At 41.0% G+C, this 288,358-nt stretch overlaps 1 protein-coding gene, 2 long non-coding RNA genes and 1 pseudogene across 3 annotated transcripts; 1 reads left to right on the top strand and 3 right to left on the bottom strand.

Moving 5' to 3' along the window:
• Nucleotides 1-82,091: 82,091 nt before the first annotated feature.
• LOC123953607 lies at nt 82,092-82,287 on the bottom strand (annotated as a pseudogene).
• Nucleotides 82,288-105,917: 23,630 nt separating this feature from the next.
• Nucleotides 105,918-106,623, bottom strand: LOC123953047. Its single transcript, XR_006820800.1, has 3 exons — nt 106,484-106,623; nt 106,215-106,309; nt 105,918-106,092 (listed from the first exon to the last, which is right to left on the bottom strand). It is a non-coding gene; the product is annotated as an uncharacterized LOC123953047 (long non-coding RNA).
• A 2,342-nt stretch (nt 106,624-108,965) lies between these two features.
• On the bottom strand, nt 108,966-111,037 carry LOC123953046. The gene is made up of 3 exons (XR_006820799.1): nt 110,775-111,037; nt 110,482-110,675; nt 108,966-109,141 (listed from the first exon to the last, which is right to left on the bottom strand). It is a non-coding gene; the product is annotated as an uncharacterized LOC123953046 (long non-coding RNA).
• A 3,409-nt stretch (nt 111,038-114,446) lies between these two features.
• Nucleotides 114,447-278,455, top strand: LOC123952604 (ras and EF-hand domain-containing protein-like). Its single transcript, XM_046021859.1, is given in 18 exon segments — nt 114,447-114,788; nt 206,517-206,738; nt 206,819-207,331; nt 207,333-207,472; nt 243,282-243,420; nt 244,169-244,301; nt 247,593-247,681; nt 255,512-255,627; nt 257,875-257,943; nt 259,769-259,849; nt 260,760-260,845; nt 268,070-268,326; nt 268,641-268,778; nt 268,895-269,042; nt 270,293-270,374; nt 271,603-271,717; nt 275,162-275,281; nt 277,932-278,455. Coding segments are annotated over 18 exon segments (2,841 nt in total). The 3' UTR covers nt 277,983-278,455.
• The last annotated feature ends 9,903 nt before the right edge of the window (nt 278,456-288,358 follow it).

The raw sequence follows: 288,358 nt of genomic DNA, 5'->3' as shown, positions 1-288,358 counted from the left end.
TTCCTTTTTCATTTTGCTTTTTCCTTGTGAATGATGATTTTTCTTTAGTGTTCAGCTTATCTTTCCCTTTATCCTATGTCTATTATAAATTTTTAGTTTATATGGGGTTCATAGACAGCATCCTAAATATATTGTAGTATATATATATTCATGTATATTAAGTTTGAACACATTCTAAAAATATTTATTTTCACTTCCCTGGTATCCCCACACATTTTGTGTATATGTTGTCATATTTTGTGTCTTTTCATTTGTGAGTCTCCTGAACTATTTTTTTAGATATATTTTACTACTTTTGACTTTAACTTTCATATTAACTTTAAAGTGTTGATCAACTCTACTGTATGTTTGCTTTTACTCAGAAAATTTTTCTTTCATAGTTTTGTCCTAATCATAACCATTTCTTTTCCACTTAAAGAAGTCCCTTTCATATTATTTTAAGCACAATTTAGTGGTGATGAACTCCTTTAATGTTTGTTTGGAGAATTGTTTATCTCTCCTTCAATTCTGAATAATAAGCTTGTTGGATAGAGTACTCTTGGTTGTAGATTTATTTTTTTTCCTTTCAGCATTTTGAGGATATCATACCATTCCCTCGTGGCCTGCCAGGTTTCTGCCAGAAAAAAAAAAAATCAGCTGATAACTTTATGGGGTTTCCCTTGTTTATAACTAGATACTTCTCTTGTTGCCTTCTAAAGTTCTGTCTTCATCTTTCATCTTCGACATTTTAATTTTTTTTTTAAAGATTTTATTTATTTGACAGAGAGAGAGAGAGAGATCACAAGTAGGCAGAGGCAGGCAGAGAGAGGAAGAAGCAGGCTCCCGGCTGAGCAGAGAGCCCGATGCGGGGCTCGATCCCAGGACCCTGAGATCATGACCTGAGCCGAAGGCAGAGGCTTTAACCCACTGAGCCACCCAGGCGCCCCCGACATTTTAATTTTTATGTGTCAGGGTGTGCACTTCCTTGGGTTGATCTTGTTTGGAACTCTCTGTGCTTTCTGAACTTTGATGTTTGTTTCCTTTCCTATTAGGGGAGTTTTCAGCTATTATTTCTTCAAATACATTTTCTGTCAATTTCTCTCTTCTCCTTCTGGGACCTTGAAATGTGGTAGTTTGTTCGTTTGATGTTGTCCAAGAAGTCATTTAAACTTATACTATTTTTTTTTAATTCTTTTTTCCTTTTTGCTGTTCAGTGTTAGTGCTTTCCATTACCTTATCTTTCAGGTCACTGATCTGTTCTTCTGCATCCTGAAATCTGTTGATTTCCTCTGATGTAGTTTTCATTTCAGTTATTCTTCGACTTTGGTTCTTTTTTTCTTTTTTCTCCTTATGTTTAAGTTCTCACTGAGTTGATAAACACTTCCCTCTATCCCAGTGAGCATCTCTCTGCCCATTACTTCGAGCTCTTTATCAGGTTGATTGTTTATCTCTGTTTTATTTAGTTCTTTTTGTGAGTTTTTGTCTCATTCTTTGTTTGGAGTGTATTCTGTCTCCGCATTCTGCATGACTTTCTGTGTTTGTTTTTATGTATAGGCAGAACAATTAATTATCCTAAACTTGAGGGGATGGTCCTGTGGATGGGCATCCTCTGTGTCAATTCTGTGTGCCTGGTGACTTTGGAGGGCTAGCTGGAGTAATGGCTGTTGTGTGCCAGTTTTTCCTTGGCACTCCATGCTGGAGCCACTTTGGTGGATGGTTAGAGTTGAAATAGGCACAAACTGGGGCAATCCCAGGCCTTGCTGTGCAGAGGGTGCCCTAACAGGACAGCTGAAGCAACAATGGACCTGGACTAGAGTGGTGCTGTCATTCTCTATTCTAAACACACTCTGGCAGGATAGCTATAGCTCTTATGTGTGCAGCTTGGGCAGCCCAGGAGATCTCTGTGCAAAGGGCATGCTGGCAGGATGATTGAAGCTGAATTGGGTGGAAACTGGAGTGTCCCAGGGAGCTCCACATTTGGGCAGGCTGTCAGGTCAGCTGGAGCAGAGGCTGGCACGGACCAGGTGGCTCTGGAGCAGTTTGCTCAGGGCATGGTTTTGTAGGGCAGCTAGAGCCAAGGTAGAGCCCAATGCAATGGTGTGGGGTGTTCTGCACAGGGTGATCCTCATGGGGTGGCTGGAGTCAAGGCAGGTGCAGTCCAGGGTGTTCTAGGGGCACCCTGCACAGCAGACATCCTGGCAGTACAGCCTTTGTTTTGCTGTCTATTTTGTCTGATGCAAGTATTGCTACTTCAGCTTTCTTTTCATTTCCATTTGCATGGAATATCTTTTCCATCCATTTGCTTTCAGTGTGTATGTCTTTAGATCTGAAATGAGTCTCTAGTAGGTAGCATATATATGAGTCTTGTTTTTTTTAATCCATTCAGATACCTTATTTTTTTATCGGAGCATTTAGTCCATTTATATTTAAAGTAATTATTGATCTGTACTTATTGCCCTTGTAATTTGGTGACTCTCTTTAGTGTTATGTTTGCGTCCCTTTGTTTTTTTTTTGTGTGTGTATCTATTATACATGTTTGTTCTATGATATCATGATGTCCATATATAATATCCTATGTGTATATATATATATGTGTGTAGCTATCTATTTTATTGTTGATGATTACTTAAGTTCAAGTGTGTTCTAAAAGCACAACATTTTTATTCCCTGCCACTTCTTTTTAAGTTTTTGACATCCTATTTCTTGACATCCTATTTTACAACTTATTTTGTGTATCCCTTTACAAATTATTTTAGGTTTAGAAGATTTTTACTACTTTTGTCTTTTAACCTTTATATTAGCTATTCAGGTGGTTTATCTACAACATTTACTATATGTTTACCTTTTCCAGGTTTTAAAATTTCTTATTTCTAGTAATGGCCTTTTTTCTTCTTTTTCAATTTAAAGAAGTTCCTTTAACATTTCTTGTAAGGCTTGTTTGGTATTGATGAACTTTTTAAGCTTTTGCATGTCCGGAAAACTTCCTAGTAGAGCATGTTTGGTTGTAAGTTCTTTCCTTTTAGCACTTTGAATATATTTTGCCACTCCCTTTTGGCCTGTAAAGACTCTGCTGAAAAATCAGTTGGTAATCTTATGGGTGTTTCCTTTTATGAAACTAGTTATTTTTCTCTTGCTGCTTTTTTTCTCTTTAACTGTTGACACTTTGTTCATAATGTGTCTTGGTAAGGGACTCCTGGTTCATCTTATTGGAGACTCCCTGTGTGATTCCTGGACTTGGATGTCTGTTTCCTTTAGCAGGTTAGGGGAGATTTCTTTTTTTTTTTTAATGTTTTTTATTTTTTTTTATTTCTTTATTTTCCGCATAACAGTGTTCATTGTTTTTGCACCACACCCAGTGCTCCATGCAGTACGTGCCTTCCCTATTACCCACCACCTGGTTCCTCAACCTCCCACCCCCCCGCCCCTTCAAAACCCTCTGGTTGTTTTTCGGAGTCCATAGTCTCTCATGGTTCATCTCCCCTCCCAGTTTCCCTCAACTCCCTCTCCTCTCCATCTCCCCATGTCCACCGTGTTCTTTGTTATGCTCCACAAATAAGTGAGACCATATGATACTTGACTCTCTCTGCTTGACTTATTTCGCTCAGCATAATCTCTTCCAGTAGGGAGATTTCAACCATTATTCCTTCAAATAGGTTTTCTGTTCCTTTATCTCTTTCTTTTCTTTCTGAGACCCCTATAATATGAATGTTAAGTTGATACTGTCCCAGAGGCCCATTTGTTTATTCTTCTTTTTGTTTGTTCATTCTTCTTTTTGTTCATTTGTTCATTCTTCTTTTTGCTGTTCTTTTTTTTTTAAGATTTTATTTATTTATTTGACAGACAGAGATCACAAGCAGGCAGAGAGAGAGGGGGGAAGCAGGCTCCCTGCTGAGCAGAAAGCCCAATGTGGGGCTCCATCCCAGGACCCCGAGATCATGACCTGAGCCAAAGGCAGAGGCTTAAACCACTGATCCAACCAGGTGCCCCTCTTTTTGCTGTTTGATTGGCTAATTTCTACTACCCTGTCTTCCAGATTGCTGATTTGTTCTCTGCATCATCTGATCTGCTATTCATTCCCGCTAGTGTATTTTTCATCTATTATCATATTCTTCAGCTCTAAAGATTCTCTATTATGATTTCTCTTTATTGGTGTTCCATGTTCACCTATTCTTCTCCTAAGTTTGATGAGCATTTTTATGATCATTACTTTGAACACATTATTGGTGGGTTGCTTACCTCTGTTTCATTTCATTTTGAGGTTTGTCTTATTCTTTAGTTTGGAACATATTCCCACATTTTTCACAAATCCCTCTTTCTAGGTATTGGGTAGATGAGTTATGTCTCCTTAAAAGGTTAAAAGCTTTTTGATAAGCCTATTTTTGCCACAGTGGTTATCCACTATTTTAGGCAAACTTAAAGTGAAGCAATTGAGTCTAAATATGTTAGACAAGTGTTCTGGAAAAGAGACTTTTCTCACTCAGGGAAAACTCTGAGTGAGGGCAAATCAAAACAGCATTTCAAGTGGTGTCTTCCAGAGAACCACTAGATAGATCACATAATGACAATTCCTTGAGACTAAGGCTTGGAAGAAAGTCTACCCAGGTTCTTCCCTCCTATGTCTTCTAGGCTGCTGGTTTTCATCATAATTTAAAGCTGTTTTAAGACCACCATGGAACTGGAAAAAGAAGGATGGGAGTAGTGGGAGTTAAAATGCCACAAAACTTTTTATTCTCAGCTAAATACCGTTGTTTTTGTTGAATAAATGCTCCCAAAATTGCTGCAAATCTTTGGTTACTTTCCAGAGTTCTGGAAGTGTCGATTCTGACAATTTTTGATGATTTTTTTTTGTTGTTGTTGTTGTTGTTGGCTTTTATGGAGGAGAGAATTTTAAGAGGTCGTTATTCTACCAATGTCACCTGATCATTTAGAAGTTTCTTTTTAGCTTTTCTTTGAAGAATGGACAGCAAATGGGCCAGAGTGGAAGCAGGGAGACCAATTAGGTTATTGCAGTAACTCAGATTATGGGATGGTTTGGGTTAGTGTGGTAGCAGTGCAGATGGTTAGTAATGATTAGACTCTAGGCATATTTGAAGGTAGCAGGTTTTGCTGATGAATTGAATATGGCATATGAGAGTCTCTGAGCAGCGTTTGAGCAACTAGAAGGATAGACTGCCCAAAAGAGAAGACTTGAGAAGAACAGTATTTTCCCTAAGTTGTGGTATATATTGTTAATTAGAAAACTTGACAACTGGGCCCAACATTGCATTTTTAGGAAATATTTTGAGTTGCCACTTTGAAGGCAAGGAGCTCAACTGTCTTGCGGGAAAGTGAACCAAGGTCTCCTTAAGCTCCAGTCTGTCCAAATCTGCCCTCCTGGGGTGATAGAAATCTCTGATGGGATGTGGACTTGTGGGTGGAAGGTAATGGATAGATTCTCAAGTAGCTGCTCAGGGGAGTCATCGAAAGGAGATATTTAGAACAAAGGTAGAGCCAGGGCTGTAGCCCTTGATGGGGGATCAGGAGCTCAAACCAACCAACTTATAAACACCCACAGAAGGAAGAGGGCTGGAGCCAGATTGTGAGTGAGAAACAGGATATAGTTTCTTGATGATTGCTTCTTTCATGATTTTACCCCAGATATGTGGGATGTAGACATGTTGCCCCAGTGGTACAGGGTCAGGAAAAGTACAAGCTACTCGATGCCTTTTTCTTCCATAACACTTAACACAGGAAAGTGTCCTTACTACTTTCCTCATATATGTTCTTGACCAGACAGTGGGCTTTGGAAGGGAGACACTGTGCACTAGTCTTCTGCCTGTCCCCAGGGCCTGGTAGAAAGCCTAGAACATAGTAGTACTAATATATATTTGTCAAATAATTGAATGGTGGCTAGGAGGTACAGAGCAGTCTTCGGCCATCCAGTTTTTAGATCCATGCCATGAGTCAGAGCTGTAGACCTTAGCTTGCTTCTGGCCCCAGAACTGAGGAGCAGAGAACAGGTAGAATAAGGGTAGCAGAGACATCTGAAGGCAGGGGAGGAAGGCCCAAGCTAGGGCAACCACATCCAGCAAGAACACTCCCAACAGCCCCTATTCCATTACACCACGTTGCTGAGAGTGTGGCCAGGATTGTTCCTGGAAGGCTAATGCTGGTCCCAGAGTTTCAATCCATAATTGGATCAGGAGAGACATTGTGTATAGGTTTCTCTGCTTCCAACGAGGAGCCTGGTAAAAGATATTCTTAAGAAGGGGGACCAGCCTTGGATATTAGGGACTATAGAGAAGGAGGGAATTTAGGGGGATTAAAAACTATATAGTCAAATTTTAGCTTCTGAACCTTGGTTGTGTGAGTTGTTTCCCATAAGTTGGAAAAGTTACCTAGAAAATCTTATAATCTGTAGCTTTGCGACCTCTAAGAACTTCTCCATCTATGTACTTTTAGGAGGGTCCAGCTGGCCCCCAAACTTCCTTTCTCTTTCCTTAGGGTAATTTCTTTGAGCTCTGCAATATCTTCCCTAATTACCCGTCTTATTACTCAAAAATAACGCTGCTACACAAGAATATCCAATATTAACTTTAGATTTTTTATTTTTTCAGAGTTGGAAGAATGCTAAATCCTTCAATGTGGAGCAGACGGACTGAGCAGAGGGTCTTTCAGAGTTTCCTACTTCATGGTTTTCTCACAATAAAAATATACCCATCTGCCTTTTTTTTAAAATAAGGTTTTTTTAAAATTTTATTTATTTATTTGACAGAGAGATCACAAGTAGGCAGAGAGGCAGGCAGAGAGAGAGGGGGAAGCAGACTCCCCGCTGAGCAGAGAGCCCATTCAGGGCTCAATCCCAGGACCCCGAGATCATGACCTGAGCCAAAGGCAGAGGCCCCAACCCACTGAGCCACCCAGGTGCCCCCCCTCAACTGCCTTTATTCTAGGCTTTCAACCTCTTCCATCTGCCCACTCCTACCCTTCCCCACAGCAGCACTAGCCTTTCATCTTGGGATATCTTTTCCCTGACTGCATGACTTCTCTCCCTTCTATTCTTGAATACCACCTAGTTGGCGCCAAGCATCTAGTACTTCTGATACACAGCTTTGCACACAGTCCTTCCCCTGACCAGCTGCTGGCCATCCCAGAGGCCCATTGGCATAGTGCTTTGCTTTGGCCCAACAACATTAATTGTCAATCATCTTTTCCATCACATTCATTTTTGGCTTCTCTAAACAACATGGCTATTAGGTCTCTGGGCTCCAGCCCACAGGTCCTGCCAGAGGATTAAGTTTCCAGAAGTTTGGCCCCTAATATCCAGATCAAATTTAAATTGGGTACAAACTGCTCCTTTTGCTGGAGCCCTCATGGGCTGCTCCAGCTCCTCCCCCAAAAGTAGATCTCTAATCCTGGTTAAATATTTATGCAGACAGGCTAATTCTAGCTCGAAGGAAAGAGTGTGTGTTCTTCCAGGGGATAATTCCGTAAATAGTACCATCATCTGCTCCAAGATCAGAGGAAGGCACAAGTTCTATACTCTTCTCAGACATTCCCTTCCATATAAACAGGACTGGGCTTCCTTTGATCTCTGCCTCTTTGCTTGATGAAGGTTTCCCTTTATTTGCAATTCAGTTTCTAACAAATGAATTTCCCAGCTTTTCCTGACCATATGTCTCTTGAAGAAGGATTACCTCCTATCAGAAGCTGACACTTCACACATTCTTCTGCTATTTAAGGGATGACCGCTCTCTACTCCCACTTTTCACCATTACTCAAGTGACCATAAAAATGAAACCTGTTATTCTCCCCACCCTCTTGCTGGCTGCCCTGGTGCTGGGTCTGGGTCTGACAGGTCCTAAGGGTGATCTGACTCCAAACAGTCCTATCACTTCCTGCCTACATGAGCTTGGATGCAATATTTGAGTACTTCGTGTGTATTGGTTTTTGTTTATAACACAGAACAAAATACAAGATAGGACAGAGTTGCACAGAAATAGAAATCCAGTAGATCTCTGGAGGGCCCTACTCTAGTATGCAGCAGAGTAATGATCAACTCATTACGTGAGGAAGCTACTTAATAACCAAGAAGAATTGCCCAAAATAATTAGAGGAAATAGTGTCTGGTACTCACATAGAGTAGGGAATACTACATGTTCCCATCAGCAGTGATGAAAAGCTCATAATTTGGGGGGCTTTCACTAGAATACACAGAAGATTCTTGCTTCAGATGTGGGGGATTATTAGCCCTACAATAAATTCTTCTCCCCTATTTCCTAACAAATCTCAAAAGCAAGACCCAAAGACTCGAACTATTTCTAAGAAAACTAGTTGTACCTCAGAACAAGCAAAAGAACATTTATACGAATACAAAAGTATCTAGCACCCCAGAAAGTAAAATTCATAGTGTTATCCAATTAAAGATTACCATTTAAAAAGTTACCATGCATATAAAGAAACAAGAAAATATGACACATAAGAGAAGAAATAAAACCCAGAACTGGCAAAGGTGTTGTAATTAAAAGCTAGGTACGTGGGGCGCCTGGGTGGCTCAGTCAGTTAAGTGTCTGCCTTCAGCTCAGGTCATGATCCCGGGGTCCTGGGATGGAGCTCTACATCTTCTCCCTCTTCTTCTGCATGCTACTACCCTGCTTGTGCTCTCTCTGGCTGTCAAATAAAGTCTTAAAAAAAAAGCTAAGAACATTAAATGTGTTTTAATATGTTCAAAGATTAAGTAGAGATATGCAAGATAAATTTCTAAAAATTTCTAGGGGGTCTGAGTGGCTCAGTCAGTTTAAGGATCTGACTCTTAATTTTTTGCTCAAGTCATGATCTCAAGGTCATGAGATTGAGCCCTGCATCAGGCTCCACACTCTGCAGGGAGTCTGCTTGATACCCTCTCTCCCTCTTCCTCTGCTCCTCCCCCCCTGCTTGCATGCTCTTTCTCTCTATATAATAAATAAGTATTCTTTAAAATAATAACATTTCTAGAGATGAAAATTACATTGTATAAGATAAAAAATCAATATACTCTTGGTAAGACTAATAGCCATCATATGTTATAGAACACAAATTAGTGAATTTGAAGACCACACAATAGAAACTCTCCAAAAGGAAACCCAAAGAGAAAAAAAGAATTTAAATAAATGAAAAGAGCATAAGCAGCCCACTATACTTGCAACTGAAGTCCCCAACAAGAGAAAAGATAGCAGGAAAAGTGGGCCTCAGAGGTAGATATAAAACCCAAAACTATAAAAATCTAGAAGGAAACATAGGAGCAGATCTTTCTGCCTTTCAGTTAGGTGAAGACCTCTTTGCTATAACACCAAAAGTGTGAGGCATAAAAGAAAAAAAATCAATAGAATGTGCTTCACTAAAATTTAAAACTTAGACTTTTCAAAAGGTAGTGTTAAGAGAACAAAAAGATAAGCCACAGACTGGGAGAAAATATTTGCAAAGTGTATATGTACCTAGATGATACGAAGAACTCACAAAATTCCATAGTAAGAAACCAAACAATCTAGTAAAAACTAGATGAAAAAGTTGAATGCACAGTTCACCAGAAAAGATGTATGAAAGGCAAGCAAACGCATAAAAATATCCTCAATATCGTTAATCATTAGGAAAATGAAAAATGAAAGTGGCTCAGTTAGTTGGGCATCCGACTTTGACTTTTGGTTCAGGTCATGATCTCAGGGTCGTGGGATCAAGCCCTGAGCTGGGGTCCCTGCTGAGCATGGAGCCTGCTGGGAATTCTTTCCCTTTGCTTCCTGCCCCCACTTCCATGTGTTCTCTTTCTCTCTCTCTCTCTCACTAAACAATAAAAAATAATTTAAGAAAATGAAAAATATAATCACTGTGAGATACCACTGCCCACTATTAGAATGACTACAATTGGAAGGACAGACTATACCAGCCGGTGTCTAGGATATTGAGAAATTGGAAATTTTACAGGTTACTCTTTCTGCTTTTTCTCTTCTTCTTCCTCCTCCCTCTCTTTTTTCTCTCTCCCCCCTTCCTTTTTTTAATTGGCTGAGTTTATTTCACTTCTGATTATAATCAAAGGAAGTGTATATACACATCTGTCCAAGAAATTTTGTACAGTGTGGATTTTACAACAGGTATGCACAAGATTAAAATAAGACCCCAAAATGGAACTTTTAAAAGAGGACCCATCAGGGAACTGAGGTCATGGGACCTGGAATATGGAGATAGAGAGGAATCTGGAGTCACAGCTAGAATCTGTGTGCCTAGAACAAAAGTGACCAGAGTCATAAATCCGTAGGGATAGTGGTTTTGACAACTTGCCAGATGCTCAGTGTGGACAAAATGAGTATGGAACTCCAGGTTTTGCCTAAGGGTATCTCTCATGCTTTTGTGGGCTTTCCCTCAAGAAATGCCATCAGGTCCTTATGATGATGAACCTAGAAATGTTTCTAGTGATGAGAGTGGAAGAGTCACCATTGGGAAATATATCTGAAGCATTCTTTACAGTGAAGGCTTGCTCTGGTGGGAAAGAAAGACTTTATCAGAGCTTTTCCCAGGTGGTGAAAAGCATTCCTCCAACTTCACCTCCTCTAGCTTTCCTGTGTCATCTAAGGAAGAAAAGAGCTAAGGAAGTTCACAGTCCAGGGACAAAAAAACCTGAGATTTAACCATAATATTGGAATGCTTCTCCTCCACTATACCGTACCACCACACAGACAGGACCCCAGTATCATAATAGTGAATTACAGCAGCAAGAGAGACACAGTCTGTCTTTGAAGAGAGGTACTTAAGGCAACCCGTTATAAACAGGGCAGGTGAAAACAAGGACCCTGGAGGAAGTGGAATCTTCTGGCACTTACAGCTACAGCAAACATCAAACCCAGCCCAACTGTCAGGCAGATCACCATAAAAACTCATGCTAAAGATCCACCAGTGGCATTTGTTGTTATCTGATATGTCGTGCCTGACTTTCAGCAAAAATTTAAAGTCTGATAAAAATGCAATAAAAAAAATACTCTGAGGAGCCTGAAATATAACCTAAAGCAGGCATTAGAATATGACGAAGATACACACACATGTTAGAATAATTGGACCAGGAGTTTAACTGCCTTATGTGATGGGGATCCGTGGTCGGCAGGGAGCCTGCTCCAGATTCTCTCTCCCTTTCCCCTGCCCCTCCCCCCACTCGCACACATGCTTGTGCTCTCACTCTAAAATAAATACAATCTTTAAAAACAAAATCTTTAAAAAAAAAAAAAGATTCTGTAGTTAAGACTAGTAGGAGCTGGGATCATGTGACCCAGAGAAAAAACTATACATTTCTACAGTGTTTGATTTCTGCAGATTTTCTATTTGACTATTCTGTTACTTAGATTTTAGTTTTTTGTTTCCTGTCTTGTATTTTTTGCTTTCATTTAAAAAAAAAACAACGTATTTTGCTTCTCTTATTTTTCACTTTTCTTTCTGGTTCATAGAGATACTGCATCAAGCCCCTCTGACTTCTCTCTTTACCCTCCCTGAGTTTCTCTACCTCTGCCTCTAACTCTATCACCTTCCGCTTTACTCTGCAGGATAGTTGAGATCTGACCCAGTTTCTACCCCAAACTTTGGGCAAACAGAAACCAAGAGTTCCAGCAGCTGGACAGCCTCTTCCTTAAGAGGCCATTTACACTTCCATTTGTAACTTGACCTTTTATTTTATAATACACTCCCTGCCCCAAAACAACTTGTCCAAGCATTTCTTTTTTTTTTTTTTTAAGATTTTATTTATTTATTTGACAGACAGAGATCACACGTAGGCAGAGAGGCAGGCAGAGAGAGAGAGGGAAGCAGGCTCCCAGCTGAGCAGAGAGCCCGATGCGGGGCTCGATCCCAGGACCCTGAGATCATGACCTGAGCCGAAGGCAGCGGCTTAATCCACTGAGCCACACAGGCGCCCCCAAGCATTTCTTCTTAATGACTATAGTTTTCTTCCTGAAAGGAATTTTGATGTATTACATTTTCTCCATCTTGTGCTTTAATATTCCACAGGAATCCATAATGTGGAAGAGTCTCCCTTATTCTTGACATATTCCACACCGAAATTGCAAGTGTACTGTGGTTTTGGACCATGTGGCTGTGGACACATTCTCAGCACTTGAACTTTGAGAAGAATTAAAACTCTTTTGGATGCATCTGCATCCAATGTGACTTTACAGATCACAAAATGTTTGGTTTATAGGCGGAGGTAGAAGAAAAAGAGATGTTTGTTCTTAAAAAGCAAATTCCGATTCTTTATGGTTAATATCTTTTTCTGAAACTTTCAAATCCAATTTTGTTATTTTTGTTTCAGAGATGCTGTTGCTTTGGTAGAACATAAGGTTCTAGATAACTGACCAGGTTACCATGAGTCTGCAATGCCCTGGGGGTGCAGGACTGTATGCCCCATCCGCTAACCTGTCTAAAGCAGTTACTGTATGTCCAGCTCTCTTCCAAAGGATTTACAAATAAGAACTCACTTAAACCTCACAACTCTGAGAGAAGTGCTATAAATTACGTCATTTTAAAGGTGAGGAGATCAAGACAGAAAAGACGAAACCACCTGCCCAAGGTCACACCTTAGAACAGCAAAGCTGGGCTTAGAGCCCAGGCCATCTGTCTCAGAGTCCAAGCTCTTCATCACCCTACTACAATAGTTTCTTCTCTAGGTATACCAGATGCTTTCATTACGCCTTTTATGGGCCACTTTGATGCTCTGGCTTTTTGTCATTATAAAAGCACTAAACCATCACTACCCTCATTACAGTTATTTTTTATTAAAATGAATATTTTCTTAATATATGTTTTTATTTAAATTCCAGTTAACATACCGTGTAGTGTCAGTGTCTATATATATATATATATATATATATATATATACACACACACACATATATGTATATATATGTATACATATATGTATATATATGTATATATACATATATGCGTACACACACACACACACATTCTGTACATTGATTTTGTATCTTGTGACTCTACTGAATTTGTTTATCAGTTCTACAAGTTTTTTCATATTTCATATAATACCATGTCATCTGCAAATAGTGAAATTTCAACTTACTCCTTACTGATTTGGGCACATTTTATTTCGTTTTGTTGTCTGATTGCTGTGACTAAGGCTTCTAGTACTGTGTTAAATAACAGTGGTAAAAGTGGATACCCCTGTGCTCCTGACCATAGAGGAAAAAACTCTTGGTTTTTCCCATTGCAGATGATATTAGCTGCAGGTTTTTCATAGATGGCCTTTATTATGTTGAGGTGTATTCCCTCTGTCCCTACTTTGTTGAGGGTTTTTCTCATGAATAGATGTTGTACTTTGTCAAATTCCTTTTCTGCATCTGTTGAAATGGACATATGGTTCTTACCATTTCTTTTACTATATAGAATATATAGTAGTAATATACTAATATAGAATATCACATTGATTTATTTGTGAATACTGAACCATGCTTGCAACCCAGAAGTAAATCCCACTTGATTGTGTTGAATGATTTTTTTAAAGCATTATTGGGTTTTATCTGTATTTTATTGAGAATTTTTGCATCCATGTTCATCAGGGATATACCAAGTAATTATTAAAATAGCTTAATAATAAAAAGAAAATTTTATTAGAAATTTATCTCTTAATGTTACAAATGAGATTATTCTTTATTCTTTATCCATGGAGAAATACTACTACTGTTAAAGCTCATCTGGGTTCAGTATCAACCTTTTTCTCATTGTGATAGAATTAAGTGCTGAGAAGACTTGATGACAAGTAGATGGAAATGGAAAGATGTAGTTATAGCAGAGCCACTCAATTCATGAAACCTTTATAAAATATTATAAAACAACATAAGGAACTATAAACAAATGTAATTTTTATAACAACTTTATTGAGATACAATACACATGCCATTAAATCACCCACTTAAAGTGGATGACCCATTGATTTTTAGTCTATTCACAGTTGTACAACTCTTCCCATCACTACTACATAATTCCAGAACATTTCTATCTACCTAAAAACTATACCTGTTAGCAGTCACTCCCCCTCCTCCCTGCTCCTAACCCTGAGAAACCAATAATCTTTCTATGTCTATAGATTTGCCTATTCTGGACATTTCATACCAGTGGAATGAAATAACATGTAGCCTTTATTTCTGGTGTCTTTCACTTAGGGTGTTTTCAAAGTCCATTTTACGGATGACAATTTGTTTATTTACTAACTTTATAAATTTGCTACCTTTATGCTTAATTTACTAACTTTATGCTCATTTACAAACTTTTGCTTAACTTTTTTTTTTTCACTTTTTAAAAATTTCTTTTCAGTGTAACAGCGTAACAGTATTCATTGCTTTTGCATCACAACCAGTGCTCCATGCAATACGTGCCCTCCCTATTACCCTCCACCTGGTTCCCCAACCTCCCACCCCCTGCCCTTTCAAAATGCTCAGGTTGTTTTTCAGAGTCCATAGTCTCTCATGGTTTATCTCCCCTTCCAATTTCCCTGAACTCCCGATTCTGGATATCAACCTTTTGTCTGTACTGTCATTTGCAAATATCTTCTCCCATTCCGTGGGTTGCCTTTTTGCTTTGTTGACTGTTTCCTTTGCTGTGCAGAAGCTTTTGATCTTTAAAGATTTTTATTATTTTTTTTTTATTTATTTGACAGGGAGAGATCACAGGTAGATAGAGAGGCAAGCAGAGAGAGAGAGGAGGAAGCAGGCTCCCCGCGGAGCAGAGAGCCCGATGCGGGACTCGATCCCAGGACCCTGAGATCATGACCTGAGCCGAAGGCAGCGGCTTAACCCACTGAGCCACCCAGGCGCCCCGAAGCTTTTGATCTTGATGAAGTCCCAAAAGTTCGTTTTTGCTTTTGTTTCCTTTGCCTTTGGAGATATATCTTGAAAGAAGTTACTGTGGCTGATATCAAAGAGGTTACTGCCTATGTTCTCCTCTAGGATTCTGATGGATTCCTGTCTCACCTTGAGGTCTTTTATCCATTTCGAGCTTATCTTTGTGTATGGTGTAAGAGAATGGTCGAGTTTCATTCTTCTACATATAGCATCCAGTTTTCCCAGCACCATTTATTGAAGAGACTGTCTTTTCTCCACACTATATTTTTTCCTGTTTTGTCGAAGATTATTTGACCATAGAGTTGAGGGTCCATATATGGGCTCTCAACTCTGTTCCACTGGTCTATGTGTCTGTTTTTATGCCAGCACCAGGCTGTCTTGGTGATCACAGCTTTGTAGTAAAGCTTGAAATCAGGTAACAAGATGCTGCCAGTTTTATTTTTGTTTTTCAACATTTCCTTAGCAATTCGGGGTCTCTTCTGATTCCCTACAAATTTTATGATTATTTACTCCAGCTCTTTGAAAAATACCAGTGGAATTTTGATCAGAATGGCATTAAAAGTATAGATTGTTCTAGGCAGTATAGACATTTTAACAATGTTTATTCTTCCAATCCAAGAGCATGGAACAGTCTTCCATCTTTTTGTATCTTCTTCAATTTCTTTCATAAGTGTTCTGTAGTTCCTTGAGTACAGATCTTTTACCTCTTTGGTTAAGTTTATTCCCAGGTATCTTACGGTTCTTAGTGCTATAGTAAATGGAATCGATTCTCTAATTTCCCTTTCTGTATTTTCATTGTTAGTGTATAAGAAAGCCACTGATTTCTGTACATTGACTTTGTATCCTGCCATGTTACTGACTTGCTGTATGAGTTCTAGAAGTTTGGGGGTGGAGTCTTTGGGGCTTTCCATATAAAGAATCATGTCATCTGCGAAGAGAGAGAGTTTGACTTCTTCATTGACGTTATTCTAATGGGCTTCCCTCTGTATGTAAGGAGCTTCTTTGTCCTAGCTGCTTTCAGGAGGGTCTGCCTACAGTTATAATTCTTCATTCTTACTATCAGGCATTGCGAGGAGTTTCGAGAATCTATAATCTTGGGGGGAAACCATTCTGCCTCTAGTACATGAATGCTGTTTCCATTCGTGAGATTGGGAAAATTTTCATAGACAACTTGTTCCACTATATCTTCTAGACTTCTTTCTTTCTCCTCCCCTTCAGGGATTCCAATAATTCTGACGTTGGAACACTTCATGGCATCATTTATTTCCCTGATTCTGTTTTCGTGGCTTCTGAGCTGTTTGTTCCAGGCTTCCTCCTGATCTTTTCTCTCTAACTGTTTGTCCCCCAGATCACTAATTCTGTCTTCCGTCTCAGTTACCCTAGCTTTTTTTTTTTTTTTTTTAATGGAGATTTTATTTATTTATTTATTTATTTATTTATTTTTTCAGCGTAACAGTATTCATTCTTTTTGCACGACACCCAGTGCTCCATGCAAAACGTGCCCTCCCCATCACCCACCACCTGTTCCCCCAACCTCCCACCCCTGACCCTTCAAAACCCTCAGGTTGTTTTTCAGAGTCCATAGTCTCTTATGGTTCACCTCCCCTCCCCAATGTCCATAGCCCGCTCCCCCTCTCCCAATCCCACCTCCCCCCAGCAACCCCCAGTTTGTTTTGTGAGATTAAGAGTCATTTATGGTTTGTCTCCCTCCCAATCCCATCTTGTTTCATTTATTCTTCTCCTATCCCCCTACCCCCCCATGTTGCTTCTCCATGTCCTCATATCAGGGAGATCATATGATAGTTGTCTTTCTCCGATTGACTTATTTCACTAAGCATGATACGCTCTAGTTCCATCCGCGTCGTCGCAAATGGCAAGATTTCATTTCTTTTGATGGCTGCATAGTATTCCATTGTGTATATATACCACATCTTCTTGATCCATTCATCTGTTGATGGACATCTAGGTTCTTTCCATAGTCTGGCTATTGTAGACATTGCTGCTATAAACATTCGGGTACACGTGCCCCTTCGGATCACTATGTTTGTATCTTTAGGGTAAATACCCAGTAGTGCAATTGCTGGGTCATAGGGTAGTTCTATTTTCAACATTTTGAGGAACCTCCATGCTGTTTTCCAGAGTGGTTGCACCAGCTTGCATTCCCACCAACAGTGGAGGAGGGTTCCCCTTTCTCCACATCCTCTCCAGCATCTGTCATTTCCTGACTTGTTAATTTTAGCCATTCTGACTGGTGTGAGGTGATATCTCATTGTGGTTTTGATTTGTATTTCCCTGATGCCGAGTGACGTGGAGCACTTTTTCATGTGTCTGTTGGCCATCTGGATGTCTTCTTTGCAGAAATGTCTGTTCATGTCCTCTGCCCATTTCTTGATTGGATTGTTTGTTCTTTGGGTGTTGAGTTTGCTAAGTTCCTTATAGATTTTGGATACTAGCCCTTTATATGATATGTCGTTTGCAAATATCTTCTCCCATTCTGTCAGCTGTCTTTTGGTTTTGTTAACTGTTTCCTTTGCTGTGCAAAAGCTTTTGATCTTGATGAAATCCCAATAGTTCATTTTCGCCCTTGCTTCCCTTGCCTTTGCCGTTGTTCCTAGGAAGATGTTGCTGCGGCTGAGGTCGAAGAGGTTGCTGCCTGCGTTCTCCTCAAGGATTTGGATGGATTCCTTTCTCACATTGAGGTCCTTCATCCATTTGGAGTCTATTTTCGTGTGTGGTGTAAGGAAGTGGTCCAATTTCATTTTTCTGCATGTGGCTGTCCAATTTTCCCAGCACCATTTATTGAAGAGGCTGTCTTTTTTCCATTGGACATTCTTTCCTGCTTTGTCGAAGATTAGTTGACCATAGAGTTGAGGGTCGATTTCTGGGCTCTCTATTCTGTTCCACTGATCTATGTGTCTGTTTTTGTGCCAGTACCATGCTGTCTTGATGATGACAGCTTTGTAATAGAGCTTGAAGTCCGGAATTGTGATGCCACCAACTTTGACTTTGTTCTTCAATATTCCTTTGGCTATTCGAGGTCTTTTCTGGTTCCATATAAATTTTAGGATTATTTGTTCCATTTCTTTGAAAAAAATGGATGGTATTTTGATAGGGATTGCATTAAATGTGTAGATTGCTTTAGGTAGCATAGACATTTTCACAATATTTATTCTTCCAATCCAGGAGCATGGAACATTTTTCCATTTCTTTGTGTCTTCCTCAATTTCTTTCATGAGTACTTTATAATTTTCTGTGTATAGATTCTTAGTCTCTTTGGTTAGGTTTATTCCTAGGTATCTTATAGTTTTGGGTACAATTGTGAATGGGATTGACTCCTTAATTTCTCTTTCTTCAGTCTTGTTGTTGGTGTACAGAAATGCAACTGATTTCTGTGCATTGATTTTATATCCTGACACTTTACTGAATTCCTGTACAAGTTCTAGCAGTTTTGGAGTGGAGTCTTTTGGGTTTTCCACATATAGTATCATATCATCTGCGAAGAGTGATAGTTTGACTTCTTCTTTACCAATTTGGATGCCTTTAATTTCTTTTTGTTGTCTGATTGCTGAGGCTAGGACTTCTAATACTATGTTGAATAGCAGTGGTGATAATGGACATCCCTGCCGTGTTCCTGACCTTAATGGAAAAGCTTTCAGTTTTTCTCCATTGAGAATGATATTTGCGGTGGGTTTTTCATAGATGGCTTTGATAATATTGAGGTATGTGCCCTCTATCCCTACACTTTGGAGAGTTTTGATCAGGAAGGGATGCTGTACTTTGTCAAATGCTTTTTCAGCATCTATTGAGAGTATCATATGGTTCTTGTTCTTTCTTTTATTAATGTGTTCTATCACATTGATTGATTTGCGGATGTTGAACCAACCCTGCAGCCCTGGAATAAATCCCACTTGATCGTGGTGAATAATCCTTTTAATGTACTGTTGAATCCTATTGGCTAGTATTTTGGCGAGAATTTTCGCGTCTGTGTTCATCAAGGATATTGGTCTGTAGTTCTCTTTTTTGGTGGGATCCTTGTCTGGTTTTGGGATCAAGGTGATGCTGGCCTCATAGAATGAGTTTGGAAGTTTTCCTTCCATTTCTATTTTTTGGAACAGTTTCAGGAGAATAGGAATGAGTTCTTCTTTAAATGTTTGGTAGAATTCCCCTGGGAAGCCGTCTGGCCCTGGGCTTTTGTTTGTTTGGAGATTTTTGATGACTGTTTCAATCTCAGTTACCCTAGCTTTTAGAGAATTTAGATTAGATTGGAACTCATTGAGAGCATTTTGAACATCATCCCTGGTGGCTTTCAGTTCTTCCCTAATCAATTCCGTTTGGTCATCCACGGCTTTCTCCAACCTAGCTATTGCCTGGATAATTGTTAGCCTGAATTCCTTTTCCGACATATTGTCTATGTTGATAGCCATTAGCTCTGTTGCAGAAGGTCCATCCTCTGTATTTTTCTTCTGTTGGGCATTCCCCCTCCTATTCATTTTGGTGAGAGATGACGGAACGGATGTAGCTGAAGTTATTTACTGTGGTGCAGTCAATGTGCACCCTGGAACGCTTCTGAGCAATCAGGATTCCCCACCCAAATGAGAGAAAAAAAAAAAAAAAGAAAAAGAAAAAGAAAAAAAGAAGAGAGAGAGACAGAGACAGACAAGGAAAAAAAAGGGGGAAGACAAAAGAGAAATCTAAGCCCAAATGGGCCCCAAGGTATGATTTATGAAGTATACAAACAAAAACAGACAAACAAAAAGACTGATAAAAGTATATGACAAGAGAGAAAAAAATATATATATATAAGCAGAAAAAGGAAGAACCTCATCAAAAAGAACCCCAAGTATAAGATTTATATACTATTAGGACAAACATAAATACACAGAAACACTGGCAGAAGGAAAAGATTGGAGAGTGGTTATAAATTCTCAGTGTGGGTGAGGAAGGTTATTTTGATTCTTCCTGAATGTATCTTGATGTCTTTGTTAAAGGACTCAACTTTCCTAAAATAAAGGTGGATTAAAAATTGGTTTACCTATAGGGGTAGCATTGGTTGGGGAAAGGGGATTACCTTGAAGTTTAACTCTATATGTATAGTAGAAAATAAAAATTAAAAAAGAATAAACTAGACTAAACTAAACTAAAATTTTTAAAAAAATTAAAAAATAGAAAAAGCAAAAGAAAAACCCAGGTGTATGCATCATAAAGTTCAGGTTAGAAGGTTATTAAGGAATTTGATGTACTGGACATCTCACTATGATGGTAAATAGGTTAAAAAATTATCTATATGTATAAAAAAAGAATCAGAATAGTGGTAACGAGTTAAAAATAAAAGTTGTATCTATGAAGTAGTGGTTGGTTGTTCTCTTGTCTTTTTTTTTTTTCTTCTTTCCTGGTTGGTTTTCTGGGAGAGGGGCCTGCCACGTGGGTTTTCAGTCAATGATGTTCCCTGAGTTAAGTCCTCCCGCCTCCCTCAAGGGGGTGGGCTCTGAGGAAACTGTTTTTTTTTTCAGGCTTTTGTTCTCTGGAGGTTTTTATGTTTGTTCATCTGTTTTTCCCTTGCCTTGACAGCTTTTGATGGTATTTGGAGGTTTAGAGGAGAGCAAACTGCACCCTGACCTCCCTCTCAGAGAGAAGCCTCAGAATGTTCTGCAGAGCTGCTTGCAGAGTAGGTTCTGAGTCACGGTCCCTGGGGATGCAGGATCTCCTTCTTGTACCCAAAACCAGAGCAGCAGTGGCTGTCTGGGCAGATCTAGATCGCCAGAGAGGTTCCAAGCAGTGATTGCACACTGAGATTTTCCTGCTGGCCTGGGCTGGGAGTGCCTGGTTTTTCCAGGTCCGAGAGCTCCTGGCTAGTGCCTGAGTGTACCTCTCCCAGGGGAGGGTGTGGGGCGCCAGCATCTCAGGCTCTGATCCCTTGGCGAGGGTCTAAGAGTGCCAGGCTAATGCCTGCCCGCACCTCTCAGGTGTGCTGGCAGCTCAGAGACCAAGACCTGGTTTTTCCACTGCACTCTCTGGCTCAGTGCCAGGGGAGGCTCTCCTGGGTCCAGGGACTTAAACCCCTGTCCCTAACCGCCCCGATTCCCACAATATCCCCCCGCGATCCTTTGCTCTCTTTTGAGTGCTTTCAACCAGACTCCAAGTTAATGCTGGTCCCCAGACGCAGGGCAATCTTGTATTGGGGTATTACTTTCCAACTGGTCTCCTCTGGTGGCTCCCTCCCCCTTTTGTTTATCTTTGTATATGAGTCCAACCTTCCCAATCTGCTTTACCTGCCCAGTGGTGTCTTCTGCTCCTGTAGAGATCCAGACGTGTATAATTCTGATCTCAGGCTGATTTCATGGGTGATCAGAGTTCTTTGGTAGGTAATAAGCTCACTTTAGGGTACAAGTTGAAACGGCACCTCCTCCTACTTCCCTGCCATCTTGACTCCCCAAACCAGAACCTTTTTTTTTTTTTTTTGTAAAACCAACAAATAGTTTTCAAGTTGGCTGTACAATTTCTATTCCCACCAGCAATGTGTAAGGGATCCAATTTTTCTACATCTTTGTCAACATCTGTTATGGCCTCTCTTTTTTATTACAGCCATTCTCATGGGTGTGAAGTGTTAATCTCACTGTGGTTTTGATTTGCATTTCTTTAATACCTAATGATGTTAAGCATCTTTTCACATATTTGCCATTTCCAACTTCTTTGGAAAAATGACTATCATGATCTTTGCCCATTTAAAAAATGGAGTTGTGTTTTTTTCAGTGGAGGGTTGGTAGGGGAGGGGGGCAGGAGTAGAGGGAGAGAGAGAATCTTAAGCAGGCTCCACACCAAGGATGGAGCCTGATGCTGGGCTCAGTCTCACGACCCTGAGATCATGTCCTGAGCTGAAATCTAGGGTCAGACGCTTAATTGACTGAGCCACTCAGGCACCCTGGGTTGGCTTTTTATTATTGAGCTTTAAGTGTTCTTTATTATGAAGTAAAACCCTTAACACGTATATGATTTGTAATTATTTTTTCCCATTTGTTGGGTTTCTTTTCACTTTTTTGTGTGTTGAGGCAATTGGAACACAAAAGTTTTTAACCTATTACTATCCAGATTATCCAGTCACTAGCACTTTTGCTGCCATATGTAAGAAATCATTGCTTAATCAAAGGTCACAATTATATACTTCCATGTTTATTCTGGGAGTTTTCTTGTTTTAACTCTTCAACTTAGGTCTTTGATATTTTGAATTAATTTTTATATGTGGGGTAAGGTTATGGGTCTAAATTATTTTTCATGTTGATATTCAGCTGTTAAGCAAAGATTATCCTTTCCCTGTTGAATTGTCTTAGCACTCCTTGTCAAAAATCAGTTGCTTGCTAATACATGACTTTATTTCTGGACTCACAATTCTATTCCATATATCTAAATATCTTTATTCCAGTACCACACTCTTTTGATTAACATAGTTTATATTACATTTTGGAATAAGGAAATATGCATCCTCCAACTTTGTTGCTCTTTTTCAAGATTATTTTAGCTATTCTGAATCCCTCACATTTCCATATGAAATTTTAGGATCAGCTTGTCAATTTCTGCAAAAGAGGCTATAGGGATTCTGATAAGAATTGTTTTTAATCTGGAAATCAATTTAGGAAATATTGCCATCTTAACAGTATTAAATCTCCTAGGATTTCTTTTCATTACTTTAGGTCATCTTTAATTTTTTTCCCCATGATGTTTTATGGTTTACAGTGTGTAAGTCTTGTACTTATTTTGTTAAATTTATTGCCAAGTATTATTCTTTCTAATAATATTATAAATTGAATTATTTTTTATTTCATTTTTGGATTATTTATTAATAGTGTATAAAATGCAATTGGTTTTATATATTGATCTTACATCCTATAACTTTAAATTTGTCAGGTTAATAGGGTTTTTGTGAATTCCTTGGGATTTTCTTTTTTTTTTTTTAAGAATTTATTTCTTTATTTATTTGACAGACAGAGATCACAAGTAGGCAGAGAGGCAGGCAGAGAGAGAGGAGGAAGCAGGCTCCCTGCTGAGCAGAGAGCCCGATGCAAGACTTGATCCCAGGACCCTGAGATCATGACCTGAGCCAAAGGCAGAAGTTTAACCCACTGAATCACCCAGGCTCCCCTTCCTTAGGATTTTCCATATTACAACATCTCCTTCCTTCTCAATCTGGATGTCTTTTCTTCTTCTTGCCTAATTGCCCTGGCTAGAACTTACAGTACAATGTCAAATAGTGGTGGTAAGAGAGACCTTCTTGTCTTGTTCCACTCTTGGGGAAAATCAGATTTGGTTTGCTTTGTTTTTTTACATGATAATTGGCCATTAGCATAACCCCAAGAAAAGGATGGTTGAAATAATTCAGATTTTGACCATGAAGTATGATATTAACTGTGTATTTTTTTCATAGATAGTCTTTATCAAGTTGAAGAGGATTCTTTTCATTTCCTAGTTTATTGAGTATTTATTATTATAAAAGTGTGTTAAGTTTTTTAAAAATATCATCTCTACATTTATTGAGTTGAACATGCAGTTTCTGTACTTTATTCTATTATTATAATATATTAAATTTATTGATTTTCATATGTTAACAACTTTGCATTCTTGGGATAAATCCCATTCTTGGTCATGGTGTATAATTCTTTCTATATGGGGGCACCTGGGTGGCTCAGTTGGTTAAGCATCTGCATTAGTCTTAGGTCATGATTCCAAAGTCCCAGAATTGAGCCCTGTGTCCTGTTCCCTGCTCAGGAAGGAGTCTGCTTCTCCCTCTCCCTCTGCTCCTCCCCCTGTTCATGCTTTCTCTAGCTCACTGGCTCTTTCAAATAAATACATAAAATCTTAAAAAAAAACCCAAAACTCAAAATTCTCTCTATATGTTTCCTAGATACAGTTTGCTTATAATACTTTTAAAAATTCATTTTTATTTTTTATTAACACATAATGTATTATTAGCCCCAGGGGTACGGGTCTGTGAATCACCAGGTTTACAAAATTCACAGCACTCACCATAGCACATACCCTCCCCAATGTCCATTACCCAACCACCTCTCCCTACTCCCCTCCCCCCAGAAATCCTCAGTTTGTTTTGTGAGATTAAGAGTCTTTTATGGTTTGTCTCCTGCCCAATCCCATCTTGTTTCATTTTTTCCTTCCCTAACCCCAAACCCCCAACATTGCCTCTCAAATTCTTCATATCAGGGAGGTCATATGATAATTGTTTGATTGATTGATTTCGCTCAGCATAATACCCTCTAGTTCCATCCACATTGTTGCAAATGGCAAGATTTCATTTCCTTAGATGGTTGCATAGTATTCCATTGTGTATATATATATCACATCTTCTTTATCCATTCATCTGTTGATGGACAGCTAGGTTCTTTCCATAGTTTGGCTATTGTGGACATTGCTGCGATAAACATTCAGGTGCACGTGCCCCTTCAGATCACTACATTTGTATCTTTAGGGTAAATATCCAGTAGTACAATTGCTGAGTCATAACGTAGCTCTATTTTCAACTTTCTGAGGAATCTCCATTCTGTTTTCAAGAATGGTTGTACCAGCTTGCATTCCCACCAACAGTGGAGGAGGGCTCCCCTTTCTCTGCATCCTCACCAACATCTGTCACTTCCTGACTTGTTAATTTCAGCCATTCTGACTGATGTGAGGTGGTATCTTGTGGTTTTGATTTGTATTTCCCTGATGCTGAGTGGTGTGGAGCACTTTTTCATGTGTCTGTTGGCCATCTGGATGTCTTCTTTGCAGAAATGTCTGTTCATGCCCTCTAACCATTTCTTGATTGGATTATTTCTTTTTTGGATGTTGATTTGGATAAATTCTTTACAGATTTTGGATACTAGCCCTTTATCTGATATGTCATTTGCAAATATCTTCTCCCATTCTGTCAGTCGTCTTTTGGTTTTGTTCACTGTTTCCTTTGCTGGGCAAAAACTTTGGATCTTGATGAAGTCCCAAGAGTTCATTTTTGCCCTTGCTTCCCTTGCCTTTGGTGCTGTCTCTTGGAAGAAGTTGTGGTGATCTCCTCAAGGATTTGGATGGATTCTTTTCTCACATTGGGATCCTTCATCCATTTGAAGTCTATTTTTTGTGTGTGGTGTAAGGAAATGGTCCAGTTTCATTCTTCTGCATGTATTTGTCCAATTTTACCAACACCATTTGTTGAAGAGACTGTCTTTTTTCCATTGGACATTCTTTCCTGCTTTATCAAAGATTAGTCGACCATAGAGCTGAGGGTCTATTTCTTTTTTCTGTTTCACTGATCTATGTGTCTGCTTTTGTGACAGTACCATGCTGTCTTGATGATGACAGCTTTGAAATAGAGCTTGAAGCCTGGAATTGTGATACCACCAACTTTGGATTTCTCTTTCAACATTCCTCTGGCTATTCAATGTCTTTTCTGGTTCCATATAAATTTGAGGATTATTTGTTCCATTTATTTGAAAAAACTGGATGGTATTTTGATAGGCATTGCATTAAACATGTATATTGCTTTAGATAGCATAGACATTTGCACAATATTTATTCTTCCAATCCATAAGCATGGAACGTTTTTCCATTTCTTTGTGTCTTCCTCAATTTACTTCATGAGTACTATAGTTTTCTGAGTACAGATTCTTTCCCTCTTTGGTTAGGTTTATTCCTAGGTATCTTGTGGTTTTGGGAGCAATTGTAAATGGGATCAACTCCTTAATTCCTCTTTCTTCTGTCTTGCTGTTGGTGTATAGGAATGCAACTGATTTCTGTGCATTGGTTTTATATCCTGATACTTTACTGAATTCCTGTACAAGTTCTAGCAGATTTGGAGTGGAGTCTTTTGGGTTTTCCACATAAAGTATCATATCATTTGCAAAGAGTGATAGTTTCACTTCTTTGCCAATGTGGATGCCTTAAATTTCTTTTTGTTGTCAGATTGCTGAGTCTAGGACTTCTAGTGATATGTGGAACAGAAGTGGTGATAGTGGACATCCCTGCTATATTCCTGACCTTAGGGGAAACACTTTCAGTTTTTCCCTATTGAGAATGATATTTGCTATGGGTTTTTCGTACATGGCTTTGATGATATTGAGGTACGTACCCTCTATCCCTGCACTGTGAAGAGTTTTGATCAAGAAAGGATGCTGCTATAAACATTGGGGGTACAGATGACCTTTCTTTTCACTACATCTGTATCTTTGGGGTAAATACCCAGTAGTGCAATTGCAGGGTCATAGAGAAGCTCTATTTTTAATCTCTTGAGGAATCTCCACACTGTTCTCCAAAGTGGCTGCACCAACTTGCATTCCCACCAACAGTGTAAGAGAGTTCCCCTTTCCCCACATCCTCTCCAACACACATTGTTGCCTGTCTTGCTAATTTTGGCCATTCTAACTAGTGTAAGGTGATATATCAATGTGGTTTTAATTTGAATCTCCCTGATGGCTAGTGATGATGAGCACTTTTTCATGTGTGTGATAGTCATTTGTATGTCTTCATTGGAGAAGTGTCTGTTCACATCTTCTGCCCATTTTTGATCTGATTATCTGTTTTGTGTGTGTTGAGTTTGAGGAGTTCTTTATAGATCCTGGATATCAACCTTTTGTCTGTACTGTCATTTGTAAATATCTTCTCCCATTCCGTGGGTTGCCTTTTTGCTTTGTTGACTGTTTCCTTTGCTGTGCAGAAGCTTTTGATCTTGATGAAGTCCCAAAAATTTGTTTTTGCTTTTGTTTCCTTTGCCTTTGGAGACATATCTTGAAAGAAGTTACTGTGGCTGATATCAAAGAGGTTACTGCCTATGTTCTCCTCTAGGATTCTGATGGATTCCTGTCTCACATTGAGGTCTTTTATCCATTTCGAGTTTATCTTTGTGTAAGGTGTAAGAGAATGGTTGAGTTTCATTCTTCTACATATAGCATCCAGTTTTCCCAGCACCATTTATTGAAGAGACTGTCTTTTCTCCACTGTATATTTTTTCCTGTTTTGTCGAAGATTATTTGACCATAGAGTTGAGGGTCCATATATGGGCTCTCAACTCTGTTCCACAGGTCTATGTGTCTGTTTTTATGCCAGCACCATGCTGTCTTGGTGATCACAGCTTTGTAGTAAAGCTTGAAATCGGGTAACAAGATGCTGCCAGTTTTATTTTTGTTTTTCAACATTTCCTTAGCAATTTGGGGTCTTTTCTGATTCCATACAAATCTACATTCTTAACAAAATTTTACTGGATACTACTGTTGACACATTATTGTAAGGCAAATCTCCTTTCATCCTGAATGAGTGAGACACTATACCCATCAAACAACAACTCCCCATTCTCCCCTCGCCTTGCCCCTACACCTACCTTTCTACTTCTCCTTCCAAGAGTTTGACTCCTACAGATACTTCATATAAATAGAATCATGCATTATTTGTCTTTTTTTGATTAACTTATTTCATTTAGTGTAATTCTTCAAGGTTCTTCCATGATGCCTATTGTAGGAATTCCCTGCTTCTTAAAGCTGAATGATACTCTATCATAGGTATATACTTTTTCTACATCCAGTCATCTGTCAATGGGTGCTGAGATTGCTTCCTCTCTTTGCTACAGTGAATAATGCTAAAGTGACCATGGGTGTTTCTGTAAGCTACAAGTCATCCACGTTATCCAAATGTGTGCAAATCAGTTTGTATTTTATTTCGTCAAAATGAAAACAAAAACATATGGTATTCTAAGATTCCCAAGTATACATGTAAAGACCCCAAAAGTTCTGTAGCCCCTGATCTGAGAACCACTCAGAAATGTGCATAGGCTGGGGTATGCACCAGGAGGTATAGTTTCATCGATTATACTGCAATCCCAGATCCTTCAGGTATCAACTCTCACGTACTTAAGAAACTGAGACAATACGCACATTGGCGGTCAGAGTCAAGTTTACAAAGTCTCTCTAGTGCCCAGGATGCTGGCAGGCACATTGGGTGAATGAGAGAAAGAACTGAAGAAACATGTCCAAACTGCATCTGTAGATCTTTTTATAAGACATACAAAGCCCTGAAGGGTCAAAATGTACTGTGCTCCTTTTATAACTGCTCTGACAAAAAGCAATTATACTTTGGGAAATCCCAAATATTTACAAGTTGAAGCAATGGAATTCCTTTTTGAGGAACTAATAAGGGGATCATGTGTCATATGTATATCCCCCCGTGACAACTTTCCTCTGGAATATAGTGTTTTCTTTCTATTTTACAACCTGATATAAGACTAATATCATCAGAGAGAAGGTGCCTGAATATCCACGATGAGGAATCTCTTCCCATCTCTCCCGTCCAACAACATACTGCAATGGGGAGCTATCCAAGCTTTAATAAGTTACCCATGATGCAAGAATGTATACTCTATACACCATTTTAGAAGGAAAAAAAAACCCAGGCATTTGAATCTCTTTCTCATCCCCGACAGGGTCGCATTTTTGCTGGCAGCCTCCAAACCTCCATTCAAGGCAGATCAATGCGATATGGCTACTTCCATTTTCCAAATGAAGTTAAGATTATGTAACCCAGACAGAAATGAAGAAACAGACAAAAATGTCTCCAGTCTCAAAATGACAGGAGTAGTAGGACCACAAATTTGATCAGTGATTTAGGAGAGGAGTCAATCAAATCTTTAGGTTAAAAGACAGTCTGTGGTTCCTGGAATGCAGTCTTCCCAGTATTCCCAGTACCCCAATTGAAGCCTTTTTCTTTGTGTCCACACCATAAGGACAGGATAAATAATCTCTTATCAAAAACCTAACAGCAAAAAAAAAAAAAAAAAGGGGCGCCTGGGTGGCTCAGTGGTTTAAGCTGCTGCTTTCAGCTCAGGTCATGATCTCAGAATCCTGGGATCGAGTCCCACATCGGGCTCTCTGCTCAGCAGGGAGCCTGCTTCCCTCTCACTCTCTCTGTCTGCCTCTCTGCCTACTTATGATCTCTCTGTGTCAAATAAATAAATAAAATCTTTAAAAAAAAAAAAAAAAAAAAAAAAAAAAAAACCTAACAGCAAAACACTGAACCTCACATTCTGAGCAAGGCCACTAACGATCCAGCCAGACAGATAATCCTCCAAGGACAGGATGGCCAGAACAATTTTACTGGGCCAGTAGGCCAAAATGAAATCATTACCTTGAAATAAAATTCAAATATCAAAACCAGGATTGAACACAAAGAAGTAGAGCCCATAAATACCAAGCCATGTACAGACTACTACAAAGCCCAGGAGCAAGGCTCATAAGGTCCAAGGCAGAGCTCTGGTCTTCCCAACAGACAGGCTTCTACTCAGCAGTGGGGTAATGACACACAGAATTATAGTAGAGAATACACTCAAGAAGAAAAAGTAAAAGCAGCAGACCAACAACAGTTAGAAAATATGTATCTATAAAGACCCCACTTCTGAACCCAGAAAAAGCAGAGAATTCTGGAAAGAATGTGGTCAGAACACTGAGAGATCCCAAAGCCAGGGCCAGAGGTAAATATCACACATTGGCAAAAACACGCTTAATCCTCTTCCAGGACTGGGGGTCCAACCCACTGCTGTGCCTCAAGGCTGGAACAAGTCTGTACCTCCTTGGATGAACACCAGATAATGTTCCTGCCACATGAGTGAAAAATGTATCTTCAAATACTACAAACACCATCCAAAGCATCAAGATGCTCACATTCTGAGGATACTCAAGAGCTAAAATCAAGTTGAGCAGAGCTGCTTTGCCTCCCCCATCACAAGGTGGCTCACGGCAATGAAACTGATCAGTGGAAAGAGAGGGGAAACTGAGGCACTATCCAATCTTTCCATTTGTCTGTTGACCTCTGTCTTTCCCTTCCCCTCACCCTTCCCGCTCCAAGTCTCCAGCCCTTAAGGTTCTGTTTCTCTGCCTTTATCTGCCCTCTGCCTTCCCATCTGAGGAAGCACATCATGGAAGAGAAGGGGGTTCGTGAAGCAACCATGTTATTAGGGAAAAAGGTGATCAGACTGGAAGGGGCTAATGTGGAACTCGAGAGGGGGAAATGTAAAAGAAACCCTGACCAGTGTGGAAACTATCCTTCTGCTTACTTGTAGCTACATGTTTTAAAAATGTCCTGCTTAAGTGGGATTGGTGTTCAGTCACTGAGTTTTTTTCTCCTGATTTTCATAATCATCACTACATTTACATGAATATGCTGAAGTACACTGTTTTTGACAACCCATACACAGCTCACAAGTCAGTAGTTTTGGTTCTTCTCAAAAAAATTCAGTTTCTACATGATCATAAGAAAAGCCTCCCCTTCAACAGAGTGTGTGTGCGTGTGCGCGCGCGCGTGTGTGTGTGCGCGCACACGTGCACGCGCATGTGTGTGAAGATCAGAAACCAAGAGAAACAGCTGAGTAGAGGCGATAGATTTTGGTGTCTGAACAACAAACAGCCTAGCCCTGCCTGGCAGGTCACCAATCACACTATCGCCTATTATATTATAAGCACCAGCCTGGGTCTGTCCCTGATCTGGCCACTGTGGCCGTACCTCCGTCCATGCACAAATCCAGGGTGGCGCTCATGCCAGCCGGATCCTCGTGATTCTGTTTGTGAAAAACATGTGGTTCTAACTTGATTTATCAAAGTGAAATCAATTCACAAATAATACAACTGCAAAATATAGAGTTGAGAAAACTCTGAAAAACTTCAGGCCCAACTAGAGGAGAGAGATTTGCCATCCCACTACGCCGGTTAAATGTTTATACACACACACACACACACACACACACACACACACACACACACCATTTCCCTCCTTTCTTGCCAAACTTGGAACACCAAGACCAGGTCACAGCATAACGTTAAAAGAAAAAAAAAAGGAGAATAAACAAAGGAAATCAAGAAAATACACATAGCATGAACTGCATTCTCAGTATATGAATCAAGGAATCAAAGAACATCAGTTTCTGTTCATTTTGCAAACATTTACTGAGTACATTTATTAAGTATCTACTAGGTACAAAACTCCCTTTCATAATACCCCTGAAACAAAAAATTGGCCAGACTAGGTTATTACAAGTCTGTTCTCTCTCACCCAACATTCTCTCCCCACTTCATGGAGGGTTCTTGGCCTTTACAATCTTCCTTCCTGAATTCTCTTCTATAGCCACACTGCCTTGCCCACTGTGGTTTCACCTGTTGCCTGACCTAATTCCAGGTCACCAGGAGGTGGTGATGGCCATCCTGCCCCGGCAGAAGATGTACACCTGCCTAGCTCCGGCTAACAGTCACTTGACTACTGAAGACATTCCCCTTTAGGGGAAGGAGTCTTTCAATCTTCTACAATAAAAACAACTGAAGAGTGAGTTGACACACATCCCAGAGACCATTTTCATCCTTTTACGGTGCAACCTTATTTCTTCTCTAAGACCACAACACTGATGACTAGGGAGTTTAACCAAACATGTTTATATTTTTAAACCAGGACTTTGATTGGTCTTACAACTGGAAATTCTGTCAACACTACCACATTTTTCCTTATAGGAGCCAAACATTCTAATATCTGATGACTCATCTTCTCAACCTGGACATGGAAACACCCTGGATACGCATTGGACAAGAAGCCACCAGGGGAGCCAGATGAGAAAAAAGCCACCCGATGAAATGACACACCTTCCTAGAGAAACAATTTCCCACTGGAGGAAAACATGATATTTTATATTAAAATAATCCCCAATATATCATGGAGTTAAAATGAACAAACACGTGAACTTTTAAAAAAATAAAAAATAAAAACTCAAGGCTTCAAAGATGGCTCCTGGTTACTATTGGGCTATGTTCGCTATATATGGAATTTCTTGCAAATAACCGTCTTACCTTTAGATGTTCTTTGATGAAATTTTTGAGAAATGTTTCACCCACACTATAAACTTCTTGAAGGCATGAACTACATCTCATCTTTCTCTTTGTCCCCAGGGACCTAGGGCAGGACCTACAACAGTGTCTGGCACAAAATAAGCACTCACTAACGTCTGCAGAATTAATTTGGCTGAAATAATGCCAACAGCCTTATCGATGATAAACGATTTTTACCACATTCAGATGAGAGGAAGGAAGGTGAACAGCTGTATGAGGAAGTGGAATAGAAGCCATCAAATTTACCAAAAACAGTCACTGGCTGCCATGGTAACGATCAGATGAAGCAACTCCATTTAGTTCTTTTCCACTTGAACAAGCACAGGAAGGCAAATATTGTCCTTATTAATCTCCAGTCACAAGGGGGTGTGGCTTAAAATACAAGTCTACCAGGTGACTCTGGTGCCCGTTAAATTTAATAACCATTGAAGAGTTTGGAAAGGCATCATGATAACAGTATCACCAGTAATATTAAAACCTGGTTTCTATACTGATACTAAGAAGACCGTCCTAATCATTTCAAGGTTAAGTGTCAAATATTTGCTGCTGAGACTTAACAACTGTGAAAAGTAGATATGTGTGTAGGTTGGTGTGTAAAACATCCCTGGGTTCACCTTCCCTGATTCTTAAAATTGTTGCCTTTTGTAAGTAGTTGGACCTAAACCAACTTACAGATAAAAGATAATTCTCAGAATATAGTTTGTAGCAATGCTTACAAGTTCCTCAGTGGAGAGATTGTATTTTAACTCATTTGTAAATAATAGAAAAGGTGAGTATCACACCCACTTTCTCTACACCTTCCTTCTCATACTTGCAGTGAGTCATTCTCCATGCTTCACTCTCCAAACAGGAGGGAGCAGCTAGGAGGAGGAGGAAGTGGGACTCCCAAGCCAGCAGGTCCAAGCTGTGAATGGGTGAGCAAGACCACTGATCCTCCCAGGGCTATTTGGTTTTCTGAGTTTTATGTCTAAGATATGCAAGCTGCCTTTCAACAATAATCCAAACAGAGAGCAGGAATACATTTTACAGCATTAACATGTTGAGAGTGTCTGAGGAAGAAGTGAATACAGCAGTTCAAGACACAGGATGACAGGAAGGAAAGCACAGATGCGAATTACTCTTGAATAAAACCTAAGCATCTTTCCACACCTGGCCCTGCAGGCATTTCCTTTCCCCCTGAGAATTAAGTTAGTAACTTGATATTATTTCTGTCCAAGCCATAGAAAATTTATTATATAACTATCATTTGATTCCATTGTATAAAAGAGTTTTTCAGTTCAACCACATATGGGATCAAATCACTGCTCTTTCATTTCAGTCAAGTTCCTTAACGTCTTACGGGTCTATATTTCTGGGTTTAAATTTCTCCAATTAGAAATGAGAAAATCCACATCTCGGGGTTGTTGCAAAAATTAAATGAACAAACTCTGTAAAATGCCTAATACATGGTTGGTATCAATGAGTATGTAAGTCCAGCAATATAAATGCCCAACATGTTTCGTCTTCTATATTGTAGGAAAACAACAACAACAAGAACTACACATATCAGGGACGCCAATTTGACAATCCGCAGTTCAAGCTCCAGGGTACAGCCAGGGGGCCTTGCTAGAAGGTGCGATGAGATCTGGAGAGCGCTCCTAAACTCTGTCTGGGAACAAACTCTTGATGCTGCGGATTTCACTGTGGCCCAGGTAATTAATAAAGTGACTTTTGCAAGGCTCAGAAGTGAGCAAGGGAAACTTTCTCCCCAAACCCTGACTCTGAAAGCAGTGCCTTTCTTCAGCTGTAGGGGGATCTGCCCTCTGAATAGTTGGACGGAGAAAAGCAACTCAAAAAGAAGAGCTGGGTCCAGTAGGTCCAGTAGGTCTGCTCACTCTGCGGGTTAAGAGGGAGATGCCAGGGCACCGGTGAGGGCAGGTAACACCATCCTCACCTCCCGCCCTCCAACCCACACACGCACCTGGGGATGAATTTGGCCTCATCTCCCAAGTTGCGCCTGGAAGCCCTGCCAAGGCGGGCCTGAGCTCGCCTGAACCCAGGGGGCTGCCAGCGCGTCCCCGTCGCCCTCGTCCTCTTGCTGTCCTCGGGGTCGGGCCCCACCTGTGCTGAGGCGGACGCGAGCTCCCGGGAGCCCAGCCTCGGTGCCGCCCCCCGCGGCAGAACCCACAGAAGCCGCGCGCGAACGCCTGGAAGGTGATGGCGCCGTCGCGGTCAGTGTCTAGCCGCTGGAACACGGCCTGGGCGCAGTTTAGAGTGTTTAGAGTGTCTGAGGAAGAAGTGAATACAGCAGTTCAAGACACACCATGACAGGAAAGAAAGCACAGATGCGAATTACACAGCGCAGGCGCAGCTCTGTGCACAGCGCACCAAACTCCTCGCGCTCCAAGCGGCCGAGCAGTTCGCGTGGCAGGCAACAAAGAGCGAGCTCAGGTGGGCCAGCTCCTCCCTGTCCCCGTCCGTCTCCATCCCGCAGGGCGAGGGTAGCCCAGACGGCTTCGGGCCAGACAGGGCGCGCGGCCCGCAGGGGCAGCGGTGAAGTCGGTAAATCCCGGGCCACCTGCTGTCGCCGGGGTTCAGCGGTGAGTAGGCCTTGTCCGGCTGGTTCGGCGCTTGCAGGAATGTCCGCGCGGGGCTGGGCGCTCCAACGCTGGTATGGCTAGCGGCCCTTTCCCGCCCCGCAGCGGGACTCCGCATACAGCACATCAGCGGCGGTCAGAGATTGAGCGCCCCGCGGGGCGGCCCTCATACTTTGGGCTTGGCCGGCTCCCCACAGCCAGGTAGGAGGGGCGCGTGGTTCGGGGTCCCACGCCTCCAGAGCCCGCTGTCCCTTCTGCGCCAGGCTCCAGCTGGCCGAGCCCTGATTTGGGGCCTCTTGGACTTGGGATACCCAGCCAGGACCGGGGCTGCAGCGGTAGTGTTTGCCAGGGTCTTTGGAGTAAAACACTGGTTGCTCAGGTAAAGCCAAGAGCTAGCAGGAGTGTGCAAAGCTACCTGTACAAAAAGAGAAAAGGAAGATAGGGGTAGGTCTCCTAAGCTGGTTACCGTTATGCGTATTTCAGTCTCTTGTAATTCTGGAATTTTGGTAAATGTCTGCATATACAAGTTTTCTTGCAAACCTATTTACGACATTTACCAGAAGACTCCATTTTCTGATTTTACTGGCTTTCCTTAATCCATGTCCTCCCAACATTAAGTTCCAACTGGTTAATACACATCAGAAATCACATAGATCTTCCAGATCCCTGCATCCGAATAATTTTTCTAGGTCCTTGTCTCCACAACCTGAGAAAGAATTAGTAATCAAAATCCTTTGGCAATCTTAGGGAAATCTTAGGTCCAAGTGCATGTTACCCTTTGATTTTAAACACTTAGTTCAGCAGTGTTATTGTTTCTTTAATACTGACTGCTTAATGGGTACAAGATCTTAAAAATTCGATCATTTTGATCTTTTTTTCAATCTTACCCTGTTTCCAAGAGACCCTCCTCACTCTGTCATGTGACTTATGCAGATGTTCCCTCCAGTGATTCTAAAAGCCTGTAAAAAATGCATTTGGGTTGTTTTTACATTATCCATTTCCTCCACGCTTTACACTTTCTTTTACGTACAGCCATTTCTTTTAGTTATGACTCTGTATTTCCATTTTTATCTCATTCTGGATTTTCTTCATTGCTTATTACTTTGATTTTTTTGTTATGATTAAAATAAAGTAGGGGATTGGACAGACATCCCTCCAGGTTCTTAAACATACGACTAAGTGCTAACCATCTGAGGAACTGTTAATTCTTGAATAGTACAATAAACAGAGTCAATGCTCAGCATCTATCAAGCCATAAATATCATGACAATTATCATCTATAAATTTAACTGGTAAATTATGAGAGTCATTCCATTAGAGTCCCTGATCTTAGCAGTCTAGTTGCTAAGTGAATATAGTTCCATGCAAGTGGACAGCTAACACATCAAAATGAATTTTATCATTATTGCAATATAAATTGTTAATGATATTGAGTTTATGAGCCTTCCTGTTTATTCTAAAGATTGATTTTTCCATATAAGGGAAGAAGTGGCTGATGATGGTAGATGATGCCCTTAAAGCTTTAGAAATAGACTTGTTAAACTCAACCTTTGAATTATTATTATTATACTGTTAGTAATTACTAAATATCTGTAGTTTTCAAAATAGATGAGTTAATATTTTTAACTGCTTAGACAGAAGTGCTTTCTTGAAGACTGCTCCTGCAACTTCATTCCTGAATTCACTTTGACCAGTTAGAAACCCTCAGTTTCTAACTTCTTGTATTTTTCGACCTGCTTTGCCCTTTCACTGAGTCCCTTGACTGAAAAGTCATCAAGAAACACAGATCCTTGGGGCACCGGGGTGGCTCAGTGGGTTAAAGCCTCTGCCTTCAGCTCAGGTCATGATCCCGGGGGCTCAGGTCGTGATCCCGGGGTCCTGGGATCAAGCCCAGGGTCTGGGTCTCTGCTCAGCAGGGAGCCTGCTTTCCTCTCTCTCACTCTCTGCCTGCCTCCTCTCTGCCTACTTGTGATCTCTGTCTGTCAAATAAATAAATAAAATCTTTAAAAAAAAAAAGAAACACAGATTCTTGCAAATGTCTCCTGTACACATCTTTTCATTTCCCGTGATAACAATCTACTCCAAACCCACTCTAAGTGATCTACCACTGCATAACAACACAACAATCACTTAGTGATTTAAAACAACAACCATTTCATTTGTTCATAATGTCATGATTATTAACTTAGGCAGGGTTGGGTAAGTAGTTTTTCTGCAGGCTTGCCTAAGATTATGTAGTCATGGTGGTTTCACTGTGGCTGCATGGTGTTAGAAGGCCTCACTCATATCTGGAAGTTGGTGTTGGTTGTTAGTTGGACCATATGTCTTCAAGAGGCTAGCATGGGCTTTGTTATATGGGGGCAATGTTCCAAGAGGCGAAATCCCAATGCACAAATGCTTTTCAAGCCTCAGCTTATGTCATGGTTGCTGATATTCCATGGATCAAGGCAAGCCAACATGGCCAACAAAGCCAACATGGCCAACAAGGCAAGCCAACATACCGTCAATGTGGGAGGGGACCATACAAGATCACAGAGTGAGGGACTTGTACTTTATTAGGGGCCCTTATTGTAACAATTATCCTACTTAAAGTACTGGTTCCTGTCCTGCCGACCTTCTTCTGTTCATTCTACACAACCACAATTGGACAGTCCATCTTAAACGCTAGTTATTCCGTCATCCTAGGGCTCATTTATTCTCAATCTGTGGTAATTTTGTTACCCAGGAGACATCTGGCAATGTTTGGAGACATTATTGATTGCACAATTTGTCCAGGGAAAGTTGCTGCTAACATCTAGTAGGTAGAGACCAGAGATGCTGCAAAGCATCCTGTCATACACAGGGAAAGCTTCCTATGACAAGGAGTTATCTGTCCAAAAATGTCAATAATGGTTAAGAAAACCTACAACCTAGCTCATAAATTCCCAGAGGTTCCCCTATAAAAAGAGAACCAAGGGTTAATTCTTCATCTGGACATTCAGAGTCCTCTGGTCCCACTTCATATACCCAATATCTCTCCCTTTAGATTCCATCAGTGCTCCTACTATCACCATCGTGGAAGTGTTGGATCCTTCTGTTCCTACCAAAGTTTCCCCAATTTCATTGTGACCTGTCACAAAGACGTTACTTAGTATGAATTATGTCAGCTCCCAGGAATACTCTTTTTTTTTTTTTCATGGTTTTACTTTTCAAGTTAAAGTTCTATTCTGTCTGGAATTTAGTTTGGTTCAGGTATGAGTTGTAGAATTAACTTTACTATTTTTCTAGTTGTTCTAACACTGGTTATACAACTGTCCCTTCCCTATGGATTTAAATGTCACTTTTGGCATATACTCAATTCCTCTATGTATTTGGGTTTATTTCTGGACTTTCTAGTCAGTTCTATTAAGGAATCACATTTTGAAGGAACACTTGAGCTTATAAAAAGATTCCTGAAGTTCATAGCGGATTGCCTTTCATATTTTAAGTGATTTTTTTTATACATCATTAAGCTTATGGCAGAGGGGATCAGGGGAAATGGAAGAGGAGGTAATGAAGCTTAAGACTAATTCATTAGGCACAAGTACAAATTGACAACCATCTGAAATTGTCATGTAAATCAGTGAGAAAATAATTGATTTATGGAAAGAATAAGGAACCTCCAGTTTATCTAAAACATGAGATGCTTCTGTGAAGCCATTCACAAGTTGCTGAAGAATGCTTCTGAATATCTTCAGCAATATACTCAAGGCAAGGCCAGGGTTATATAATCTCTAATTTTTTCAAGAAAGAGGGAGAAGAGGGGCACCTGGGTGGCTCAGTGGATTAAGCCGCTGCCTTCGGCTCAGGTCATGATCCCAGTGTTCTGGGATCGAGTCCCGCGTCGGGCTCTCTGTTCAGCGGGGAGCCTGCTTCCCCCTCTCTCTGCCTGCTTGTGATCTCTGTCTGTCAAATAAATAAATAAAATCTTAAAAAAAAGAAAGAGGGAGAAGAAAGAAATAGGAAGCATTTCTTTTCTGTTCTAGCATCCAGAAACAGCTAGTGAGAAATTGGAGATAACAGAGCAACCTTTGAGAGCCAATGAATTGGTAGGTAAAGAGAGCTTGCCTGTATTTATTAGCATGACTTTGAGAAAGAGCAGCTTGCTCTGTGGCTACCCAAGGATTTTAAAAATCAGAGATAATCTTGTTAGAGTGTGTTTCTCAAAACAGTGAAAAGATATCATGTGATCAAATACACTTCTGAAACACAAATAAATTTGGAAAAGAATCCTATTCTACCCCTTCTTGGATGAGATTTAAAAAAAGTGGTTTATATTTGCTTATGCTAAAATTTCCTAAATGTATTTGACTATGAAAGTAGGGTTTTGGGTTGGGTTTGGTTTTTGTTTCAATTTCTGAGGGCTTTCCACCAAGTTAGTGATCTTGAGAACATTCTTTGGGAAACCAATGACCAGGGTAATGACTCATGAGAAATTATTCCTTTGCCACAATATCATAAATTGACCTAATTTCCTATAACAGGGAATAAGCATGACCCCTTAACCTCCTCTTCACTCTGTAAAATGGGAGAGGCTTTTAGTGGAAGCCTGTTGTAATCTACCATATAGGATTTCCTTCAGGTACAAGAGCCTTCCTCAAAGTCGCTTAACACTCCAGTTACTCTGCCCCAGAAAGATCCAATGAGCCTGTTAAGATGGCACAAGATATCCAAGTAATAGCATACCACTGAGGGACCAATTAGGAGGTTCAGAAATTTCTCAAACATAGGCACCCCTGCAAGATCTCGAGTCTTAGTGCTCTCATGAATATCTGCCATGGCTTGCTGTTCCTAAGGAAGTTAAAAGAAGATTTTTGAAGATTTTACAAAAAAAAAAAATGTATCCACAAATTTACATCATAGTGATTTACTTGCTCTTTAAGTAAATCTGGAAAAAAGAGAAAAGAATAATGTTAACACTGATATGCCCAAAATTGCAAATATGAACATTTTTGTCAGTTTTTTTTTTTTTAGAAAATACAACATTATGGATCCATCCAGATGAACTTCCTCTTTGATTGCATATTGTTTCTGTAATCAGTATACAGCATTGTTGTGTGTGTGTACGTGTTGGCAGTTATCAGACTTTGGGAAATCATGAATTATAGATAATTAGTATTGAATGTCTACCCTTCTCTGGTTTGTGAAATGATGTTTATGTTGTTTAGAACACTATAGAGTTGGTTCAATTGAAATTGAAAAAATGATCCTCTATTGAATTACGTTTGTCAGAAATCAAATGACCATACATGTATGGGTCTATTTCTGGACTTTTTATTCTGTCTTCTTGACTGAGACATTTGTTCTTTCACCAACACCATATGGTCTTGATCATGTTGCTTGATTGTAAGTCTCAAAATCAAGTAGGATAAGTTCTACAGCTTTGTTATTCTTTATCAAAATTGTTTTGGGTATTCCTTGGTCTTAGGTATTTCCATATAAATTTTAAGATCCGTTTTTCAATTTATACTTATATATCTAGCATTGTGATTGTATTGAATCTTGTAGATCAATTTTAGGAGAATTGATATCTTAATACTAATTCTGCCTATCAATAAACATGTTGTATCCCTCATTTATTTGTTTCCAGCACATAAAATTCAATTGGTTTTGGAATTTTGACAAACTTGTATTCTGAGACTTTGCTCAACTCACTTATTAGTTTTAGTAGTGATCTGGTAGAATTCTTAGAATTTTCTCCTTACACAGTCATGTCATCTGTAGGAAGAAAAGGGTACTTTTACGTCTTCATTTTCCATCTGTATGTGTTTTCTTTTTCTTGCTTTATTGCACTGGTTTGGACTTCTACTATGATGTAGAATTACAGTAGTAAGAACAGATTTCCTTGCTTTGGTTCTAATCACAGGGGAATCATTCACACTTCCCTTGTCAATTGTAATGTTAGCACTTGAGGATGAGAGAAGGTGTTCTTTGTTGTGATATCCGCCTTTTTTTCAGGTTCCCTGAAACATTTCTACTGAGATTTATTTCGCATTCTACCCTACAGTCAGCCCTGAGGCTGTTCGAGTTTACTTTGCCTGCATGTCTAGTGAGCTGTAGATACCAACCAATTTGTATCTCCTCTGAAAGTAGTGATCAAGCCCCCTTGTCCTTGGTGTAGAACAACTCTGAGTTGACCTACACAATCTTCAGCATCAGGACTGCGACAAAGTTACCCACTGGGTACTGTTACTTGATGTCAATGGTGCACTGTTGCTTATCCTCCTTCCCTTGACTATTCTACCCGCCCCACTTCCCTTACCTTCCATGTCCATGTGAATCCTCAACCCAGTGTCTGGGTAACCTGCCAAAGACAGTGCACACCCACTAGTTCCTTGGCATGAAATAGTCACTACAGAGACTAAGGTCAAAGGGCATGACCCTGTGGGGTATATGGGCTCCCCAGAAGCCACTACAATGCCCTACACAAGTTCTGAAGAAATAAAATATTGGGCATTGCTGTATTACATATAAAACCATGGTGCATACAATTAAATATGTATAGCATACAAAAGAGAAAATATTCCTTCCAGAGTTAATTGACCTATTATTCTCTTATAACACACTGAGTGACTCAAAAGTAGATTGCAATTTACCAATTAGGAATCTCAGGTAAAAGTTTAAATACATTAAAAACAAATAGTACAAACTGTCAAGGAAATACCAATATTTAAAATTTTATCCTTTTTTATTTTATTATGGGGGTAGAGATGTTTGGCATATAAAAATGATTATTTTTTATGAGATGTCAACACAGTACCATGCAATTATTCCTTGATTGTCTACCTCTTAAGTCAAAAATAATTTAGGACACCTGGGTGGCTCAGTGGGTTAAAGCCTCTGCCTTTGGCTCAGGTCATGATCCCGGGGTCCTGAGATAGAGCCCCACATTTGGCTCTCTGCTCAGCGGGGAGCCTGCTTCTTCCTCTCTCTCTGCCTGCCTCTCTGCCTATTTGTGATCTCTCTATCTCTGTCAAATGAATAAATAAAATCTTAAAAAAATAATAATTTATATCTTGCTTTAATTGGGAAAATTTCTGGGCATATTTAATTTAGTATATTGTTAATGTCTTTATTACTAGAAATACTATTTTCCTGAAAACATTAGCATCATATAATAGTTGGACTCTTTTGAAAGTCTCTTTTATTTTGCACAGGTCAGAAGTGACAATGCAGCCATAAAGATGGAGAATCTTCAACCTAAAAAAAAAAGTGAAAAGACAAGACCCCCAATTATGTGGAGTAGAGACAGTGGAGCCTAGATTCTAAGCATGGTAAGTACATGAAAAGTACTTATGTTTCTCAAGGAGAAAGATAGCATCAAACTTGAGAATATCAAGTACATTTTTAAATTTTATCACCTTAATGAGGAATGGTCAGCTTCCCTATGGCTCTACAATTGCAATACTGGGTATTTACCCCAAAGATAGAGATGTAGTGAAAAGAAGGGCCATCTGTACCCCAATGTTCATAGCAACAATGGCCATAGTCGCCAAATTGTGGAAAGAACCAAGATGCCCTTCAACGGACGAATGGATAAGGAAGATGTGGTCCATATACACTATGAAGTATTATGCCTCCATCAGAAAGGATGAACACCCAACTTTTGTAGCAACATGGACGGGACTGGAAGAGATTATGCTGAGTGAAATAAGTCAATCAGAGAGAGTCAATTATCATATGGTTTCACTTATTTGTGGAGCATAAGAAATAAACCGGAGGACATGGGGAGATGGAGAGGTGAAGAGGTTGGGGGATATCAGAGGGGGAGATGAACCATGCAGACTATGGACTATGAAAAACAATCTAAGGGTTTTGAAGGGGGCGGGGGGGGTGGGAGTTTGGGTGAGCCTGTTGGTGGGTATTATGGAGGGCACATATTACATGGAACACTGGGTGTGGTGCATCAACAATGAATTCTGGTGTACTGAAAAAAAATTTAAAAAAAGAGAAAAAACAAAATGAAACATAGTATTTCAACTTACAGGGAAAGAAGTGCAGTCATCCCACAGCAATAGTAGTAGCATAAAGGAAGAATGTGGAAACTCTATCAGTGGTGACTCCTTTAGCATTTTTTTTTAATAAGGAAATACTGACCAGCCAGAATCTTATATAATCAGCTGATGTGTGTGACTGCTAAGGTCTTTAGTTTCTCAGTATTGTAGAAGAATCCAGTGATAATTCTCTCAGGATGTATTACTTTTGCCTTGGATAAAGAATTGACAGGCCTTGTTTTAGAAGGCAAAAAGAGACATCATTTTTGTGGTGCTTCCCATTTTGCCTTCCCTGCCAGCTGCTCCAACTTCAGTCTTCCCTCACCGTGACCCCAGTTCCATTTCTCCTGTTTCTCTACCTGGTTTCTGAGAAAACATTTTTTTACCGTAATTTCAAATTGCTCAGCTGTGTGTGTGTCTGTGTGTGTGTCTGTGTGTGTGTGTTTACCTTTAGGAAAGGAGGCAGGATTTAAAATTAGGAATAATTATAAACAACTATTAGGCAGTTGTGTGCATTTTAATGTTGATGGTATTGGAACAATAATCATGTCAGTATTTCCTTATTAGTTTACTACTTGTTTTTTTTTTATTTTATTTATTTTTTTGACACAGAGATGGAGAGGGAGAGTACAAACACAAGTGGGGGAGCAGCAGGCAGAGGAAGAGGGAGAAGTAGGCTTCCCACTGAGCAAGGAACTGGACATGGGACTCGATACCAGTACCCAAGGATCATGACCTGAGCTAAAGGCAGACACTTAACAGACAGAGCCATACAGGTGCCCCAATTTACTACTTGTTTTAGAACTGTCTAGGACACATTCAACTTTTTCCCCAAACTTACATTCTAGCAAAAGACAAATCATGGGGCCCCTGGGAGGCTCAGTGGGTTAAAGCCTCTGCCTTCAGCTCAGGTCATGATCCCAGGGTCCTGGGATGGAGACCCACATCAGGCTCTCTGCTCAGTGAGGAGCCTGCTTCCCTTCCTCTCTCTCTCTGCCTTCCTCTCTACCTACTTGTGATCTCTGCCTCTCAAATAAATAAATAAAATCTTAAAAAAAAAAAAAAGACAAATCATGTTCTAAGATCACAATGGATTTCTTCTTAGGAAATCCTATGAATTTGATCTCAAATGCTCAAAAATTACTTTTAGCCCCAGGGAATGCAATATGTGCATTATTAGATCAGAGACACATTTATATTCATCAAAAATAATGGAGAAATGTACATTTCTATGAGGCATGGCAATTCCCAATTCTATAATATGAAGAGATGTTAAAATATTAATCTTTTTTTTTAGACTAAGAAAGATTAAAGCTCCTGTTCCCAGAAGTACAAAATGAGACAAACTAGATCAGTCAGACAGAGATCTATAAAATTCTAAAACCCTTCCTATTCCTCTGGAAAGTATTCTATAATTCAGTATTCAAAGGATGAGATATTCAAATAAGGCTCTTTAACCAGTACCCCAGAGTCTCAGCTTAGCAATGAACTAGGGCACTAATTTTTTACTGATGTAGTAATTGAAAGAATCAGGATTTCTAACACTCTTACATGTATTCTTTAATTTGCAAATCTTTAATGTAAAAGAAGATGGGAGAATAAAGTGAAATCTAGCTTAAAAAAAAAAAAAGTAAGATGTCACATTTGCACCATGCAATGAGATATTGGAAGAACACAGGATTCTTTGCCCACTAACACATTTGTGGAGGAATGCCATACCTTTAGGATTTTGGAAAATAATGTAAATTCCATTATGTCTTCTAAGTTCTGAATTCATATTTTTAGTAATAAACAAATTATTAGTTAATTTTTATAAAACATAGACAATCAGCAAACTGAATTTCCTCAAACTGTTCCATTATTTTGTTCGTTTTGAAACCTAAAAAGTTGTGGGGTTCCATACAAAAGTATTTGTTCTATGGATTCCTCTATTTCTTGAAAGATTAACTCATTACAGAAACCTCAGATTTCCTCCAGAAAGTTCAGATTTCACAGAGAAGACTAGGATTAATCAAATAATTCTTGAAATATGGGACATCTGAAATGGTAGTTTCAACTCCAAAAACTCCTCAAATGCTTTTATTTCCCTGGCTTGTGTATCGTTCAGGTAAATGATATCCCAAGGACAGAGGCCAATGTAATTGAAAAGTATATAACACCCCCCCAAGTATTTTTTCCTGAACTTTTCAATGAATTTCAAAGTACCAAAGAACTAATATAATTTTTGTGCTATATGAGAAGTCATGAAAACTTGATTTGGTCTTAAATGAAGTGACCAGAAGCTATTTTCTGGGAAATATTTAATGATAGCTAGAACTCTGTATTGATAAAATGGAAACAACACTGAGGATTTATAAATAATAATAATATAAACATTAAATAATAAACCAATGCACAGCTGATATCAAGTTTTCATTTTGTGATGACATTTAAGACTGAAAGAGAAACAAGTGGACAAAAATCAGCATTCTCTTACCATCTACAGTTTTCGCAGTTTTTGAACTACATGCAGGGTGACATTTTTGCAGAAACTGAGTTTCACATGTTCCAAACTAATGAGACAATAATTATCCAATGAACAAACTCTGGAAAGGAGAAAGAGAACAAAAAGTTAAGAGAATAGATAGTGAAGTGTACTTTTTTACGACATTTTCAAAAACTTAGCCCCCAAATTTACCTTGGCCTTGTATGTTCACTAACCCCACACTATCCTTCCTCCCCTACAAGTCCTGCCCTCCCATCTAGACAGAGACTGCAAACATAGTTCCCTAAAAGAAGCACATACAATGAACACACCTAATAAAATTTCCAGACCAAAAAACAAAACAAAGCAAAAAAAGTAAAGATGACAGGGGCAAAGATCTAAAGATGTCAGATTCTATTTGGAGATACTTAGAGAAAGGGTAATAGTAGATAAATCCAGAGGGTTATTACGGTGTTGTCATTTTGATGGGTATTTAGTAATAATGAAGTAAAAGTGATCGTTATCTTAACGTCTGGCACCAGACTTATTCCCAGAAGGGACCTGTCTTTGTTTGGGCTAATACTGTGCTAGACGTTTGTAGGAGGAAAGGGCCTGCAGAAGAACACGTGATAGTTCTGCCACTCTTCATGGACAGGGATGGGTTTTTCTTCCTCCTGACAGCTGGGTAAAAACCTTGGAGCGGGGAGAGATAGAAGGCAGAAAATGGAGTGAGGCCAGAGCCAGAAAGTGAAGATGACGGGACACTTGAGGATGAGAGAAGGTGTTCTCTTTGTTGTGATGTATGCCTTTATTCGGATTCCTTGAAACATTTCTACTGAGGTATATTTTGCTCACAACTGAGATAGAAGAAGAGGCTGAGTCACCATTGTGCATGTGAGAGGGAGCAGGACCCCAAGAAGCACCAGACAGAAGGGAACCTGAGAGTGTAAGTCCCACCCTAGGATTTGTCAGAATCATGAGCATGGAATTTTGATAACTTTGAAGAGTTTACCTAGATCTCGGGAGCACAATGTCCTCTCCCAGGACAAGGGATCCATGTATAACCTAAATTGTTAGTCCTCGAAGGATGACTTCTGGACCAGCAGCATCAGCATCACCTAAGAAATTGTTAGAAAATTTGGGGGAGAGGGGCTTCACTCCTGACCCACTGAATCAGAAACTACAGGATTGGGGCTCACCAGTCTGTGTGTATAGGTGTGTGTGTGTGTGTGTGTGTGTGTTTAAGATTTTATATATTTATTTGAGAGAGAAAGGAAGAGAGAGGGAGAGAGAGTCAGAGCACATGGAAGGAGGGAGAGAGGGAGAGGGAGAAAGTCTCCAGCAGATTCTGCGCTGAGCACAGAACCAGACCTGGGGCTCAATCTCATGACCCCAAGATCATGACCTGAGCTGAAATCAAGAGTTGGATGCTCCGCTAAGTGCCCCACACCAGTCTGTGTTTTAACAAGTCTTCTGAGTGATCCTGATGTACATAAAAATTGAGAATTACTGATCTTAACGATGGTTCACAGCCGTGGCCACAGAGCAGATACACCTGTGATCCAATGATTAGCAAATATGGATGCCAGAGAATCATTGTCAGTGATTCTACCAATCTAAACAAATTAGACTTCAAAGAAACAGATTACTGAAAATAAATCTATAGGTTAAAGTAAAAAATCTCTGGTAAGCAGGATTTTTTACTGACCTTCTAGTTGGATTCCCTAAAAATACTAATTCTGATTTAACAGAATCCATGTTCAGTATTTGTGCCCTCTAAAAGCATTAATTCTTCTGTCCATTTCAGACTCTTCTGTTAGGCTAGTTACCATGTTTCCATTTAAAATTGGGGGGCTGTAGGAAGGCAGGTAAGAATGGAGAATAGCAAGAAGGGGGTAAAGTTAGGGCAAGTAGGTTTGTAGCAAATGTATTTCCACTATCCCCAAAACTGTTGGGAAATGGGATAGTTATCAATGTCAGAAACATGAGATGGTCCCACGGAGATAAAGCCATGCCAATGTTAAAGGCAAAGGAACTTTCAAACGTAAATGCTAAGTATTATCATCTTTGCTCTCCAGATACAGACCCAGATAGTATGTGTGGCCTGTATGCACTATCAAAGATGATCTGGTTGGGGATTTTGCGTATTTCACATCGCATACCATGGAGAGTTCTAATGTTACCAAGGGCAAGGGGAAAAGCTTCCCTGATAGACTGTCACTGAAATAGAAATAGACTGTCCCTGATATAATTCCCCATGTTTCATACTGGTGAAAGCACATATCTATAGTAAGAAATCTATGCCTTTCAATGTTAAAAGAGCATTATGCATACAATAAACTCCACAATTTCTGTCCTCATCTTTAAAATAGAAATTTTCTTAGGGCACATGGGTGCCTCAGTCAGTTAAGCCTCTACCTTCTTCTCATGTCATGATCCCAGGGTCCTCGGATCAAGTCCCACATCGGGCTTCACTGCTTGGCTAGGATTTCCTTCTCCCTCTCCCTCTCCCCCTCCCCCCCCAACTCACGCTCTCTCCCTTTCTCTCTGTCTGCTTCTCAAATAAATAGGTAAAATCTTAAAAAAAAAAAGAAAAAAATGGACACTTTCTCTAGTTTTCAATTAATAACAGAAAAATCAGAGGACTTTAAATGTCTTGATAATATCCATAAATATTGAAATTCTGATATCTCTTTGGGTTCCACTGAATGATTAGGCCAGTGCTCTCTAAGGAATAAGTCTTCCCTATAATAATTATGAAAATTAAAATTTCATTACAATGGGTTTATTCAAATTGAGTAATGATAATTTTTACTTTCTAAGAAATAACCACCTTAAATAAGTAGCATCATTGTATGCATAGTGAATAATACTTATTATTTGAATAAAAATAATTTTAATGGTATTTATAAACAAATAATAATGCCTAACACAGAGTGCTTTTCATATTCTGGGCCCCTAAATCTTTTCCTGAGTTAAGTCACTTAGTTCCCACGAAGACCTTGAGGCAGGACCTATCATTTTCATCTTCATGTTACTGATGGAAAGTGAGGCACAGAGGCGTTTAGTATCTCATCCAAGGTCACCCAGAGACCTTGAGAGCTGGGGTTTGTGCCAGGGAATTGGGCTCCAAAGTCCATGCTAAATCAATCCTGCCTCTCAAATGAAACAAATGATTTAGATTACTTGCACAAGAAGAATTAAATGAGCGTTTTCCTGAACGTTTTAGTTAGAGATATTATCGCTTCACAGAAAAAAAAAATAAGTAATCTGCTTCTCATTCCTGAGAGTCTATTAGTAAATGAGTGGGCAAGACTGTGTTTGATAATTGTTCTTGTTCATTTCTGGTCAATGATAATTTGACCTCAATGATAATATAAAAACCACAGGATGCAGACCCAGGTTTCTGTTGTGTGTTTTCATGAGCATGAGAACAGTGTTTCATGTTTCCTCTAAGAAAACAAATTCACTAACGTGAGGAAGGCAATGTAAGGACAGGTTTCACATTGCTGTAAACCACTTCCGGAAGTCCCCATCACTTTCAGAATAGAACATTCTTTCCTCTTACAATGGAATAAATCCTGCTCAGATAGGCTCTGCTGTAGAGGTACCTGTGCTCCGAGAGATGCAGTAAAACAATGAGAAGCCTGCGCCTGTTGTATATTTGTCTACTTGATCACCTCTCTCCAAATTAAGCTACTGAACTGCTGGTTTGGGGGCAGGAAACAAGGGAATATAACTGGTTTTGAATTCACATTTGAATTAACTGAACATTTTATTGGAGACAAAGTAAAATAGAAAAGGAAGATCCTGAGGAGGCATGAAGCAGATAATCCAGTAAGAGTGCCAGGAGAGAGAGGGAGGAGTCAAGATGGCGGAGAAGTAGCAGCCTAAGACTACATCAAGTAGCAGGAGATCAGCTCGATAGCTTATCTAAACATTGCAAACACCTACAAATCCAACGGGAGAGCGAAGAGAAGAAGAACAGCAACTCTAGAAACAGAAAATCAACCACTTTCTGAAAGGTAGGACTGGCGGAGAAGTGAATCTAAAACGACGGGAAGATAGACCGCGGGGGGAGGGGCCGGCTCCCGGCAAGCGGCGGAGCAATGGAGCACAAAATCAGGACTTTTAAAAGTCTGTTCCACTGAGGGACATTGCTCCAGAGGCTAAACCAAGGTGAAGCCCACGCGGGGTCAGCGTGGCCCCAGGTCCCGCAGGGTCGCAGAAGGATCGGGGGTGTCGGAGTGTCGGAGAGCTCGCAGGTATAAGAACGGAGAAGCCGGCTGCAGAGACAGAGCCGAGGACTGAACTCTCAGCTCGGGGCTACCTTGAACTGGTTGTGGGCTAGGTGAGCTCGGAGCGTGGCTGGAGGCTGGCGATACAGGAGTGATTGGGTGCTGTCCTCTGGGGGTGCACTGAGGAGTGGGGCCCCAGGCTCTCGGCTCCTCCGGGCCGGAGACTAGGAGGCCGCCATTTTCATTCCTGTCCTCCGGAACTCTATGGAAAGCGTTCAGGGAACAGAAGCTCCCAAAAGCGAACCCGAGCCGATTACTTAGTCCGGCCCCCAGTAAGGGCGGTGCAATCACGCCTCAGGCAAAGACACTTGAGAGTCACTACAACAGGCCCCTCCCCCAGAAGATCAACAAAATATCCAGCCAGGATGAAGTTCATCTATCAAGGAAAGTAGGTTCAATTCCTAAGACAACAGCACAATTCCAGAGGAGGAGAAAGCAAAGCACGGAACTCATGGCTTTCTCCTCATGATTCTTTAGTCTTGCGGCTACTTCAATTTTTTTTTCTTTTTTCAATTTTTTTTCTTTTTCCTTTTTTTTCTTCTGCTAAATTTTTTAAAACTTTTATCCTTTTCTTTTTTAACGTTTTTTGACTAGTTTATCTAAATATATATATTTTTTCTTTCTTTTTTATATTTTTTCTTTGTTTTATTTTTTAAATTTTTTTCTTTTTTTTTTCTGAGCCACTTTTTATCCCCTTTCTCCCCCCCACAATTTGGGGTCTCTTCTGATTTGGTTACAGCGCATTTTTCTGGGGTCTTTGCCACACTTTTAGTAGTTTATTTGCTCCTTCATATCCTCTTATCTGGACAAAATGACAAGGCAGAAAAAATCACCACAAACAAAAGAACAAGAGACAGTACCGAAGGCTAGGGACCTAATCAACACAGACATGGGTAATATGTCAGATCAAGAGTTCAGAATAACGATTCTGAACATTCTAGCCGGGCTCGAAAAAGGCATGGAAGATATTAGAGAAACCCTCTCTGGAGATATTAAAGCCCTTTCTGGAGAAATTAAAGAACTAAAATCTAACCAAGTTGAAATCAAAAAAGCTATTAATGAGGTGCAATAAAAAATGGAGGCTCTCACTGCTAGGATCAATGAGGCAGAAGAAAGAATTAGTGATATAGAAGACCAAATGACAGAGAATAAAGAAGCCGAACAAAAGAGGGACAAACAGCTACTGGACCATGAGGGGAGAATTCGAGAGATAAGTGACACCATAAGACGAAACAACATTAGAATAATTGGGATTCCAGAAGAAGAAGAAAGAGAGAGGGGAGCAGAAGGTCTATTGGAGAGAATTATTGGAGAGAATTTCCCTAATATGGCAAAGGGAACAAGCATCAAAATCCAGGAGATGCAGAGAACCCCCCTCAAAGTCAACAAGAATAGGTCCACACCCCGTCACCTAATAGTAAAATTTACAAGTCTTAGTGACAAAGAGAAAATCCTGAAAGCAGCCCGAGAAAAGAAGTCTGTAACATACAATGGTAAAAAAATTAGATTGTCAGCAGACTTATCCACATAGACCTGGCAGGCCAGAAAGAGCTGGCATGATATATTCAGAGCACTCAACGAGAAAAACATGCAGCCAAGAATACTCTATCCAGCTAGGCTATCATTGAAAAGAGAAGGAGAGATAAAAAGCTTCCAGGACAAACAAAAACTGAAAGAATTTGCAAACACCAAACCAGCTCTACAGGAAATATTGAAAGGGGTCCTCTAAGCAAAGAGAGAGCCTAAAAGTAGTAGATCGGAAAGGTACAGAGACAATATACAGTAACAGTCACCTTACAGACTAATAATGGCACTAAATTCATATCTCTCAATAGTTACCCTGAATGTTAATGGGCTAAATGCCCCAATCAAAAGACACAGGGTGTCAGAATGGATAAAAAAACAAAAGCCATCAGTATGTTGCCTACAAGAAACTCATTTTAGACGCGAAGACATCTCCAGATTTAAAGTGAGGGGGTGGAAAACAATTTCCCATGCTAATGGGCATCAGAAGAAAGCTGGGGTGGCAATCCTTATATCAGATCAATTACATTTTAATCCAAAGACTATAATAAGAGATGAGGAAGGACACTATATCCTACTCAAAGGGTCTGTCCAACAAGAAGATCTAACAATTTTAAATATCTATGCCCCTTATGTGGGAGCAGCCAACTATATAAACCAATTAATAATGAAATCAAAGAAACACATCAATAATAATACAATAATAGTAGGGGACTTTAACACTCACCTCACTGAAATGGACAGATCATCCAAGCAAAAGATCAACAAGGAAATAAAGGCCTTAAATGACACACTGGATCAGATGGACATCAAAGATATATTCAGAACATTTCATCCCAAAGCAACAGAATACACATTCTTCTCTAGTGCACATGGAACATTCTCCAGAATAGATCACATCCTGGGTCACAAATCAGGTCTCAACTGGTATCAAAAGATGAGGATCATTCCCTGCATATTTTCAGACCACAACGCTCTGAAGCTAGAACTCAATCACAAGAAGAAAGCAGGAAAGAACCGAAATACATGGAGACTAAACAGTATCCTTCTAAAGAATGAATGGGTCAACCAGAAAATTAAAGAAGAATTGAAAATGGAAACAAATGATAATGAAAACACAACAGTTCAAAATCTGTGGGACACAGCAAAGGCAGTCCTGAGAGGAAAATATATAGCGGTACAAGCCTTTCACAAGAAACAAGAAAGGTCTCAGTACACAACCTAATCCTACACCTAAAGGAGCTGGAGAAAGAACAAGAAAGAAACCCTAAACCCAGCAGGAGAAGAGAAATCATAAAGATCAGAGCAGAAACCAATGAAATAGAAACCAAAAAAACAATAGAAAAAAATCAATGAAACTAGGAGCTGGTTCTTTGAAAGAATCAATAATATTGATAAACCCCTGGCCAGACTCATCAAAAAGAAAAGAGAAAGGACCCAAATAAATAAAATCATGAATGAAAGAAGAGAGATCACAACTAACACCAAGAAATACAGACAATTATAAGAACATACTATGAGCAACTCTACGCCAACAAATTTGACAATCTGGAAGAAATGGATGCATTCCTAGAGACATATAAACTACCACAACTGAACCAGGAAGAAATAGAAAACATGAACAGGCCCATAACCAGTAAGGAGATTGAAGCAGTCATCAAAAATCTCCAAACAAACAAAAGCCCAGGGCCAGATGGCTTCCCAGGGGAATTCTACCAAACATTTAAAGAAGAACTCATTCCTATTCTCCTGAAACTGTTCCAAAAAATAGAAATGGAAGGAAAACTTCCAAACGCATTTTATGAGGCCAGCATCACCTTGATCCCAAAACCAGACAAGGATCCCACCAAAAAAGAGAACTACAGACCAATATCCTTGATGAACACAGACGCAAAAATTCTCGCCAAAATACTAGCCAATAGGATTCAACAGTACATTAACAGGATTATTCACCACGGTCAAGTGGGATTTATTCTAGGTCTGCAGGGTTGGTTCAACATCAGCAAATCAATCAATGGGATAGAACACATTAATAAAAGAAAGAACAAGAACCATATGATACTCTCGATAGATGCTGAAAAAGCATTTGACAAAGTACAGCATCCCTTCCTGATCAAAATTCGTCAAAGTGTAGGGATAGAGGGCACATACCTCAATATTATCAAAGCCATCTATGAAAAACCCACCGCAAATATCATTCTCAATGGAGAAAAACTGAAAGCTTTTCCGCTAAGGTCAGGAACATGGCAGGGATGTCCATTATCACCACTGCTATTCAACATAGTACTAGAAGTCCTAGCCTCAGCAATCAGACAACAAAAAGAAATTAAAGGCATCCAAATCGGTAAAGAAGAAGTCAAACTATCACTCTTCGCAGATGATATGATACTATATGTGGAAAACCCAAAAGACTCCACTCCAAAACTGCTAGAACTTGTCCAGGAATTCAGTAAAGTGTCAGGATATAAAATCAATGCATAGAAATCAGTTGCATTTCTGTACACCAACAACAAGACAGAAGAAAGAGAAATTAAGGAGTCAATCCCATTTACAATTGTACCCAAAAGTATAAGATACCTAGGAATAAACCTAACCAAAGAGGCTAAGAATCTATACACAGAAAATTATAAAATACTCATGAAAGAAATTGAGGAAGACACAAAGAAATGGAAAAATGTTCCATGCTCCTGGATTGGAAGAATAAATATTGTGAAAATGTCAATGCTACCTAAAGCAATCTACACATTTAATGCAATCCCTATCAAAATACCATCCATTTTTTTTGAAGAAATGGAACAAATAATCCTAAAATTTATATGGAACCAGAAAAGACCTCGAATAGCCAAAGGAATATTGAAAAAGAAAGCCAAAGTTGGTGGCATCAAAATTCCAGGCTTCAAGCTCTATTACAAAGCTGTCATCATCAAGACAGCATGGTACTGGCACAAAAACAGACACATAGATCAGTGGAACAGAATAGAGAGCCCAGAAATCGACCCTCAACTCTATGGTCAACTAATCTTCGACAAAGCAGGAAAGAATGTCCAATGGAAAAAAGACAGCCTCTTCAATAAATGGTGCTGGGAAAATTGGACAGCCACATGCGGAAAAATGAAATTGGACTACTTCCTTACACCACACATGAAAATAGACTCCAAATGGATGAAGGACCTCAATGTAAGAAAGGAATCCATCCAAATCCTTGAGGAGAATGCAGGCAGCAACCTCTTCGACCTCAGCTGTAGCAACATCTTCCTAGGAACAACGGCAAAGGCAAGGGAAGCAAGGGCAAAAATGAACTATTGGGATTTCATCAAGATCAAAAGCTTTTGCACAGCAAAGGAAACAGTTAACAAAACCAAAAGACAACTGACAGAATGGGAGAAGATATTTGCAAACGACATATCAGACAAAGGGCTAGTATCCAAAATCTATAAGGAACTTAGCAAACTCAACACTCAAAGAACAAACAATCCAATCAAGAAATGGGCACAGGACATGAACAGACACTTCTGTAAAGAAGACATCCAGATGGCCAACAGACACATGAAAAAGTGCTCCACGTCACTCGGCATCAGGGAAATACAAATCAAAACCACAATGAGATATCACCTCACACCAGTCAGAATGGCTAAAATTAACAAGTCAGGAAATGACAGATGCTGGTGAGGATGTGGAGAAAGGGGAACCCTCCTCCACTGTTGGTGGGAATGCAAACTGGTGCAACCACTCTGGAAAACAGCATGGAGGTTCCTCAAAATGTTGAAAATAGAACTACCCTATGACCCAGCAATTGCACTACTGGGTATTTACCCTAAAGATACAAACATAATGATCCGAAGGGGCACGTGTACCTGAATGTTTATAGCAGCAATGTGTACAATAGCCAAACTATGGAAAGAACCTAGATGTCCATCAACAGATGAATGGATAAAGAAGATGTGGTATATATACACAATGGAATACTATGCAGCCATCAAAAGAAATGAAATCTTGCCTTTTGCGACGACATGGATGGAACTAGAGCGTATCATGCTTAGTGAAATAAGTCAATCGGAGAAAGACAACTATTATATGATCTCCCTAATATGAGGACATGGAGAAGCAACATGGGGGGTTAGGGGGATAGGAGAAGAATAAATGAAACAAGATGGGATTGGGAGGGAGACAAACCATAAATGACTCTTAATCTCACAAAACAAACTGGGGGTTGCTGGGGGGAGGTGGGATTGGGAGAGGGGGAGGGGGTTATGGACATTGGGGAGGGTATGTGCTATGGTGAGTGCTGTGAAGTGTGTAAACCTGGCGATTCACAGACCTGTACCCCTGGGGATAAAAATACGTTATATGTTTATTAAAAAAAAATTTGGAAGGGGAGGCAAACCATAAGAGACTATGGACTCTGAAAAACAACCTGAGGGTTTTGAAGGGTCAGGGGTGGGAGGATGGGGGAACAGGTAGTGGGAATGGGGAGGGCACGTTTTGCATGGAGCACTGGGTGTTGTGCAAAAACAATGAATACTGTTACGCTGAAAAAAATAAATAAAATGGGGAAAAAATATCCACATTAAATACAAAGATACAGATAGAGGAAAAGCCAAGGGACAGAGAAAAATGTACCATGCTAACACTAATGAAAAGAAAACAGGAGTCACTCTCTTACTTTGGGACAAAGCAAACTTCACAACAAGGTAAATTATCAGGGGGAAAGAAGAGCATTACACAACAACAAAGAGGTCAATTCTCCAAGAAGACAGAACACTCCTTAACAGGTTCACATGTAACAACATAGTGTCAAAATATGTGAGGCAAAAACTGGTACAATTGCAAGAAAAAATGGATGAATCCACTGTTATTGCTGGAGATTTCAACAGCCCTTATCAGAAATGGGCAGATTCAGCAGGCAGAAAACCAGTAAAGATATAGTTGCCCCAAACAACATCATCAACAACTTGCTCTAATTGACATTTATAGAATACCACATCCAAACACAGAGTACACATACTTCTCAAGCTCACATGGAACGTTCACTAAGATGGACCATATTCAAGGCCACAAAACACATTTAACAAATATAAAATAGAAATCACACACAGTATGTTTTCAGACCATAATAGACTTAAACTAGGACTCAACTGCAGAAAGATAGCTGGAAATCCCAACATGTTTAGATTAGATTAAGTGACACACTACTAGTACACAGGCCAAGAAAGACTCAAAAGAAAAAAAACTATTTTAAACCAAATGAAAATTAAAATACAACTGCAGGGGCACAGAGGTAGCTCAATTGGTTAAGCATCTGGCTCTTGGTCTCAGTTCAGGTTTTGATCTCAGAGTCATGAGTTCAAGCCCTGCCTTGGGCTATACACTGAGCATAGAGACTCATAAAATAAAATAGAATAGAATAAAAAAAAAAACAAATTATTTAGTATTTGTAAGATTCAGCAAAAGTATTATTTGGAAGTTGTTTTGAATTCATCTATTTGAAAAGAAAGATTTAGTATCTCTGAGAGACTTTACTTAACTGATTGAATTTCTGTTTCCAAAATACTGGTAAACACAGTTTCCTCCTTTGGTAGCATAGCACAAGGAGGAGGAACCCCACCCCACCCAGGAAGGCAAGGATGGGAAGACTAAGCACGTGTAATTGGAGTTCAGCCATGGTGAAGTAAGGCTTCTCAGACAAAGATTATTCACATCATGGCAAATGCACTCCTGCCTCAGACAGCTGGGCATGGAGAATCCATGTGCTAGACTAGAGTTCCAGACCCACATCACAGGGCTTTAGCTCAGACACCAAAGATTCCTGAGTGTTGGGGAGGAGACAGCACAGGAGAGAGAAAATCACATGCAACCCTTCCCCCACTATCCCCCCCAGGAGATGTGTCCATCCTTCCTGGCCTGTTAGATGCCTCCAGCCTACCTTCCTGCTCCACCTAGTCACATATCATATATTTACCTTAGTGAAATGTTCTTGGTCCCCTGTTACCCTGATATCACCTGAGACCCTTCTCACTGCTTGGTGATCTCACTTTCGACCTCAATTCATCTCTGAAGGTTTGCTGTACCCCAGGATTTACATTCTCAAGATCTCTGCCTACAGCTGCAGCTCTCCCTCATTCATCTTTCTCTGTATGAAGCCAGAAATACACTCAGCAGCAGCCCATTCCCATAGCTCCAAAAAAGTATCCAAAAGTACTGAATACCAAAAAGTATTCAAAAGTTCACTAAAAAGCATGAGAAAGCAGAATAGCCTTTACCAAGGAACAGAAAGCATGACAAAGAGGGAGACAAGGGCATGATACACCCATGGAACTGAGGCAAACAACTTAAAAACTTTTAGTAATTCTTTCATTTCCCCAAATCCCTCTTAGGCTATTCACGCCCTATAAGTTCTCTTCCCCACATATAGTGTCTCTCCCTGCTGCTCCCTCTTCCCTCTCTGTCCAGTTCCCCTTCTCCCGCCAACATTTTTAAAGGTTCCTTTATTTTACAGAACAAGTGTGCTGCATCACAGCAGACCAAACTCACCTTGATTTAGGAAGTGATCTCCTCTATCATAATGTCTAATGAGCACAACTGTAACTATACCTAGCAATACCTTTTGCATTTTTGAATGACACCTATATTTATTTCTTCCATGAAAAGTGTTTTTATTTTTTTTAAAGATTTAATTTATTTATTTGACAGAGAAAGAGATCACAAGTAGGCAGAGAGGCAGGCAGAGAGAGAGGGGGAAGCAGGCTCCCTGCAGAGCAGAGAGCCCGATGTGGGGCTCTATCCTAGGACCCTGAGATCATGACCTGAGCCAAAGGCAGCGGCTTAATCCACTGAGCCACCCAGGCACCCCTGAAAAGTGTTTTTCAAACATACCTTCTACCTTACCTTTTCACCAAAATGCCTTATTGTCATCTCTACCAATTTTAAATGATAATGTCATTTTTGTTGATGGTTACATGTATTTATTTCTTCTCCCCATGTTACCTAGTCATTTAATAGTCGAAATCATTACAGCTTCTTTATTTAGATTATAAACTGTTGAAATTAAGCCCTGTATCATTTCCTTACTTTACTTGCCTACATTCCCTCCCTGATGAATCAGTCTTAGCACTAGACACCCAAACCTTTCCCTCCTATATGAGGAGGGTTTGCCCGTAATGACAGCCTTCTTTTTCTCTCTTAACCTGCATCCACAGCTTCACCATTGTCTCTCCCAAAGGAAAGTACACTTCTAGCCTGCCCCACTTCACATACCCTCCCTTGACTGTAGGATGTATTTCTTAAGAAAAATCCCTTCACATATCTTTGAATTTTTGGAATCATTTTTAAATAGGCCCCTAGGACTCACAACTATAAAAACATCCTTTAAATTCTGAACAAGATAAGTTATACCCCCCAAAATTTCCAGGTATGAAGAGGTTATAAATATGGCACATCAAATTGATATTTCAAACCTGGCCTTGTTGAAAAAGAGGCTGAGAAACTGATCCCAATAAAAGGAAACAAAAAATACACAGCAACTGGATGTAGTAGGTGATTCTAGAATAAATCCTATAAGAAGGTTTACACAAATACACACACACACACACACACACACACACACACACAGAAGACATTACTTGATGAATTGATAAAAATGGAATTTGAGTGGGGCAATAGTTAAAAGTTTTACATCAACATGAAATTTATTGAAGGAGATAACTGTGCTGTCAGAGAATATTCTTTTTAATAAATATACTGTGAAATATTCAGGGGGAAAGTACATGATGCATGAAATGTATTCTCAAATATTCAAGAATGTATGCATAGCTTTCATAGGTAGGCATATATATGTGTTCCTATATAGAGAGAAGGGGGAGGAGGAAAGGAGAGAGAGATTGTAAACAGGTCAAAATCATAATAGGTACATCTGGATAAAGGGTATATGGCTTTAACATCTATGGCTTTATATCTGTGCAACTTTTCCACAACTGTATTTTCAAATACATTTAAAAAATGAATTTAACCCAACCTTTGAGATTTCTGACTTTGATTCCAGAAGCTACTGCCTGCACCATACTCCGACCCCAGATGTGTGCAATGCCAACTTTAAAACAGTTGTCTCAGGTTCTGTCCTATGCAAGAAACCTGGGATCCTCTCTGCACATTTGAAACATGCTAACATTTCAACAAGGTTTTACAAAACTGGCAAAGAGAGCCCCCATTCAAAAAGAAAATTTTAGAAATTATATGCAATATAAAACAAAGCACAAAGAACAAAAATTCTACATGTTTACTAACACAGAACCCCTAATTTCATTTTTCTCTGGTGCCACCAGGTTGCTCTTCTCCTGGGTTTGGCAGTGTGAATTGATTTGCCAGCACTTTGTTTGCTCTGCTAGTGAGTCTCCACTCCTCCACCAGATTTCCATCTTCCAAAAATGTGTTGACAGCATTTGGCCTTTATGCTCCCCTTCTTGTCATCCTTAAGCACTTATTTTTAAATCCTTTACTTGTTTTAACAGCTTTATTGAAATACAGCTCACATACCATACAATTCACCCATTTACCATGTATAATTCCTTGATTTTCAGTATAGGCATCACCACAGTCAATTTTAAAATGTTGTCATGACTTGAGAGAAACAAACCTGCAACCTTTGGCTATCATTCTCCTCTCTCTCCTCCCTCAAGCTCTAAGATGAGTCTATTTTCTGTTTTGTAGATTTCACTATTCTGGACACTTCATGTGAATGGAGTCCTATGTGACCATTAGTGACTGGCTTCTTTCATTTAACATCCCTGTCGTGGCATGGGCCGGTCTTTTTTATTCCACAACATAGTATAACATAGGAATATGTTATATTAAATTCACCCATTTCTCAGTTGATGGATGTTTGAATTGTTTCCATCTTTTGACCTTATTAAATAAGATAGCTATAAACATTTGTTTACAAGTTTTTGTATAGACCCATGTTTTCATTTCTGGGGAGTATATACCAAGAAGTGGAACTGCTGCGTCTTATGTTAACTCTATGTTTAACTTTTTTTTTTTTTTAAACAATAGAAATTAATTTTATTTATTTATTTTATTTTTTATTTTTTTATTTTTTTTCCCTTTTTATTTATTTTTTCAGCATAACAGTATTCATTCTTTTTGCACAACACCCAGTGCTCCATGATCAACTGCCACACTGCTTCCAAATTAGCTGCACCATTTTGCATTCCCACCAACATTGCATGGGGGTTCTAATTTCTCCACACTCCCACCAACATTTGTATTCTTTTTGATTTTAGCCATCGTTGTAGGTGTGAAGTTTTGGTAAATATTGATTTTGATTTGCATTTTTCTGATGGTTAATGATATTGAGCAGTTTTCATCTAATCTTTTACTTTAAATGGCATTTTGGGAAAGAGGGGAGTGTTTGATCTACTCCATTATAGGTGAAACATAGTAGTTTATTTGAACAGTAACAGGACAAATTTTTCTTCTAAATATTTGAAAACACACAATGTCAAGCCTTTAACAAAATATACTGTTATTTGAACAGTAACAGGACAAATTTTTCTTCTAAATATTTGAAAACACACAATGTCAAGCCTTTAACAACATATACGGTGTTCTTCTGTGCTTTTTGCATATTACAGTTACTGAGTGATCAAGGGACAGTGAAATTCTGCCTTGAATTTGCTCCATAAGTTTACTTCTTCTGTGGGGTTGAGGAATTCACCCAGATGGCTCCTTAGGGTTGACTATAAGGCAGAGCAGAACTGATTGCCAAAGGCTCTAAAGCCCAGTGCCTTTTTGACACCAATGCTGCATACACCTGTTGTGAATAAGTGTATAGCACAGGTGATAAATATCAAAGAAATGTGAGAGCTTTGACGTGGACACATGGCATATGTCTCAGAGATGGATGGCAAGATGTTTTAAAGGGGCTTTTGCACTTTAATCACAGTGTTTCACACCCGCCCAATGATAATAGTGCAAGTTGTGTGGCAGATATGTGCGAAGTTATATTGTTATATGTGCTCTTGGACACATTTCTGTAGTAAAATCCATTAAAAAAAAAAAGATGTACTTAAACCATAGGAAAAAAAAAAAAGATATTGGGTGCCTAATAAGGACATGGAGGAGCAGGTCAGAAAGAGACCTGGCAAGGGTAGATCAGTCCATCAGGACTAGAAGTTAACTCTCTCTCAATAAAGACATTTCAGAAAGTATATTTCCTTTGAGATTTGGAAGGAAACCTCTTCCCATATAACAGGAAGGAAGAGGAAAAAGAAGAATGGGGAGAATTTGGGGGAAAGATTTTGTTTTGTTTTGTTTTGTTTTGTTTTGTGAGAGGCTTGATCACTGATTTCTTGCTCCACTGTGAGCTGTGTTCCAGCACATCTGCTGGGAAAGCAAAGATGCCCTAAGTGTCAGGAAAGTAAAGGAAATCTGAAATAGATCTGAGGGCCACCTGGGTGTCTCAGTGAGTTAAGAATCTGCCGTCAGTTCAGGTGATGACCCTGGTGTCCTAGGATTGAGTTTTGCTCCCTGCTTGGTAGGAAGCCTGCTTCTCCTTCTACCTCTGTCACTCCCTCTGATTGTACTCCTGCTCTCTGTCAAATAAAATTTGAAATAAAATAAATTAGATCTGGATACACTGAGGAGAAAATGTACTAAGGATATTGTGACCTTACTCCATTTATTTTTCAAGTTAGTAAGTCTTGGATAAGTATTTGTGGAGTGAATGAATGTTTTCCAGGTAGTGCTGGGGCTGAATTTCATGTGGCATCAGTGGACTCAGTGGTGAGTAGACTCAGTTTTGACATGGGAGATTTAATCCAACAATAATCAGTTACATACAGAAAGGCATTTCTAAAAAAGGCAGAGACAAGATTTTGCCAGACAGGAAGGACCGAAGGGGATTAGATGGGGTCGTCCACTTGTACTAGAGCCTGTTTTGTTTTATTTTGTTTTATGTTTTTAACTGAAGAATGGCTGATGCTATATCACATGAATGTCAGGTATGCAACTCTATACTGTGCTGTGCCCACCGCAACTGCAGCTACCACATGTCACCAGATAATGCTGTTATAGTACCATGGACTCTATTTCCTATGCTGGACTGGTGCTTTTTACATGTTGGTTACCCGACAAGCCATCAGTTCTACCTTGCTGAGTGAGGAAAGGAAGACCAAGGCCTTGCAAGAAGTGGAAAGTGGATGATATGGAGTAGAAAAATTAACAGGGATATATGAGCTGGAAGGACAGGGGCATGAGGCAGAGGGATAGAATGTCAGACTATAGTATTTCGATGGCAGAAATATTCCCAGTCATAAGCTCTACAGGGTGGCACGAATTGCACTGGATTGGCCATAATGGACTCTATAATGAGATGTAAATTCTCAATAACAATAAAAACAATAACAATAAAATGAATAATAAATTGTGCTATATTGTACAACAGAATGCTACCAGGAATGAAAAAGAACAAACTACTGCTACATGCAACTTGGGTGAACAACACAAGGATAGTGTTGAAAGATAGAGTAGAGACAAAAGTGTACATATGTTTAATTTTTTTATATAAAATTCTAATATAGGAAAAACTGGTATGTGGTGATAGAAGTCAAAATAACAGTTGTATTTGGTGAGAAAATCATGATTGGGAGGGTGCATGAAAGACTTCTGAAAGTTGGTAAATTTGATCTGAGCCATAGTTAACAAGTGTGTATGTAAGTTAAATTTATTGAGTTGGATTTGTATACCTTATAGTGTATATGTGATACCTCACTACTAAAGTAAACAAACCAACAAATAAATGAATAACTTAAAAGAGAAAGTTCAGGAATGCTTATTCATTCTTCTCCTGTCTCAGATGATGATAGGAACATCTTGGCTGATTATAGGGACATTACAATTTTATGTCTTATACTGAATGTTTTCTGAGGTTCCTAAAATAAGAAAATGAAACTCTCCAATCCAGACCAAAGAGCATGATGGGGCAAAGGAGAACTCAGTGGGTTGCTAAAAGGAGAAAACAATTATCTCTGAGCAGAGCTGATAGAGGAGAATTATCTCTTACACTGTGTTGCATGATCCTTAATGGTAGTGAGAGGAAAATACTCATCTCAGCACACCCAAGTGTGTACATAGCAAAGTGCCTGGAACGTAGTAATAGTTTAAGCTGATATTTATTCAGGGCTTACTCTGGATTCTGTGCTAGGATTCTTAAAAGTATGATCTCAATTAATTCTCAAAAAAACATGTGAGATAACTAAGATTTTGTCCCCATTTTAAAGTTGATAGAACTGACACTTATGGAAACTATGTCACATGCCAAATCATCCAGTTTTTTTTTTTGTTTTTTTTTCCATTTTATTTATTTTTTCAGCGTAACAGTATTCATTCTTTTTGCACAACACCCAGTGCTCCATGCAAAACGTGCCCTCCCCATTACCCACCACCTGTTCCCCCAACCTCCCAGCCCTGACCCTTCAAAACCCTCAGGTTGTTTTTCAGAGTCCATAGTCTCTTATGGTTCGCCTCCCCTTCCAAATTTTTTTTTTTAATAAACATATAATGTATTTTTATCCCCAGGGGTACAGGTCTGTGAATCGCCAGGTTTACACACTTCACAGCACTCACCATAGCACATACCCTCCCCAATGTCCATAACCCCCTCCCCCTCTCCCAATCCCACCTCCCCCCAGCAACCCCCAGTTTGTTTTGTGAGATTAAGAGTCATTTATGGTTTGTCTGCCTCCCAATCCCATCTTGTTTCATTTATTCTTCTCCTATCCCCCTAACCCCCCATGTTGCTTCTCCATGTCCTCATATCAGGGAGATCATATGATAGTTGTCTTTCTCCGATTGACTTATTTCACTAAGCATGATACGCTCTAGTTCCATCCACGTCTTTGCAAATGGCATGATTTCATTTCTTTTGATGGCTGCATAGTATTCCATTGTGTATATATATATACACATCTTCTTTATCCATTCATCTGTTGATGGACATCTAGGTTCTTTCCATAGTTTGGCTATTGTAGACATTGCTGCTATAAACATTCGGGTACACGTGCCCCTTCGGATCACTACGTTTGTATCTTTAGGGTAAATACCCAGTAGTGCAATTGCTGGGTCATAGGGTAGTTCTATTTTCAACATTTTGAGGAACCTCCATGCTGTTTTCCAGAGTGGTTGCACCAGCTTGCATTCCCACCAGCAGTGTAGGAGGGTTCCCCTTTCTCTGCATCCTCGCCAGCATCTGACATTTCCTGACTTGTTAATTTTAGCCATTCTGACTGGTGTGAGGTGATATCTCATTGTGGTTTTGATTTGTATTTCCCTGATGCCGAGTGACGTGGAGCACTTTTTCATGTGTCTGTTGGCCATCTGGATGTCAAGCTCTATTACAAAGCTGTCATCATCAAGACAGCATGGTACTGGCACAAAAACAGACACATAGATCAGTGGAACAGAATAGAGAGCCTAGAAATCGACCCTCAGCTCTATGGTCAACTAATCTTCGACAAAGCAGGAAAGAATGTCCAATGGAAAAAAGACAGCCTCTTCAATAAATGGTGCTGGGAAAATTGGACAGCCACATGCAGAAAAATGAAATTGGACCACTTCCTTACACCACACACGAAAATAGACTCCAAATGGATGAAGGACCTCAATGTGAGAAAGGAATCCATCAAAATCCTTGAGGAGAATGCAGGCAGCAGCCTCTTCGACCTCAGCCGTAGGAACATCTTCCTAGGAACAGCGGCAAAGGCAAGGGAAGCAAGGGCAAAAATGAACTATTGGGATTTCATCAAGATCAAAAGCTTTTGCACAGCAAAGGAAACAGTTAACAAAACCAAAAGACAGCTGACAGAATGGGAGAAGATATTTGCAAACGACATATCAGATAAAGGGCTAGTATCCAAAATCTATAAGGAACTTAGCAGACTCAACACCCAAAGAACAAACAATCCAATCAAGAAATGGGCAGAGGACATGAACATGCAGTTTTTTTTTTAGGATTTTATTTGTTTGTTTGACAGAGATCACAAGTAGGCAGAGAGGCAGGCAGGGGGAAGCAGGCTCCCCACTGAGCAGAGAGCCCAATGAGGGGCTCCATCCCAGGACCCTAAGATCATGACTCAAGCGATGGCAGAGGCTTAACCCACTGAGCCACACAGGACCCCCAAATAATCCAGTTTTTGAGTGGTGTGCCTGGGTGGCTCAGATGACTGGGTGTCTGCCTTTGGCTGGGGTCATGATCTCCAGGTTCTGAGATCAAGCCCCACATCAGGCTCCCTGATAAGCAGGGAGCCTTCTTCTCCCTCACCCTCTGCCTGCCGTTTCTCTTTCTCTATCTCTCAAAATAATAATAATAAAAAATCTTATATAAATAAACAATAAAATCCAAACACTGCAAATCTTGAGACTATGTTTCTAAGACTTGAGACTGTATTTCTAAGAAAGCAATTGGGTATATGAAGCAAGAATTTTCTGTATATCTCCATTATAGAATTGAAAACAATTCATTTACTTATTAAGGTTAAACTCTGTAATTCCTCCTCCCCAGGCTATGAGATCCTTGAAGCAGGGATGATATTTTATTTGTCAATAAGTCCCCATTTTGTACCACAGTGCCTGGTTCATAATAAATGATGAATTTAAAAAAAAGATTTGTTTGGTGAGGTGGCTTGATTTGCCACGGTTCTAGGATTACTGTAGAATCTATCCATTCCTGTATACGTGTTTGTAAGTAAAATGGAAATTACCTCTCATAGTGAGCTTCACAAGGGTAATATGAGTATTCACAGAGTCATGATGCAAATTGTGGGAACTTAGTGATATCTGCTAAATCCAAAATTAATCACTGCTCCAGAAAGAAAAGAAACAAAAAGAAGTGAAAAGAGAAAGAAAAAAGAATAAAAACAGCCTAGTGACTGCTTGAGAATGTAATTGAAAGTATTTTTATAGTCTGTGGAGTAAAAGCAAACTTTAAGATTCTGAACAAAATTTCTTCACTCTGTAACCAATTTTCCACTTTCTCATTGGAGTGATGATTTCTTAATGCAGTATTTTTGTGTTTCCTGGACACTCTTTGTGTTCTGAAGATAAGCTGTCAACACAATCTCGGAGAGTCTTTTGGAAGGGAAAGAATGCTTGGGGATACTACCTCTGCCTAGACCCCTAACAGGAGACACATGCCCTAGAAAAAATGTCCCTTTTCCATCAACTCCGTCCTTGGAGATGAACCAATTTTCCTTGCTTTTAGAATGCATAAGTTATACAGAGATGCCTGGATGAAGACTTCAGCACATCATCCCTGGAATACCTTGGTCTTTGGTTTGGCAAAACATCAATACCGGAGGTGGTAACAGCTATGCAACAATTTATGGGAGGGGCACGGGGACTGGCAGCTGCTTTTACTTTTCCCTGTTCTGGAAGCTTGTTTATTTTTGAGTCATTTTTTGATTGTGATGGATTTATTTTCTGTTATGTATTATTACAAAGATCTTGGGCAATCTTTTTTCAAGATTCATGAAAACAAAGATTCACGGCTCTGATGAGAAAGGGGGTTTAACATCTCTTGAAACCTTTGTTCCTATGCATTTTTATGGCACATATTTGGCATTCTAAAAAGTTATGTTGTATCTATGATGACACATAGAAATGTCTAAATTATAGCATTCAATGACTGATCATTCATAAGTAAAATTTTAATGTACTAGAGGTTCAGATTATCCTCTCCTGTATTGATACGATTATTTTAAATGAAACCTATGTTACTTCTTCAATATGAAGAAGTACTGTGAAAAGAGGAATATATTAAGGAATAATGATTTATTTTCTTTATATATATATATATATATATTTATTTATTTTATAAACATATAATGTATTTTTATCCCCAGGGGTACAGGTCTGTGAATCGCCAGGTTTACGCACTTCACAGCACTCACCATAGCACATACCCTCCCCAATGTCCATTACCCCCCTCCCCCTCTCCCAACCCCACCTCCCCCCAGCAAAACCCAGTTTGTTTTGTGCAATTAAGAGTCACTTATGGTTTGTCTCCCTCCCAATCCCATCTGGTTTCATTTATTCTTCTCCTATCTCCCTAACCCCCCATGTTGCATCTCCATATCCTCATATCAGGGAGATCATATGATAGTTGTCTTTCTCCAATTGACTTATTTCACTAAGCATGATACCCTCTAGTTCCATCCACATCGTCGCAAATGGCAAGATTTCATTTCTTTTGATGGCTGCATAGTATTCCATTGTGTATATAAACCAGTTATTCTTTATCCATTCATCTGTTGATGGACATCTAGACTCTTTCCATAGTTTGGCTATTATAGACATTGCTGCTATAAAGATTTGGGTGCACGTGCCCCTTCAGATCACTACGTTTGTATCTTTAGGGTAAATACCCAGTAGTGCAATTGCTGGGTCATAGGGTAGTTCTATTTTCAACATTTTGAGGAACCTCCATGCTGTTTTCCAGAGTGGTTGCACCAACTTGCATTCCCACCAGCAGTGTAGGAGGGTTCCCCTTTCTCCGCATCCTCGCCAGCATCTGTCATTTCCTGACTTGTTAATTTTAGCCATTCTGACTGGTGTGAGGTGATATCTCATTGTGGTTTTGATTTGTATTTCCCTGATGCCGAGTGATGTGGAGCACTTTTTCATGCATCTGTTGGCCATCTGGATGTCTTCCTTGCAGAAATGTCTGTTCTGTCCTCTGCCCATTTCTTGATTGGATTGTTTGTTCTTTGGGTGTTGAGTTTACTAATTTCCTTATAGATTTTGGATACTAGCCCTTTATCTGATATGTCGTTTGCAAATATCTTCTCCCATTCTGTCAGTTGTCTTTTGGTTTTGTTAACTGTTTCCTTTGCTGTGCAAAAGCTTTTGATCTTGAAATCCCAATAGTTCATTTTTGCCCTTGCTTCCCTTGTCTTTGCCGATGTTCCTAGGGAGATGTTGCTGCAGCTGAGGAGGAAGAGGCTGCTGCCTGCATTCTCCTCAAGGATTTTGATGGATTCCTTTCTCACATTGAGGTCCTTCATCCATTTGGAGTCTATTTTCGTGTGTGGTGTAAGGAAGTGGTCCAATTTCATTTTTCTGCATGTGGCTGTCCAATTTTCCCAGCACCATTTATTGAAGAGGCTGTCTTTTTTCCATTGGACATTCTTTCCTGCTTTGTCGAAGATTAGTTGACCATAGAGTTGAGGGTCGATTTCTGGGCTCTCTATTCTGTTCCATTGATCTATGTGTCTGTTTTTATGCCAGTACCATGCTGTCTTGATGATGACAGCTTTGTAATAGAGCTTGAAGTCCGGAATTTTGATGCCACCAACTTTGGCTTTGTTCTTCAATATTCCTTTGGCTATTCGAGGTCTTCTCTGTTTCCATATAAATTTTAGGATAATTTGTTCCATTTCTTTGAAAAAAATGGATGGTATTTTGATAGGGATTGCATTAAATGTGTAGATTGCTTTAGGTAACATGGACATTTTCACAATATTTATTCTTCCAATCCAGGAGCATGGAACATTTTTCCATTTCTTTGTGTCTTCCTCAATATCTTTCGTTAATTCTTTATAGTTTTCTGCATATAGATTCTTAGCCTCTTTGGTTAGGTTAATTCCTAGGTATCTTATAGTTTTGGGTGCAATTGTAAATGGGATTGACTCCTTAATTTCTCTTTCTTCTGTCTTGTTGTTGGTGTACAGAAATGCAACTGATTTATGTGCATTGATTATATATCCTGACACTTTACTGAATTCCTGGACAAATTCTAGCAGTTTTGGAGTGGAGTCTTTTGGGTTTTCCACATATAGTATCATATCATCTGGGAACAGTGATAGTTTGACCTCTTCTTTGCCGATTTGGATGCCTTTAATTTCTTTTTGTTGTCTGATTGCTGAGGCTAGGACTTCTAGTACTATGTTGAATAGCAGTGGTGATAATGGGCATCCCTGCCGTGTTCCTCACCTTAGCGGAAAAGCTTTCAGTTTTTTTCCATTGAGAATGATCTTTGCGGTGGGTTTTTCATAGATGGTTTTGATAATATTGAGGTATGTGCTCTCTATCCCTACATTTTGAAGAGTTTTGATCAGGAAGGGATGCTGTACTTTGTCAAATGCTTTTACAGCATTTATTGAGAGTATCATATGGTTCTTGTTCTTTCTTTTATTAATGTGTTCTATCCCATTGATTGATTTGCAGATGTTGAACCAACCCTGCAGCCCTGGAATAAATCTGACTTGGTCATGGTGAATAATCCTTTTAATGTGCTGTTGAATCCTATTGGCTAGTATTTTGGTGAGAATTTTTGCATCTGTATTCATCAAGGATATTGGTCTGTAGTTCTCTTTTTTGGTGGGATCCTTGTCTGGTTTGGGGATCAAGGTGATGCTGGCCTCATAAAATGCGTTTGGAAGTTTTCCTTCCATTTCTATTTTTTGGAAAAGTTTCAGGAGAAGAGGAATTAGTTCTTCTTTAAATGTTTGGTAGAATTCCCCCTGGGAAGCCGTCAGGCCTTGGGGCTTTTGTTTGTTTGGAGTTTTTTTTTTTTTTTTTTTTTTTTAGATTTTATTTATTTATTTGACAGAGAGATATCATAAGTAGGCAGAGAGGCAGACAGAGAGAGAGAGAGGAGGAAGCAGGCTCCCTGCTGAGCAGAGAGCCCGATGTGGGACTCGATCCCAGGACCCCTGAGATCATGACCTGAGCCGAAGGCAGCAGCTTAAACCACTGAGCCACCCAGGTGCCCCTGTTTGGAGATTTTTGATGACAGGTTCAATCTCCTTACTGGTTATCGGCCTGTTCAGGTTTTCTATTTCTTCCTGGTTCAGTTGTGGTAGTTTATATGTCTCTAGGAATGCATCTATTTCTTCCAGATTGTCAAATTTGTTGGCATAGAGTCGCTCATAGTATGTTCTTATAATTGTCTGTATTTCTTTGGTGTTAGTTGTGATCTCTCTTCTTTCATTCATGATTTTATTTATTTGGGTCCTTTCTCTTTTCTTTTGGATAAGTCTGGCCAGGGGTTTACCAATCTTATTGATTCTTTCAAAGAACCAGCTCCTAGTTTCATTGATTTTTTTCTATTTTATTTATTTATTTATTTTTTTGGTTTCTATTTCATTGATTTCTGCTCTGATCTTTATGATTTCTCTTCTCCTGCTGGGTTTAGGGTTTCTTTCTCGTTCTTTCTCCAGCTCCTTTAGGTGTAGGGTTAGGTTGTGTACTTGAGACCTTTCTTGTTTATTGGTGAAGGCTTGTGCCACTATATATTTTCCTCTCAGGCCTGCCTTTGCTGTGTCCCACAGATTTTGAACCATTGTGTTTTCATTATCATTTGTTTCCATGAATTTTTTCAATTCTTCTTTAATTTCCTGGTTGACCCATTCATTCTTTAGAAGGATGCTGCTTAGTCTCCATGTATTTGGGTTCTTTCCAAATTTCCTCTTGTGATTGAGTTCTAGCTTCAGAGCATTGTGGTCTGAAAATATGCAGGGAATGATCCTAATCTTTTGATACCAGTTGAGACTTGATTTGTGACCCAGGATGTGATCTATTCTGGAGAAGGTTCCATGTGCACTAGAGAAGAATGTGTATTCTGTTGCTTTGGGATGAAATGTTCTGAATATATCTGTGATGTCCATCTGGTCCAGTGTGTCATTTAAGGCCTTTATTTCCTTGTTGATCTTTTGCTTGGATGATCTGTCCATTTCAGTGAGGGGAGTGTTAAGGTCCCCTACTATTAATGTATTATTGTTGATGTGTTTCTTTGATTTTGTTATTAATTGGTTTATATAGTTGGCTGCTCCCACGTTAGGGGCATAGATATTGAAAATTGTTAGATCTTCTTGTTGGACAGACACTTTTAGTAGGATATAGTGTCCTTCCTCACCTCTTATTATAGTCTTTGGGTTAAAATTTAATTGATCTGATATAAGGATTGCCACCCCAGCTTTCTTCTGATGCCCATTAGCATGGTAAATTGTTTTCCACCCCCTCCCTTTAAATCTGGAGGTGTCTTCGCGTCTAAAATGAGTTTCTTGTAGGCAACATATAGATGGGTTTTGCTTTTATATCCATTCTGATACCCTGTGTCTTTTGATTGGGGGCATGTAGCCCATTAACATTCAGGGTAACTATTGAAAGAGATTAATTTAGTGCCATTGTATTGCCTGTAAGGGGACTGTTACTGTATATTGTCTCTGTTCCTTTCTGATCTACTACTTGTAGGGTCTCTCTTTGCTTAGAGGACCCCTTTCAATATTTCCTGTAGAGCTGGTTTGGTGTTTGCAAATTCTTTCAGGTTTGTTTGTCCTAGAAGCTTTTTATCTCTCCTTCTATTTTCAATGATAGCCTAGCTGGATAGAGTATTTTTGGCTGCATGTTTTTCTCATTTAGTGCTGTGAATATATCATGCCAGCTCTTTCTGGCTGCCAGGTCTCTGTGGATAAGTCTGCTGCCAATCTAATATTTTTACCATCGTATGTTACAGACTTCTTTTCCCGGGCTGCTTTCAGGATTTTCTCTTTGTCACTAAGACTTGTAAATTTTACTATTAGGTGATGGGGTGTGGGCATATTCTTGTTGATTTTGAGGGGGGTTCTCTGCACATCCTGGATTTTGATGATTTTTCCCTTTGCCATATTAGGTAAATTCTCTCCAATAATTCTCTCCAATAGACCTTCTGCTCCCCTCTTTCTTCTTCTTCTGGAATTCCAATTATTCTAATGTTGTTTCATCTTATGTTGTCACTTATCTCTCAAATTCTCCCCTCGTGGTCCAGTAGCTGTTTGTCCCTCTTTTGCTCGGCTTCTTTATTCTCTGTCATTTGGTCTTCTATATCACTAATTCTTTCTTCTGCCTCATTTATCCTAGCAGTGAGAGCCTCCATTTTTGATTGCACCTCATTAATAGCTTTTTTTATTTCAACTTGGTTGGATTTCAGTTCTTTAATTTCTCCAGAAAGGGCTTTTATATCTCCAGAGAGGGTTTCTCTAATATCTTCCATGCCTTTTTCGATCCCGGCTAGAACCTTCAGAATCTTCATTCTGAACTCTAGATCTGACATATTACCAATGTCTGTGTTGATTAGGTCCCCAGCCTTCAGTACTGACTTGTTCTTTTGTTTGTGGTGATTTTTTCCACCTTGTCATTTTGTCCAGATAAGAGGATATGAAGGATCAAATAAAATACTAAAAGTGTGGCAAATACCCCAGAAAAATGCGCTGTAATCAAATCAGAAGAGACCCCAAATTTTGGGGGGGGGAGAAAGGGGATAAAAAGAGGTTCAGAAAAAAAAAATAAAGTATTTTTAAAAATAAAACAAATAAAGAAAAAATATAAAAAAGAAAGAAAAAATATATATTTTAGATAAACTAGTCAAAAATGTTAAAAAAGAAAAGGGTAAAAGTTTTAAAAAATTTAGTAGAAGAAAAAAAAGAAAGAAAAAAAAATTGAAAAAAAAATTGAATTAACTGCAAGACTAAAGAATCATGGGGAGAAAGCCATGAGTTCTGTGCTTTGCTTTCTCCTCCTCTGGAATTCCGCTGCTGTCCTAGGTATTGAACCTGCTTTCCTTGATAGATGAACTTCGTCCTGGCTGGATATTTTGTTGATCTTCTGGGGGAGGGGCCTGTTGTAGTGACTCTCAAGTGTCTTTGCCCAAAGCGGAATTGCACTGCCCTTACCGGGGCTGGACTAAGTAATCCGCTCGGGTTCGCTTTTGGGAACTTCTGTTCCCTGAACGCTTTCCATAGAGTTCCGGAGGATGGGAATGAAAATGGTGGCCTCCCAGTCTCTGGCCTGGAGGAGCCGAGAGCCCGGGGCCCCACTCCTCAGTGCGCCCCCAGAGGACAGCACCCAATCACTCCCATATCCCCGGCCTCCAGCCGCACTCTGAGCTCACCCAACCCGTGACCAGCTCAAGGTAACCCCGAGCTGAGAGTTCAGTTCCTCGGCTCTGTCTCTGTAGCCAGCTTCTCCATTCTAACACCTGCGAGCTCTGCGACACTCTGACACCCCCGATCCTTCTGCGACCCTGCGGGACCTGGGGCCACGCTGACCCCGCGTGGGCTTCACCTTGGTTTAGCCTCTGGAGCAATGTCCCTCAGTGGAACAGACTTTTAAAAGTCCTGATTTTGTGCTCCATTGCTCCGCCGCTTGCCGGGAGCCGGCCCCTCCCCCCGCGGTCTATCTTCCCGTCGTTTTAGATTCACTTCTCCGCCAGTCCTACCTTTCAGAAAGTGGTTGATTTTCTGTTTCTAGAATTGCTGTTCTTCTTCTCTTCAATCTCCGATTGGATTTGTAGGTGTTTGCAATGTTTAGATAAGCTATTGAGCTGATCTCCTGTTACCTGATGTAGTCTCAGCCTGCTACTTCTCCACCATCTTGACTCCTCTCCTGTACCTCCATTCATCTAGTGACTGACACTTGTATCCGTATCTTGGCTAACGTGAATAAGGCTGCAATATATGCACAGGAGTATATACACAGTATATATGCAGATATATGCACAGGAGTACATATATCTCTTTAAGATAATGATTTTGTTTCCTCTGGATATGTACCCAGAAGTGGCATTGCTGGATCATATTGTAGTTATATTACTTAGTTCTATTTTCCATAGTAGCTGTACCAGTTTACTTTTCCACCAACGGTATTCCAGGGTTCCCTTTTCTCCATATTTTCACCAGCACTTTTTATCTCTTATCTTTTTCATCATAAATATCTAAACAGGTATGAGGTAATATGTCATTGTGTGTCTGATGTGCATTTCTCTGATGTTTAGTGATTTACGCACCTTTTCGTGTACCGGTTGACCATTTGTATGTCTTCTTTAGAAAAATGTTGATTCAAGTCCTTTGCCCATTTTTTCATCAGATTGGTTTTTTGTTATTGAGTTGTATGAGTTTCTTGTATATTTTGAATAATAACTACTTATTGAATAAGTGGTTTGCAAATATTTTCTCCCATTTCATAGGTTGCCTTTTCATTTTGCTGATGGTTTTCCTTGTTGTGTAGAAGCTTTTTAGTTTGTATGGTCTCACTTGTCTATGTTTGCTTTTATTGCCTATACTTTTAGTGTCATGCCCAAGAAATCATTGCCAAGACTAAGGTTGAAGAGCTTGGTTCCTTGTGTTTTATTCTAGGCATTTTATGCTTCAAGTCTTATGTTTAACTCTTTAATCCATTCTAACTTGATTTTTGTGTGTGGTGTAAGGTAGATTTCTGATTTCATTATTTTGCATGTGGATATCCCATTTTCCCAGCACCACTTACTGAACAGATGATTCTTTCTCATTGTGTGTTCTTGGCTGCCTTGTCATAGATGAATTAACTATATGCTTGGGTTTATTTCTGGGCTATTCTGTTCCATTGATAAATGTGTCTGTCCTTATGCCAGTGCCATACTGCTTTGATTACTACAGCTTTGTAATATAGTTTGAGATTAGGAAGTGTTATGCCCCTAACTTTGTTCTTTCTCAAGATTGCTTTGGCTATTCAGATATATTTTAGGATTGTTTTTATATTTTAGGATTGTTTTTCCCATTTTTGTGAAAATGCAATTGGAGATTTTATATGGATTGCAATGAATCTGTACATCGCTTTGTAACTCATTTTTCTTTCAATGGACAGTGAAATTGCATAAAACTAGTCAAGAAATGGCTACGGGATATCCCCCACAGTAGTTCTATTACTGTCCACATTTGTTCTAGAGAAGAAAATGCCAGGATACCTAGATTATCTTGTCTGCCTAAAATCCCTCCTACGTTAGACTGTAAAAGAACAGAAATTTGGCCAGTTTATGCCATTTCCTTTTTTTCCACAACAACACCAGTAAACAAATGTATTATTTTTTAAAATGTTTTATTCATTCGTTTGACAGAGATCGCAAGTAGGCAAAAAGGCAGGCAGAGAGAGGGGGGAGGAAGCAGGCTCCCCACTGAGCAGAGAGCCTGACATGGGGCTCAATCCCAGACCCTGAGATCATGACCTGAGCCGAAGGCAGAGACCCAACCAACTGAGCCACCCAGGCACCCCAACAAATGTATTATTGAGTAGTTACTTTGTGGTTGGGACTATGATTACATTTGTGTGGATTATCCCTTTACTTTCCCATATATTGTGAAAGAGGTACTGTTTTTACCCCATACAAATAAAAAAATTGAGGCTTAGAGGGAAATTAAGTATATTACATAGCTGCTAAGTACTGAGGCCAATATTTGAATTCATGTACTGCTGAATCCAGAGGTTACATGCTTAATTCCTACATAGAACTACCTTTTAAAGGGCCCTCCTCCTCCTTTCTTTAAGTCCCAGATTTCATGTGCTTTATTTGGTTCATCTGAAGAAGTGGAATGGGGACAAAAATGGGCTGTTTACTTCTAAAACTACCTTAACAGCCATCTGGAATCATAATGTCCTGCAGGAGGTTATTTCTCAATCTACAGATCTTAGAAGACAGAGGCCAGCCCACTACCAGACTTGGGCACAAGAGATTTTGAGAATGAGTGTGGAATACAGCCTATCTCAGATCAGTGAACCTCAATTTCTACACAAGAAAGAGAAATCATAACAGCCAGACTAATTTAACTGGATATAGGGGTAGGTAGAGCTTGGATACTAGAAAGGCATGCTTGTCATATGACTCTTCTTAGATTTTCCTGGACTTCAGTTAATTTTTGATTGAGTGCTAGAAAGCAGTCAATGGGAGATTGAGTTCTTTAATGAGTTTTTAAAAATCAGAGTGTTTTGTATTAACTTTCAGTTCAATTAAAATTCACCATATTGAATCCTTGTCAAAAAAGAACAGGTAATGATTTTACTTTTGTTTTGGGCGTCCTTGTCCTAAGATCAGGGCCGTGCATATATTACAAGAGTCCCTTCTAAAGGATCTTTTCTCTCATCTACTTAAATTTCTTGCATGTCTTCTTATTTTAGTTAAAAATCCTTACCAAGACTCACAAAGTCTTCCTCTCCCCAGTCCTTTACACAGCCCCTGCACTTTGTACCATGTAGAACTATTTGTGAGTCTCAAAATATGCCTCTCCCTCTGCCCTTTGTGGGCATGCATCCATACTGATTCTTCTGCTCCCAAAATGATTCCCTACTTGTTTACTGGCCAGTTCCACCAACTCAACCTCAAATATCAATTTATATTTCCTCCTTCTGGGTCAAGTTTCTGAATGGTCTCACCCAAACTCAAAGAAAAGCATGGGCTAGCATTCTCATCGTGTCTACAGCCCAACAAGCTGTCAAGAACTCATTCTGCAGTCTTTTTTTTTTTTTTTTTCATTCTGCAGTCTTACAGCAGGGTTTGAACTGTCCCTTACCACTTAACAGTTGAGTCAACTTAAAGCAAGTTACTGACTTCTCTGTACCTCAGTTTCTTTGTCTAGAAGATGGCTATTAATAGGACCAAACTCAAAGGTTATTGTAAGGTTAAATGACAACATAAATAGATTAGCATGGCACCTGAATCATTATAAGTTCTCCATAAATGTTAACTAATAATCCCTAACTACATTGTTTTAGCATATTTATTGTCCTATCCTCAATAAACTGTGAGCAGTTCGAGGTCAGGGATTATTTGATTAGGGATTATTAGTTAATATCTATGGACTTGGTTAACATTAACCATTAGTTAACATTTTGTCTTGATTTTCCCTTGTGCTCAGCACATAGTAGGTGCTCCACAAATGTCTATTAAATGAGTGAAAATTAAATACCATGAAGATGATCAATGAATGAAAAAGATGCTCATGCTTAAATATGCCAGTTAGTTAATTATTGTGTTAAACATGTCTAGAGTTCTTTAAAATTCTCCAAAGGTGTGCTCACCTGGCTGAACTTTGGCTTGATCCACTGCACATAAGTCGCATCTATAACGTGAGCATGAGAAAGTGGCCTCTTTATCAAAACAGTACAGGGGTGCCTGGGTGGCTCAGTGGCTTAAAGCCTCTGCCTTTGGCTCAGGTCATGATCTTAGGGTCCTGGGATCGAGCCCCGCATTGGGCTCTCTACTCAGCGGGGAGCCTGCTTCCCCCCTCCCTCTGCCTGACTCTCTGCCTACTTGTGATCTCTCTCTCTCTCTCTCTGTCAAATAAAAAATAAAATCTTAAAAAAAAAACAAACCAACAACCTTACCTTCAATCTCCGATCTTAAGGTCCTCATTTATTCTCACCTTTGTGATTCTAGTTCCATAAGGCTCGGGAGTGCCTGAGATAGACAGCTGAGGCTATCCAAGCCTTGACCAATGGCAGAATGAGTCTTCAGTTACAGAATGTGCTGAAACCTGAAAATGACCAGAAACAAGATTATCAAACACCAAGAACTATATCTATCAGCGTTGCCATTGTTGTTGTTGTTGTCGCTATTGTAATGAAAAGGGCTTTTTATAGCCAAGCAAGACCCTGGAATGCTGTAATGGCTTTAGGTGTATATCAAGAATCAGTGCTCTTGGAGACTGGAAAGGGGTTCTCAGATGTCATCATATCATTGCTGACAGAGAGTCTGAGCAAATACTTCCAATGTCAGGGAAGTCATGATACTAGGAGTTGCTCACACCATCAGAAAATATTTCATAAATACTTCAACACACACACTTCCCTAAAATAAGGGTGCCTAAATGTTTTGGTTTGCCCAGAGCAGTTCCAGTTAATAGTCATATCAGGGTGATGGGTATAAAGTGTGCTCCCTTTCATTCTCAAAAGTTTCCTGGTCATCTGCCTATAATTGCCATATATTAGTTCTAGTTTTGTCCCTGAAAGTACAGAAAGTTCTCAGTATATAAAGATAATCAGTACCCCAAAAGAAGACCACCTTAAAGTGAATCCACTTTAAGTGGGAACCAAAATCTCATGGTGAAAAAATGAAAAAAAAAATTTGATTGGGCCAGTACTATGAAAATGAAACTTAACAGTATAGAAAAGAAGTGTGTTTATCCTGTGTCACTAATGGAATTTAAGTAAGAAATGCATCTCTATGCTAATTATTAGAATTAGTTTTTCTTAAGAGGCAAAAAAAATCAGAGGTAAAATATTGATAGAACATTTATTATGTCACGTCTTACTTTTAAAATATTACTATAAAGTGAGTAATTTTCCAAAAGTACTCAAAGGATTCAACCATTCTTCCAAGGGATTTTCCTAATCTTTATTGTTATACTGATTATTCTTATTTGAAGTATCACTCAAGCTGTCTTTGCATCTTATCTTCTTCAGTCTTCATTTGTATGCCATGCTTTTCAACAGCTTCACACAGAATCTAGTAGTGCTCCAACATCACTTTCATCAATTCTATGAAATCCTGTATGGTTTGCAAGGTAATTTGCAATTTCCCCATATGGTAAATTACACTGATCTTCATCGCATTGTGGACTACTGATAAATATCAGAGAATGTGGGGGAATAAAAGACAAAAAAAATGATGTGATAGGTATGGTTTTATGTCACTAAAAAAGTGTTTTATGTCTGAGCTTTTGAAACTGGCAGAACTTAATCAAAATTCAGGTATGTGCTCTGTGTCCACTTTTAAATAATAATAAGCACCATTTTTGAACAATTACTATATGTTAAGTTGTTTGTTAGGCAGTATGAGTACAGAACCGAATATACATTCTTTACCATCAAACAAACAACTTACAGCAATTCAGATAAAAGACAAGGCTCTGGGCATACATAATGCAATGGCATGTACAGGTAATCAGCAATTTCCTAGTGGGTGGGATATTTCATGAGTGAGTAGAGTTTGGCCATACAAAACTGTGAGCTAGCCCCAGGCAAAGGGAGCCTGTGAACCTGTGTGAAGTTTAAAGATGAAAACAGTAGGGCACTTTCTGAGAACTGCATTGAATCATAGCATATAAAGGAAGAGTGCCAAGGAGTGTGACTAGAGAGGTTGTCATGACCAGGCATTAATTGGCCCAGTAAGTACAGAATAAAGCCAAGTTATTGTGGATTCATAAGAATTTAGAAGGAGCAGGCCACTCAATCAGCACTGCCCTCACCACCACCACTAAACTATGATACTGAGGCACTATCTTAAAGTTTTCTAACCTAGTGTTTCTTACAGTGTATTACTGTGTTGTTTTCTCACTAGCAATAGTTATGTTAGCCTAGTAAAAAAGAGCCTGTGTGAGTATAAATACATTCAAAACTAGATAGTTTAGACAGATCAACAAATAGGTAAACAGAAAGGCATTTTTTTATACTCAAAAGATTTTTAAGTGCTCCAGCCTTTCACCCTTTATTTGTGAACACCTGCAGAGTGCATTCTGTAGTCTTTAACTATTTCCAAGTCTTAACTTCAGTCAACTAAGATAGGCTCAGGCCCACCTTTCAAACATAAAATTATTCTGGCAAGTTACTTGGGCTAAGACTTCCATATAGCAGAGTTACAATTAGTGAAGAAAACAGAATTCTCAAATATGACATTGACTATGACTGATTATAAAATATGATATGAAAAAAACCCTTTTAAATCATAATTTTGACTTGTCCTATCTTTTGAGGAAATGAGAAAAATGCCCTTTTTACTGTAAAACTATGTAAATCTCAGAAAATAACCTACCTGTGTAATTGAGTGGCATAGGCCAAATTCCCTTGAAGCATACTCTGTGACAGGGATTTGAAGATACATGAGTTGAGGGAGTGCTCTTGAGAAAAAGTCTTGTAAAGAAGGAAGTGAATCAGGACAGAGAAGAGGTTATAACTGAGCAAGCATATGGTTTCACATACACAAGAGCTCTGGAACATAAATTGTACCAGAGTGCTGTATTTCCTTGAGGCAGGAGCTGATGTACTCTCCCATCACTCAGCCTTTGGCTATAGCTCTTCCTTGGGATGCAGGATGATATTTAAGAATCCACCAGATAAAAGCAATTTCTACAAAGTAGAAAGTCATCTTTGAGCATTTACAGCATCCTGCTAAAGAAGGTGAGGTGGTTCACCAAAACAATGTCTAATACAGTCCACCCCTTGTACTGAGCAAATATACTTGTTTCTCACATTCCATTCACTCTATCCAGCATCTAGGTGCAGCTACTCCAGGATTCTATGGCCATAGTTCCTAAGAAGATTTACAAAAGGGAATTTGTGGGTCAAACTACCATACCTGATGTTGCATTTAAAATCAGAGATCATGCTGATACTATTTCCATCCCTTGCCATCTAGATTTCTCTCACTCTTAGTTCGTCATTCTGATACTCTAGGTGGTTTCTCTGATAGGATGACCCAGATCTTCACCACTAAGGGATTGTAGGCCCTTATAATGCAATGGTTGCCAATTTACTGAACATATGAATACCAGGATCCTAATGGATTACTTTAATACCAAACATATTCTTCCTTGCCCAATATATGGCACCATTCCTACTACCTATGATATTCAGAGACAATTACCCATGCCAATGGGGTAACTCGTTTTTGTGCCTACTGGACTACTAGCACAGGAACTCAGAGTGATGAGGTGGCAACCTTAACTTTAAATTGAATTAGACTCTGGCTGTGTTTTCTGGTGGAAGTGTCTCCCCATCTGGGAACTGGAACCACGAGACTGACAATCTCAATTTGTGGGGTAGGGAAGCACAAAGCCCCTTAAAGTCTCTAGGAGTAATAACAGCAGGACCTTTTCTACTTCCACCTTTTGGTTCCCAGATCCACGTATCTACCTATTTGGAACTCAAACCCATATATTATTCACCCCTCCACTTGTGTCTCAATGTTCTATGAGCCAATGGTATTTAGATGTAGGGGAAACTGGAAAGGGAGTATCTTGGACTGATCCCTCCAAAACAGAACTTGAGATGTGTCCAAAAGCATGGGGTTTATGTGGTTGGTAATTATAGGAAGCTGTCATAGAGGAGTGGGGAAATGAAACAGGAAAGAGAAGGAAACCAATACACATGCATTAAGGAACATATTACAGCTGTGGGCAACTCTGAATCAATCCCAATAGGAACCTGTGGATAGACTGTGAAATACACCTTAGTTTTCCACCTGAGGGGCTAGGAAGCTAATGTACTTATTTTTTAGCTCTCATCTATAGTTGGCTGAGGGTTACTCCATTTTGCCCTCTATGTGGGTGAGAGAGCCCTCAGGTAGAGAGCTGTAGAAGTTGGCAGTAAGACACTATTGGCATATATGGGAATGGTGAGATCCAAGGGGCTGTGGTGGGGGCACTGACACAATTTACTGGTAGGCATCCTAAATGCCATGAAATTAAGTTTCTAGCACCCAGAGGAATGGGGGCTTATAAGAGATATTTAGCCAGAGTTACCTAAGGAGAAATATAGTTACATTTGTTTAAGACTGGATTTTGTGGATGAATGTTTATATACCTTACAATTATATTCATAGTTCACTTTGATATGGGAAAATCAACCCAAAATCTTGCTATGTATATCACCCAGAGCCATGAGAAGAACAACTAGTCGGAAGCTGAGAATCTGTATTACAGCCCCTAGTGGGACTTGCTTTCTCCCTTGGTAAAAAGGCAAACACCTAATTCCAAGGGGTTTAGTTTCTGTAAAAAGCATTAAAGTTCTGGGGTAAGAGGACCTATAAAATGACACCATAAAAGTTGACATATCTCAATTTACTGGTAAAGAAATACAAATGGCACATATCCCAGCTATGTTAGCCAAGACCCTGTAATTATAGATGTTTAATAAAATTAATGGCAATAATCCAAAAATTTTTTATTTTTTTTAAAGATTTTATTTATTTATTTGACAGAGAGAGATCACAAGTAGATAGAGAGGCAGGCAGAGAGAAAGAGAGAGAGAGAGGGAAGCAGGCTCCCTGCCGAGCAGAGAGCCCAATGTGGGACTCCATCCCAGGACTCCGAGATCATGACCTGAGCCAAAGGCAGTGGCTTAACCCACTGAGCCACTCAGGCGCCCCAATAATCCAAAATTTTAAAAGCACATGTGAGAATCAAATAAAATGGAATAAAAGCAGAGTTAATTTTAGACTTTTAAGGAAATTATGGACTAATGATTTCTGCAGCAACCTTGTGAAAAAAACAACTCCAGACCTCATAAATACTAAACGAAGTCTGAAACTCTAAGGCAAACCAGATCCAGAACATTCCATGTTTAAAGGCACAATAGTAATTTTAATTTACTTATTTGAGAGGAATGAGCATAAAATGCTCCAACAAAGACAGTAATATGGTATAGTAAAATGAATATGAGGTGTTAGTCAGATTTGGGTTTTAGTCTTATCTTCAGCACTTACTTGACTAGGAAAACCTGGAAGTTTCAAAGCATTGCTGAGTCTATTTCCTGACAGCAATCATGATACCCTTCTACACACATTATTGCAGGGTTATATTAACTGATATAATATGTAAAAAATTACTTTGGAAATGACATGTTCAATACAACTAGGCCTTAGTTTATGTTTCAATGATAAAAATACAGAGCAGAGACAATTAACCAAATATAACAAAAACCTCCTACTATCCAATCATAAAGAAAAGGTAGATGCTAGGTAGGAAAAACAATTTTGTGTAAAATATTGAAGAAAGGAAATTTTGTCTGAATCACTGTAGCAGGTGGTAGGACTTCTAGTCCTCCCATTTTTCTTGTCCTCTCTCCTCCTGATTGATTACATTTCCCTGACACTTTCAATTAGCAATAATCGCGCCTCGGATAAACCTCATTGGCTATGATACTGCCACTGCACAAAGCTCCCTGACACTTTCAAACTGGGCAGAGCGATGTGACTGTTCTAGGCCAACAGTCTGCTAGCAGAAGTGATATCTGAGTCCACAGGGCCAAAGCTCTAATTACCAGTGCAAAGCCCCCACCCCCACCCCGGTGGCATTTCCTTCACCTACGAAGGTGACTGAGGAGCCTTAGTTGAGACAGTGGAACCAAAAGATCCAAGCCACTTGGGTAAATGATGTGGGGAAATAAGGAATATTATACCCTAGAGCCATCTGGACCCACAGTAGATTTTGCATGAGCAGGAAATAAACCTCTATGACACCTTTGAGTTTGTTTTGTTTTTTTGATTTTTGTTACCACTGAATAACTCAGCCTATCCTGACTTGTATAATCACTGAGGTAACTGGCAGAGGTTTCTATGCTCCTACTTATGACACAACCACAGAGTTCTGCTGATGTTAAACTTTAGATATCAGAATCTCCTAAGTGCTATTAATCAAGAAAACTTTTTTGAGTATATTCAAACCCTTCAATTCACTAACTTGCCTTTCAACTGCATTTTAACAATGCTAGAAAAATTGGTTGGTTTAGTAAATTCAGAAAAAATAAGTTACTTTCCTTCACTCATGAGTGTGCTTCCACAGGAATGTTTAGTCACTACTGAATTCTTCCACCATCTCAAATTTATATTATATAAAAACTACATAGTATAATTGATCTTATTCCATAGCAAACTGCATTGCTATAAATGAATCACAGAAGGAATGGAATTAAGTATAAGGATGGATGTGTCCATTTATATTATAAATTATGGATTATAAGTCCATAGAATGAGCACCCAAATATATCTGCCATTACCACAAAATTTCCATGACTTTGGGCAAATTATTTATAGTCTATTGCCATTTCTCTGTCCATGAAATTGAGAATGTTGGCCATTCCAAACATACTATATTGACAGGGACAGGTAGCCTTGGGGAAAGGGAATGTGTATAGAGAGCAAGGACACATTCCAAAGGGCACTCAGCTCATTAGGAAAGAGACAAAGTAAAATAAAAAAAGAATATGTATTTTTAAATTTTATTTATTTATGTATTTATTTATTTATTTGAAAGAGAATAAGCATGAGCTGTGGGGAGGGGCAGTGGTACAAGCAGACTCTCCACTGAGTGAGGAGTCTGAGATCATGACCTGAGCTGAGTCAGATGCTCAACCAACCGAGCCATCCAGGCACCTCCAGAATATTTAATTTAAATTGCAGTGGCTCATCAAGTATATATAGTTGGTTTTTAATTTCCCTTTTATTTTGAAAGAACTGACTAGAAAAGACTCCCTGCCACTTAGAGTGGAGAGCAGTCACAGGGTGGATTTCTGAAGAGGATGCTTTGTTTCCTACACTATGTTTGGATTAGTCTTTCAAATACTAATCAATGTCACTAACTTCTGAGATGTGTGGTTCTGTGATTTGGAATTTTGTTATTGATCCTTGTCATGGTTGTCAAAGTGTGGTTACCTGGACCAGCAACAGAAGCATCACTTGGGAAATTTTTAGAAATGTAAACTTGGCCCTACCCCACCTATTGAATAAGTACTTAGGTGGGGTAAGGCCGTCTGTTTTAACAAGTCCTTCCTGTGGTTGTTATGCATGCTCAAGTTTGAAAAACACTGGGCAAAAGGGTCTTTCCTTAGAAATCTGCAAAACGTAAAATGCTTTAAATGCATTCTAGTATTCAGAGATCTGATACAAATCAAGCACCTGTAAGACCTTTTTCTACCAGAGAATCTATATTTTCTGATTCTTTTAGATTAAGATCTGACACCCTAAATTTCAAAATGGAGCTAGTTTTTATGTTTAAGTAATAAACCCTTGAAAATATGCGATTTATATTGGAAATGCTGACACAATCTTAATGATAGCATTGCAAATGGCGATGCTACAATTAAGATTCAATCTCCTTTGGAAAAAAAAGAAGGGAGAGAGAACCTGAAGAAGGAGGTTACTGTTCAATGAAATGCTCTGTCACTTGCCACAATGATTCTTAATTGTGTCTCATTATGGCAAGGTGATCATTACTCTACTTGTCTGTCTGATTTAGAGACCACTAAAAGTGTCTTGTAACACGCAGCTGTCTCCCTTGCAACAGTCCTTTGGCTCTCACCCTCTTTACTCAGAATCTGCCCAATTATTTGTCATTAAAGTAATAAAAAGGACTGCAGCAGAAAATGTGGGAGGTAACAGTTGGAGGTCTGCCCGGGGAGGAAGAAAAAATGCAAACTGTTTTCAAGGCACTGGGAAGGTGACATCGTTAATTAAATGTTAGGGAATATGCAAATCAGTCCCACTCTCAACAGACTGTGATAAAACTGAGAAAACATTATTATCACTGCAAGTAAGAGAAGACCACGTTACCCCATCTGGAAGACGATGTCATTTTCTACTGGAGACTCAGGCAAGGAAGGGAGGGGGCTGGGAAAGAGATGATGAAGGTGGAGTTGTTCAGGGTCATTGAGTGTGCTCAGGCTGTTAAGAGTTCGCAATTAAGGTGTCAACACAGAGGGCCAGTGGATTACAACTTTTAATGAGGGATGTTTGTCTAATCACAGGATTTGCACACCCAATTTCCTCTGCAAAATGACTTACAACTCATCAGCAGGCAGTGTTTTTGTAGGTGAAAAGAAGGGGAAAGGAAGTGAGGAGGAGGCTGACAGCTGGCATGGTAGGCATCTTGGGGGTTGTTCCAAAGGTGGTAATGAAGCAAAGTACTAAGAGGTACATGGACACTTGCTTATTTATTAAAAATATACTGAATACCAACAAAGGACTCGGGGCCTTTGCTCAAGCTAAAAGCTCTCCTGTCCTCCTGTAACTTGTTGCCTTGGCCAACTCATTGCTCATCTTTTGGACTTTGTAGTTAATGTCAATTCCGTGTGAAAACTATCCCTTATTCCCACCCCCAGATAAATATACCAAAGCAAAAAAAGTATGCTTGCTTTACACAGTTTCAAGGCAAATTCTCTTGCTTCCTTATTCCCTCCAATTTCAGATATTTATGTGAAACCTTATATGGAAATATTGGAGCCATACCTGACTGACCCTAGAGTTTCTCAGGTGGACTTTATTTCATATCAAGGAAATTAAAGTCTTCTCAATAACCTTTAGGAAAAGTCCTCTGCATACTGCATTAGTTAACAACTCCTTCATTTAGATACTTAATTAAAACTCAGAAATCTATATGTCAGCTGGGCTTACTCATGAGCTTTGGTGACCTGGAGGTTGGGTTAGGTGACCCTGCTGTTGGGTAGGCTGGGCTTGCTCAACTACCTGGCTCTAAGTTGGCTCAGGAAAGCCTTGGTTTGGACAATTGGGCTCTTTTTTCCCAGGGTCTCTAATCTTCTAATAGGCTAGCATATGCTTATTCACAGGCTGGGGAGAGGGTTCTGGGAGAGAGTAGAAATATGCAACAGGTTAAGGCATAGGTTTGGAACTTGTGTGCTCTCACTTTTGTCCCATTCTATTAGCCTGAAGATTAATTCTAGAATCAAGGGATGGGAATTTACTCTACCACTTAATGGAAGGAGCTACACTGTAACAATTCAAAGGGCTTAGAGGCAGGCAGGGTTGAAAAATCGAGGTACTCAGTTCCTATCTGCGGGTGTGGATAGAGCTGAATGTCCTGTGCTATATGGATCATGGGGACGTGGGGGTATCTTATGGTATCTTATGCCAAAAACCACTGTCAAGAGATTGTGATAAAACTGAGAAAACAGATTCCTTCCAGCCACAGAATGAACTTCCTTGCTATATTAATTTCCTAAGCTGCTATAGCAAATTATCATGAACACAAGAGATTTTTAAAAGGTAAATTTATTTTCCCACAATTCTGGAGGAGAGAATCCTGGAATCTTCCTCTTCTGTCTCTTTTAAGTATATCTGTCATTGAATTTAGGGCCCACCTGGATAATTCAGGATGGTATTCTAATTCCAGAATTCTAACTAAATTATATCTGCAAAATAAAGTATTATTCACAGGTTCTGGGATTAGGAATAGACATACATTTTCAGAGATCAGTATTTAGCCCAAGGCTACCTACTGTCTGGCTCCACTCAAAATATGCACATCATTTCCACATGCAAAATACAATTCACCTCATCTCAAGATCCCGAAAGTCTCAGCTCATTATAGGCATCAGCTCAGATTTAATTTCTCATTGTATATCATCAACTCAAAAGTCAAAAATCACATCGAAATCATCTAAATCATGTCTGGATGAGACTCAGTATGATCCATGATGGGACAAAATTCCACTCTTATCTGTGGACCTGTGAAATGAGTACCACAAGTTACCTGGTTCCAAAACCCAATGGTGGGACACACATAGGGTATAAGAGTTAGAGCCATTATATTCCAAAAAAAAGAAAATGAAAGGAATAAAGGAGTCACCAGTCACAAGCAATTTTAAAGTCCAGAAGGGAAAATTCCATTAGGTTTCAAGACTGAGAATAACCCTCTATGGCTCAAGGTTCTCTGTTCCGGGCCAGAGGCTCTGCCCTGCAGGCCTGTGGCAGCTCAGCCGGCTTCTGCACCTGCTCAGTTCTTTAGGCCTGTGCCTCTCACTCTTTCAACCTCTTCAAGTCTTTCTGCTTTTTGGTTTTGTTTTATTTGAAGACTAGCACAGACTGAGCACTATAAAGTCGCTCTATCAGCTTGTTTCTTTTCTATAGACTTTTGTGAGCCCAACAGACCACTTCCACTTTGTCCTGTCTCTGTCCCCTTTGGGATTCGCCTTCAGTTAGCAGAGTTTCTGCTGATACAACATTCTCAAAAACCTTTCAGGTCTTCTGTGTATGTCACAGGATCCACACCATTAGACAAGAGGATTCCCAACACATCTTTCCTGGAAAACCTCATCTCTATTACTGGACTCTGCTGAGATGATTGTATGTGTGAGTCACATGCCCAATCTCCTCAGCAAAAGATTATTCAGACACACTGCTGGCCTTCTCTCCAGGACATTTTCCTTACAGCGAATCTCCCAAGTTTAGCATCTTTTGCAATGAGAATATGCTGAGAGTTTCCCAAAGAAGAGCTTGCTCCTTTTACTTAACAGTTTCTTCCTTAATTTCTCTCTTTCCCCTTGCACTTTAATATAAGCATTAAGAAGAAAACAAGCCACACCTTCAACACACAGTTTGGAAAACTCCTGCACAAGCAGTCAAGTTCATCACTTAAAAGTCTATGTTCTACAGATTTAATGCAATCCCTATCATGACACCAACAGCATTTTTTACAGAACTAGAATAAACAATCCTGATATTTGTATGGAACCACAAAAGACCCTGAATAGCCAAAGCAATCTTGAGAAAGAAAAACAAAACTGGAGGTATCACAATTCTAGACTTCAAGTTATATTACAAAGAGGTAGTAATTAAAACAGTATGGTACTGGCATAAAAAAAGACATTTAAATCAATGGAATAGAATAGAAAACTCAAATAAATCCACACTCATATGGTCAGTTAATCTTCAACAAAGGAGGAATGAATATGCAAGGAGAAGAAGTCTCTTCAGCAAATGGTATTGGGAAGACTGGACAGCTACATGCAAAAGCACCAAACTGGACCACTTATCTTACACCATACACAAAAACAAACTCAAAATGGATCTGAGACCCAAATGTGACACCTTAAACCACAAAAATCCATGAAGAGAGCATAGGCAATAATTTCCCTGACATCAATCATAGCAACATTTTCTAGATATGTCTCTTGAAAGAAGGGAAACAAAAGCAAAATTAAACTATTGGGACTACATCAAAATAAAAAGTCTCTGCACAGCAAAGGAAACAATCAACAAAACTAAAAGGCAAACTACTGAATGGTAGAGGATATTGTCAAATGACATATCCAATAAAGAGTCAGCACCCAAAATATATAAAGAACTGATACATCTCAAAACCCAAAAAACAACTAACCCAATTAAGGTGGTCAGACGACATGAACAGACATTTATCCAAAGAAGTCATACAGATGGCCAACAGACATACAAAACGATGTTCAACATCACTCATCAGGGAAATGCAAATTGAAAATACAAAAAAAGTATCTCACACCTGTCAGAATGACTAAAATCAAAAATACAAGAAACAATGTGTTGACAAGGATGTGGAGAAAAAGGAACCCTCCTGCACTACTGGAATGCAAACTAGCGCAGCCACTGTGGAAAACAGTATGAAGGTTCCTCAAAAAATTAAAAACAGAACTTCCGTACAATCCAGTAATCATGCTAATGGGTATTTACCCCCAAAATACAAAAATACTAATTCAAAGGGATACATGCATCCCTATGTTTATTATAACATATGCTACAATAACCAAACTATAGAAGCAGCTCAAGTGTCCATTGATAGATAAATGGATAAAGATGTGGTACACACACACACACACGCCCCCCCACAGGAATATTATTTGGCCATAAAAAATGAAATCCTGAAGTTTGCAACAACATGGGTAGACCTAGAAATTATAACATTAAGCAAAGTAAGTCAGCCAGAGAAAGACAAGCACCATATAATCTCAGTCATATGTGCAATTCAAAAAACAAAACAAAAAAAATGAGCAAAGAAAAACAGAAAAACCAAGAAATAGACTCTTAGCTATAGAGTACATACATGGTTATGAGAGAGGCGGTCAGTGGGGGGGAGGTGGGGGAATAAGTGATAGGGATTAAATAATATACTTATCATGATGAAAGAGAAAATCTATGTTCTACACAAGTATAGAACACAAGTCAGCCATGTTTTCTGTTACAATATAACAAGAATTGCCTTTTCTGCAATTTCCAATAACATGTTCCTAATTTTCTTCTTAGCCCTCACTAAAGACTATCTTTAACATCCCGATTTCTTCCAATAGTGTATACAAGGCAATTGATTTATTTTATTTTATCATGCATCTCGAGATTTTTCCAACCTGTACCCATTATCAAATTCCAAAGCCACTTCTGCCTTTTAGGTGTTTATTTACATTTACAGCACCCCATTTCAAAATATGTATCTATTTCCTACAACAAATTACCACAAACTAGATGGCTTCAAACTACAGAAATGTATTCTCCGATGTTTCTGGAAACTAGAAATTCAAAATCTAGTAGGATCGTACTTCCTCTGGGGATGTTGGGGAAAATCCATTTCTTGCCTCTTCCAGCCTCCGGTGGCTTGAAGCATTTCTTAATGCTTGTAGCCACATCACTCCAATCTCTGTCTCCATGGTCACAGTTGTCATTAGGTTTAGAGCCTACTATGATGATACCCTCATCTCAGATTCCTTACATTAATTACATTATTTAATTACATTAATTAATTACAAAAACCCCTTTTCCAAATAATTTGACACTCACAATCTCTGAGGACTAGGATATGGACAGAGATTTTTTTTTTGCATTTCTTTTATTTGTTTATTTACAGCATAACAGTGTTCATTGTTTTGGCATCACACCCAGTGCTCCATGCAGTATGTGCCCTCCCTATTACCCACCACCTGGTTCCTCAACCTCCCACCCCCCCGCCCCTTCAAAACCCTCTGGTTGTTTTTCAGAGTCCATAGTCTCTCATGGTACATCTCCCCTTCCAGTTTCCCTCAACTCCCTCTCCTCTCCATCTCCCCATGTGGACAGAGATTTTTCAGGGCCACCAACCAGTCCACTACACTGTCATCACCTCATTATTGTAGCTAATTCACTTGTGAGGCTAGTAACAGCTCTGGTCATTTGTGCCCCAGCTCTTACTAATCCATGTGAATTTCTTTTTAGTTAACTATTATTATATTACAAAGCAACCCACAACTTCATGTCTTAAATAATATTATCTAATGATTCTGGGAGTTGACTACATAGGTCTATTTCACTTCATGTCAGCTGGGACACTAGGATGGTTGGAAAAATCCAAATGATCTAAATCTTATGGGTGCCAGTTGGTACTAGCTATTGGCTGAAGTTCCAACAGGGCAGTGGCTGGGGACCACAGTTCTCCACTGCATGGGCCTCTCCTTATGTTTTTGGGGGTTCCTTATAGCATGATGACTTGATTTCCAACATGGAGCATCAAAAGGAAAGAAGGATAAGTTGACAGTTCTTTCAAGGCGTGGGCTTAGAAATATTAGATTAATTATGACAGAATTCTCTCAGTCAGAATAGTCAGAATACCAACCCATATTTAAAGGGAGGAGAAACAAGCTTCAGTTTTCAATGGAAGTACATCATGAGCATACAGAAGTGGGAGTAAATGTTGACAACTATCTTTGGAGGCCAGTTACCACAGTCTTCCTTCCTTCACCCCACCAGCAGGTCTACCATGAGTGTTTCACAAGCTTGTCTGGCTGAAAGGGTAAATGAGAGCTGAAATATAGCTCATGCTCCACTTGCCAAACCAATTATTGGCTAGAGCAAGGCTACTTCCATTCACAGAAAAGCATGCTTTTCCCATATATTCCCTATGGAATAATGGTAGCTTTGTCTACCAACAGACCCAGAAGTTAGCACTGTACTTCCAGTATGATTACTCAGCAAAACCAAGGTTACTAGCAGAGGGATTTTGTATTTGAATGGAAAGTATGTTGATCTTAAAGTTGTAAGTCCTTTATTTGAGACTGGCCCCTGCTACTTACTAGCTAAGTTGACCTAGACAAGTCACTTATCTCTTTACAGCAGAGTTTCTTCATCTGCATAATAGAGATAGTAATTATTCCCTTTATTACTCTTATAGCACGGTAAGGGTCACGTGATAATACATGTAAGACTACTGTGGAAAATACAGGCTACTGTGTAAATTTTAAGTCTTCATCCAGAAAGTATGCTCACTCCCACCTAGTTTTGCAGATGCCAATCCCCTATCTTCATTTGGGAATTAGAGCACAAAGGGCTATGAAACACTGGCCCACAGAAATCTCTCTAACTAGAGGAAATTAGTAAGAATAAGGCACCTTTTGTGATGAAAATATCTTCTTATTGGAACAAAGATCATCGGATATTATCACTTCTATACCTCATTTGCCAGGTCCTCCCAACTATGGAACATGAAGAGATAAGAAACAGTCCTAGTTCCGACAGTATTCTATGTTTATTTTCCAAGCCCTCCAGGAGGAAGAATACCACCTGCCCACTTTAAATGAGTGCAGTGCATATTGAAAACACAAGGCACTAGGTAAATGATAGATAATTACCAAGCACACATTGACATTATGTAAAACACTCTGGCATTTTTCTGTGCTGCGATCCATTGAACTGTATCACTCTGATGACCAAATAATGAATTACAATCCACTTATGAATGCTCTGTGTTTAATGCTAACCTTCTGCTACATCTCCTCAGTTCCTTGACCATGAAGACAAGTGCACATACAGGGTGCGTGTGAATGCATCAGATTTCTCATTTTTATAGTTAATGAATATGCTTTTCAGACTGATGCCTCCAAGAATAGTTGTTATACCCAAGTTTGACACACAAAACGGATTTATCTGCAGAGTTGCCTTGTTACACAGTTGTGTGGTAGAATGAATTCAGTGTCAGTACACAGCTATAGTTACTCTTGGGAGTAACCATCCATTGTCCAGCAGCATATTAATGCTACACAATAGGACTTTGTGTAGTCCAATGCTGTAGTGAACTTATTATCACTTATAATTGATAAAAAGCTGTTACTTACTATATGCCAAAGTCTGTGACAAGTGCACTATACATATTTACTTACTCTAAACCCTGCAAGGAAGGTTTCACCTAGCCTGTCCAATGTCACTCAGGATAATAAGTGTTGGAACTGGGGTTCAAATCTGGGTGATATTACATCTAAATCCCAGGCTTTTATATGGCACTGACTTCCAGGAAATAATGTTAGTTTTTCCAGTAAGCTTCTTATGGATTTCCAAACTCTATAGTCTTTGGACTAAAGGAAGTAACAAGTCCCATTCAGTTCTATCATTCCACACCTTATCTCTAGACATGAAGTTCTGGGTTTTACCTCTCATCTGAATTTTAGTGATTCCATATGACTTAGACTTTCCAAACTTAAAAATGCAAAAAATTCTTCAGAGAAGGAGGATGTCTCAAACGTGCCAGCCCATTTGAGTAGTCTTTGTTTAGAGGCCAGATTGAGTAGTGTTTAATATCCCAGAACAAACAAATCCAACTCTAAAAGCACTGGCAAGTTGATGCTAATTTTACTAATTTTTAAAAAAGATTTTATTTATTTATTTGACAGAGAGAGATCACAGGTAGGCAGAGAGGCAGGCGGGGGGGGGGGGGGGGGGAAGTAAGCTCCCCACCAGCAGAGAGCCTGACTCGGGGCTCGATCCTAGGACCCTGAGATCATGACCTTAGCCGAAGGTAGAGGCTTAACCCACTGAGCCACCCAGATGCCCCTAATTTTACTAATCTTTTATGGAATGGAGAGAATTCACATCTCACACCAGATGGCCATAATCTAGAAGAACAATTGTATTAGACATCTTTTTTTTTGCCCCCAGAGTTCTCTCCCCTTTATCAGCCAGTTTCTGACTTGCTTCTTCCCCTTTCTCTAGTCCTTTCAAATGCCCTTTTCTCAATTTAGTTCTTTCCTCAGTTTGAGTACCCAACTCAGTAAAATAAGGCCATGTTAAAAGGGAGAGTTGGCCACTAAATAATAATTTTGATTTCTTCCCTCTCACGTAAGTTAGTGATGATACACAGACTCCATTCTACCTACACACACATACCACATCCCCTGTGAGCACAAGCACACACCCTATATAGCACATATTTGCACACACACACAACACACACACCCGACACAGCACATTGTATATACACCGCATTCCACCCAGACAGGGGCACTCTCCTTGTACATCACACGTTAAACACAAACTGCACCTCCTTGTACATCACACGTTAAACACACACTGCACCACGCGCACATCCCGTCTGTATCACAGATGCCATACACATGAAACACACACACCACAGTATACCAGGCAACATCCCCCAGGCTAGACCAAACCAATTAAAAGGAGTGAGCTAAGATCACGTGCTGCTGTACTATTTCAGTAGGGCTTCCAAAACATATGAAAACTTCCATTTCTCCAATATCAAGTTTCTCAAAGTAAAAATTATTTTAAAGCAACCATACTGTCCAGATAATAAAGCTAAAACACTGCTACTCCCTTACAAAAATATAAAATGATCAGGTTAATTAAAATTCTTTCCTAACCTTGAATTTTGAATAAATTTATTGTTATTGACAAACCATAAGTGACTCTTAATCTCACAAAACAAACTGGGGGTTGCTGGGGAGAGGTGGGGTTGGGAGAGGGGGAGGAGGGTTATGGACATTGGGGAGGGTATGTGCTATGGTGAGTGCTGTGAAGTGTGTAAACCTAGCGATTCACAGACCTGTACCCCTGGGGATAAAAATACATTATATGTTTATTAAAAAAATAAGAAATAAAAGATACAAATTCTGGTTTAAAAAATTTATTGTTATTGTGCCTATTCAATACCATTTGGAATTTAAATAAGAAATAAAACATTCACAGATGCCTGGGTGACTCAGTGGGTTAAAGCCTCTGCCTTCAGCTCAGGTCATGATCCCGGAGTCCTGGGATCGAGCCCCACATCGAGCTCTCTGCTCAACTGGGAGCCTGCTTCCCGCCCCACCCCCCGCCGCCTCTCTGCCTACTTGTGATCTCTCTGTCAAATAAATAAATCTTTTAAAATAAAAGAATAAAACATTCACAAAGGATATCATTTGCCCCAAAACCAAATGGCTCAAAAGAATAACTATAAATACATTAATTTGCAAAATGAACTGAATATAGCATAATACTCATTTCACTGACAAGGACAGGGAATGATGGGAAGGTAGAGTGATAGGAAAAATCAGGTATTGATTTTTTTTTTTTTTTTACAACTCCACATGACTTGCAGTTTTGTTTTCTTTCTTTTTTTTTTTTTTAAAGCTAATTAAGCTATCAGAATCTTAGACTCTTGGTTTTCAAAGTCCATACAGACATATAAAAGCTTTAATTATTTAGCATTTCTCTAGAGAAAGAATCTGTATTATTAAACAACCTTCAGGTCACACTCATTCACAGAGTGAGGATTAAAAACAACTTTACTCGCAGGCTGTACTGTGATTTACATCTCCTGGGGTTCATCTTGGTGACACCTTTGCCAGAGAACCAAAGTCTGAGCTCTCCACACACTGTGGTTCCCAGAATGAACCAAAAGGGGTTCAGTGACTTAAAACCCAGTGAGGCTTGCAGCCTTCTGCACACTGGTATCTGCCACTGGGGTCACTTTGGTGGCCCCCAAACTGCTGTGACTCCTGACCTCCCACGGCACCTGGGGATAGTTCTGAGCAGTACCCTAGAGACAACGAGGAATGTAAGTTAAAACCCATGTGGTGATTACAGTGGATAACACTGTATGTATTGTGGTCTCATCAAAAAACAAAATTTTTTTAAGAGTGTGTGTGTGTGGTGATGAATAAAATTAACTAGACGGAAGAGATCCTTTCACAGTGTGTATGTATGGCACATCATCACAAGGTACACTTTAAATATTTTACAATGTTGTCACTTACACTCCTATTAAGCTTAAAAATACCCACCCAAGCCCTGACTCACTTGGGAGGGGACAGAGGCTGAGTGCTGGGATAAATGACTTTATTTAAAAGAACAAACAAGTATCATTTTTCTTCTTATTACCAAGATAAAACATCCATTGTGGAAATTTTAGAAAACTGATGAGTAAAAGGGAAACAAGGATTACCAAGCTGTAATTTTCTGCCAAAAGATAACCACCACAGGCCTCTGGGTAATATTTATCTCATCCCATTTTTTCCCCTTTACTTAGAAACATATTAAGTTGCCTTAACTGTATGCCTTAGGCAAAGGGCATTTACTATACCGTCATCTATTTTACTAAAAATGAATAACATAGGGTGCCTGAGTGGCTCAGTCAGTGAAGCGTCTGCCTTCTGCTTGGGTCCTGATCCCAGGGTCCTGGAATCCAGCCCCGCATCGGGCTCCTTGCTCAGTGGGCAGCCTGCTTCTCCCTCTGCCTCTGCCTCTCTCCCCTGCTTGTGCGCTCGCTCTCTCTCTAATAAATAAATAAAATCTTCTAAATAAATAAATAATAAATAAATAATTTTGTAAACAATTAGTGAGGAAAGCTTATGGATCTGGAAATAATTCTAAAATACCTAGAATTATGTCCTATGATATAAAGAGAAATAAAACTTTACAGGACTGTATATTTAAATGAACTAAAAGAGAATCTACCTCCTTTCCCAGAGGAAAAAAAATCATATTTATAGACAGCGTTATATTAAAAGAACATTTTATATTTCACACCAAAGGGTACCTTCACACATGAGAACTCCAAGTTAGGAGCAACAAAGCCCTGTGAGTTATGCTGAGTGCCTGCAATTTATAATACAAAATGCTCAACCCATGCAAGTTTGAAACGTACAGGTGTTTTGTTTTGTTTTTTTTAATCACACTCAAAATTTAGTATGGCTTATAATTTTTATATAACTCAATATAAAACACAGATTAGCTTCATATAAAATACTAGAATTGAAAACTGACATCAGTCTTAACAGTGGTGAGGCAGCCTTCATAAGCATCTCTGTGCTGATTTTCTGCTTGAAGCTGCTGAGGGAACAGTAACGTAGGGTCAAGAAAGCCCAGGAAAGGGGGACTAATGGAAACACAGTTCCTAAGCCCTGGTGACCACAGAACAGGGGCTATTATAAGAAGCCCAGCCCACAGCAGGATTTGCCTGGGGCTAGAAATACACAGAGAACACACACACACACAAAATGGCATGGTTTCTGTGTCATCTGCTTATCCATTGACATCACATGGTTTCTACACACGAAGAACTGATGAATAGATTTTATTTATTTTTCTTGGGTGTATGTGAGAACATCTGGGTTCTACTCTTAGCAAATGTCAATTATATAATACGAGGTTATTGACTGTAGTCACCATGTGATAATTAGATTCTCAGACCTTATTTCTCTTACAACATAAAGCTTGTACCCTTTTATCAACCTCTCCCTACTCCACCCTCCCCCCTCCAGACCCTGGCAGCCACTTTTCTACTCTTAATTTAACTTCTCTTATCTATTTTTCTTATTTTTTTTATTCCACATATAAGTGATACCATGCAGGTTTGTCTTTCTGTGCGTGGTTTATTTCACTCAGCATAATTTCCTCAAGGTTCATCCATGTTGTTGCAAACGTCAAGATTTCCTTTTCTCATGGCTGAGTAATATTCATTCATAGACATATAATATTCATTCACGTATATAAACAATATAGGTTTGCACTGTGTGGGTCCACTTATATGAGGATTTTTTTCAATAAACAACAGTTCAGTACTGTAAATGTATTTTCTCTTCCATTTGATTTTAAAATTTTCTTTTCTGTAGCTTACTTTATTATAAGAATATATGAGACATATAGCATACTAAATATATGTTAATCAACTGTTCATGTTATCAGTAAGACTTCTGGTCAACAGTAGGCTATTAATAGTTAAGTACTGGAGGAGTCAAAAGTTATATGGAAATTTCTTCTTTTTTTAAAGATTTATTTATACATATATAAATTTATTTATATATAAAATATATATAATGAATATATATAATATATAATAAATTTATTTTATTTATTATAAAATATACATATAATAAATTTATATATATAAATAAAGGAAATTACTTCCCATTTCCAACTCACTAGGAATGTCACAGCAAAGGGAGGATTAAGGATTTCTGTGCTCTGGTTGGCAAATGGCCACTTGCAAGAGAAGATCTTGGCCAAAAGATCCCGTTCCGTTCTCGGATTTTCTCCTGGCCTCACATGCATGCTTCAAAGGAGAAGTGTTTTAGATGTCACTTGCAAGAGAAGGACGATATGAAATAACAACGTGAAGGAAGTCCCATGAGCAGCCAGTAACGGCTCCAAAGGAAGCTCCATGTTTTGTCACACAAACATTATGTTTGCGTTTTGATATATTTGCTAGCAGAAGACATTATTGCATGTACGTAACGGGCTTCTAAAGTCTTTAGCGGATCTTTTGCCAGATCGCCTTCCTTACAGGCCTGGATTTGGAGAAGTGTCCCCCGAATCTCACCTCGGCAGGAGAATGCTCTCTTGTACTCCTCCAGAATGCGTGGCCAGCTAAGGCTCGTCCCCCAACAGAGCACTACCCCCCTCGGACACTGGGTGAGTGATGAGGGCAGCTCAGCATCCCTGGGGTACCAAGCAGTTGTTTCTGGACTCACAGAGCCAGCAGATTCAAAGAGCAGCCCTAGGCTGGGATGTGAGAGGGTGAGATGAGTGTCAGAGACCCAAGAGGCTCATCCTCTCCACGGCCCTCATCCTAACAAGAGAAGCTGAAGTACAGTGTTGAAGACGATGTTGTCAAGGTCAAAATCCAAGTTTCCTCAATGCCACTCTTGGGATGTTTCCAGCTGCTGGGAGACAGAGGGTCGCTCGAAATGACACAACCTGTCGGATACCAGGCTTTGCTGCAGAATTCTGTTCCTATCAGCTAAATAATTATAGACAACCAACGCCGTCTTTGCCCTCCACCCTTCAGGTGTCTACTTCCCCAGGCTGCCTGAGACAGATGTCCTCAGGGCGTTCTTTCTAGACCCTCCTTCTTGGTCCCACAGTGAAAAGCCTCCCCCACCCCACTTTGAAGAAAAGAAACTGTGTCAAACTATCTTCCAACTGTCTTTGAAGTGGAAAACAGCATATGGAGATGGTTTAGTTTGGGTTCTGAGTTTTCAGAGAAATGCTTTTAGAACATTTCTAATTGGCCTCCACATGAAAGGAGGTATGTCCCTCAGGAGAGGGAGCAGGAGAGAATAATGGAAGATGGAGGAGGTGGTGAGGTGTCAACCATATGGGGCCATGGTGACACCACTACTAAGGCCACCATCTTAAAGGACCATCCAGTGCACCAACATAGAGGGTGTCTTGCAGGACGCTACCCAGAAAACTTTGCCGTGAAGAAAGGTACCAAATATACTTGGTTAGTACCATAGCGATTCATGAGAAAGCTTCCTACCCACTAACAGATGGAAATAGTCAAAATACTAATAATACACTGGAAAACCCTGAATGTCCTTCAGCTGGTGAATGGATAAACTGTAGCATATTCATCCAAGAGAATACTGCTCAGTGATAAAGAAGGGATAACAGATATATCAACAATGAAGATGAATCTCAAATGCCTTATGCTAGAGAGACTCACAAGGGACAGATGCTATGTAGGATTCCATTCCTATGCCATTCTCAAAAAGGAGACTATGGGAACAGAAAACTGATGAGTGCTTGCCAGATGCTGGGGGAGGCAGGGTGCTGGCTACAAAGGGCACAAGCAAATTTGGGGAGATAAGGAAATCGCTGTATATTCTGCCTGTGCTGCAGGTCACATGACAACATGCATTTGTTAAAACTCCTGGAATGGCACAATAACTAGTGTAATGGCACTGAATGCAAATTATACCTGGAAAAAAAATACAAAAACAAAACAAACAAAAAAACCCCAAAAACTAGTAATCAGGAAAAAAAAAAAAAACTCAACAAAGAATTTAAATATTTAATGTGTCCAGGTAAATCTCATTTTAATATTTCAAAACAAACATATATCTCTGTATAGCTGTGGCTCAACTGACTGGTCATGTCCTTCAGAACAACTGTCTTTTCACCCTGTGATAAGAGCAAAAGGGACAGGGAATTAAGCTCTTCAAACATTCAAGCTTCCAGGCGTGTCAGGGACCGTGGGCAGGAAGCTGGACAATGAGCAGAGAAGCCATAGTACCAGACCTTGAGAGCTCTTGGGAGGGAAGAGATCAAAACACACTGAAAAGGAGGTAGACCAGAAGTCCCCAACCTAGACACAGCTGCCTTGACAAAAGAACTATTTCTGCTTTATTTTGGAATTTGGCATTTTGTCATTCATTAATTCCACTCATTTCTGAGCTAAGCACAGTGAAAAATAGAAATGCAGAAAATCTTAGAACTCCCTGCCCACACAATTGCCCACAATCACTTCCTTCAGACCACCTACAGGTTACCAGGGGATTAAAAAGGGACCCAGGGAAACCACAGGATATACCAGTCACACCATTGGGGATGTGAATGGATTGTGACTGGTGCCCCCTGGAATTCTTTGACGAGGTGCTTCTACCAGGAACCCACTCCTGCTTCATCTCAGGCTTTTAAGAAGGATGCAAGTTCAAGGCTTCCCAACATTTCCTACCCTACCTCATGGAACACACAGAAATGATGTCTCCGCTTCCTGCCACCTGAGATAACCAGCTTGAAGGAACTGATGCCCCAGCCCTGCCAGCTACGCTGAGGGTGCGGGGCTCAGCAATCCAGCACACCTGGAATGCAAGGTTCCCCCTTGATGCTCCTCTCCACCACTTCCCCCTTGTTGTGGGGCTTTTGAGCACCTGTCCTCTTGCCTGTAATCTCTTTCTCACCGCAGAGGAAGTACAACCCCAGGAACCAGAGCTGTACCCCACTAAAAACGGGTCTCAGGCTGGGCCCTGTCCCTATCTGCTCAGGCATCCCCCAGGGGTCGTCCGTGGGTGCTTTCATAGCCCCTGTCCTGGCTGTCCCCCTACTTGGCCCAAGCAGGGGAGACATGTGCGGCCAATGCCTGTTTCCCCACCAACCCTTTACACAATCCCACCGGAGCTGCCGTTTCGTCTCTCTGGGTGGAATTCCAAGCTCTTGCTGTAGAATTAATTTGAAACCGGAATTAAACCCTATCCTTTCAGAACACACAACACAACTTTCTACCGATACTAGAATCAGTTCACATCGGCTGAGAAAGAAGTTGATTCTAGGTTAAGACTTCCCTTTTTCCTTTGTGAAGCCCCAGTTTTCAAGCATTATAACAAGATAGAGCAAATTTGACAGAAGAGAGAGACCGGCAACTGCAGACTGCAGGAAGGTTTGACTCCAAGTCCCTTAGGTTTTCCCTCAGAAACTGCAAATATTCAGGGGCGCAAAGCCGGGCCGGGGAGGCTCTATTTCCAGGCTCGGCACAGCCGGGTGCTGCTTTCTCCGAGAACCACACCAGCTGTGACCGGGGACAGGTCAGTACCTGGTACACACGGCCTCCGCTTCCTAGCTTTGTTTCCATCACTGAAACAGGGTCAACCCCATTTTACTCCCACTAGACTCTCACATTTTTAAATACATATGACACTGAGAATCTGCTGCATGGTCAAACCACCAGCAGAGTCTGGGGACATCATCACTGTGCTACGGTAGAAAAGATATAGCTGTTCAGTCCACATCTTTCCCTGCAGAGAGCGGTGTGATATGGGGACCTTTATGGGACTGACCCCTGTCAGTGTTATCCCAAGAATGAAAACACAGGATGCATCTTCAGGAACTTTTTCGTGATTATTTGTCCGCCTTGGAAACTCAGGAACTATGGCTGCAGTCCTTCCCTGCAGAATTTTGTGATTATGACTTAAAGGAACTGATCATCAAACAAGAGATATTTCTGGAATACCTTCTTGCAAGATGCTGTGAACAAAAGAACTGTGACATCTTGAAGGGCTTCCAATCCAGGGCATGCACACACGCACACACACGCAAACACACACACACACAAACACACACACACACACACACGGAGAGCCAACAGTGCAATGGTGGGGAGTGTAAACGTTGTATGAATGTGCCGAAGAGGAACTGCCCCAAGGTTCGCAAAAGGAGGGCATCGCTTTGAAGTGGGATGCTCTGCTCAGGATGACCCCCTGGGGGAAAGAGTATATACACCCAGAATCAGGAGGAGCGCTGAGTGTCCCCCACGGTGACGGGGGGATTCTGACCACCTGCACCACACAGGGGAAAGGGGACATACAAGCCCAGCACCAGTCCACCGTTGCCACCGATGGATGTTTTTCCTGATTATCCTCCATCGCCTCCATCTGTCCACCTCCACCCGCACCCCCAGTGCATTCTTCACTCTTCTCTGTCCAGTATGTGGCTGCCCCCCCCCATATACTGCATCACTGGGTCTCCCCGCAGGCGGTTACCAGGAGGTGCTGGCAAGAGATTGGAAGAAAAGAGAGGGAAGCCAGGGTGTTTCTTCCCTAAAATGGTGTGTGCTGGTAGCTCTCCTCGGGGGTCCAGCTCAGCTTCGGCAGGTATGAGACCCCCAAACTGTTGTATACGTGGCCATTCCATAATAACCTTCATCTGAACCCTTGGGAGGGGACTCATTTCCTGCCAGCATGCTGATGGACACATTTCTCTTTTCCACAACACCCCCAAGCCACGGCCCTTTCACACCCTCCCCCACTGGCAAGCTTCTCCCAGGTGACTTCTCCACTAGTGGCCCTGTCCCCAGGGAGCTGGGAGCCCGGGCAGGGCACCCGCCACACCTCCTGTCAGGGAGGCTGCCAGACCCCACCTTCTACCTTTAAAAGCCCCTGCTAGGAGGAAGGGATCTAGGAGCCAGTACCCAGCCATAGGGGCCCCCCACGGTCACACAGCAGGCCATACCATCACTCTGCTAGAGAGGCAGAAACTGGGGGCTAAAAGAAATGAAAAGAAAAGTAGGAGTTCTCTAGCTTTGACTTAAAATTAGTGACCAGTATATTAAAAAAAAAAAAAAAGCCAATACCTATTAAGCAGGTTAAAAACAGAGTTCTCAACACAGGAGCAGAAAGCCACTCCTGGGAGAGAGCAGGGTGGACAGGGGTCAGGCAGCAGGGGGAGCCGGGCTGTGACTCCCAGCAGCCTGGTCAGCATGGAGGGGCAGAGCGCAAACCAGGGCGTTAGCCACAGGTGGCTCCACGGCCGAGGGAGGGAGTAACATCTGGAAGTCTGACCAGCAGCCTCTCTAGGTCTTCCTCACTGTCAGCCCCATGCCAGGCTTCTGGGACACGGCAGACCCATTCGCTCCAGGGACAGCACGTCAGAGAGCACCTACCCCAGACCTCCTGCTCACACCACCTGGCCCCTGGCCATATTCATTCGCCAGCTCTGGATACCAATTTCAGTAGCTTCCTTCAAGGGCATTTTCATTGCTCCCTGGGTGCAGGATCCTGCTTACCTATGACCAGCTCCAACCCTTGGGCTTGTGAGTCGCTTCCCTGTCTCGATCCCGGAACCCAGTCATTCTTAACAGGAAGTGGGGAGGGGGTGCCCCTCAACAGACATGGAGCAATGTTTACAGACATTTTGCATTGTCACAGCTTGGGAGGTGGAGAGCACCACAGGCATCCAGTGGGTGGAGGCCAGGGGTGCCGCTAAGCATCCCCCAGCATACCAGACAGCACCACCATGAAGAAGGATACCAACCAAATGGTCACTAGCATCATGGGAGAAATGCCTGGTGTGGAAGGAACACAGCGAAACCACACTGAACGTATCAGAGGAGCTGGCATTCTGCTGGATGTTTCATGGATGTTTTAAGGTTTTTTAAACCTCGAGGATCCTGGATGGCCCAGTAGGTTAGGCCTCTGCCTCTGGCTCAGGTCATGATCTCAGAGTCCTGAGATCGAGTCCCGCATAGGGCTCTCTGTTCAGCAGGGAGCCTGCTTCTCCCTCTCTCTGTGACTACTTGTGATCTCTCTCTCTGTCAAATAAATAAACAAATTTTTAAAAATAGATAAAGTCCTTTAAACCTCCCTCCCAAGACGATGACCAAGACAAAGAACACAAAGTGAGCTGCACTGTCCACCACCCAATTTCCAGACACTGCTTAGCAGTTTGGGCATCCAGTGGTCCCCTCTGCCATTTTATACACATTATACAAGGGTGAGATCTTCCTGAACCTCAGTTTTCTGATCTGTAAAATGTGGGTAACAATACCTACCTCCAGCTCCCCGTCTAGACGGGTTCCCTGTAAATCTGTTTCCTAGTCTCCCGCTTCATGCCTGATTTCCACTTGCTTCCCAGGAATATATGGACAGAGACACAGGGACACACAAAGCTGATCAGGCACCCACCCACTTACATTATTATATCCCCACAAGAATCTGAATAAATGAATGAAAAAAAAATCAACGACCCTTCTAGGTCCGAATGACCATTCCCTGCCCGAACTCCAAAAACGGGTTTCTGTACTTGGTTTCTCTCACGTCTTACTTGGGCTTTCTATTGTCATTGGTTGGGCAAAGTCTGTCCACTCTGCGTGGTTGGAAATTTGTTGAGATTAAGTCAAACGAGTGCTGGGCCTTTCGCATGTCCAGCCAAGCCCAGGGGAAAGGAGAGACGATGAACAGATAATACGGCTCATGCGACAGTTTTGTTTCACGGTCCACATATGTGACCTGTTTATAGTCACTACTCCATTCCCTGACATTTCATCTGAACTCACCTTCTAGACCCAGCTTCCAAATATTTTCCTTTACAAATTTGTGAGCAAAGGAGTGCCTGGTGGCTCAGTGGGTTAAGCCTCTGCCTTCAGCTCAGGTCAAGATCTCGGGTTCTGGGATTGAGCCCCGCATCAGGCTCTCTGCTCAGCAAGGAGCCTGCTTCCCCCTCTCTCTCTGCCTGCCTCTCTGTCTACTTGTGATCTCTCTCTCTGTCAAATAAATAAGTAAATAAATCTTTAAAAAAAAAACAAAAAAACAAATTTGTGAGCATCTAATGTCACTTTCACAAACTAAAGCTATCCACTCAATGGCCTGAAGAATAAGGCATCGCCCATTAAAAGTGGCCTCTTGGGCAGCAGCCATGTTCCCTGCACCAAGGAGACCCCAGCCCAGGGGAACAAGGACGGGCACTCCAGTGTGTAAGTGGGCATTCACTCCCAGCAGCTGGCAGAGCCTCCTGGCCATTAAGTGAGTCCTAACAATTCAGTCTTTCAGCCACCAACCTAATAGGCTTTTCTTGGCACAGGCAATTTGGGCTTCGCCGAACACTCCTTTTCACATCTTAAATCAGTACGTGTCAGAGCTAAATGGAGGCTTGGCTCTGCCACAGATCTTGTATTCTGAGGCAAGCTCGTCTTGCTCAGGAACTCGGGGGCCCGCACACTCACTGTAGACCTCTTTTTCCATAAAGATCTGTGACAAAAAGCAGTGGTTTGTGCCTCTGATCAAATGCCTGGGGTCTTCTCTGGCTGCTGAGGACTACATTTAACTTAAAAAGCAGCTAGAAAAATGAAATAGCCTTTTTGGGAACTCAAGGACAGCACAGGAAAGCTGAATCTGCATGCTGACACGTCCTGGGTTCCCAGTAAATGCCAGGAGGGCTACCCCTCTGAGCATTTCTAAGCAGCTTACACCTGGCTTCCCTGGACACATCTCTTTCCTTAGAACCTCCTTGACAGGAGCTTCTCCCTCCCTCTTCCCATAGCATCTGGATGGGCTTTCTTTCCTTTCTTTTCTTTTCTTTCTTTCTTTTTCTTTTTTTTTTAAGGATTTTATTTATTTGAGAGAGACAGAGAGAACACCAGCGGGGGGGGGGGGGGGCGGAAGAGGGAGAAGCAGGTTCCCCACTGAGTAGGAAGCCCGATGGGGGCTTTGATCTCAGGACCCTGAAATCATACCTGTCTCCTAAGGTCATTGTGAGATTGTAGGTAATGTGTGTAAAGTGCTTGGTCTGTGGGGCTCGATCCCAGGACCCCGGGATCATGACCTGAGCCGAAGGCGGAGGCTTTAACCTACTGAGCCACCCAGGTGCCCCAACCATCCAACATTTCTTAAGCATATACTGTATCCTGGTACCAGACCAAGCACTTTACACACATTACCTACAATCTCACAATGACCTTAGGAGACAGGTATGATTACTGTTCCCATTTAATGGATGACAAAACCGAGTCCAATGAGTTTCCCAAGGTAACAGCTGATGCATTGTGGAATCAGGGATTCGGGTACAAAGCTCTGAACCATATTCTAATTTCTGCATATGTACTTTCATTAAGCAAATAAATAGGACCGAGTGTGTGCTTACCTTAATCCCACCCAAGAGAGGTGACATAAGAAACCATGTTCTCTACTCAGAAGATGCACAATCCATAGGGAGAGCCGAGAATCACAGGCAGCACCCAGTTGCGTAAGCACACCAAGTGGCCGCTCCTTCATTCCAATTGTTAAGGAATACAGAAACCAAGGAAGACAGGCTTCCTGGTGGACTAGCCCGGGACATGCTCAGGAGAAGGCAAGTGCCGCCACTCCAGGTCATTCCTCCAGGTGATCGCTCTTCTCTCATGTAGATGAGGTTTTTTTTTTTTTTAATTTTTTTTTATTTGTTTATTTACAACTTACCTTCATCAGAGAGAACAATGCTTCTGAAGAGGAGATGAGACCTACACAAGGTGGCCCCTATAAGTCAGCGATATTCAGAAAACAGGACATACTCTTTCAACCCCGGGATCACATTTGGCCAAACCCGGAACTTCACGCTTCCACACACCACCCCGAGGCCTACCTCGCCTGCCCACTGCTGTATTTGCCAGGCGCTGCCAACTCTGTGTCAAGGGAGCAGTGGGGAGAGTATGGACAGATAAAACTTTATCCTGGAAAACATTCCACTTGTACTCACCCACCTCCTCTCCCAGACAACTGAGCCAGCCGCCTACAGCTCTACATGAGGGAAAATGCGGGGTGGTACTTAGGGCCAGCCCTTACCAGTTCTCGAGGGGAAAACTGTAAATATCCTCCAGCTATCCCAAAGCTTATTCGGATTACGGTGCAAAGAAATGCCAAGAACAGGATACCAAGTGGTCACCTGATAGGCTCACGGCCAGATGGGATGACAGGTTCCAGCGGCACAATGTTGAACACATGACATCTGGGAGAAAAAGGAGTGGGAGGGCCTGATGTCAGCCCGGCCTTGCTCAGAGCAGCCCAGTGCCACAGCACTCGCGCCAGGAGAGGGGCTACTCATGTCTTGCGGAGGGAAAGGAAGCTAACCTGTGCTCAGCAGGAGCCAGACGAGCTCCTGAGGACTAACTCTGTAGAAGTTTCTGGCTTCAAGGACAACAGCGCACATGTTGATTCTAGATACTCTGGGTGGCAAAGACAATATTTAGAGAGACAGCTTTGTATAATCGCGCCCCAGGTGTACAGGAAAAACCCCGGGCAGGCTCTGCTTTCAAATTACACCAATTTATATCCCAATAAAATGGTATTTGTAAGGTAGCAAGTGACCTGTTAGCGGTTTGGGTTTGGTTTTTGCTTACCAAATTTCTATAGACAGCTCCTCTGTGTATCATGTACGAGTCAGCATCTCAGACATCAGCAGCTGGCTGGTCAAAGTCTCTTCTCGACAGCGTCTGAGACACACACACATACCTACACCGCTTACCTAGAAACCACAGACGGCACCACCAACAATAACAACAACAACAACAACAAAAATTGGAGCTCCGCACAGATGAGGCAAAGCAAATTCTTAGAGGAGGGTGGGCAGCAAAGGCCTCAGTCGTCTCCAAGGACTGATCTCTTCTGCCCCAAGCCACTCCCTCTTTGTCCCAACAGATCCCTCCTTCTTGTTCCTTGCCTCACCCAAGTCCCACCTACCCTCTGCACATGCAGCCTGGTCACAGGCTAAGGAAGAGCTAATTCTTTTCATGACAGATAGAAAAAGGGGCACTGCTTATTTTCCCTACATTTCTTTTTCTTTCTTTTTTTTTTTTTTTTTTTTAGATTTTATTTATTTGACAGAGAGAGAGAGAGAGTGATCACAAGTAGGCAGAGAGGCAGGCAGAGAGAGAGGGGGGAAGCAGGCTCCCTGCTGAGCAGAGAGCTGGATTAGGGGCTGGATCCCAGGATCCTGAGATCATGACCTGAGGCTAAGGCAGAGGCTTAACCCACTGAGCCACCTAGGCTCCCCTCAAGATCTTCATTTTTTAAAACAAGTGGCCTACCAATGCCTGGCTAGCTCAGTCAGAAGAGCATGTGACTCTTGTTCTCTGGGTTGTGAGTTTGAGCCCCATGTTGGGTGTACACATTACTTAAATGAATACATAAAAACTTAGAAAAAAATAAAGTGAGAGACTCCGTGCTAATGTTGTGGCTGTTTTGAAAATCACATAGTCTAACACACGTAGAAGTATTTTAATCTGCAGTAAAGCATTAAACCAAGGCAGATATTATCTGCGGGACTGACCCACACATGTGGGTGTTCCAGGCAGGCTAATAAGTTGGCCTGCAAGTCAATTTTTGTTCAGGCTTCTGTTTGCCAATTTTGGGAACGGAGGCCTTCTGGGAAAAGGGTCATATGGGGGGAGGCACATTGATGTTGCCCTTGGCCTCCCCATGAGTCCAAACTCCTGTCATGAGCACCCCCTGTCCCCCTACAAGACTGTTTGGTGAGTCTTCAACTTTGTATTGACTCCAGGAGGCCCATGGAGTGATTTCTGGGAGGGGTTCTTGTGAACAGAGCCGTAATAGCTGGGTCACTTTTAACCCCCCGGGGTACCCTCACCACTCCTAGCAGCTGGAACAGGCTGGCTTGCCCCGCCCTTGGGCTCCCCTTACATGGTGGTTCAGCCTAACGTGGAAGTCTTCTGGACATTCGCTGAGCACCACTTTCCTCTCCCGCTGTCTGACCTCACATGATCTTAAGACCGGCCTCCTGAAGAACTTCCCTCCACAGTGAGTTCTCCTTCAGACGTGCTCTCTTGAAGCACTCTGCTCTGCTGGTACTCGACCACAGACTGTCGTGCCATGCTGGGTCCTTGCTTTGTGCTGTCATTATTCTCTTGCTTCTCGTAGCCTGCTGGAGCGCTCCTTGTGGTGAGCTCCGTGGTCTTTTCCTCCCAGGGCATGCAGTGTGCTGTGTAACACCGGGCGACGTCTTGATCAGTGCCTGGACAAGCCAGCGGGTGGCCGGTGCGGCGTTGGGAACATGATGGGAATTTAAGACCTAAATGATGATGTGGGCGCTCATGCTGATGGAGAGGCAATGTGTGGTGTGAGACAGCCTCAGGACAATCATTTGGAAAGTGGGGAGACACCTACCTTTGTAGATGTTGTGGGAATGAGAGACTGTGGCTGTCAACACCTGACGCACTGTCCCTGTCTGAGGTATTATTTTTAATAACCTGTTGTCCCCATCCCAGTGTTTCCCACATTGTAGATCATTGTTAGATGATTACCTGCTTTCCTCACAGGTTGTCCCAGGGCTGTGACCTTGGACTTGCTCATTGGTGTGTATCTCTAAGGCCAACTTAGATACTCATCAGTAGGTGCTCAGTAAATGCTTGTTGATGGGATGAATAGATTGTTGTATGTGAAGCACTGTGAACACACACACACACACACACACACACGTGCACACATGCATGTACGTACGTATGGCCCTCAGTAAGGGACGACCCTGGTGGGGATGAGCTTAGGAGGTCAAGGGCTGCGACTCCTAAGAGTAGAAACTGTTCTTCCGTTTGCGTTCTCTGTGCCTGGACAGTAATATGCACCGCAGCTAAAATGTCCAACCCCAAGGTCCGTTTTAAACGAAACAAAGTGAAGCATTAGATAATTTACATCAGTTCGGATGGTGGCTGGAAGCTTAATAATTCAAATTTAAAACTTTTTCATTCTGGCATACAATCCATAGGCATTTAATTGAAGTAAGGCTTTGTCCTAAACTCCAGGAGTCAGCATATGTCTTTCATTTGGTTTGCTGCAGATCACAGGATGGGTTTGTAGAATTATGGCAATCCTGTGTGGCTAGAAGGAGGAAAGACTTCTTAGCCTGTTTTCTCTTTGGAAGGGGGGATCTCGGGCCCACCTGGGTTGAATAGTGAGATCATCCAGTAGGACTTCGCTGAATGTGATTTTTTTTTATTTGCCTTTCTGCTTCGGGTGTCCTCAGATGATTCCTCTGATAGGAGAGTCTGCAAAGTTTAAAGAGAGATAGGGTTCAAATAGATGCATTAGGGCGCCTGGGTGGCTCAGTGGTTTAAGCTGCTGCCTTCAGCTCAGGTCATGATCTCAGGGTCCTGGGATCGAGTCCCACATCGGGCTCTCTGCTCGGCAGGGAGCCTGCTTCCCTCTCACTCTCTCTGCCTGCCTCTCTGCCTACTTGTGATCTCTCTCTGTCAAATAAATAAATAAAAATCTTAAAACAAAAACCAAATAGATGCACTAGAGGTGATGTTCAGTGTTTTTTGTTTTTTTTTTAGTTGAAGTGTAGTTGACACACAATGTTACATTCATTTCAGGTGTACAACTTAGTGATTGACGGCTCTGTGTGTTATGATATACTCACAGGGTGGCTGTCACCCCCTGTACAACACCATTATGGCATCATCGACTATATTCCGCACTCAGTGACTTTGAATTCTGTGCATTTTAGGATGGTCTAATTGTAGTCTTCCAGGCTGTGAAGGGAGGGCACAGTGATGGCGGTGAGGGGCAGTTTGGCTGGATGCTTGCTTGCCAGCACTGGAAAGGCATCCCTGGACCACCCAGGCGGGCATCATTTAGGTCCGATGGGACCAGAAACATAGGACAGGAGGTGGGGTGAATGTTGTAGATTTTTTTCCCTTTATAAACACATTCAACTTTGGATGAGGAACATAATGTTTGAGTAAATGAATGCTGGAAACTGCTGCTCTCTGGTGTTTGAAAAGTTTTTATTGATGGTTTTCAGCTGGGAAATTTGGCTCTGAGTGTGGCCTCTCTTTGGGGACATATTTTCTGTCAAAACTACCTAATTATTGTTATTATGATCTAATGTGACAAACGAGGCTGGTTTCTCTCAAGTAGTATGGATATTGTAAGTGTTCACCTGCAAGGAATGAGCTAATTTCCATTCTTTCCCATAGTTCAAGAGCTCTTTCTGCAGCTTGGTGTTTCCTGCCTTTGAAACCATGCACACTTTTCTTTGTAACTTAAAAATCAGGAGTTTTGAGACCTTACGTCCATCTGCCATGCTCATGATGCAGGCCCCTGAGGGTAGAATTTTCCAGTCGAAAAATAAATGTAAGGGGCCCGTGGGTGTCTCAGTGGGTTAAGCCTCTGCCTTCGGCTCAGGTCATGATCTCAGGGTTCTGGGATCGAGCCCCACATCTGGCTCCCTACTCAGCGGGGAGCCTGCTTCCCCCCGCCCCTGCCTGTTGCTCTGCCTACTTGTGATCTCTCACTGTGCCAAATAAATAAATAAATAAAATCTTTAACAACAATAACAACAACAAAATGAAATCCTGAGGGTCAGAGAGGGTAAGGGACTTACTCAAGGTAATTAGCAAGTTGCAGAGCCAGATTTTGAACCAGGAGCTCTGTCCAGGGGTCTGTCTGCTGGATCATTACTGCGACAATCAGAGTACTTTATAAAGTTCTTTACAGGGACAGAGAGCTTTTATGATAGTCCTGGGCAGTCCACACAGACACACAGACATTCACACATAAGGTACTCTGTTGGTTTTCCTAAAAGTAAAGCAATAATAGTAATAATATTGAGTGCACCCATCTCACCTCCTCTGGCTATGGACTTGGTCTCAGCATACGCATAAGCGAAAAGAGTACCTATTATTTCGATGACTCCTAAAGACATGCCGGTCAAGTGCAGAATGTACACCGGTCTGGGTATAACTCACTGCTCACAAGGGCCCTTCATCTGTGCTCCTTATCTGCCCATTTCCATTTCTGTGCTCTTTCCTTCATCTCTGTCTTAGCTCAGGACTTGTTTTCAGGAAGTGGTTATTTCCAAGGCAGATGTAAAAACCGCAGGGCTTGGAGAAAAAACAAAACAAAACAAAAAAAAAAACACTTCCCCCTCAAATCAACCATTTTCCTCATTTTCAGGCAAAGCAAAAGCAGCTGTATCGGATGGATGGAACATATATTTTATTTAAAAAAACCCCAACTCCCAGTTTCTCAGAGCCCTGCTCTCAAATCCACAGGTCACACAAATTAAATTAGCCCATCAACGAGGTGTCAATTAGTCTTACGTGGTGGGGAGAAAGTTCTACACAGAAATGGAGACCAAGACAAAAGTCAAAGCTAAATGTAGTGAGAACGGAGCACGTCACCTCCCAGCTCAGAGGCAGAGGGCCTGTCATCTCGCCCACTAAGTGAAGATCACAACCCCCGCCACCAGCCTTAGGGAGACTTTGTTTGTTTGTTTGTTTTTCTTTCTTTCTTTCTCATAACACATAATTCTACCAAAAGATCTTACTGAAAATAAGGTCATATACTTAATCCATAAAGCAATCGGCTCACCTAATTTAAATCACCCCTCTTTCTAAGAGAATTTATATAATGAGGCCACACTACACAAATGGAATTAAAATATATTTTTTCATCATTTTTTTTCCCAGTGGGGAAACTCAAAGGAAAACTCCATATACCACTCGCTTTACGGAAAACCACAGGAATGAAGTGATTTAATTCTAGTTAAAACAAGTACTTCAACCACACACCCTTAAACCTTAATTTTTTTATATATATATTTTATTTATTTGACAGAGAGAAATCACAACTAGGCAGAGAGGCAGGCAGAGAGAGAGGAGGAAGCAGGCTCCCCGCGGAGCAGAGAGCCTGATGCAGGGCTCGATCCCAGGATACTGGGATCATGACCTGAGCCGAAGGCAGAGGCTTTAACCCACTGAGCCACCCAGGCGCCCCCCCTTAAACCTTAATCTTAAACATAACCATGAAAGGGGTGCCTGGGATCCAGCCCTGCATCTGGCTCTCTGCTCCGCGGGGAGCCTGCTTCCTCCTCTCTCTCTCTGCCTATTTGTGATCTTGGTCTGTCAAATAAATAAAGAAAATCTTAAAAAAAAAAAAACACATATCTGTGAAATATGATTTTTCAGAACTTTCCTTCTTCCTTATTCCCTCAGAAAATCTCCAGTATATCATAAGCTCCTCCTAAATGCAGGCTTTCAGTGACATCTTGAGTTGATGTTAAACACATACAGAAAGACTTTGTTACAGTAACCTTTTAAAAATGGCTTTTAGGGGCACCTGGGTGGCTCACTGGGTTGGGCCTCTGCCTTAGGCTCAGGTCTTGATCTCAGGGATCTGGGATCAAGCCCCAAGTGGGGCTCTCTGCTCAGCGGGGAGCCTGCTTCCTCCTCTCTCTGTCTCTGCCTGCCTCTCTGCCTACTTGTCTGTCAAATAAGTAAATAAAATCTTTAAGAAAAAAAAAAAAAGGCTTTTATTCCCCATTCTTATCTGAACTTGTAAAAAAAATTTTGCTCCACACTGGAAATTTTTGCTCCACACAATAAAAAATTTTAAGCTCCACACTGGAAATTCCCATTAGGTAACCTTGGGTGTGGGTGCTTTTGAATTTCCTTCATTAAAAAAAAAAAGCTTAGGACCAGGACATCAGGTGAATATGGAAAAATACATATTTTGATACAAGTGTAAGTAAATACACACTTTCTGTTTGTTTCAAGATCATTCACTCAAAACACATCCACTAAAATCAAATCCTTATGTTGAACCTAAATTTAGGTGTGAAAACTGGTTTTTGTGCTACTTAGACCAGAGCTCAACACATCCTGTCAAATAACCAGTAAAGAGGAAACTGAGCCAGCCCTGAGACACCTCAAAATAATCATTCTTTGTTCATCAGAAACTGAAGGACTTTGCCCTCAGAGCCACAGCTCCTCCGGCAACCAATGGAAGTATGCTCTGAATCCAGATAGCCATATTAGACTCTCAATCTTTGATCCGTTACAAATTTAACATTGTAAAGGAAACCAAAGCAACCAGGAACACCAACAGGGTAATTAAATCTCTGGCTGCAGGAAGTTTCAAAATCCAAACCCAACACCAACATCGGCCAAGTCGCCATATATGACCTACCCATACTTGCTCGCGTTACTCTGAAAATTCAAAAAGAGAGAAAGCATGAATAGTTTAAATCCTACTAATTCATCGGTACGCTGCTCAAGTCACATACAAGACCTAACACCGGATGCAAATATATCTTACTAAGCTTTTGCCTCATCTCGGAGCTGCAAAAGCTGACAAGAATTACTGCAGACAATTAAATCTGTTCCTGTCTAGGGGTCTTGATCAATACCGTTTGCAGCATAATCTAGCACTGAAATTGCCTCTTCCATCATAGCCCATTGGATTAGCGGCTTTACTTCTGGACCCCAGGACGCGCTGGGCTAGGAACTCTTCTCTATCATTTGCACATCTCCTGGATGGGACAGGGAGCTGCCTGATTCAAACTGCATTTGTCTACCGCCCACTGCCCCCAATATTATGCATTCGCACAAACCAGTAGCATGCGCTTCCCGCATCGCCCGCGCGCCAGTGCAGGCACAATTGCACCCTGAGGTCCGCGTCAGCGAAAGCACCGCGCTCGGCGCGGATCTGAACCGGCTCCGGAAGTGGCTTCCCCGCCTCCCCTCTCTCCACACACGCACGCCCACCCAGCTCCCCACCTCCGGGAGCGCCGCGGTAGAATGAAGCCCTCGCCCAAGCCGAACGCGCCTCTCTTAAAGCATCTTCCTCGGGCCTGTGGCTGCACAGCAGCCCCCGCGCCACCTCTCGGCTCCCGCACTCCCCGGCCGCCGCGTCCACCCCCGCTCCTCCCTCGAGCCACGCAGTCCCCAGGCGCACATTCCTGGCGACTCCCTCCCCGATACCCGGCCGACCCGGCGTATGGCCGCCCGGGAGAGCTGGGGAGGAAAGGGAGCTGCCGAGGGAGGCGCGAACGCCCGCTCCCAGTCTCCGCGCCCCGACACAAAGCGCCCGGCCCGGCCCGCGCCACCTGTTCCCACCCGGCCCTCGGAGCAAGGGGAGCCTCCTGGCTGCGACCCCATTTCTCCCCGCAGTCCAGCCGCCCCCTCCTGGCCTTCCCGGTTGCCCTGGGCGCTGCCCCCGCAAACCCCTCCACGCCGCCGCCGCGAAAGCAAAAGCAGGAGGCGGGCCCGGGAGGGGCTGGGGGCGCGCGCGCGGCCACTAACCCCGGGCTCCCGGGAGCTGCGCAGGGCCCTCCGTAGCTATAGTAGGCCGACCTAGGGCGCCAGCGCTGGAGACGAGCGGGGCGGCGGCGGGAGCGCGGGGAGGGAGCGAAAGGGAGCGCGGATCCCACGCGTCCGCCCCGACGTCAGCTCGGTCCGGCGCTCCCACTCCGGCTCCGGAGGGAGCAGGCCCTCGGCTCCTCGCCGCCTTTCTGGCGGAGGGCGGCCGGCAGGCGGCCAATGGGGACCCCGCGGGCGGGCTGGCGGCATGGCTCACCCACCTCCGAGCTGCCGGGCCCGGCGGGCGCTGCGTTTTCTGCGCAGCGCTGACTGCTCCTCCCCGCTCAGCGCTCAGGCTCACTCTACCGCACTCCGTTTTCTGCGCAGCGTTGACTGCTCTTTCCCGCTCAGCGCTCGGGGCTCGCTCTACCGCGCACAGCCCCGCACACACCCACTCACCCACACCCACTCGCCCACACCCACCCTGAAGCCGAGGGAGCGCCGCGCGCGTCGTGGGCGCCCCACCTGTGCACGCCGCTCGGCTGCCCCCTTCCGCCGCGTTCCAGAGAAATGCGACTCCTTAGTCCTGCGAATGTGTCCTGAGCGCCAGGCATGTGCCAGGCACAGTGCTCGACCCCGGGAACTCAAGAGACCAAAATAATTTTTTAAAAATCCCTGCCCTCGTGAAACTTACATTCTGTTGGAGAAGATAGAAAAGAAATATGTAAGCAAATGAATAAGACCATTTCAGAAGAGATCAGTTCTAGGGAGACAGTAACACAGGAGAATGGGATAGAGGAGGGCAGGGAGGGAGTGGGTCGAATTTACTTGTCTTTCCTCTCCGGAATAAGTGTTTTGAGCTGAGATCTGAAAGATAAGAAGGTATGCAAACAGAGAAAAGATTGAGGTCTCAGAGGACCAATGAGCAATCGAAAGGAAGGGTTTATGTGGGCTCTTCAATATGGTATGGGCTATTGATGACTTGAAAAGTGGCTAGTCCCAAATGAAGTGTTCAAGAAGTGTGAAATGCACAATGGATTCCAAGACTGGGTATAGAAATAAGAATGAAAAGTATCTCGTGGATTTTTTTTTTTTAATAATTACATGTTCAGATGATAGTATTTTGGATATACTGAGTTAACTAAAATCTATTATTAAAATTAATTTCACCTTTTACTTTTTAACTAGAAAATATAGCACTGCCCTTGGGGCTTGCATTATGTCTCTGAAGAGTGTGCTGGTCTACACAGAGACCCCCACACAGAGATCTCCTGGAGACTCCTCCACTCTCTCTTTTTCTTACCCCATGTTCCCATCAAGACTTTAGGTGTGGGAAAGAGAACGGATGGTTTCCCATAGAGACTCCTGGGATCCCCAAACAGGAAAGCTCCTACATGGAAATATACCTTACTGCTTAGAATTGTAGGCAAGATATAACTCTGAGATTTCAGAGTTATACCATTGTTCAAGTAACCCAGATTTTCTAAAATGAGTTTTAAACTCTCTCTGGGTCAACAGAAGTTTCAATTCTAGAAATGTTGACCTATTACCAAAACAAAACAAAACAACCACAATGCCCCTCAGACATATCAGACTGTCCTCTTTTTAAAAAAAAATTTTCATTTATTTTACTTATTTTTAGACAGAAAGAGAGAGGGGGCACGCTAATAAGAGCAGGGTAGGGTCAGAAGGCGAGGCAGAGGCATTGAAAATGTCCTGCAGGGGCCGCCTGGGTGGCTCAGTGGGTTAAGCCGCTGCCTTCGGCTTGGTTCATGGTCTCAGGGTCCTGGGATGGAGTCCCGCGTCTGGTTCTCTGCTCGGCGGGGAGCCTGCTTCCCTCTCTCTCTCTCTGCCTGCCTCTCTGTCTACTTGTGATCTCTGTCAAATAAATAAAATAAAATAAAATAAAATAAAAAAAGAAAAAAAAAAGAAAATGTCCTGCAGACTCACTGCTGAGCAGAAGCCCAAGGTGTGGCTCAGTCTCAGGACCCTGAGATTATGACCTGAGCCAAAACCAAGAGTGGGATGCTTAATGGACTCAACCACCCAGGTACTCCTCAGACCATCCGCTTAAAGAACATTTCATTTAGTGGCCCACAGGAAGGGCAAATGTTCATGACAATAGAAGAAAGGGAAGGTTCCAAATCAGGAGATGGTACCAACCTAAGTGGTGAGTTTGAGAATTAATACCAAAGGATCTTGAGAGGTGAGAAATACAGCCAAAAAATAACAACAACAAAAAAAGTGATTCATCTGGGGGAAATGCAAATGAATACATCTCTTGGGGGAAAAATTTTAAACACAGATGTTTGGGAGAAACTTGGAAAGTGATCATGGATGACTGCTTTCTGGGTAATATTTTCCTCCAAAATAAATGTAAGTGTGTTTTCCAAGGCAAGGAACATTGGGGATGTTTGGGGGCTAGCATGTCTTGCCTACCAGGTTCTGCATGCTAATCACGTGAGATTTTCTGGGATTCTGGGAAGTGCATGGAGCTAGGAGTCACAAAATTGGATCTGATATTGTTGGAACCATTTAAGGATTGAATGACTTTGGATGTGACCCTTACATTCTGAGCTTTGTGTTTGCATTCATTCAGGCAAGCATTTTAGAGAAGGAAAATGTGGTAGTTAAAAAAACATGGCCAAAAATTCAATCAAGAAGTGGAGTCTAATTTTTCTCCCCATGACCATGAGCTGGCCTTTATGCTTTGCTTCTCAGAAAATGTAACAGAAATGAGACAGCATAATGTCCTCCAAGGCTAGGTCATAAGGCATTATAAACTTCTGCCTCACCCTCTCCTTCTCTGTAACTCACTCTGGTTCTCTCTTTCTCGCGCTACTCTTTCACTCCCTCTGCTCTCACTGGAAGCCTTCAGCTGTCAGGGTTACCCTAGGGCTGCCATGTGGAGAGACCATGTGGAGAGACCACAGAAAGAAAGAAACCCAAGGAAGCCAGCTGTTCCAACCTCACCCCACCCTCAGCTACTCCGGTTTTCACAGCCCTGGTTCTGGGAGCAGCATCAATGATTGTTACTATTTTAAGTCATTATTTTGGGGTGGTTTGTTACATAGCAATAAATAACTTATCAGAGAGTTAGGAAGAAAAGAAGAAAAGTCTTAACCTGTACCAGATGCCAGGTAGACTAAATTATTCTCTTGCTTAATCTTCAAAGAAATCTGTACATTAGCTGTCACCATTTTTTGTTTGTTTGTTTGTTTGTTTATACTTAATCATAGTGTCAGTTTCATCACCTGCAAAATGGGGACAATAACAGACCCTTGAATTATTCCTCTGATTTACTGAGAGAGTATAGAGACACACTGCATGAAATAGGACTTCGTACATTATAAAATACATCACGATGTTGTGTATTTTCTATCATGTTCCAAGCAAGAAGGGCTCTGAGAGGCATCTCTCAGAGGGAAGATAGCAATACAGTAATTCTAAAATCATGAGATTCAAGCTGGAAAGGACTTCTGTGAAAATAGCTGATTATGAATATGGACAATGGATTATGATAATCATGGTGACAGCATTTAAAACAGACTGAGAGGGGCACCTGGGTGGCTCAGTGGGTTAAGCCTCTGCCTTCCACTCAGGTCATGATCTCAGGGTCCTGGGATTGAGCCCCACATCGGGCTATCTGCTCACCAGGGAGCCTGCTTTCCCCTCTCTCTCTGCCTGCCTCTCTGCCTACTTGTGACCTCTCTGCTGAATAAATAAATAAAATCTTAAAAAAAAAACAAACAAAAACAGACTCAGACATAGAAGTTAGAACATTTTTTTCATATCTGTAGAATAACTGCTGGTATAAAGCCCAACAAAACTTAAGAGTTCTAACAAATTAAAAGTATATTTCTTGCTCTCAGCACAGAGGTTTGCAGGAGGTAGAGAGGTAGACAGAGGGCTCTGTCCCCCATAATCATTCAGGGAGCCAAGTTTCTGCCCTCTGATGGATCCATGGTCCCTCAATGCATGTGAGTTTCTTCATTGATTCTTCTCTTCTGTTGGCTGGTAAGAGAAGAGAGACCCAGTGAGGACTACAGTTGAGGCTTATTTAGGGGGTGAGGTTTGAAGTCTGAGGCTAAACCACGTAGAGGCAAGATATTCTAAGATCTATCAGAGTGGACCACATTAGCTCAGTTCACCTTCTGATTACTTTTTAATAACAAGTCTTTGGCTTTTATCAAGGGTTTCTTCTTCTCGTTCCTTTTTTTTTTTTTTAATTTTAATTCCAGTGTAGTTAACATATAGTGTTGTATAAGTTTCAGATGTACAGGGGCTTATATTTTATTTTTTTAATTTTTAAATATAATTTATTTATTTGCCAGAGAGAGAGAGAATGAGAGCAAGAGGGAGAGAGTATAAGCAAGGGGAGTGGAAGGCAGAGGGAGGGAAAAGCAGGATCCCTGCTGAGCAATGATCCAGATGCATCTTGGGACTCAATCACAGGACTCTGGGATCATGACCTGAGCTGAAAGCAGATGCTTAACCGACAGAGCCACTCAGGTGCCCCTTAAATTTTTTGATGGTTTTTGGAGGTTTAGAGGAAAGCAAACTGCACCCAGACCTCCCTCTCAGAGAGAAGCCTCAGTCTGTTCCCCTCTGGGTGCTGCAGAGCACATAAGTTCCCCCTCGGCCGCTGGCAGAGCATGTTCCTAGTCATGGTCCCTGGGGACACAGGAACTCCTGCTTGTACCCAAAACCATGACAGCTGCAGCTTTCTGAGCTCCAGACCACCAGAGAGGTTCCATGCAGCAATCTCACACTGAGATTTTCCCGCTGGCCTGGGCTGGGATTGCCTGGTCTTTCTGGGTCAGAGAGTGCCAGGCTGGCGCCTGCACACACCTCTCTCAGGGGAGGGCACGGGGCGCAACTCAGACTCTGATAGCATGGCAAGGCACTCATGTGGGGACTGCAAAAAGGTTGTGCTTCTGCTGGCTGGCAAGGCTCCCAGCCCCTCATGGGAGCCGGACCCCATGCACTCTCAGGCGCACTGGTGACTCAGGGACCAAGACCTGGTTTCTCTGCTGCACTCTCTCTGGCTCAGCACCAGGGTTGGCTGTCCTGGGTCCAGGGACTTAAGCCCCTGTCCCTAACCGCCTCAATTCCCACAATTTCCCCCCTCGATCCTTTGCTCTTTTTGAGTGCTTTCAACCAGACTCCAAGTTAATGCTGGTCCCCAGTCACAGGGCATTCTTGTATTGGAGTATTACTTTCCAATCGGTCTCCTCTGGTGGCTCCCTCCCACTTTTGTTTATCTTCCGAAATCAGTCTGACATTCCCACTCTGCTTTACCTGCCCACTGGCATCTTCTGCCCCCGTAGAGATCCAGATGTGTATAATTCTAATCTCAGGCTGATTTCATGGATGATCAGAGTTCCTTGGTAGGTAATCAGCTCACTTTAGGGTACAGGTTGAAATGGCGCCTCCTCCTAGTTCCCCGCCATCTTGCCCCCCCCTTAAATTTTTTTAAAGCTTTATTTATTTGGGAGAGAGAGCCCGTGTGCGCATGAGCATGAGCAGAGAAAGGGGCAAAGGGAGAAGGAGAGAATCTCAAGTAGACTCCAATGCCCAGCATGGACCTGTATTCAGGGCACAATCCCAAGACCCTGGGATTTACCAGGGTCTTGGGACCAAGTCAGACGCTCAACCAACTGAGCCACCCAGCTACCCCCAAGAGGCTCATAGTTTTTAAACAGCCCTATGAAAACTGTTTCTGCACCTGTTGCTTCCCTTGGAGGAATTGCCCATTATGCAGCCTAGTATCTCTTATGTAGGAAGTCACAAGACTGTATCCAATCCCTCCCAGTACTGAGCACTAAGGTAACTCATCTCTCTTGAACAAATGATGTTTCTTCTTTGTGAGACAATGAAAATTGTAAAACTCATTCTGTTTCCCATTTTCCCTGGATTCCAAAAAGCATGTGGGACATGCTCAGAAAGTACAGCCCTCAAAGTAATGTCCAATTCCCTGTATCCCATAAGCACATGTTATCTAGTACATATTAGATACCGAGGATGCAGAGATGAAAGAAATATTTTCTATCCTCAAGCAACTCAGGCTAATGAAGGAGCCCAATGAACAAAGAAGACAGTTTCATTACCATGTGATTGTGCTAGATATAATCCGTTCACTTCTCTAAAGCCTGTCTCTACCCTTCTCCAAACTTAGAGGTCACGAGGCTGGGCTATGAGATTATTTAACTCATTTCTTTGTCCTCTGCCTGCTGGTTGGTTTGGCCAGTGGGAAACCCTGGTATGAAGTCCAGTAGAAAAGAGGAGAATGAAGCCAGGAGAGTTACTCTTCTGTTTTCTTTTCTTTCATTCTTTTTTTTTTTTTTAAGATTTTATTTATATATTTGACAGGCAGAGATCACAAGTAGGCAGAGAGGCAGGCAGAGGCAGAGAGAGGGGAAAGCAGGCTCCCTGCTCAGCAGAGAGCCCAAGGTGGGGCTCCATCCCAGGATCCTGGGATCATGACCTGAGCCGAAGGCAGAGGCTTTAACCCACTGAGGAACCCAGGTGCCCCACTCTTCTGTTTTCTTCACAGAAAGGTTGCCTTTGGTCACTGTCAAACAAAGGTCACTGGTCTTCATCAGATAACCTCTCCTACATTATTTTCTCTGTCTAGGATGTCAGTAACCACTCTCTCACCTTGTCTGTCTGGACCTAGAGTGGGTGCCAGGTCAATCGTTACTAACCTGGGTTCCTACCCTATCCCTTATGGTTCCCCTGCCCCTCTCCCACACCTCTCTGAATGATCCTAATTAACAAGCGCCATCTCCTTCCTCTGGGATCCTGATTGCTAGTGTAATGAGAGCAGAACCTCCGACTGCTGTGAAAACATGAGGGAGCGCATGTAATTCAATAAAGGCCAAGGGTGGAGGGTGAAGATAGGGTGGGCTTGGGGTTTTAGGGAAATTTCCTAGAAGAGCTGACATCCTAATAAAACATGAAAAAAAGATTAAGAGTTGGCAGAATAAATTGGTGTGTGATGGGGTGGTCGACTGGGGGGCCAAGGGTGGGAAAGAAGGGCATCTAGACAGAGAAAAAAATAGTGAGGGTAAAACCACATATTTGGGATAGATAATTGATCATTCAATAGAGCTCAGGCTGTGAAAAGGCAAAAAGGAAGAGTAGAGCGAGAGAAAGGGTCTTTCCCCCCATGTCCAGGACTTAGGCAAGAGCAGAGAGGTAAACCAAGGTAGATTTTGACAGCCTTTTCTATTAGACTTGCCCATTATGTCATTAATCTGGCACATGCTCAGAGATGATGGGTAGAGAACTATAACAAGATACTTTAAGGAGGTGGAAATAAAAAGACTTTGTACTTGAGGAAAAGGATAGGGTCAGGGTGATATCCAAGATTTTGGTGAAGTGATTCGGTAGATATTACTGCCATGGGGGCTGAAATACCAGGAGGACAAGTTGTTTGGGGAAGGGAAGATGAGATCAGTCTCAGGGATATGAAGTTAGAGGTGCCCTGGGGTAGGGATGGGTATGCGTGGGATAGACAGAGTGATTCTGGTGTCCACCAGGGAAGCCAGGGCAGGAAGTAGATGGGAATAGGATGCAGGACTAGAAAGAGCACTTGGGGCCAGAACTCTTGGGAACAGAAACTATCAACCCAAGCAAATACAGAAGGGTAAGTATGCTTGGTCAGTAGCTATAGGTTGCCAACTAACCTGATAAGCAGGTTTTACTTGTGCTTACTTGTTTACTTGTGTTTTTTGGGACCAGAATGGGCACCACCAGTGGGTAGTGAATTAAGAACTTGTGAATCCTGAGTACCTTACATGCCTCTCTATATAATGCTCAATGAATATTTGCTGTCTTCTTGGTCTTATAGGGTTACTAATTTCCTTATCCATGCTAATAGATGTGAATTTCATCCATCTCATTTATTTTCTTGTTTTCTATAATAGAGTTGAATATGCACACACACAAAAATACCAAGTGCAGGTTACACGTGTGCTTCTGAACTGTGAATTATTTGAAGCACCTTTCTGGCCCCTTTTCCCACCATGGCTCCAGACTCATCTTTTTTTGTAGTACAAGGGTATAAAGATTAAGGCTTCCCATCACCTCCCAGGGCCTCTGAGATGGAGTACACGACTTCAGATTTAAGAGCCCATGGAATGGATTTTGCCTACTTCTCTGCCCCTGCTTCCCCTCTGACTCAGCTTCTTTCCAATTTTCATTTATTGTACCTGAAGTGTTGAATGTATCTCTGACCCCCATCGAATTATTCGTGAAGACAAGTAGAGTGTACATAAACACATGCAAATCACTGACCAGGATCTGAAAGGCCACAGGACATTATAAACGTCCGGGGCTACAAAGTTTACTCTTGCCCTTAGCCTGACTTATTTTGTGAATGGCCCAGTTTCTTCTAGGTTCTGACACTACCCGAGGCAAAGATTGGTAAGGTGGACAACACTTATAAAGATAATGGCCCAGAATGTCAGTCAGGTCCCTAACTAAAGGCACACAAGGCTCCCCCTACACAGCTGTACACTTAGCTCTCTTGGTTATCATATGCAAATATGGGATTTGTGGGTCAAGTACCCTTCTCTCCCCATGGGAGTTACCCGCTGGTGGGTTTTTAGTGTAGTTAGCTATCGGGTTCTCCATTTCCCTATGAGAATGTGTGGCTATAATTGGAAAGAAGAGTAGATCATTCAAAGGAGTTTCTCCTTTGTCCAAGAAATTCAAAGCAAGACAGAAAAAAAAAAAAAAGTCATGCAGAAAGAAACACTCAAGATTATTCATCCATTAGAACCGGATGTACCAATCATGATTGCAGATAAAATCTGAACTTACAACCACATCAATTTAGTGAATGTGGTTATACTTATATTCTACTGCTTCTAATTTTTTTTTCCTCTGCTGGTGACTAATAAACCTCTTTAGAACCATCGGACCTGGGGGTGGGAGGTTGGGGGAACCAGGTGGTGGGTAGTAGGGAGGGCACGTATTGCATGGAGCACTGGGTGTTATGCAAAAACAATGAATACTGTTTTGCTGAAAAAAATGTATAAATAAATTTAAAAATATTAAAAACTACTAATTAAAAAAAATCGGACCTAATACCATTGATTTCTATTTGTTTTTCCTTTCAGCAAAAATTATGGTAAAAATATTTTCAGTCATTATCAAAATTCATCATTTCAAGGGCAGATAGGTATTAAATATTATAGAAGATGCAATATCAATAAAAGCCTCTGGGTTTCTTGGACTGGTTTCATGAAATACAAGTCCCATTACTCTAGTCAGTGAAGTGATTTACAGCCTTATTCATAGCAGTTTGGTAAGATTTATAGAAACATCGCTTTTTAAAAAGACAAACCTGTCATAAATCTTTCCAGAAGGTTCTGTCAGTTTGAAGATTTGCAAATAGAGCAATAGTCTTTGACTCATTCAATGCTGTATTCTCCCACCAAGAACTTAAAACTTATACACCTATAAAATTGGTGTTTTCTGCTCGTATAGACTTAGTGAGTCTAAATTTACTCTTTTTTAAGACTGTATAAAAATAATGGGCATAATTCAATTTGCTGCTAAGTATTTCTGCAATTTTCTCTCAATTTTAAGAAATTTTGAGAAGATAAAAATTTCTGAGAATATACTCTTCAAGAACACTACACTGGGTTTATAACATCTTAGAAATTCAGGATTACTTCTCATGATCTAATGCTCATCATTAGCTTAATTATTTATTGCATGTAAAGAATAATGGTTAACACAGACCCAGGAATGGATGATTTAGAAGGAGCTACAATTTGCATTTCTTTAGAATTTTCTTTTTTTTTCTTTTTTTTTTAAAGATTTTATTTATGTATTTGATAGACAGAGATTACAAGTAGTCAGAGAGGCAGGCAGGGAGAGAGGAGGAAGCAGGCTCCTCGCCGAGCAGAGCCTGATGTGGGGCTCGATCCCAGGACCCTGAGACCATGACCTGAGCTGAAGGCAGAGGCTTTAACCCACTGAGCCACCCAGGCTCCCCTCTTTAGAATTTTCTTAAGGAAAGGATCTATTTGGGTTTCTGTTGTTTCCTGCTGGTTTCCTAGAAGAAATCCCTGAGTGGAAATTTCCAACCACAATCAATAAAAATAGTCCCTAACCGAGGTTACCCCAAAAAGGCACAATAATTGAAAATGCATTTCCCACCTCTCTTGCACAATCCCACCCCACTCCTTCCAGTCTACCTTACCCTCTTTAGGGTTTTAAAAAACACAGATTTCCCCCCATCCTATTCTAACTTTTTGCACAAATATTAACTAACTAGATTCTTCCACATATTAAAAAATTACATTTAAATTGACTTAAATATGTCTTAAGTGACTTTAGCATGTCTTTTAAATGGTTTTTGATTGGGTACTTGATTATAAGCTGCATTTACATAAACTTTTAAAACACTTGTAGGCTCTGGGGCGCCTCGGTGGCTCAGTTAAGCATCTGACTCACGGTTTCTGCATAGGCCATGATCTCACGGGGTGTGAGATCGAGCCCCACGTTCTGAGGTTGGGATTCCCTCTCTTCCCCGCACCCTTCCTCGATTACACACGAGTGTTCTTTCTCTCTCTCTCTCAAATAAATAAATCTTTAAATAATAAAATAAAATACCCGTTGGCCCCTTGAGTGTTAGAAGCCCATGTTTTATGTCTTTTGGAATATCTCAAAAAGCTAGTACTAAAAAGTGTGGTACTAGGCACATGGTAGCACAGTAATATTTTCTCCTGGATTGATTGTCTCGTAGTATAATTAATTAGTTACAATAATATTCTGATATGCAGACAGTGTTTGCTTTTATCCAAAATGCATTCCAGAGAACTGGAGCAACATGTGGTCCAGGGTAAGACAGCGCTCTTCCATGGGAAAAGCGGGATAATTGGAGGTCGTCTTCCTGACCAAAGGTTTGGAATGAAATAAATTGTGGCAGTAAACAAAACTATATCATAAAAGCCAAGACTCAGCCAACGGGAACTCTGAAAATACAAAACAGTAAAATTCTGCTCCAAGCCTAATAAAATGGGCACAGATGCACTCACTGCACACGCCCCCCACAGCCCCCCATCATTATCGGTAGGTACATGTGTGCATGTGCGTACATACAATATCATATAAACTGCTGTGTTAGAGTAAGCCTGGGTGGCTCAGTCTTAATTTAGATGGCTGACTCTTAATTTCAGCTCAGGTCATGATCCCAGGGTCTTGGGATTGAGCCCTGCATCGGGCTCTATGCTCAGCAAGGAATCTGCCTGAGGATTCTCTCTCCCTCAGTCCCTCCCCCCAACACCCACTAGCTCCACCCCTAAAATAAATAAATAAATCTTTTTTTTTTTTTTTGTAAGTTCCTTAAACCAACAAGAATCCTTGTGATTCATCTGTGCTGCTTCAGAGGCTGGTGTGAGGTACTCAACACATGTTATTTGTTGACACTGAGGGTTGCTGCACAGAGAAGTGTTTTTTTAAGGATCTCAAATTTAAACAAAAATCTCTCCCTTCACTGTTTGCTGCTTCCTTCATTAACATGCTTTTTATTATGACATATAAGAGAAGTTCCCAGAAAAGAACACACACCAGCTTCTCCCAGTTCCTTGGAAAACTTTGAACTTGCTTTTATATGTTCTCACAGAATTGCCAAGCAAGGGTTACACCAAAATCCAACCAACCTGGGCTTCACCCTCGGTCCCTGACAGAAGTCACCCAGTGAAGGCCAAAGGGTGTTTGAACCTGGCGGCATATGGAATAAGGAACCCCAAAACCCTCTAGCGGTGATCTTCGGGAAACACTAATAACTTATAACCAACCTCATCCAAACGCACATCTGTGCCCAAAAGAAAGGAGGGGCGACACAGCCAAAGAAGAAAGTTACAAAGATATAAGTGGCTCTTAACAGCTCTGGGGATGGGTGTCAGCTTCAGGAATATAAGGCATTGGATTTTTAACACCCAAGTGAGACAGGAGATGAGACTTTCGGCAATTCCACATAAAACACTCTCCAAGAGATTGAATCTTCACTAAGAAGTGGACCAGATAAAAATCCACCATTTACATGGGCCAATGACAAAAAAAGCTGACTAGCCATAAAGCCCATGCAAATTTGTAACCTCAGGCCTCCTTCTCAAATGGAATTGAGTTTAAAATGGATACTTTGGGGGCACCTGGGTGGCTCAGTGGGTTGAGGCCTCTGCCTTCAGCTCAGGTCATGATCTCGGGGTCCTGGGATTGAGCCCCACATCGGGTCGGGTTCTCTGCTCAGTGGGGAACCTGCTTCCCTTTCTTTCTCCCTGTCTGCCTCTCTGCCTACTTGTGATCTATGTCTGTCAAATGAATAAATAAAATCTTTAAAAAATTAATAAATAAAATCTTTAAAATAAATAATAAAATAAAATGGATACTTTGTTTTGGAGTTTGGAGAGGGGCCCTGCACTGGTAAACTCCTCTGGAGGCACTTGCCCTTGTCCCACGCATGGAGAATACTAAACCCCACTATTGTGAAGATGACCCCCAATTCTAAACTGTAAAACCCTTGAGAAATTACAACAGCAAAACTCCAAGTCATCGGATTTAATAAATAACAGGGATAGCTTCCTTCCCCAGAACTTCACATAACAGGACAATTGAATAAAGGGGGTGAAACAAGAATATTTAAAACAATTAACAACGTTAACAAAGGAATCAGACTTAAATATGGTCAAAGACAGAGGCACCCAGCTGGCTGAGTCGGTATAGTATGCAACTCTTGATCTCAGGGTTGTGAGTTCAAGACCACCTTGGGCGCAGAGCTTACTTAAAAAAAATTTTTTTTTGATCAGATGATCAGAGACACACATTGACAAGGCTTGGTAGGTGACAGGCAGTAGGAAATGCAAGGACTTCAACACAAGAAGAGATGAAATACGGGAGATGTGTGTCTTATATATGTTTGACCAAGTTGGATCTTCCTCCAGTCACAGAGTTCAGCCACATTTTTTTAATGTCTCTTATTTCAAGGTGAGAATTAGGTGGAAGTGTCTTAATCCTTAATGAGAAACCACAGATTTACAGGGTTAAGAAGTAGACTAGAAATCATTATAGAATTGGTTAGTGATTGTAAATTCCTTTTGGAACCATCTCTATGTCTTTGAACAATTTTGACATTTTTGCAACCATAAGGCATTTTCCTTTCATCATTTAAAAAACATATTTGGCCACACTTGAGTAGGTTGAACTTTGGGCTTCTATTTTTTTCCTCTCAAGATCAGTTGTGGCATTGTTCCAATCTGTTCATCAGTCTTTCTGAAGGTTTCAGGATGTAGATAAGGTTGCTTCCATAAGATAGAACTTTGTAGAACAAGCATAAGACTACCTTTGAGCAGATCTGGGTTTCACCATTCACTGGGCCATTAAAACAGCCACAGAATAACTCTCAATACCAATTTTTTCTTTTTTGTTTTGTTTTGTTTGTTCTAAATGAAGGTTTGTACTAGACAGGTAAAGTAGCAAAAACAAACAAACAAACAAACAAAAAAAAACAAAAAAACCCAACCAAAAAAATAAAACGAAACAAAAAATGTGTGTGTGTGGAGCAGATTTCATGGGAATGCAATGCCTTCCTCACTGAATTACATTTTTTAAATTTTTTTTTATTTTAAAGATTTTATTTATTTATTTGACAGAGATCACAAGTAGGCAGAGAGGCAGAGAGGGAGGAAGGAGGCTCCCTGCTGAGCAGAGAGCCCAATGAGGGGCTTGATCCCAGGAACCCGAGATGATGACCTGAGCCAAAGGCAGAAGCTTAAACCACTGAGCCACCCAGGCACCCCTGATTACATTTTTTTTAAATAGACTTTATTTTTTAGAACATTTCAAGGTTCACAGCAACATTGCAGCAAAAATACAGAAATTTCTCCGGAGACCCCCTGTCCTCAGCACACGCACAACTTCCCTATTATCACCATCCCTCAACAGAGTGAAGTACGTTTGTTACAGTCAATGAATCTGCATTGACCCATCATTGTCACCCAAAGTACATAGTTGACATCAAGGTTCTTTCTTGGTGTCATACGTTCTATGGGTGTGGACAAATTTATGACACGTATCCACCATTACAATGTTACCCAAAGAGTTTCATTGCCCTAAATGTCCTCTGTGCTTCCCCTATTCACCTTCCTGCCCTCACAGCCTCTGGCAACCACTGATCATTTTACCGTCTCCACAGATTTGCCTTTTCTAGAATGTCACATATACAGTTGCAATCCCACAGTATGCAGCCTTTTCAGAATAGCGTCTTTCGCTTGGTAATACACATTTCAGTTTCCTTCATATCTCTCTATAGCTTCTTAATGCATTCTATTTTAGAGTTGAATAGTATTCTATTGTCTGTATATACAACAGTTTATTTATCCATTCGCTACACTCATTTGGCTTCTTCCGAGTTCTGGCAACTGAATAAAGCTGCTGTAAACATCTATATGCAGGTATCTGTGTGGAGATAAGTTTTCCACAAGTTGGGTCAATACCATGGAGTACAATCTCATTTAGTTTTGTAAGAAACTGTCTTCTGAAGTGGCCACCCCCTCCCCCCTCAGTGAAGAACAAGAATTCCTGTAGCTCCACATCACCAGTATTTGGTGTTGTCGGTGTTTTGGGTCTGGGCCATTCTGATAGGTGTGTAGTGCCAACTCGTTTAATTTGCATGTGGGGCTCCCTGCTCAGTGGGGGGCCTGCTTCTCCCTCTCCAGCTCCCCTGTGCTTGTGTTCCATTTCTTGTTATCTTCTCTGTCATAAATAATAAAATCTTCAAAAAAATTTGCATTTCCCCAATGCCATACAATGTGGAGCATCTTTATGTTCACTTGCCATCCATATGTCTTCTGTGATGAGATGTCTGTGAAGGTCTTTGGCCCATTTCAAAAATTAGATGGTTGGTTTGTTGCTGTAGTGGACTATTATTTCCAGTCTGTGTCCCATGGAGTTCAGTTCCTTGACATGTCTATGCTGTGAAAAAGAACATTCCATGGTCAGGTGAGCTTGGGAATTCTAAAGTAAACAGAGCTGAATAATTTCTTATCAGCACAACTTCTCAGACCCTTAATATCCCAATGTGTGGGGTTTGTTCCAAGTCAGGAAATTGGTAAGCCAGGTCTCTCTGAGAGATTGAACCCCTATTTTTGCTCAGGAACTTGAGAACATCAGGAACACCACATGTTGGCAAACCACTTTTATATCGTTCAGTTCCATTGTTTTGATGGTAGCTATATGGAGACATTTTTATTTATGTGCTATTTCTACATCAATTTAGGGGGTTATAAATAAAGATAAGCCACTCAGTCAAAACTATGACTGTACATACCAGAGTCTTCCCAAATTTGGAAACTTTCTGTTAAGAATATTAACCACCCCTTAGGTCCAGCTCATGTCTGGACCTCCATGAAACCTTTCCTGATGTTGATGGTCTACATTGATCTCTCTCTGAACTGCTTTGACCCTTTAGTTTTATCTACACAATTTCCCTCCATATATGCGTCCCCTTCATAGTCTTCCTTATCCCGTATTTGATGATCTCATCTCTGAGTAGCGTTCACTTCTTCTGGAATGTGCCTTATATTACTGCGGACTGTCATACACAAGGCCCACAGATGGATTTTAATTAAAACTCAAATAATTGTTTCTTTCCTAGCCCCTTCCTTCCTTCCTTTTTCCATTCCCACTAGATATCTCCTGCCTTCCTGTCTCTCTCTCTCTCTTTTTTTTTAAGATTTTATTTACTTATTTGACAGACTGAGATCACAAGTAGGCAGAGAGGCAAGCAGAGAGAGAGAGAGGAGGAAGCAGGCTCCCTGCTGAGCAGGGAGCCCAATGTGGGGCTCAATCCCAGGACCTTGGGATCATCACCTGAGCCGAAGGCAGAGGCTTTAACCCACTGAGCTACCCAGGTGCCCCTGATCTTCTTTTTCTTAGATCCACGTGTTCTAGAAGTTTTACTGTGATTTGTGTCATATTTATTGATCAAATATTTCAAAAAGTTTCCCTTTCGCCATGTTTGGAAACAAGAGTAACATTTATCTGTTGGTCCATTCCTGGTTTCCTTATTCATAATTGGCAAAGAAACTGACTTCTGTAAAATTACAGATTTTTTAGACCTAGACACCTGGTTGCATTTAAAGTGGCTGGCTATTTATTCTTCACTATATCTGCTTCATTCTTATAGGTTGAAATTTCTTCTTTAGTCATGCTTGCTTTTCATTTTTTGTTTGATTGCAAGATGCAGGTTAGTGTAATTTTTAACCATCCTGATATAGAGGTACATGTGGTATGACTTTTAAAAAATTTCCTCTTGGTTTGGATTCCTATATTTTGCATGTGGCTTAAAAACATTTTCTTAAAGTAATACACATACCTATAGAATAAAATTCAAGTGCTATCAAGTGGAATATAGTGAAAAAAATTTTCATTCTCTATTTTTTCAATTTTTCTAGTTGGAGCCAACTCTATCTTTAAAAGGTAGTCATTGTAGTCATTCATATGTGCGTGCATGCATGTGCACACATGTGTGTGCATGTGTGATGCAAATGGCAACATATTATTCACACTATGTTCTCCTTGTTTATTTAGCAAAGTATCAAGTTACTTGTTTTGATAAAATATGAATTTGTCAGAGAAATCTCTTTGCAATTACAGTGGGTTTTTTTAAGGTACATTTTAAGGTACATCTATTTAGGAAATATTCAATAAGCACCTCCCACACTCTAGGACTATGGACTATGAATGACAGGTGGCAAATGAAAGAGACATGGTCCTTGCTTTGATGCAACTTATCTAATGTTGGTTACCCTTTCTCATTGGACTGGGTTGGCACTGTAGATACTGAAGAAACAAAAACCACAAGGATATTCATCCCTTGGAATAAGCCATCTTCTGCTTTACCCTTATCTGAGGTTTGAAAGTCTTCTGTATGGTGACAATGATTTTGCTCTAAGACTGGGTTTCTCAGTGGTAAGTGTATTAATGCTGTGAAACAAGAAGGTTTAAAGGCTACTTTAAGTATTTTTTGTTTTAATAGCTATAGATTTATTTTTCTAATTCTCTTCCTTATGATCAATGATACTGATCTTTTGAATATAGAGATCAAATTTCCTCTTGAAATAAATCTAGGTAAACAAATAATGATAAATATGCCATGCAGATAAATATATGATGACAGCAATGGTAGTTATGGTAAAAAATTGTGAAGGCCGTACTTAGATCACTGCAATTAGGGAACATGATTGTAGACAATAGCAGTGGTAACAAAAATGTTTTGGCAAGGAATCACATAATCAAATTTGTGATTTAGGAAGATCACCTTGGTTGCCATGTAGAGAATGGACTGGCAGTGGGGAAGAATGGAAGGTTATGCTAGGCTGGTTGGCAAACAATGAAAGCTTGAGTTAAGGCAGAGACTTTGGTGGAAAAAGCCCAGCTATCAGGATAGTAGAATGTGAGAAGAGAGAAGGACCTGAGGAAAGGTCCCAGCTTCCTGGTTTAAGTGACTAGACAGTTGGATATAATTAACCAGAATATGAAATATAAGAGAAAAGAGAAACAAGCTTTGGAGAAAAGGGGAAGTCCAATCTTAGTTGTATTTAGTAAATTTGAGGTGTCTGTGGGTCACAACAGAAATGTCCAGTAGGCAATTGGGTACTGGTATTCAAGGGGAGGTTTTGGCTGGAGACATGAACTGGTGGTTAGAAGATATGAATGAGAGTATAAGCCATCAGCATAGATGAGGCTGCCAGGGCGTCCAGGTACTAAGGGAAGAGAGACAGTGTAAACACCCTCCACCCATTGGACCAGCATTTAAAAGTAGATTGAAGGAAAGGACCTGCTTCAGGAGACCTAGCCATTTTATGGTTCAGAGTAACCTGAATAGTGGAACCAGGGGAGAAGAAAGTCTCCAGGAGGGAGTGAATAATGGTGCAGAAGGATGAGGCAAGAACGGCTTACAAGACTTACCAACTAGTAAGGGCTTGAGCGGTACTTCAGTGTAAGATACAGTGTTTTTTTTTTTTTAAGATTTATTTATTTATTTTAGAGTGAGAGAGAAAGAGAGAGAGTGTATAGGGGAGGGGCAGAGGAAGAGAGAGAATCCCAAGCAGACTCTCTGCTGAGTGTGGAGCCCAACGAGGGGCTCGATCCCACAACCCTGAGATCAGGATCACAACCCTGAGCTGAAACCAAGATGCCTAACTGATTGAGCCACCCAGGAACCCTCATATGGTGTTTTTTAACAGTGAAGTGGGCTAATGAAAAGAAAAAGGTTTTCAAATTTAATGCCTTTGAGGGGGTGAACAATAGAGAACACAGGAGGGACTTCCACTTCTGCAATGACAGCATGAGGAGCTCTGCAGACTTACCTCCCAATGAAACAACCACACCTTGTGAAGATTACTTAAAAACAACTCTTTAAAGTTTCTGGAAATTGGCACTACAGGGGTTCAACAGTAAAGCTGAATCGAAGGAAGAAAAAATTAACAAGATTGAAGACAAAAATCATGGAACCAACAGAGAGAAAAACGAGAGAATGAAGAAAACTGGTAAACACATCAGCACACACATAATGAAAGTCCCCAACTGAGAAGAGAGAAAGAAAACTGATGAGAAAACAATGTACATACAAGAAGCTCAACAAAATCTAAGTAGATAAATGCAAAGTGATCCACAAGAGGACATGATATAGTAAAAATATTGAAAGCCAAAGACAAAGAGAATATCTTGAAAGTGGCAAGAGAAGGATGACAAATGACATACAAAGGAGTTGCAATAAGAGTAACATCTCACCTCAAAGTTTTGACCAGAAACAATGGAGGCCAGAATGCAGTTGGAGGTCCTAGTCAAAATTTGAAAAGTAATCACACAAACAAGAAAACTTGTCAACCAAGAATCTTATATTTAGTGAAACCATCTTTCAAAAATGAAAATGATATAAAGATATTCCCAGATAAACGAAGATAAAGAATTTTTTGCCAGCCAACATACCCTGTAAGAAATACTAAAGGAAGTTCTTCAAACCATATAGATAGTAATTTAAAGCCATACAGACAAAAACAAAGAACACTGGTAAAGGTTATTATGTTATTATAAAAAAACAGGATGAATGCACATTTCTTCTTTCTTGTATTAGTGGATTTAAAAAGCAACCATACAAAGTGATATGTATTTAATTGTACTGTGGATCTATCACATACAGAAGTGTAATATATTTGCCAACAATGGTACAAAGGAGGTGGTGGGAATAAGGAATATTGGAGTAAGGGATTTGTGTCTAGAATATATAAAGAACACAAACCATTCAATAATAGGAAGACAAGTAACCCAATTAAAAAAGAGCAAAGGATCTGAATAGACATTTCTCTAAAGAAGATACACAAATGGCCAAGAAGCACATTAAAAGATGCTCAACACCGTTAGCCATCAGGGAAATGCAAGTCAAAGCCATGGTGAGATACCATTTCATCACATCTACTACGATGGCTATAAAAAAAAAAAAAAGACATAGTAACAAGTATTGACAGGGATGTACAGAAACTGGGAGGACTGCTGGAGCAGGCTCTTTGGGAAACATTTAGCTGTTCCTCAAAAGTTAAGTATCAAATTAGCCATATAACCCAGCAATTTCACTTCTAGATACATGCCCAGGAGAACTAAAAATATAGGTCCACACAAAAATCCGTACATGAATGTTCAGAGCAGCATTAGTCATAATAGCCAAAAAGTAGAAACAACGCAAATGGTCATTTGATAATGACCATAATGGTCAACTGAGGATAATAAAATGTTATATATCTATGTAATAGAGTATTATTCACCCATATAAAGAAATAAAGTACTAATACCACTTGGATGAACCTTGAAAACATTATGTCAAGTCCAAGAACCCTAACACAAAACACCATACATTATATTACTCAATTTCTATGAATTGTCAATAGTAGGCAAATTTATGTAGACAGAAAGTAGATTAGCAGTTACCTAGCTCTGGGGGACAGAGAGTGAGTAATGGTGGGGGGGGGGTGACTGCTAAAACAGATGGGATTTCTTGTGGGGGATGTTAAAAATGTTCTACCGTTGATTATAGTGATGGTTGCAAAACTGTGAAAATACAAAAAAACTCTGATTGCACACTTTAAATGGGTGAGTTGTATGGTATGTGAATTCTGTGTCAATAGAGCCGTTGCAAGAGAAAGAATGCAAAAGGCTTATCCCCGGCATTTGTAGAATACGTATTTACAAAGTGTTACTGTCTTGAACGTCTCCTAGGCTTCCACAGCAATCCCGGGAAGAGATTGGTATTGCCAGAAAATAAGCTCTAAAGATTCTAAGTGATTTATCTAAGATATATGCTAGTTTGTGGTAGAGCAAGGAGATGCCAGCCACAATCCCCAAGGCCAATTCATGTGTTATTTCCATCACATGAGTTTTTCCCCAAGGTATTTTCTACTTACTCCTTACTTATTTACCTTAATTGTCTTATTTACAGAATCATAAATAAGTCTCACTTTTGTGCCTGGTACTGTTCTAAGACCCTCAAGTATATTAACTAATTAAATCCTTTTTAGGACATTCTGAAGAACATGCTCCTTTGACCCCATTTGCCGATTAAGAAATAGAAGTATGGGGATGAACTTCCCCAGACCACAGAGCTGGGAATTGGCAAAGCTGGGATTCGAACCCAGGGAGTCTGCTTCAGGCCCTGTTGCTCTTGAACTTCCTTACCTGGCAGAGAGCGTCTCTTCTTTGGATGTTGGGATCTTGGACCGCAACCTCAATTGCAGGAAGAGGTGAAGAGAACCTGCTCTCCCTGTGTAGTTGTGCTGAGATCCGACGAGGTTTTGAACTCCCAGCACTGGAGCCCAAGGTGAATGGTATCAGAGAACTGATGACTTCTGGGCTCAGAGCTCAGCTGGGAGCGGAGCTTGCTTTGCAGTAACTAGAGGAATCCTTCATCCATCAGGTGATCCGGCTGGAGTGGGCGTGGGGTAAGGCAGGGGAGAGGAGGAGCTGCCCTTTGTTTGTGACCTCAGGCCCATGCAAAACCCCCTGGAAACATAACACCACTAAATTAGGATCCGGAACAAGAGCTGTGGGATTAGAGAAGACTCACTGTGCGTACACACACCCACACACACATGCATTGTGCCGATGGCCACACCACACTCCCCACAGCGTCTTACTGCTAACATGGCCACAATGTTGCCTGTTACTTTATATCGTGGCTCCCGGGTTTTGCGTCAATGGGCGTCCACAGCCAGTTCCTGGACTTGTCTTTCTGGTTGGTTGTTTAGAGAAGGCTTACGGGTACAACAGTGCTTTCCTTGTGACTTCCCGTCCCTATTTGCAACCTTGTGTGTCAAGTATAATTAAGAGTTCCTACCAGGTCACGCAGGCTGCCCTAGCCAGCGGTGTGCCTGCCCTCGCGAGTGGTGTCTGTGCCTGGCCACCTTGGGGGAGGTGCGGTCACTCTTGTATTTGCTCTGTGGACAAGGGCCAGGTTGCTTAGTTTCACAATTATGTTGAGCCGTTCTGAGAGTTCAACAGGCAGCTTTCAGGCTGGAGTAGAGGAATATGTGGTCTTCCTAGCGCTGACTTGGGAGGGAGGGCTGCACCGACCTGACCTGTACCTACAGCTGTCATGTGTTGTTCACCCGTGGATAAATCAAGGGCTATGCACTTTATTGTGGGAGAGGGGAGGGAGACAGTGTGTCACTGTGGGGAGGGGGAGTGATGGCTGTGCATTTGCTAGGGAGGAGCCTTAGTTTGTTTATAATCTGGAGCTCCTGCAATTTATCCCTCCCTTTAATATACTCAGGCATGTCTTCCTCTTGATGTCTTATTTACTCTTTATTTCAAATACAACTTAAATCTAAATTATGATTTTATTTTAGGAAAAGGGTTTATAAATGCTTCTGTATTGGAAGTTGAAGAGTAGCTTAGACATGTTAGGATATTAGGACTATTCAGCTTGAGATGACTTCTAGTTTGTTATGGTTAATACTGTCTAGTACTCTGGCTTCCACCACCCACAGGAATCCTCTCTCACTCCTAATTACCTACTAGCTAAGAGGAAGAGCAATAAGAGATAAAGCGACAGGGAAAAGAGCCAGTCTGTATAGGTTTTACCACACAGCTATTGTAAGAACTGTAGCTCTTAATCCTGAGGAAGAGGAGAAGGTACTGGAGTTCGTTGAGCAGACACTTAAAAAACACAATTGCAATACCATTATGCCCCACACAATTAATAATAACATGCTAATATCATCACACACCCAACCAATATTTATCCTTCTATTTCTCCCATAAATGTCATATTTTAGTCTTTTTTTTTTTTTTTAAAAAAAAAAGCAGGATCCAAATAAGGGACACACGTTCAACTGGTTGAGGCATCTTTTAGTCTGTTTTAATCTGTAAGCTCTTCCCTCTCCCCTTAGTTTGTTTTTTTTTTTACTCTTTAGTTTATTTGTGGAAAAATCCAGATTACTGTTGCTCACGTTGTGGAGACTTCCACATTCTGGATTTGCTGACCATATCTTTTGGAACTCTCCAACATGTCTCTCTGCCCAGTACTTCCTATACATTATTAATTAGCCTTAGAGGCCTACTCAGATTCAGGTTTTATTTTTGTCAGATACCTTTTATTATACTTATTTTTTTTAAAGATTTTTATTTATTTGGCAGAGATCACAAGTAAGCAGAGAGGCAGGCAGTGGGGGTGGAGGCGGAAGCAGGCTCCCCGCTAAGCAGAGAGCCCAACGCGGGGTCAATCCCAGGACCCTGAGACCATGACCTGAGCCGAAGCAAGAGGCCTTAACCCACTGAGACACCCAGGCGCCCCTGTCAGATACCTTTCAAATGGCATCGTGTTCTTCCATCAGGAAGCAAAATGTCTAGATGTTGCTATTTCAGTGTGGCTTAAGCACCTGTTGATATTCAATGCTTACATTTATTAATCCCTTAGGTATTGCAAAGTGGTAACATTCAAATTCTACTACTTTTTAAAAAAAATATTTCACTCAGTCTTGAGAATAGCTTGGGGCAGATGAAGGAGGAGTTAATCATCCTAGTGAGTAGTCTTTTCAGATTGGCTTCAGTGACTTAGTAATATGAACCTAATGAGCTGGACAGCTCATTAATGTTTAATGTTTAATGCTCAATAATATCCCATTGTCTGGATACTACAGTTGGTCCATTCATCTCCTGGACGTTTTATTTGCTTCTGAGTTTGGGCAATTATGAACAGAGGTGAAGTGCGGTAAACCTCTCTGAGCAGGCTTTTGTATGGGCATAAGTTTTTAACTCCTTAGGGTAGATACCAAGGAACTCAACTGCTGGACTGGATGGCAAGAGCATATTTACTTTTGTAAGAAAATGCCAAGCTGTCTTCCAAAGTGATTGTACATTTCCACCAGCAGCGAGTGAGAGTCCCTGTTGTTCCACACTCTGGTCCGCCCTCGGTGTTGTCAGTGCTCCATTATCGGCCATTCAGACAGGTTTGCAATGGTATCTCATTGTTGTTTTAATTTTCATTTCCCTGATAACTTATGGTGTAGAGCATTTTTTCCATATGCTTGTTACCTGTATATCTTCTTGGGTGTGAGGTGCCTGTGAAGGTCTTTGACCCATTTTTTAAGGCTGATGTTGTTTTCTTGTTGTTGAGTTTTAAGAATTCTTTGTATGCTTTGGATAACAGACCTCTATCAGATGTATCCTTTGCAAATATTTTCTCCCATCTGTGGCTTGTCTTCTTATTCTTTTGATAGGTCTTTTGCAGAGCATAAATTTTAAATTTGATGAAATACAACTTCTCAGTTATGCATTTCATGGATCCTATCTTTGGTGTTGTATCTATAAAGGCAAAACCACACCCCAGGTCATCTAGGTTTTCTCCTATGTTATCTTCTAGAAGCCTTATACTTTGGCCTGTTACATTTCAGTTTGTGATGCATTCTGTGTTAATTTTTGTGAATGATGTAAAATCTATATCGACATTCATTTTTGTTTTTATGTGGCTGTCCAATTGTTCTAGCATCATTTCATGAACAAACTGTCTTCCCTTCTTTGTATTGCTTTTATCCTTTTTAAAAAAAAGATCAGTTGACTCTATTTATAGAGGTATTTTGCTGGGTTCTCTATTCTGTTCCAATGATCTATTTGTTTATTCTTTCAACAATAGCATAATACCTTAATTACTGTAGATTTACAGTGAGACTTGAAGTTTAGTATATCAGTCACCCACCCTTGTTCTCCTTTAATATCATATTGGATGTTCTGAGTGTGTTATTCAGAAGTATATTTGGGGGTTTTCCAACTATTTTTCTGTTATGAATTTCTAGTTGAGTTTCCTTATGGTATGAGAACAGACGTTATATGATTTCTGTTCTTTTAAATTTATTTGCTAAGATATATTTCATGGCCCAGAGTGCGGTCTGTGTTGGTCATATTCCACGTGAGCTTGAGAAGAATGTGTCTTCTGCTGTTGTTGGATGACATAGTCTATGGATGTCCATTGTGTACAGTTCATTGGCAGTGGTGTTGAGTTCTGTCTGTAGTGATTTTCTGGCTGCTGGATCTGTCCAGTTCTGAGAGAGGGTTGTTGAAGATTTCAGTTAGAATAGTGGATTCATCTATTTCTCCTTGCAATTCTATCAGGTTTTGGCTCATAAGCTTGGTGCTCTTTTGTTAGGAAAAAATGTGTTAAGGATTATTAGGTATTCTTGGAGAATGGACCCTTTCATAATTATGTAATTACCATCTTTATCCCCGATAATGCTCCTTTCCCTAAAGTCTGTCTGAAATTAGTATAACTACTCCTGCTTTCTTTTGATTAGTGTTATCATAGCATATCTCTCCATTCATTTACTTTTTATCTATATGTGTCCTTATACTTAGAGTGGGTTTCTTGTAGACAGCATGTAGTTGGGTCTTGTATTTTGATGCATTATGACAATCTCTGTCTTTTAGCTGGTACAGTTGCACTGTTGCAAGTGACATAGTTGGATTAATATTTGCCACATTCCTTACTGTTTTCTATTTGTTGTCCTTGTTCTTTGTTCCTACTTTTGTCTTCTGCTCTCTTTTCTGCCTTTTGTGGGTTTTGTTGAGTGTTTTATGATTTCATTTTTCTCCTTTCTTAGCATATAAGCTATACATTTTTCCTAACTTTTTTTTGTGATTGCCCTAGGGTTCGCAATATACACTTACAACTAATCCAAGTCCACATTAAACTCACGCTTTACTGCTTCACAGGTGGTGTGAGTACCTTACAGTGCATTAAAACAAAGTAATCCTAATTCTTCCTTCCTGTCCCATTTATCATTGCTGCCATTCATTTCATATACATATGCCTAAATAATCAAGCACATTGTTGCTCTTAATGTTTTGAACAAACTGTAATAATTAGAACAATTAAAAATAAGACAAAGAGAAGTTTTATTTTACCTTCACTTATTCTTTTACTGATGCTCTTTATGCAGATCTGAATTTCTGATCTATATGATTTTCCTTCTCTCTAAATAACTTCTTTTATCATATCTGTCAAGGCAAATCTTCTGGCAACAAACTTGCTTAGTTTTTGCTTGAGAAAGTGGTTACATTCTATGATTACAATTTTGAAATTACTGATATTCTCTATTGATTTTCGTCTGTAGGCCAACATATTTTAAATCAGTGCTCTTTATAGATGTCTGGATACCTAGTGAGCTTATAGTAAGTCCTCTAGAGTGAACAATAGTCTCAATTCTAATTTTCCTGTATTGAAATTTGTAAACATAACAGCTATAATATTTTCATAAGTTTCGTGTTTATTCAATAAATATTTTATAAGATAAAATTCATCAAATAAGTTATGATTATTTTCAATGTTTTTCCAAATGTAAATGGTGAAAATTTGTGTATTTTCACAATTCTGTTTCATTTCAATATAGAATATAAAATTATCCAATTAAAAATAGAAGCTCCATAGAGACTATGGACTCTGAAAAACAACCTGAGGGTTTTGAAGGGTCAGGGGTGGGAGTTTGGGGGAACAGGTGGTGGGTAATAGGGAGGGCACGTTTTGCATGGAGCACTGGGTGTTGTGCAAAAACAATGAATACTGTTACGCTGAAAAAATAAATAAAATGGAAAAAAAAATAGAAGCTCCATGAAAAGAGCATTGCTATACATCAGGATATCCAAAAGCTCAGTTAGGGAATCTCAAAGCTAAATATTATTTCCCATGTGAATTCTGACTATTAAATTTTTTCAATTCCTTCCTTCCTTGTTTTTAATAGAATATAGTTCATGAAATTTCTGCCATTAAGCATTAGTTTTTATCACTGAAACTTTTTTTTCTAGATTTTATTTATTTGTCAGAGAGAGATCACAAGTAGGCAGAGAGGCAAGCAGAGAGAGAGAGAGAGAGAGAGAGAGGAGAAAGCAGGCTCCCTGCCAAGCAGAGAGCCCGATGTGGGACTCAGTCCCAGGACCCTGAGATCATGACTTGAGTTGAAGGCAGAGGCTTAACCCACTGAGCCATTCAGGTGCCCCATCACTGAAACTTTTAAAAGCATATTGCAAAAGCTGAAATTTTTGATACTCCATTCATTGAACATTTTATTAAAAATTTTCAAGTGATGCAGAACAAGGGGTACCAACAATTTAGAGGACTTACTTATAAAATGTTCAATATTAGTGCAGAACATTAAGGTTACCTTACAAAGCGCCTTTTTTTTTTAGATTATTTATTTATTTATTTATTTGAGAGAGAAAGAGTGAGAGAGAGCATGAGAGAGGAGAAGGTCAGAGGGAGAAGCAGACTCCCCAAGGAGCTGGGAGCCCGATGCAGGACTCGATCCTGGAAGTGCAGGATCATGACCTGAGCCGAAGACAGTCGCCCAACCAACTGAGCCACCCAGGCGACCTACAAAGCACTTTTTAAAACCTAGACTTTTCTAAATTTGCTTGAGGTTATGCATCGAAGAGAGAAAGCATATTTTTGCCTTGCAAAAAATCTTAACATCTATTCACACACTGTGTTGTAATTTGTATATGTATATACAAGCTTACAAATATTACTTTCAAATATTAGATATATTTCTAAAAATTTATAATGATTCCCATTTACTGTTTGTAAGTATTTATAAATATTTTAAAATATCATATAAACAATGAATCTTGGAACACTAAAAAAGGAAATTTTAAAAATAATAATAAAAATAAATCTAAAAAAATAATAAAAACTCAAAAACTGTTCTCAAACAATAAAGAAATAGGTAGTTATAGATTAACACCATGTAAAAGACAAGACCTCTGTAACCAAGTTCACTAAACTACTAAGACTACTCTTAGAATAAAAAAAAATTCTTAGCCTGTGCTCACTCTATTTCCTGCGTATTTTTTATGTCCACCTGACCTGTAATTCCTGTGCTGACCCCTGACCTCACTGACTGGCTGCTCTGTCTTCATTTTGTAGGCCACAGAAGCCTCCAGAGCAACACTGGCTGGTACACCAAGCGTCTGGTTGCTGTAGGCACTTCCAATGTTTTTCTTATCGCCACCTGATACCAGGAGTTAGCCAACTCTTACTTCATTGACTGATTAGTTGATTGCTCGATTGAGGTGAGGGGGGTGCTCCACACGCAGCACAAGCTGGATATGGAACTCGATCTTACAACTCTGAGACCATGAGCTGAGCTGAAGTCAAGAGTTGGATGCTTAACTGACTGAGCCACCCAGGTGCCCCTGAGTTAGCCTTCTCTTCTGTCCAGGCTTTCTTTAAAGCAGTAAATGTCTTCAATGCTGTATTTGAGAGGGGGGATTAGGATTCATCTTGAAATCGTTGGGAAAAGAGAGATGCATTATTTTAAATGGAAACACATGTTAATGTGAAAACTCTGTTTACTGCCCATGCATCTTCCATATTATTAAGCAAGACCAAGGCAGGTGTTGGAAGTACAAAGTGGAGATCTCACAAATCCATCCCAAATCACTGTAATTAAAATAATTATGATAATATTTCATTAAAAATGAAAAATCCTGGGGTGCCTGGGTGCCTCATTCTGTTAACCATCTGCTTGAGCTCAGGTCATGACCTCAGGGTCCTGGGATCGAGTCTAGTTTCCAGCTCCTTGCTCAGCTGGAAGCCTGCTTCTCTCTCTCGCTCCATCACTCCCCATGCTCATGCTCTCTCTCCCTCAAATAAATGAATAAAATCTATTTAAAAAGGAAATAAATTTAATTAAAAAAATGGAAAATCCAGGACATGCGCTAGATCAGATGGGATGCTGCTGGGACCAGAGGCACAATCCAAGACTGTCCAATGCAAACCAGAAAGGTTCTAGAGAAACAAATGAATGATTATCCCACCATTCAGTAGTCAAATGGAGAGAGTCATGCATGCAGTTAGATAAATGACACTTGGGTTCCTGATGTGTCCATTCTGGAACACATTGGGTAAAATCTACACATTTGGGAATCATCAGTATGTAGATCATATTTGAAGCCATGAGATTGGATGGGGTTGTCAATGGGAATAAGAAAGGGGAGAGGCCCAAGGACTATGCCCTGGGCACTCTATCATGGGGAAAGGGGAGAAGAGGAGGGACCAGCAACAGAGCCTGGAAGTTCAAACGCAAATTGCAGAGTGCCACTTCTCAGGTTGCAGAGATCACTCAGAATGTTGCCTCAGTGTTTGCTCTATGCTAGGAAACTTTACACCCTCATGGGACTCCTAAAGAAGAGGTCCATGGGCCTGGGCACAGAACACAAACCCTAATGCAGGTCAGTATAAGACCAGAGGGGTGAACAGAGTGTGCCAAACAGGAGAAGGCAGGCTTCCTCTAAAGGAATTTATAAAGTACATTGAACAGATTTGGGAGTCAAGGAAATTATGTCTGTGGATACTGTAAAGCCCGTGAGTCATAAGTTTGTGAAACTGGGGGGTGCCTGGGTAGCTCAGCGGGTTACGCCTCTGTGTTCGGCTCAGCATGATCTCAGGGTTCTGGGATTGAGCCCCACATTGGGCTCTCTGCACAGCAAGGAGCCTTCTTCCCCCACCCCCCCACATGCCTCTGCCCAATTGTGATCTCTCCCTCTCTCTGTCAAATAAATAAATAAATCTTTAAAAAAAAAACAAAACAAAAAAAAGAAGTTTGTAATACTGGCTGTAACTTTCCAACAGATACTCCCATGATTCCAGGCAGGATAAATGCATCGCAGGGCCACATAGCCATTAAGTGACAGATTCTGGGATAGAAGCTCATGTCTGCTGGCGACAGAGTTGGGGTTCTTTTCACTGCACCAAACTGCTGCCCTGAAATTTCTGAAAGCAAACCTTGCTGGAAGCTGACTGACAAATCCAAGCACCAAGCTGGCTCTGTCTGTCTGTATGCTGGAACGAATGCAAAAAGTGGAGAAAATTATATGCATTTTTTCTTCCAGAATATTCTCATTGGTACTTTGAAGTATTTCTACCTCCACACCTCCTAGTTCTAAAAAGAAAATGGAGGCACTTGTTTGCATTTTTCACTGGAAGAAAATGTATGGAATTCAGGCACTGTGGAGGGAAGGAGAGACAGAGGCATCCAGGAATCCTAAGGTCCCTGAAGTGTGATTTTGGCCCAATGAACATGACTCTGGGAGACTGGATGACCCCCAAATGCTGCCTGTTATTCTTGGAGTCAATGACCTTTTCCTTTTTTAACTTTCTGGTTTACTTCAGGATTCAGGCTGTCTGTTTATTATAGGTGGCTGGAATGTTCCTTCTGGCTGTACATCTTGTGTTTCTTATGGAACCCACAAGGTATTAGGGTCAGAACATTGACTTTGAGTCAGCAAGCTGGCATGTAGGGCCAGGCTTGGCCACATACTATCTATGTGGCCTTGGAGCACATCACCCGGCCTTTCTGACTCTTGCCTTTTTATTTTTTTAATTCTAAAACAGGGATAAAAACACCTTCTGCCATTACTTTCTTAGATAGTAGAGAACCTAAAATATAGTATTTGTAATTTCACCTTTGTAGAACACTTTATTAAGTCTGTGGATATAAATATTCTTTTTTTTTTTTTTCTTTAAAACATAAGCAGGAGGAAAGGTGTCTGCTGGTGTGGAGAAAGGAAAAGGCAAGCTTAAAAAAAAAAATCAGATCATGAGCAAGGGAATTGCCATGGGGTAGAAAGAAGGTCCGCCAACCTTGATTAAGAACTTATAGAAATCATGTTCCAACTTACTGTGCTTTGAAAGTTCCTGACTTTTTTCATATTTCAAAGGCAATCCTATGTACCCAGGGTGTGAGGGCAGGGAAGGGGGAGAGGATCAGCTTTCTGCCCAGCTGTCAGTTTTCTCACTGTGACTGTAAGGCAGCAGAGACCCAGTGTTCTGGAGTGTCTGGCCCATCTGGAATCACACTACTGAACATAGGACTATGGATGGTACTTTCTGTGCTGGGGAGAAAGAGGTCTAGAAGGGTTTGACCTTTTATTTTTTATTTTTTGGGGGGGGGTTTGAACTTTTTTTTTTTTTAAGATTTTATTTATTTATTTGACAGAGAGAGAGACAGATCACAGGTAGGCAGGGAGGCAGACAGAGAGAGGAGGAAGCAGGCTCTCCGAGGAGCAGAGAGCCCGATCTGGGGCTCGATCCCAGGACCCTGGGATCATGACCTGAGCCCAAGGCAGAGGCTTTAACCCACTGAGCCACCCAGGCGCCCTGGGTTTGAACTTTTAAATGAGAATTTAACAGGCAAATGGATTGTAAGGGCCTACTTAACCAGAGCGATCCATTTTGTTGTTTACACAGTAAACTTAGATTGCCCGCCCCCCGAGGAACTTACTTAGAAACAAGTCTGGGAAACCAGTAAAATATGACTGACCTGTCCCTGATAACAGAGCCCATATACCAGGACATGTCAGGTCAGGGGGAGGTAACAGAGCCCGGAATACAAGGATGAGTCAAACCAGGGGAGATATCCAATCAGGAAAGCACCTCCCTAACCACCCAAGAATGTGGGCCCTGCCTTTTGGGAGCCAATTCTGACCAGAGTGATAGGATAGTTCAAATAGCTACTATAGGGTGAATTGTAATTCAATTGGCCATCTGTGTGTGGCCAGGCTCAACCACATGGCTTTTACTCTATAAAAGTTAGTCTGTGAGGCTGGAAGGGGTCACCTATTTGTAAGAGACGGCTCTGGACGGTCATTTTGATTCTCTATGCTTGGTGCGAAATAAAGCTTTGCTTGGCCTTCACTTTGTATCAGTCTCATTCCTTTGACCATGGACCCAATAGGATAAGGTAAGGAGGCCCAAGGAGAGTATTCCTTCAATCTTTGAAGATTGTGTAGTTCACAGGGTTTTCTATAGCCCATCTCTCCTTTCCTTATAACAGCAACACTGTGCAAACAGGGAAGATATTATTTTCCTTGTTTTATAATAAGGCATTTGAGGCCATATTGACTGAGAGCTGGCAAGTGGCCGAATGTAGACCAGGATGTGAGCTGTTGTATTGCCTACTCTTTACCCACAAAGACATCCAGGGTTTATAGTTGCTGGAGCCCAGAGAGATTAAGTAACTCTTAAAAGGTCACACAGCAATAAATAGCAGATCCAGAACTTTAAACAAGGCACCCTGGCTCTGTATCCTATGCATTCTCCACTATTCTATGCAGCCTTCCTAAGGAGCTGTGGAAAGGTTATTTGACAACTGCTGGGCACTAAGCAGGTGTCAGGGCAAGGCCCTGGCCTCAGTGAAATGGTATTCCATGACCATGTGTGACACACCTGGGTCTGCCATACCTACCTGAGAACGTGCCACAGACTCTTCTCTATATTGGCAGGTGCTGTCTTTTCTTTTAGGTGTTGCTTTTGAAGTTTTATCTTTTTATTTCCTTAAGGCATGCTGGTGCCAAGGACCAGAAGATAAAATCAAAAGAAATAAACTATCATTAGATAGCATCATACAATGAGTCTGTATGAGACTTCTATGGCATGGGGTAGAATTTGAGAGTCCTAGGTAGCTGAATTACTAGGTTGCAGAAGAAAGGCTACTGTCATTCCAGGGAAAGTACAGAAGGCCGCCTTGTGACATGAAAATTACATAAACCTTCTCTGTGGTTTCCATAGCATTAGAGATGGTCCTCTTAAACTCAGGAATGATTTGTAGTGCTTTGGAACATTTACAGTAAATAGTGGGTTCCCTTGAATATGCAGAGAACAGCAGATTTCTTATAGGTAGTAATAAGAGACAATTGAGGAGACCTGGTAACCTATGTCTTCACTGAAGTCATAGCAGTTGAGTTGGAATTGATCAAACTTATTTGAATTTCTACTGCAATTGACCCTTGACTTATGTGGGGGTGAGGAGGGCTGGCCCCTCATGCAGGAGAATATCTGTGTGTAACTTGACTCCCCCAAACTCCAGGTAGCTTGCTATTGACCAAAATCCTTACTGATAACACAAATAGTTGATTAACACATATTGTGTGTGCTATTTGTTTTATATACAGTATTCTTACAATAAAGTAAGGTAGAGAAAAAATATTAAAAAAATCATAAGGAAGAGAACACACATTTAGTCATGTGCTGTATTTATTAAGAAATGCTGTGTGTAAGTGGACCCGTGTAGTTCATACCTGTGTTATTCAAGGCTTGACTATGTATTTTATGTTACTCTCTGCAAAAGAATTTTCTGAAGGTATTCTTTTGGCAGAATCAAGTAGCATAGAATATTTCATTAGGCCGGAGTAGAAAAAACTGGTCATCCAAATTGTCCAGTGGTATGCTCACTTTATTCTGAGTGTAGTGTCACTAATTGCATAGAAGGGGTTTATGTGGTTAGCAAGATTTAGTCTTGTCAACAGTGCCTGAGATTTTAATTATCTCTTTGTTGCAACAGGCCCTATCAACACTGTACAAGAGGTTAGAGAGATTGATGGGAAAAAATAGGTAAGGTTTCTGAGTTAGGTCTCAGTTATAATTTTCAGTATATGTGTATGTGTGTACATGTGCACAAAGGTATTCGGAGAGTCTAGTGGCTTTCTTCATTTTCTTCCACACGTGAAGAAAGACAATGGACCTGTAAGATGGAATGGTGACCTTTAGGAAGGGGAGGCTTTTTCTTAGCCTGGGCTTCCATAGATTGAAGGGCCCAAAGAAGGAAGATGGTGTGTAAGGTCCCTTCCAGCTCTGCTTTGGGAATTTGTGATTCAATCTGATGAATGAAGGCAATGTTAATTATTCTGGAAGTGGCCCAATCTGACATGAGTTAAATTATTCAATTAAGGCTGCACATTTATGCTAACAGACACATGAAAAAATGTTCATCATCATTAGTCATCAGGGAGATTTAAATCAAAACCACACTGAGATACCACCTTATACCAGTTAGAATGGCCAAAATCAACAAGACAGTAAACAACAAGTGTTGGAGAGGATGTGGAGAAAGGGGAACCCTCTTACACTGTTGGTGGGAATGCAAGTGTGTGCAGCTACTTTTGGAAATAGTGTGGAGATTCCTTAAGAAATCAAAGATAGAGCTACCCTATGACCCTTCAATTGCACTACTGGGTATTTACCCCAAAGATACAGAGGTAGTGAAAAGAAGGGCCATCTGTACTCCAATGTTCACAGCAGCAATGACCACAGTCACAAAACTGTGGAAAGAACAAAGCTGCCCTTCAACGGAGAAAAGGATAAGGAAGATATGGCCCATATATTTATAATGGAGTATTACACCTCCATCAGAAAGGATGAATACCCAGCTTTTGTATCAACATGGGCAGGACTGGGAGAGATTATGCTGAGTGAAATAAGTCAAGCAGAGAGAGTCAGTTTTCAGATGGTTTCACTTGTGGAGCATAAGGAATAACACGGAGGACATAGGGAGATGGAGAGAAGCGAGTTGGGGGAAACTGGAAGGGGAGACAAGCCACGAGAGACTGTGAACTCTGAGAAACAAACTGAGGGTTTTGGAGGGGAGGGTTGGGGGTTTGGGTGAGCCTGGTGGTGGGTATTAAGGAGTGAATGAATTGCATGGATCACTAGGTGTGGTGCATAAATAATGAATTTTGGAACACTGAAAAAAAATTAAAAAAAAAAAAAAAAGGCTGCACATTTAGCTTCCTTAGAGCTGGATCTAGATACAGGGGATGGATCCTTAGCCTAGTGCAACTTCTGGTCTATCTGATTTCCTGCCATCTTGCAAGTATTGAGCCCCTACCACATGTGAAGACCCCAGGCTTTGGCGCCAGGAATATCAGAGAAGAGGTCTTTCTCCTCTCCTCTCCTCTTGGTCCTCTCCTCTTGGTTTTGGTGATGCCAGGCTCTGTGGGCTTTCTTCTACGTCTTTGGTAGCCTTCCTGAACTTCCTGAAACCACATGTCACATAAAACAAACCTATTTTCAGAGAGAAACAAGCCTGTGTTGCTCTATTCATACCATGTCCTCTTTAGCTCTACGTTCCAGCTGCTCCAGACACTGGTAACATCTATAGGCAACTCCTCACTGCAATGCAGAGTGGTAGACCTTGTGTTTCTTTTCATCATCTCCCAGAGATGGATCTTTCTCAAAATACAGTTTGACCAAGTGATTGGGTGCACAAGATGAGGCAATCTTGCTGGTATCTCCTAAGTTGCTTTTGGAAAAGTGATGTAATTGCTCAGTGCTTTGGTTTTCCAGTTGCAAATGGAAATAATATTTGCCAGCATACTTCCCTCTCCCTGTTAGAGCTCATCAAGGTTCAGCACTATTGGGCAACCCTCCCTTCCCAGACCATTCTTGTGGAATCAGTCCTCATGTACATACCAATGGGTCCAGGCCCCTAGTCCAGAATGCTGGGCAAGGCTTCATTCAATTCCCTGCCTGAATGTCCAATCAGTCGCAAAGCCCTAGCAAGCCTCCATTTTCTCTGCCATAAGCTTCCTTCCTACTGGCCTTCTCCAGATGCCTTGCTCTCCTTCAACGTTTTCTCCACACCAGTGGTGTCCTGAGGGCTAGGGTGGCAGAGGGTGGAGATGTGCCCTGGGTGCATTAGTAAGGAGTTACATTGACTGTAAGAGTTTAAAAGCAGTAAGAAAACCTATTAAAAGTTACCTACTAAACCTATTATCACGATGCAAAGGCAATTCAAAATGGTTTGAGCAATAAAGTACTCATTGCTGGAAAAGAAAATCTTTTTATTTTTTTTTTAAGATTATGTATTTATTTATTTGACAGAGAGAGAGAGATCACAAGTAGGCAGAGAGGCAGGCAGAGAGAGAGGGGGAAGCAGGCTCCCCACTGAGCACAGAGCCCAATGGGGGGGGCTGGATCCCAGAACCCTGAGACCAGGGCCTGAGCTGAAGGCAGAGGCTTAACCTACTGATCCACCCAGGTGCCCCTGTTGGTATCTTAAACTGTGAAGAAGAAATTAGCAGCCTGTTACCAAATGCTAAAAATATCCTAATATTGGCTACAGTAATGAGATGTTTTCATGTTAAGTGGGGCCTTTTCTTAAATAATTTTTTTATTTATTTCTTATTTTTTATAAACATATAATGTATTTTTATCCCCAGGGGTACAGGTCTGTGAATCGCCAGGTTTACACACTTCACAGCACTCACCATAGCACATACCCTCCCCAGTGTCCATAACCCCCCTCCCCCTCACCCAACCCCCCCATCAACCCTCACTTTGTTTTGTGAGATTAAGAATCACTTATGGTATGTGAGATTAAGAATCACTCCCTCCCAATCCCATCTTGTTTCATTTATTCTTCTCCTATCCCCCTACCCCCCCATGTTGCATCTCCACATCCTCATATCAGGGAGATCATATGATAGTTGTCTTTCTCCGATTGACTTATTTCACTAAGCATGATACGCTCTAGTTCCATCCACGTCATTGCAAATGGCAAGATTTCATTTCTTTTGATGGCTGCATAGTATTCCATTGTGTATATGTACCACATCTTCTTTATCCATTCATCTGTTGATGGACATCTAGGTTCTTTCCATAGTTTGAATATTGTAGACATTGCTGCTATAAACATTCGGGTGCATGTGCCCCTTCGGATCACTGTGTTTGTATCTTTAGGGTAAATACCCAGTAGTGCAATTGCTGGGTCATAGGGTAGTTCTATTTTCAACATTTGAGGAACCTCCATGCTGTTTTCCTTAAGTGGGGCTTTTATTTCTAGGACCCTTAAGATTTTTAGCCCAAATCCATTTATATACTCTACATTTCCTGTTCTAGTTTATACAATTTCTGTTCTAGTTTATATACCAAGAAATATTTTGGAGGGGTGTGTGCTAGAGCAGTAAATCTTTTTTTTTTTTTTTTTAATATACAGTGCTTCTAAAATTTGAACATGCACATAAGTCCCCTGGGGATCCAGTTAAAATGCAGATTCTGCACTTGTAACGATGTCCTGGGTAATGTCAACACTGCCGTTCAGAGCAGTAAGGTGCCAGACGAGCTGGTATGCTCATGATTTGGAGCCCACATCACTCATATTTTGATTACCATTCAGGAAGACACAAACAGGGACAATTCTGCAATGTCATATTCCAGACTCACTGAGGGCCTGGTGCTCTATGACCTTTGACCCTCCAAACGGAGGTTGTTACCAAGTAGTTGCTCTGTTAATAACTCTTTTCCATTTCATGTTCAAATACTCATGGTCTTTTAATCTGGGCAGAGACTGTTTGGTAAGGAGGTGGCCACCACAGATAAGTCTTATCATCTTCATGACACCATTCATGTTTTTATTTAAAAAAAAAAGGGGGGGGCACCTGGGTGGCTCAGTGGGTTGAGCCTCTGCCTTCGGCTCAGGTCATAATCTCAGGGTCCTGGGATGGAGCCCCTCATTGTGCTCTCTGCTCAGCAGGGAGTCTGCTTCCCTCTCTCTCTCTGCCTGCCTCTCTGCCTACTTGTGATCTCTGCCTGTCAAATAAATAAATAAAATCTTTAAAAATAAATAAATAAATATTTTTTAAAAAAGCTTCTAAGAGTTTGAAATAGGGTTCGTTTGCAACAGTTGATGTCATAAAAATTCAGACCTTTCTTCGAGGCATGTATAGAGGTCACATAGACCAAGAGGTCACATAGCTCCCCAGGAGATTTTTGAAAGGAATGCAGTCTTCCTAGAAAAATAGCCCAGGGTATGTTTGGCACAATGGGAAAAAGAGCCATGTTGAAAAAGTTGGCTCTCCTCTAGAAGAACTGAGCTGTTCATCATGTTTAATGACAATAACCACTGCTGTTGATCCAGAAGAAATGTTGTGGGAGAACCTCCAAATAGATTCCACTGCGGTCCTTTGTCTGCCCCTTTGGACCTTTTTAGGGTTTCAAACCTAAATCAGAGTTAATTTTCAGGATACAGCTGCTTTTTCCTCCACTGCCTGCTTGACGTCCATTATTTTCCAGACTTCTCCTCCGACATTAAATACTGCCTTATTCTTATATTTTCCTTAAAGGACCATCTTCACCATTGGCAGTTTATGAGTAATGCTGACTCTAAGAACTGCGAGGCACATAGGTATAAAGGCTTAACAGACCAACTTGAGACCTAATGGAAAGGACCGATAGTGGTAGCATTTTCTAAGGTGGTGCCTTCTGAAACTAGCCCACTGGGAGTGTTTGGTCGACGGACACAGGTAGGAAAACAATGTGCCTGGGAAGCTTTGAGGGTCTTAGATGTTTGGAAAAACAGGTTAATGCAAGTACCACTGACCCAGGTTCTGTAGCTTTAGAAAAATCACTGCTGGCACTATTTAATTTCTTATACTGTGTGGTCTTTGTAAAGTAACAAAAATTAAATTGCATTTATATTTTCAAATAGGGCAGCTCCTTCCATGGATAATGTTCAAGACAGTCTTTTAAGTGTCTTTTATCTTTCTTTTTTAGAAATGCAACAGCGTGTTGCCAGTTTAACCTGCATCCATCCATCTGGCCCTTCCTTCTGCCTCCCTGGCCTCCCTCCCTGCCTCTTAGCATTTTTTCTGCTCAAGGTGCATTCCTTTTTATTATCTTCATGATGAAGTTCTAGAACCTAGGTGAGGTTCGGTGGGGTGAGGTCTTGAGCGGATGACCAAGAAAGAATTCTTGAGACATCTTTGGTGCAAAATGGTGGTTTATTAAAGCATGGGGACAGGACCCGTGGGCAGGAAGAGCTGCTTCCCATTATCCTGAGGAGTGGCTGATTATATACACAGGAGTTGGGTAGCTGAGAACAAAGGGGGTGATGTTAGTCTCGAAGGAATTTTGGAGGCAAGGTCTCCAGGACCTCGAGGGGCTAGCTATTGTTGGGAGAAAGGTTATTTATTACTAGTAGTAAAAATCTTCTTCTGAGACCCTTTAGATGTATATCAGTGGGCCAGATGCTTAGGAATGATTCTCAACACTATCTTGGAGATCTAGAGATAAAGTTTCACATTTCTCCTATCAAGTGTCCTTGTTAGTGAGATTTGGGTTTAGAAGAAATTTAACTTTATTTAGGTCTTGAGGAACTGAGTTATTTGCCTCTGGAAATTGTGCTATTGTTAAGATAGCTTCTTTGTTGTAAATCTCTAGGACATTGGTAAACCAAGGGAGACTCCTGTCTTGCAGGATTGTGATCTTTGCAAGTTAACTATTTGTTTTTCTTTTAGAGCAGTCAGGGGTGCCTGAGGAATGTCACACATATTACTGAGGGGAGCAGGTGGAGAGGGGGTGCAAGGTGCCAGTTTTTGCTTTGTCTTCAGCCAGCCTCCTGCTCCCTCATCACTTCATACATAAAAATCTCTTGTGGCTGCTCCATGGCTGCCTCCTGTATTTCCAGCCTTCTTACACTGCCTGGCTGCAAACTGTGCTTAAATAAACTTTTCCTGCCTTTCCACAGTATTCAAATCAAGTGACATGCACTGGCCCCCCGCCCCAGCTGATCTAGCTTCTGACTTCAGTCATCAAGCTTTGAGGTATCTATCGGGAACACCGGCTTTTTCTTCTTCCCAGCATGAGCCAGTCTGTTACTGTCTTGCTGCCTCCAGCTCTTTAATCCTTCTCAACATTCACCATTGTCCTGTTTTCTGTCTACTGAGTGATGTCCCACTGTTACAGGAAATGTCACTTCGAGGCAGACTGAGCAGTAATGTTCTTCAAGATTGACTTTTTAATTTATTTATTTTTTTCAGCATAACAGTATTCATTGTTTTTGCACAACACCCAGTGCTCCATGCAATAAGTGCCCTCCCTATTACCCACCACCTGGTTCCCCCAACCTCCCACCCCTGCCCCTTCAAAACCCTCAGGTTGTTTTTCAGAGTCCATAGTCCCTTATGGTTTGCCTCCCCTTCCAATTTCCCTCAACTTCCTTTTCCTCTCCATCTCCCAATGTCCTCCATGTCATTTGTTATTCTACACAAATAAGTGAAACCATATGATTCTTGACTCTCTCTGCTGACTTATTTCACTCAGCATAATCACTTCCAGTCTCGTCCATGTTGCAACAAAAGTTGGTTATTCATCCTTTCTTTTTCTTTTTTATAAACATATAATGTATTTTTATCCCCAGGGGTACAGGTCTGTGAATCACCAGGTTTACACACTTCACAGCACTCACCATAGCACATACCCTCCCCAGTGTCCATAACCCCCTCCCCCTCTCCCAACCCCACCTCCCTCCAGCAACCTCCAGTTTGTTTTGTGAGATTAAGAGTCATTTATGGTTTGTCTCCCTCCCAATCCCATCTTGTTTCATTTATTCTTCTCCTATCCCCCTAACCCCCCATGTTGCATCTCCACGTTCTCATATCAGGGAGATCATATGATAGTTGTCTTTCTCTGATTGACTTATTTCCCTAAGCATGATACCCTCTAGTTCCATCCACATCGTTGCAAATGGCAAGATTTCATTTCTTTTGATGGCTGCATAGTATTCCATTGTGTATATATACCACATCTTCTTTTTTTTTTTTTTCCATTTTATTTCTTTTTTCAGCGTAACAGTATTCATTCTTTTTGCACAACACCCATTGCTCCATGCAAAACGTGCCCTCCCCATCACCCACCACCTGTTCCCCCAACCTCCCACCCCTGACCCTTCAAAACCCTCAGGTTGTTTTTCAGAGTCCATAGTCTCTTATGGTTCGCCTCCCCTCCCCAATGTCCATAGGCCGCTCCCCCTCTCCCAATCCCACCTCCCCCCAGCAACCCCCAGTTTGTTTTGTGAGATTAAGAGTCATTTATGGTTTGTCTCCCTCCCAATCCCATCTTGTTTCATTTATTCTTCTCCTATCCCCCTACCCCCCCATGTTGCTTCTCCATGTCCTCATATCAGGGAGATCATATGATAGTTGTCTTTCTCCGATTGACTTATTTCACTAAGCATGATACGTTCTAGTTCCATCCACGTCGTCGCAAATGGCAAGATTTCACTTCTTTTGATGGCTGCATAGTATTCCATTGTGTATATATACCACATCTTCTTTATCCATTCATCTGTTGATGGACATCTAGGTTCTTTCCATAGTTTGACTATTGTAGACATTGCTGCTATAAACATTCGGGTACACGTGCCCCTTCGGATCACTATGTTTGTATCTTTAGGGTAAATACCCAGTAGTGCAATTGCTGGGTCATAGGGTAGTTCTATTTTCAACATTTTGAGGAACCTCTGTGCTGTTTTCCAGAGTGGTTGCACCCGCTTGCATTCCCACTAACAGTGTAGGAGGCTTCCCCTTTCTCCGCATCCTCGTCAGCACAAGATTGACTTTTTAATACGAATGTTTCACTACACTTAACTCCCGACTCCAATTTGCTCCATTTTTATGATTATAATCTTCATTATGTACTTACTATCTTATTAATTTTGCATCCAGGGACTATGTTCTTTTATCATGTGTACTACCAGGCTTAGTCCATAAACCAACAATTCCCCAGACAATATTTTGCTACAATGAAAATGGGACTATCAATGAACACAACAGATTAGAGAGCAGCATAAGGTGATAGATACATGAATGTATATGTGCCAAACTGCGCGTGTGTTTGAAAAGGTTAAGGAAGGGTTGTTTAATAGAGGGTATTATAGAAACAGGATAACATTTCAGGAAAATTAAGGTGAAGCCCTGCTTTATCATGTTTCAAAATCAATCCATTCGGAATAAAAATATCAAAGTCATATCAGTCATATTGAGCATAGAGAATCTTTATAAGGATCATGATATCATCATATGCTTTCTTTAATTTATAGGAAATTATTCTTAGCCTAAGAACATGGTGGTGATGATGGAAACTATATTTTAAATGACCACACCCAGGAATATTCCATAACCTTTATACAACCATGTTCCTTGGACATAACCAAAGCATTGATGATATAATTTGAAATGAAAATATATTTTCTAGGGATGCCTGGGTGGCTCAGTTGGTTAAGCAGCTGCCTTTGGCTCAGGTCATGATCCCAGCGTCCTGGGATCTAGTCCCACATCGGGCTCCTTGCTCAGCAGGGAGCCTGCTTCGCCCTCTGCCTCTGCCTGCAACTCTGTCTGCCTGTGCTCGCGTGCTCTCTCTCTCTAATAAATAAGTAAAATCTAATATATATATATATATATATATTTTATAAAGACAAAATTAGAGAAAATAAATCCAAGAAATAATGTGCCTGATTTATTGAGATGTTCCCCAAAGTTGATAAGCCAAAATTAAAGTGCACTTTTTACCAAAATTCCTCTTTGGATATTTTAAGGCTATTTGAAAAATTAAAGAACCACAGACTTTTGGTATGGAATTTTTTTTAAGATATTTATTTATTTATTTATTTATTTGATGGAGAGAGAGATCACAAGTAGGCAGAGAGGCAGGAAGCAGGCTCCCTGCTGAGCAGAGAGCACCACTCAGGGCTCAGTCCCAGGACTCTGAGATTACGACCTGAGCCAAAGGCAGAGGCTCAACCCACTGAGAAACCAGGCACCCCTGAAATTCTTCTTTTTAAATAGAGATAATAGGGGGTCTGGGTATCTCAGTTGGTTAAGCAACTTCCTTCAGCTCAGGTCATGATCTTGGAGTCCTGGGATCTAGTCCCGCATCAGGCTTTCTCCTCAGCAGAGTCCTCAGCCCTCTGACCATCATCTTCTCCTTCTGTCTCTCTTTCTCTCATTCTCTCTCTCTCAAATAAATAAATAAAATCTTTAAAAAATAAAATAGAGATATTATTAAGAGTTAATTCTTTTTTTTACTTTTTTCTTTTTTCTTTTTTTCTTTTCTTTTTTTTTTTTTTGGTAAACTTCCAGCTTTCCAGGATTCTCTGTCAATGGATGAGAGGTTACAGATAAAGCCATTAAGCTTTACTTAAAAAGCATGGAAACAGGTAATAATGATAAGCTTCTCATTTACATATAACTTTCATTTGTGTGTCACCTATCAGTTTACACAGTGCATTCTATGGTTTTTGTATTATGTTATTTGGTGTTTCATCAAGAACTCATTATCCACATGTGTCAGTTGAATAAACTGAGGCCCAGAGCCATTAAGTGACCTGCTAACCGGCACACAGTAAGTTATAGAAGCTAGACTTTCCAGTTTCAAGCATAGCGTGTTCTGGCACAACTCAAGGAAAGAAGTGGAAAACATTTTCCCTCACTCGTTCAGGACCTCAAGGCCAATCACAAATAACTAGAGACTTTTGCCATCATGATTTGATGAAATCAAATGGAAAGAGTTAATACCATGCATTTATCCCACCATTCTGGAAAGATCAAATGACTATCTTTTCAGTAGCTGTCATTCTCCCACACTTTATCCCACCACTGTAGGATGACCAGTAGCCAATGGCACTGTAGGAAGGCACTCAGACTCACAGGATTCCACAGGGACAGAGGGGGTTTGACTTCAGTAATGTGAAGGCTCATATGGCGGGAGGGGGGATGGGCTTCAGATAAGGTGTCTGGTCTCTCAGGGCAGCAGCTGCTGCTTCCACAACCTATGGGAAACATTTAGAAAGAAGCTTCATGAGAGACTATGGACTCTGAAAAACAACCTGAGGGTTCTCTCAGGGGCGCAGGGTGGGAGGTTGGGGAACCAGCTGGTGGGTAATAGGGAGGGCACGTATTGCATGGAGCACTGGGTGTGGGGCAAAAACAATGAATACTGTTATGCTGAAAAGGAATTTTAAAAAAGTGAAAAAAAAAAAAAGAAAGAAGCTTCATGGAGAGCAGTGTTGGCCTATTTCTGAGGTGAGATGATTTGGAGGGTGACACATTTTTGCTCCTCGAATCTGAGTCTGATTCTGATTTGTGGACATGCCAAGGGAGTCTGGCAAGTCTTGCCCAGTGTGGGGACCAGAGGGCACTGAAGTCCAGGCATAAACAACTCCCGGATAAACAGGATTTTTATTGTGACCACTCCCTGTGGAGAGAACCTGCTGCCTTTCCTTCAACTTTTTATTTGCTTTTTAAACAAAGATTCCCATACACATTTAATATTAAAGTAGGTTGTTCTCTGAAGTTTAATAAAGGATTGTAGCTGGAAAATGAAATGGGAGGAAAAATCAAAAAAAAGAACAATTTATTGAGATACGTGCACATTTTATTAAATTTGTATTTTAGTGTCCATAAAAAAATAAATAAAATTTCCCAATGTTATCAGCCTGGGAAAGTCTAATAGATGTGATAATGTGTTAAAAACATGGCAGATGAGGAGTGCGATGTGAAATGGAGTTTGATATTTTCTCAAGGATCTGTTTGAAACATCATCACTTCACTCTCTTCCTTATAATTTCATAAACCACAAGGCATAGGAATCAGTTTAATATTGTGTTTTTGGAAAGAGTGTTTGAGAAACTAGATATTTGCTTAATTAAAACTGCGGTTGTTTTTGATACCTCAGCTTTTCCACTTTATAAGGAGAAAGATATTCTACTAAATTGACTCCAGTTACTGATCAACTTATTTTGAGGAGGGAGTATTAGATGGATTATAATTTATTTACAGAGTATCTATCCTTTTACATATTGACATGTTATTTCTCCCGCCCCCCTCAAAACTTCCTCTGTTAAGCATTCTTTAAGTAGCAGGAGAAAAGATGAAATCACATAAGCCTGCTCATTAGTTATGTGGATTTAGGAAAGTTATATATATTTTCTGAGCCCCAGTTACCTTACTTATAAAATATGGGTCATAATGATTATCAGGGAGAGCTGTTATGAAAATTAAGAGAACGTTTATTAAAAAAAAACACAACTCTCAGTGACTGGTATTTAGTATGTGCTCAATAAAAGCAACTTTGCTTCAGCCTACACCTATTATCCCCTTTTCTGAATGCCTGTAGCATACACTGTTTATTTACCAGTATTTCTTTTTTATTTTTTTTTAAGATTTTATTTATTTATTTTTCAGACAGAGATCAAAGTAGGCAGAGAGTACTGGAGGACAGGAAACAGGCTCTCGGCTGAGCAGAGAGCCAGATGCAATGCAGGGCTTGATCCCAGGACCCTGGGATTATGACCTGAGCCAAAGGCAGAGGCTTGAACCCACAGAGCCACCCAGGTGTCCCAATTTCCCAGTAATTTTAGAATGATAACCTTGTCTCCATAAGCAACTTTTAAAGCAGATCCTGCAAGTGCAAAAACTACCTTTTGCATTTGCAGGATCTGGCACAATACAGAAAATAATTTGGGGGAATACCCTGAATCCTCCCAAGGTCAACAGGCTGTGAATTGTGTAATAGCTTGTTTGGTAGAAAAACACAGCATGGAGCATGGCCCTTTGTGATTAAAAAACAAACAAACAAACCAAAACCAAAAAACAAAAACAAAAAAACCCTTTGCAGGTGGCCAATAAAAACCTCATCAAACTGAATTCTGATTGGCAAAGTGTATGAGTAAATTAAGAAGGTCAACATTTCTTAAATAAGCTGGCAGCAGGCTGTGGTTTCTCTGAATTATCTCATTTTTTGAGTTCCTTGTCCTTGGATAATTTTGACATATGTCAACTTTAAATGGAAAGATAAAACTAGAAATGAAGTCTTGGCAGGGATTTCCAAAATGTTCCCTGTTGCTAGTTTCGAATTTCACCTTCACTAACTCTATAATATTAATCCTTCGGTTTAGAAAAATTCCAGTGTATTTTCCTTGTTTCTTTGTTTTAGGTATTACTATTTGCATTTATTTGCTTCTAACTCTTTTTAATACACAGGTTTGTTTTTTAATAGTTTTAAATTTCTTGCCTTTAACATATTAGAAAACACTTTCCTACATTATTGAAAACTTGTGATTAAAATCAGTTTAGTGTTTCCAAAATTTATTATCCATCTCTCAAATGTTGAACAGTTAACAGTTTCTAATATTTGAAAGTAAATACAGCCCCAGTGATGTTTCTGTATGGAGATTCTTACCTCCACTTTTATGACTATGTATTTAGGTTAGAAGATCCAAAGGGAGCTTTCTGGGTCTAACCAACCACAGGAAAATACCGTGAAATCTTGATTCACATTTCCAGATGATTTCAAGGATTCCATCAAGTTATACTCCATCAACGGTAGAAGAGAATGCCTGCTCATGATACTCTGGCTAGTCACTCTGTTGTTTGGGATGGGGTGGAGAGTTGAGGGCTGAGGACAAATTGAGCATCACTGATTTGATAGGGAGAAAAAGATGTTGCATGATTCCTTTAATACTCCTGTTTTTCATTACCTGGTTTTATCTTGATTCATATGATAGCTCTTTGCATTTCTTCATGTGTACATTTCCATTCAAGTTCTTTTGAAGGCATAGTGTTTTTTGTAACAAAGACATTTTCTTTTTTAAAGATAACACAGTTCTTTTCTCTGTAGATACTAGATTATTATATCTATATTTTATTTTATTTCTTCTATATTTGTTGAAAGCTGACTTTAAACCCAGAGGGATTTTTAAATACAACACTTACTTTTATTTTTTCTTTTATATTTAAAAAGGTTTTATTTATTTATTTGAGAGACAGAGAAAAAAAGAGCAGCAGAAGGAGGGAGAGGGACACAAAGACTCCACATTGAACATGGAGTCCAATGCAGGGTTCAATCTCAGGACCTTGAGTTTACGACCTGAGCCGAAACCAAGAGTCAGACGCTTAACTGACTGCACCACTCAAGTGCCCCACAATGCTTATTTTTAAAATATAAAACAATGTATATTTTAAAAAATTAAAACATATAGAATTAGATTTAAAAAAATAAAAATGGCCTTTAATTCTGCTACCCTGTGAGGAGCACTGTTCACTTGTGATCTATTTCTTTCAGTCTTTTTTCTACATATTAAAAAAATAATTTAAATGGAACCATGATCACAAGGATAGTTTTGTAGTTTTTATTTTCATTGACTGCATTGAAAGAATATTCTCAATTCATTAAATATCCCTTGAAAGAATAAGTTTTAATGGTTGCACAAAATTTATGTACAAACTCACAAACAGATATTTGGATGATTTCTGTATGTTTATTATTGTATGTAATATGATGAAAAGTCTTAGGATAGAGACTTAGGGGTGGAATTACTGGATCAAGGACATGAACATAAATATTGTAAAATAGCTTTCTAGAAAGTGGTAACAGTATGTATCCCAGCAGAATGCAAAAATGTCAATCAAACCTCATTTTACTGGCACTGAGCATTATTATAATTTTAAATAAAAATTTTTGCTTCTTAGATAGAATTAGGTAGGTATACTTTAGGTAGGTATACTTTACCATTTTGATTTGCTGTTCTTTGATAGCAGAGTTAAACATTTAATAGAAAATTTTTTAAAGATTTTATTTATTTATTTGAGAGAGTGAGAGAGAGCATGAGCAGGGGTAAGGGCAGAGGGAGAGAAGCAGGCTTCCCGCTGAGCAGGGAGCCTAAAGCAGGCCTCAATCCCAAGACCCCAGGATCCTGATTTTAGCTGAAGGCTAAGCCTTCAGAATGACCCACCCAGGGGCCCCAGTAGAACATTTGTTTATCCCAAGTTTATTATATGCTTCTATTCTGTGAAATATATGTTCATATTTCAGAGGTTTTATTTCTTTTTAAGAGCTCTCGATATGGGGTACTAACTTTCCATTACAGCCATTGTAAGCATTTTGCCAGGTTGCCATTTACATTTAAAAACTCCCATGTTCAGATTTATAAAAACTATTTAGTTATATTAATCTCCTTTATGCTTTCTTCCATTGTTTTTAGTTTAAAAAAAGCATCAAAAGACCTGAACTTAATATTTGTCCACTTTTTCTATTTTAAAATGTGTTTTCCCAATTAACTCTTACGATTTTATTCTTTGGAAACTAAAAATGTACTAAGAAAATACAATTACCTGTATTCTTATCACGCCAAACTATCTGCTGTTAGTATTTAGTTTTTTGCCTTCCTTTTTCTTATCTTTTCAAAGAAAAAGTCATCTTGTTTGCAAACTCATTGCGCAGAAATCATTTTGCTCTTCAAATTTTTAGGAATTGCTGAGAATTCTCAGCATTTTGTTGCCATCCTGGGGCTGCGGGTGGGACTGGGAACCAAGTCATACTGATCCTTCTTGGCTCCAAAATCTATTTATTTTCTTTCAAAGGTGTTTTAAGTGTATTACATTCAATGACCTTTGCTTTTTGGGGGTTTGTTGTTGAAGAGCTGTGGATGTTTTCATTTTTCTCAGGTTTTGCTGATTCATTTCATTGGCTACTGGGAAAAGAGATTCGATGTTAAAGATGCAAGAAGGAAAAATCCATTCTCACTTAGTCACTAGTGTAAAGTGATGATTTGGAATGACTTCTGTGAGCTGGGCCAGTCTTCTAATACCATTTGCTAGATAGTATTAGGTATGTTTCTGAATAGTATCTTGTTGGTCTAGAAGCTTTATTAGATAGTAAGCTTTCCTCCTCATCAGAATATGTAGAATGTCTACCCATTCTATTACTTTAATGTGTCTGCCAATTCTTGTGTTAACATCACATTTCTCTATTATATTTCTATTAAATAAAAGGAGAAGGGCTTCATTTTATTTTTAAACAGTTTATTCTTCATTCTTTCCTGTTCCATTTTTCTGGACTATATTTAGAATGTTTTCTCAATTTCCTCCAAAAATTCTCTCTGAAATTTATTTATTAAAAATTTTTAAATGATATGTTACTTGGGAAGATCAACGTCTTGTCAAATTTGTAAACATTTGCATGCTGCATATAACTGTCATCTCGATTTCTAGCTCATTAACTCTCCCACTGCCTGCCATATAATCCATCAATTGAATTCTACATTTAAAAAAAAGATTTTATTTATTTATTTGTCAGAGAGAAAGGGAGAGAGAGCACAAGCAAGGGGAGTGGCAAGCAGAGGGAGCGGCAAGCAAAGGGAGAAGCAGTCTCCCCATTGAGCAAGGAGCTAGATGCGGGGCTGGATGCCAGGACCCTGGGATCATGACCTGAGCTGAAGGCACACACTTAACCTACTGAGGCACCCAGGCATCCCTGAATTCTACATTTTAATTATTACATTTTCATGCTCGGATTTCTTTCCTTCCTTTTTCTTTCTTCCTTCTCTTCCTCTTTCTCTCTTTTCTTCCTTTTTTTTTCTCTCTTCAAATCTGCCTTTCCAAGTTTGATAGTTTTTCATTATTTGCACACACTTCTAATATTTTCTGGAATTTCTTTAGAAATATCATATATTCTTATTTTATATTCTGTAGCTAAAAATTCCAGTATCTTCAGCTTCTGTGCATCTGACTTTGCCACTTGTTGTTTCTGGCAATTCTTGTTCTTGTTTCTCATGTGGCTTCTGAGTTTTTAATGTCAGCTCATGTTTCAAAATTAACCTGTCCATACTGAGATGGCCACTTTGCATAGGCTGATCTATGCCAGTTGCTCTGGAGCCTTAACAATGCTAACGACCACAAATGAAGTGGCCCATTTAATTTTCTTTAAAAGTATAATTGTGTAAAATATAATTGTGGGTAATAAAATGCCTTTTTGATAAACTTAAGAGGTCTGTGTCATCATAGATCTGTGGATTGTTATTGACCTGATACCAAAAATAGCAAATGCATTCAGAAATATATTCCTTCTGGGGCACCTGGGTGGCTCAGTGGGCTAAGCCTCTGCCTTCAGCTCAGGTCATGATCTCAGGTTCCTGGGATCGAGCCCTGCATTGGGCTCTCTGCTCAGCGGGGAGCTTGCTTCTCCCCTTCTCTCTCTGCCTGCCTCTCTCCCTACCCGTGGTCTCTGTCTGTCAAATAAATGAATGGGATCTTAAAAAAAACAAAAAGAAATATATTCCTTCCATTTTGGTATTTGATTCATTGGAATTAGAGAGATTTAGCCTCCTGATGAACACATAAAACCTTTTTACTGTTAGGAAAAAAGTGTTCAATCTCATTAAAGGGAGAATATATAACATGGCATTTGAGAAGAAAATAAGATAGGCTAAAGCCTTCCACAATGATAGAAATGACAATTTTTTGATTAGCAAATTGTCAGCATGGGGCACATTCCTTCAATTTTCAGCAATTTGAGATCCTAGCATTAATTAGCTTTTGTAGAATGCCACCCACTGTTCATACAGCAGCTAGGAAGGCAATAATGAAAATCTGTAGAACTAGCATTAGATCAGAGATCATGTTGACTGGAGTGTTTTTATATTGTGTGAAGATCCTTTATTATTATTATTATTGTAATCATTATTATTATTATTTAGGAGTTGCTCAAAACATGCCATGTCCTCCTCAAATGACTCTGAGTGCTTTCTTTTAGGACAATAAGTGGTGCTAATAAGTTGGCAGACCTCCCACCAACTAGACATTTGATATATGTTGTGTGAGCACATTAATATGAAATAAGCATTACAGAAACACAAGGAGTGTTCCTCGCTCATAATTGTCTTTTTATGTAATGCAAAATGAATTAAACTATCGTGTTGCTCCCAGGAAGCCTGAAACACTTATAAAATAATGACTTTTGTTTTTATAAATTAGTTTAATTTATCCATTTCTTTATTGCCTATGAGTTTCCTACAACATTCAAGGTGCTGCAGGGGCTGAACAGATGTGTGGGCATGGCCCTGCTGTGCAAGAGCTCAGGGTATCCACATACATGCCATTGTTTGGTCCCCATGTTTTTACTTTCACTCTATTCTTGGTATATTGAATAAACATGACAATATCTTCACATGTGAATGTGACATTGCTCACCCCTTGTCTGTAAGCTATTGCTTTGTGTTTTTTTTCTAGTATTGAGGCTAAGGACCATCAGTTCATCACTTCTGGTGTTCTTGGTCTGCCTTGGTACCAAACTAGACATTTTTAGAAAAAATTCTAAGGCTAATTAGTATATAGACTATCACCTAGAAGAACAAAATACAGTTACTGATGCAGGACTAGGTACTGTGATCTTTGCAATTTTATTATTGGCTATACCCTGAGTAGTTCCATGGAGCAAATGAGAATGTGAGGAGGAAGTTCAATCATTTGTGGTTCATAGAGCCAACCTGTGGACTCTTCTTAGTAGAGTGGTTTAGTAGATGGTGATGGAAACCTCAAACAGGAGGTCTCAATTTGGGGATGATGACTGTGCTTCAGAGGGTAGAACTTCCTGAGATTATAAGTAACATTTTATATTTAAGAACCTATATATTTTCTTGAAGAAATGATCTATAGCTTTCACTGGGTTCTCTGAGACAAACGTGAATGCCCCAGAATTTACAAACTATTGGCCCAGGTCAGTACTTCGCAATTTTTTTTAAGATTATTTATTTGACAGAGAGATCACAAGTAGTCAGAGAGCCAGGCAGAGAGAGGGGGGAAGTAGGCTCTCTGCTGAGCAGAGAGCCCAACGCGGGGCTCGATCCCAGGACTGGGCTCAATCCTGGGACCCTGAGATCATGACATGAGCCAAAGGCAAAGGCTTAACCCACTGAACCACCCAGGTGCCCCACTGGCAAATCTTTTATGGAAAGCACCAGACAGTAAATATTTTAGGCTTGGAAGAACATATAGTCTCTATAAACAAATGGGTGTGTCCGTGTTCCAATTCAACTTGTTGTTTCTTTTGAAATAAATATGGTGACTGTAGGCTCTAGTTCTCTGACCTCTGGCTTAAGCCATGACTTGGTAGCATGAACTTTCAAAATACTGTGCTGAAGTAAGTTTATCCAAATTTTCCCTTTTATGAAACTCAGATTTAATGCAATGATTTTTATTGATTTATTTTTGTCTTACTGAAGTATAATTTACATGGAGTAAAATGAACAAAGCTTTATGTGTACTACTCAAAGTATGTGTCTACATCCATATAATCACCACCCACATTAAGATATACTCCATCAGTCCAGAAAGCTCCCTAATGTTTCTCTTTAGCTACTATCTCTCTCCCTGGAAGTAATCGTTCCTTATTCTTCTATCACCATAGCTTAGTTTTATCTTTTCTTGAAATTCATTTAAATGAAATATACAGCAGTATGTATTTTTTTAAGGTTTTATTTTTTTAATTTTTTATTTCTTTTTTATTTTTTTTAAACATATAATGTCTTTTTATCCCCAGGGATACAGGTCGCTGAATGCCAGGTTTACACACTTCACAGCACTCACCATAGCACATACCCTGCCCAATGTCCAGAAGCCCACTCCCCCTCTCCCAACACGCTTCCCCCCAGCAACCCTTAGTTTGTTTTGTGAGATTAAGAGTCACTTATGGTTTGTCTCCCTCCCAATCCCATCTCATTTCATTTATTCTTCTCCTATCCCCCTAACCCCCCATGTTGCATCTCCATGTCCTCATATCAGGGAGATCATATGATAGTTGTCTTTCTCTGATTGACTTATTTCAATAAGCATGATACCCTCTAGTTCCATCCATGTCATCGCAAATGGCAAGATTTCATTTCTTTTGATGGCCGCATAGTATTCCATTGTGTATATATACCACTCCTTCTTTATCCATTCACATGCTGATGGACATCTAGGTTCTGTCCAAAGTTTGGCTATTGTAGACATTGCTGCTATAAACATTTGGTTGCACGTGCCCCTTCGGATCACTACATTTGTATCTTTAGGGTAGATACCCAGTAGTGCAATTGCTGGGTCATAGGGTAGTTCTACTTTCAACATTTTGAAGAACCTCCATGCTGTTTTCCAGAGTGGTTGCACCAGCTTGCATTCCCACCAAGAGTGTAGGAGGGTTCCCCTTTCTCCGCATCCTCACCAGCATCTGTCATTTCCTGACTTGTTAATTTTAGCCATTCTGACTGGTGTGAGATGATATCTCATTGTGGTTTTGATTTGTATTTCCCTGATGCTGAGTGATATGGGCACTTTTTCATGTGTCTGTTGGCCATCTGCATGTCTTCTTTGCAGAAATATCTGTTCATGTCCTCTGCCCATTTCTTGATTGGATTGTTTGTTCTTTGGGTGTTGAGTTGGCTAAGTTCCTTATAGATTTTGGACACGAGGCCTTTATCTGATATGTCGTTTGCAAATATCTTCTCCCATTCTGTCAGTTGTCTTTTGGTTTTGTTAACTGTTTCCTTTGCTGTGCAAAAGCTTTTGATCTTGATGAAATCCCAATAGTTCATTTTTGCCCTTGCTTCCCTTGCCTTTGCCGATAATCCTAGGAAGATGTTGCTGCGGCTGAGGTCAAAGAGATTGCTGCCTGTGCTCTCCTCAAGGATTTTGATGGATTCCTTTCTCACGTTGAAGTCCTTCAACCATTTTGAGTCTATTTTCATGTGTGGTGTAAGGAAGTGGTCCAATTTCATTTTTCTGCACGTGGCTGTCCAATTTTCCCAGCACCATTTATTGAAGAGGTTGTCTTTTTTCCATTGGACATTCTTTCTTGCTTCGTTCAAGATTAGTTGACCATAGAGTTGAAGGTCTAGTTCTGGGCTCTCTATTCTGTTCCATTGATCTATGTGTCTGTTTTTGTGACAGTACCATGCTGTCTTGATGATGACAGCTTTGTAATAGAGCTTGAACTCTGGAATTGTGATGCCGCCAACTTTGGCTTTCTTTTTCAATATTCCTTTGGCTATTTGAGGTCTTTTCTGGTTCCATATAAATTTTAGGATTATTTGTTCCATTTCTTTGAAGAAAATGGATGGCATTTTGATAGGGATTGCTTTAAATATGTAGATTGCTTTAGGTAGCATAGACATTTTCACAATATTTATTCTTCCAATCCAGGAGCATGGAACATTTTTCCATTTCTTTGTGTCTTCCTCAATTTCTTTCATGAGTTCTTTGTAGTTTTCTGCATATAGATTCTTAGTCTCCTTGGTTAGGTTTATTCCTAGGTATCTTATAGTTTTGGGTGCAATTGTAAATGGAATTGACTCCTTAATTTCTCTTTCCTTTGCCTTGTTGCTGGGGTAGAGAAATGCAACTGATTTCTGTGCATTGATTATATATCCTGACACGTTACTGAATTCCTGGACAAGTTCTAGCAGTTCTGGAGTGGAGTCTTTTGGGTTTTCCACATATAATATCATATCATCTGCGAAGAGTGATAGTTTGACTTCTTCTTTGCTGATTTGGATGCCTTTAATTTTCCTTTTTTTGTCTGATTGCTGAGGCTAGGACTTCTAGTAGTATGTTGAATAGCAGTGGTGATAATGGACATCCCTGCCATGTTTCAGACCTTAGCGGAAAAGCTTTCAGTTTTTCTCCATTGAGAATGATATTTGCGGTGGGTTTTTCATAGATGGCTTTGATGATATTGAGGTATGTGCCCTCTATCCCTATACTTTGAAGAGTTTTGATCAGGAAGGGATGCTGTACTTTGTCAAATGCTTTTTCAGCATCTATTGAGAGTATCATATGGTTCTTGTTCTTTCTTTTATTAATGTGTTCTATCACATTGATTGATTAGTGGATGTTGAACCAACCCTACAGCCCTGGGATAAATCCCACTTGGTAGTGGTGAATAATCCTCTTAATGTACTGTTGAATCCTATTGGCTAGTATTTTGGTAAGAATTTTTGCATCTGTGTTCATCAAGGATATTGGTCTGTAGTTCTCTTTTTTGGTGGGATCCTTGTCTGGTTTTGGGATCAAGGTGATGCTGGCCTCATAAAATGCGTTTGGAAGTTTTCCTTCCATTTCTATTTTTTGGAACAGTTTCAGGAGAATAGGAATTAGTTCTTCTTTAAATGTTTGGTAGAATTCCCCTGGGAAACCGTCTGGCCCTGGGCTTTTGTTTGTTTGGAGATTTTTTAATGACTGTTTCAATCTCCTTACTGGTTATGGGCCTGTTCAGGTTTTCTATTTCTTCCTGGTTCAGTTCTGGTAGTTCATATGTCTCTAGGAATGCATCCATTTCTTCCAGATTGTCAAATTTGTTGGTGTAGAGTTGCTCATAGTATGTTCTTATAATTGTCTGTATTTCTTTGGTTTTAGTTGTGATCCCTCCTCTTTCATTTATGATTTTATTTATTTGGGTCCTTTCTCCTTTTTGATAAGTCTGGCCAGGGGTTTATCAATCTTATTAATTCTTTCAAAGAACCAGAACCTAGTTTTGTTGATTTGTTCTGTTGTTTTTTTGGTTTCTATTTCATTGATTTCTGCTCTGATCTTTATGATTACTCTTCTCCTGTTCGGTTTAGTCTTTCTTTCTTGTTCTTTCTCCAGCTCCTTTAGGTGTAGGGTTAGGTTGTGTACTTGAGACCTTTCTTGTTTCTTGAGAAAGGCTTGTACCGCTATATATTTTCCTCTCAGGACTGCCTTTGCTGTGTCCCACAGATTTTGAACTGCTGTGTTTTCATTATCATTTGTTTCCATGAATTTTTTCAATTCTTCTTTAATTTCCTGGTTGACCCATTCATTCTTTAGAAGGATGCTGTTTAGTCTCCATGTATTTGGGTTCTTTCCAGCTTTCCTCTTGTGATTAAGTTCTAGCTTCAGAGCATTGTGGTGTGAAAATATGCAGGGAATGATCCCAATCTTTTGATACCGGTTGAGACCTGATTTGTGACCCAGGATGTGATCTATTCTGGAGAAGGTTCCATGTGCACTAGAGAAGAATGTGTATTCTGTTGCTTTGGGATGAAATGTTCTGAATATATCTGTGATGTCCATCTGGTCCAGTGTGTCACTTACGGTCTTTATTTCCTTGTTGATCTTTTGCTTGGATGATCTGTCCATTTCAGTGAGGGGAGTGTTAAAGTCCCCTACTATTATTGTATTATTATTGATGTGTTTCTTTGATTTTTTTATTAATTGGTTTATATAGTTGGCTGCTCCCACATTAGGGGCATAGATATTTAAAATTGTTAGATCTTCTTGTTGGACATACTCTTGGAGTATGATATAGTGTCCTTCCTCATCTCAAGTCTTTGGCTTGAAATCTAATTGATCTGATATAAGGATTGCCACCCCAGCTTTCTTCTGATGCCCATTAGCATGGGAAATTGTTTTCCACCCCCTCACTTTAAATCTGGAGGTGTCTTCGCGTCTAAAATGAGTTTCTTGTAGGCAACATACAGATTGGTTTTGTTTTTTTAATCCATTCTGATACCCTGTGTCTTTTGATTGGGACATTTAGCCCATTAACATTCAGGGTAACTATTGAGAGAGATTAATTTAGTGCCATTGTATTGCCTGTAAGGGGACTGTTACGGTATATTGCCTCTGTTCCTTTCTGATCTACTACTTTTAGGGTCTCTCTTTGGTTAGAAGACCCCTTTCAATATTTCCTGTAGAGCGGGTTTGGTATTTGCAAATTCTTTCAGTTTTTGTTAGTCCTGGAAGCTTTTTATCTCTCCTTCTATTTTCAATGATAGCCTAGCTGGATAGAGTATTCTTGGCTGCATGTTTTTCTCATTGAGTGCTCTGAATATATCATGCCAGCTCTTTCTAGCCTGCCAGGTCTCTGTGGACAAGTCTGCTGCCAATCTAATATTTTTATCATTATATGTTACAGAGTTCTTTTCCAGGGCTGCTTTCAGGATTTTCTCTTTGTCACTAAGACTTGTAAATTTTACTATTAGGTGATGGGGTGTGGACCTATTCTTGTTGAATTTTAGGGGGGTTCTCTGCACCTCCTGGATTTGATGTTTGTTCCCTTTGCCATATTAGGGAAATTCTCTCCAATAATTCTCTCCAAAAGACCTTCTGCTCCCCTTTCTATTTATTCTTCTTCTGGAATCCCAATTATTCTAATATTGTTTCATCTTATGGTGTCACTTATCTCTCGAATTCTCCCCTCATGGTCCAGTAGCTGTTTGTCCCTCTTTTGCTCAACTTCTTTATTCTCTGTCATTTGGTATTCTATATCACTAATTCTTTCTTCTGCCTCATTTATCCTAGCAGTGAGAGCCTCCATTTTTGATTGCACCTCATTAATAGCTTTTTAAATTTCTATTGGTTAGATTTTAGTTCTTTTATTTCTCCAGAAAGGGCTTTTATATTTCCAGAGAGGGTTTCTCTAATATCTTCCATGCCTTTTTTGAGCCCGGCTAGGAACTTGAGAATTGTCATTCTGAACTCTAGACCTGACATATTACCAATGTCTGTGTTGATTAGGTCCCTAGCCTTCAGTACTGCCTCTTGTTCTTTTTTTTGTGGTGAATTTTTCCACCTTTTCATTTTGTCCAGATAAGAGTATATGAAAGAACAAGTAAAATACTAAAAGGGTGGCAAAGACCCCAGAAAAATGCGCTTTAACCAAATGAGAAGAGACCCCAAATTGTTGGGTTAAGAAAGGGGATAAAAAGAGGTTCAGAAAAAAAAAGAAGAAATTAAAAAAAGAAAACGAATAAAGAAAAAATATAAAAAAGAAAGAATATAGAGAGATAGATAGATAAACTAGTTAAAAAACGTTAAAAAAGAAAAGGGTAAAAGTTAAAAAAAAATTAGCAGAAACAAAAAATTAGAAAAAAAATTAAATTAACCGCAAGACTAACGAATCATGGGGAGAAAGCCATGAGTTCTGTGCTTTGCTTTCTCCTCCTCTGGAATTCTGCTGCTGTCCTTGGTATTGTACCTGCTTTCCTTGGTGGGTGAACTTTGTCCTGCCTGGATTTTTTGTTGATCTTCTGGGGGAGAGGCCGGTCTTTGCCCGAGGAGGAATTGCACCGCCCTTACTGGGGGCCAGACTAAGTAATCTGCTTGGGTTAGCTTTCAGGATCTTTTGTTCCCTGAATGCTTTCCATAGAGTTCTGGAGGATGGGAATGAAAATGGCAGCCTCCCAGTCTCCGGCCCAGAAGAGCGGAGAGCCCGGGGCCCCACTCCTCAGTGCACCCCCAGAGAACAGCACCCAATCACTCTCGTATCCCTGGCCTCTGGCCGCGCTCCGAGCTCACCCAACCTGCAACTGGTTCAAGGTAACCCCGAGCTGAGAGCTTACTCGGCTCTGTCCCTGAAGCCGGCTTCCCCATTTTAATACCTGCAAGCTCTGACACTCTGACACCCCGATACTTCTTTGACCCCCTGCGGGACCTGGGGCCACGCTACCCCGCATGGGCTTCACTCTGGTTTAGCCTCTGGACCAATATCCCTCAGTGGAACAAACTTCTAAAAGTCCTGATTTTGTGCTCTGTTGCTCCTCTGCTTGCTGGGAGCTGACCCCTCCCCCCGTGGTCTATCTTCCTGTCGTTTTGGATTCACTTCTCCACCAGTCCTACCTTTCAGAAAGTGGTTGATTTTCTGTTTATAGAATTGTTCTTCTTCTTCTCTTCGATCTCCCATTGGATTTGTAGGTGTTTTCAATGTTTAGATAAGTTATCTAGCTGATCTCCTGCTACCTGATGTAGTCTCAGCCTGCTACTTCTCCACCATCTTGACTCCTCCCCTCCAGCAGTATGTATTTTTTGTGTGAGTTTGGTTTCTTTCCCTCAACATAATGTTTTGAGGTTCACCTGTGTTTTTGAACACACAGATTTTTAATATAGATATTCTGGTTCTTTATAGTGTTGTTGTTCAAGATCCCACTTGCTTCACTAGCAAGACTCTGCTGGTCCTTTTGGTTTTTATAGTGCTGGATTAGGGGTCACAAGGAGATCTAGGAGAATTCCTGTCTCTACCCTCCCACCACCTGGAGTCAAATCACAAACACAGAAACTGCAATTCAAGAACTCTTAGTTACAAGTAACATCAACAAATTGAAGCATGAACTCTGAGTAACCTTCCTCATTGAAAAATTTAAAGATTTAAATGTATTCTTAACAAGTGAGGGCTCTTAGGGTGCCTGGGTGGCTCAGTGGGTTAAACCTCTGCCTTCAGCTCAGGGCATGATCTCAGGGTCCTGCGATTGAGCCCTGCATTGGGCTCTCTGCTAAGTGGGGAGGCTGCTTCCCCCTCTATCTGCCTGCCTCTCTGCCTACTTGTGATCTCTGTCAAATAAATAAATAAAATCTTAAAAAACAAAACAAACAAACAAAAAAAGCAAGTTAGGGCTCTTGTTTCTCTCTGCTTTTATTATTTTTTAAAGATTTTATTTATTTATTTGACAGAGAGAGAGATCACAAGTAGGCAGAGAGGCAGGCAGAGAGAGAGGCAGAGAGGAGGAAGCAGGCTCCCCGCGGAGCAGAGAGCCCAACGCGGGGCTCGATCCCAGGACCCTGAGACCACGACCCGAGCGGAAGGCAGCGGCTCAATCCACTGAGCCACCCAGGTGCCGCTCTCTCTGCTTTTAGATCATAACAAGCTAATTTGGTTTTACACTACCACTGGCCCATAAAATTGGGAGGAAGTTTCCAATGTCCTTTGGTCCAGTGCTTCTTAGAATTGTATGTGCATATGAATTACCTGGAAGTCTTATTAAAGTGCAGATTATAATTCAGGGGGTCTGGGTTATGGCCTGAGAATTTGCATATCTGGCATGTTCCCACATAGTGCTGATGCCCCTGACATGGGAAACATGTTTGAACAGCAGGGCTCTCATCTAGTAATTATTACTGATGCAGTCTGGACCAGAGACGATGGTGTCCAAGGGCAGTGAAAAGCTGGAGAGAAGTAGGACATTTATAAGTTAAAATGAAGAGACCTTGCTGAGAAACTGGACTAGTACATGAGGAACAGAAGACACTAAGTGGATTCCCAGGGGGCTGCTTTAGGATACTAGATAAATGGCAGTAGCTCTGGATACCTTCCAGATCGCTGTCTACCTCTTGGCTGCTTCTGGCCCTGGGTCTCTTGCAGCCACGGAAATTTACAGATTTGGGATCCTACTGGAGCAATATATATCCCATTATTTCTGTGTCTAAATTTTAAAGGTCTAAATATGCTTTGTCTTCCTCTACTGTCTTTATGGTGGATTTTTTAAAAATCTCAATTTAAAAAATTGCATTCTCTATATCATAATACATATTGATATAGATATATCAATCTGCATTCTCTATATCATATATTTACCAAATTTGTTCTTACGATGCCACCTAAACCTCTCATTTTACGAGTTCAATTTTGGCATAACATATGTTTTTAAATTGTTAACATATGTAGGGTTTATAATCTTCACATGGACTCATGTTCATCACATCTCCCACTGCTGTCTTTGTTAAGTAAGGCTTACTTTATTACACGTACATTTTCAGACCCTCCTGCAACAGGCAGACCCCTGATTTTGTTGATTTTAGTCTTGCTTCAGCTTGCTCACATTCATCTCCAGGAACTCGTATTCATATCAGCTCATGTTCATGCATGTGTTACCTCTCCATTGAACCCCCAAACACACACATGGTATTTGCTTAGGGGCTTCATTTATACAGTGTTTCTGATTATTAGTTCCATATCTTATAACAAGCACACCCTAAATTAGTACTAGCAGGTTGTGCGGCACTTTTACCTGTGACACCCTTCCTACCCATCTCCATAATTCCAGAGCTCTATTTTTAGATGCTCACATAGACATTTCCATTACAACGTCTTTTCTATCTTTTAAAGAAATTGTGTGTATTTGAAAAATCCCTTGTACCTAGACCGTTATTTGAAGGCCTTGATGAGATGGAAGAATGGCCACAGTGAGAGTAGCTAGAAAAGTAGTTCTAAGCTAGAAGGAAAAGAAGTCAAGATCTAAATAAGGGAAATCCTAGTCAGTAATTTCAGGGTATGACAAAGTTCAAGACGATACTAACAGAGTAAGTGGCAGATGGGGATGCAGAGATCATAAGAGATCAATAGGTCGAGAACCCAAGGTCAATTCCTCCCTATTAACAATGTAAGTTATGAAATTTATTTACCTGGAACAAGGTAGACAGTCCATAAATGTGAAGCTTTCATTTCTTCCTCTTAGCGGAACTGTTGTTTACACTCAGCACTAAAGTGGTGTTTGAAAGTACAGGAAGGGTGTGGAAGTCTTCTGTCCAGGGCAAGCTAGCTTTGGTTGTGGGCGAGTATTAAATAATGTGACCTGTTTTATTTTATACTACTTGGGTGTCCCGATACTAATTTGAACATTTTGCTGTTTTTAGAGAGTGGACGATATTTTAATATCATTGTCAGCTATATTAAAGTACTCAGACAGGACTCACCCTCTAGAGAACAGAGGTAATAGATGTGAACGGCACTGGGACTTTCTTCTCTTTCTTCTCCTGGCCAGGGTCCATGAAGTTCCTTCCACAGGCCAACCTTACTCTGTTTGGGGTCCCAGGAGGTGGAGAGGGTGGGGAGGGTAGGTTTTTGGTACTCAGGACTGGATCTTATGGTTGGCCATGGCCTACCTGCTGCCCAGCTCTGTCCTTTCCCAGTGACTGGCCCAGGACGAGTTCCTCTTGCTAGGTGGGCTCTGGCACAGGGTCTCATTCTTGCAGAGGGATCTCCATCCCAGGGGCAAGGAAGGGAAAGATCACAACCCCTTCAGTACATAAGGGTATCAGCCAGCCACAGAGAATTCCTTGGCCTGATACCTCCCTGCTCTGGCACCCAGGGAAATAGCTCTCAGCTTTCTATTTTTAATTTGTGTTTGAAATAAAGTTTTTAGCTAGCTAAAGAAAAAAAAAAGTATATAGAGTTAAATGAGGGGTTTGACAGTTGATGTCATCGACCAAGAATATAATTGTTTGGAAAACAGAATTGACTCATCAGATGAAGCAAAGAATTTTCCAGGATTTTTCACTGAGGTTTTCTTGTTATGGGAAGATAAAGGGAACAATTTCTTGCAGTTTGAATGGATCAATACCACCAAGTATATTTGTACAGATTCATCCTCTCTCCTTTTCTCTAACAGACCTTGATTATCAAGTGCTTTGTCACTACATGTAGCTTTTTGATTAAAGGATCTCTTATGTTGGTCATCTCCTTTTGTTGCACAGATGAACTCAGTGTTTTTTCAATCTCTTTCAGTAGCTTTACAGATATTGTGAAAAGAAAACTCTCCAAGGATCGCATCCTTTTTAATTTCCTCTGTTGATCGTCTTAGAATTATGCTTTATGGTTTTTGTGTTTTTTTGTGTTTTTTTTGTTTTTTGGTTTTTGTTTTTATTTTGGGAGGGTTGTTGTTTTAAGGATTCTTATTTTTCCAAACAAGAATAATGAATTTGGGGAAAGGTTGCTCAAAGCAAAAGTTGATCACTTTATGGAAAGTTTAAGGAAATGCTTATGTAAATCCAATGCCAACAATGTACTTAAAGAAAAGTCCACTGATACTATTAATATCAACATATTTTCCTTTTCCTTCTGTTGGTAAGTCTTTCATGAATTTTCACACCAAGATTTCTGAGTGTAGTCTTTGGAGGATTCTTTCATTAACTTGGCACAGATAGAAATATCATCTTGACCTTGTTTCTGAAGGATGTTTTAACCTTACTAATTAAGCAACCTCCACCACTATTCAGTGAAGCTCTCTTGAGAGTGAAGAGCCTTTGATTCGGGAAATCTCCTAATTGAATAGGACCTCTCATCGTAAACCAGTAATAACATGTTGATTATAGTTTTACCATTAGGAATTCCATTGCTTAACACAAATGGATAATAACAATAATTTGATTAACCTAAGTCAGTTTTAGCCTGGAGATACTTGGAACCATTGACAAGATCAAGTTGCTTTAGTAATCCAGGAGTCCAAGGAAAGAGGGCCTTTGATTCATGATAGGAAAAAAAAATATTGTACAATAGAGTTTGTGTACTTATATAATAGCAATTTTCAAGTGATGGCTAAAGTCTAATGCTTCTTTTCTCTCTCAACTTGTACTTAAAATTTTTGTTATGAAAATATTAGAAATACACAAATTTGTGTAAAGAATTCCCACATACTCATCATTCACCCTCAGTATTAACCAGTATTTTATCAATCTTGTGTCATTAATCCCCTCTACTTCTTGTTTCTTTTCTGGGGTTCTTTAGAGCAAATCCCAGGTACATTATTTCGCCCATAAACACTTCAGTATTTGCCTCTGTCGATCTACTTTTATGTTGTTAAAATTACTATAAATGCTGAAACTTACATAGTACTTTATGGTTTTAAAGTGCCTTATCTCATTGGGTTATCACAATCATTTGTTATGTGTTACTATTACTGGTCAGCACATTACAAACAAAATGAAACAACCCAGAGGTTTTTAGTGCTGATGACATTCTTAGGGGCTACTGAACAGTGACAGTGTGTTTGAAGCTTGGGTCTCCTACAAATAGCTCTGTGCTGTACTTGCTGTGGATATGACCCCAAGTACAAGCCGATTCCTTGGGTATTTGACTTCACCTATTCTGAGCAGACGCTCCCTTCTTTTGCTCTTATGATACCTGAGAACCATGTAAAGGAGGCTGAGAATCGCCAGAGGGAAAGAGGTCACGGGAGATACAACTTTTTATTCTGATGTTTTGACATCTAGGGCCTTGGTGGCCCTAGAGAGACTGCTGTTCCCAGGGCTCCAGTTCCCAGAGAGTAAAGGACTCACTTGCAAGTGTGGTTTTCATATGCGAGCCAACCAATCCAAGTCCAAACCCTCCTACCCGCATTCTTTACCTCTCTGTTATAGTCCATGCCACTATTTGCCTGTCCCAATCACAGGAGGGCCAGGCACCAGACAACGAGGGACAGCCCCTGTGCCCTAAAGCCCACCAAAATTATCCAAACTAATCCTAAACCTGCTTACCCTGCCTCACTGATTCTTTCCCATGGAAACCACCATAAAGGCTCTTGCCCATGTGGCCAGTGTCCCGTGGCGTGACCCTCCTCTTAGGAACTGTTGGTCTGTGGGCCTCGCTCCACTTGGATAACAATAACATTTTCCAACAAGGTGGTAAAAGCTGAGTAAAATCTCTTGAAACTATTATCAAGACCTTTCTAAGATCAGACAAGCCTAACTGGAAGCAGGTTAAGGGTCCAGGTTCAGGTAATCAAGTTGGAAATCAAATTCTAAGAAAAAATAGCCACTGGGACAGATAATGAGGTCAAGTACACAAACAACATCATAATGGAATGGCAATAGGCATTTGTTAACCTTCTGGGTTCCTGAGGTGGGATGAATTCCAGGGGGAATTACATTTTTCCTTAGGTATGAATGTCATTCAAATACATTCCCTTAGGGCCAGGAAGGCAGCATTCCCTTGTGCCCTTACGTGGATGTCTCCCCAGTATTTCTTCCCTCAGGCTACCATTCTTGCTGGTCCTGCCTATCCCATCCTATCTTGCAGTAGCTAACAGTGAACGACTGTACTTGAGGCTTTCAGTTTCTGCCTCTACTTCAAGTGTTTCTGCTACTGCCCCTCAGAACAATTTGTTGCTTAAACTATAGCCCCTGGAGGATTTTACTAGTCGCCAAGCACATTTAGATATGGCCTTAAGAAAAACATGTATTGGCAACAGGTCTTTGGGGAGAAGGACGATATACGACCGTGAAGCTGGACAGCTGGGGATGCCTGGCTAGCCCAGGGCGGAATGCTGCCTGCTTCAGAGAAGCCGAGAACCTGGGAACGCCGGGTCAGCTCCGGGTGGAACGAAATACTGCCTGCTTCCCTTTTCCGTTATCGCTCCTTTCTCTTCCCAGAAGTGCCCGTTGTCTTTTAGATGAGTCCTTTGAATGTGCTTGGTTAACTATAAACTTTATCCTCCTCCTTGCTTGTTGTCCACAAGACCTGTGACTAGCATTTGACCTTCATCGATTCTTCTGTTGGCTATTGTTTCAATCTAATAAAAGTGAGACTGTGGAGTTGTTCCAGGCTGCAGTCTTTTCGACTGTTGCCCCCTGCTCCCAATCTCTTCAAGCTGACTTGTTTTGTGCCTAATTCTTCTCCCATTGTCGCGGACTGGAAGTGGCATGTTTCCTCTTCTCTGAGACTCGAGTTCTCAAGCTAATGCTTGCATATCCAACTCAGTGTCCCCCTCAGGTAGGATTTTAGATCAAGCACCTAGACTTCTCTAATATCCTCGTTTTACAGATGAGGAAAGTGAACTTCAACGAGGTAAAGGATGGGTCTGAAGAACACAGGCTGCAAAAAAGGTCAGAGACCTTTGACACTGAAGTACACATTCCCTTACTATGTTGGGAATTTTCAGTAAAATCTGGCTTTTATTCAATATAGATCATATCTCACAATATCGAGTTTTAGCTGACTACTAGATGGCTAGAGCACAATCAGTATAATAAATATTTATTTAGGTAACTGGGAAATGACTTTCTTAAGAAAAGAGATGTTCTTATAACAGTGTATGTCATATTTCATTATAATTCTGATACTGTAATATACTAGACTTTTCTTTCTGACTCTCGCTTCCATCTACACAACTATCCTCACAAATTCCACTAACACACAACATAAAGACACCCTACATCTGAATATGCAGTCTCCTTTTGTCCTTAAAAAGAAATTCCTTAACTCAAATGAACTTATCTCGATCGATGGGGCAATAATAGGCTATGTGTTAAAATACTTCACATTAACTCATTAATTTTTATACAAGTTGATCTTGAAATAATGTCCTAAAAGCATGCCATCATTTGAGGTAGTTTATTATTTTGTACTGGTTCTGGGAAATAGGTAATTAAAGCTTCATTACTCACTAAGGAACTCACTTATCTGAGATGTCACTATGGATCCAGGACCCATGTGCCTGTGCTAAGGACTCAAGTGACCTGGACATGATGAGGAAAATTCCTGAGGTCCAGCTCTCTCAAGCTAGAGCTGCAGGGGGTATGTGGGGGTGCACCACAGGGCGCTGTGTTTTGCCTTCAGAGCTTCTGAGACAATAGGTCTGGGGAGGCCTAACAAGGTTCTTCTGGTTCAAGAACCACATTTAGAGAGGGCTGCCAGCAGGAGCTGACAGAAACTCCCAGATTCCTTCAGAGCCAACTCTTGATCTTGTAGCCTTATACCAAGTAGACACGTTATTGCTAACTACCTTCCTGTGCTTCTGCCCTGAACCAAAATTCTCCAAGACGAGGCTCCTAAAGCACAGCAAGTAGTAACCCCGTCAGACAAATGTGTGTGAAAAACAGACCCGCGCCAGCCATGGGATAGATACTGCACACTTTCAAGCCTTAGTGCTTTGCAGCAATCAGACAGGCTTTCTATGTCCTGTAAGTAATTTGAGTATGAGGGATGGTTTCATACTCCTGTGTAGTATCAATCTGTAAGAAATGTGAGGATATTTTCGAACAACCTGCACTGCTGTTGAGCATGGTTTCCCTGTAATTCAGGGGTCCTTAGCACAAGCTAAGGTCGTGTTGCTTCTCCTGGAAGCTGCCTTTAACCTCATCTATTATTGCTGATTTTAGTGTATTGATATTGTCAATTCTCCTTATTTGGGGATGTCATATTTGTGAACTTGCTTATTTGCCAAAATTTATCTGTAATTCCCAAGTCACCAGTCGAGGTGCTTCCTGGGAACAAACCTGCGTTGCCTGCAGTGCCTGTTCTGAGCTGACATCCAACAGGGTGAGGCTCTGCCTTCTTGTTTCAGTTCTCATAGTGTAAAAGTGTCCCTGAGGCAGTCCACTTAATGCCATGTTTTTCATGCTTTTGTGCTTTTGTTGTAATTGTTGTTTTTCATTGCTTAAGATGGTCCCCAAGCATAGCACTGAAATGCAATGCAGTGTTCCTAAGGGCAAGAGGCTGTAGAGTGTCTCACGGAGAAGAAGTATGTGTCAGCTTAATTTATTTCGGCAGGAGTTATAGCATTGGCCAAAAGTCCAATGCTGATGAATCGATAATATATATCTTTTTTTTTTTAAAGATTTTATTTATTTATTTGACAGACAGAGACCACAAGTAGGCAGAGAGGCAGGCAGAGAGAGAGGAGGAAGCAGGCTCTCCGCAGAGAGCCCGATGCGGGGCTCAATCCCAGGACCCTGGGATCATGACCTGAGCCGAAGGCAGAGGCTTTAAACCACTGAGCCACCCAGGCGCCCCGATAATATATATCTTAAAATAGGCATATTTAGGGGTGCCTGGGTGTCTCTGTTGGTTGAGCATCTGCCTTGGACTCAGGTCATAGCCTCAGGGTCCTGGAACCGAGCTCCATGCTGGGCTCCCTGCACAGCCAGGGGTCTGCTTCTCCTCTCCCTCTGCCTCTCCCTGGCTCATGCTCTCGGGTGTTCATTCTCTCTAATAAATAAATAAAATCTTCAATAAAGAAATAAGCATCTTTAAACCAAAACACACATAAAACAGGTTATGTATTGATCAGTTGACAAAATTGTTATGACCAGAGGCTTGCAGGAACCTAACCTTGCATTTCCCTTAGAAGGGAAATGATTAAGTGTTCATTAATCCAGTGTTTGCAGCAGGTGTACAGAATGTGACTGTCAGGAATAAGGGGAATCAACATGACTTGTTTTTGCAAAAAATACTTCCACTCTTAGGGAATTTTATTCATCTGGTGATTAAATTTACCAGCTCCATGTTAACAGCATCATATACTGACTTCTCGATATGCAGGCTTTCCACCATGAAAAAGTAAAAATGTCCTGCAGGTGACATAAGGGATCTTCTTAGATGCAGTGGATCACGGAACATGGTAAATTTTGCTAATTCTTCTTTCTTTCTTCCTTAGTTTCTGCAAAATGGGAGTATCTGGCTGCCTTGCTCTTACTGCCAAGTGTGTAGGTCTCCTGGCCTTGCACTGTCACACATGAGGACCCTAAGCACCAGGAGAGTCTCCAGGCTTTCTGACGCCTGCCTGGTCAGGAGTCTGGAGAACTTAATGAGAAATTACCACACTTAATGCTGCTGGTCACAATATGGTGAAACTTCTTGGACCAGACTTTTAATGAAGTCTCCACATTCCTAGGTTTCCAGAACATAAAACTAATAATGCTTCTGTGGCTTTCTAGCCTCCTCATGAAGTAATGCAGTGAAATGTGCATTTAAGGACGGGGGAAAGAATCCCATAGCACTGGGATAAAAGGGTTTGGACATTGGATTATTTTTTCTACTCAAAAGAAAATGCTTGAAACTGTGGAGAAGCGAATATGATCTCCTTAGGGAAGCAGTACCATGTAGTTATGGGGCAGGTGACAGACCTGAAAGTCAATCCATTAACTGCATCTTCTACCACTTTTGTAACTGAACTAGTATTTATAGTAATTCAATAAAACTCTTGAACAAACGAGAGATAGTGATAATTGTTATCATTTACTGAGTCCTTCCCATATTCCAGGAACTGTACAAGGCACTTGTTACAAGCATTAGCCCATTAGCTTCCCATCTATCTTCTTTGTGGGAGAAGAAACATTATCCCCAACTAGCAAGTGGAGTCATTGAAGTTCTGGGGGTTGAAAGAGCTAGGGTACAGGTCACAAAGCTAGTATACCTGGACCCCGGTGTGCTGACTCCCTGCTTCTCCCCACCCCTCGCCCCCAATCTCCCATAACCACTGGTTTCTGTGTATGAGGAAGGACACGGCGGGCTGACTTCCCCTCCAGGTATGATGAACTAAAAGGTGACATGACCATGGGACAGGCTGATTTTCACAAACTGAATGTGGACCGCAATTCCATGAACTTGGAGTGGACAACACTTCTGGCTGAGAACATATTTTTATGCTTTTTGATACTGGCTGATTAGAAGCCAGTGGAAAGGTGATCTGTTGTAAGCAGCTGAATTAAAACTTCTTTTGTATTGTTTTCTCTTTTACAGCTTCATCGTGAGCACTGAATTGCTCTTGCCTTGAACACTGCTCAGAATGAAATAATGAGAGAAGGACAATACTGCATTTCTTTTTCTTTTAATCAAAACGTCATGTCTTGAAAAGAATTCTCCATTGAAAGTTGACCGTCTGCTCTTAGCTTGCTTGATGATGTATTCAGATATGTTTGGGGAAGTCTTTCACAAGCTCAAAATTCTTAGTCTCTTTTTGCTCAAAACAGCAAATGACATAGTAACAAAAGCTTAATCTTATTTAATTTCTAGATGTTCACTTCGAATCCACAAAGACTCCCAAATTAGCACTACCCGTGCCATGTTGGGTTACTTGATATCCTGAATGAGAGGATGGATGCTGTACAAAGCCAGAGCCCATCACTTAAATGATATGAGGCTAGTTTAAGAAATGCCATATCGCTATCAATTTTGAGGTTCCTCAATTAATCTAAGTACAATATGGGATGAGCACCTCTATGACTCTCTGATTTATATATTTTAGTGTATTGGGAATGCTATAGATTCTAACACTAAAATAGACATACCAGATCACAGATTTTGAGCCCAGGCCCAAAAGGTCTTGGGGCTCTGGATGTTGATGTGTCAATTTAAATTTTGTGAGTCAAGTCTTATTTGGGGAGCTACTTATATTTAAGAAATTTGATTAGAATTATTTAAAAATGAATAGCTACTTCCTCATTTGCCCTCTGTTTAAGTTTGACTTTCTCTTATCTAAGGTTTCCTTGAAGTGTGGGTCATCTGAATGTATGAGAAAATCACTTAGCATAACGTGATATCTTGGACAGGATCTCTCCTGTGATTTTCCATCTTCTTTTATCCTGGAGAGTCGAAGGCTCTTTATGATATTCTCTAAACGTCAAGCCTTTTAGTAAGTTCTTAAGAAAGTTGCCATTGAGGAACGGCAGCTCTCTTTGCTTTTGAAACTGTAAACTTTGTGGTCCAGAGCCCAAGGTTTGAAAAGTGGGCTTTGGACTCACTCACATAAAGAGCACAGATGTATGTGTGCACTTAAACCAGACTATGAGGTAAAGGCAGTAACTATTACAGCACAAATATGATACATCATAAATAAATTCACAACGTGGATAAATATGGATCTAGGTAAGGACACAGAGATGGATAGATGTAAGGGTGGGAGAGAATTGTAGGACTTGATTTCCCCTTCTCCATGGGTATATAAAGGGATGGGACTTCCAAGATCCTGCTCTATTAAAAATTATGAGAGGGAGAATCCAAGTCTGTGTTCATTCAGTGCCTAGTACCACCCTCATTGCAATTAGGTGATTATTAGTGATTTTTCCTGATGGCGATAATGTCAGGGAGAGGAATACAACCTTCCTAGTAAGGCAGTACTCAGCAGTCATTACTATGATGGTGATAAAACCATAATGAGTGGTGGTTAAGAGAAGCAGGAAAATCATGCGAATCCATGCCATTAATCCCAAGTTAGATCTGATTTTCCCGTCTGCTGCCAGTTTGGTGCATTTCCATCCTTCATAACACCTCAATTTCCTAATGTTCCATAACTGATTTTATTCTAATAATAACCTAAAACTGAACCCACGAGGCCTATACCTGACATTCATTTTATAATCTTACAACTAAGTCCAGTTTCTATCATTAATTTATCAAGGTCTCTCTTAGTGCCTGATTTTATTAACAGGGAACCTCGGTGACCGACTCTTACCAGGTTAGTTCTTAACTGAAAGTGCTTTGGGAAAAATACAGGCTTTGGAACCATCAGCTCTAGACCTCACTGTTTGATTTGCCCCTTCCTTAGGGACAGTCTCAGCAAGACGTTTAACTCCCAGGTGCACACTTTCCTTATTGTAAAGTGACAGTAATATTTATTTTGTAGGACCACTGCAAGGAGTATAGTTAGCACATACGAAGTGACTAGCTCAGAATCTGACATACCTCAGGCACTCCTCAATCAGAGCTGTTATATGATGATGATAATGATAATGCATCTGAAAAAAGGGCACATTTTAACCAAAACATTCCTGAATCACTGCCCTGTCTTTGCTGGGCAGAGAGTTCAGTGCTTGAAAAGAAATTCTTATTTGTTTCATCCTGTAGGTGAGACATTGGATTGTCCATCTCATTGTGACACAGTGCCCTAAGGTGGACAGTCCTGTCCTCAGCGCTTGCTCTCAGGTAACAGACAGGAGCTTGGTGGAAATCAGTGCCCATCTGCGACCCCTCAGGTAATCTCTTCTCTGTGAGTACGGTCACCAGACAGCACAGTGGTCATGTTGTTCTTTAGGACTGTGGCTTTGGTCTGTGTTTTTTCTTGATTTAAGTCACTGAAAAAATGAATACACACTTGTAGATGGATGAATTAGGAGTCAGGGTTCTGCCTGATACGTTTTTGTGTCTTGGTAGAGCAGCCGGCATCATTCTGTGAAGTGACCTGACCCATCAACACCGACTGGAATAGAACGAAACAGAAAGGGCTAGATGCACGGTTTGAGGAAGTGTGAGATTTGGTCTAATCAAAGATTTTTTGAAAGGCAAATTTAGGATAGGAGTCCAACAACAGCACAGTGACTATTCTATATCCTTAATAGGCCTGTCTTAACAACAGCAGTAAATAGTTCTAAACTCTTCTTCCTTTTACCCTCAAATGTAAGCAAGAATGGCGATGGTGACAGGTCAGGGGAAGGCAGAGCCATCAGGCAAAATGCCCTCTATAACAGAAGCCCACTTAGCCAAGAGTGTTTCCCAGAGAGAGGCACAGTGTGTTAGAGCTGATGCTGGAAAGGTCTGAGCCACAGCACTTGGTGCTTAACTGATTCCCATCTCATGACCAGTTTCTCCACTTTCTTTTAACTCAGAATACCACAGCTGCAAAGGACATGGAGGACAACCTCTTATCTTTATATTATACAGTATTATTAGCCTTTCTTCCAGTTACCGTTTCTGTATAATAACCGCCCCTGGAATCAAGCGGTACAAAATAACCATTTTATTAGATTCCCAGATTCTGTGGTCTGTGAATGGAAATGATTGCTTATCTCTGTTTTATAATGTTTGGGGCCTTAACTGGGAAGACTGAAAGGGTCTAGAATAATCTCTCACTCACATGTTTGGCTTCTGGATAGGGATGACCTGAACTCTGGACTGAATGGATACTGTCCACCGAAGAGCTTACACATGGCCTTTCCCTATGGTTTGGCCTTCCTTCCTCATGGCACGGCTGCCCAGGACAGTGCAGCTTTTTACATGGAAGCTCACGGCTCAAGCAGGAGTACCTAGGAAGCAAGGAGGCAGCTGCATCACTCTGTATGAACTAGCCTTGGAATTCATGTAGTATCATTTCCTCTGTGCTCTAGTGATGCACGTAGATAATGAGTGTGCCCACTTTTATAGGGAAGGGCATATAGATCTCACCTCTCAGCTGGAGGAATTTCAAAAAGTTTTACAGTCATTAAAAAAAATGGCACTGTCCATTCTATAGTTGAAGCACCTAAGGAAATATTAATAACTTATCATATAATGTCTAAGATAATTATAGATTCTGAATTTTTGAGCCAAAGAAAACCTTTAAGATTCCCCTAATCCAAACACTTGTTTAAATAATAAGGGTAGTATCGAGACCTAGAGAGGGTGCTGTGACTTGCCCAAGCTCACACGGCCAGGCAACAGCAGGGCTGGGATCCGATCCCAGGTCATCTGACCACCAAGTGCTCTCTCCATCAGAACGAATGAGTATTAGCAAATGAGCATCGCTCACTACAAACAACTCTCTCTGACGAAAGAGAGCTTTGGAAGGGGCGATGACACCACCAGCAGGAACAGTTGCACTGAATAGCGACTGCCACCACTACTGAAAACATGGGGGACGGAGGAAGAGCTGGGAAATCCAGCAATATGCCACCTCTTTAATAATACTGCCTTCTATCAGAGCTGCACATTCACAGACACAAACATTGATCGCCATAATAACTAAATGATAAACAGTTACTCCCATTATTTTTCCCCCAAGGGAAACTGGGGTTTAAAGGACTTAAGTAACTTATCCAAATTTGCATAATTAGTAAATGGAACCATGAGACTCCACACCAAGTCATCTGGCTGCACATCCTATGTTGTATTTTCCCCAACGGGAAACTGGTTTTAATCTTTCATTTGCAACATAAGTAGATAAGGGTACCTAATTCTATGGAAGTTTGCCTTCTGCAAGGGGAGGGGTTGGGTGTCATGGGACGTATCAGAGGACAAGGACACAAAACCAGCACTTTGGACTCCAGTCCCTGTACCTGTCCAGTGAGCTTTTCTTTTCTTTCTTTTTTTTAAAAGATTTTATTTTTTTATTTGACAGACAGAGATCACAAGCAGGCAGAGAGGGAGGCAGAGAGAGAGGAAGGGAAACAGGCTCCCTGCTGAGCAGAGAGCCTGATGCTGGGCTTGATCCCAGGACCCTGGGATCATGACCTGTGCAGAAAGCAGAGGCTTAACCCACTGAGCCACCCAGGCACCCCAAGCCTTTTATTCCTTAAGAATGTCCTGTTTCCTTTAGAAGAGGGAAAAGGGAGTAAAAGGCAAACAATGCCATTTTTGCTGCTAGAAATGCACCCCTTTTTATGGGCACCTACTGCTGGCTTTCATGCAAATCAAGCAAAGGCATTCTGAAATGCTGATTTGCTTCCTTGGAGAAGCCAGGCAGGTAACCTGTGGTGGTTTCTGGAAATAAGACTCTAGAAGAGAAGACCCTGAAAGTGATTTTTGTCTCATGAGCTTGAAGGGTTGTAAACTGACTCTCCAAGGTGACTTTTGACATTAAACCACAAAAAAAGAGATTAAGAACAAAGAGTATAAATAATACAAATAATAAAAAGGTAAAATATAGTTACCATTATATCTGAGTAGATGTTTATATTACAAGCCCTTCTCTGTTATGAAAACTGAAGCTGTTCTTGCTCTTGGAAAAATCTGAAAATGGTTTTTCAAATATCTTTTCAATTACAAACCTCTTTATTCTATGTCTTGATTTGGATACTTAAAAATACTTAAATGAAAGCTGCAAAAACATTTGAGCTTTATTTGAACTCTGGTCATAGAAATCTTGCTTATATTATCTTTAATGCTTTTTAAAATAACTCTCATGATCAGATCAATCTATGAAATTCCAGGTTAAGACTCAACTTGTTTAAATACTTAGAGCTCATGATAGTTAACTAAGTAGATGTGGGGGGCAGTGCAGACAGATCTCTATCTCTAGGAAAGTAAGACTTGGGCAAAGGACAATGTGATTTGAATTGTGTCAGTGTGTGCCTTCTTGTAACCGCAAATTCCATTGAAGTGTCCTTTCCTCTCAGCTACTCAGTTAAATATGACACTAATGTTTCCCCATACAGAAACACCAACTCTTGATCTGCTAGCTAGGAAAGGGGAAACTGAGTGTGCCCATTTATGAAAAGCCCCTACTAAATCTTTTTTACTTAAACTCTACAGGTATCTCGATGTGAGTGAAAACTGACAGATTACCAATGCAGGAAACCACGTGTTGGCAAGAAGCTGCCACCAGCTCAAATATCTAGACCTTAGCTCTACAGGAATAAGCAAAAGAGGGTAGGGAAATGAGATTATCCTTTTTTATCCAGTTGCTTTACAAAAATGAATCATGCATTAATTATCCATTTCAGTTCATCATTTTAAGGGCACCTTAAATGCAGCCTATAATGTAGACCATGATATGGTAGGCCAAAAGGAATCTGAATCTGCTTATGGCATTCCTGGGCCCCAAGCAAGTCAAGGGATGTGAAAAAATGCCTATTTCAGTGACTCTTAATATTTGATCACAGTTAATAATAGATGATATTCTATCATTGTAGTAGTTAGCTCCCAAACTAGCCCCCGATGATTCCCAGCTCCTAGAATTCATGCCCTGTGTAGTTCCTTCCAACACTGTATTAGCATTGGTCTCTGAGACCAACAGAGCACAGCAGAAGTGATAGCATCTCATATCTGAGACAAGGTGATAAAAGACTGAGCCTTCCATCCAAGGCAGCTTTCTTCTTTCTCTCTCTCTCGCTCATTATTTCTTGTGGGAGAGCCAGCATTTACATCATAAGGACACTCAGGAAATCTGGGAAGAAATCCACATGGTGAGGAACTAAATTCTCTGGGCAACAGCCAGAAAGGAACAATAACCATGTGAGTGAGCCTGGAATGAAATCTTCCCACAGCCAAGTCTCCTAACAGTCTGACTATAATTTCATGAGGCACCTTGGGCCAGAACCACTCAACTAAGTTGTACTTAGATTCCTGAGGCAGAGAAACAGAGATATTATGTGATTATTATTTTAAGCTAAGTTTTGGGGTAACTTGGTGTACACCATGTAACTAACACTCATGAAGAAGTGTTCAGAGCTGGCATTATTTCCACTTACTGAGTAAGACACTGATGATAGTTCTTGCCTAAGCCCATATATCACACCTGGTTGCTTTTATAGCTGTATATTTTAACAAATATATTCTTGAGCTCTGAATGGGCCATCTCATAAGAAAATGATTTTAAGGGATTAATTGTACTTCATTCCATCTCTCATAACACCTAACACATTTACTACACCACAGGGTCATTAGTGGGTTAGCTCTAAATCAGGATTGGTTACTTTAAACATCCTCTTTGCCAAAGATACCTGAAAACATTTTAAAAAATAAAAACAAAATAAACATAGAGGGGATATTGGTTTGGAATATGTACAAATATGAAGGGTCACACACTTTAATAATTACTGTCTGAAGTTTTGCAACATCGTAAAGGATGCTTAAATTATTTTGTCTCATGAAAATTGAGATTTTATATCTACAAAATAATTTAGAATAATCAAACTCACAGAGAATCAATTTTTTAATGATTATAAGAAGTCAACAGATTCTCTAGTTTCTAGATATTATTACTATTACTATTTTTAGTTTGCAGGGAAATTGGAGGACAGGGTAATGGTTTACCGGAAACATTTTATTTTCCTGGAAACATCAAATAATGTTCTTGTACCTATTTGCTCTCACTGGTACATATCTTTAAAATTTTTCAGATAAAAGATTGCTTTGTGGTTAAGTCTTTACTCCTTAGAATCACAAGAGTGACTATTCCGGGAGTAGATGCAACAAACTCCTGTCATCAAGTTTAATTGGCATACTTTAAATAGATAATAAATTCAAAAGAATTAGGTGAGCTGTTTGCAGTAAGGGATAGAAAACAATATCCCAGACAAGTACTTCCTTCAAGGTACTTATCACCTAATTTAAGAAAAGTATCTCTCTCTCTCTCTCACACACACACACACACATGCAAAAATCTAAATAGCATACACATCCTTTAAGAGGGGGGTGACTTCTGGAGAATGGTTTAACCTCAGATAATCCTTGAAGGATTGGTAGGATTCAGGTGGGCAGAGGAGAGGAAAAGGAAGTCTAGGTAAGAACAAATTCTTTCACATTGTGATTTTTTAAAAAAAGAGGTTGTATTTGCCAAAAGCTTTCTTACAAATCACTTAATATACTTAAATATGAATCATCCCATAAATATAGTCTTGTCACTTTTCCATCTAAACTTATGCCATGTTCTCCTAATGAACCATTAATTTTCAAAAATATTATTTTGATATTTGCTTGATATACTTAATTTAAAAATTATCTTATTGGGGTACCTGGGTGGCTCAGTGTGTTAAAGCCTCTGCCTTTGGCTCAGGTCATGATCCCAGGGTCCTGGGATCAAGCCCCACATCAGCTCTCTGCTCAGTGCAGAGCCTACTTCTCCTCCTCTCTCTCTGCCTGCCTCTCTGTCTACTTGTGATCTCTGTCTGTCAAATAAATAAATAAAATCTTTAAAAAAAATTAAAAAATAATAAAAAAATATTGTTGGGCATAGAGATTGCTTCTGATTTTCATTATAAAAAATAACATAGTAAAAATATCCTCGTAAGCAAATATTTGCATCTTTGATTATTTCATTCATAGAAAGCCCTAAAAAATAGAATTACTAGTTCAAAAAATTAGGAAATTAACATTTTTAAGGCTTTCAAATTAATATCGCTAAAGTGCTCTTGGAAAGGCTTTATAGTGCATTCTTCCAACAGCGTTGTGTGGAACTGCCTGTCTTGCCTCATCAGTGGAAACCTCAGTGCTCTGGTACATATAGAGCCAATGTTATGGACAGCATATCTTATTTTGATTTGTTTTGCTGATGCTTCTTGACATTAAATGTTTTTAATATTTTTTTTAAGATTTTTATTTATTTACTTGAGAGAGAGGGAGACCAAAAGCAGGGGGAACTGCAGAGGAAGAGGGAAAAGCAGGCTCCCCTTTTTTTAATATTCTTAATGGTATTTTGCATTTATTTATTTCTGTGTTGGGGGGTTTCCCTTTATACTATTGAAACATATATCTTGGGGGGTTCCTGGGTGGCTCAGTCAGTTAAGTAGCTGCTTTCTGCCCGGGTTGTGATCTTGGGGACCTGGGACTGAGACCTGCTTCAGGCTTCCTGCTCACCGGGGAGCTTCTACCTTTTACTCTGCCCCTCTCCCTATTCATGCTCTGTCTCTCTCTCTCTCAAAAAAATAAAATCTTAAAAAAAAAAGAAACATACATATGTGTAGCTTCATAGATTTGTAAATATTCTTTATAGATATTATGGTATTAATGATCAGTTTTTTAAAAATTTTATTAAGTATTTGTTCCAGTATACCATTTCATGAAAAGTTTTCCAGGTGATTCTCAGGTTTTCTTGATACACTGAATACATTTTAAAGAAGAATACATGAATATGTATAAAATATACATACTTTATAATGTGTTACAATGATAAATACATGCTATTCTATTTTTTTCTAGAGGTAAGCTGCTTGATTTACTTATTTTTTTTTACTGGAGTTTAACTGATAAATAACATTATATGAGTTTCAGGCATACAACATAAAAATTCAGTATTTGTATATACTGCAAAATTATCACCACAATAAGTCTAGTTAACATCTGTTGAATTTAAAATCTCTGATTAAAGATAATGTATGAGACAATCATTTATCAATTTGGAAGAGTCAATTTCAAGAAGTCATGAAGCCCTTTTTATCGAATTCATTTGTTCTACGGTGGTATTTTAGGGTGTGACCCCCCTGTAGTTCTACAAAAAATATGAAGGTTGTACTTGGTTTCCTCTTGTGGAACTGCATATATATACTAGATACAGGGTCTGGAAATGGGCCCAACGGGAAATAAGAGGGGCATGTAAAATAGACATGAATTCAAACTACCCCAGTCTTTTTCATTCATTTACGAAAGTATTTACCACAGACCTATGCCCTTGGATTAGCAGACCACTGTGCCCACACACACTTCTGTTAGATTTACAGAACCAACATGCTTCCTCTCCTCTTTGCAACTTCACCAATATCATCCCTCTTGCTAATCACGTCTATCTATGATCTTCATAACGGAGGCCGCAGTTGGTAGACAGAGGATGCTTGTCAGAGCCTACAGATCTCTACATGGGAAAAATCAGTAGAATAGAATAGAAAGGAAGACATCATAAATGTACTTCATTATAGCCTTGAGGCCTACTTTTCCTTCAGGCCCAATTTTTTATTTATGCTTAAGCCACATTACAGATGGAAACTCCCCCCCCAACCCCCACGCTGACCTTTCTTTTATTTTGTCTTTTATCTATGAGTATCTGAATAAAGACTGTGCTTATGATCCCGCTGATCAGCTTATTATACGTGTTTGGATTTCACTTGTAAATGTCTGACTGAAATATAACAAAGAAAAAAGTGAATATACAGTGTGCTGGGCTAATGATAAGCCACTGTTACCTTTTACTGATTTTGTCTCTGAGACAAAAGTCGCTCGTCTGGGTGATAAAAAACTAACAAAAGTCTGACTTGACTGGAATCCGAGTCTTTCCTGTGTTACTGTTGGCGGGGGGCCTGCATGAATGACACACAGCTGAGGTCAGTTCCCTAATTAGGAGACTATCTTCATGGTGGAAGGGTGCTGTGTCTCTAATTACACTGATATGTCCCAGAGGCTTCATTTCAGAGAGGGTTTCATAAGGCTAGAACCTACTAACATGCAGAATTAAAGAAATTTTTTTTTTTTTCATTCTGGCTTGTCTCCAAAGGCTGGATCATACTAATTAAAGTACAGAGGAGAGAACAACTCCAAACTTGAGAGCTTATTTTGCTGGTTTTCACTATCATACTGACATGGAGATTGTAGGCTGCCTGTGTGTGTGTGTGTGTGTGTGTGTGTGTTTATTGGTAACTATGGCCACACCCCCATTTTTGTTGGCTCTCCTGGCACTCTTACTGGATTATCTGCTTCATGCCACCTCAGGATCTTCCTTTTCTATTTTACCTCGTCTCCAATAAAATATTCAGTTAATTCAAATGTGAATTCAAAACCAGTTATGTTGCCTTCTTTACTGCTCCCAAGTCAGCAGTTCAGTAGCTTAATTTAGAGAGAGGTGATCAAGTAGGCAAATATACGACAGGCGCGGGTGTCTCATTGTTTTACTGCATCTCTCGGAGCACGGGTACCTCTAAAAGCAGAGCCTATCTGAACAGGATTTATTCGATTGTAAAAGGAAAGAATGTTCTATTCTGAAAGCGATGGGGACTTCCAGAAATGGTGGAAGTGGAATAGCCTGAGAGAAACATTTACAGCAATGTGAAACCTGTCCTTACATTGCCTTCCTCACGTTAGTGAATTTATTTTCTTAGAGGAAAACATGGAACACTGTTCTCACGCTCACGAAAACACGCAACAGAAACCTGGGTCTGCGTCCTGTGGTTTTTATATTATCATTGAGGTTTGGACCAGAAATGAACAGGAACAATTATCAAACACAGTCTTGCCCACTCATTTACTAATAGACTCTCAGGAATGAGAAGCAGATTACTTTTTTTTTCCCCGTGAGGAGATAGATCTCTAACTAAAACGTTCAGGAAAACACTCATTTAATTCTTCTTGTGCAAGTAATCTAAATCATTTGTTTCATTTGAGAGGCAGGATTGATTTAGCATGGACGTTGGAACCCAATTCCCTGGCCCAAACCCCAGCTCTTTTATTAGCTGGGTGACCCTGGATGAGATACTAAACTTCTCTGTGCCTCACTTTCCTCATCAGTAACATGAAGATGAAATGATAGGTCCTGCCTCAGGGTCTTCGTGGGGACTAAGTGACTTAACTCAGGAAAAGATTTAGGGGCCCAGAATATGAAAAGCCCTCTGTGTTAGGCATTATTATTTGTTTATAAATACCATTAAAATTGTTTTTATTCAAATAATAAGTATTATTCACCATGCATACACTCATACTACTTATTTAAGGTGGTTATTTCTTAGAAAGTAAAAATTATCATTACTCAGTTTGAATAAACCCATTGTAAAGAACTTTGAATTTTCATAATTATTATAGGGAAGACTTATTCCTTAGAGAGCACTGGCCTAATCATTCAGTGGGACCCAAAGAGATATCAGAATTTCAATATTTATGGATATTATCATGACATTTAAAGTCCTCCAATTTTTCTGTTATTAATTGAAAACAAGAGATAGTGTCCATTTTCTTTTTTCTTTTTTTAAAAAAGAAATTACCTATTTATTTGAAAAAGAGACAAAGAGAGAAAGAGAGAGAGCATGAGTTGGGGGGGAGGGGCAGAGGGAGAGGGAGAAGGAAACTCCTACCGAGCAGTGAAGCCCGCTGTGAGCAGGGGGATCATGACCTGAGCAGACGGCAGAGGCTTAACTGACTGAGCCACCCAGGTGCCCTAAGAAAATGTCCATTTTAAAGATGAGGATAGAAATTGAGGAGTTTTTTTTGTATGTATAATGTTCTTTTAACATTGAAAAGCATAAATTTCTTACTACAGATATGTGTTTTCAGCAGTATGAAACATGGGGAATTATTTCAGGGACAGTCTAAGGAAGCTTTTCCCCTTGCCTTTGTTAACATTAGGAGAACTCTCCGTGATATGCTATGTGAAACATTGAAAATCCCCAACCAGATCATCTTTGATAGTGCGTACAGGCCACACATACTATCTGGGTCTATATCTGGAGAGCAAAGATGATAATACTTAGGATTTAAGTTTGAAAATTCCTTTTCCTTTAACGTTGGCATGGCTTTATCTCCGTGGGACCATCTCATGTTTCTGACATTGATGACTGTCCCATTTCCCAACAGTTCTGGGGATAGTGGAAATACGTTTGCTACAAACCTACTTGCCCTAACTTTCCCCCCTTCTTGCTATTCTCCATTCTTACCTGCCTTCCTGCAGCCCCCCAATTTTAAAGGGAAACCTGGTAACTAGCCTAAAAGAAGAGTCTGACATGGACAGAAGAATTATCGCTTACAGAGGGCACAAATACTGAACATGGATTCTGTTAAATCAGAATTACTATTTTTAGGGATCCCAACTAGAAGGTCAGTAAAAAATCCTGCTTACCAGAGATTTTTTACTTTAACCTATAGATTTATTTTCAGTAATCTGTTTCTTTGAAGTCCCATTTGTTTAGATTGGTAGAATCACTGACAATGATTCTCTGGCATCCGTATTTGCTAATCATTGGATCACAGGTGGATCTGCTGTGTGGCCAAGGCTGTGAACCATCGTTAAGATCAGTAATTCTCAATTTTTATGTACATCAGGATCACTCAGAAGACTTGTTAAAACACAGACCGGTGTGGGGCACTTAGGTGAGCATCCAACTCTTGATTTCAGCTCAGGTCATGATCTTGGGGTCATGAGATTGAGTCCCACGTCTGGCTCTGTGCTCAGCGCAGAGTCTGCTGGAGATGTTCTCCCTCTCCCTCTGTCCCTCCTTCCATGTGCTCTCTCTCTCTCTCCCTTTCCCTCTCAAATAAATATACAGTCTTAAATACACACACACACACACACACACACACACACACACACACACACACACACCTATACACACAGACTGGTGAGCCCCAACCCCGTAGTTTCTGATTCAGTGGGTCAGGAGTGAAGCCCCTCTCCCCCGCAAATTTTCTAACAATTTCTTAGGTGATGCTGATGCTGCTGGTCCAGGAGTCATCCTTCGAGGACTAACAATTTAGATTATACATGGATCCCTTGTCCTGGGAGAGGACATTGTGCTCCCGAGATCTAGGTAAACTCTTCAAAGTTACTCATGATTCTGACAAATCTTGAGGTTGGACTTACACTCTCAGGTTCCCTCCTGTCTTGTGCTTCGTGGGGTCCTGCTCCCTCTCACATGCACAATGGTAACTCAGCCTCTTCCATCTCAGTTGTGAGTGAAATAAACCTCAGTAGAAATGTTTCAGGGAACCCTAAGAAAGGCCTACATCACAACAAAGAGAACACCTTCTCTCATCCTCAAGTGTCCTGTCAACCTCACCTTGCCGGCTCTGGCCTCGCTCCATTTACTGCCTTCTGTCTCTCCCTGCTCCACGGTCTTTACCCGCTGTCAGGAGGAAGAAAAACCCATCCCTGTCCATGAAGAGTGGCAGAACTATCGCGCGTTGTTCTGCAGGCCCTTTCCTCCTACAAACGTCTAGCACAGTATTAGCCCAAACAAAGACAGGTCCCTTCTGGGAGTAAGTCTGGTGCCAGATGTTAAGATAACGATCACTTTTACTTCATTATTACTAAATAGCCATCAAAATGACAACACCGTAATAACCCTCTGGATCTATCTACTATTACCCTTTCTCTAAGTATCTCCAAGTAGAATCTGACATCTTTAGATCTTTGCCCTGTCATCTTTACTTTTTTTGTTTTGTTTTGTTTTGTTTTAGAGTCTGGAAATTTTATTAGGCGTGTTCATTGTATGTGCTTCTTTTAGGGAACTATGTTTGCAGTCTCTGTCTGGATGGGAGGACAGGACTGGTAGGGGAGGAGGGATAGCGTGGGGTTAGTGAACATGCAAGGCCAAGGTAAATTTGGGGGCTAAGTTTTTGAAAATGTCATAAAAAAGTACACTTCACTATCTATTCTCTTAACTTTTTGTTCTCTTTCTCCTTTCCAGAGTTTGTTCATTGGCTAATTATTGTCACATTAGTTTGGAACGTGTGAAACTCAGTTTCTACAAGAATGTCACCCTGCATGTGGTTCAAAACTGCGAAAACTGAAGATGGTAAGAGAATGTTGATTTTTGTCCACTTGTTTCTCTTTCAGTCTTAAATGTCATCACAAAATGAAAACTTGATATCAGCTGTGCATTGGTTTATTATTTAATATTTGTATTATTATTATTTATAAATCCTCGGTGTTGCTTCCATTTTATCAGCACAGGGTTCTAGCTATCATTAATTATTTCCCAGAAAATAGCTTCTGGTAATTTCATTTAAGACCAAACCAAGTTTTCATGAATTCTCATATAGCATAAAAATTATATTAGTTCTTTGGTACTTTGAAATTCATTGAAAAGTTTAGGAAAAAATACTTGGGGGGATGTTAGATACTTTTCATTTACGTTAGCCTCTGTCCTTGGGATCACCATTTACCAGAACAATATACAAGCCAGGGAAATAAAACATTTGAGGAGTTTTGGGAGTTGAAACTACCATTTCAGATGTCCGATATTTCAAGAATTATTTGATGAATCCTAGTCTCTCTGTGAAATCTGAATTTTTTTGGAGGAAATCTGAGATTTCTGTAATGAGTTAATCTTTCAGGAAATAGAGGAATCCATAGAACAAATACTTCTGTATGGAGCTCCAGAAATTTTTAGGCTTCAAAATGAACAAAATAATGAAATAGTTTGAGGGAATTCAGTTTGCTGATTGTCTATGTCTTATACAAATCAACTAATAATTTGTTTATTACTAAAAAATATGAATTGAGAACTTAGAAGACATAATGGAATTTACATTATTTTCCGCAATCCTGCAGGTATGGCATTCCTCCACAAATGTCTAGTTAGTGGGCAAAGGAATTCTGTTTTCTTCCAATGTCTCATTGCATGGTGCAAATGTGACATCTTACTTTTTTTTTTTAAAGCTAGATTTCACTTTATTCTCCCATCTTCTTTAACATTAAAGATTTGCAAATTAAAGAATACATGTAAGAGTGTTAGAAATCCTGGTTCTGTATTTCCAATTACTACATCAGTAAAAAATTAGTGTCCTAGTTCATTGCTAAGCTGAGACTCTGGGGTATTGGTGAAAGAGCCTTATTTGAATATCTCATCCTTTGAATACTGAATTATAGAATACTTTCCAGAGGAATAGGAAAGGTTTTAGAATTTTATAGATCTCTATCTGACTGATCTAGTTTGTCTCATTTTGTACTTCTGGGAACAGGAGCTTTAATCTTTCTTAGTCTAAAAAAAAAGATTAATATTTTAACATCTCCTATTATAGAATTGGGAACTTCCATGGCACATAGAAATGTACATTTCTCCATTATTTTGGATGAATATAAATGTGTCTCTGATCTAACAATGCACACATTGCATTCCCTGGGGCTAAAAGTAATTTTTGAGCATTTGAGGTCAAATTCATAGGATTTCCTAAGAAGAAATCCATTGTGATCTTAGAACATGATTTGACTTTTGTTAGAATGTAAGTTTGGGAAAAAGTTGAGTGTGTCCTAGACATTTCTAAAACAATTAGTAAATTGGGGCACCGGTATGGCTCAGTCTGTTAAGTGTCTGCCTTTAGCTCAGGTCACGACCTAGGGTACTGGGATAGAGTCCCATGTCCAGTTCCTTGCTCAGCGGGGAGCCTACTTTTCCCTCTCCCTCTGCTTGTTGCTCCCCCACTTGTGTTTGCTCTGTCCCTCTCCTTCTCTGTGTCAAATAAATAAAAAAAATCTTTAAAAAAAATAAGTAGTAAAGTAATAAGGAAATACTGACATGATTATTGTTCCAATACCATCAACATTAAAATGCACACAACTGCCTAATAGTTGTTTATAATTATTCCTAATTTTAAATCCTGCCTCCTTTCCAAAGGCTTTAGGACTTTTTTTTAATAGGTAAATACACACACGCACGTACGCGTGCGCGCACACACACACACACAGCTGAGCAATTTGAAATTACGGTAAAAAAATGTTTGCTCAGAAACCAGGTAGAGAAACAGGAGAAATGGAACTGGGGTCAAGGTGAGGGAAGACTGAAGTTGGAGCTGCTGGCAGGGAAGGCAAAATGGGAAGCACCATAAAAATGATGGCCCTTTTTGCCTTCTAAAACAAGGCCTGGCAATTCTTTATCAAAGGCAAAATTAATCCATCCTGAGAAGAATTTATCACTGGATTCTTCTACAATACTGAGAAAATAAAAACCTTAACAGTCACACATGTCAGCTGATTGCGTAAGATTCTACCTGGTCAGTATTTCCTTATTTTAAAAAAATGCTACACAAGTCACCATTGATAGAGTTTCCACATTCTTCCTTCATGCTACCACTATTGCTGTGGGATGACTGCACTTCTTTCCCTGTAAGTTGAAATATTATGTTTTTATTGGATTTGAGGAATTTTCAGAAGCACGAAGGTAGAGGATTAGTTTGAAAATAAGCAGATCCTTTGCTAGTGCATTTCATTAACTTGTGCTATGAGAATATGTGAAACATGTCCTCCCCTCACTACTTCACATAAAGCAGGGTTGGAAAAATCCTTTTGTAAAGGGCCAGAGAATGAATATATTAGGTTTTACAGGTCAGATGTGCCTATTCCAACTACTCAGCAGTGCCCATCTAGCGTGAAAGTGAATGCACAGGACTGTGTTCCAATAAAACTTTATGTATGGACAGCAAGTGTTACAGTAGCACAGAACATACCCTTTCCTTCAGAATATAGCTGGTCTTCAACTTCAGATATTCTCACCATTCCTCACTAAGGCAACAAAATTTAAAAATGTACTTGGTGTTCTCAAGTTTGATGCTATCTTTCTCCTTGAGAAACATAAAGTCCTTAACATAAAGAATTTTCATGCACTTACCATGCTTAGACTCTAGGCTCCACTGTCTCCACTCCACATAGTTGGGAGTCTTATCTTTTCACTTCTTTTTAGTTGAAGATTCTCCATCTTTATGGCTGCATTGTCACTTCTGACCTGTGCAAAATAAAAGAGACTTTCAAAAGAGTCCAAGTACTATATGATGCTAATGTTTTCAGGAAAATAGAATTTCTAGTAATAAAGACATTAATAATATACTAAGTTAAATATGCCCTGAAATATTCTCAATTAAATCAAGATATAAATTATTTTTGACTTAAGAGGTAGACAATCAAGGAATAATTGCATGGTACTGTGTTGAGATCTTATAAAAAATAATCCATTTTTGTATGTCAAACATATCTACCCCCATAATAAAATAAAAAATGATAAAATTTTAAATATTGGTATTTTCTTGCCAGTTTGTCCTATTTGTTTATAATGTATTTAAACTTTTACCTGAGATTCCTAATTCGTAAATTACAATCTACTTTTGAGTCACTCAGTGTGTTATGAGAGAATAATATGTCAATTAACTCTGGAAGGAATATTTTCTCTTTTATATGCTATACATATTTAATTGTATGCACCATGGTTTTATATGTAATACAGCAATGCCCAATATTTTATTTCTTCAGAACTTATATCAGGGCATTGTAGTGGCTTCTGGGGAGCCCATATATCCCACAGGGTCATGCCCTTTGACTTGAGTCTCTGTTGTGACTATTTCATGCCAAGGAAGTAGGTGTGCACTGTCTTTGGCAGGTTACCCAGACACTGGGATGAGGATTCACGTGGACATGGAAGGTAAGCAAAGTGGGGCAGGTAGAACAGTCAAGGGAAGGAGGATAAGCAACAGTGCACCACTGACATCAAGTAACATCACCGTAGATAACTTTGTCTCCGTCCAAATGCTGAATATTGTACGGGTCAACTCAGTGTTGCTCTACAGCGAGGGCAAGGGGGCTTGACCACCACTACTTTCAAAGGAGATACAAATTGCTTGGTATCTACAGTTAACTAGACATGCAGGCAAAGTAAACTCGAACAGCCTCAAGGCTGACTGTTGGGTAGAATGCATAGGGACGGGGCCGAGCAAGAGAGCCTTTGGTACTTGTGCCATGTACAAGTGCCATGGAGCACTTAAATCGGGCGATCTGGTTTGAATCCTAGTTCTAGTAGCTGCGTGATTTTAGTCATAGCACTCAACCTCAGATTTCGTTTTCTTATCTCCCAAATTGGGAAGCCTAACTTTGTGAAAGGATATTTAAAGGATGAAATAGGATTGCATGGTGGCAACATAGGGAAAGGATCCTGGGCAGAGCAAATATTGTAGATGAAGTACAGAGTCTTAAAAAGAATGCTTAATGTTTGGGAAACAGTATGGCTGGAGGACAGATCCGCATGTGCAGTAGGTATGGAGGTGGAAATGGGGTCCTATGCGGACACTTGAGAGGGAAGCACAATCTCTTTTTGGAAAGTCAGGGAAATGACACCTAAGTTGAGGTCTAAAGCAGGGGAGGGGAATATCAGGTAAATATGGTAGGCAGAGCTGAAGTGAGAAAGAGCCCATCCCACTTCAGACAGAGATGTAGAAAACAAAAAGGGTGTAATACAAAGCCCAACTCAGAGCAAAAAATGTGTGGTAGATTAAAGATGGTCAAAATTCTTTACTACTCCTCTCATTCAGTGATGGTGACTATTTACCCCCCTTTTGAGTCGGTGTTGGCCTTAGTGATTAGCTTGACCAATAGAAGGTGGCTTAACATTGAAGACTTCTGAGGCTAGGTTGTAAGAAGCCTTGCAGCCTTGGCCCAAGGCTCTTTGAACACTCATGGTTAGAGCCCTAAGGCACCATGTGGGAAGTCTAAGTGTCCTGAGGGAGGGGCCATTGTGAAGAATCCGTGAGACTCCATGAACGTAAAAGCTGGACTAAAATTTGAAAATTCATCAATATAATTCATCACATTAACAGGATAATGGAGGGGAAAAACCACTATCCTCTAAATAGATACTGAAAGCATCTAACAAAATCCAAAATCCATCCATGATAAATATTCTCAGCAATGTAGGAATAGAGGAGAAATTCCTCAACCCTATAAAAAGCATCTACAAAAACTCTACTGTTAACTTTACAATCAACAATGGAAGAGTGAATGATTCCCCCATGATTAGGAACAACGCAAGGAGATCTGTTCTTACCACTGTAATTCTACATTGTAGTAGAAGTCCAGACCAGTGCAATAAAGCAAGAAAAAGAAAACATATACAGATGGGAAATGAAGAAGTAAAACTACCCTTTTCTTCCCACAGACGACATGACTGTGTAAGAGAATATTCTAAGATCCTATCAGATCCACTACTAAAACTAGTAAGTGAGTTGGGCAAAGTCTCAGAATACAAGTTTGTCAAAATTCCAAAATCAATTGAATTTTATATGCTGGAAACAAACAAATGAGGGATACAACATGTTTATTGATAGGCAGACATTGATCTATAAGATTCAACACAGTCTCAGTGCCAGAAATATAAGTATAAATTGAAAAACTGATCTTAAAATTTATATGGAAATACCTAAGACCAAGGAATATCCAAAACAATTTGGAAAAAGAATAACAAAGCTGCAGAACTTATCCTACTTGATTTTGAGTCTTACTATCAAGCAATGTGATCAAGAATATATGGTCTTGGTGAAAGGATAAATGTAAGAGTCAAGAAGACAGAATAAAAAATCCAGAAATAGACCCATACGTATATGGTCATTTGATTTCTGACAAAGGTAATTCAATAGAGAGAGGATCCTTTTTTCAATTTCAATCGAACCAACTCTATAGTGTTCTAAACAGTATAAACACCATTTCACAAACCAGAGCAGGGTAGACATTCCGTACTAATTGTCTATAATTCATGATTTCCCAAAGTCTGATAACTGCCAACATGTACACACACACAACAATGCTGTATACTGATTACAGAAACAATATGCAATCAAAGAGGAAGTTCATCTGGATGGATGCATAATGCTGTATTTTCTAAAAAAAAAAAAAAAAGATCTGGCAAAATGTTCATATTTACAATTTTGGGTATATCAGTGTTACATTATTCTTTTCTCTTTTTTCTAGATTTACTTAAAGAGCAAGTAAATTAATATGATGTAAATTTGTGGACACATTCTTTTTTTGTAAAATCTTCAAAATTTTCTTGTAACTTCCTTAGGAACAGCAAGCCATGACAGATATTCATGAGAGCACTAAGACTCAAAGTCTTGCAGGGGTGCCTATGTTTGAGAAATTTCTGAACCTTCTAATTGGTCCCTCAGTGGTATGCCATTACTTGGATATTTTGTGCCATCATAACAGGCTCATTGGATCTTTCTGGGGCAGAGTAACTGGAATGTTAAGTGACTTTGAAGAAGGCTCTTCTACCTGAAGGAAATCCTATAGGGCAGATTACAACAGGCTTCCACTAAACGCCTCTCCCATTTTACTGAGTGAAGAGGAGGTTAGGGGGTCATGCTAATTCCCTGTTATAGGAAATTGGGTGAATTTATGATATTGGGGCACAGGAATAATTTCTCATGACTCACTACCCTGGTCATTGGTTTCCCAAAGAATGTTCTCAAGATCACTAACTTGGTGGAAAGCCCTCAGAAATTGAAACAAAAACCAAACCAAACCCAAAACCCTACTTTCAAAATCAAATACATTTAGGAAATTTTAGCTTAAGCAAGTATAAACCGCTTTCTTTATCTCATCCAAGAAAGGGCAGAGTAGGATTCTTTTCCAAATTTATTTGTGTTTTAGAAGTGTATTTGATCACATAACATCTTTTCACTGTTCTGAGAAACACACTCTAACAAGATTATCTCTGATTTTTAAAATCCTTGGGTAGCCACAGAGCAAGCTGCTCTTTCTCAAATCATGCTAATAAATATAGGCAAGCTCTCTTTACCTACCAATTCATTGGCTCACAAAGGTTGCTCTGTTATCTCCAATTTCTCACTAGCTGTTTCTGGATGCTAGAACAGAAAAGAAATGCTTCCTATTTCTTTCTTCTCCCTCTTTCTTAAAAAATTAGAGACAGATTATGTAACCCTGGCCTTCCCCTGAGTATATTGCTGAGGATATTTAGAAGCATTCCTCAGTAACTTGTGAATGGCTTTGCAGAAGCATGTCATGTTTTTAGATAAACTGGAGGTCCCTTACTCTTTCTATAAATCAATTAATTTCTCACTGATTTACATGACAATTTCAGATGGTTGTCAATTTGTACTTGTGCCTAATGAATTAGTCTTAAGATTCATTACCTCCTCTTCCGTTTCCCCTGATCTCCTCTGCCATAGGCTTAATGATGTATAAAAAAAACAAAAAAACAAAAAACACTTAAAATATGAAAGGCAACCCACTAGGAACTTCAAGAATCTTTTTATAAACTCAAGAGTTCCTTCAAAATGTGATTCCTTAATAGAACTGACTAGAAAGTTCAGAAATAAACCCAAATACAGAAAGGAATTGAGTATATGCCAAAAGTGACATTTAAATCCATGGGGAAGGGACAGTTGAATAAAGTGTTAGAACAATTAGAAAAATAGTAAAGTTAATTCTACAACTCATACCTGACCCAAACCAAATTCCAGACAGAATATAACTTTAACTTGAAATGTAAAACCATGGAAAAAAAAGGAGCATTCCTGTGCCTTGCTTATTTGAGCTGACATAATTCATACTAAGTAATGTCTTTGAGAACAGGTCACAGTGAAATTGAAGAAACTTTGGTAGGAACAGAAGGATCCAACTCTTCCACAAAGGCTGGGAAATGGTTTGGTTAGACAGAAGAGGGGAAAATTAAGTTTAATATTTACACTTTGTGACAATAATAAGGAGCTATTATGTTAATTACATAATCAAGGGGAGAGTAGGAGCGCTGATGGAATCTAAAGGGAGAGATATTGGGTATATGAAGTGGGACCAGAGGACTCTGAGTGTCCAGATGAAGAGTTAACCCTTGGTTCTCTTTTAATTGGGGAACTCTGGGAATTTATGAGCTAGAATGTAGGTTTTCTTAACCATTATTGACATTTTTGGCCAGATAACTCTTTGTCATGGGAGGCTAGCCCTGTGTATGACAGGATGCTTTTCAGCATCTCTGGTCTCTACCTACTTGATGTTAGAAGCATCTTTCCCTTGACAAATTGTGCAACCAATAATGTCTCCAAACATTGCCAGATGTCTCCTGGGTAACAAAATCACCACAGATTGAGAATAACTGAGCTCTAGGATGACAGAATAATTGGCGTTTGAGATGGACTGTCCCATTGTGGTTGTGTAGAATGAACAGAAGACGGTCGGCAGGACAGGAACCTAAGAGAATGTCTTAGAGACTATCCCAGTACTTTAAGTAGGATCATTGTCACAATAAGGGCCCCTAATAAAGTACAAGTCCCTCTCTCTGTGATCTTGTATGGTCCCCTCCCACATTGAGGGTATGTTGGCTTGCCTTGTTGACCATCTTGGCTTTGTTGGCCATGTTGGCTTGCCTTGATGAATGGAATATCAGCAACCATGACATAAGCTGAGGCTTGAAAAGAATTTGTGCATTGGGATTTAGCCTCTTGGATCACTGCCCCCATGTAACAAAGCCCATGCTAGCCTCTTGAAGACATATGGTCCAACTAACAACCAACACCCACTTCCAGATATGAGTGAGGCCTTCTAACACCATGAAGCCACAGTGAAACCACCATAACTACATAATCTTAGGCAAGCCTGCAGAAAAACTACTTACCCAACCCTGCCCAAGCTAATGACCATGAAATTATGAACAAATTAAACGGTTGTTGTTTTAAATCACTAAGTGATTGTTGTGTTGTTATGCAATGGTAGATCACTTAGAGTGGGTTTGGAGTAGATCATTATCACGGGAAATGAAAAGATGTGTACACAAGACATTTGCAAGGATTTGTATTTCTTGATGACTTTTCAGTCAAGGGACTCAGTGAAAGTGCAAAGCAGGTCAAAAAATACAAGAACTTAGAAACTGAGGGCAATGGTCAAAGTGAATTCAGGAATGAAGTTGCAGGAGCAGTCTTCAAGAAAGCACTTCTGTCTAAGCAGTTAAAAATATTAACTCATCTATTTTGAAAACTACAGATATATAGTAATTACTAACAGTATAATGATAATAATACTTCAAAGGTTTAGTTGAACAATTCTATTTCTAAAGCTTTAAGGGCATCATCTAGCTAGCCACTTCTTCCCTTATATGGAAAAATCAATCTTTAGAATAAACAGAAGGCACTCAATAACAATTTATATTGCAATAATGATAAAATTCATTTTGATGTGTTAGCTGTCCACTTGCATGGAACTATATTCACTTAGCAATTAGACTGCTAAGATCAGGGCCTCTAAAGGAATGCCTCTCATAATTTACCAGTTAAATTTATAGATGATAATTATCAGTGATATTTATGGCTTGATAGATGCTGAGCATTGACTCTGTTTATTGTACTATTCAAGAATTAACAGTTCCTCAGATGGTTAGCACTTAGTCTTATGTTTAAGAACACCAGCCTGGAGGGATCCTTATTGTCAAATCCCCTCCTTTATTTTAATCATAATTAAAAAATCAAAGTAATAAGCAATGAAGAAAATCCAGCATGAGATAAAAATGGAAATACAGAGTCATAACTAAAAGAAATGGCTGTACATAAAAGAAAGTCTAAAGCGTGGAGGGGATGGATAATGTAAATACAGTAAAAATAACCCAAATGCATTTTCACAGGCATTAGAATCACTGGAGGGAACATTTGCCTAAGTCACATGACAGTGAGGAAAGTCTCTTGGAAATAGGGTAAGATTGAAAAAAAGAAAGATCAAAATGATCGAATTTTTAAGATCTTGTACCCATTAAGCAGTCAGTATCAAAGACACAATAGCATTGCTGAAGTAAGTGTTTAAAATCAAAGGGTAACCTTGCACTTGGACATAAAATTTCCCTAAGATTTATCTAAAAAATTTTTTTTAAATCACCCTAGTTTATAACTGTCGCTGCCTGCCAAAGAATTTTGATTACTAATTCTTTCTCAGGTTGTGGAGACAAGGACCGAGAAAAATTATTCGGATGCGGGGGATCTGGAAGATCTATGTGATTTCTGATATGTGTTGACCAGTTGGAACTTAATGTTGGGAGGGCATAGATTAAGGAAAGCCAGTAAAATCAGAAAATGGAGTCTTCTGGTAAATCTCGTAGATAAGTTTGCAAGAAAACTTGTTCCCAGACAGAATTTAGGACTGTATATGCAGACGTTTACCAAAATTCCGTAATTACAAGAGACTGAAATATGCATAACGTTAACCAATTTGGGAGTCCTACCCCTATCTTCCTTTTCTCTTATTGTCCAGGTAGCTTTGCACTCTCCTGCTAGCTCTTGGCTTTAACCGAGCAACCAGTGTTTTACTCCAAAGACCCTGGCAAACGCTACCGCTGCAGCCCCGGTTCTGGCCGGTATCCCAAGTCTAAGAGTCCCCAAACCCGGCTCAGCCAGCTGGAGCCTGGCGCAGAAGGGACAGCGGGCTCCGGAGGCCTGGGAGCCCGAACCACGCGCCCCTCCTACCTGGCTGGGCGGAGCCAGATCCGAGCGGAAAGTGTGAGGGCCGCCCCACTGGGCCCTCAATCTCGCGCGGCCGCTACTGCGCTGTACGCGGAGTCCGCACCCGGGCGGGAAAGGGCCGCGCGCGGGACCAGCGTTGGAGGGGCCCTCCCCCGGCCCGCGCAGGCGCCGCCCCCCCCCCCCTCCCAGCGCGGACATTCCTGCAAGCGGCCCAACCAGCCAGAGGAGGCTCTCGCTGCGGCTCCCGGCGGCAGCAGGTGGCCCCGGACTTCCCGCAGTTACCGCTGTCTCAGTGGGCCGCGCGCCCCGTCGCGCCCCGGAGCCGTCTGGGCTACCCTCGCCGGGCGGGATGGAGGTACGGGGACCGGGAGGATCTGGACCACCTGCGCTCGTTCTTCGCTGCCTGCGACACGAACCGCTGGGGGCGCCTGGAGCGCGAGGAGTTCATCGCTCTCTGCGCTGAGCTGCGCGTGCGGCCGGCCTACGCCAAGGCCCTGTTCCAGCGGCTAGACGCTGACCGCGACGGCGCCATCACCTTCCAGGAGTTCGCGCGCGGCTTCCGTGGACGGCACCGAGGCTGGGCTCCTCGGGAGCCCGCGTCCGCCAGAGCTAGCGTCCGCCTCAGCCTACGCGGGACCAGACCCCGAGGACAGCCAAGAGGAAGAGGGCGACGGGGACGCACTGGGAGCCCCCTGGGGTCTGGCGAGCGCCGGCCAGCCTTGGCAGGACTTCCAGGCGCGACTTGGAAAAGAGGCCAAATTCATCCCCAGGTGCGTGTGTGGGTTGGAGGGCGGGAGGTGAAGATGGTGTTACCTGCCCTCACCGGTGCGCTGTCATCTCCCTCTTAACCCGCAGAGTTAGCAGACCTACTGGACCTACTGGACCCAGCTCTTCTTTCTGAGTTGCTTTTCTCTGTCCAACTATTCATAGGGGAGATCTCCCTAGAGTTGAAGAAAGGGAGTGCGTTCAGAGTCAGGGTTTGGGGAGAAAGTTTCCCTTGCTCACTTCTGAGCCTTGCAAAAGTCACTTTATTAATTACCTGGGCTGCAGTGAAATCCGCAGCATCAAGAGTTTGTTCCCAGACAGAGTTTAGGAGCGCTCTCCAGATCTCATTGCACCTTCTAGCAAGGCCCCCTGCCTGCACCCTGGGCTGTGAGCTGAGGATTGTCAAATTGGTGTCCCTGATATGTGTAGTTCATGTATTTGTTGTTTTCCTACAACATAGAAGACGAAACATGTTGGGCATTTGTACTGCTGGACTTACATTCTCATTGATACCTACCATATATTATGCAGTTTACAGTTTACAGAGTTCGTTCATTTAATTTTTGCAAAAACCCCGGATGTGGATTTTCTCATTTCTAATTGGAGAAATTTAAACCCAGAAATATAGACCCGTAAGACATTAAGGAACTTGACTGATTAATGAAAGAGCAGGGATTTGATCCCATATGTTGTTGAGCTGAAAAACTCTGTTTTATACAATAGAATAAAATGATAAAGTTATATAATAAATTCTCTATGGCTCCGACAGAAATGATATCAAGTTACTAACTTAATTCTCAGGGGGAAAGGAAATGCCTGCAGGGCCAGGCTTGGAAAGATGCTTAGGTTTTATTCAAGAGAAATTTGCCTCTGTGCTTTCCTTCCTGTCATGGTGTGTCTTGAACTGCTGTATTCACTTCTTCCTCAGACACTCTCAGCATGTTAATGCTGTAAAATGTATTCCTGCTCTCTGTTTGGATTATGGTTGAAAGGCAGCTTGCATATCTTAGACATAAAACTCAGAAAACCAAATAGCCCTGGGAGGATCATTGGTCTTGCTCACCCATTCACAGCTTGGACCTGCTGGCTTGGGAGCCCCACTTCCTCCTCCTCCCAGCTCCTCCCTCCTGTTTGGAGAGTGAGACATGGAGAATGACTCACTGCAAGTATGAGAAGGATGGTGTAGAGAAAGTGGGTGTGATACTCACCTTTTCTATTATTTACAAATGAGTTAAAATACAATCTCTCCATTGGGGAACTTGTAAGCATCGCTACAAACTATATTCTTGGAATTATCTTTTATCTGTAACTTGGTTTAGGTCCAACTGATTACAAAAGGCAACATTTTTCAGAATCAGGGAAGGTGAGCCCACGGGATGTTTTACACACGAACCTATGCACATACCTACTTTTCACAGTTGTTAAGTCTCAGCAGCAAATACTTGACACTTAACCTTGAAATGATTAGGATGGTCTTCTTAGTATCAGTATAGAAACTGGGTTTTAATATTACTGGTGATACTGTTATCATGATGCCTTTCCAAACTCTTCAATGGTTATTAAATTTAACGGGCACCAGAGTCACCTGGTAGACTTGTATTTTAAGCCACACCCCCTTGTGACTGGAGATTAACAAGGACAATATTTGCCTTCCTGTGCTTGTTCAAGTGGAAAAGAACTAAATGGAGTTGCTTCATCTGATTGTTACCATGGCAGCCAGTAACTGTTTTTGGTAAATTTGATGGCTTCTATTCCACTTTCTCATACAGCTGTTTACCTTCCTTCCTCTCATCCGAATGCGGTAAAAATCGTTTATCATCGATAATGCTGTTGGCATTATTTCAGCCAAATTAATTCTGCAGACGTTAGTGAGTGCTTATTTTGTGCCAGACACTGTCGTAGGTCCTGCCCTAGGTCCCGGGGGACAAAGACAAGGATGAGATGTAGTTCATGCCTTCAAGAAGTTTATAGTGTGGGTGAAACATTTCTCAAAAATTTCATCAAAGAACATTTAAAGATAAGAGGGTTATTTGCAAGAAATTCCATACATAGCGAACATAGCGCAATAGTAACCAGGAGCCGTCTTTGAAGCCTTGAGTTTTTATTTTTAAAAAGTTCATGTGTTTGTTCATTTTAACTCCATATTATATTGGGGCTTATTTTAGTATAAAATATCATATTTTCCTCCAGTGGGAAATTGTTTCTCTAGGAAGGTGTGCCATTTCATCGGGTGGCTTTTTTCCTCATCTGGCACCCCTGGTGGCTTCTTGTCCAATGCGTATCCAGGGGGTTTCCAGGTCCAGGTTGAGAAGATGAGTCATCAGATATTAGAATGTTTGGCTCCTATAAGGAAAAATGTGGTAGTGTTGACAGAATTTCCAGTTGTAAGACCAATCAAAGTCCTGGTTTAAAAATATAAACATGTTTGGGTTAAACTCCCTAGTCATCAGTGTTGTGGTCTTAGAGAAGAAATAAGGTTGCACCGTAAAAGGATGAAAATGGTCTCTGGGATGTGTGTCAACTCACTCTTCAGTTGGTTTTTTTGTAGAAGATTGAAAGACTCCTTCCCCTAAAGGGGAATGTCTTCAGTAGTCAAGTGACTGTTAGCCTGAGCTAGGAGGTGTACATCTTCTGCCGGGGCAGGATGGCCATCACCACCTCCTGGTGACCTGGAATTAGGTCGGCCAACAGGTGAAACCACAGTGGGCAAGGCAATGTGGTTATAGAAGAGAATTCAGGAAGGAAGATTGTACAAGTCCAAGAACTCCATGAAGTGGGGAGAAAATGTTGGGTGAGAGAGAACAGACTTGTAATAACCTAGTCTGGCCAATTTTTTGTGCCAGGGGTGTTATGAAAGGGAGTTTTGTACCTAGTAGATACTTAATAAATGTGCTCAGTAAATGTTTGCAAAATGAACAGAATAAACTGATGTTTTTTGATTCCTTGATTCATATACTAAGAATGCAGTTCATGGTATGTGTATTTTCTTTATTTCCAATAAAATTGGTTTATTCTCTTTTTTTTTTTTTTTTTTTTTTTTAACATTCTGCTGTAACCTGGTCATGGTTTTCCAAGTTTGGCAAGAAAGGAGGGAAATAGTGTGTGTGTGTGTGTGTGTGTGTATGTATATATAAACATTTTACTGGGGTAGTGGGATGGCAAAATTTTCAGCTCTAGTTGGACCTAAAGTTTTTTTTGTTTTTTTTTTAAAGATTTTATTTATTTATTTGACAGAGAGAGATCACAAGTAGCAGAGAGGCAGGCAGAGAGAGAGAGAGGGCAGCAGGCTCCCTGCTGAGCAGAGAGCCCAATGTGGGACTCAATCCTAGGACCCTGAGATCATGACCTGAGCCGAAAGCAGCGGCTTAACCCACTGAGCCCTCCAGGCGCTCTGGACCTAAAGTTCTTCAGAGTTTTCTCAACTCCATCTTTTGCATTTGTAAGTATTATTTGTGAATTGATTTCACTTCGATAAATCAAGTTAGAACGGCATGTTTTTCACAAACAGAATCATGAGGATCCGGCTGGCACGAACACCACCCTGGATTTGTGCGTGGACACAGGTACGGCCACAATGGCCAGATCAGGGACAGACCCAGGCTGGTGCTTGTAATGTAACAGGCGTTAGTGTGATTGGTGTCCTGCCAGGCAGGGCTAGGCTGTTTGTTGTTCAGACACCAAAATCTATCCCCTCTACTCAGCTGTTTCTCCTTAGTTTCTGATCTTAACACACGCGTGCGCGCGTGCACACACACACACACAGACACACACACACATACTCTGTTGAAGGGGAGGCTTTTCTTTTGATTATGTAGAAACTGAATTTAATTGAGAAGAACCAAAACTACCCACTTGTGATCTGTGTATGGGTTATCAAAAACAGTGTACTTCAGCATATTCGTGTCACTGTAGTGATGATTATGAAAATCAGGAGAAAAAAACTCAGTGACTGAACACCAATCCCACTTAAGCAGGACATTTTTAAAACATGTAGCTACAAGTAAGCAGAAGGATAGTTTCCACACTGGTCAGGGTTTCTTTTACATTTCCCCCTCTCGGGTTCCACATTAGCCCTTTCCAGTCTAATCGCCTTTTTCCCTAATAACATGGTTGCTTCACAAACCCCCTTCTCTTCCATGATGTGCTTCCTAAGATGGGAAGGCAGAGGGCAGATAGAGGCAGAGAAATGGAAACTCAGAAGGCTAGAGATGTGAAGCGGGAAGGATAAGGGGAAGCGAAAGACAGAGGTCAACAGACAGATGGACAGATTGGATAGTGCCTCAGTTTCCCGTCTCTTTCCACTGAACAAGTTCATTGCCATGAGCCACCTTGTGCTGGGGGAGGCAAATCAGCTGTTCTCTACTTGATTTTAGCTCTTGAGTATCCTCAGAATGTGAACATCTTGATGCTTTGGATGGTGTTTGTAGTATTTGAAGATACATTTTTCACTCATGTGGCAGGAACATTATCTGGTGTTCATCCAAGGAGGTACAGACTTGTTTCAGCCTTGAGGCACGGCAGTGGGTTGGACCCCCAGTCCTGGAAGAGGATTAAGCGTGTTTTTGCCAATGTGTGATATTTACCTCTGGCCCTGGCCTTGGGATCTCTCAGTGTTCTGACCACATTCTTTCCAGAATTCTCTGCTTTTTCTGGGTTCAGAAGTGGGGTCTTTGTAGATACATATTTTCTAACTGTTGTTGGTCTGCTGCTTTTCCTTTTTTCTCTTGAGTGTATTCTCTAATTCTGAGTGTCATTACCCCACTGCTGAGTAGAAGAAACCTGTCTGTTGAGAAGACCACAGCTGTGCCTTAGACCTTATGAGCCTTGCTCCTGGGCTTTGTAGTAGTCTGTACATGGCTTGGTTTTTACGAGCTCTACTTGTTTGTGGTCCCTCCTGGTTTGGATATTTGAATTTTATTTCAAGGTAATGATTTCATTTTGGCCTCCTGGCCCCAGAAACATGTTCTGGCCATCCCATTCTTGGAGGATTGTCTGTCTGGCCAGATGGTTAGGGGCCCTGCTCAGACTGTGAGGTTCAGTGTTTTGTTGTCAAGTTCTTGATAAGAGATTATTTATCCTGCCCTTATGGTGTGGACACAAAGGAAAAGACTTCAGTTGGGGTATCCTGGGAAGACTGCATTCCAGGAACCACAGACAGTTCTCTTAGCTGTCTTTTAACCTGAAGTTTTGATTGACTCCTCTCCTAAATCACTGATCAAATTCATGGTCCTACTACTCCTGTCACTTTGAGAATGGAGACATTTTTGTCTGTTTCTTCATTTCTGTCTGGGTTACATAATCTTAACTTCATTTGGAAAATAGAAGTAGCTATATCGTGCTGATCTGCCTTGAGTGGAGGTTTGGAGGCTGCCAGCAGAAATGGGACCCTGTCGGGGATGAGAAAGAGATTCAAATGTCTGGGGGTTTTTTCCTTCTAAAATGGTGTATAGAGTATACATTCTTGCTTTATAGGTAACTTGTTAAAGCTTAGGTAGCTCCCCATTGCAGTATGTTGTTGGACGGGAGAGATGGGAAGAGATTCCTCATCATGGATATTCAGGCTCCTTCTGTCTGATGATATTAGTCTTATATCAGGTTGTAAAATAGAAAGCAAACACTATATTCCAGAGGAAAGTTGTCACGGGGAATATATGTATGACACATGATCTACTTATTAGTTCTTCAAAAAGGGATTCCATTGCTTCAACTTGTAAATATTTGGGATTTCCCAAATTATAATTGCTTTTGTCAGAGCAGTTATTAAAGGAGCACAGTGAATTTTGACCCTTCAGGGCTTTGTATGTCTTATAAAAAGATCTACAGATGCAGTTTGGACATGTTTCTTCAGTTCTTTCTCTCATTCACCCAATATGCCTGCCAGCATCCTAGGCACTAGAGAGACTTTGTAGACTTGACCCTGACCTCCAATGAGCGTATTGTCTCAGTTTCTTAATTACATGGGAGTTGATACCTGAAGGACCTGGGAATTCAGTATAATCAATGAAACTATACCTCCTGGTACATTCCCCAGCCTATGCACATTTCTGAGTGGTTCTCAGATCAGGGGCTACAGAACTTTTGGGGTCTTTACACGTATACTTGGGAATCTTAGAATACGGTACGTTTTTGTTTTCATTTTGACAAAATAAAATACAAACTAATTTGCACACATTTGGAATCATGTGGATGACTCGTACCTTATAGAAACTCCCATGGTCACTGTAGCATTATTCACTGTAGCCAAGAGATGGAAGCAATCTAAGTGCCCATTGACAGATGACTGGATGAAGAAAAGGTATATACCTACAATAGAATATCATTCAGCTTTAAGAAATAAGGAATTCCTACAATGGGCAGCACAGATGAACCTTGAAGAATTACACTAAGTGAAATAAGCTAATCACAGAAGGACAAATAATGCATGATTCCATTTGTATGAAGTATCCTTAGTAGTCAAACTCTTGGAAGGAGAAGTAGAAAGGTAGGTGTAGGGGCAAGGCAAGGAGAGAATGGGGAGTTGTTGTTTAATGGGTATAGTGTCTCAGTCATTCAGGATGAAAGGAGATTTGCTTTACAATAATGTGTCAACAGTAGTGTCCCACAAAAGTTTTGTTAAGATGGTAGGTTTCCTGGGTGCCTGGGTGGTTCAGTGGGTTAAAGCCTCTGCCTTCGGCTCAGGTCATGATCCCAGGGTTTTGGGATCGAGCCTGGAATCAGGCTCTCTGCTCAGCGGAGAGCCAACTTCCTCCTCTCTCTCTCTGCCTGCTTGTGATCTCTGTCTGCCAAATAAATAAAATTTTTAAAAATAAATAAATAAATAAATAAATAAATAAATAAATGAAGGTAGAGTTCCTGTATGTTTCTCACCAAAAGAAAAAAACCTTAAAAGAAATAGGAAATTTTTTTACAGAGATGAGAAATTGAGAAAGTACCGAAGTTCTGTGTCTTAGCTTTTGTCTTTTGTTTTTGAGCTGTCCCAAGTACAGGTTCTTTCAAGCTTTGCCCCTTTAATATACCCTTATTTGCTGTTTGTGGGTGAGCAAGCAGAAACACTTGAGATAATGACACATTATTTTATTTATTCATTTAAAAGATTTTATTTATTTGAGAGAAAGAGCATGAGCAGGGGGGAGGGGCAGAGGGAGCTGGAGAGGTAGACTCCCTACTGAGCAGAAAGCCTAATGCAGATTCCTTTCTGGGCTCTATCCCAGGATCCTGAGATCATGACCTGAGCCAAAGGCAGACACTTAACTGAATGAATCACCCAGGCACCCTGAGATAATGACATATTTTAAGGGCACCATCCCTACACACAGACACACATATCAAGGGCAACCACTCCCTTCAATTTCAATTTTTTAGAATTTAGTTTTGGGACATTTTATGAGAAGGTTCAAGCATGAAAGCCCATTGTGATTATTTACAATTATAAAATTATGGAGCTTGTTCAAGTGGCTGTTTTGTTATAGTGATATCTTTGACCAAGAGTATTTTTAAATGTCTGGATATGAAGCAAAAAACACAAGTGAGTTATTCATTCGAAAACCCGCGTGCCAGGGTGAAAGTGTCACCTGCTGTCAGCGGTGTCAGCCACTTCGTACTTCTTGCCTCCACAGAACAGAGTCACAGTCTGCTCTGGGCTGGGCTGGAAGAATTCCAGAAGAGTCACCTGAAAGTTGCTTAGAATATCCATGTTTGGGACGCCTGGGTGGCTCAGTGGGTTAAGCCGCTGCCTTTGGCTCAGGTCATGATCTCGGGGTCCTGGGATCGAGTCCCGCTTCAGGCTCTGCTCAGCAGGGAGCCTGCTTCCCTCTCTCTCTCTGTGCCTGCCTCTCTATTTACTTGTGATCTCTCTCTGTCAAATAAATAAATAAAATCTTTAAAAGAAAAGAATATCCATGTTTGAGGACATTTGTATGTCATATTTTCTGACAGAAATGTTATAAACCAGTGTTAGTGTTGGTGATGCAAAATAGTTTTTTTTTTTTCTCTCCTCAGGGATACATGCCACAGCACAAACCTCCGTCTGGCAGACAGTGTTCGTTTGGGGACGTTAACAAATGAATTACAGAGCAGGCATTCTTGCTTGAACACGGTGCATGCATTCCCGAAAAACGTAATATTCTGCAAACACACAAGACATATGAAAAAAAAAAAAGGATGGGGCTGACCACTAAATATTGTACACTTTGTAGCCAGAACACTCAAAATAACAGCAACAATCCTAATAAGGTACTAGGACAATAAAAAAAAAGTCATGTTAGAGTCTTAATAAACACAGAAATATAACAGTCTAGGAATCCCTGTATATAGTTTTAAAAAATAAAAATACAGGATTTTGTAGTTAATTTTTTTGAAGGTGAAGGAAGCTTGATGAGGAAGGTGTGTAGGTTGTGGCTGCCGAGTTATGGGGCGAAGGACATAATGCATAAAGCTCTGAGAGAACCAAAACAAAGCACGTGGACAGTCTGTGCCAACAGGAAGGCCCCAAGTCAAGTGGACGTTGTGTCCCACACTGTATTCACCTGCTGTCTGCTGCTTCAGCTCTGGGAATGGACTTGCATTTGGTGGCTGTTACTGGGCGGGAGGGTGAGGCACAGCATTAATATGTTGGGAAGTACAAGTTCTACTTTAGCATCACTCACCTATGAGCTAATTAATGCTCGAGGAACACAGTTGTGGCAGAGCAGTCCTGGTCTTGAGTACGGATTCATGAGGGTGTAGAACAAGGCACAAAGCCAGGATCTTGAGTGAGGTTGGTCCCGTGTGTATAGATTTGGAGGCTTTGTACTGGTCTAAAGGGGTAATGCATCACCTTGCTGCTAATAGATCACAGTGTCTTCAGGCCAGTGAAAATCTGTCAGTCCGCAAAAGTCTGCCTATCTTTTAGACAGGTTGTTACAATCCTAATGAGCCCTGGCAACAGTTAAAAATACTACGATCTAGCTGAGCGTTTGGGCCTTAAAAAGTGACCTCTCTGCCGAATAACACTTAAAGTTGTTGCGCAGCAACTGAAAAGTAATTCAGTTCTTATTGAATTCAATTTATTCAACTGAGTAAGTTGAATAATCTTTTTTAACTCTTTTAGGCAGTGCTAGCTTGCATATGCTGTGAAGCTGGTAAATTTTTGGGTGTGTCTTAGCACCAAAGTGCAATGATTCAAATCACCATGTTATTTAGGGTTCCCAAGAGAAACAGAAACAATAAAGTGTGTGTATGTGTGTGTGTGTGTGTGTGTGTGTGTCAGAGAGAGAAAAAAATATTTTAGTGAGTTGGCTAATTGTGGAGGCAGGTGCGTCCCAGCTCTGCGGGGGGTGGGGGGGGTAAGACCAGGAGGCTGGAGACCAGCGAAGAGTCAGTGTGGCCCCGGAGTGTGATGGCAGTCTATTGGCAGAATGCCTTCTTCCTTGGTGGAGGTCAGTCTTTTTCTTACTGTCTTCAGTTAATAGGGTGAGTCGTGCCCACATTATGGAGGGTAATGTACTTTACTTAGAGTCTACTGATTTAAATGCTACTCTGATTTACAAAATACCTTCACAGCAATATCTGGACATGTATGACGAATATTTGAGTACAGTAGCCTCACCAAGTCAACACATAAGATGAGCCACAGCCACTAAGAAACTTTTTCAGATATTCTCAGTTTTTGAGATTACCTGTGTCTTCGGAATCAGTTTTGAAAAGATCAAAGAACACTTTTTAAATGCTTCTAGGTTGTAAAATATGTACCAAAAAACTTTCAGTTATTTATCAGAATCTAGAAATATCCCTGTACATCTCTTGTACCCACTTCCAAATGCCAAAACACTCCAAAACAACATACCACATTTCTGTGGCAACTTTAAAGTTACTGTCATTTTTCTATTGGCCAAGAAAAGGCTTGCCCTCCTTATATTTATGGCTCTGAGATGGGCCCTGAAGAAATGAACTTATTTTTCTTTCTTTCTTTTTTTAAAAGATTTATTCATTCATTTTAGAGAGAGTGGGAGAGAGTGAATGCATGATCGAGGGGAGGGACAGAGGGAGGTGAGGCTGAGAAGTAAACTCTGTGCTGTGTGGGGAGCCTGATGTGGGGCTCAATCCCAAGATTCTGAGATCCTGACCTGAGCTGACACTAAGAGTCAGACACTTTATCACCTGAGCCACCCAGCTACCCCCAAATGGGCTTATTTTTCAAGCTCTTCTCTACCCCTCCATCCTTACCCTGCAGTCCCACTCTTTATCTCAGTATCTCTAAGTCTGAACTGAGCAGCTGACAGAACAGACATTTTGGATTGAAGCAGCCTTTGCCCTGTGGCAAGCTATGCCAGCATTGCACACTGTAGCCCTTGCCTGAGCAAACCATTGCTTGCTTGCTCACTTCTTTCTTCCTTCTCCCTCATCCCCACCCTCCCTCCTGCAAATGCGTGGGCAAGACATTATGCCAAGAAGTCCAAAGGCTAAAGTTTTAATGAGAAGCAGTAGGAAATTCCTTAGAGTGGGGACACGTTCTTTCTTTACCATTTCTAACCACTAGTTTTGGTTCCTGAGTTGGTAGTTGCTACCAAGGATGGAATTTGAGAGGCATAGGGAAGCCTGGATGTGTTCTACCAGATAGAGGCCTTAAAATTCAGCCATAAGAAAGCCAGTGGTTCCATGCTCATATTCTTAGAATGAGGCATTTTTTAGTTCATCAGCAGACCCTGCTTTTAAATCCCATCTTTTCTCAGACATTGCTGTTCAAGGGCCTCAGACTGCAGCATTGGCAGCACCTGGTAGTGGTTCTAGAACTGCAGACTCCTAAGCCCCGTCATAAACCTGCGGAAGGACCTGTATTGTAACAAGGTCCCTTGGTGATTTGTGCATGTATTTAAGTCTGCCAGGGAAATGAGAAGTGACGGTATGGGACATGGCCACATTGGGTTGGGAGTTCAGTATGAAAAGATAGAAAAGATCCAGAAAGAGCATGTTAAAGACGTAGAAGGTAGCAAAGGTGAACTTCATGTACTCCAGAATTCTTCCCTGGGTTGCCTCTGGTTGTCTGAAATCTGAGTTGTGAAGCATTCATGACTGAATTACCCTGAAGATAAGTAACCGATAGTTCACCAATGTGAATGTATTTGTGAATACAATTGTGAATGAATTTGTGAATGCATTCTTCAAAGACAGATAGGCATACAGCACAGTGCACAGAGCTTACCTGCACACACCTTGCTGAATCTTCCCCAACAGAACACTCCCATAATCAGCATCCAGATCAAGAAACAGAACATTTTACCACATCTGCAGAAGCCCTCAGTGCTCCCTTCCAATCCCTGTTGCCCTCACCACCAGGTTAGTCATTATCCTTTGCCTGTTGCTTGTTGTTGTTACTGTTTTTACTTACACAGAGGGGCTCAAACAGTGTATTTACCCTCCTGTCCGCAACCATATGTTCATGAGCTTGGAGCTGTACATCTGTCATTTCCATTGCTGTAGTGTATCCCTCTGTGTGAAGATACGACAGTTGACCCATTTCACTACTCATGGTCAATTGGGAAATTTCTGCCTTGTGGCCTTTACTCCTATAATGAGCAGCCTGTCACATGTCTTTTGGTAAATGTATGGACACATACAATGCATTGCCCTTAATAATTTCAAAATAATTTAAGATCTCCTTAGAAACTCACGGCCATGATTGTGAAGCTTTCATCTTGGGCTGTAGTATAGCGATACCCCATGTTTGCAAAGATGGTCATTCAGCTTGGCTTTTTGGGTTCTTGTATACATTTTCTGTTCTTGCTGTAAGGCTGCTAAGTTTCATTTCATTATCGTCAGTTCTTCCTTCCTTCCTGGGTACCTTGTCTGCCAAAGATACACAAAGCACATGATCCTGTATTTTAGAATAGTGTTTTCAAACCCCTGCAGGATTATTCCTGTACCTACAGGTTATTCCTGTACTGAGCAGGGGTGTCTCAGAGGCTGCTTTTCATTCTTTCTTGCTTTTCAGCCTTCTTTTGGATTCTTCTTGGTGCCAGATCTCCGACTTTTAGGTGGCTGGGGTACTGCTGCCATTTTGAAATCATTGTCATTATTTTTTTCAGTCTTAATAATTTTTATTCCTCTGTTAGCCCCTTTTCTCCTCTGCTCATTTTGAAAGTTCCTCAAAGTAGACATGATAGTTCTAAATTATCTTTGTAGAAATTATGCCACTTAGATAAGCACGAATACTCAGTTATATTATTATGAAACATGTGAGAAGTAGGTGTCTAGCCAAGAGTGGGCATGGGCTTATGCTTGGATGAACCCATGGGAGTCTGGCAAGGTGTGAGCTTGCACCTGTCTCATTGGCCCCCAGCCCAACAGATGGTCACTGAAATTATTTGTAATGCTGTTTTATGAGTCTTAAGGAAATGCTACAAAAACTATTCAAGAAGGTAAACAGATACTACAGCTTTGTGGGTTCTCCTTGTCCACTCAAATGAATTATCATAATAACTCTGTTACAGCTCCTTCTTTAGTACTTGGATTGAAAGCAGCCATTCGACATTTATTTCCATTTTGTCTCTGGGTTTTGGGTCAGTTGCACTGCCCAGAGGGGATGTTATCCACACAGATGAGAGCGGAGGTCAGTTCATGCCACAGGTAACTGGAATGGCAACTAGGGGGGAATAAAGGTTTGGGATGAAAAATATAAACTGAGATAAATGTAAAAATACACAGTGCTTTGAAATTCCTTTTTTTTTTTCTTTTTCTTTTTTTTAATATGATGAAGGGGTGAGTTAAGTTGGTGACTCAATTAAGAGACCAGTTTTTCTTTTCTCAGCTCTCAGGAGGAGTTGAGTTCAGATTCCTTCAGGAGATAGTGTTTGCATGTCTGAAGGTAGTTTGCTCTTTTAGTGGGGGACAGCTCTGGGAACTCAAAAGTGGATTAGTTTTCAGGGCAACTGATCCTGATATAAAGTGAGAAAGTCAGGTTTTAATAGGATTTTTGGCTACTTTCTTTTTTTAAATTACATTCCAGAAAATTACCCTTCAGTTGTTGAGAAAATCAAATGAAAAAGTAATTAAACTTTCCTGCTGGGTGCTGGGGAAGCAATGAAGTGAACAGTTGATGAGCAATGAAGTGTAGCTTGGGAAGCTTCTCCCTTGTGGAAAATATGCCCCATGTGCCAGCGAATGAGACCAGGGGTCTCTCAGAAGGTCTTAACTGTTGAAATGTCAAATTAATGATGTCAACAACATTTTATTTTCAAGTGTTCTAGAAAATTTGTAAGGAAATCTCTATAGCTAATTTGACTTTAGTTTGGTCTTTTTGATCTAGCACTGCGTAAAACAGAGACTGGAAAGCCTTTATTGATTTATCTTTATGTTTGACGGTGAGGTAGGAAGGGAGATAGGTAAAAATCAATGATTCTTTAAAAAAAGTAGATTAAAAAATTCTTTGATATGCTTTTTGTGCAGGAACTCAATAAACACTACCACGTGTACAAATAGTTTTAATTTAAGTTAGTTCGAGGATGCATGGAAAAACTCTCGTTTAATTACATGATCTTTCAGAGAAAACTCTTGTAACCCTCAAGAGAGGTTTTTAAGAAGCCCAGAGCAGGCTGGTATGATCTACAATAGTATCATCCATACTGCAGCGTAAGGTCAAGATTCAGCTGTTGAAGAAAATGTGACTATAGCTTAGGCACCAAACAGTTATCTTTCTGTGATATCTGTAATAATTTAGCATTAAATGCCAACCAATCAATAATTAGTAGTAGGCTTTTTCATTACCTATTATATACAAATTCAAAAAAATAGGTTTGCTACAGAGTGAAGAGGTAAGTTGCACTAATATCCCAGAATATGCTAATTTTAGTGGAGAAAAATGTGCTCTTTAGTGGTACTCATGATTCTATGTGATATGAAGAAGTCTTTTGGAGATTTTTTTTTTTTTTTTCAGCGTAACAGTATTCATTCTTTTTGCACAACACCCATTGCTCCATGCAAAACGTGCCCTCCCCATCACCCACCACCTGTTCCCCCAACCTCCCACCCCTGACCCTTCAAAACCCTCAGGTTGTTTTTCAGAGTCCATAGTCTCTTATGGTTCGCCTCCCCTCCCCAATGTCCATAGCCCGCTCCCCCTCTCCCAATCCCACCTCCCCCCAGCAACCCCCAGTTTGTTTTGTGAGATTAAGAGTCATTTATGGTTTGTCTCCCTCCCAATCCCATCTTGTTTCATTGATTCTTCTCCTATCCCCCTACCCCCCCATGTTGCTTCTCCATGTCCTCATATCAGGGAGATCATATGATAGTTGTCTTTCTCCGATTGACTTATTTCACTAAGCATGATACGTTCTAGTTCCATCCACGTCGTCGCAAATGGCAAGATTTCATTTCTTTTGATGGCTGCATAGTATTCCATTGTGTATATATACCACATCTTCTTGATCCATTCATCTGTTGATGGACATCTAGGTTCTTTCCATAGTCTGGCTATTGTAGACATTGCTGCTATAAACATTCGGGTACACGTGCCCCTTCGGATCACTATGTTTGTATCTTTAGGGTAAATACCCAGTAGTGCAATTGCTGGGTCATAGGGTAGTTCTATTTTCAACATTTTGAGGAACCTCCATGCTGTTTTCCAGAGTGGTTGCACCAGCTTGCATTCCCACCAACAGTGGAGGAGGGTTCCCCTTTCTCCACATCCTCGCCAGCATCTGTCATTTCCTGACTTGTTAATTTTAGCCATTCTGACTGGTGTGAGGTGATATCTCATTGTGGTTTTGATTTGTATTTCCCTGATGCCGAGTGACGTGGAGCACTTTTTCATGTGTCTGTTGGCCATCTGGATGTCTTCTTTGCAGAAATGTCTGTTCATGTCCTCTGCCCATTTCTTGATTGGATTGTTTGTTCTTTGGGTGTTGAGTTTGCTAAGTTCCTTATAGATTTTGGATACTAGCCCTTTATCTGATATGTCGTTTGCAAATATCTTCTCCCATTCTGTCAGTTGTCTTTTGGTTTTGTTAACTGTTTCCTTTGCTGTGCAAAAGCTTTTGATCTTGATGAAATCCCAATAGTTCATTTTCGCCCTTGCTTCCCTTGCCTTTGCCGTTGTTCCTAGGAAGATGTTGCTGCGGCTGAGGTCAAAGAGGTTGCTGCCTGCGTTCTCCTCAAGGATTTTGATGGATTCCTTTCTCACATTGAGGTCCTTCATCCATTTGGAGTCTATTTTCGTGTGTGGTGTAAGGAAGTGGTCCAATTTCATTTTTCTGCATGTGGCTGTCCAATTTTCCCAGCACCATTTATTGAAGAGGCTGTCTTTTTTCCATTGGACATTCTTTCCTGCTTTGTCGAAGATTAGTTGACCATAGAGTTGAGGGTCGATTTCTGGGCTCTCTATTCTGTTCCACTGGTCTATGTGTCTGTTTTTGTGCCAGTACCATGCTGTCTTGATGATGACAGCTTTGTAATAGAGCTTGAAGTCCGGAATTGTGATGCCACCAACTTTGGCTTTGTTCTTCAATATTCCTTTGGCTATTCGAGGTCTTTTCTGGTTCCATATAAATTTTAGGATTATTTGTTCCATTTCTTTGAAAAAAATGGATGGTATTTTGATAGGGATTACATTAAATGTGTAGATTGCTTTAGGTAGCATAGACATTTTCACAATATTTATTCTTCCAATCCAGGAGCATGGAACATTTTTCCATTTCTTTGTGTCTTCCTCAATTTCTTTCATGAGTACTTTATAATTTTCTGTGTATAGATTCTTAGTCTCTTTGGTTAGGTTTATTCCTAGGTATCTTATAGTTTTGGGTACAATTGTGAATGGGATTGACTCCTTAATTTCTCTTTCTTCAGTCTTGTTGTTGGTGTACAGAAATGCAACTGATTTCTGTGCATTGATTTTATATCCTGACACTTTACTGAATTCCTGTACAAGTTCTAGCAGTTTTGGAGTGGAGTCTTTTGGGTTTTCCACATATAGTATCATATCATCTGCGAAGAGTGATAGTTTGACTTCTTCTTTGCCTATTTGGATGCCTTTAATTTCTTTTTGTTGTCTGATTGCTGAGGCTAGGACTTCTAATACTATGTTGAATAGCAGTGGTGATAATGGACATCCCTGCCGTGTTCCTGACCTTAATGGAAAAGCTTTCAGTTTTTCTCCATTGAGAATGATATTTGCGGTGGGTTTTTCATAGATGGCTTTGATAATATTGAGGTATGTGCCCTCTATCCCTACACTTTGAAGAGTTTTGATCAGGAAGGGATGCTGTACTTTGTCAAATGCTTTTTCAGCATCTATTGAGAGTATCATATGGTTCTTGTTCTTTCTTTTATTAATGTGTTCTATCACATTGATTGATTTGCGGATGTTGAACCAACCCTGCAGCCCTGGAATAAATCCCACTTGATCGTGGTGAATAATCCTTTTAATGTACTGTTGAATCCTATTGGCTAGTATTTTGGCGAGAATTTTTGCGTCTGTGTTCATCAAGGATATTGGTCTGTAGTTCTCTTTTTTGGTGGGATCCTTGTCTGGTTTTGGGATCAAGGTGATGCTGGCCTCATAGAATGAGTTTGGAAGTTTTCCTTCCACTTCTATTTTTTGGAACAGTTTCAGGAGAATAAGAATGAGTTCTTCTTTAAATGTTTGGTAGAATTCCCCTGGGAAGCCGTCTGGCCCTGGGCTTTTGTTTGTTTGGAGATTTTTGATGACTGTTTCAATCTCCTTACTGGTTATGGGCCTGTTCAGGTTTTCTATTTCTTCCTGGTTCAGTTGTGGTAGTTCATATGTCTCTAGGAATGCATCCATTTCTTCCAGATTGTCCAATTTGTTGGCGTAGAGTTGCTCATAGTATGTTCTTATAATTGTCTGTATTTCTTTGGTGTTAGTTGTGATCTCTCCTCTTTCATTCATGATTTTATTGATTTGGGTCCTTTCTCTTTTCTTTTTGATGAGTCTGGCCAGGGGTTTATCAATCCTATTGATTCTTTCAAAGAACCAGCTCCTAGTTTCATTGATTTTTTCTATTGTTTTTTTGGTTTCTATTTCATTGATTTCTGCTCTGATCTTTATGATTTCTCTTCTCCTGCTGGGTTTAGGGTTTCTTTCTTGTTCTTTCTCCAGCTCCTTTACGCGTAGGGTTAGGTTGTGTACTTGAGACCTTTCTTGTTTCTTGAGAAAGGCTTGTACCGCTATATATTTTCCTCTCAGGACTGCCTTTGCTGTGTCCCACAGATTTTGAACTGTTGTGTTTTCATTATCATTTGTTTCCATGAATTTTTTCAATTCTTCTTTAATTTCCTGGTTGACCCATTCATTCTTTAGAAGGATGCTGTTTAGTTTCCATGTATTTGGGTTCTTTCCAGCTTTCCTCTTGTGATTGAGTTCTAGCTTCAGAGCATTGTGGTCTGAAAATATGCAGGGAATAATCCTAATCTTTTGATACCGGTTGAGACCTGATTTGTGACCCAGGATGTGATCTATTCTGGAGAAGGTTCCATGTGCACTAGAGAAGAATGTGTATTCTGTTGCTTTGGGATGAAATGTTCTGAATAGATCTGTGATGTCCATCTGGTCCAGTGTGTCATTTAAGGCCTTTATTTCCTTGTTGATCTTTTGCTTGGATGATCTGTCCATTTCAGTGAGGGGAGTGTTAAAGTCCCCTACTATTATTGTATTATTATTGATGTGTTTCTTTGATTTTGTTATTAATTGGTTGATATAGTTGGCTGCTCCCACGTTAGGGGCATAGATATTTAAAATTGTTAGATCTTCTTGTTGGACAGACCCTTTGAGTAGGATATAGTGTCCTTCCTCATCTCTTATTATAGTCTTTGGCTTAAAATCTAATTGATCTGATATAAGGATTGCCACCCCAGCTTTCTTCTGATGCCCATTAGCATGGTAAATTGTTTTCCACCCCCTCACTTTAAATCTGGAGGTGTCTTCGCGTCTAAAATGAGTTTCTTGTAGGCAACATACTGATGGGTTTTGTTTTTTTATCCATTCTGATACCCTGTGTCTTTTGATTGGGGCATTTAGCCCATTAACATTCAGGGTAACTATTGAGAGATATGAATTTAGTGCCATTAGTAGCCTGTAAGGGGACTGTTACTGTATATTGTCTCTGTACCTTTCTGATCTACTACTTGTAGGGTCTCTCTTTGCTTAGAGGACCCCTTTCAATATTTCCTGGAGAGCTGGTTTGGTGTTTGCAAATTCTTTCAGTTTTTGTTTGTCCTGGAAGCTTTTTATCTCTCCTTCTATTTTCAATGATAGCCTAGCTGGATAGAGTATTCTTGGCTGCATGTGTTTCTTGTTTAGTGCTCTGAATATATCATGCCAGCTCTTTCTGGCCTGCCAGGTCTCTGTCGATAAGTTTGCCGCCAATCTAATATTTTTACCATTGTATGTTACAGACTTCTTTTCTCGGGCTGCTTTCAGGATTTTCTCTTTGTCACTAAGACTTGTAAATTTTACTATTAGGTGACGGGGTGTGGACCTATTCTTGTTGACTTTGAGGGGGGTTCTCTGCATCTCCTGGATTTTAATGCTTGTTCCCTTTGCCATATTAGGGAAATTCTCTCCAATGATTCTCTCCAATAGACCCTCTGCTCCCCTCTCTGTTTCTTCTTCTTCTGGAATCCCAATTATTCTAATGTTGTTTCGTCTTATGGTGTCACTTATCTCTCGAATTCTCCCCTCATGGTCCAGTAGCTGTTTGTCCCTCTTTTGCTCGGCTTCCTTATTCTCTGTCATTTGGTCTTCTATATCACTAATTCTTTCTTCTGCCTCATTGATCCTAGCAGTGAGAGCCTCCATTTTTGATTGCACCTCATTAATAGCTTTTTTGATTTCAACTTGGTTAGACTTTAGTTCTTTAATTTCTCCAGAAAGGGCTTTAATATCTCCAGAGAGGGTTTCTCTAATATCTTCCATGCCTTTTTCGAGCCCGGCTAGAATGTTCAGAATCGTCATTCTGAACTCTTGATCTGACATAGTACCAATGTCTGTGTTGATTAGGTCCCTAGCCTTCGGTACTGTCTCTTGTTCTTTTGTTTGTGGTGATTTTTTCCGCCTTGTCATTTTGTCCAGATAAGAGGATATGAAGGAGCAAATAAACTACTAATAGGGTGGCAAAGACCCCGGAAAAATGCGCTGTAACCAAATCAGAAGAGACCCCAAATTGTGGGGGGGGGGAAGGGGATAAAAAACAGGTTCTGAAAAAAAAAGAAAAAAAAAAAAAGAAAAAAATTAAAAAAATAAAACAAATAAAAAAATATAAAAAAGAAAGAAAAAATATATATATTTAGATGAACTAGTCAAAAAACGTTAAAAAAGACAAGGGTAAAAGTTTTTAAAAAAATTTAGCAGAAGAAGAAAAAAGAAAAAAGAAAAAAGAATTGAAAAAAGAAAAAAAAAATAAAAAATTGAAAAAAGAAAAAAAAAAATTGAAGTAGCCGCAAGACTAAAGAATCATGGGGAGAAAGCCATGAGTTCCGTGCTTTGCTTTCTCCTCCTCTGGAATTGCTCTGCTGTCTTAGGAATTGAATCTGCTTTCTCCTTGATAGATGAACTTCGTCCTGGCTGGATATTTTGTTGATCTTCTGGGGGAGGGGCCTGTTGTAGTGACTCTCAAGTGTCTTTGCCCGAGGCGGGATTGCACCGCCCTTACCGGCGGCCGGACTAAGTAATCGGCTCGGGTTCGCTTTTGGGAGCTTCTGTTCCCTGAACGCTTTCCGTAGAGTTCCGGAGGACGGGAATGAAAATGGCGGCCTCCCAGTCTCCGGCCCGGAGGAGCCGAGCGCCTGGGGCCCCACTCCTCAGTGCGCCCCCAGAGGACAGCACCCAATCACTCCCGTATCCCCAGCCTCTAGCCGCGCTCCGAGCTCACCCAGCCCGCGACCAGTTCAAGGTAACCCCGAGCTGAGAGTTCAGTCCTCGGCTCTGTCTTTGCAGCCGGTTTCTCCGTTCTAATACCTGCGAGCTCTCCGACACTCTGACACCCCCGATCCTTCTGTGACCTTGCGGGGCCTGGGGCCACGCTGGCCCCGCGTGGGCTTCACCCCGGTTTAGCCCCTGGAGCAATGTCCCTCAGTGGAACAGACTTTTAAAAGTCCTGATTTTGTGCTCCGTTCCTCCGCCGCTTGCCGGGAGCCGGCCCCTCCCCCCGCGGTCTATCTTCCCGTCGTTTTAGATTCACTTCTCCGCCAGTCCTACCTTTCAGAAAGTGGTTGATTTTCTGTTTCTAGAGTTGCTGTTCTTCTTCTCTTCGCTCTCCCGGTGGATTTGTAGGTGTTTGCTATGTTTAGATAAGCTATCGAGCTGATCTCCTGTTACCTGATGTAGTCTCAGGCTGCTACTTCTCCGCCATCTTGACTCCTCCCCCGAGAATGTTTTTTGGAGATTTTTTAAAAAGACAGGCAAATCCTTATCTTTTATAGAGGATGGTTGTGGATTGTCTGTGTAACACAATATTTTAAATCTGTTTTGACCTACATAAAATCCTGCAATTTAATTTGTGCTTTGAGGACTCACATGTATATCATAATGTTTAGAAACTTAAACGTACATATTCCTCTGTTATAAATGCATCCTTCTTTATTATTGAAGAAATATATTCAGGATTCACAACATTAGTTCGACCATTCAGCTGGAGTTCCGATTTCAGCAACCTCAGTGAACACTCTGGCCGGTAGAGTTCAGATGTGATTTCTGGAATGCCCTGCTTTCTCAGTGTTCAGAAGGGGATTGGCCTCTCTCAGCTTAGCTGTCAGATTTCCCACAGTTAGTATTGTCCCCAACCCTGACCAACAAAGTTCATCCGCTCCATCCTCACTCTGGCCTTCCTTGGCCAGCCTCAAATCCAGCATAGAGCTCCACCCTCTCTGCTTTGGCTCCCACTGAGTCCTCCTTCCCCAGGCTCTGTCCTCCATTTATGCAGGATCCTGTCAGGTCAGATCTCTAGTGCTGCAAGGGATATGGAGGCTGATAGGTCACTGGGAAGGTAAGCATCCGCAGAACATTCAGTACACAGAGCTTCAGATTCGGTGTGGCAGGAGATCTGAAGGGGAAGATTTCTTCTGGTTGGAACAGTCAGGGCAGGCTTCATGGAGGAGGCAGCTTTGGGGAGAGCCTTGACTGATGTGTAGGGTTTGGTTTCTGGACAGGAAATACAAAAGGCTGTGATTTTGATTAGAGACCGGTATTGAATTGTAATTCATCCAGGATGGGGTGAAGGTGTTTCCCATGACATATTTGATCTGAACAATGTCTCCTTTTTTGAAAATTTATGTATTACTTGTTGGGCACTGTGCAAACTATTGGGGGACCGTGAGCACCTAAGAGTGCTTAGAATATGAGGAGGTTGAAAGAAATGACATAGGAAGTAGAGTGGTTGTAAAATTGATCCCCCAACCCAGAATTTTCTTGCAAAAAAAATGAGAGGAATTAATATACTTAAAATCATGTAACCTTATTGGAATATTGTTTTATTGTCTGACAAATTATGTTTTCATTTTACATGTGATCCTCTGACATAGTTCTATCAAAAACGTTAAAAAAGGTGGGGCGCTTGGGTGGCTCAGTGGGTTAAAGCCTCTGCCTTCAGCTCAGGTCATGATCCCAGGGTTCTGGGATTGAGCCCCGCATCAGGCTCTCTGCTCTGTGGACAGCCTGCTTCCTCCTCTTTCTCTCTGCCTGCCTCTCTGCCTACTTGTGGACTCTGTCTGTCAAATAAATAAATAAAATCTTAAAAAAAAAAGTTAAAATAGTTATTTCTAAAATGCATACACATTTTATATACATTAAGGCAAAGAAAAGGGGCACCTGGGTGGCTCAGTGGGTTAAAGCCTCTGCCTTTCGCTCAGGTCATGATCCCAGGGTCCTGGGATCGAGCCCCGCATCGGGCTCTCTGCTTGGCAGGGAGCCTGCTTCCTCCTCTCTCTCTCTCTGCCTGCCTCGCTCCCTACTTGTGATCTCTATCTGTCAAATAAGTAAATAAAATCTTAAAAAAAAAAAGGCAAAGAAAATGTTGCAACCAGTTATGTGAAGATTAAAGAAATTGTGTAAGTTTTCTGTACCCTGTGCCTCTGATAGTTACTTTTGGAAAATATTTAAGTACTTTAATCAGTTTCTTATCTTGTACTTTCCTGAAGAATATGTCTTTTTTTTTTTTTCATTGTGGTCCTTATGATTTTACTGCCCCATCAAATTGCTTGTAATGCTCTTTAGAAGATTTTGATATTAAATTTGAAATTATTGACATTGAGCAAGTGACTCTTCTCTGCAGGTCATCATGTTTTTAATGGAGAAAACATTCCCTGTCCAAGTGCTGACATAAAATCATAGAGAAAACCCTGCAATAAGTCTAGAGCAAATTCTGATAAATGGAGGATATTCTCAACTTAGTTTTGGTATAGAGAAGTGTTGATACTTACGTATGTGAATGAATATTTCTGCCCTTTATGGTCACAAGCTCTGTGTTTTCTGCCTCCCTTTGAAGAGCTTTCTTTGACAAACACTTTGACAGATTTCTTTCTTAAGTTTTGCAAGATAAGACTTGTAGGATAAGTTTGTTTCCGTTTATGACTTTTATGAATGTTTTCCCATATTGAGATGCTTCAAAATTGTAGGCCTTTTCAATTTCATTTCATTTTGGTTCAGAGTATAAATGTAATCAAATACAAATAGGAAGTTGAGATATTCCAAATCATAATTATGGAATTTTGGGGTTGAATTTGTGCAACATTTGAGCTCTCATTTCATCTGTTTAGTTCATCAGTGCCTTCCTGTTTTCAGGCTTATTTTTCCAATCTGCTAACAGCTCCAAAAACTGAAGACAGTTTTTATAAATTTGATAAAAGTTTTCCAACAGATTTTGAGCAAAATGTAATGCCAACTTAGGGGACAGGTTTACAGCAAACATAGGGCGATTTGCTAAGTAGTTCTTCAAAGGTTTAAATGTTTCCAAAACCTGAATATGATAAGCCACAGAGAAAAAGTAATCATGACAAAAATGTTTCGATGCTTTAATTATATGTGTGCATATATTTGAAATTCTGATAGCAACAGCTTCTCTTTCAGTTGGTAGAATATCAAAGCCTGTCTGGATGCCATCAAATGCACCAGCACCATTTCCACATGCAGTTCTACTTCATAGATGGCTTAATTTAGTAAAAATTATGATAATTTTTAACCACAGTGCTTTACTTTTATATTTCATGAAATTTATAGTAACATTTGTAATAAGTTCGGAAGTTTTATCTTCCACAGAATGAATTTCTAAAAGCTTTACTGGGATGTCATGAAGTGATGGAAAAAAAAGAAATCAAACCATTATTGGAATTAACTCAACCGATTTTCTTTTTGAGGCATTGATCAGAATGATAACAAACTGGCCTCATTTACCTCTGCAAAGTTCTTTTTTGGCTAATGGAGGCACGTAAGCACCTGTCACTTCACCACGTGTATTTGTATAAGGAAACTTGGAAGTGAAAATGCACGGAACCAATACAGAAGCATTGTCTTTTGATTGAAGGGAAAGGTCCCACTTTACATGCTCTCATTCTGCAGCTGCATGAGTGACCTCGCAGACCCTGAACAGTTTTTCTAAAAGATAGATGCTGTGCTTTTTCAGGAAATTTGTTGTCTTCTGGTTTTTGTGGTTAATGGTATCATTCTGGTCCACCATGGTGGAGGCTAAATGTTGACAAACTTAAAAAAAAAAAAAACCATTTTGTTTGGAATATTTTTAGATTTACAGAAAAATTGTGAAGCCATTACAGAGTTCCCCTATTACGTGTACCCGCTTTCCCCCATGATTAGCACCTTGTATTGGTGCTGTACACTTGTCACAATCAGTGAACTGATATTGGTACATTAGTATTAATTTAAGTCCATAGTTTATTAATATTTCCTAAGTTTCCCCCTAATGTCCTTTTTGCGCCCCAGCATCCTGTCCAGGACACCACATTCCATTCATGTGTCATGTGTCCTTGGGCTCCCCTCGGCAATGACCGCTGACAAACATTTTGAGCAAGTTACACATTTATCACCATCATTCTTGTAGAGAGGAAATTTGGTTCTTAACTTTTTTATTAATCATACACCTTTGTTGTTCCTTGAGCTCATGGTTTCCAGAAGGGTTTATTGCAAAATAGTAAAGCATCATCATTCAACAAAATAACTAGTTACATACATTTAAATTGTACTAACCTGGTTAAATTCCAGTAGCAAGAGCATTCCAGATACTTCCTATTGCTGTGTGGGAGGACGGTCCGACTTCTGCTTTCTGTACCCTGTGCCTCTGATTTCCTTATTTCCCCTGATTTGGCCAAACAGCCCCCTGGCAGAGAGTAGCACAATGGACTGGTCACCCAGGCGGTCAGCAGGGCAGCCGTCCCCAGGCTTTCTCCTGCACCCTCTGAGTCCTGTGGACTTACCAGTCTCCAGCTTCTCTTATCCAAGTCTAATTTGTTTTATCAGTGAGTATTCTATTCCTGGCTCCTGAAAGGAAAAGCCTTGTTATGCTGTGTCTGAAAAGGGTCAGGAAAGGAGAGATGGGTTTATCACTGGTTGTCTTCCCATTTAGCCACGTGTTCATGAGAAGTTTCGCCACTGGAAGGGTGTATCACACACTCCCGGGTAAAAGCTGGAGGTAAAAGGTGCAAATCCACCAGCTTCCCTTGACTCATTGTAATGCAGCTGTCAATAACTTTAATGCATAGTTAGTATGGAGTTCAGTAACAGTTAACAGTTACGTACTCTAAATGTAACTTTTTTCCTGTGCATTTATCCAGAATTTTCCTTTTTTTTTTCTTTTTAAAGTCAAAGTGGACAGAATACAGGACAACAGTATGAGATTGTCCTGGGTAAACCCAGGAAGGAGACAGATGTCATCGAAAGAAAAATTTTGTGCAGGAACTGATGTGGCAGTCTTTTATTTTCTTCCCAACTCCTATCTTTCGTACCAAAACAGAAATTTTCTGTGTAAATACACCAACTTGCCCTTACATTACTAGATTATGCCTACATTTAACTTGACTCCAGGTAAGCTGGTAGAAGAGAAATACCAGGAGAGTGAATGTGCCTTGTCAGTAGTCTTAAGTAAAGAAGTACCTGTTCTCACGTGTGTGTGTGTACACATCCAGAGCACACTGACAGTGTGGTATCCATATATAAATATAAATTGATGTGCACGTAGGGGCAGGATGTGACCAAAGCCCTGTTTCCTTGTATATAGAGGGCTAGGCCTGCCCTGCCCCATCCTCATTACTGTGCTCAGGGCCTGCTTTATGTTAACAGACTATAACAGGGATCCAAGGAGGACCCATTGGGCCCTCGGCCTGTTTGTGTAAATAATGTTTGATTGGAGCACAGTTAAGCTTATTCATGTGTGTGTTGTCTGTGTTTGTTTTCATGCTACAGTGGCAGGGTTGAGTATTTGCAACAGAAATTGTAAATATTTTCTGACTGGTGCTTTACCTAAGACTTTTACTGACTCCTTCTTTTGGAGTATTTGGACCCAATTCCAATATGTGGGTGTGACCCCCCCAAAAAAGCAGTCTTTGGACACCAGCAAACTGTCTACTTGGAGAGAGCATCAGATTCCATAGGTCCCACAACACTGCCCCATCCCCCAGTTCAGACACCAGTCACAAACCTAAGGCTGTTATGTGTGCTTCCAACTGACTGGAGGTTCCAACAATCTCCTCTTTAAGTTCAGTTAATTCACTAGAGAGACTCACAGAACTCAGGGAGATATCTACTTACATTTACCACTTTATTAAAGGGTAAGGCCAAGTATGAACCAATAGCCATATGAAGAGATACACAGAATGAGGTCCTGACCAGAGGAGTTTCTGTCCTCATGGAGTCTGGGGCCTGGCTCAGTGGCACATGAAGTGTTCTGGTTTCCCAACTATGGAAGCTCTCCCAAAAGGACCAAAAAGATATTCTCTTGGGTTTTATATGGAGGGTTCATTATGTAGTCATGATAAGCTAAGTTGTTGGCCATTGGCTGCTTCAACCTCCAGCCCCTTCTCTCCCTGAAGGTCAGGGTGTGGAGTAGGGGACTGAAAGTTTCAACCTTTAATCACACGGTTGGTCCTCCTGGCAACTATCCACCTCTTTGGGGGGGGTGGTCTAAAAATCACCTTCATTAATAAAGAGAGTCCTGTTTCACTCTTATGGCTTTGAAAGTTTACAGGAATTATGAATGAAGACCATATATGTCTAAGAAATGCATTTTGGGTCATCTGAATGACCAAATATATATATGTCTTATAAATCATGCTATCATACCCTTGGACTGTGAGCTTCGAGCACTGACCTCAGCCATGACCCATTTTCATTTCTCAGTTTTCCCTGCACTGGCTCCCATAAGACAACATTTCTGTCCATGAAGTTTCCACACCGCTGCTTTCTCCCTTTTGGCTCTTTCCCCAAAACACAACCCAGAGATACACAGGAGATAAACACCTACTTCTTTCTAACTCATTAGGGTAGAGGAGTCAAGAGCATTAACAGATGGTGATGATGGCCAACATTTATCAGTTCCCTACAGTGTGCCTCAGTCTGGGTGAGTTACGTTATTTGGAAGCTTCCATCACTTTCCTCACTTTATGTCTGAGGAAACTGAATGGAGCGCAGGAGGCTAAGTGTTTTGCCCTGGTTGGCAAAACCAGGATGTCAGGAGGAAGCATTTGATCTAGCCAGGCCATTACACTTCCCCCAGGCATTATTCACTCATGACTGAAGCAGCACTCAGCGGTGAGCAGCGTGCCCTCCCCAAACCTTTAGCGCCGTGCCTCTTGCTGTTTCTGTCTTCCTCCCTCCATTGGCGAACTCCCAGTAACTAAATGCCAGTGATTTCAAATAGGAAGCAATTTGCAATTTGAAACGTTTCTAGACTTTGAATCATCTCCCAGGGAGTTTCCATTTTAAAATCTTGGCAGGAATGCTACCCATCTAAGTACTTTGGGAAGTAAAATACGTCTGAAGGCCATGGGAATCCTGAAAGAATTTTACCTGTGGGAGATGTATTTGGACAGGGGGCCTGGGTGCGGCACTGGTGGTTGAACACCTGGGCTGGACCATCTTCTGAGCAGCAGCAGAGCAGAGCCAAGAGAGGCCCGGGCGCTGGACTAGCTTGTCTCTCTGTGGAATGGTGGAACCAAGCCGAAGAGACCATTATTTTCTCTAGAAGGGAGAGTCAGATAATTGCTTTGTGACTGAGTTAATGAGAAGCGAGAGCTTTTGTGAGACCACAGACCAGAATCACTTCCAGTTAGAGGCGGCTGGCGTCAGGCCGATGGTGGTCAGAGAGGCACACACAGCACACCGTGTCTGGAAGGAAAGACATGAACGTCACAAAGAGAACTACTGCCGGGGCACCTGGGTGGCTCAGTGGGTTGAGCCTCTGCCTTCAGCTCAGGTCATGATCTCAGGGTCCAGGGATCGAGCCCCACATCGGGCTCTCTGCTCGGCAGGAAGCCTGCTTCCCCCACTCTCTCTGCCTGCCTCTCTGCCTACTTGTGATCTCTTTCTCTCTCTCTCTGTCAAATAAATAAATAAGATCTTTAAAAAAAAAAAAAAAAAACAGAGCTACTGCCACCCTGTTCTAGGTGCAGAGTTAGATTTAGTTGTTGGCATTTATTTTCCAGTTAGTTGGGGTTTATTCTGAAAGTATGTGCACTATGTAATAAAAGTATGTTTTGAAGTCAGTAACTTTTATCTAACTTGTGTGGGAGTAAAAGGATAAGCCTTTCCACTTACTGACAAATGACAGTACGGTTGGTACTGTCTGATCTAGAAAGATCAGCTGGTGTCCCCTGAGTAGCAATATACCCATTTTTCTTACCGCAAAAGAGAAATAAACTGTCAGATTAAAAAAAAATAAAGAAAGAAAAAGATTTATTTTTTAGAGTAGTTTTAGGTTTGTAGAAGAATTAAGAGGAAGGTACAGAGATTTCCCATATCCTCCCTGCCCCCCCCCCACCTTCACAGCCTCCCCCATCATCAGCAAACCCTTAACAGAATCATATATTTGTTACAATTGATAAACCTACATTTACACATTATAACCATCCCAATTCCTTATTTTACGTTAGGGTTCACTCATGTCCATTATATGGGTTTAGGCAAAGGTACAGTGATACATACCCATTATCATATTATCTTAAGAGTGTTTTCATTGCCCTAAAAATCCTCTGTGTTTCACCTATTCATCCTATCCCCTCCCCTCCAATCCCTGGCAACCACTCATCTCTTACTGTCCCCAAGTTTAGCATTTTCCAGAATGTCATAGAGTTGGAATTATGTAGTATGTAATCTTTTCAGATTGGTTTCTTTTACATGGTAATATGCATTTAAAGTTCCTCTATATCTTCTCATGGCTTGGTAGCTCATTTTTCAAGTGTTGGTTTGTATTTCCTCATCTGGATGTACCATAGTTTATCCACTCACCCCACTGAAGAACATCTTGGTTTCTGCCCAGTTTTGGCGGTTATGACCAAAGTGGCCTGCCTGTTCGTTCATATGCAAGTTTTTGTGCTGACATAAGTTTTCACCTCCTTTGGATAAACACCAAGAAGCACTGATTGCTGGACTGTGTGGTTAAGAGCAAGTTTGGTCTCTTACAAAATTGTCACGCTGTCCTCCCAAGTGACTACCATTTTGCATTCCTGACAGCAATGAATGAGAGTTCCTGTTGCTCCACATCCTGACCAGCATTTGATGTTGTCATGTTCTGGAATTTGGCCATTATAATAGGTATTAATTTTCATTTCCCTGATGCCATATAATGTGGAGCATTTTTTCATAGGCTTGTCATCTGTACATCTTCTTTGGTGAAGTGTCCGTTAAGGTCTTTGACCCATTTTTTAATCAGGTTGTTTGTTATTGTTGAGTTTTAAGGATTTTGGGGGAGTATATTTTAGATGACAGTTGTGTCTTTTACAGATGTTTCCTCCAGTCTGTGGCTTATCCTCTCATTTTCTTGCCATTGTCTTTCAAAGAGCAGTTTTTAATTTTAGTGAAGTCTAGCTTATCAATTCTTTTTCTCATGGATTATGCTTTTGGTGTTGTATCTAAAAAGTTGTCACCATACCCATGGTCATCTAGGTTTTCTCCTTATCTTCTCAAAGTTTTATAGTTTTGCATTTTATGTTTAGGTCTATGATCCATTTTGACTTCATTTTGGTGAATGATTTAATGTTTGTGTCTATATTTGTTCTTTTTCAAGCGGAAGCCCAGTTGTTCTAGCACCACTTGTTGAAAAGACTATCTTTGCTCCTGTATTACCTTTGCTCCTTTGTCAAATATCTGCTGACTGTATTCAGGCAGGTCTCTTTATGGGCTCTCTATTCTGTTCAGGTAATCTGTTGGTATGATCAGATTCTAATTGTCTATAATTTTACATATTCTGTAACAAAGAAAAGTCGAAGTTCATGAAATCTTCTGAAGTTGTACATTTCTGGATTCAGTGACACTGGACTTAGCTTTATTTTTTTCCCCCCACAGACTTGTTGCAAAATCCTGTGCTCATTTTTCTGCTTCAGCCAAAAGTTTCTGAAGATGGGAGTAGTTAAGATGCAGACTTGATCAAGTCATTGCTTCCATGTAACACTTCCAGTGTGTCCTCCCATGTCTTTGCTGTGTCTTCTGGCTCCTGCTGACTTCTCACCCCATGTCCACGTCTGATGCTGTTGCCACCTCCCCTGCTCCTGGCTTTCCAGCCCCAGCAACTTCTTCTGGTTGTAGGAGCGGCTGCCTTACCCACCCTCCCCCCAATCCTGCCCCTTCAGCCTGTGGTTATCGGTGCCTGGGATTGGCCACCACCCCCTCACCCCTTTCCCACTGGCTGCCTAATTGACATCTACTCATCCCTCAGGCTATCCCCCAAGTGCTGGTCATGTTCCCCTGTCTATACTGCCAGAATATCTTGTACTTAATTTTCATGATGGGTCTAATGGGGGAAAGGAAGCCAGTCTGTTTCTTAACATTTTACTTCCAGGATCTAGCATCCATGCCTTAGGTGGCATGGATGTTTTAATTTCCTGCACTCAGATGGTGGGATCATAATGTCAGTTTTCTTTTTTTTTCTTTTTTTTTTTTTAAAGATTTTATTTTATTTATTTGACAGAGAGAGAGAGATCACAAGTAGGCAGAGAGGCAGGCAGAGAGAGAGGAGGAAGCAGGCTCCCTGCAGAGCAGAGAGCCCGATGCGGGGCTCGATCCCAGGACTCTGAGATCATGACCTGAGCCGAAGGCAGCGGCTTAATCCACTGAGCCACCCAGGCGCCCCGTAATGTCAGTTTTCTTATGGCGGATGTTGGTATGGGATAATGCAGACATTGGTGGCTTTATACTGTTAGCTTTTGTTCGTAGAAAACTGTCTTGAGTTTTAGATCTAATTGACTTATGTTTGAATGACTACGTTAGCCCCCTATTTTAATGCTTAATGCAGTGAGACTCGGGATCTAAGAGACAGTTTTCCTAACGATCTTACTGGGTCATCGTGTTCCTTAGTGTGCAGTGGCATTATCTGTGCTTGACTATTACCCAGAGGTGTCTGTAGAGCTGAGGTGTCCAGGCATTCTCAGTGCACTACTCCGGTGTGTACACGTCGATGTAGATATGTCTGTATATGGTAAGTGTCAATCCTGTGAAAATATGTCACCCTTTTATAATTTGTACACATCCTAAGTGGACCTGTTTTTCTTCTAAGTTCATGTAATAGCCTTTTCAGTCTCAGTGGGAATATTTGTGACTTAAAATGCTTATTTCCCCCGGACCATTGTAAAATTCTAAGTTGTGAATTGTTCATCGGTAATTACCCACCCCCACTGTCTTACTGTCTTTATTTTTTTTTAACAAGTCATCTTGTAATTTATCAATTGAGATTCATAGGCTCAGATTTTTTTAATTTAATTTTTTTTATTTAAATGCAGTTAATTAACACATAATGTATTATTGTTTCAGAGGTACAGGGCTGTGATTCATCAGTCTTATATAACACCCAGTGCTCATTACATCACATGTCCTCCTTAATGTCCATCACCCTGTTACCCCAACCCTCCATCCCCTCCCCTCCAGCAACCCTCAGTTTGTTTTCTATGATTAAGAGTCTCTTATGGTTTTTCTCCCTCTCTGGTTTTATCTTTTATTTTTTCTTCTCTTCCCCTATGACCCTGTTTTTTATTTTTCTTAAATTCCACATAGGAGTGAGATCATACGATAATTGTCTTCCTCTGATTGACATTTCACTTAGCACAATACCCTCTAGTCCCATCCACGTTGTTGCAAATGGAATGATTTCTTTCTTTCTTTTTTTTTTTTTTTGGATGGCTGTGTAATATTATAGGCCCAGGTTTTAAACATCTAAATCTAATTGGTAATTCAGGGTGTGTTTTTCTCTGATCTGTATTTCTCTGATGTCTTTCTCTGCCTTTTATTCACTCTCTTCCTTCAGACATAAATTAGATTATGTTTAGTATTAGAGACTTTCTTGGCACAGAAGGGTAGAGAATGTGTGTTGTCTTGATTGACTAAAACCTATGGCTTGACCCTTAATTTTTACCTAGTGTTTGTCAAATGCACCTGTAAACCGCTCTGGGTGGTATTTATAACCAAATGTAGCTGTGTGAGATGAGGCCCCAGACTCAGTGAATCAAAAGCGTTTTGGTCCTTGTCACCACAAGGCATGATTCTCAGTCCTCACATGTGCCACCTGGGGTCAGGCCAGAAGGAAACAGAGCTGTGTGTGCGGCATTGTGCATTCTCTGCTTGCTTAACCTTTGATGTGGGGAGCAAGGACACCGGGGGAGGCCGTGCCTGTGGCACTCTTAGGAGCAGAACAAAGATTGTCTTGGCACCAAGCCTTTGAGCGGAAGGACCCGCATGTGTTTAGCTGCTAGCGTAAGGCATAGCATTTAAAGCTCACAGAGAGGGACCAGGTATCATCTCTTGCAGCAGTAAGGTGTTTGGTTTTTTTTTTTTAATTTTTGTTTTGTTTTTTTCATCAGATGTCAGAATAGCCAAGTATGTTCTGTTGGCTGTCTCTTGGCATAATCCACATGGTTCTCTAGTTTCACGGAAACAGACCAAATGAAATACACAGATATATGGGGGCTGGGGAGCGTGGGAGGGGGCCTTATTGTCTGCAATAGTGCTTTCAACCAAATAGCTGTAGGTAAACAAAATTTTATAAGATTACCTCATTTTAATCCTCATCATGCAGTCATTATTTAAAGGAGACCCTTTGTAATGTGGATAGTCCTTGCAGCAATAATGCATAGCCTCCTCCAAAGCAATTTTTAAAAAATCTTGTTATGTTAAATTTTCTTAAGTGGAAACATGCCCTTGGGGTCCCTTAAGACCAGCTCAGCATTTAGTTTCAGCACAAAGGGCTAGTTCTTTTATGGGAAGCTGGACTCTGGAGCCAGATGGGCTGAGTTGGAATCCTGACTCTGCTACCAGGATAGTATTTAGCTGTCTCTGCCTCAGTTTCCTCTTTGGTAAACAGGATGCTGGTGGTAACTTCTTTTTAGCGTTGCTGTGAGGATTAAGTGACTAGTGCATGTAACTTCTGGATCACTGCCTGGACTGCATATGTAAGGTGCCTAATAAGTGTCTGCCTCAGTAAAGGATGCTTCCGAGTAGTCTTTTGTTCCCTGAGAGAGAGCGGGTGGTGGTGCTAAAGATTTACCCTGGTCATGGAAGCTTTTACATAGTTATCAAGGAAAAAGATGAAGAAGTAATTTAATCTGGAAGAGGATAATTAAAAAAAAAAAAACGAAAACAAAATAGGAAACTATTATGCCAACCTTTTAAGTTCAAACTGACTGTAACAAAGAAGTTCCAAGTCCTAGTGGCTTTACAAAATACAAACATTTCTTTCTTGTATGTCATTCAGATTGAGGCGGTCATACAGCCCTGCTGAGCACTTAAGCTCAGTGTGGTGATTCAGGAAGCCAAGCACATTCTCTCGCATGGCTTCGCCATATTGAAATTCTTCACTTCTGCTGTAGGGGTGAGGAAGAGAGATGGAGGACGGTAGAGAAGAAGTGGGAAGGGGGATGGAGGGAGAGATGCTGAGAGAGAGAGAAAGAGGGAGAATATGAATGAATAGAAGCTCAAATCTAATGAAGGATTTTAGGGAACAAGTATGGAAGTGGCCAACACATTTTACCGTTTACCAGAGCTAGTCACATGACCCTTGTCTACCTGCCTGGTGTTCTGGGAAGTGTGCCTGTAATAGGAAGCAGGATAGATGAGTATTCATGTAGTCTATCGCACAATAATTAACCATAATCACATATTTCTGCTAAAATATCTGGCAGATATTTTTCATAATACCATTTATGAAACTCTATAATGTCAAGACCAGCAAAAGTTTTATAAATTATTGTGTTTCTTTCTTATTTTTGAAATTTGCAGAAAGTCCTGAAATCTGGTGACCTGTGCTTGTGAACATTTTGTTGGGCTCTTAGTCGAGAAGCAAGGACTCTAGGTGACAATATCTTAATAGCCATCTCTGACAGGCAGGTTCCTATTAAGGAGAAAGTTTTTATGTTTTGTATCTTGCTGGTGATCAGTAACTGACAAAAGGCAAGAAGTTAATAATCCTGTTATGCATTGAAATTGCTTGGGACAGTACAAGAGCATTTTTGTTTGTTTTGTTCACTGCTCCAGTAAATACAGCTCACTATTGCAACTAGTGTTTGTATTCAGCTCTGATGGGAAGGATGATGGCCGCTTCCTGCATCTTATATCAAATAAAGTGCCTTAATCCTGCAGCTTTATTAATAATATTGCACTTGAGCAGTTCTCTTCAATCATAATTGGCCTCTGCACAGACAGAGAAGTTTATTTATAAGCGTAAACCTGGGGGAGTTTATAGCTCACGGACACATCTTGAGGCCATGCTTAACTAAGCCTCTAGGTTAATATACACCTCATATTTTTCAGGGGTTTGTAGTTCTGTGAATTAATTTTGGATCCCATTTCTTCTGCCACGGCTCAGATGCTTTAACACAATTGGGAAGTAAAAATAACGTTCTGGCGAATCATGTGGTCTTCGGCTTCAGACGGGGGGTGGAATCCCAGCTCTGCCACTAAGTCACTCTGGGACGTTGGACCTTTTGTTGTTTGCTGTGGTTGCCTATGAATTTCTAGTAACAAATACGAGACTGGTGGCTTAAACAGCTGAAATTTATTTTCATACAGTTCTGGAGGCTCGAAGTCTCAGATCAAGGTGCCTGTGGGGTTTGTTCTTGATGAGGCCTATCTCCTTGGCTTTTGGATGGCCACCTTCCTGTGTCTTCACAGAGTCTTCTCTCTGTACCCTTATGGTATCAGCCACTGAACTTGAATCAAAAACACTGCTAGCCCCACTGACTCGCTCCTTTGTCCTCCAGCAGCTGAGCTGCCCAGTTTTTCTTTTGAAACGACTCTGGAATATGTGTCTTTTAATAAAAGTTAGTAATGACAGCTAGGATTGTCACATATAAATACATGTGAATTTTTTTTTAATATTTTATTTATTCATTTGACAGAGAGAGACCACAAGTAGGCAGAGCAACAGACAGAGAGAGAGGAGGAAGCAGGCTCTCTGCTGAGCAGAGAGCCTGACGTGGGGCTCGATCCCAGGACCCTGGGATCATGACCTGAGCCGAAGGCAGAGGCTTTAACCCACTGAGCCACCCAGGCACCCCAATACATGTGAATTTATATGAAGTAATTTTTAACTGACCATAAAATAACAGGTACATTCACTCTCATGATCATAAAGGCTGAAATATGTCTTATAAGGGATTAGTGGAACATGTTATTCATCAGTTTAATGGTTACCTGTTTTTCCTGTACCTCTTATTACCTTTCTTTTTTCAAGTTCTATTTCTATTTCTACTTATTTATTTATTCATTCTTTCATTCATTCAAGTGGGGTCCATGCCCAGTATGGGGCTTGAACTTATGATCTTGAGATCAAGAGTCGCATGCTGTACCAGCTGAGCCAATCAGATGTCCTCATTTACCTTTCTCTTAAAAAAAATACATGCAAGGGGCGCCTGGATGCCTCAGTCCTTAAGCGTCTGCCTTCGGCTCAGGTGGTGATTCCAGGGTCCTGGGATATGGCACTGTATCTGGCTCTGCTCAGCGGGAAGCCTGCTTCTCCCCTCCCACCCCCCTGCTCCTTTCCCCCCTCTCGCTGTGTCTCTGTCAAATAAATAAACAAAATCTTAAAAAAAAAATACCTGCAGTAATAACAAAAATTGCCCCTTCCTGTCAATCCCTCTCTATGCCTTTCTCTTCCCTCACCAGTCTACATCTTCTAACACTAAATCATGACTGGGAAACCTAAATATAGAGAGTTTTTATTTATCAGTCATACCTCAATACATCTAGGAAATAATAAATTTGCTGTTTTAAAAATTTTAAAATTTTAAAAATACAGAGAGGGCACCTGGGTTGCCCAGTGGGTTAAAGGCTCTGCCTTCAGCCCAAGTCATGATCTCAGGGTCCTGGGATCGAGCCTTGCATTGGGCTCTTTGCTCAGTGGGGAGCCTGCTTCCCCCTCTCTCTGCATGTGTCTCTGCCTGCTTGTGATATCTCTCTCTCTCTCTCTGTCAGATAAATAAATAAATTCTTAAAAAAAAAAAAGTAGTACGGAGAGTAGTGCCACAGCATCACTGCCTGCCTGCTCGTCTTTCCTTTCTGGTCCTCCTGTTATTGTTGCTTTTTTTGGTTCTTATGTGTCTCATTCCTGAAAGTATTCTGAAAATTTGCCTTTTCATTTTTTACTTTGTTTAATTTAGCTTTTAATTTTATTTTTTTATTTTTGGCAGAAAAGAGCAAGTTAGTACCTTGTATCTAAACATCAACCTTGTGGAGCCAAGACTAAATAAGTCGTACGAGCATGTTATAAGGAACTTTATCCATGAGATCAAACTGCAGAGCACAGAAATGGAAAACCTGCCCATTGCAGTGAAGAGATATTGAAGTCCTTCCTGTCTTTCTTCCTCTTCTTCTTCTTCTTCTTTTTTTGTTAAAGATTTCTTTGCTTGTTTGACAGAGAGAGACAGAAGAGAGGGAACACAAGGAGGAGTGGGAGAAGGAGAAGCAGGCTTCCCGCTGAGCAGGGAGCCTGACATGGGGCTCAACCCCAGGACCTTGAGATCATGACCTGAGCTGAAGGCAGACGCTTAACCAACTGAACCATCTAGGCACCCCTCTTCTTCTTCTTTTTTTTTTTTTAATAAAGAGAGAGATAGAATGTGAGTGGGGGTGTTGCAGAGGGGTAGAGGGAGAGAGAATCTTAAGCAGGCTCATATGTGGACGTGGAATCCAACACAGAGCTCGAGTTGATGACCCTGAGATCATGAGCTGTACTAGAATGCCAAGTTAGACGCTTAACCGACTGAGGCACCCAGGTTCCCCAAAGCCCTTCCTTTCTGAGTGGTATAGGGAAGTTCTTTAACTGGCTCTGTGTCCAGGAGGCACGTGGGCTGAACTGCATGATCCCATTATGATGTGGGTGGACTTCCTGAACCTCGGGCATCTGGAGCTTCCTAAGCTGGGCCAGCATGAAGGCTGAGTCAGGCAGGATGCTGTAAGGACAGCCAGCAGTCCATCAGTAGGTCACCGTGATCCTATCCTATAAACTTTTCAAGACCAATGATTCCGTACAGAACCGTTCTGACAGGTGTGTTACTGTATATCCATCCTCTTGAAGCCTACCGGAAATGTCTCATCTGGAGAGGCAGACAGGACAGCCCTTGAAGCCCAGCCTGGTCATGGGCCGGTGTGTGACTTTGGGCAGGTTCCTGCGTCTGCAGAACGAAACTGTAAACGTCCACATTCTCAGGGTGTGGAGGGCCAGGAGATGATGTCCTGGGTGGAGCCCCCCACCCCAGGCTGACCACATGGTGGGTGCTCAGTGGTGGGATTCTTCCTGTCTCCGGCCCTCCTCACCCAGCCTGAACTGGAAGACAGAAAGCTGTAAGCCCGTACTGTCCTATGGCTTGTGTGAGCCGTAGCTGGTTTACATAGGATATCTTACTGGTCTGACCAGCAGCCCAGGGCAGAGGAAGGGATTACCTGTGTTACAGTCCAGATGTCAGCCTCTTTGTTCCCCAGAAGGACTGCAGTCCTCTGGCTTTAGGGGGAAAGAGAGCATTTTGTTTCTTGTAATTCCTGGCTGTTGTGCCCCATAGTGGCTTCTCGTGGTGGCCATTTCACCAGTGTTTCTGAGGGTGAGGCGCGTCCTGCTGGCCTCTGCCCAGAACTTGTAAAGGCCCCTTTGATAGGATGCACCCCACTTGCAAGGGGGCAGGAGAGGGTATGCCTCAGTCTCTTTATTCTTTCCTTCCACATGATGATGAAGCTATCTAGTTAACCGTTTGGAGTTTAAGTGAAGGGAATTAAAATATTGGAGTGTTTTCAAACACTGATGCTACATAGGACTTTTTATAGTTCTGGAGTCATGTGAGAGTAGAGGTATCATGAACATTTCTGTTCCTGAGTCTGAAATTTTCTCTCAAATTTGTCTTCTAGGGGTTTTCAGTAGGAGAGTAGGGCGGTCCTATGAACTCCAAATTCTGTAAACTAGGCGTGATTCACAGACCCACTTATTTTTTTATTTTATTTTATTTTATTTTATTTATTTGACAGAGAGAAATCACAACTAGACAGAGAGAGAGGAGGAAGCAGGCTCCCCGCAGAGCAGAGAGCCCGATGTGGGGCTGGATCCCAGGACCCTGGGATCATGACCTGAGCCGAAGGCAGAGGCCCTAACCCACTGAGCCACTCAGGCGCCCCCAGACCCACTTATTGAGTGGGTCTGTGAATCAGACATTTTAGAGTGTCCAAGATTATCTCTTAAAAGAGACAAACATCCATGCACACGCATGTGCACACACACACACACAAATTTATATGTGACCTTTAAGGATAGTACCATATAAACCCACAAGGGAAAAAAGAATGTCATTCTTCATTCTCATCATGAGATGTCCCTCTGCAGAGGGAATGTCTTACCTGTGCTGAGCTGTGTTCCTGCTTGTCGTCTCCCTGCTGCTCAGCTTTGGAGTGGGAGCCAAAGTCAGGCTCTGTCCCAACTACCAGAGACCTCACTGGAGTGCTTTCCATGGTGACTGTGACGTTCTCCTGTGTTCTTAGCTGAGGACCATCATCCTTACCTGGGGTTGTGGATGGGGGCAGATCTCTATCTTTTCACTCTGCACTTGGACCTGAAGGATGGGCAGTGTCCGGATGGGAGCCCTGGACTAGGATAGAGTGGACAGTCTTCATCACACCAGACATTTCACTATGAGCTAGGAATTCACAACAGACATTTCATTATGAGCTAGGAATTGCTGGGGCAAACACAGTGTCGTTATAGACTGATACCTGACTTATTAAAAAAAAAAATGTTGCTCAGAAGTGAGGAAGGCAGAAAGAACACATTCAGGAGCAGTCCTGGATATCGAGAGGGAGTGGTTGGAAAAATGGTAATAGGGGGAAGAGGGATGTGGGACTTGGCTGTTTAATAGTCCCAGAGTTGAGCAAACCAAACAAACTTTCTGTGGGGATAAGTAGTTCTTAGATGTCATATAGCAGGTATTTATAAACAAACCAGAAATAGCTAACTTTCCAAATGAGGTTAACATCTCTTCAGGCGGGCTGTCAGGTAAGAATGAAGAAAACACAAGGGGAAAATAGCAGTAAGTCACTCAAGAATTTTATTTTGGGGCCTTCTCCCCACCCCTCAGGACTCACTTGGACCTTTATATAGAAATTAAAGTAATGTACGCACAGACTTTGTTAACAAGGGAGCCAGCAAGTGGAAAGCAGGAAAAATGGTGTCGCAGAGCCATCAAACTGGGAGACAGGACATCTTATGTTAGGTTCTTTTTTTTTTTAATTTTTTTAAGATTTTATTTATTTATTTGACAGAGATCACAAGTAGGCAGAGAGGCAGGCAGAGAGAGGAAAGGAAGCAGGCTCCCTGCTGAGCAGAGAGCCCGATGTGGGGCTCGATCCCAGGACCCTGGGATCATGACAGGCAGAGGCTTTAACCCAATGAGCCACCCAGGCGCCCCATGTTAGGTTCTGTTCTCTACTTTTTTTTTTTTTTTTCTTTTTTTTTTTTCATTTTATTTATTTTTTCAGTGTAACAGTATTCATTCTTTTTGCACAACACCCAGTGCTCCATGCAAAACGTGCCCTCCCCATTACCCACCACCTGTTCCCCCAACCTCCCACCCCTGACCCTTCAAAACCCTCAGGTTGTTTTTCAGAGTACATAGTCTCTTATGGTTCGCCTCTCTACTTTTTATCAATGTCATGTCATTGACCGTCTAAATCCCGTGGCGGCTCTGTCATCTAGTTGAATAGGCAAGACTTATGAATGAGAAACGTAGATAATAGGACATACATCAGAGAGAGAGAATAAAAAATACATTTTTTAGGGTTTCGTCTGCAGCCTCGACCATTGTAGAGTGTGACAGATGTCTCCATACCAGCCAGTTGCTCCGGAAAACTATGCCACAACTCTCCTCAATGACATGTTCCCATTTCTAACTTTTTGGCAAATCAGTGTGCTCTGCATCTGTAGAGAGGTGATTTGGGGATTAGTAAAGGAAACAGAATTTTTCTAATGTAAAGACTATTTTTATGCTAGAACTTTAGGGAAATGATTAGAAGTAATTGTTCAGATTCCTTTTATCCCCTTCTAATCGGAGCATATAACATTGTGTGTTTTCTATAAAGCATTTCAAAATTCTATCCAAAGATCTGTTTGCCGTAGGGTTCCTTTTTTTTTTTTTTTGGTCCAGGATTGTCAGTCGTGGAAGCAAAAAGGATTTTCAGAATTTATCAACAGCTTCCCAGTGATTTGATATCTTTAGCTGTTCTTTGCCACAATCTAGGTTAACACTATTTTGTCTAATTTATACCATTTACTAAATATCTAGTATTACTGTTATTTTACACCCAAATGGTCAAAGTGCCAATCCTGTTTTACTATGTGGAAGAACAGGGAATATTACTTAAAATAGTGTGTTTCTTCTCCTGTGTAACATAGGGGTTGAGATAGACAAGGTTGAAGTTATCTCTGCATGTTGCAGTGAAAAGGTGTGCACCCTCTTGAATTTCAGAGCCCAGGACAAGGCAGCCATGCAGCCTTCCCCTGGAAGAGGAAATGGATCAGAGGATTCAGGCAGCAGAACACAAGATGCGTAAAGATGTGAGTTTGTGGGATTGGCCCTTTCTTTCCACGATTCCCGATGGATTGCCTTTTACAGACTGGGCACCGGGCAGGGTTTTCCATGAGGGCTATTTTTGGTAGTGGTTTTGGGGGTAGAGCGAGGGGAGAGAGAGATAATAAATAATCAAATAAAGTAGATAATTTCAGGAGCTATGAGTAAAGAGCAAGTGTGGTCAGCAACGATGGAGAGAAGAGGTCGGCGGGTCAGGAGCCGCTCTGTGGAGGTGCTGTGAGAGTGGAGGCCGGAGGAAGAAGGCAGAGCCCCCCTGGGGTAGAGAAGGGTGGCTCAGCTCTTATGCCACAGTCTCCCCGACCATGCCCACTGCCAACTTTAAATCTAGATTGCAGGGAATTAAAATTCTGTCTGCGAACCTCAATGTTTTATAATAAAAAGTACTTTTATTCATCACTGAGTGAACTCTATAGTCGAAACTTGCTTACCTTCACTGATTTCCATAGAAGCAATGTTTGTCTTTTTTCCTTATAAACTACAGCTGGGTGATGAATGTTTACTAGAAGTAGAAAATAGACTTACCTGTAAGGTTAATGTTGGGTTGAACATTCTCTATTCATTTGCCCTGTTCCTCCAAGAGGCAGAAGCATGAAGTGAGAAGGGCCTGAGTATTGGCATCTGACCTTAATGTGCTTCCTGGCTTTGCCTTTGCCCAGGCAGGTGGCCCTGGGAAAATAACCTGACCTCTGACCTTGGTGGTGCCATTGTTAGAATGGGGTAATGCACCAGCCTGCTTTACGGAGGCCCAGCCTGATGATGTACATGAGTGCCTAGCACCGGGCCTGAGGCCTGCATCCTGGCTGTGGCCGGCCTGCTCTTTTCCGTGGTTCTTCGTGCTTTGTGTCCTTCCAGATTCTTTGCCTTGGTCTGCTGTACCCCATATATGACTTCGGTCTCTTCATTGTCGTATCTCTTACTGGCAAGTTGAGTAACTGTTGGGACGTCATGTTCAGCAGAGTCAGTGGTCAGAGTCCATGGGCCCGCTTTAGTGCAGTGGAGATCCCATTCTTCTGTTAGCACTCCATTTGTTGTAGTCTAGAAACAGGAAATTCATGTATATTTTTTCTGCCTTTTTTCCCTCTCCGTGCATTTAATCTGTGTGCTCATTCCTTCATCGAACACTTACAAGCGCACGTGCACTCCTGCCATCAGTCTCACTGCTTCTTAACCAGCAGACTTGTGGTTGGTGTTGGAGCCCTTACCAGGGCCCCCACACCCTGTAGCTTCATGTTGGGCTCAGCTCGGCTCCCTGTGGTTCTGCACCACACAGCTCTGGTCCGGCGTGATCATCGCTCTTCGTTCTCTCTGCTCTTCCTTCTCTCTATCTGTTTTCTTTGCCCCTCCTTTCCATTTTCCCGAACTCAGCCAAGCTTAGAGAAAGTCTCCCCTTCTCCTTGATTCTCCCTCGCAGTCCTCTGGCCATATTCACCTCTTCCTGACCTTGACTCCTTTTGCCCCTACGGTGTTATTCCCTTGCTTCAGGTAAGTATTTTAGACTGTAGTGGCTTTCTTGAAGTAGAATTGACACACAAGGAGCTGCATATTTACAGAATATGATAACGCTGGCTGTATCCATACTCCATGAATCCACCACCACAGTCAAGATAAGGGTGTATCCGTCCACCATCTAAGTTTCCTCAGGCCTCTTTGTCATGCTTCTCTTCCTCCCTCCTCTGCCCTCCTTGCCAGGCAACCACTGGGTATCTTCTTCCATGAAATGTCTGTTAAAATCTTTTGTTCACTTTGAAAATTAGGTGGTTTTCTTATTATGCAGGGTTTTGTGATTATTTTTTAAATACAGTTTTCTTTTAGACTTATTTATTAGAGCATGAGCAAGAGGGGCAGACAGAGATGGGGAGAGAATCTCAAGCCGACTCCGCACAGAGCCCGACCCCAGGACCTCAAGATCTGATCTGACAAAAAATCAAGAGTCAGACACTTAACTGAATGCACCACCCAAGCGCCCCTGTTACGGAGTTTTGAGAGCTCTTTATATATTCTGATTTTAAAATTCTTTCCCCACGGTGACTTGTCTTTTCATTCTCCCAACAGTGTATTTTGAAGAGTAAAAATTTTTCATTTTGATGAGGTCTGATTTGTCAATTTTTCTTTAATGGATCATGCTTTTGGCATCTAAGAAATCTTTGCCTAACAGAAGGTCACAAAGATTATTCTGCTGTTTTCTTCTGTAAATTTTATTTATTTTAGATACTAAGTTTAGGATCCATTTTGCAAGATGTGGGTCAAAGTTCATATTTTTTTGCAGGTGTATATCCAGTTGTTCTAGCACCATTTGTTGGAGATTATTTGTTCTCCACTGAATTGCCTTTGCACTTTGTCCCACGTTGATTTAATGTATTTGTGTGGCTTTATTTCTGGGCTCTCTGGTGTGTTCCATTGATTGCTTTATGCCAGTATTACATTGTTTTGGTGACTATTGCTTTATAATAAGTCTTGAAATCAAGTAATATTAGTTCTTCAACTTTGTTCTTTTTCAAAGTTGTCTTGGCTATTTTAGATCCTTTAATTTCCAGAGCATCACCTTGTCAATTTCTTAAAAACAAAAAAACAAAACCCAAACCTTCTGGAGGTTGATTTGATTTCTTTGCATTTATAGATCAATATGGGGAGAACTCACATCTTAACAATAATAATAATAGCTCTGCTCTGTATCACTGGTTTTGTGGGATGAGAGGATAATTGCCCTTTTCTTCCTCCAGAGTTCCTCTTTCTGTCCCTTTCCCACCTTCATGACCCTGCCTTTGGTCTTTCTGTTGCCAAATTGACGGCCTTTGTATCTGTTTTATCATCATCATTAAGTTGTCTTTATTTTGTTTTTAGGTGGACTCTCAAAAAGTTAAAAGCCACTAGCAAACATTTCCTTTGTTAGGACTCTAAATAATCTCATTGTCGAGCCCAGAAGTGAGCCAGCTTGCTGCAAGTGCATTTCTTTCTCTCCATTCATTATCCCCATACCACTCAGAAGGGAAGGCTCCTAGCTTCATGGTCAAGTTGGAATGTGACATCAGTTCCACATTTTGCCACATCTCAGTTAGCTCTGTATTTGGATCATGACTTTCTTGTAGTTGAGTTTTTGGTTTCTTGTAAAAAGAAACTTTGGCATCTTCAGGATATCATCCACTGATGCCTTCCAGCTTCTTATTTATTCTTCCCAATGCATGGAATTTGTGTTTTCTCCTTCAAAATGTTAATTTTTGAGTCTCCAAAACTTCAGTTCTTATTGGACTGATTGTTTTTTGAACTCACTACACATACATCATCCTGGAATTTCTGAACATTTTAGGTAGCTGTTGTAGGATTCCTGTGCACATAGGTAAATTAGGTCTGTTTACCTTGGGACCTCCTCCCTGAGAGGGTGTCTTCCTAGGAGTTGTGTGTGTGAAGCTGGCTGTTAGAATAGGGGACCCCGATGACCGGAATGGATAAGAAGCCTTAGGACACTGTATAGGGGTCATTCAGTTCTTTTTCTTTCTTTTTTTTTAAATTTTTATTTATTTCTTATTTTTTTATAAATATATAATGTATTTTTATCCCCAGGGGTACAGGTCTATGAATCGCCAGGTTTACACACTTCACAGCACTCACCATAGCCCATACCCTCCCCAATGTCCATAACCCCACTCTCCCTCTCCCAAACCCCCCTCCCCCCAGCAACCCTCAGTTTGTTTTGTGAGATTAAGAGTCACTTACAGTTTGTTTCCCTCGCAATCCCATCTCATTTCCTTTATTCTTCTCCTATCCTATCTTCTCCTATCCCCTAACCCCCCATGTCCTCATATCAGGGAGATCATATGATAGTTGTCTTTCTCCGATTGACTTATTTCAATAAGCACGATACCCTCTAGTTCCATCCACGTCATTGCAAATGGCAAGATTTCATTTCTTTTGATGACTGCAGAGTATACCATTGTGTATATATACCACGTCTTCTTTATGCATTCATCTGTTGATGGACATCTAGGTTTTTCCATAGTTTGGCTATTGTAGACATTGCTGCTATTAACATTCAGGTACACGTGCCACTTCAGATCACTACATTTGTATCTTTAGGGTAAATACCCAGTAGTGCAATTGCTGGGTCATAGGGTAGTTCTATTTTCAACATTTTGAGGAACCTCCATGCTGTTTTCCAGAGTGGTTGCACCAGCTTGCATTCCCACCAACAGTGGAGGAGGGTTCCCCTTTCTCCGCATCCTCGCCAGCATCTGTCATTTCCTGACTTGTTAATTTTAGCCATTCTGACTGGTGTGAGGTGATATCTCATTGTGGTTTTGATTTGTATTTCCCTGATGCCGAGTGATGTGGAGCACTTTTTCATGTGTCTGTTGGCCATCTGGATGTCTTCTTTGCAGAAATGTCTGTTCTGTCCTCTGCCCATTTTTTTTTTAAAGATTTTATTTATTTGATATATATAGAGAGATCACAAGTAGACGGAGAGGCAAGTAGAGAGGGGTGGGGGAAGCAGGCTCCCCGCTGAGCAGAGAGCCCAATGCGGGGCTCGATCCAAGGACCCTGAGATCATGACCTGAGCCAAACCTCTGCCCATTTCTTTTTTTTTTTTTTTTTTTTTTTTTTTTTTTTAAGATTTATTTATTTGACAGATAGAGATTACAAGTAGGCAGAGAGGCAGGCAGAGAGAGAGAGAGGAGGAAGCAGGCTCCCAGCCAAGCAGAGAGCCCGACGCGGGGCTCGATCCCAGGACCCTGGGATCATGACCTGAGCCGAAGGCAGAGGCTTTAACCCTCTGAGCCACCCAGGCGCCCCTCTGCCCATTTCTTGATTGGATTGTTTGTTCTTTGGGTGTTGAGTTTGCTATGTTCCATATAGATTTTGGACACTAGCCCTTTATCTGATATGTCGTTTGCAAACATCTTTTCCCATTCTGTCTGTTGTCTTTTGGTTTTGTTAACTGTTTCCTTTGCTGTGCAAAAGCTTTTAGTCTTGCAGTGAGAGCCTCCATTTTTGATTGCACCTCATTAATAGCTTTTTTGATTTCAACTTGGTTAGATTTTAGTTCTTTTATTTTCTCCAGAGAGGGTTTCTCTAATATCTTCCATGCCTTTTTTGAGCCAGGCTAGAACCTTGAGAATCGTTATTCTGAACTCTAGATCTGACATATTACCAATCTGTATTGATTAGGTCCCTAGCCTTCGGTACTGCCTCTTGTTCTTTTTTTTTGTGGTGAATTTTTCTGCCTTGTCATTTTGTCCAGATAAGAGTATATGAAGGAGCAAGTAAAATACTAAAAGGGTGGCAAAGACCCCAGAAAAATGCGCTTTAACCAAATCAGAAGAGACCCCAAATCGTGGGGGGGAGAAAGGGGATAAAAGGAGGTTCAGAAAAAAAAAATAAAAAAAGAAAACGAATAAAGAAAAAATATAAAAGAGAAAGAAAATATATATATATTAGATAAACTAGTTAAAAAACATTAAAAAAGGGGCACCTGGGTGACTCAGTGGGTTAAAGCCTCTGCCTTCGGCTCAGGTCATGATTCCAGGGTCCTGGGATTGAGCCCCGCATCGGGCTCTCTGCTCAGTAGGGAGCTTGCTTCCTCCTCTCTCTCTCTGCCTGCCTCTCCGCCTACTTGTAATTTCTGTCTTTCAAATAAATAAATAAAATCTTAAAAAAAAAAACGTTAAAAAAGAAAAGGGTAAAAGTTTAAAATATTTAACAGAAGAAAAAAAATTGAAAAAAAATTAAATTAACTGCAAGACTAAAGAATCATGGGGAGAAAGCCATGAGTTCCGTGCTTTGCTTTCTCCTCCTCTATAATTCCACTGCTGTCCTTGGTCTTGAACCTGCTCCTTGGTAGATGAACTTCCAAAAATGGAATGATCCCTTTTTGTTGATCTTCTCGGGGAGGCGCCTGTTGGAGTGACTCTCAGGTGTCTTTGCCCGAGGCGGAATTGTACCGCCCTTACCAGGAGCCGGACTAAGTAATCAGCTCAGGTTTGCTTTCGGAAGCTTTTGTTCCCTGAACGCTTTCTGTAGAGTTCCGGAGGACGGGAATGAAAATGGCAGCCTCCCAGTCTCCGGTCCAGAGGAGCCCAGAGCCCGAGGCCCCACGACTCAGTGCACCACCAGAAAACAGCACCCAATCACTCTTGTATCCCCAGCCTCCAGCCGCGCTCTGAGCTCTCCCAGCCCGCGACCGGTTCAAGGTAACCCCGAGCTGAGAGCTCAGTCCTCGACTCTGTCTCTGTGGCTGGCTTCCCCGTTCTAATACTTGCAAGCTCTGCGACACTCCGACACCCCTGATCCTTCTGTGACCCTGCGGGACCTGGGGCCATGCTGACCCCGCGTGGGCTTCACCCCAGTTTAGCCTCTGGAGCAATGTCCCTCAGTGGAACAGACTTTTAAAAGTCCTGATTTTGTGCTCCGTTCCTCCGCGGCTTGCCGGGAGCCGGCCCCTCCCCCCGTGGTCTATCTTCCCGTCATTTTGGATTCCCTTCTCTGCCAGTCCTACCTTTCAGAAAGTGGTTGATTTTCTATTTCTAGAATTGCTGTTCTTCTTCTCTTCGATCTCCCATTGGATTTGTAGGTGTTTGCAATGTTTAGATAAGCTATGGAGCTGATCTCCTGCTACCTGATGTAGTCTCAGCCTGCTACTTCTCCGCCTTCTTGACTCCTCCCCGTTCTCTTTTTCTTTTTAAAGATTTTTATTTATTTGTTTGAAAGGAGAGAGTGGGGGCAGAAGGAGAGGCAGAGAATCTGAAACAGACTCCACGCTGAGCACCAAACCTGAGGCAGAGCTCTATCTCATGACCCTGAAATCAGGACTTGAGCCCAAACCAAGAGTTGGATGCTTAACTGACTGTGCCATCCAGGCACCCACTTCTGTTCTTTTTAAAAAGACAAGCCCTGTCTTACTGCCTTGGGAGTTGAGTCTGATTATGTGCTATTCTTTGCTAGTGTAAGAGAGGATGGCCTGGGGGCTGCGGGCTGCATGCCTTAATACACAAATTTAATCTCTGTTTTTAAGCTCCATTTCCATTTGTTGGGTGGCCGGTGCTGCCTAGCTAATTGCCTCCTCCTTTGCTCTGTAGTAAAACCTTTCCCACGCCTCTTCCAGACCTACTGTGCTCCTGCTCTCTTCTCTTCTGTCATCACATTTCCATCCGGTTTCCATCTCCCAGAAATGTATTTAATTCACTTGACTGTTGGGAGGCCCGTCTTGCATTCTTGTAACCTGTATTGGCTTATTTCATGTTATTTGGTATTTCATGGGAATGGGGTCTTCAAAGGAAAAGAAAAGGTTTCTACTGGAAACCTCCAGTGTTTTTTTCTTCTTTTTTAAGAAAAGCATAAACTTTTTAAAAAAAAACTACACTATTTTTAAGTGTAAAACTCACAAATGGTAGGTGATGAAATTTATTGTAAAAATAAGCCAGTCTGCCCGGTGATAAATACTGTTAATTCCATGGCTTATTTGTCAGTAGATTCATAGTTCTCATTGAGTAAAACAGATGTTTACGTGTCTGATCTGAGTTAATTTTCCAATAACATGTTAAAGTACATCACGATCATGTCTTGACTGGAGTATTTTGGCACCAAATGTCAAACGTTAAAAAAAAGAACAATTTTAAATATTTAGCTTTTTGAGACTTTACTACCTTATGATATTTTCAAATCACCTTGAATTGGTAACTAGTTCTTCGAACACCCAAGATTTGAAGGACTGTGGAGGTGTGGGGGTGTGTGAGTTTCCATTACACTTGACTCTCCCAGGTGGAAGATGCCCGAAATCTAATGCTTGTGCTGTTCCTTTCTTTCAGGAAAATCAGAAAGTTAAGAAAGATCTTTTAGAATCACAGACAAATATAGCCTTTCTTCAGAGCAAATTAGATGCTTTGAAAAGTGATTATGCTGATCAGACTCTGAATTCAGAAAGGTATGAAACTTGGCATTTTATTCTTTAGTTTGAGCAGGTTGTTTGTCTAGATGGCCAGCCGTGTGAATGAAGTCAGCTACGTAATCATAAAGGGTTATTTATTGGCCTTGCTGGTATGTTCTTTGCTTTTCCAAAGATTTCACTTTCAGTATCCTATTTCCTGGTGATTTTTGTGTTAAATTTTTTTTTTTAACAAAAAGATTGATTAGTATAATTATTGACTGCTTTGGAGAGTGCAGGGCTTAATAGATGTTTGAATTATTGGGAATAGAAGAGTATACCTAAAATGTCGGCAGTCACTCTGCTAATTGAAGTGCACACACACAGCAGTACATGCATACATGTATATGTATGTATGCATATACATATATATATGTGTGTGTATATATATATGCAAATTCCTATGTAAGTATCCATATATATCCATATACCCCTATATGTCCATGTATATGGATACTTACATGGGTATTTGCATTCACAGATTTCCATACAAATGCATATATGGAGATATACATCCAAAATACATACATATGTGTGCATGTGTCTATATAAACTTGTACCCTTGGGGAAAATGTCATGCTTTTTGTTTTATTTGCTTGCAAACTTTAATCACAATTAAGGTCCTGTAATGGTCAGGAGTGAAACATTTAAGTACTTATTGTATACAGGTTCCTGACTTACAGAAGGAGTAGTGAGTGTGGAATATATGAAAAAAAGAAAAGCAAAGATATGGTCTCTACTGTATGAGAAGTTCAAGTTCTTTGAGAAAGCCACGAAGCTGAAAGGTTACGGAGCTTCATAGGAGCTCAGCAGTGTCAGAAACAATCCCAGCAATGTTGCTGGTTGGGTCCATTGCCATGTGATGGTAGATAAAGTGTCCTTTTTATTCAGAAGAGGTGAAGAGATTTATTAGAGAGGAGATGCTTGAGGGCAGCTTGGGAGGAGCTGGCCTGCACTGATCGGGGGTTGGGGGGATCAGGGGCAATGTCCGTGAGGTTACGCAGGCGGCCCTGACATCTGGCAGGCACTGTGTATAGGACCTTCCTAGCATTAACTCTTGCAATCCATAGAATGTCCTATGAGATACAAACTTTTAGTCTCTCCATTTCAGAGCCTCTTAAGAGTCTCAGAGTTGCTCTAAGTGAGCAGTAAGCAAGGCAGAGACAAGAACAGAGGGAAAGGTAAGACTGGCTTGGGGAACAGTGCTCAGACCTCTGGACAGGGAAAGGTATTTCGAATGGAAGAGTAAAAGTTAAAATCTAAAAATTTAAAAGCCAGTTTAAGGGTATAATGCAAGGGCCCAGCATTTTTGGCTAAGGAGCTGGAATTCCTATCATCAATTGGGAACCTTTTTTTAAATTTAATTTTTTTAAAGATTTTATTTATTTATTCGATAGAGAGAGACAGTGAGAGAGAGAACACAAGCAGGGGGAATGGAAGAGGGAGAAGCAGGCTTTCCAGCAGAGCAGGGAGCCCGATGTGCGGCTCGATTCCAGGATCCTGGGATCATGACCTGAGCTGAAGGCAGATGCTTAATGACTGAGCTACCCAGGCACCCCAGGAACCTTTTAGCTTTATCATAAATAGAGTGAGTGGACAGGTTATTATTGATGACAGTTGAGAGCCTGAGAGTCTTTGAAAGCTAGTGATGGGGATTATCTGCTTAGAAATGAGACTGGGGCCAAATAGGGGCTGGCAGTGAGTGGCTGAAGTTCTCAGGGGACATTACCAAGAGGAGGCCAGAGCTTTGTAATAAAGCAACAGGAATCACTGAGCATGGTTTTATGACAGATGGAGAGAGCCTGGTCCTGTGGACTTCTCTTTGGTTTATGGTGAGGAGGGAGAGCCAGGCAGGGAGAGGAGAAGGAATCACAAGGACGGAGAAAAATAGCTGGGCTGGGATTGCGTTAAAGCAGAGAAAGAGCAGGGTAGGGTCAAAGTAGAGAGAGCAGGCTGGGTTGCAGGGACCAGTAATGAGTGCCTGGGGAGAGGGGGTTTAGCAGAAGGTGAAGGGCATGGTCCTGTGAGGAATGGAGCTGGCTTTGGGAGGGAGAACAAGACCTTGCACAGGAAGCAGAGGGGGGTATGCAGGCATGTGGGGCTGCTGACCACACAGAGGGACTGAACGATAGAAAACCATGGCCAAGGACACAGATCTTTGAGAAAGGTGAAGAGGAGTGTGGAGGATAGGTATAAGGCAGGACTGCATACCTAATTCTGGTTCAAACATAGAATATAGTTTTACAGGGATCTGGAAATAATCCGAGAGTACACAGAAGATCGAAATAGTCTTGAGAGGCAAATTGAAATACTCCAGTAAGTTCTCATATAAAACGCTCATTACATTTATATTTTCCTAATGTTTTGTGAATGAGACATGTGCCCCATGTCACACGAGTGGCCATATTCTCAAGACTGGATTTGCAGGTCCATGTGGGTTTCTTTCGCTGTGGTGCATTCAGCATTTGGCCTTCCCCTGCTTTCAATCCTAAATAAACTATTCGAATCCAGGGACTAGAGTATAATTCTCTCTAAGTCCTCGCCAGTCAGGTGAGATGTTGTTACACCTCCATAAAGACTCAGGGCTCAGACCTCAGCAGCTGTCTCTGCAGCTCAGCACATGGAGAGGCTGTCAGGAATCTCCTGTTAACTCACGTCAGAGCATGGGACACGCACATTCTTGCCCAACATATTTTTCTTGATGAGATGGCTATTTTTCTTAGTTTTTTTTTTTTTTTTTAACCCTACTGGAAATATAACACCTGCTTATCAACTTCACACCCAAGTTACTGTAATTCCAGCCTCCGAGGGCCTTCCCCACAAGACCTCCCCCTCCTCTACCTCAGCAATCTCTTCTACCCATGTAAGTTCTGTTTTGTCTCCCCAGATGAAGGAGGATCAGATTTGGCAAGTTTGTTTTCCCCGTTTTGAATGATTGTTAAGTCTCACCTGTGGCAGTTACAGAGTTGACCTGTTACAGTAATCCTGCTCATTCATTTATTCATTCGTCCAGCAGACTTTTACAGGTCAGATATGCCAGGAACTGAGCATAGAATGGCAATTAAAAAAAGAAAAAAGAAAAAAGTCTCTCTGTCTCTTTATGGGGCTTATCTAGGGGAAGAAGATGGAAACTGATGGCTTATTGTAGAAATAAACATTAAAATGCCAAAGAAGTGGTACGGGGGGGAAGGGATGTGCCTACTGGGGGCATATAGTGCAGAGCTTCCTCCTAACCAGGAAGGTCCAGGAAGTGTTCTGGCAGATGCAACAACTGAGCTGAGATCTGAAGGATGGATCAGCCTTAAGTAGATTCAGATTGGTCACTCTCAGGCAGAAGCTCTGTTATTGTCCTCGGTTTTTAGAAGAGATGCCACCGCTCTGACAAGTCAGATGACTCCCATCAATGATATGGAAGGTACATGCCTGCATGGGATTTGAACCCAGAGTCAACATCAGAACATTTCATCGATACCTGACAGTGCCCGGTGGGCAGCAACAGGTCACAAGGAAGACGTGGGAGGAGCCGGAAGAAGTGTGACATAATACATTGCATCTACGCCTGGCTGGGACACGTGCACAGGGACAGAGAGTGGCACATGGGGCCACCTGGGTCCAGTCATTTAGGAAACAGAGACCTTCAAGAAACCTATTTACACTGCAAAGCTACCTGAGGGAACAGTGGGTTCCTTTTTTTTTTTTTTTTTAAAGATTTTTTATTTACTTATTTGACAGAGAGAGATCACAAGTAGGCAGAGAGGCAGGCAGAGAGAGTGAGAGGGAAGCAGGTTCCCTGCTGAGCAGAGAGCCCTATGCGGGACTCGATCCCAGGACCCTGAGATCATGACCTGAGCCGAAGGCAGCGGCTTAAACCACTGAGCCACCCAGGCGCCCCGGAACAGTGGGTTCCAATAGCATAGCTAATTCCTGAAATGCCTTGAGACCTTTAAAAGAGAGGTAATCCATCAGTTAAGTTGTAGTTCTAGTAGTGAATTATGATCTCAGTTTATGAGGTTTGAAGAGGAGTGGTAGAAAGTTGGAAGAGGTGGTTACGTAACTCAGTGTTCTGTACTTCGCAGCCTGTGAAGAAGGCGGCTTTTACCCCAACTTCCCTTATCTGCTTGTTTGTTTATTTGCTGTGTAGAACAGCTAACCAGAAGTTAGATGACAGTAATGACAGCCTTAGGAGCGCCCTTGAAAACAGTTACAGCAAGTTCAACAGATCGTGGGTATGTAGTGGAATTTTATAATACATTCTCTTCTTTCTTATAGTAGAGTATTTTGATGAAGATCATGTATCTTCTTAAAGGGGGAACTTACAAAAATGCGAAACTATTCCATTTCAATAGAGGAGGCAACATTTTCCCAAATTAAAGGATATGCTACCCTTCTGCCGAGATAAATGCCTAGATGTTCACCAACTGTCTGTTAGCTGTTCAAGGAAACCAGAGAAAGATATGTAAGGTGTGAGCTGGGTCCTGGAAGAGTTTATAGTGTAGTAGGGAGTTCAGATGTGCACAGATAGCAATGATAGAAGAAAAAATGGGAAATCTTATCGAAGTAGGAAGAAAATACTTCCCATTTCAGAGGAGGGAGAAGGTGTGTCTGGCTAAGGAGTGTATTTAGACACACTGAGTATTCTTTAGGTCGTGAGATGATCAGAGTGGGGGCCTTGGATTTAAAACACTGCTACAGAAACAAGCTATGCCCGTCTTGGAATTTTGAGTAAATTTCCTGACTACATGTGTCAGAAATCCTCTTCTCCCACTTTTGGGGGTCAGCTTCAAGTTTAGGGTTCCTTTGCCTTAGCTTTAGGCTTTAGCCTTTAGCTCAGTTACTGAACCAAATTATGGTTTGAGAAGAGATAAATCCAAAGACGTTGGTATTCAGAGTCCTAGACAATGCAGGCAACCAGGATGCTCTTTATGGCTCATGCAGTGGGATTTGGACCTAAGACACAATGCAGAGAGAGTACTACAGGAGTTATCTTGGTGTTTGTGCTCACATTTACTCATGTAGGGTACCAGCTTTTAATTACATTAGAAGTTAGTGTGTTATATATGTGTATATATGTATTATGTGTTTATGGAATAACAAAATGTTGCTTATATATTTTATGTATTTCAATGCATAAGTAATATATCACCAGGGAATACAATTTCTAGGAGCAGTCCCAAATTTAATGGTCATTCTCCTCATCCTCTGGGCTATGACACCTATGGTAACACCTACTTTTCATTTGAATTCTGGATCAGAGTGAAAAGGAAAGTAAATTTCCTTAGAGGGGAATTAAAACAGTAGAATCTACTTTGGGCACTAATTTCTATTTTCTGCTATCTTATTTAAAATTTCTGAAACCTGTAAAGATTCAAAGTAGAAATGTTTCAGAGAGGGCGAAGTGATTTCCTTAAGACATTGTTATGACTTGATTTTATGTGTGCTTCCCCTGACCTCATTCTCTCGTTACATCTTGTTCCTCAGAAGTGAACTCTGAAAACTCTTAGAGGGAAACAAGCAGAACTATAGTGTTGGATGTTGCCATATACGTGGGATAGGATGTTCAGACTCTTGGCAAATGTTTAATAGCTCAACATAATATTATGTAAGCTGTGTTCGAGGAAACTTTCAAAACAAATAAAAACATGACTAGCAGACATTTGTGAGCTGTTGTATTGAAAGACTCATAGAGATTTAACAGAAGTGAGAATTTAGCTCTATTTTGAATCAAATGAAGTGACATATTGGTAACCTGAGATCTGGCGACAAGGACTGAAAGATTAAATGTGTGTACTTGTGTGTATAATACATATGTCCATTGTTATTACTTGAAAAGTTAAATTTGGGGGTTATCTAATCTTGAAAGTAGAAGTTAAGGCATAAGCTATGGGCTTCTAGCTCTCCATTTTCAATGCAACTTTCCAATTCATATTCATTCCCTTTGCATTTGAGATCTTTTGTTCTAAAGAATAAAAATGTATTGAGAGTTAAGATGGCAGAGCAGTAAGGGGGACCCTATGCTTGCCTTGTCCCTCAAACACAGCTTGATAAATATCAGATCTTCCAAATACTCAAGAATCGATCTGAATACTGAGAGAACAAAATGCAGAACTAGAGGGAGAAAACATTGTAGTAGGTAGGAGGTGCAGAGGCATGGTTCTGCAGATCTTTCCACAGAAACCTGGCAGGCCAGTGGAGAGTGGCAATATATTCAACATGCTAGGAAAAATATGCAGCCAAGAATACATTATCCTGCAAGGCTAGCATTCAAAGTAGAAGGAGAGATAAAAAGTTTCCCAGACAAACAAAAACCAAAGGAGTTCCTGACCACAAAATCAGCCCTGCAAGAAATACTAAGAGAGACCCTTTCTGTGGGACAGAAAGACCAAAAGCAACAAAGACTAGAAAGGAACAGAGAATCTCCAGAAGCGGTGACTTTACAGGAATACAATGGCACTAAATTCTTATCTATCAATAATAACTCTGAATGTAAATGAATGAAATGCTCTAGTCAAAAGATATAGGGTATGAAAAGGGATAAAAAAATAATACCCATCTATATGCTCCTTCCAAGGAACATTTTAGACCTAAAGGCCCCTCCGGAGTGAAAATGAGGGGATGGAGAACCATCTATCACGCTAATGGACATCAAAAGAAAGCTGGAGTAGCCATACTTATATCAGATATGATAGATATTAAACCAAAGACTATAACAAGATGAAGAAGGGCACTCTATCATAATTAAGAGTCTATCCAACAAGAAGATCCATGCTGCATGCATCCACAGCTGTGTGCCGAAGAATGAAACTAGACCATTTCCTTACACCACACACAAAAATAGACTCAAAATGGATGAAAGACCTGAATGCGAGATAAGAAACCATCAAAATCCCAGAGGAGAACACAGGCAGAAACCTTTTAAACCTTAGCCATAGCAGCTTCTAACTAGACACATTCAGAGGCAAGAGAAACAAAAGCAAAAATGAACTATTGGGACTTCATCAAGATTAAAACTTCTACACAGCAAAGGAAACAGTCAACACAACTAAAAGTCAACAGACGTAATGGGAGAAGATATTTGCAAATGACATATCTGATAAGGGATTAGTATCCAAAATCTATAAGGAACTTAATCAAACTCAACACCCGAAAATAAATAATCCAGTTAAGAAATGGGCAGAAGTCATGAATAGACATTTTTCCAAAGAAGACATACAAAATGGCTAACAGACACATGAAAAGTTGCTCAAGATCATTTATTATCAGGGGATTACAAATCAAAACCATGATGAGATACCACCTCACACCTGTCAGAATGGCTGAAACTAACAACACAGGAGACAAATGTTGGTGAGGATGTGGAGAAAGAGGAACCGTCTTACACTGTTGCTGGGAATGCAAACTGATACAGCCACTATGAAAAACAGTATGGAGTTTAGGGGCACCTGGGTGGCTCAGTGGGTTAAGCCGCTGCCTTCAGCTCAGGTCATGATCTCAGGGTCCTGGGATCGAGTCCCGCATCGGGCTCTCTGCTCAGCGGGAGCCTGCTTCCCTCTCTCTCTGCCTGCCTCTCTGCCTGCTTGTGATCTCTCGCTGTCAAATAAATAAAATCTTTAAAAAACAAAAACAAAAACAAAAAACAGTATGGAGTTTCCTCAAAAAGTCACAGCAGAATTACCCTGTGACCCAGAAATTATAATACTAGGTATTTACCCAAAGGATACAAATACTGATTTGAAGAGGTACATGCTCCCCAATGTTTATAGCAGCATTATCAATAATAGCCAAATTATAGAAAGAGCCCAAATGTCTGTCAACTGATGAATGGAAAAAGAAGAGGTGATATATACAATGAAATATTGGCCATGAGAAGGAATGGAATCTTGTCATTTACCGTTATGGAGATGTAACTAGAGTGCATTGTGCTAAGCAAAATAACTCAGAAAGACAAATACTGTATGCTTTCACTCATATGTGGAATTTAAGAAAGAAAACAGAAGAACATAGGGGAAGAAAAAAGATCAAAAGAGAGAGGAAAACAAATCATAAAAGACTCTTAACTACAGAGAGCAAACTGAGGGTTGATGGAGGGAAAACAGTGGGGGGTGAGCTAAATGGATGATGGGTATTAAGGAGGGCACGTGCTGTAAGTAGCACTGGGTATTACATGTAAGTCATGAATCACTAAATTCTACTCCTGAAACCAATTTTACCATATATGTTAACTAACTAGAATTTAAATAAAAACTTGAAATCAACAAAAAAAGAATAATGTTCTTAACTCTCCTGGCAATAGCAAAATGGTCAGGAAGGTTTATTACCAGGGCTTATTGATGATCACTTTTAGGAAAATGCTATACAGGTATCAGATGTTTTTATTGTCACCGATTTGTGAAATAACAAATGTTGATGGTTTGTAGACATGTAGGCAGCTCAGTTGCTCTGTTATTGAGAAAAAGACATTACTTTTAAAAAACTGTGTGGGTGCCATGTGATTTTTCTGGACTGATATTTAAGACCAATTCTAAGCACATAGGGGAAAAGATATATTACTGAAAATTATTTCAGAAATTTTACCATGGTTCATTTTGGAAAAGATTACACACCATGAATAAGGTTCATTGATACTGGATTAAGAACTCCTCAAGAGTAGGTTCTAAGGGACAAAGTCATCACACCCCAGTGGCTGAGAGGGACAGGAGTAGAGCACCCTTGTTCTCATCACCCTGAATAATAACCAGTGGGCTGCCAGGGTCTGGACTGATGTCCTCTTTGGAAGGTCATTATTTTAATATCAGAAGTTTAATATCAGATGCTGATATAAAAACTTAAAAGCATGTTTTTAAATTTAATTTTATTGCTTTTGTGACCTTACTGGATTTTAACTTGTATGCTTGTTTTAGTTTTGTGTTTTTCTAAGATTTGTAACAAAAATATAGCTTGTTCTATATTTGTACTGTTGGGTCCGTTATCAAAGGAGCGAGACTGAGACAAAGTGAAAGTTATGCAAAGCCTTATTCTATGCCAAGCATTAGAAGTTAGACTGACCAGCCAGGGGCAGACTGACCGCCCAGGGCCGCCTCCAAAGAGAGGGACCACCCCTTGGTCTTACAGGCTAGTTTTATAGGGCGCAACTGCAGACCTCTACATATGTGGCTTTGGCTGATTGGATGTATCCTACCTGTGTGTTTTAATAACAGTTACCCGAAACCGATACTAGTAACTGCTGAGGCATTTATTAAACAACAAAATGGCCTCGTTTTAGGTATGTGTTTTAGCAACGGTTACCCAGAACCGGTATCAGTAACTGCTAAGGCATTTATTAAACAACAAAATGGCTACCTAGGCAACATGGAGTCACTATGGCTAAGTAGGCCCAGGCAGGCCCTAGGGGTTTAACAGGTTTTAACGTGGAATCGGCCCCAACAGTACATACTTACTTATGAAAATATATTTTGGGCAGGTAAGAATAGTTTACTTTTTTAAAGGGTATATATATGTTGACTTTGAGAAAATCTGATCTGTACCTATATTTTAAATTTAGAGTCTGGATATTCATGGAAGTGATTTCTCAATTCTGTATTTCACTTCTTCCCTTCTTATCAAAAATCTGAGTGTTTTTTTTTAAAAAGATCTGATTAATAATGATATGGAGCTGAAGGAGTTTGTACTATATTATAATGAGAATGTTTTTTTTAGGTTTCTTATAGTGTGGCTAAAAGATTTAGAAGGATAATTTCATAAACGATGAAACAACAACAAAATGTATGTATGCACACAGACACACAGAGCTAGCTAGTTAACAATATGGTCTGAATATGTGCCCCCAGGATAAAGACTTTGTAATTAAGTAACATATTTTGGGAGGGTTTGGTGGTTCTTACTTTTTTAGTTAATTTTAAGCATTTGCTAATGGTATTAAAATAGTTTTTTTAAAGATTTATTTATTTATTTTGGGGAGAGAGCACATGAGCGGGAGGGGAAGAGGGAGAGGGAGAGAGGGCTTCAAGCAGACTCAGAGTTGAGCATGGAGCCCAACATGGGACTCCATCTCACAACACTGAGATTATGACGTGAGCGGAAGCCAAGAGTCTGACACTTAGCCCACTGCGCTACCCAGGCACCCTGGCACCAAAATATTTTTGACTTCTCAGACTTATGTCATTTATACTTATTTATATTGAGATCACCCTCTGTTTTCTGAACATATTCATCTCTTACACTTACTTACTTTTATCTCTGTGGACTATATACTCTGCCCATTTCCTCATTCTGATGAGACAGTGTTTGCCAAGCGACCCAAGATGGTGCTCCAGTATAATGGAGACTAAACAGTCTGTGGCCCTTGTTTTTCTTCTTTTCTTTTCTTTTTTCTTTCCCCTCCTCTCATCTCCTCTCCCCTTCCCTCTACTTCTTTCCTTCTTTCCTGTTCTTGTTGTTCCTCCTCCTCTTCCCCCTTTCTTCTTCTTCCTCTTCTTCTTCTTCTTCTTCTCCTTCTTCTTCTTCTTCTTCTTCTTCTCCTTCTTCTCCTTCTCCTTCTCCATCTCCTCCTCCTCCTCCTCCTCATGATGGGGGGGGCGCAGAGAGAGAGAATCTCAAGCAACCTCCACCCTGAGCACAGAGCCCGATGTGGGGCTCAGTCTCAATGACCATGAGATCGTGACCTGAGCCAAAATCAAGAGTCTGACACTTAACTGACTGAGCCATACACGTGCCCCATTATTTCAGTATAAACAGGTTTTTGGGAAAATCAAATGGAAAAGTAAAAGTAAATAGGGAAATAATGCAGTTTCTTTTGATTCTTTTGTTGGATGTTAATTTCTCCCTCAGTTATAAGATGTGAGAGAGTTTCACAAATGGAAACATCCATAGAAGCCAGGGGTTCTTGCCTTTATCTGGGAGACCTCCCTGTGAAACTTCTTCTATAAGCATCTTACTAGAGTATATATCAACACCTAGTGGCAGAAAACTCTCTGTGTCATATTCTGGTACCACACCTTTCTAATTGCCTGTCATTTTTACCATGTTGATTAGAAATATGACTCCTGGGATGCCTGGGTAGCTCAGTGGGTTAAAGCCTCTGTCTTCAGGAACCATAAGAGACTATGGACTCTGAAAATCAACCTGAGGGTTTTGAAGGGGTGGGGGTGGGAGGTTGGGGGAACTAGGTGGTGGGTAACAGGGAGGGCACGTATTGCATGGAGCACTGGGTGTTATGCAAAAACAATGAATACTGTTACGCTGAAAAAATAAATAAATAAATAAAGCCTCTGCCTTCAGTTCAGGTCATGATCCCAGCGTCCTGGGATGGAGCCCCGCATCGGGCTTTCTGCTCAGCAGGGAGTCTGCTTTCCTTCCTTTTTCTCTGCCTGCCTCTCAGCCTACTTGTGATCTCTCTCTCTGTCAAATAAATAAATAAAATATTAAAAAAAATATGACTCCTAGAAAAGCTTATCAGTTGGCCTTATTTTGTCTTGTGCAACCTAAGAGAATGTATTCTTCATCTTCATGTCTCAGCTTCTCTGAGGATTTGAAGAGGGACACCAGTAAGACTGAAGTTGAGCTCATGGAACAGTTTCTTGTGTCTGAGTGTTTTGAGTCTCACGGTCATCCTGGTTACGTTTTCCATCTAGGTTGTCAGCATCCCTTTTCAAAAGCAGAGCTGTTATCCAGAAATGGATGAGTTATTTGGAGTATGGTCTGACCACATTAGAGTAAAAAGGTTTACATCTACTGCATACATTTTTCTTAACTTGAGATTGCATTTATGCTCTGGACACGGCAATTCCTTTCTTTTTTTTTTTTTTTTAAAGATTTGATTTATTTATTTGACAGACAGAGATCACAAGTAGACAGAGAGCCAGGCAAAGAGAGAGAGGGGGAGGCAGGCTCCCTGCTGAGCAGAGAACCAGATGCGGGGCTTGATCCCAGGACCCTAGGATCATGACCTGAGCCGAAGGCAGAGGTTTTAACCCACTGAGCCACCCAGACGCCCCTGCAATTCCTTTCTTATTCGGAAATAAAGAATGTGATTTTTTAAAGCTTTATTTATTTATTTATTTGATAGACAGAGATCACAAGTAGGCAGAGAGGCAGTCACAGAGAGAGGAGGAAGCAGGCTCCCCGCTGAGCAGAGCCCGATGTGGGGCTTGATCCCAGGACCCTGAGATCATGACTTGAGCTGAAGGCAGAGGCTTTAACCCACTGAGCCACCCAGGCGCCCCTAGAATGTGATTTTTAAAAATGGCTTCATTTTTATTAAATATTAGACTTGAGTGTCTTTATCTTAATTGACTGTTGCATAGAATGAGCTGGTGTTGCTCTCAACATTTTGTTTCCCCTGATGCATAATCATGACTACATTGTGATTCTTGGCAAAAGGGAGAGTTGTTGGTCTTCTTGAGTCCATTGCTGTGTAGTCCTGAGCTTTGTGAACTCTTGGGTAGAGCTGTCTTCTCCTTTATCACCAGGTCATCCCGCTCCTCCTATGTAGATGAGGACTGTGACTCATTGGCCCTCTGTGACCCTGTGCAGAGGATGAATTGTGAGGTGAACAGCCTTCCCGAGAGCTGCTTTGACAGTGGCTTGTCTACCCTGAGAGACTCCAACGAATATGACTCCGAGGTGGAATACAGGCACCAGAGGGCACTTCAGAGGTCACACGGCACGCAGGAGAGCTTTGGGGATGATGCTTCAGATGTAGACGTAAGCCCCAGAAATCACTGTCTCCTGGGCCGTACCTTCGATGGAAATCTATCACCCTGTTTGACTTGTATCTGTCAGGGGAATATGACTTAAAGGTTATAAATATGAAACATAGTCAGTAGAATGTATTTTTCTTCATCAGGGTAGGGAGAAATGTTCACAGATTGCCATTTGGGGCGACTCTGTTCCATAACAGAACTGACTATAGATTCATCTGTGTATTTTTCTTCTCTTTAATCCATAATATATATGTGTAAAGAGAGACTTTGTTTTTTAATGGATGACTAAAAAAAAAAAATAATAACAAAAACCAGGTTGCTGATATAAGGGATGAAGAGGCGTTTGGTGCCGAAGGTGTGGCTGCCGTCTTAGACTGGAAACCCCAGGGGTCCACTAGTGAGGGCAGCATCGTCAGTTCTTCAAGAAAGCCCATCTCAGCTCTGTCACCACAGGTAGGTAGTTTCTGGGATATTTTATTCATGAACTCTGTGAATTTTCGGTGCCTTATAACTTATTAGGAAGACAACTGGCATGGCCTTTGTCACCCACTGTGGCTTTGTCCCCCTAGACAGACGTGGTGAATGACGACCATAAATCTTCCAGCTCACAGAAGGCTTACAAGATTGTGCTTGCTGGGGATGCTGCAGTGGGGAAGTCTAGTTTCCTCATGAGGCTCTGCAAGAATGAATTTCGAGGAAATACAAGTGCCACCCTGGGTATGGTTCCTTCTCCAGTTGGTAATGGGGAAATGACCTTCTTTTAGCGTGATTTTATTTTCCATAGAAAGTATATACACAGGTCTCTCTGTATACATATATAATATATAGGGTGTGTGTGTGTGTGTGTGTGTGTGTGTGTGTGTGTGTATCTTTATCTACAGAATGGTCTTCTGTTTTGGTGAAGGCCCAATTTAGGAAAAGAAGACTGACAAAGGACAGAGGTATCCACTTAGCCAGGCAGAGCAGCCAGACCAAGCTTAGAGCCAGAGATGACAGATTCGTTTATTCAGCAGACATTTCCTGAGTTCTCCTAGGAGCACGATACTACTGTAAGTGCTAAGGACACAAAACAAACAGAGGCAACTAAATCCCAGGCTGCAGGAAAATTCACCCCAAAGGACAGCAATGGGTGAAAAAAAGATGAAGTTTGGAGAGAGGTGCAGTTTTACACAGGGTGACCAGGGAAAGCTTTTCTGATAAGCTGTCACTTGGCAAAGTGACATTGTTGATGCAAAATCATAGCCAGGTCTATGATCACTTCCCCTCCTTTACAGCGGAATACATGAGTAAGCAGTTCTGAGAACAAGAGAGGAAGTGTCCTGATTTCCCAAATTTGCATACTAATCAGTAGAAGGAGTTGAAGGTTTGCAAATTATCATTAACCTTTCTTCTTTATCTAAAGAGTTCTTATTTTGATGATGAGAAATATTAGAACAGATTGATTATACCCTCTTCACAGTGGGCGTCTTTGTAAATTCATGGTTCTCCATCATACCCCTGAAGGTAACAAATCTGCAAGTTCACTTTGATTTGGTTCCTGAAAAGACCACCGTGTTTTGTTCGGTTGCTCAAGAGCATGGTGTATATGCACACCTCCCACGTATCCACATACAGATACATGCACACATACACACGTCCACATGCACACAAGCACACACACATAAACAGGCAGAGACATACCGACTTCATGTAATCACACGGACAAACAGAATGTAGATTTTCCTTTTGTCTGCAGCCGAAAGCCTTCCCCAGCTCAGCCAACCTGCAGAGGGTGCCTCCACGCACATGTGTGTTCTGACTTGTAATAGTGTTTGAAGATCGCTCTCCTTGAAGGCTACATTCATCCCTCTCTACCTCATTGACCTTTGGCTTATTGGCTTTTGTCTTATCTACAGAGGGCTTGAGAGTCTAAACCAGTGAAATTGTTTACATCATGGTCCCCACGTTGTCTTGTAATTCCCTTTCAGGAGTCGATTTTCAGATGAAAACTCTCCTTGTGGACGGAGAGCGCACAGTCCTGCAGCTCTGGGATACGGCTGGTCAGGAGAGGCAAGTGCTTCCAACTGCGCTGTGGGCTCACCTTCGGTCTGCATGGACGAGCCTTGTGGGACACTTGGTGGTTTTTGATGCTTATAATCCTATAATTATAATACACTGTTTACATAGTGCATTAGGATATTGGGAATGTTTGCATGTCCCCACATTCTTTCCTCCTTCATTTACCTGTCAGTTGTGTGTAGGAGTCTTCAGACTTCCTCTTAGCCGCTGTTCCGTTGGGAAAAGGAGAGTGCCCTTTCCGAAGGAGAGAACGTAGGCGAGGCAGCACTCCTGGAATGCAGTGTCGGTGTGAGGAGGCACTTAGCCAGGCTCAATAAAAGACCGAAAGGGGAATCTGTCAGCTCCCCTCCATTCAAGGGCAGAGGCACCAACTAAGTAGAAGACTCGTGTCTGGTGACCTTGCCTTCTCCTGCATGCATTGCCGATGACCAGAAAGATCAAGTGCCTTACTCTTCGGAAATAGCATCTCCCCACTTGCTCAGCTAGCGAGTATGGGCTGCGTACCCACATGTGCCCGTACCAGGCACCATTTAGGCTCCAAAGATTCAACAGGAAACAGACACAAATCCACAAAAGCTGCTTGCAGGGAGCTCGCATTCTCTAGGACACTGAGACTTTCAATATTTAAAAAACATTTGTAGTCGACATGGCCTTTTTAAAGATGCTATCAAGTGTTGCAGTTGGTTTAGAGTTGGGACACGCATGCAGGGGTGTGCTCTTGCGCTAGTGAACCGGCCCACGCGCCGTGTGTGTAAAGCTGGCATGCTGTGGCACTCCGCATCGTTAGGCCCTCTTCCATGCCCCCCCCCCCCCCAGTAACCCCTCCCCACCCCTCCAGACCACAGTTTTCTCTCTCGGGCCTCTCCTTCCCTCCTTCCCTGTGTTCCACACATGGGTTTGGGAGCTTGTTGCAGGGGCTGAAATTTTTAGAAATTATACTCTCAGCCTTGTCCTGGTTATACTTTGGGTTTATAGATATTTTTGGAGAAATTGTTTGGCTCTTGTAGCTCATACCCCAAATTATTCTGTTACCCTCCACTGAGTCGTTCCAGCCCTCAGAGGTGGCTCTGTCCCAGTGCAAGATTGCCATGAGATTCTTCTAAATGGAGGCTTATCTTAGAAAACGAGAAAAAAGTGAGAATGAAAGAGATGAAGAAGGGGTAGCACTTGACCAACAGACTGATTAGAACTGGTATTTACACGCTTTCCTCTTTGCCAGGTTTAGAAGTATCGCCAAGTCTTACTTCAGAAGAGCAGACGGCGTTCTGCTGTTGTATGATGTTACATGCGAGAAGAGCTTTCTCAATGTTCGAGAATGGGTGGACATGATCGAGGTAAGATATCAAAACACAGAAACAAACAAAAAACTACACGGGCGTCATGGGCCATCTTAGAAGACACGGTTTCTCTTCTTTGTTGATGTGCACACCATTAGAGAGCATTGCTTGGGTGTGAGAGGGGGAGTGTCTCATGGCGCTTGGCAGTATTGGTCTCTTCCTCGGTAGCTGGGCGATTTTCCCCAGAGCCGTGGATACCACTGAAGGGAGCTTCTGGGAATAAGACTTCTGGTTTTCTTACAGATAAAATCAGAACCCCTCTGGAAGTAACTGCAAATGTGGGCAACCTGAGAAGCAGCAGCTCTTAATGCCTGGGGTGGTGTGTATGTGACTGGGTGTGTGCGGGGCCCCCATGTGTGCCAGATAGGAGCACGTGCAAGGCCCAGCTCCGTGTCCTCAACCTTATTCTGGTGGTAATTTGGTGCCCCTGAAATACCAAGTTTTTTTTTTTGTTTTTTTTTTTAGAGTCTCAAAAATCAGAAAAGCGCTTTTTTTTTTGGTTAAATGAGATAGTGTCTTTCATCTGAGGAGCTTTCATCTCCTTTGATTTCATGGTAAATAATTTCTAGAAGTAGGAAATGATTTTGACCTCACTTAGTGTGCTGCCAACGGGTTATTAATTGACATAAAATTCAGTTCAAGCTGTGGTTCAATATACTCTCTTGGAAAAAAAAAAAACTAGTGGCTAATAGAATTTTTCAGTTAAGTGTATTATCTCTAATTTTTAACAGGCATTAAACAGTGCAGCGATGACTAAACAGAGAACTGATTGCTGTGTATCAACTTAGCTTCTAGAGTCTTCCATTGGGCCTATTTTATACCCTGTAAGAAAATAAAATTATATTCTCTAACTGAAGAAATGATTTGAGAAATGACAGAGAAATGTGCATTTTGTCCTAGCAAAATATCATGACCTAAAATTATTATCAATATGATGCAAGTATGTTGATGTTTATGTTGCATTTTTACTTCACAAAATTTCCACATGATATATACATCTTTGTAACCTATCTGAGGAAAGAAGTAAGAAGTGTAATGTTACTCTCATATTTTATGAGAAACCTGAGTTGGAAAAAGTGTATGACCCTGATTTGTGGTTATTTAGAGGGGAGGGGTTGAAGGGGGCCTTGGATTTCCTGAGTCAGCCCTGGTTGCTGCTGTGATAAAGAGCCAGAGTAAGCAGCAGGTTGAGAAAAGAAGCTTTGGGTGTCCAGAGTGGAGTTCCGAGGTACATTCCATGCACAGAGGAGAAGCGTCTGCTCACGGGAACAGACGGACCTCCCTGGGGTAGAACAATGAGTGAGAATAATATCATCCCAATGGACTCGTACCCACAGAAAATTTAAAATCCACAGCAAAACTTTTTATTGTGAAAATTTTTGGATGTAGTCTGCATTTTAAGACTTTGCATGATGTGCAAGGACTGGCGGCCCAAAGGCAAGGTCAGTCACAGTTTTGAAATAGCCGTTAGTGACCACTACAGCTGGTGTGCCAGGCCCCCATCATCTGCCATCATTTGCTAATCACCTAAATGTGGTAAGTGACCTTTACCGCTCTGTGGATCACCTTTCACAGGGTCTGAAAAGGACAAAAACTGTATTCAAGATGAACTCTTGAATTTGTCACGGGGAAAAATTAGATACTACTTGGCTTTTGACTTCTACCCCTGGGAAAAAAGGGCATGACAAACCTTTGCCATGGTCCTTTCTAATTGGAGGATATTCTGTGGGGACAGATTATGTGGCCACTCGAGATACAGGTGGAAACTGAGAGTGTGATTGTTGGGATAGGCCCAAGGGCTGAGGGGAATGGAATGTCAGTGGTGAATTAATAATTAATACTTTTTGATAAAAATCACTGAGTTACAAAATTGCACAGTAAAATCATGGGTAAAATTAAATGATGGCCATTTACTTACCTGTCGTGAGTAATGTATTGGTTGAATGCTTGGGTGAACGTTGAATTGAGGAGACACTTGAGACATGAGATCTCTAACTGACTTTTTCACATTCCAGAGTATTTTTGGAGTCCCTCCTTTGTGCAGGTTCCAGAGCCTGGAATACGCCCACAGTAGGGGAGCTTGTATCCAAGTAGGGGAAACATAATAAGCAACAAACAAGTAAATAAAATAAATGGAATGATAGAGAATGATAAATATTGTGGACACAAGAAGGCAGAGGAAAGGACCTGATGGTGTGATCAGGGCAGTCTCCCTGGAAGGTGCTGTTCGAGACAAGACTGGAAGGAGTTGCCCATATTTACTGACATAACTTAGGGAAGTCAATTAGATGCTTGCTTGGGTTCTTGGCTCACTTAAGTGAGTATTTGTTGAGCGGCTTCCAAAGTTGCCCCCTTGGAACCTGAACAGTTTGCAGAAGAACACAGTTAATGAACACATCGATGGACAGGGCACCTAGTTTAAGGGACGGCCCTCCATTCCCATCTCCCTTCTACTGTTACTACACTGTGGTGTCCTTGGTCGGAGGAGAATGGTCTGAAGAGAAGGGAAATCAGATGTAATGCCATCGTTTTCAAGGCTCATTTCTTGATCCCGTGGCAGGTGTAGCACCAAACCGAAAGCACAGCTGGTACCTGGAGGCCTGGAGAGGGTCACAGTCAGGGCTGCTGCTGCTGCTCTTGTGTGGGAACCAGAATCCTGTTTTTCTGGGCCAGTCAGGCCGCTTTCTCTGTTCTCATTAGAGCCTGCTGAGGTGTGATGTGCCCTTACTAACCCCTTCATTTTACCAGTGGGAAAATGAGGCAGAAACGTGAAGCTTTTTGCCTGATTTCTGGGCCACAGCCGGTATAGCAGCCAGGTGGTGGGAGGGGTGGCCTCCGATACAGCTCTGTTCCCCACGTTTCATGTGGACCTGCAAAGGTGGATTTGGGAGCATTAGCTTAGGTCGATTCCTTCGAATGATCGGTAGTTGACTCCTTGTAAGAAAAATGTTAACCTTTAGGACCTTCACATTTTACTTTTGTTGTGAACCGGCCTGCAGTGAGTGTGGAAGGCCCACATTCTGTTTTTATCCTGTTATGGCTGAGGGATCTTCCTGTGTGTTTTGTGCCTGAGATAATGAAGTTGACTTGTATCAGCACCGTTTGGAGTTTAAGTCACAGAAAATTGTGTGGGTGCCACAGCCAAATATAGTTCTGTGGTCATGCCCCTTGAGTTCATATTGGTTCGTATGGTGGCAGGGGTGATGGGGAGCATTTGCACCATGGCCCTGGCCTTTGCAAATTCTTGTTTAACCTCTCAGAAACTCAGTGTTTTCGCTTGGTGATGGGAAGAAGTTTGGCTCTCTGTAGAGAGATTTTGAGGCTGGAAGATATGACCTCCAGTTCATGCAGAACCCACGGGGCATTTGGAGAGTGGAAGCTGCTGTTGTCAGTGGAACTTGTTCAGTGTTTGATGAACACACAGCATTTTTCCCCTGGCAGGATGCAACCCAGGAGAGTGTTCCTATCATGTTGGTAGGAAACAAGGCTGATCTCCGTGATGCTGCCGCAGCAGAGGAACAGAAGTGTGTCCCAGGATACTTGGGAGAAAAACTGGCCATGGTAAGGGTGAAAGTGGGGCTGTTGGAATAGACGTAGCCATTCGTGAGCTTTGCAGTTGGCGACCCTTCACTCCTGTCTACGTTCACTTAACAAGGTTCTTTGACAGCCCTTCACCCCTTTCGATGGGACTACTGGCCTTCTTACTCAGGCAGAACTCCCAGTGTCCCGCTGCCCTTATTTTTTTATTTTTATTTTATTTTTTAAAATTTATTTATTTGAGAGTGAGAGAGAAAGAGCAGGCATGAGTATGAGCGGGGGTGGGGAGTGGAGGGGCAGAAGGAGAGGGAGAAACAGGCTCCCCACTGAATAGGGAGCCTGACATAGGGCTTAATCCCAGGACCTGAGTAAAGGCAAACACTTAACTGACTACACCACCCAGGTGTCCTCCTGACCCCCACCCTCGCCACACACACTTTAATGAATGTTAAGTAATTGTACCAAGGATTAAACCTCTCATGGAGGTAAAATGATCACTTGGGCCATTTTCCCCATTGAAGAACGTTGACAAGTGAACCAGAAGTATCCTGCCTTCCTCCTCACTCTCGGCCAGTTCCTGGACTCCTCCTAGTTCTGGAATCCATGTCAAGGAAAAAAATGGGTGTCCTGTTTAGAAAACATGGTTTAGTTCCAGAAGGTTACTGTGCCAAAGGGCAGTGTGTTACCTGGCTGAAAGAGAATTTGGAAAGTTGTTTTTTTTTTTCTCTAAGATTTGTGCTTAGTTGAATAGTCTAAAATTATTTTTGGTTGTGCGCATGTATAGAACGTGAGGCTCATTTCGATCCAGTTTATTACGGGGGGCAGCATTTATCTCCCGCTATTACCAGTGTGTGAAGCTGCTTCAGGGCCCCCTTAGGACCTGTCTTTCCCAAACAAGGCATCAGAGGCACCTGTGGGTGGCTAAGTCCACGCCATTGCAGTCTGATTTGATACGGCTGCCTCTGTGGTCTGCTTCAGCCCATGGACAGCCTGTGCTGTAGTATGGCACATGGACTATAAAAACAAGGGTCAATGCCACTGTTTTAAATTGGAAAATCTTTCTTGTTTTAAGTTTTAAAACTATGAACCAAACATGCTAAACATCAGAGCTAGGCAGTGAAGCACAGAAGAGATTCATTCAACACGTTTAATCATGTGCACTTGATCATGTGTGGAGGGAAGACTGGAGCACACAACAGACAGTCCGTGTCTTCATGTAGTTCATTTCTGGGGGATACGTGGAAAATGTATGTAATCCACGTGCAACATTGTCCCGCAAGCCCCCTTAGAGAGCATGTGATTCCCCACCACTGCCAAGTTTATCCCCTCCTCATGATTTCAGAGTTCCCAAGGTTTGCTCACTTTCGCATCTTGTGACCCCTACCCTCCTGTAGCCTCGGAGAGACCCTCCATATGAACCCATAACATCCTAGCCATAAAACTTGGAAACAGCGCTACACATTTCCACTAGAAATTCATTCACATTCATTGTAGAATTTTTATAGATTTTCTGTGGAATTTTTACAGATTTTCCCCAGGCTCATGGGTAAAGGTCCCACTGTGGACTCTTACTCCCTCCTTTGTTCTCTCTCTCCATGCTCCAGAGCAGCCATGACATCCTCCCCTTATCCCACACAGAATTGTGTCACCTACACCCAGGCCCAAGGCCCCTACAATTCTCCTTCCTGAAAGGACATTGTCTCCAGGCAAAGATGCACCAAAATACCTTCATCAATTACAATTGTGGCAAGTGCAGCACAGAGAAAACACAGAGGGCTGTGAGGTTCCTAATAGCAAGACCTGACAGGGACATGCCAGGCTCAGACCAACACTGAAACTTGATTTCATGGGAGGATTATGGAAAAATTCAAAAAGTAAGTAGGAGTCAGCCTGGAGAAGGGGGTTGATGGGCATAACCCAGGTAATGGGAACAGCAGGTGCAAGGATCATGAGGTAAGGGGGAATTTGGAACATTGGAGAAACAGAGGGAAGATTAGAGTAATCAGAGAGTGAGAGAGGAGGGTGGTGGGTAAAGCTAGGAGTTGGGCCGGGACTACATGGACGCGAGGTCTTATCAGCCGTGGGGAACCATCTGAGCATTACTTGAAGAGGAATGGGAAACACTGAAAGGTGTGAAGCAGGAGAGTGATATGATCAGTGGTCATACCCATAACCACTGGGAGATAGAATAATAGAGCCCTAGACAGCGTCCATTGGGTTTAACAACACGGAGGTTGCTGAATCTTGAAGGCAAAGATGATAGTGTGAAGGGATGCAAGTTAGCTGCCGGCCCAAAGGAGACATACTTTTGATGGACTTGTAATTCGTGAGTGGTTACCTTAAGCTACCATTTTTACCTCTCTCATATTATCCGATAGAGAACGTTTGTAGCAACTGGTGGGACCGTGGAGAATAAGAACCTTAAAACATGAAATGGTGTATTGTGCTTGCTTTTAAGGCAAAATAAAAAGTCCCCTGACTCGGAGCTGTTGTGTCTGGAATAACTAGACCCAAATTCACTATTTTTAAAGTATCAAAACCATGAATCCTATTTCTTAGCTGTTAGAATACTCAACAGGACAATATGTTTATTTTATTCGTTGGTTTCAAAAGCTGAAATTCCAGGAGCCTTAAGTAAAGGCTTCATTTAATTGTGTTTATTACTTTTCTACAGACTATGGGGCATTATTCTGTGAAACCAGCGCCAAAGACGGCTCAAATATAGTGGAAGCTGTTCTCCATCTTGCTCGGTAAAATGTTGTCTTATATTTGGAAAACTGAACGCAGGATTGTATTTTCACGTAGTTGGTGCATATGCCCAATTTTTGGACCGTAATGTGAATATACATTGGAAAACACTGTCTCGTATTTCAGTGGTGGTTAGAGAAACAATTGAACACGGATTTTAGAAAAACTGGTAGTGCTGCTTATTCACTGTGAACGTTGGCAAAGTACCTTTACTGCCAAACAAAGCAGGTGCATCTGAGGTGTCGCTGACATTTCTGCAAAATGTCACCGCAAAGCTAATAGTTGACTTGTATGAATCAGTTCCAGGAACCAGATTTTAAACACAAGAGACTATTATGAAATTAGCTACCTATTATGACATTTTCTGGGATAAAGGAGAAAAAAAAGCAACTCAACTAAGCAAATTGTGTATCATGCTAGTTGGAAGCACTGTATTAAAATAATTACACAGGTAATTATTAAGCTCAGGCAGTGGTGTTAATAATAAATAACATTTTGGGATGTGGATTAGAATGAAAATTACATCCTTGAGGAACTTGGATATAAATGTGAGTGTTTTTTAATCCTTAGAGTAAATTTGAATTTTAAGAAATAACAACATTATCTTTTAGATTTATGTCTTCTGCCTGGTTTTCTGTCACAAATGAAGAGATGATTCTTTACTGTCCTGAAGAGATTAAATATCCAAAAGAAAAAAGAAAGGAAAAAAAGAAAAGAAAATGAGCATGAACAAAATCAGGCCAGTGATCTTTAATTGCTGATGAAGCGAAGCCATAATTTGGAGTGTGTAGTTTTTTTTCTGATCAGATGTGAAATTTTATAAGAATCTTAGCTTTAGTATGATAGATGGCTTCTTCTGCTCCTATCCAGTGACAAGTAAAACACATCGCAGTGTTCCAGTGCTGCTTTTCTATTGATGACTCGGTGTTGATAATGCTTACCAGCTGCTTAGACTGGGGCCTTGGGCAGGATCCTTGCCCTCACTTGAGAAAAGCAGGAAATGGGCCCCAGGACTGTAAGTGGTCTGCTTGGCATTAGTCTGTGGCAGGCCTTGGCAGATACCCTGGGCTTGAACTGAGTCTTTGAAAGTTATCTCCTTGGATATCAGTCTGAGAGAGAGCCACCTGTCTGCACCATGCTGGAAATCATCTTTGTGTGAAGCAAAGACAGTGATAACTCTGAGTGTGACCCAGATCGGGTGGAAGAAAGGCAAACATTTAAGCCTGTGTAGATTCAAGGGAATGATATGGTTTTCTGCCTGTGATTAATAGGAGAATCATGGCTCATACCACATTTGTCAAACAAGAGCCCAGGTAAAATTAAGCTGGGTGAAATAATGGAGTCCATGTACCTGTGGGTGTGAAGGGGCCGCTGACCAAGGAAGGCTCATTCAGTGCAGGCGGTGGGGGCGGGGCGGGGGGGGGGACTGGGTGAGATGCACTGACGGTGGACTCACTGCTGAACTGGTAGGTGTTGGTCCTTTCTCAGGTGTTCGTGCTGGCGCTTCGCTACAACATACGCGGGGATTCCTGGGTGGAAGTGCTCTGCTTGCTGGGCTACGTGGGTTTTGGGGAGGACCTGCAGGTCTTTAGAGCACCACTGGGCCCAAAGCTGCACCACAGCAGGCAGGAATGGGGCCCCCTAGCATTGACGGCGGGGTGCTGACCTGTTGCTGGGCCCAGCAGAGAAGGATGCTGTGTGCAGGCCTCCTGTCAGGCTCTGGCCCCGCTTAATGGAGGACCACAGTGCAGGAGGCTCAAAGTACGGTCTTAAATCTCCTCTCAAACAGCTGTGGAGTCGGACGAGTCCCTCCTCCCTCTTGGCATCTCTTGTCTGTAAAATGAGGGATGGGGCTGGAGAAGCGACCCCAAAGGTCCTCTCTGATTCTGCCAGTCTGTAGTTCTACACAGAACCGCCGGTATGCCACGGAATACCGATCGCTACTTCCTGCTGAGTTCATTGTCTTACAGGATCATATTACAGTTAAAGTGACTCCAGATTGCCGCGGTCACACCCAGATTGCGGCATCGATGCTCTTTATTGTATCACGATGGTGGGCGAGGCTGTGAGCCGCCTGTGCTTTCTCTGCAGCCACCACACAGCCTCGTGCTTTCTTACCCGGCACACCTGTGCGCAGAGGCCTTTTGATCACGAGGTCCCTCCTTGGGAATCACTCACCAGGGAGTTATTTTATTGTTGTTGTTGCATTATGGCCTGGTGTGAGGTCCCTGGTTTCATTATGTTAGCAATGTGTTAAATATGAAAATTATAAATAAAGCAAATATTTAAAAATTTTAATTTGCCTTATATCCTGCCTTCAGATTTGCTTATTAAAGTGCCTAAGTCTTATATGGAAGTGGTAGATTTGCCACTGGTGAAATGATCGTTTTTATAGTTTTACATCCTGAGGCACCTGGGTGGCTCAGTCTGCTGAGGGTCTCCCTTCAGCTCAGGTCATGATCCAGGAGTCCTGGGGATCGAGTCCCACATGGAGTTCCCTACTTAGTGGGGAGTCTGCTTCTCCCTCTCCCCACTGTTCACGCTCTCTCTCTTGCTATCTCTCTCTCTCAGATCCATAAAAAAAATCATCTAAAAAAAGGTTTTACATCCTTTAGAAAGTTACATATAATGTAAAATATGTTACATTCTCAATTTAGATCTTGCAGGACAGTTACCATCATGGCCGCTTTCATGCTGCCTCATGTCATAAAACTGAGCTAGAGGAGTTTATGGATTTGCACTGTCTGAAACAGAATTCTGTTTTGAGGGGAGGCCATGAATGTTTGGTTAACACTCTGAACTACTAGTATGGCTTTTTTCTGGAAACCTCTCAATCCCAGGAAAAGTGTTTCCTAGAAATGCAGTTTCCTCCCAGTGCTGACAGGACATTTATCACAATCATTGTCCATTGGCAAGTGAACTTGCCAGCACCAAAACCACAAGCATTGTACATTTTGCAGTAGATTCAAGTTCCAAAGTGTTTAATTGATCAATGGTCTGAGATTTGAAAGGAAAAAAAAAACACAAAGAGTGCTCAGGCTGATATTTCCATTCAGCCCAGGAGCTGAGCCTGTTGGGAGGAAATCTGCCGATGAGACAGAGTCACCTTACATGCAGTTGTCAAGCATGTGGTAGTTTTTATGAGAGAGTGTAGTTTTCCCAGGCTTACACCTATTGTAGGTGTTCGTAATATCTGTCTGATTTCCTTGAACTGGGAGGGACATGCCTATACTTATGGTGGATTAGAGAAACCAAAGGCCAGATGGACCATGTGGGTACATATTTTTCCTCCCTAATACTCGCTTTCAGGTTCAATAAAATGTCTGCATTATTGTGAGCACTCAGTCTGTGGAGGCCCCGTACATGGTTCAGTACTGGTATTGAGGAAATAAATATTTGCAGGACATGCAGTGTAATGAGAGGGGAAAAAGAGAGAGAGAGAGAAAACATTTGACCAGACAGTCAGATGCTTGTAGCTGATAGAAGCTATTGGACCGCCTAGAAGGGAGAGATGTGAGTTGTCTTGTGAAGGCGCTATGATTAGTATACCCATTGCACAGATAAAAAAGTGGAGGACTAGTGGGCATCCTTGTTGTGTTCCTGATCTCAACGGGAAGGCTGCAAGCTTTTTCCAATTGAGGATGATATTTGCTGTGGGTCTTTCATAGATAGATTTTATGAAGTTCAGGAATGTTCCCTCTATCCCTATACTTTGAAGCGTTTTCATCAGGAACAGATGCTGGATTTTGTCAAATGCTTTTTCTGCATCAATTGAGAGGACCATGTGGTTCTTCTCTCTTCTCTTATTGATTTGTTCTATCACATTGATTGATTTGCGAATGTTGAACCAACCTTGCAACCCAGGAATGAATCCCACCTGGTCATGGTGGATAATCTTTTTAATGTGCTGCTGGATCCTGTTTGCTAGGATCTTGTTGAGAGTCTTTGCATCCATATTCATCAGTGATATTGGTCTGAAATTCTCCTTTTGCCCACTCTCACCACTCTTGTTCAACATAATATTAGAAGTTCTAGCAACGGCAATCAGACAACAAAGAGGAATAAAAGGTATCTAAATTGGCAAGGAAGAAGTCAAACTCTCTTCTCAGATGACATGATTCTTTATATGGAAAACCCCAAAGACTCCACCCCCAAAATACTAGAACTCATACAGCAATTCAGTAAAATGGCAGGATACAAAGTCAATGTACAGAAATCAGTGGCTTTCTTATACACGAACAATGAAAATACAGAAAGGGAAATTAGAGAATCAATTCCATTTACTATAGCACCAAGAACCATAAGATACCTGGGAATAAACCTAACCAAAGAGGTAAAGGACCTGTACTTGAGGAACTACAGAACACTCATGAAAGAAATTGAAGAAGACACAAAAAGATGGAAGACTGTTCCATGCTCTTGGATTGGAAGAATAAACATTGTTAAAATGTCTATACTGCCTAGAGCAATCTATACTTTTAATGCCATTCCGATCAAAATTCCACCAGTATTTTTCAAAGAGCTGGAGCAAATAATCCTAAAATTTGTATGGAATCAGAAGACACCCCGAATTGCTAAGGAAATGTTGAAAAACAAAAACAAAACTGGCGGCATCACGTTACCTGATTTCAAGCTTTACTACAAAGCTGTGATCACCAAGACAGCGTGGTACTGGCATAAAAACAGACACATAGACCAGTGGAACAGAGTGGAGAGCCCAGATATGGACCCTCAACTCTATGGTGAAATAATCTTCGACAAAATGGGAAAAAATATTCAATGGAAAAAAGACAGTCTCTTCAATAAATGGTGCTGGGAAAACTGGACAGCGATATGTAGAAGAATGAAACTCGACCATTCTCTTACACCGTACACAAAGATAAACTCGAAATGGATAAAAGACCTCAATGTGAGACAGGAATCTATCAGAATCCTAGAGGAGAACATAGGCAGTAACCTCTTCGATATCAGCCACAGCAACTTCTTTCAAGATATGTCTCCAAAGGCCAAGGAAACAAAAGTGAAAATGAACTTTTGGGACTTCATCAAGATCAAAAGCTTCTGCACAGCAAAGGAAACAGTCAACAAAACAAAAAGGCAACCCACAGAATGGGAAAAGATATTTGCAAATGACAGTACAGACAAAAGGTTGATATCCAGGATCTATAAAGAACCCCTCAAACTCAACACACACAAAACAGATAATCATATCAAAAAAAGGGCAGAAGATATGAACAGACACTTCTCCAATGAAGACATACAAATGGCTATCAGACACATGAAAAAATGCTCATCATCACTAGCCATCAGGGAGATTCAAATTAAAACCACATTGAGATACCACCTGACACCAGTTAGAATGGCCAAAATTAGCAAGACAGGAAACAACGTGTGTTGGAGAGGATGTGGAGAAAGGGGAACCCTCTTCCACTGTTGGTGGGAATGCAAGTTAGTGCAGCCACTTTGGAGAACAGTGTGGAGATTCCTGAAGAAATTAAGAATAGAGCTTCCCTATGACTCTAATTGCACTGCTGGGTATTTACCCCAAAGATACAGATGTAGTGAAAAGAAGGGTCATCTGTATCCCAATGTTTATTGCAGCAATGGCTACGGTCGCCAAAGTGTGGAAAGAACCAAGATGCCCTTCAATGGATGAATGGATAAGGAAGATGTGGTCCATATACACAATGGAGTATTACGTCTCCATCAGAAAGGATGAATACCCAACTTTTGTAGCAACATGGACGGGACTGGAAGAAATTATGCTGAGCGAAATAAGTCAAGCAGAGAGAGTCAAGTATCATATGGTCTCACTTATTTGTGGAGCATAACAAATAACATGGAGGACATGGGGAGATGGAGAGGAGAGGGAGTTGAGGGAAACTGGAAGGGGAGATGAACCATGAGAGACTATGGACTCTGAAAAACAACCAGAGGGTTTTGAAGGGGCGGTGGGGTGGGAGGTTGAGGAACCAGGTGGTGGGTAATAGGGAGGGCACGTACTGCATGGAGCACTGGGTGTGATGCCAAAACAATGAACACTGTTATGCTGTAAATAAACAACAAAAAAAAAAAGTGGAGGACTAGAACGCTTAATCAGCCTGCGCAAAGTGACACAGCTACTAAGTGGCAACATTAGGGCTTGTTGCCACCACCCTGGCGCATCAGATGGTTGCTTCCCTGTTGGCAATCTCAGGATTGCATTCCACATTCTCGTCTTCTTTACTCTCTCTCTGCCTAATGTCGTCCATCCCCAGGGCTTCTAGAACTGTCTCTAGCTGGCGACTTTTCCAATTTCTATATTTTTAACCTCCATCTCTTTTTAAAATCCATAACTGTATCCCCACCCACCACCCAGAGAAAATTCCAGAGGCGTGACTGTATCCAACATGTGCAAACCCTCACAGCCTGGCCTCACCCACCTTTCTGGTTGCATCTCTTGATCTTACTTCCCAAAGGGATGATAATCTGTAGACACAGCAAACTTAATGCTAGTTGTGGCCAAGCTCTTTTATGTCTCCTTGCCTTTATGCATGCTGTTCCTTGCACCTAGAATTTCCTTTCCTCATTAAGTGAAGGCCACTTCCTGTTCTTTCAAGAGGTCCCTCCAGTGTCAAAGTGTCCACGCAGCTCCATCTTCATCTGCGGGTTTCCTTTCCCGCAGACCAGCACGACTGGTGTACCGTGCATGTGTGTTAGCAGCGGTCTCGGGACCTGGGAATGAGTTGTTTAGCCTTCTCTCTCTCCTTCAGCGCTCACTAATAGAAGGTCCCAGTGTTTGGCATAAATTGAGCATTTGTTGAATGACCAAATGTCTGAGATGATGCACTTGGAAGTTGTAGTAGGTCTCTGTTGTTGCTGTAACAAATTCCCAGAAGTGTTGTTGCTTCAGCAATGCACGTGTATCACGTTCCAGTTCTGGAGGTCAGGGGTCTGAAAGGAGTCCTATGGGGTGTTCTAGGTTGGATCATGTACCTTCCTTCTTCTCCTGGGTCTTTGTTTCCTCATCTGTGAACTGAGGATAATAATGCTCACCTGTCACCTGTCAGGGATGCATGTGTGTTTGTGTTGTGTGATTGTTTATGTGCATTAAATAAGAAAAATGTGAAAACATATAGTATAGTGTTTATTAGCTGTCCTTCAGCAAGAATTAATTCCTCCCTCTTTCTTTTTTTTTTCCTTCTCCTGAGATATCTTGTTTCCAACTTAGTGTAATGGTTTTCAAAAGTTGACACATATCAGCACCTTCTGGAGTCCTGCTGACCAATTTGGCTGCCATGGACCACCGGAATGTGGCGAACCCAAATTGAGATGTGCTGTAGGTACTGAGTATGTACTAGATTTTGAAGACAGTACAAAAATCATAAAATACTTCATTATTATTTTTATTGATAAAGTGATAATATATTTGCTATATTGAGTTAAATATATTAATAAAATTAAGTTTACCTGTTTTTTACACTTTTTTTTTTCCCTTTTTATTTATTTATTTTTTTTCAGCGTAACAGTATTCATTCTTTTTGCACAACACCCAGTGCTCCATGCAAAACGTGCCCTCCCCATCACCCACCACCTGTTCCCCCAACCTCCCACCCCTGACCCTTCAAAACCCTCAGGTTGTTTTTCAGAGTCCATAGTCTCTTATGGTTCGCCTCCCCTCCCCAATGTCCATAGCCCGCTCCCCCTCTCCCAATCCCACCTCCCCCCAGCAACCCCCAGTTTGTTTTGTGAGATTAAGAGTCATTTATGGTTTGTCTCCCTCCCAATCCCATCTTGTTTCATTTATTCTTCTCCTATCCCCCTACCCCCCCATGTTGCTTCTCCATGTCCTCATATCAGGGAGATCATATGATAGTTGTCTTTCTCCGATTGACTTATTTCACTAAGCATGATACGCTCTAGTTCCATCCACGTCGTCGCAAATGGCAAGATTTCATTTCTTTTGATGGCTGCATAGTATTCCATTGTGTATATATACCACATCTTCTTGATCCATTCATCTGTTGATGGACATCTAGGTTCTTTCCATAGTCTGGCTATTGTAGACATTGCTGCTATAAACATTCGGGTACACGTGCCCCTTCGGATCACTATGTTTGTATCTTTAGGGTAAATACCCAGTAGTGCAATTGCTGGGTCATAGGGTAGTTCTATTTTCAACATTCTGAGGAACCTCCATGCTGTTTTCCAGAGTGGTTGGACCAGCTTGCATTCCCACCAACAGTGGAGGAGGGTTCCCCTTTCTCCACATCCTCTCCAGCATCTGTCATTTCCTGACTTGTTAATTTTAGCCATTCTGACTGGTGTGAGGTGATATCTCATTGTGGTTTTGATTTGTATTTCCCTGATGCCGAGTGACGTGGAGCACTTTTTCATGTGTCTGTTGGCCATCTGGATGTCTTCTTTGCAGAAATGTCTGTTCATGTCCTCTGCCCATTTCTTGATTGGATTGTTTGTTCTTTGGGTGTTGAGTTTGCTAAGTTCCTTATAGATTTTGGATACTAGCCCTTTATCTGATATGTCGTTTGCAAATATCTTCTCCCATTCTGTCAGCTGTCTTTTGGTTTTGTTAACTGTTTCCTTTGCTGTGCAAAAGCTTTTGATCTTGATGAAATCCCAATAGTTCATTTTCGCCCTTGCTTCCCTTGCCTTTGCCGTTGTTCCTAGGAAGATGTTGCTGCGGCTGAGGTCGAAGAGGTTGCTGCCTGCGTTCTCCTCAAGGATTTTGATGGATTCCTTTCTCACCTTAATATGGCTACTAAAAAATTTAAGTTTACACATGAATTGCATTATATTTTGATTGAACAGTGTTGCTGTACTAGGAATATGCCAGTTCTTAGTAGGTTCAGTTATCTGCTGCTCTGTAATAAACCAAAACGTGGTTGCCTGAAACAGCTACCACTTTTTAGTTTCTTGAAATGACCAATCTCAGCTGGAAGTTTCCTCTACTGTTCTTACTTGGGGTGTCTCATGCATTTGCGGTCAGGTGGCCGTGGGGTAAAGCTGAGGCTGGGTGTCTGCCACCAGGGTCCTTGTCCTTCTGGCCACTCTGCTGGCCCTCTCCACTGAGGACCCCTGGAAGCTGAGAGCAACTAGGCCTTATTAATGGTTTGGAGTCCCAGCCCAACATTTCCCCTGCATTCTGTTGATCTAAGCAGTCATAGAGCCAGTATTGTCAAGGGACAGCCCATGGTGGAAGCTCCCCAGGCTTAGTGGGGAAGGTAGGATTGTTTGGGGGCCTCCTGGGGAAGAGCTGTCACAGTCGGGAGTGCCATTCAGGGTCTGCATGTTTCACAGGCATCCCTGGGAACACACTTGGAAGGATACTATCCCTAGGAGGTTTTCACTAGTGAAAGTGAAGATCGTTTGTCATTGTAGCCTCTAGCTGTTAATTCTAAAGGAAAGTTAGGAAGAGGCAGAAGGAAGATTTTTTTCCTGGATTTTATGCATTCATCATTATCTCCATGATCCTGTATAATGAAAGAGTGGTTTTGAAGTCATCATTGCTTTTGTTAAGGTCAGCAACTACTGGTAGGCGATGGAAGCCAGGTTCCAGAGTGCTAAGGAGTGAGGTATGCGTGTGGCAGACTGTAAAGCATGTGAGACCACAGGAGAGAGCAGTGGTAGGATGCGTGCGTGTGTGTGTGTGGATGCGTGTATGTATGCGTGTTCCTGTGCATGTGTGTGTGTTCCTGTGCATGTGTGTCTCGTGTGTGCCTGCCTCTCGCATGCGTGAGCATGGAGCTGTGCTCAGAGTTCAGGTGTGGTTCCAGGCCTGGCTCTGTGGCTTCTCCAGCCACGTGACCGAAGGGAAATCGCTTCACCTTTCTTTGCCTTTGCTTCGCACATATAAAATGGGGCCCAACAAATTCACATGGTCCTCGCGAGAATGGTGTCCGGATGACATACAGCAAGTGCTCAGCCATCTTGTTTTTATTTCTACAGAACCATTTGTGGTTTAGTTTTGTACCTCAGTAATGCATTCTCTCTCTCTCTGTCTCTGTCTCTCTCTCTCCCTCTCTCCCCTGCCCCCTTCCCCAGGGAAGTGAAAAAAAGGACCAATGAAGATGACAGCAAATCCATTACCAATGTTACTGGGACCAGTTCCAGAAAGTCAACGCAGATGAAGAACTGTTGCAATAGTTAAATCCCAAACATCCTTGGCCTGTCAGGTCTTCAGGCCCAGAGTCCTGGGTGTCTGTGACTTGTTTGCTTCTCACAGAGGTATGTGTCCTCCAGACACGGCCAGGTGGAAGCTGACAGTGTGGGCCTCGCAACTGTGCTCTTAGATCCTTCTGGAGCCCTGGCTCTTTGCTATATTTCAGTGAATGATTGGGGCCCATGGTTGAAGGT

Source organism: Meles meles, chromosome 11 (assembly GCF_922984935.1).
Source record: "Meles meles chromosome 11, mMelMel3.1 paternal haplotype, whole genome shotgun sequence".
Classification (NCBI taxonomy): domain Eukaryota; kingdom Metazoa; phylum Chordata; class Mammalia; order Carnivora; family Mustelidae; genus Meles; species Meles meles.
Note: the sequence above shows the minus strand (reverse complement) of the source record. Positions and strands in the feature narration are given on the sequence as shown.